Genomic DNA, 270,382 nt, shown 5'->3' with positions numbered 1-270,382 from the left:
TTCACACACAGGAACCTTCGTTTTTTTATGTGCTTCGTGTGGAAGAATCTTAAGGTCGGTTCTCATTGGAGAGAGTGCGTCAAAGCTTCAAAACGCATCATTTTTTTTCCCACTAAAATGCGTGTGTGTGAACGAGGCCTAATAGGACCGCCTAGGTTGTGTATTTTATTAAATCCACTCAATCGCTTCCCTTTCCATCGATTTATACATTATTTCGGTCAGACTCGTAAGGAGTCTCTCATCCAAGATGGATTACAATCAATCATTTTTCATTGATCAGCATCACTGAGCTACTTTGTGCATGAATGTAGATTATGAGTAGGGATGAGCTCTGCATGATCCACGTGCAGAGCCCACCAAGAATTCGGCGCAGTGCTGTGCTAATCACAGGCCGTGAGACGTTGCCCCGATGTGCAGCTGCAGAGATTGGCCAATGTCTCACTTCTTGTGATTAGCGCAGTGCTGCGCTGGCTTCCTGGCGGGCTCTGCACGTGGTCCATGCGAACATGCATGAGCTCATCCCTAATTATGACATATGATGGAAATGGAGATGCAATCCATAAATTACAATCCTATCCAATGCAAGCCATACGTGGGTCGAATTCCGAACAAATTTCCTTAGGAAATTTGAAATTCCGTGCGTTTTGTGATATGATGATGACACCATGGATTTCGAGATTTGACCAAGCCTTCAATTTCATGTCATGTTTCTACAGAAAATTAGTCAAAATCTCCAATTACTGATGGGTTAAAGAAACCGGAAGTGTTGTGTTTGGAGTTTCTGACAACACAGAATCTTTTCTTATCGTGAATTTTCTTTGTCTTGTGCTGATGCGCATTTATTTTTTGATTTATATTTCTCACGCGATTCTCCCCTCATTGATTAGAAAACTGTTCGTTTTTCAAAAAGTTTCCAATGTGCCCAAATGCTCAAATTCAATGGCCACGCACAAGTCGGCCGTTGTTGCAATCCGCTAATGGAGCGACATTCGAACGAAAATTCTTAGAAAAGATTTTCTGAAGCAAATTCTTTCTTTTAGAATTCAACACATGTATGGCCAGCATTAGTCTAGGCCAGGGTTTCTCAACTCCAGTCCTCAAGGCGCCCCAACAGGTCATGTTTTCAGGATTTCCCTCAGATGAAAAATAATGGAACGCCTGAAAACATGACCTGTTGGGGCACCTCGAGGACTGGAGTTGAGAAACACTGGTCTAGGTTCATATCTGTGCACGTTTCACATTTTTAAACAGTGTTTTTTCATGCATTTTTTTTTTCTTTCTCTTTAACCACTTGCGGACCGCTGCACACAACGATATACGTCCTAACTTTGAAGAGGAACATCGCTATCCTCTTCAAAGCTATCCTCTTCTTTGGCCAGCGGTCCGCTTTCAGATAAAAGTGGTCTCTGCAGTGGATTCACCACAAAATCACTTTTTATCAGCCGCGGGAGAGGGGTGCCCTCCACCGCTTATCTCTGCCAACGGCGGAGGCAGTCGCATGTTGTTCCTTCCTTGGCATGGCGACGAGTGAGGGGAAGATGGCCCCCACCCGTCTCCATACCATTGCAGGGCAGAAGCAACATCACCATAGCTCTTAAAGAGCCTTTTTTTTTTATTGCATTTTACTGTAAATATGAGATCTGAGGTCTTTTTGACCCCAGATCTCATATTTAGAGGTCCTGTCATGCTTTTTTTTTCTATTGCAAGGGATGTTTACATTCCTTGTAATAGGAATAAAAGTAACATTATTGTTTCTCAAGTCATTTTACAGGACGGCACACCTGAGAGATGAGAGGCTCCTCCCTACAGGGTAAACAATCGACAGGTGTTTTAAGTCCCCACCCTTCCCCTTGATCCTCAGTTTTTGATTGTGTTTCTCCCTACACAGCGAAACTGTTTGTTTTTTTCCAAATGACCCGAAGCCCGGGGCTGGTGGTCTCCCCCTGGGAGCCGGACCACAAGCTTGGGAAGCCTCTGGGTCTGGTAGGATATTCTTGTCCTTCCTAGGGGGGTTCCCCTATCTTTTCCTCAGGGGGGGCAGCAGAAATTGGAAGAGCCCCCCTGAGAGCTGAAGGACCCTGGGTACAGTGGTGTACCCAGAACTTCAGGGGCCATTATCCTGTCTCCCCTCCTTACCTGTACAGGTGGCTGTTCAGACGGGGGTGCTGGCCATCGGTTCTTTCCAGGGGGATTGGGACCCCGGTAGCTCACGTGGGCTGCTGGAGAGGACGTGGCAACAAGCACCCGCATCATTTTCAAACTTTGGGAAAATGGCGGCAGCGTTCTTACCCAGGAGGGAAGGCTGAGAGTCAGTAGGAGCAGGCACCCACATCCTCCTTTCGCTAGAGCGAGGAGGCACCAGTTTACTACGGTGGATGTCTGCCTTAACCACCTCAGATGGGAATGAGGAACGGAAGGCATTGCCCCCCCCCCCCCCCCATGTGTATAGACTGACCCAGTACAGTGCAGGACACAGCCTAACCTGGCACCTCCCTATGGGGACAGCAGTTGGGGGGGGGGGGGGGGCACTTTGGCGGCTATCCTCCTTGCGTGTGGACCATAAGGATGGAAAAGCAAGCCCGCTGGCTGTGGCAAAAAGAGGAAGACGACAACGGTGAGTGCTTTCCTTTTGCCGTGGGAATTTAGCTGCAAAATCCCCAATTCCAGCCAGAGGGTTTCTGGGCAATTGAGATAATCTCCCCTGGGGTCTGGATTCAAATAGCCCTTAAGCTTCTGCTAAAAACACCAGCCGCAGCTCCCTCTTACATCAGAGACGCTGTATGGTGGACAGGTGGTGCAGAGGAACGAGTGTGCCTAAACCACCTCAGATGGGAAAGAGGTAGGTAGGCCATTGCTCCTCCTTCCCCGTGTATATACTGACTAGTGCAGAACCTGGGGTTGGGATACAAATAGCCCAGACGCCACTGCTAAAACCACCAGCCACAGCTCCCTCTTACAGCAGAGACACTGTGGTTATTGCAACAGTAGGTTGCCAGCCTCTCCCCACATGCCCAGTTGTGGTACATTAGTAGGGATGAATATAGCGTGCAGAGGGGACCTGGTAGATACAAAGTTACTTACAGGCCAGGTATACCACTGAACAAGTTATTAATTGGGCAGTGGTTGGTGGATTCAGAAGCTCCCCTGGTCAGCAGGTGCACTAGGTTACCGGCCCTATTAGCCCAGCTGCTTGGAATCTGAAGTTGCTTCATGATGCTTAAAAGCTGACCTAACATTCTAGGATGGGCAGGGACCAAGCTTCTGTGTGGCACAGTAGGGGTTCTCTTGTGACAGATCCTCCTTTTGGGGGTTGCTTGCTATAGGTAACTTTCATAAGCTCCAACCTCCCACTCCACCTTTACACTGTGGTTATATTATAGTGTAGGAGGTAAGAAGAAACTTTTTTGTTGGTTTGGGCTACAATCCACTCAGTGGCAGATCTAAGGGCGATTCACCATAGATCGCTTCCTGCATCCTTTAAATTGAGGATTTTCTGTGCAAACCTACGCAAGAGCTACATAATTGCTTGTTTGAAGCCTGCAAGTAGCTATTTACCCCCAGGCTAAATTGGTAACCACCTCTTTTTAGAGGCTGTCTTAAATTGGTCTCTAGGGCTGGGCTCATTGAGAATTTAGTTGCTAATCAGCCCCACCTGGGTATGAGCTGGCTAGCATTTGCTCAGTCTATGGAGGTAAGGTAGGACAACAACTAATAGTAGGGTGTCCAAGCATTTTATGATTTGTTCCTTCACTGGTGGTGAAGGTTTAGTATCTACAGCACAGGCTATGCCTATGAAATAAATTGCCTGTTGGTTATTTCATAAAGGGATAGACCATGACTCCTCATTGGCTGCACACCAGTAGACCTCAGTAGTGAAGGTTTGTCCTTGCTGGGATGTTTTTGTGGCACAGCAGAAATACAGATTTGTGACATCTCTGCTCATAAGAGCTATATTGCTGTACATCAGGAGTGTGCTGCACTGAAGCTTGTTTGCTCTCCTTTATATCCTAAAGGTACTGCTTTGTTTGGCTACAGATCAGAAAGATACAACAGTGAAGGTGGTCTGTACTTTCTGGTTTTGTGCTGCACAGCAGAAATGCACATCATTGAGTCTGGTGGCATCTCTGCTCATAATGGTTATATTGCTGCACATCAGACATACACAAGATTGAGGTATGTCTGTGGGGCTTTGTGTCCTGTATTACTGCCTTGTTGGTTACTTATCAGAAAGGCAGCAGTGAAGTCTGATGGTCCTGATTTGAGTGGCGTTGTGCTGATTCAGACAGTGCTATTTCCTGTAGGTAAAAGTCTCAAATTTGACTATACAACCATTTTAAGCATAGGTAAATATATGCATCTGTCTTTTTACAAGGTAGATAGAATAGGCTTAGAATGTGGGTGGTAACAGGTTTCGACTTGAATCACATTTTAACCACCTCGATACTGGACACTCTCAACCCATTCCTGCCCAGACCATTTTTAAGTTTTCAGCGATGTCACACATGGAATGAAAGTTACTCAGTCATGGAACAATGTGCCCAAATTAAATTTTGAGCATTTTATTTTTAGGTAGATCTAGCTTTCTTTTGGTAGTATTTAATCGCCACAGGGTTTAATATATAATTTCCTGACTACCTATCACATTTTTGTAGGTCCTGGAAAATCAGGGCAGTGTTTTTTTGTTTGTTTTTTGCAACAAAGCTGCTGAAAGAGTTAGTTACATAGTAGGTAACATTGAATAAAGACAATAGTCAATCCAGTTCAACCTGTGTAGGTGCATGTATGTCAATGTCTATAATTATTTCCCATATCCCTGTATGTTGTGTTATTGAAGATGCACATCCAAGAGTCTCTTAAAAATATCCATACTCCCCACTGCCACCACCAATTGTGGAATGGAGTTCCGTATCCTTATCGCCCTGCGCAGTTTGTTAAACCTCTTCTCCTCCAACCTTATTGTGTGGCAGGTGTCCTCTTGGACCCCTTTCACACTGGAGGCCTCATCTGCAATCGCAGTGTGAAAGCCAGAGTGCTTTCACACTGGGGCACTGCGCTGGCAGAATTTAAAAGAAAAAAGTCCGGCAAGCAGCTTCTTTGAGGCGCTTTAGAAGCAGTGTATTCTAAGTTTGTGCTCTAAGTGAAGCTCCGATTCTAAGTTTGTTCTAGGAGATATAGCAAGAACATTCCTTTTAGAAAGCATTATACATTTCATATTATACAAAACATGTCTCCGTAGTTTTTGTAATATATTTACCATTCACTATATTTTAGAGAAGAAATATATTCCATAGCTAGAATTATTTAAAAAAAAAAATGGATTCAGTGATCCCAAAACCCCCATGTATCCTCCCCGCCTCCTCCAGGCAGGCCCCAGTTCCAAAGAGACTTGCAAAGATGTTTTTATGAATATTCAGTCCTGCTTGGTGACACCATACTAATCAATACCCAAATAGTGTAATTAATATAATTGTATTCATTTATACTACCTGTTTTATATATAGTGTGTGTGTGTGTGTGTGTATATATATATATATTTATATTTAGTGTGTGTGTGTGTATATATATATATATATATATATATATATATATATGTCTGTATGTATAGTGGATCAATTAAACAGTCCACTATTATAGTGAATGTATATTATTATTATGAATTTTTGAATATATGTGATTTTTTTTTTTTAAATGTGCTTTATATTGTTTCAAACAGCACAGCACTAAATTATGCAATATGTTTGGTGAGAAAACTGCATATAAAATCAAATAAACAAACAAGCCACTTGTTATAGTGGATGTATATATAAAGTGAAATGAAAAGTGAAAATTCATTGTAACATGGTAAATGGTTTGCTATATTATAAAATTTTTTTTTTTTTTTTTACAAATAAATATCTGAAAAGTGTGGCAAGCATTTGTATTCAGCCCCCCTGAGTCAATACTTTGTAGAACAATTACAGCTGCAAGTCTTTTTCGGTATGTCTCTACCAGCTTTGCACATCTAGAGAGCGACATTTTTGCCTATTCTTCTTTGCAAAAAAAGCTCAAGCTCTGTCAGATTGGATGGAGAACATCTGTGAACAGCAATTTTCAAGTCTTGCCACAGATTTTTAATTGGATTTAGGTCTGAACTTTGACTGGACCATTCGAACACATAATTATGCTTTGATTTAAACCATTTCATTGTAGCTCTGGCTGTATGTTTAGGGTCATTATCCTGCTGGAAGGTGAACCTCTGCCCCAATCTCAATTCTTTTGCAGACTCTACAGGGTTTCTTCTAAGACTGCCCTGTATTTGGCTTCATCCATCTTCCCATTAACTCTGCACAGCTTCCCTGTCCTTGCAGAAGAAAAGCATCCACACAACATGATTCTGCCACCACCATGTTTTATGGTGGGGATGGTGTGTTCAGGGTGATGTGCAGTGTTAGTTTTCCGCTACACATAGCGTTTTGATTTTAGGCCATGAAGTTACATTTTGGTCTCATCTGACCAGAACACCTTCCACATGTTTGCTGTGTCTCTCACATAGCTTCTCGCAAACTGCAATCAGGAGATCTTATGGCTTTCTTTCAATGATGGCTTTCTTCTTGCCACTCTTCCATAAAAGCCATATTTGTGGAGTGCACAACTAATAGTTGTCCTGTAGACAGATTCTCCCACCTGAGCTGTGGATCTCTGCAGCTCCTTCAGAGTTACCATGGAATGAGCCAAACATCTCCTGGTTCGGTTTGCAGCGGAACATGCGAACAGGCAAAAAAATTTGTGCGAAAAATCAAAAGTGCTCATTTTAAAAGGCTTATATGCAAGTTATTGCCATAAAAAGTGTCTGGAGTCCTCCCACAGGAGACATGTATCAATGCAAAAAAAAGTTTTAAAAACAGCGTGTAGAGTAGTGATATTAATCATTCTTAACCACCTCAATACAGTGCACTTACACCCCCTTCCTGACCAGACCAATTTTCAGCTTTCAGCGCTCTCACAGTTTGAATGACAATTACTCAGTCATGCAACACTGTACCCATATGAAACTTGCATCCTTTTTTTCCACACAAATAGAGCTTTCTTTCAGTGGTATTTGTGTTTTTTTATTTTTTGTGCTATAAATAAAATAAAATGTAAATTTTGTGAAAAAAATGCCCTTTTCTTTTTCTGTCATAAATTTTTGCTAATTACCGTATATACTCGAGTATAAGCCGAGATTTTCAGCCTCTTTTTTGAGGCTGAAAGTGCCCCCCTCGGCTTATACTCGAGTCATCGCTGTCTGCCTGCTCGATCAGCGTATCGAGCAGACAGACAGCGGCCATTCTAACATTCAAACGCCGCGCCTCCGCCTTCGCCTGTGATAGGCGGAACACTGAATTTCCCAGCAGCCTGTGTTCCGCCTATCACGGACATCGTCTCATCCTCGTACTACGGACGAGGATGAGACGATGTCCGTGATAGGCGGAACACAGGCTGCTGGGAAATTGAGTGTTCCGCCTATCACGGACATCCGATAGGCGGAACACTCAATTTCCCAGCAGTCAGTGGGAAATTGAGTGTTCCGCCTATCACCGACGGAGGCGCGGCTTTTGAATCCTAGAATGGCCGCCGACGAAGAGCTGAAGGACGGAGGCTCGGCTCGGGACGGGACGGGCCGGGCCGGGACGGGCCGGGCCGGGACGCAGGCTGGACGGGACGCAGGCTGGACGGGACGCAGGCTGGATGGACACAGGCTGGACGGACACAGGCAGGCTGGACACAGGTAGGCTGCACGGACACACACACACACACACACACACACACACACGGATGCATGGACACACACACACACACACACACACACACACACACACACACACACGGATGCATGGACACACACACACACACACACACACACACACACACACACGGATGGATGGACACACACACAGGGATGGATGGACCCACAGGGATGGACGGACACACAGGGATGGACAGGCATGTCTCACCCTCGGCTTATACACGAGTCAATAATTTTTTCCAGTTTTTTGGGGGTAAATTGGGGGCCTCGGCTTATATTCGGGTCGGCCTATACTCGAGTATATACGGTAGTAATTTTTCTTCATACATTTTGGCCAAAATTTATACTGCTACATATATTTGGTAAAAATAACCCAATTAGTGTATATTATTTGGTCTTGAAAGTTTGGTGAAAGTTATAGAGTCTACAAACAATGGTGCCAATCGCTGAAAATTGATCACATCTGATCAAATGATCATCTAATTTTTTGAGACACTAACAAGCCGGGAAAGTACAAATACCCCCCAAATGATCCCTTTTTACAAAGTAGACATTCCAAGGTATTAAGTAAGTAGCATGGTGAGTTTTTTTTAAGTTGTAATTTTTTCCCACAATTCTTTGCAAAATGAAGATTTTTTTTATTTTTATTATTATTATTTTTTTTTTTTTTGAAAATGATCATTATCAGGTTATTTCTCACACACAGCATATGCATACAACAAATTACACCCCAAAATACATTCTGCTACTCTTCCCGAGTACGGCGATACCACATGTGTGACTTTTACACAGCCTGGCCACATACAGAGCACCAACATTGATGCAGTACCTTCAGACGTTCTACGAGCAAAAATGACGCTTCTCATTTCTCAACCACCTATTACAATTTTGAAGGCCCTGGAGTACCCGGACAATGGAATTTCCCATAAAATGACCCAATTTTGGAAAGCAAACACCCCAACGTATAATCTGTGAGGCATAATGAGTCTTTTGAACAGTTCATTTTTTTCCAGAAGTTTTGGGAATATGTGGAAAAAATTAAAACAAATTATTATTTTTTTTTTACACAAAGTTGTCCATTTATAAGATATTTCTAACACATAGCATGTATATAGCAAAAATTACACCCCAAAACACATTCTGCTACTCCTCCTGAGTATGACGATACCACATGTGTAGGACTTTTACACAGCCTGGCCACATAGAGAGGCCGAACATTGAAGTAGTACATTCAGGCATTCTAGGAGCATAAATTACACATATCATTTCATTCCTACCCATCACACTTTTGAAGGTCCTGGACCACCAGGACAGTGAAATTACCCACAAAATGACCCCATTTTAGAAAGCAAACACCCCAACATATATTCTATGAGACATGGGCTGCCAATAGGTACTCGGGTACTCTGATACTCATGGCCTGGTGACAGGTACTCAGGTACTCTCATGGCCTGGTGACAGGTACTCTGATGGCTTGGGACTGGTATTTGGGTACTCATAAGGGCGGTGACAGGTACTCAGGTACTCATATGGACTGTGACAGGTACTCGGGTACTAAGATGAACTGTGACAGGTACTCGGGTACTCAGATGAACTGTGACAGGTACTCAGATGAACTGACGGGTACTCATATGGACTGGGACAGGTACTCGGGTACTCAGATGGACTGGGACAGGTACTCGGGAACTTTGATGGGCTGTGACAGCTACTCGGGTACTCAGATGAACCGTGACAGGCACTACGGTACTCTGATGGACCCTGACAGATACTTGGGTACCATGATGGACCGTGACAGGTACTTGGGTACCCTGATGGACCGTGACAGGTACTCGGGTACTCTGATGGACCGTGACAGGTACTCGGGTACTCTGATGGACCGTGACAGGTACTCGGGTACTCTGATGGACCGTGACAGGTACTCTGGTACTCTGATGGACCGTGACATGTACTCGGGTACTCTGATGGGCTGTGACAGGTACTCGGGTACTCTGATGGGCTGTGACAGGTACTCGGGTACTCTGATGGGCCGTGACAGGTACTCGGGTACTCTGATGGGCCGTGACAGGTACTTGGGTACTCTGATGGACCGTGACATGTACTCGGGTACTCTGATGGACCGTGACATGTACTCGGGTACTCTGATGGACCGTGACAGGTGCTCGGGTACTCTGATGGGCTGTGACAGGTACTCGGGTACTCTGATGGGCCGTGACAGGTACTCGGGTACTCTGATGGGCCGTGACAGGTACTCGGGTACTCTGATGGGCCGTGACAGGTACTCGGGTACTCTGATGGGCTGTGACAGGTACTCTGATGGACTGTGATTGACAGGTACTATGAGGGGTGGTGACAGGTCCTCTTTATTGGGGGATGGGCAATCAGTGTGATCGGTGTACACTGTAGGCGGTAATGAGATGTTACCGCAATCTCCTCACACACGATCGGTGTGTGAGGAGGAGAACCCGGTAACATCTCGTTACCGCGGTTTGTTTACATTTTAGTGATCGGCTGTGAAAGGATCACAGCCGATCACGTGGGTAAACAGCCGGCCAATGGCTGTTTACCAGCGTCGGTGACGAGCAGTGTTCCCAGGGAACACGCCGCCACCGACGTGCATGCGCAGCTCGATCTCGTGCATGCGCTGTGCACAGTGGGGGTGTGACCATCTGTGATCGGCCGTGACTTCATCACAGCCAATCGTGTGGTAAACAGCCATAACCAATGGCTGTTCACCCCCTTCGGTGGGGAGCGGTGTCTCCGTGACACCGCCACCGAAGAAACAGGGATACGCGCGCACGATCGCGCGCATTCCCTGTTTAAACAGGAGCCCGTCATATGACGGCCTCCCACCACAATAGGTGCGCCACCTGGCCATCATTTGACTGCCGGCGGTCAGAAAGTGGTTAAAGTGAAACAATAAAAATGAAATATTCCTTTAAATATCGTGCCTGGGAGGTCTTCGTAGTCGGCCTGTAAAGTAGCGCATCTTTCCCATGTTTATAACAGTACCACAGCAAAATTGCATTTCTAGAGGAAAAAATGCCATTTAAAACTGCTTGCAGCTGTAATGTATTGTCGGATCCCGGTAATATAGATAACAATCATTGAAAAAAATTGTGTGGGCCCCCAATCCATTACCAGGCCCTTCAGGTCTGGTATGGATACTAAGGTGAACCAAATTTTAAGAAAAATGGTGTGGGGGTCCCGCAGTATATATACTTTACGTCATGCTCTATATACTCTGCAGACAAATTGGGCCTTAGGTGTTGGTGATGCCAGAATACTGTAACCCCTCGCAGTTATTAATTACGTTGCCCTGTTAAACAGGGGCAGAAAAATTGGGCCTTTGGTTTTGGTGGCACCAGAACACTAACTGTTATTGATCCGCAGTAATGTTTGTCTGCTTACCTCTCCATGTGTTCAGCTTGAGAGACCAGCGGCCCTTTACCTGGTTACTTAAGTAATCTCTCCTCAAAGCATGGCTCCACCCCAGGACCTATCAGGGAATACTATATTAACCTGTGCACAGCAAGCCAGCCCTGCTGATCAATATTGTGTGTTTGGCTTCTGTGTGCTTTTTGCTGTGCATTCTATGGCTGATTTTAGTTACCGATCTTGGCTTGTTTTTGATTGTCCTTGTCTGCTTCATATCCCAACCTTGACGTGTTCCTTGACTATCCTTACCCGCTTGTGGGCCAGTCCTTTGGCCAGTCTCCTGACTGTCCTTTGTTGTCGCAGGCTGCTACTTCCTCTCTCTACTTTCCTGTACTCTACCGTGAGCCCTGGCAGGCACGACCTGGAGCCAGACTACAGCTAAATCCATCCCCACCGCTGGGGACCTCTGGTGAACACCCGCTGGCTCTTAAATTCCGTACCCTGGGAAATCTCATGCTCTAGCTACCAGTGTAATCTGTGTTGGTGCTCCAGAATACCTGCTCTCCTGAACCACCTAGAACTCCATCCGGAGCAGTCAGCCATAAGGTGCACTACCTTGCGGTGTAATCCTGACCCCAACGGCGTACATCTGTCACCTGGACTCAGGTGACCTGACAGTTTGATCAGCCAGATGATCTATTGCAGGGCATAATCCGCAGACTTCAGACCCAGGAATCGAATCAGACTCGGGTAATGCGATTTCTCCAGGATTTTGTGTCCCACTTCAAGCAGCTTCAGGCCTCCTTGGGAACCCCAAGTCAGCAACCTCAATTACAATCGGCAGCTGTACCTATTTCGGTCACAGTCGCAGTGACACATTCACTACAACTGCCAGCTCTGTCCCTTTTCTCTGGGGACTCCAAGGCCTGCAGGGGGTTCCTCAGCCAATGCAATATTCATTTTGAACTCCAGCCTCAAAACTTCTTGTCTGATCGGGCAAAGGTAGCCTATGTTATTTCCCTCCTTTCCTGTGCAGCGTTAGCCTGGGCTGCTCCCCTGTGGAAGAAGAATGATCCTGTGGTTTCTCGCCAGTCCAACTTTTTGAAGCTCTTTCAAAACATCTTCGAGGAACCTGCTCGGGTATCTCAGAGGCCTTATTTCCCTAGTCTCCTTGCCCGGCCTGTCAGTTTAGGTGGACGGCCATGTCTTGGTAGATTTGCAGTTGTGCCACACTCTTTCCATTTTTGGATGATGGATTGAACAGTGCTCAGCGAGATGTTCAAAGCTTGGGATATTTTTTCTATAACCTAACCTTGCTTTAAACTTCTCCACAACTTTAACCCTGACCTCACTGCTGTGTACCTTGGCCTTCATGATGCTGTTTGTTCACTAAGGTTCTCTAACAAACCTATGAGTGCTTCACAGAACAGCTGTATTTATTCTGAGATTAAATTCCACACAGGTGGACTCTATTTACTAATTAGGTGACTTCTGAAGGCAAATGGTTCCACTAGATTTTAGTTGGGGGGGGGGGGGGGGGTCATGGTAAAGGGGGCTGAATAGATGCACGCCACACTTTTCAAATACTTATTTATAAAAAAAATATTGAAAACCATTTATCATTTTCCTTACACTTCACAATTATGTATCACTTTGTGTTGGTTTATCACATAAAATTACCTTCCAGGGTGAGTGGGCATTTGACTAGAGCTATGGCAAATTTGTGGTCAGAGAGAGCAGGGGCCTCATGGGAAGACATCCATAGAGTGGCAGTCTAATCCACTAGAAAAATGGGGTTCCCTCGCGCTATCAAAGTGAAAAATATCTAAATGTGGTATGTCGGTTAGATTGCTGCTAGACCTAAAGTGTATACCATGCACTTGAACAAAAATAAATAAAAAAGGTGATGAGCGCAAACTATATACCAAATATTACTAAAAAGATGGAAAATCCTTGTTTGATATGTATTCTACTTCATAGATAAAGTGCAATAAATCAATAATTATATCAATACTAATGGTGAATCCTAATGCAAATTGCTGCTGTGCATGCAATTATTTAGCTGCTGTGCAAAACTGCTACTGTGCAAACTACATAAATAAATTATACGCTGTCTATGCGATTATTTAGCTGCTGTGCAAAATGCTACTGTGCAAATTACGCAAACAAATTAATTGCTGTGCATGCAATAATTTAGCTGCTGTGCAAACTACGCAAATAAATTATTTTCAAAAAATGCACAACACATTACCATAAATTCATAGAGTGAATAAAAGAGCTGCTGCTGTGCAGATAATTAAAACAAACAATTAATATAGTGCAAAATCGTGCAAATCATCACCAGGTGCTAAATATTAAATAATAATTGAATGAACACAAAATGGTGCAAGATTATCATAAAGTTCTGCGTATCAAATGATCCTTTGTGTACACCTTTAAGTGTGTAGGTGTACCAATACAGTCCTATTTCTATTGAATAGTGATATCCATAAAAGTCCATCCATAAACAGTAAACGTGCAAATTATTGCAAAAAGTGCTGGTGTGCAGCAATGTGACAGACACACTCTTCAGGTGACATCCACTGTGTACTCTTCGTGTGCGCCACTCAGTGCTCTCTATGCGCTTACCTCTAAATGGGTAAGAAATGCCTCTCAGATATTTCTAATGATGAGTCCTCCTGAGTGTGGTAACCAGGGATGATGTCCTTAAGAGTGCTGTATTGCAATAATGGCTCCCAGTTGGTTAATTCGCCCATTCATCCACGGCAATTGAAAGCGGGGGAATAAGCAGGAAGATCCCATAGCGTAATATGTCTCAAATAGGTTTATGTACGTTTAAAAAATGGGTACTTACAACAACGCTGAAAACGACAGGCAGATCAAACAATGCGGTGTTACAAACGTCTATGCGTCACTTCCGGTTGTTCCTTAATCCAGTAACTTCCCTATGCATTACGTCACAGGTCATGATTTTGTACAGCAGCAATTTGCATTAGGATTCCCCATTAGTATTGATATAATTATTGATTTATTGCACTTTATCTATGAGGTAGAATACATATCAAACAAGGATTTTCCATCTTTTTAGTAATATTTGGTATATAATTTGCACTGATCACCTTTTTTATTTAGTCTAGTCCACTAACCACACTTTTGTGAAACACTATCATGTGGAACTGCTTTGCAGTCGGGATCTGGCCTTTGGTAGAAAAGTTCTGCAAGCTATGGTCCCTCCCTGAGGTGAGAGTATTACTTTTTTATCTTCTCGTGCAACTGTCTTGAAAGATGTTTTGGAAATGCCACGGTTAGACTTACAAATACTGTAGCTGCTGACTTTTAATATAAGGGCATTTTCCTGTCCAGGGATCCTGTGATTGTCGGCACCCCAAGCTGATTCGTCAATGGGCTTCGGGTGCAGGTGCTGGCATCTGTAGTAAGGGAACCAGGAAGTGAAGCCTTACAGCTTCACAGCCTGTCTCCTACTGCACATGCTCGAGTCGCACTGCACTTTCTGAATGGTCCTGCTGTCTTCTGGGAGCTGTGTGTGTCCCTGAAGGCAGCAGTGATTTGATCATCTATAACAATAGCTGGGCAGTATTTAAAGGCCTAACTACTTGGCTCAGAGCATGGAAACAAGACAAGTGACAAGTAAATGGAAAAGAACTGTGGGGTGGGCCTCAAATCTTGAGTTTCTGTGGCAAGAAGGTCACAATCTAATTATTTAAATTAAACATGTCGCATGCCCATAGTAGGGATTTTAACTATGACATCATTGATGGCCTAGCACAAGTGTCAATTGCTAACCAAGATAATGACACTATTCTGAAAAGCTTGGGAAAATGGCCATGCAGCCAATCCGAACATAGAGGTGCACAAAGCACAAGACAATGAGCCCAGCATAAAGGCATACCTCTGTCTGAAACTCAGGTAGAATACATTGTTTCCCAGTGCCCTCTCTGCCAAGAAGCTAAGAAATGACAACTAATGACTCCTACAGTATGTCAAGAAGCATTTACAGAGGTCAGCTACCACGACAAGTCTGTCAAGTAGACTTCATATGACCCCTGCTGGGAGCGGCAGTGTTACATTTTGTGCCATGGCTGTGGACACACAGAGTGGACTTTTGCAAGTTTATGCTACCAAACATGCTGAACAGAAGACAACCTTGAAAGGTAGGCAATTGCTGATACAGCATTATAGGGTGCCTCAAGAAGTCCAATCAGACAATGGCACACATTTTACAGGAAATGGTGTATAGTGGGTGTTTCACATCTCCTTTCATCCACAAGCAGCAGGTTTGATTGAGAGAATCAATGGTTTGCTTAAAGGGCAAATACAAAAACTAACACCTACACACACACTCAGGGGATGGGATTCTGAATAATAGATTGGTAGGACAGAGTACTCTGAGAACCTGCCCATTTCACAATTTTTAAGAGTTTTATGCATCTGTTCAGACAAGCATGCCAAAAAGAAACAACTTGAGATTATGTATGACACGTTTTTGAAATGTGGGTACCCCGCATTGATACTCGATCAGGCCCTCGATAAAACCTAAACTGGGCACGCCAGGACCCCCAGTCCCATCAATCGTACAGTATTTGTACACACATACAATCAGGGGTCAGGTGTGATTAAATGTGCAACTGAGCGTAATCTTAACATTTTACAATCTGACAGATCCTTGGGACCTGACATCAGGACTAGACCTATGATAGCATACAAACGGGCAAGGACGCTGCGTGACCATCTGGTACAGGCAGCTCCTAGACCTAAGTATACCAAAATGCAACCTAAGATATCTCAGAAAACTGGTTGTTACAAATGCTATAATTGTAATGTATGCAATTCACTTATTTGTGGTAAGCATTTCTCACACCCACGCATGGGGAATCAATACCCGATACGTGAGTATTTCAATTGCAACACCGATTTCTGTGTATACATGCTGAAATGCCCCTGTACATTGACATATGTGGGCAAAACAATTTGGCCCATTAAAAAAAAGTTTTCAAAAACACAAGCGATATTAGGGTAGCCCTGACCAAAATTGAGAAAGGTGAACAGGCTGACCCTAACAAGCCTGTAGCAATACACTTTGTGACTACTAAGCACCAGGTTCACAATCTATGTGGAATGGTGATTGAACACGTCAAGCCACCCATTTGGGGGTGATCGAGATCGCTTACTCCTTCGCCGTGAGGCATTCTAGATACATACATTAGGCACAGTGCAGCCTGGTGGTCTCAACACTAATTTATCTCACATGTTTTATTGATGATAGGTGATGTCCTCTTCTCTATTTGCCTTTTTCTTCTGCAGCCAACTCTACCATGACTATTCCGAGCATGGTTCATGCCAGATCTGGGCAATGACTTAACGGGTATGATTCATACCATATGTGTAGAAACAGAACGAAACTCTGGATAGCCGCACTCCGGATTGTGTAAAAATTAGATGCTTTTATTTCTTCAAGTGCAAGTGCAAAACTCCATTGAACAAAACATCTCAGCAAAAAGGGAACAAAAAAGATTTTTGGACAAAGTTGCTGACGTGTTTCACGCTACAAACAGCGCTTACTCATAGCTAACTTATGTTCTGAATAACAAACAAATATATACTATTCGTGTATAAGCACAACACAATAAGATCAAAGGTAAAACCATGACAGCTGGTAAAGCTATCATCGTAGATTCTCCACACATGCATTCCACACCCAGTTGTTAATTGGTAAAAATGACTGGGAAAGGAAAAGAGGAAAAAGGTGAACATATCTGTGTGTTGAAACGTAATTTAATGAAAAGTATAAATATGTAAAAAAAAAATATATATATATAAAAGTGAAGGTAACAGAGTGTGAAAATAAAAAGAAAAAATAAATAAATATATATATGTGTGTATATAAATGTGTATATATAAATGTATTGGTATGAATGTGATGGTAATGCTTATGATTGTGCACTAGTGCAAAGTAACCTTTAAATGCATGAACAAAAAGTGTAAATAAATATTATGCAATTTGAAATAAAAAACAGTATTGAATGTTTATGTGTATGTAGATGGACTCAAATATTTAGAAAAAAAGCTGTAATTTAAGAGTGACAGGGATGAACATACACTAAACAAAATCACATTGGTTTAGTGGCCATATTTATGTGTATTTGGTGTATTTGGTGTATTTACATTCATTCACACATCGATAAAAGCATGAGATTGGTTGGTGTATGTACAACCTTAGAAATATTTGGTAATTGTGATCTGTTTTTGAGTTTTGGATTTTCCATGCATACATACTACTTGTCATCTAAATAAGTCCATCAATTGCAAGGTTTTATATTGGCTTTTTCATTATTATTTTTTTCTTTCTTCACTGACAATTCACATAAATATGGCCACTAAACCAATGTGATTTTGTTTAGTGTATGTTCATCCCTGTCACTTTTAAATTACAGTTTTTTTCTAAATATTTGAGTCCATCTACATACACATAAACATTCAATACTGTTTTTTATTTCAAATTGCATAATATTTATTTACACTTTCTTTGTTCATGCATTTAAAGGTTACTTTGCGCTAGTGCACAATCATAAGCATTACCATCACATTCATACCAATACATTTATATATACACATTATATATATATATATATATATATATATATATATATATATATATATATATATATATATATATATATATATATATATATATAAAATATAATATAAATATTTTTTTTTTATATTTTTTTTTATTTTCACACTCTGTTACCTTCACTTTTTTATATATATATATATATATATATATATATATATATATATATATATATATATATACATTTTTTACATATTTATACTTTTCATTAAATTACGTTTCAACACACAGATATGTTCACCTTTTTCCTCTTTTCCTTTCCCAGTCATTTTTACCAATTAACAACTGGGTGTGGAATGCATGTGTGGAGAATCTACGATGATGGCTTTACCAGCTGTCATGGTTTTACCTTTGATCTTATTGTGGTGTGCTTATACACGAATAGTATATATTTGTTTGTTATTCAGAACATAAGTTAGCTATGAGTAAGCGCTGTTTGTAGCGTGAAACGCGTCAGCAACTTTGTCCAAAAATCTTTTTGTTCCCTTTTTGCTGTGATGTTTTGTTCAATGGAGTTTTGCACTTGCACTTGAAGAAATAAAAGCATCTAATTTTTACACAATCCGGAGTGCGGCTATCCAGAGTTTCGTTCTGTTTCTACACATTTGGCTTATGCAATCAGCCTGCACCTGGAACCCCTATCTACTTGGAGAGTTAGCAGCCTGCCAGTGGTTTTGTCTTGGAGCGGTGAAATCTCTGTTTTGTCGACTTTCTGGATTTTTTTGTATGATTCATACCATGTAATATATTTATTATATTTTTTTCTTTCTTCCCCTTTTTTCTGTTTCCTTCTGTCCTTTCCCTACACTGTATGCTCGCCTGGGATATATACTTGGGAAGCCGGTTGCATATTTGTACCTTTTTTTTCTTTGTACATATTAATGAGCATGATTTTAGTCTAATATTTTTTCTAGTAGCTTAATGTGATAGCTTTGTCTCCATTTGCTTACATGATTATTCTGATTTGTTGCTATCCCGGACACCCAGTGGATATGAGCATCCGGTGTTCTCACACAGGAGCCATGCGTCTTGATTTCTGTCTTTCCAATACTGTATTTTTCCTTTTCTTTCTCTCTTTTGCTTTTTGGGTTTGTCATCTTTTTGCATTATCTACTTCATTTAATTTTCCACATTCTTGCTTTCTCCCCTGTCTTTCCCTTTTTTTTCCCCCTTTTTTTCCTGTTTTTCATTTTTTTCTTCCCCCCCCCCCCCCTCCTTTTTTTTTTTTTTTTCTTTTTTTAGTTTTCTCCTCTTGCCTTTCTTTCACTTGTTCTTCATATTTCCTTCCTCTTCTAACCCCCCTCCCCCCTCTTCCTCTCCTTTCTTCCCCTCTCTCCTTTCTTCCCCCCTCTCCTTTCTACCCCCCCCCCCCCCCATTATCTCTATTGTTGTTTTCATTTTTATTTATTTTTATTTGCATATTTACATTTATTTTTGTTTATATCTTCTTCTTTTTTTCTTTTTCTTTTTTCATTCACATTTTCATTTATTTATTTTTGTCATTCCCCCTTTTTTTTCCCATTTTCTGCAGTTTTCTCCTTTTTTCTTTTCTATCAAGGACGTTTGTGTATTTGATTTTTTTTCTCCCCTTGTCTTTTTTTCACTGCTAATGGGTCTCCTTGATTCTACTTCTCTGCTCTATGCTTGTCTCGCCTTTCTTGCACCCTGCTCGCTGTAACACAGCTGTGCTCCTGCACGCTTACACATTCTTTTCAAATTTTTTTCTCTTCTGGCACCTAGCACGGTGCCTGGCGCCCCCCCCCCCGTTTCCCGGTTGCCATGGCTACTGCGCATGTGCAGCCACGCGGCACACCATGATTGGCGGCCAGAGCTGCTGGCTGAGAGTAGGATTGCTGGGTCCTAGCGGTATTGTGTTCCGATCGGACACATTTCGCTAGTGTACCCGATCCAGTGGGACCACCCTGACGCAATACATGCAGTCTGCATTCCGCAATTTGAATGTGTCAGTACCCCTGCCTACAGTAAGTCACTTTGATACACAGTAGTTTTTGAAATTTTCTGCCGGGATTCTGACGTCATTTTGACGTCACAGGGAAGGGGTGTAACCTATTTTTTTTCTCATTTTACATGTTTTGATTGGTGATTGATGTATTTAAATTCTGTTTTTGACACTGTTGCACTGTATCACATTCCTGACGAAGGGGTCCTGTGTGGCTCCGAAACGTTGCACTTTCTTTTGTGATGTGATTCTTTCCATTAAACCTTTTTGGGTGAAAAATTGCCGATCCATGGTGTGCTGGAGAATATGTACGCTCGTTTGATGTTTCCAAGACCCAACTGGTAATCGCTGCAGCACCCACCATTTCATGAGCCACAGATACCAGGAACGTGTGCGATAGGTATATCAATTTGACTACTAGGAAGAAGGTCCAACGCGTAAGCCACTGTATTAATCCTGCGAAGGATAGGGAAAGGCCCAATAAACTGAGGTGCGAACTTCAGTGAGGGTACACAAAGTCGGAAGTTGTGAGATGACAGCCATACCCTGTCCCCAACCTGGTAGGAAGGCGCAGGCAGGTGTCTGCAGTCAGCATGGAGTCTGTACCTATCATTAGCATGACGCAAAGCCTCCTGGACTTGTACCCAAGTGGAACAAAGACCAGGAAGATGCTCCTCTAACGCAGGAATACTTTGTGGAACAAACAAGTCAGGCAACATGGGAGGTTGGAAACCATAATTCGCCATAAACGGAGACAATCGGGAGGCAGAATTCCAAGCACTGTTGTGAGCAAACTCTGCCCATGGTAATAGGTCTGACCAGTTGTTATGATGGTCAGAAATATAACAACGTAGGAATTGCTCCACGGACTGATTGGCTCGCTCTGCGGCTCCCTATTAGACTGTGGGTGATACGCAGAAGAGAAAGCAAGCTGAATTCCCAACTGTGCACAAAAAGCTCACTAGAACCGGGAGACAAACTGACTGCCCCTGTCCGAGATAATCCCCTTGGGTAGCCCATGTAAGCGAAAGATCTCCCGAGCAAAAAGGGAAGCCAGTTCCTTAGAAGTATGCAACTTCTTAAGTGGAAAACAATGACACATCTTTGAGAACCGGTCAACCACCATAAGGATAAAAGTGTTGTCTTGGGAGTTGGGAAACTCCACAATTAAATCCATAGACAGGTGGGTCCAGGGCCTCTCTTCATTGGGTATGGGTTGTAGAAGGCCCACTGGAAGGTGTCGTAGAGTCTTACTCTGAGCACACATGGAACAGGCAGCTATGAAGGCAGTTACATCAGCCCATAGACTAGGCCACCAGACTTGTTGGGAAATGGCCCAAATGAGTTCATTCTTCTCAGGATGGCCAGCTGCCTTGGGAGAATGGTAAGTCTAGAGCACGGCAGTATGGAGACTCTCTGGGACAAAGCAGCAGTCACAAGGTTTCTCAGGAGGAGCATAGACATGAGCAGCAAGAATTTTGTCACCCAAAGGAGAAGTAAGATTAGTGCGAATCGTAGCCAGGATGCGATCAGGAGGAATCACAGGAAACGGAACCGACTCCAACTTGGAAGTAGAAGAAAATTGTTGTGACAAGGCATCAGCCCTCACATTCTTAGTACCGGGTAAGAATGAGACAGTGCAATTAAAACTTGACAAGAAAAGAGCCCATCGCACCCTTCTGGGAGAGAGGCGCTTAGCGTCAGACAAGAATGTGAGATTCTTATGGTCAGTAAGAATGAGAACCGGCACAGTGGTACCTTCAAGGAGATGTCTCCATTCTTTCAGGGCTAAAATGATCGCCAACAGCTCTCTGTGATCAATCTCGTAATTACACTCTGCAGGTGACAATTTCTTGGAAAAGTAGCCACAGGGATGCATAGCACTGTCTGAGTTAGGGCGTTGAGACAGAAGGGAGCCAACTCCAGTCTCAGAAGCATCAAATTCTAGGATAAAAGTCAACATAGGATCAGGATGTGCCAACACAGGAGCAGAAACAAAGGCAGCCTGTAGACTCTCAGAGGCCTGAATGGACCCTGGAGACCAACTCTGTGGGTTACTGTCCTTTCTGGTCATATCAGTCAGGGGCTTGACCAGTTACGAATAAACTTCCAATAATAGTTGGCAAAGCCCAGGAAACGCTGCAGAGGACATAAACTCACGGGTCAAGGCAACTGTAGGACTGCTGAAAGTTTCTCTGGGTCCATCGAAAACCCAGCAGTGGAAAAGACAGCCCAAGAATTTAACCCGTTCACAATGGAACTCGCAGTTCTCCAGTTTACAATAGAGATTGTTCTCTCTTTCTGAAGCACATGACAGACATCTGTGTGGTGGCTCTCCAGGGACTTGGAAAATATGAGGATATCATCGCGATAAACTACCACATATAACTGCAACAAATCTTAGAGGACATCGTTAATAAATTCCTGGACCTTACAAAGGCCAAAAGGCATTACGAGGTACTCATAATGGCCTGTTCTGGTACTAAACGCAGTTTTCCACTCGTCGCCTTCCTTAATCCGCACGAGATTGTATGCCCCTCTCAAATCAAGCTTTGTGAAAACCTTTGCTCCCTTCAGGTGGTCAAATAACTCTGTAATCAACGGAATCGGGTTGTCATTCTTAATTGTGAAACGAATGAGACCCCTATAATCAATACAAGGTCTCAGTTCAACTCTCTTCTTCTTCACAAAGAAGAAACCAGCACCAGCAGGAGAAGAGGATTTGTGGATGAAACCATGAGAAAGTGCCTCTGCAACATACTTCTCCGTGGCCTTATCCTCCAAGACCGACAAATGGTAAACCCGGCCACAAGGGAGTATGGCACGAGGTTGAAGGTCAATTGCACAATCATAAGCCTGGTGAGGAGGCAAACTACCAGCTTGACCTTTGTCAAAGACATCGCTAAAATCGCGGTACTCCTCCGGCAGGGAGGAGAGTGAAGAGGTGCACAGGAGCTTGGCTACCTTCTGGAAGCATGTCTCCCTGCATTGTGGTGACCAGGAGTGAACCTCAGCACGATCTCACAAAAGAGGGGTTGTGCTTCTGTAACAAAGGATAACCAATAACTAGCGGAAACCCAGGTGAGGAAATAACTTGGAATTGGATTATCTCATGGTGAAGAGCCCCTACGGCCATGGACAACAGAACCATCTCATGAGTCTCATAGGCTACATAGGTAGAGGTCTCCCGTCAAGAGCCTCAATGGCAAATGGAGTGTCACGTAGTTGCAGCGGAATCGAGTGCTGTGATTAGGGATGAGCCGAACACCCCCCGGTTCGGTTCACACCAGAACTTTCGAACGGACCCCAAATTCGTAGGAACTTTAGAACCCCATTGAAGTCTATGGAACTCGAACGTTCGAAATTAAAAGTGCTAATTTTAATGGCTAATATGCAAGATGCTGTCCTAAAAAGGGTTTGGGGACCTGGCTCCTGCCCCAGGGGACATGGGTCAATGCCTAAAATGTTTTTAAAAATGGCTGTTTTGGCGGGAGCACTGATTTTAATGACGATTAAAGTGAAAAAAACGTGAAATATTCCTTTAAATATCGTGCCTGGGGGATGTCTGTAGTATGCCTGTGAAGTGCCACGTGTTTCCCGTGTTTAGAACAGTCCCTGCAAAAAATGATATTTAACTGAAATAACTTCATTTAAAACTGCTTGCGGTTTTAATGTTATATCTGGTTCCTGCAATATGGTTGAAAATCATTGAGAAAAATGGCATTGGTAGCCCTCCCTGCCCATTACCAGCCCCTTTGGGTCTTGTACGCATATTAAGGGGAACCCCGTACCCATATTAAAAAAGAAATACGTGTGGCCCCCAGGCCCTATATACTCAGAACAGCAGTATACAGGCGGTGCTGGTGCCACAACACTGCAACCTCTCCCATATACTCTAGTTTTAGTGCAGGAATTAGCCCTGCTGCAAAGCATTGCATCAAAAATTGTAATTAAACGCCCCTGTTAAACAGGGGCAGAAAAATTGGGCTGATGGCATCACCCAGAACCAGAAATGTTCTTCCAACATATCAGCGGAGGAGGAAGAGGATAGACAATCAACATAACAGGACAGTCACTCAACATCAGCATAGGCAGTCTTGAAGGGATGTGATATTTTAAAAGAAATTATTCGGTTACATCAGCTTCAGGTGCTTGGTAGCTGTGGGTGATCCAAGACTGATTCATCTTGATGAAGGTCAGTCGATCAACTGATTCGGTGGACAGGCGCACCCTGTGATCGGTAACAAAGCCACCAGCAGCACTGAAGGTGCGTTCTGAAAGAACGCTGGATGCAGGACAGGCCAGTAGCTCAATTGCATACTTTGCAAGCTCTGGCCAGTGATCCATCCTCAAGACCCAGTAAGCCAGAGGATTTTCGGTGGGAAAGGTGTCCAAGTCTGACCTTGCCCCTAGGTATTCCTGCACCATGTAAATCAGACGCTGGCGATGGTTGCTGGAACAGATCATACCTTGGGGCTGCGGACTAAAAATTGTCAAGCATCGGTCAGACGGCCACCTTCTCCACCGCTCCTTCTGACCGATGCCTCAGCAACACGTTGTCCAGGACCAGGAGTTTGTAACCTCCCAGTCTCTGGGAACGCATTGCACAGACCTTTCTGTAAGGCCTCCCGGAGATGTCTAATCCTCTGCTCCCTCTGCGATGGCAAGATAAGGTCGGCAAACTTACCCTTGTACCGTAGATCAAGGAGAGTGGCCAGCCAGTAATGGTCCCTCTCCTTGATCCGAAGAATACGAGGATCCTTCCGCAGGCTTTGCAGGATCAGGGAGGCCATGCAGCATAGGTTAGCTGAGGCATTCGGTCCGGAGTCCTCTGGGTCACTAAGGACAACATGATCCGCAGCTACCTCCTCCCAGCCACGTACAAGTCCACGGGTTTCTTGGGACTGTAAATCATCCCTACAAGACTGCTGCTGATGCTGAGTGCCAGCCTCCACCTCCATGCTGACACAATCATCCTCATCCTCTTCCTGTGTGATAGGTGGCACAGCAGGAACACTGTCTGGATAAAGGGGGCCTTGAGAGGCAAGGAAGTCCTCCTCTTCCTGCCTCTGAATGAATGAATGAAATACTTGTATAGCGCACAATGCGAACTGAATCGCCTCTAGGCGCTGTGACGAGCTTTGATCATCTGCTAAAAGAGGAAGGTCTTGAGTTTTTTCCTAAAAGCCAGGTGATTTTCTTCCAGGCGGATGTTGATTGGTAGAGCATTCCATAGCCGAGGCCCTTGGACAGCGAATCTCCGATCACCCTTGGATTTATACCGGGCTTTGGGCACGAGGAGGAGGTTTTTGTTGGCTGATCGAAGACTGCGGTTTGGTGTGTAATGATTTATTTTCTCCATTAGGTATTGCGGAGCTTCTCTATGCACGCATTTGTGGGTGAGGCAAAGGGTCTTGAACGTGATCCGATTTTTTACGGTTAGCCAATGTAAGCTCCTCAGTGAAGGAGAGATGGATTCCCAGGTTTTTTTTCCTGTTATCAGCCTTGCCGCCGTGTTTTGGATCAGTTGTAATCGCGCAAGTTGATATTGTGGTAATCCTATGTAAAGTGAGTTTGCGTAGTCTAGTCGTGAATTAATGATTGTTCCAACTGCCACTGCTTTGTCATTCTTTGGGATAAAAGGGATGAGTCTGCGAAGCATGCGCAGCAGATGGTGAGATCCACTGACTACAGATCCTATTTGCGCATCCATTGACATTTGTGCGTCTAAAATAACCCCAAGACTCTTCGCTTTGGTCTTAGGGGAGATAGTCTGCCCAAAGACGGTTGGCGGAGACCAGGAGGTTTTGGTTGCGGGCTTATGATTTGGGTGTAAGATAAGAAGCTCTGTCTTTGATTGGTTCAGCTGGAGGGAGTTGGTGGTCATCCAGTCCTCTATTGATTTGAGGCAGTTTTCAAGTTGTTGTTGGTGATCTTTTTTTCCATTGATCCGAAAATAAAGTTGCGTGTCGTCAGCCTCTGTTCTGCCTCAAGTGCCCTGTCCATTATTACATGCAGCGTATGCTCCAAGAGGTGGACAAGAGGTACAGTGTCACTGATGCATGCACTGTCACTGCTCACCATCCTTGTGGCCTCCTCAAACGGTGACAGGACAGTGCATGCATCCCTGATCATGCCCCACTGGTGTGGTGAGAAAAAACCGAGCTCCCTTGACCCTGTCCTGGTGCCGTAGTCGCACAGGTACTCATTGATGGCCCTCTGCTACGTGTGCAGCCGCTGCAGCATGGCCAACGTTGAGTTCCACCTGGTGGGCATGTCACATATAAGGCGCTTCTTGGGCAGGTTCAACTCCTTTTGGAGCTCAGACAGCTGAGCACAGGCATTAAATGATCGGCGGAAATGCACACAGACTTTCCTGGCCTGCTTCAGGACATCCTGTAAACCGGGGTACCTGCCCAAGAACCGCTGCACCACCAGGTTAAGGACGTGAGCCACACAGGGCACATGGGTTAGTTGTCCTTGTCGGAGGGCAGAGAGGAGGTTGGTGCCATTGTCGCAAACCACCATTCCTGGCTCAACCACCTCTCGGCCTGCCCCTGCAGAGCTGACAAAACATCCGCCCCAGTGTGGCTCCTGTCCCCCAAACAAACCAGCGCAAGCACAGCATGGCATTGTTTTGCCTGCGTACTTGCGTAGCCCCTGGAACGCCTACGGAGCACCGCTGGTTCTGAGGACAGAGCACTGGAAGAGGCCATGGAGGAAGAAGAAGAGGAGGGGGTGGAGGAGAGAGGTGTGTCACAACTAATAGTAGCATTTTGGAGGCGTGGTGGCGGAACAACCTCCAACACTACTGCACCTTGTCCTGCATCCTTCCCAGCTGCCAGAAGAGTGACCCAATGGGCCGTGAAAGACAGGTAACATCCCTGTCCATGCCTGCTGGACCATGAGTCAGCGGTAATATGCACCTTACCGCTGACCGCCCTGTCCAGCGAGGCAAGGACATTGCCTTCCACATGCCGGTAGAGAGCCGGAATCACCGTTTGGGGACCTGCCACTGAGGAACCGCACATTGTACAAACTCACGGAAGGGGGCCGAGTCTACCAACTGAAAAGGCAGCAGTTGAAGTGCTAGCAATTTAGCCAAGCTAGCATTCAACCGCTGGGCATGTGGATGGCTGGGAGTGAACTTCTTTCGCCGGTCCAGCAGCTGGGGCAGGGACATTTGCCTGCTATAATCGGACGTAGGTGTACTGCTAGCAGAGTGCCCGGAAGCACTTGGCTGTGACACACCTAATTGTACACCTTCATTCCTCTCAGAGCAAGTTTCAGAGAGGACTGAAGGTCTAGTGGGGTTGGAGATCCCAGCTGATGAGGAGCAAGGAGAGGTCTGCTTTGTTCTTTGGTGTGGGTCTTTGAGGTACGCTTGCCAACGAGCTGCATGGCAGGTCAACATATGTCTGGTCAAGCATGTGGTGCCCAAGCGGCTGATGTTTTGGCCACGCGAGATACGCTTGAGACATATGTTGCGATCTGATGCACTCGTCTCAAAAAAGGCCCACACCAAAGAACTTTTAGAATAACGCGCAGAGGCAGCGCCCTGCACAGGCGGAGCTCTGCGGTGTGATTCAGTCGGTGTGCTGCCCCTAAGCTGGCCCCCGGAGGGCATCCTGCCTTGTTGGACATGTGCCTTCTCCTCCTCCTCCTCTCTCCTACCAGGCACCCACGTGGAGTCAGTGCCCTCATCATCCCCTCCCTCTTCATTGCTGGAGCAAACCTGGCAGTATGCTGCAGCTTGTGGAGCATGACTGCCAGATTGCTGTCCTTCTTGAGCATCCCCTCTCTCTGCATTCACGCTACTGCCTTCCTCTAGCTGAGTATCATCATCAGAGCCTACAAAACACTGGGCATCCTCGGAGCATGTACCCAACACTGTGCTCAAAGAGTTCAGGAGTCTCCTCAGGAGGAGGTGGTGGGTCTAGGGAAGGAGTCACTGATGATGACATTGAGAGGAGGGAAGACGATGCGTTGGCAGCTGCTTTGCTAGTACCCTGAGCCTGGGTGAGAGAGGATGAGGAGGATGAAGAGGGCTTGGTCATCCACTCTACCAGGTCGTTGGCATGTTGCGGCTCAACATTTCCAGCTGCCGAAAAGAAGGACAAGGGTGTCCCATGGCCACGTGCTGATGATGACGATGCACCGCGTCCACGACCAGCAGAGCCTGCCTACCTCTCCTTGCTGGCCTTCCAGACATGGTAATGGCCTGAAGGGAGTTGGGAAAACCAGCAATTGGGTAGTGTATATTGTGCTGGAGGCACACACAACTTCCACTAACTCCTGCAGATGGCAGATGGCTCAAATAGAGAAGAGCTATGTAGGTGGATATAGCGGTGTATACTGGGTTCAGAGCACGCAGACAGCACGCACAATCTCCTACCGCTGACTGCAAGCTCTATTTAAAACGAGCAAGATAGTTAGCTATATAGGTGGATATAGCGGTGTATACTGGGTTCAGAGCACGCAGACAGCACGCACAATCTACTACCGCTGACTGCAAGCTCTATTTAAAATGAGCAAGATAGTTAGCTATATACAGTGGTGTGAAAAAGTGTTTGCCCCCTTCCTCATTTCCTGTTCCTTTGCATGTTTGTCACACTTAAGTGTTTCGGAACATCAAACCAATTTAAACAATAGTCAAGGACAACACAAGTAAACACAAAATGCAATTTGTAAATGAAGGTGTTTATTATTAAAGGTGAAAAAAAATCCAAACCATCATGGCCCTGTGTGAAAAAGTGATTGCCCCCCTTGTTAAAACATACTATAACTGTGGTTGTCCACACCTGAGTTCAATTTCTCTAGCCACACCCAGGCCTGATTATTGCCACACCTGTTCACAATCAAGGCATCACTTAAATAGGAGCTGCTTGACACAGTAAGGTCCACCAGAAGATCCTTAAAAGCTACACATCATGCCAAGACCCAAAGAAATTCAGGAACAATTGAGAAAGAAAGTAATTGAGATCTATCAGTCTGGAAAGGGTTATAAAGCCATTTCCAAAGCTTTGGGAATCCAGCGAACCACAGTGAGAGCCATTATCCACAAATGGCGAAGACATGGAACAGTGGTGAATCTTCCCAGGAGTGGCCGGCCGCCCAAAATTACCCCAAGAGCGCAGCAACGACTCATCCAAGAGGTCACAAAAGACCCCACAACAACGTCCAAGGAACTGCAGGCCTCACTTGCCTCAGTTAAGGTCAGCGTTCATGCCTCCACCATCAGGAAAAGACTGGGCAAAAATGGCCTGCATGGCAGAGTTCCAAGGAGAAAACCACTGCTGAGCAAAAAGAACATCAAAGCTCGTCTCAATTTCTCCACAACACATCTTGATGATCCCCAAGACTTTTGGGACAACATTCTGTGGACCGATGAGACAAAAGTGGAACTCTTTGGAAGGTGTGTGTCCAAGTATATCTGGCGTAGAAGGAACACTGCATTTCATAAAAAGAACATTATACCAAAAGTAAAATATGGTGGTGGTAGTGTGATGGTCTGGGGCTGTTTTGCTGCTTCAGGACCTGGAAGACTTGCCGTGATAAAAGGAACTATGAATTCTGCTGTCTACCAAGAGATCCTGAAGGAGAATGTCCGACCATCTGTTCGTGTACTCAAGCTGAAACGAACTCGGGTTCTGCAGCAGGACAATGATCCTAAACACACCAGCAAGTCCACCACCGAATGGCTGAAGAAAAACAAAATGAAGACTTTGGAGTAGCCTAGCCAAAGTCCTGACCTGAATCCTATTGAGATGTTGTGGTATGACCTTAAAAAGGCCGTTCATGCTCGAAAACCCTCTAATGTAACAGAATTAGGACAATTCTGCAAAGATGAGTGGGCCAAAATTCCTCCAGGACGCTGTAAAAGCCTCATTGCACGTTATCGCAAACGCTTGGTTGCAGTTGTTGCTGCTAAGGGTGGCCCAACCAGTTATTAGGTTTAGGGGGCAATCACTTTTTCACACAGGGCCATGATGGTTTGGATTTTTTTTCACCTTTAATAATAAACACCTTCATTTACAAATTGCATTTTGTGTTTACTTGTGTTGTCCTTGACTATTGTTTAAATTGGTTTGATGTTCCGAAACACTTAAGTGTGACAAACATGCAAAGGAACAGGAAATGAGGAAGGGGGCAAACACTTTTTCACACCACTGTAGGTGGATATAGCGGTGTATACTGGGTTCAGAGCACGCAGACAGCACGCACAATCTCCTACCGCTGACTGCAAGCTCTATTTAAAACTAGCAAGATAGTTAGCTATATAGGTGGATATAGCGGTGTATACTGGGTTCAGAGCACGCAGACAGCGCGCACAATCTCCTAACACTGACTTTTATAAAAGATAGATATATCACTAGCTATATAGGTGAATATAGCGGTGTATACTGTGGTCAGGGCACGCAGACAACAACCACTACAGAAGAGCAAGAGCGAAAAATCGTCCGATGACGATCAGTGTATACTGTGTTGAAGGTACACAGAACACCCACTAACTGCTACAGACGCCAACACACTACACAAGGCCGCCGCGCTGGCGGCCTTATATAGTGTGGGGCGTGTACTACACAGCCTGAGCTATGATTGGCCAAAGGCATCCTGCCTGTGGCCAATCATGGCTCTCCTCGCTGCCCACGCTGTGATTGGCCAAGCATGCGGGGTCACAGTGCATGCTTGGCCAATCATGAGCCAGCAATGCACTGCGCCATTGCAGTGCATTGTGGGCAGTGAGCGCCACGCGAATTTGGCGCGAACGGCCCATAATGTTCGGAATTCGCCGAACGGGCGAACAGCCGATGTTCGACTCGAACACAAAGCTCATCCCAGCGGAATCAAGTGCTGCGAAACAAATGCAGCATCAATGAACAGGCCTGCAGTCCCAGAGTCGATTAGAGCCTGTATCTCGATGGACGACTCAGCCCAAGAAAGGGTGACCGAAACCAGGGGCTTATCCTTCTGGATAACTGGGGATGAAACAACGCCACCTACGGTCTGTCCATGACAGGACCTCAAGGTTCGGGCGTTCCCTGGACGGGTAGGACATGACTTCAAAAAGTGACCTGCCTGGCCACAATAAAGGCACAATCTCTCCCTCCTCCTAAAGGCTCTCTCATCCGCAGAGAGACGCTTGAAGCCCAAGTGCATGGGTTCATCTTCACTGACCGACTCGGTACCAGGAGGCATGGGTGGGACTGCAAAGTTTGGAGGCAAACGTACAGGAGGCTTCCGCAAGTGCTCCTTAAGAGAAAGTCTTTCTCTGAGTCTGGAGTCAATGAGGATGGCAAACGAGATCAAGCTCTCCAGCTCAGTGGGTATATCTCGGGCTGCTGTCTCATCCTTGATGGAGTCCGAGAGACCATGAGAAAAGGCAGCCACGAGAGCCTCATTGTTCCAAACAACCTCTGCTGCCAGAGTACAGAATTCAATGGCTTAGTCGGCAACAGTTCTTGTATTGTGTTTGATGGACATGAGGCACTTGGCAGCAGAAGCGGAGTGTGCAGGAACGGCAAATACCCTTTTAAAGGAGGCCACAAAGTCAGGGTAACTCAATACAACAGGTTTTTGCGTCTCCCATAGAGGGTTTGCCCAGGCCAAGGCTCTCTCAGGAAGCAAAGATATCAGGAAACCTACTTTACTTCTTTCAGTAGGAAACACCTGGGGCAGCATCTCAAAGTAAATCTCAACCTGGTCGAAAAACCCTTTGCAGTGATCTGCATCACCCCCAAATCGTTGGGGAAGTGGAGCAGAACCAGACATATCTCTTATAGAGGTAATACTCGAGGCGGGTACCTACACAGAGACTGGCGCAGCAGCAGGGACGGCCTGCGACTCAGGTTGTACTGGAGCAGCCACAGTGGGAGTTTCCAGGTGACCGTTGCGACTCAGCAGCGTTTGTAACGCTATGGCAAACTGATCCATGCAGTGATCTTGCTCATCCAATCTGAAAAAAATATTACCAACAAGTGGATTGCCTGTATCTTCTGAATTCATGGCCTTCGCCTACTGTCAGAAACCATGAACCAGACCGAGACAGAAGTACAGTAAAATCACACTTGTTTATTAATAAAAAGGTAAATAGAGTAAGCATAGTCAAAGCATAGCCAGAGTCCAGTAACTGGATCGAGTAGTTAGTCAAGCCAGAGTTCAGTAACTAGATCGGGCAATCAGCAAGGCCAGAAGTCAGGGATCCAAGTAGAGGAACAGCAAGCAGGATAAGGAGCCAGAAGGGATGTCACTAAAGACAGTCTTTAAACAGGAACGCAGGAGCTGGTTACTTGTGATGTGACTAAGGCGAAAGCAGAGATGAAGTGAGCTGGACAGGTTTAAGTAGTCAGGTCAGATGAGCAGGATCAGGAACAGCTGGTAACTGTGGCGAGAGATGAGAGCTGGCAATTAGCCAATAGCTAACAGAGAAGGAAGGGCTGAGCCAGACCTGACATGTGTCAACAAGTTGTTATGTACTGTATATTGCATGGTTTATTTTATTAGCATTGGTATTAAGATTATTTTTGTCTGTATTAATAAATGTACATTTACTTTTTGAGGCTTTACCTATACACTATATATATATATATATATATATATATATATAAAGGGTTCAAACCCTGTTTTCTAAGTTGGCATCTAGGCATCCCCTCCTTTCTCATCATGTTTAAATGCCAAAAAAAAACTGTAATTGCACAAAGCTTGAGTCCGGGTTTGAGGGTTTACAGAATGCACTGACGTTTTATTAAAAAAATATGCGGGCATCTCAGTGTTTATTTGTAGTGATCCACAACAGCTGCACAACACTTGTAGATTGTGTACTCCTTGCTACTATTGCTATTTTACATATCCTTCCTGGGATAATCACGTGCTGCATCCACACCATCTGCCGAGTCACTGACTTGGAACAAATATGCATGCTTGTTCCAGATCTGTGATTAAAAGTAACAAAGTCAGAAATTGCCAGCAACTAGTATTCTTAGGAGGAAGAATGACACTGGCACGCTCAAACAATGGGGGTGATTTACTAAGAAGAAGACACTGCACCAGTTTATACATTAATTGGTGCGCCAGAAAAGTAATTAATCGAACGTGCGAATCGGCGCACATTGAAGCGCAAATAGCAATAATAAATACTGCATATGTAAACTGCATCTGTCGCTAGAGTAACTGCGCTTTTCTCATTGATAATAGCGCACGCCCAATACAATTGGTTAATTTTGTTTAATTGGATGTGTCTTGTTAGGCAATTAGTAGGTGTTCTCGGTTAATTAACCCTTTTGATGCTAATCTCATTCCTATCACTTCTAATATATCTTTGAAATGTGTTTTTTTTTTTCTTTTTTTACCCAAATCTTTCAATACATTACAAAGAACAGAGAAGCGTTTCTAAACCCAATAAATCAATATTTTCAGCTCTTGATCTTTAAAGGTGAGCATACACTGCAATCAGTTAGATGTTAAATAAATTAAATTTAGTGCAAGAGCCTGTTTGATTTCCTTTAATTTGAATTAATTGTTCAAGTGCGTCTTCCTATTACCTATTTTACCTAAATATCGAGTTGTACAGAGATTGGCCAATCTGATTGTATAGTGCACACACACTGAAGCAGTAAGCAATATACATTGGCCCAGAAGTGAATCTGTACACAGGAAGTAGGTGTGTGTTTTGAGGCCAAATCATTTAGACATACACACATGACCCACACAAACACCACCCCATGTTAAAATAAATAAAAAATTATCCTAATTTACAAATAAGCAGGGTATGGTGGTGGGAAGAAATTAGCAGTACAAGCAACTTCCTGGAGGGGCGTGATGTCATTCCTATGTGCTGGCCACCTCTTCCGGGAACCAGATATGCGCCACGAGTACATACCTCCGTGCACACAGCAGTTGTGCATCTCACATACAGATTAGTCGCACATCTAGATGCGTTTGGCACATCTAGCTGCGGGAACCCAATTTTTATGCAAATTAATAGTAAAGTAGATGCAGATTTCCAGAACTGGACTAACAAATGTTTATAGTGAAAGGCAACCAGTGTTTTCTATTAAAAACCTCATTACAGGGTACTTACACCCCATTTCTGCCCAGGCCAATTTTCAGCTTTCAGTGCTCTCACAATTTGAATGACAATTAGTCAGTCATGCAACACTGTACCCATATGAAATTTGCGTCCTTCTTCTTTCACACAAATAGAGCTGTCTTTTGGTGGTATTTAATCACTAGTGTTTTTTGTGCTATAATTAAAAAAACATAGCTTTGGTAAAAATAACCCAAATTAGTGTATATTATTTGGTCTTTGTGAAAGTTATAGAGTCTACAAACTATGGTGCCAATCACTGAAAATTTATCACATCTGATCAGGCCTTCAGTACATCAGGTGTATCTCATTTCTTGAGACACTAAGGGCTCTTTCACACCGGGCACTGATCCGCCCCATGGACAGCCGCTTGCTCAGCGGGGAACGGTCGGTCGATCCCCGCTGAGCAGGAAAATGACAGGTCCGTCTCTGCACACTGCGCAGGGACAGACCTGTCATAACGCCGCTCTCCCCTATGGGAGATTGGATGACAACGAACCACAGAGTCCGTCGTCACCCGGTCTGATGACAGATGGTTTTTCCTCCGTCACACTTTCTCGGATCGGAGTGGGTCGGATGTCAGCCGACATGTCACCGCTGACATCCGACGCTCCATAGACCTCTATGGAGCATTCGTTCAGGTCCGCTTAAAAAAAAACCTGACAGGTACCCGAACGATCATGTGAAAGAGGCCTTACAAGTCAGGAAAGTACAAATATCCCCCAAATTACCCCTTTTTAGAAAGTAGACATTCCAAGGTATTAAGTAAGTAGCATGATGAGTTTTTTAAGTTGTAATTTTTTCCCGCAATTCTTTGCAAAATGAAAATTGTCATATTATCCGGTTATTTCTCACACACAGCATATGCATACCACAAATTACACCCCAGAATACATTCTGCTACTCTTCCTGAGTATGGTGATTCCACATGTATGAGACTTTTACACAACCTAGCCACATACAAAGGCCCAACATTGAAGTAGCACCTTCAGGCGTTCTACGAGCATAAATGAAACATCTAATTTCTCAACCACCTATTACAATTTTGAAGGCCCTGGAGCACCAGGACAATAGAATTGCTCACAAAATGACCCCATTTTGGAAAGCAAACACCCCAACGGCATAGTGAGAGAGGCATAGTGAGTCTTTTGAACAGTTAATTTTTTTTCCAGAAGTTTTTGGAAAATGTGGAAAAAAATGAAAATGCTTTTTTTTTTTTACACAAAGTTGTCAATTTATAAGATATTTATAACACATAGCATGTATACAGCAAAAACTACACCGCAAAATACATTCTGCTACTCTTTCTGAGTATGGCGATACCACATGTGTGAGACTTTTACACAGCCTGACCACACACAGAAGCCCAACGTTGCAGATAGGTAGTCGGGTACTCTGATGAGCTGCAGAAAGGTACTCAGGTACTCTGATGGCCTGGTGACAGGTACTCGGGTACGCTGATGGGCTACAGATAGGTACTCGGGGACTCTGAAGGGCGGTGACAGGTACTCATGTACTCAGGTGAACTGTGACAGGTACTCGGGTACTCATATGGACTGTGACAGGTACTCGGGTACTCAGATGAACTGTGGCAGGTAGTCAGATGAACTGTGACAGGTACTCGGGTACTCAGATGGACTGTGGCAGGTACTCAAATGGACTGTGAAAGGTACTCCGGTACTCATATGGACTCTGACAGGTACTCATATAGACTGTGACAGGTACTCGGGTACTCAGATGAACTGTGACAGGTACTCTGGTACTCAGATGATCTGTGACAGGTACTTGGGTACTCAGATGAACTATGATAGGTACTCGGGTACTCAGATGAACTGTGACAGGTACTTGGGCACCCAGATGGACTGTGACAGGTACTCGGATGGACTGTGACAAGTACTCGGATGGAATGTGACAGGTACTTGAGTACTCAGATGGACTGTGACAGGTACTCGGGTCCTCGGATGAACTGTGACAAGTACTCAGATGGACTGTGTGTGACAGGTACTCAGATGAACTGTGACAGGTATTTTGATAGGTGATGACAGGTCCTCTTTTTTTGGGGGGCAATCAGTGTGTGTTGGTGTACACTGTAAGTGGTAACAAGATGTTACTGCAATCTCGTTACCGCTCTATGTTTACCAGCATCGGAGAAGAACAGTGTTCCCGGGAATACGCCGCCACCGACGTTTAGGCGCAGCGTGCTCGTGATCACGTGCATGCCCTGTGCAAAGTGGGGCTGTACCATCTGTGATCGGCCGTGATGAAGTCACGTGGTAAACAGCCATGTCCAATGGCTGTTCTCCCCCCTCTGTGGCAAGCGGTGTCTCAGTGACACGCCACCACCGAAGATACAGGGCTGTGTGCACACGATAGCTCGCATAACCTGTTTAAATGGACTGACATCATATGACAAGAACAAGAGCCATGCCATCATATGACGGCTGGCGGGCGGAAAGCGGTTAAACAAGGTCTAAAGGAGCCATTGACATGCATTACAGTTGAACTTAGGAATGTGTCTTTGCAAAGTTAAACCAAATGAAATCCTTTCTTATTTTTGCTTGGGGATAGAGTGCAGAGGGATTAGAAGTCTTGTTAGGTTTTGGGGATGTCTGCACCCCTGATAGTTTCTCCTTCAAATGTATTCACTTTCTGTCACATAGCCAAACAGGAAGTGAGGGTAAAACCCTACCAATGTCTTTTCTTGGGGACACACAGTTCAATCTAAATAGTCTCCCCATTAGGTAAATTGAATGCTAGCATTTTGCTCTTTACACCCTAAATTATTAGGTATCTTGGGCTTTGGGGTTTTACTAAAGGCAAATCCACTTTGCACTACAAGTGCTGTGGCAAGTGCAGTTGCTGGAGATGCGAGGGGGACATGCAAGGAAAAAAAAAAAAAAAAACAGCATCTTTGCTTCTACATGACTGGATGATAAAATCACAAGTGCTTCCCTTCAGATTCCCCTCAGATTTACAGTGAGTACACTTGCCTTGCAGAGTGTATTTGCCTTTAATAAACCCCAAAATACCTAATAATTTGGGGTGCACATAAAGTGCTAGAGTGCAATTTGCCTAATGGGGAGACTAGTTAAATTGACCTATGTGTCCCCAAGGAAAGACATTGATAGGGTTTTACCCTCACTTCCTGTTTGGCTATGTGACAGGAAGTAAAGACAATTTTCAGAAATGGGACACAAAGTCCAATGTAAAAAAAAAACACAAAAAAAAAACAAAAAAAAAAACGGGTTCTAACACTCAGTTGGTCTCCCTCAAATCCAATCAACTAGAATAGGATTGCCATGAGCTAGATTTTAGGTCATTGCTCTAAATCAGTGGTTCTCAACCTTGTCCTCAACTACCCCCAACAGGCCATGTTTGCAGGTTTTCCTTCATCTTGCACAGGTGCTTTAAATCACAGTCAATGGCTTGGTATTTTAGACAGCTATTTTAGCTAAGATAAATTCCCAAAACATGTCATGTCGGGGGTACTTGAGGACTGAGGCTGAGAACCACTGTGTTAAAATGGAAAATTACATACTTACCCCTCTTTCCTTTCCTGGTGACTATCCATGGCAGCATACGCACAAGCTTTTAGACAAATCACACCTTTTGTTTTGCCATGCCAATCAGCATAGTTAAGCTGCAGTTGGGAAATCTGTTGCATAAAAATTATTTAGGGAGGGTTGGGATTGTAAAATGCATTACTTGGATTAAGCATGCATCTGCAAAACAAATTTATAATCAAAACACATAAAACATTTAACAGTCAACTGTTAAATCCCTATCAACGGTATGTGCTGGTGGATCCACACCTCCCATCGCTGCCAGCAGGGGGGGGGGGCTATGGGGGCCCGGTGTGTTGGTTGAGCCCAGCGGGAGATCTGTGTGGAGGCGTGGGAGGTGAAGGCATCCAGCGCCATCTTGTCAGCTCCTCCCGGCGACATGTCAGTCAGCGCAAAATAGTCTCAGAGGTCCTTGGATGAGCCCAGCGGGGGTTGCTAGGATTCCCAGGCTTTGGCAGAGCGGTTCGTCCTGGATCTTCCCATATATCTGGAGCGGAAAGTCCCCAAAAGTGCATGGTAGCTACAGGCTGAGAGAAAGCAGGGGATTCAAGCACCCATACAGGACGGCTTCCGGTCATGTCCCTTGCTACAAATTTTATTGGTCAACAAAACAGGACTTGGAAAAGAGCAAAGAAAGTAAAAAAACACATGTATGTTAATTTGAGACACTAACAGAATATGGTTTTGAGGTCTGACCATTTTACACAGGCGTCAAAAGGACTGCGCCCACACACGGACAGTTTCTTAAGGATTTAAACATTTATTAGTCACAAGATCTTGAGGAAGATTTTACAAAATAATGCAGCACAGACAAATTAAAGTGAAGCTAACAACCTACAAACAATGACAACATCAAAAATATTTCAGTGAAAAATATACCCCCAAAAAAACTAATAAGCGAAAGTAAAAAATACTTGCTCTAAAACACATCTGTTTTGCAAAGACATCAACAAAATACAAAGAGAAAATACATGTGTTAGAAACTCTATAAGGACCCCCAAATGTACTCTCTTGCCACACAAACCATCAAGCAACCTGGCCTCTTTTCAGAGCAAGGTAAAGAATGCTATCGCCAAGCTTTATATACAATGCCTTGCAAAAGTATTCACCCTCTTGCTATTTTTCGTGTTTTGTTGCCTTACAACCTGGAATTAACTTTGATTGTTTGTAAATTTGAATCATTTCATTTTCAGAACATGTCAACAACTTTGAAGATTTTTTTTATTTTATTTTATTGTGAAGCAAACAAATAGGACAAAATAACAGAAAAAGTCAATGTGCATAACTATTCGTTCCCCTAAAGTCAATACATTGTAGAGCCACATTTTGCGGTTATCACAGCTCCAGGTCGCTTTGGATAAGTCTCTATGAGCTTGCCACATCTTACCATTGGTATTTTTGCCCATTTGCAAAACTGCTCCAGCTCCTTCAAGTTGAATGGTTTGTGCTTGTGAACAACAATATTTAAGTCTGACCACAGATTTTCAATTGGATTGAGGTCTTTTTCCCCTTAAACCACTCAAGTGTTGCTTGGGGTCATTGTCCTGCTGGAAGGTGAACCTCTGGCCTACCCTCAAATCACACTCAAATCACACACAGAGTGATACATGTTTTGCTCAGGAATATCCCTGTATTTAGCCGCATCCATCTTTCCCTCAACTCTAACCAGTTTCCCAGTCCTGACTGCGGAAAAACATCCCCACAGCATGATGCTGCCACCACCGTGTTCTTTAGGTGATGTGTTGGGTTTTCGCCAGACATATCGTTTTCTTTGATGGCCAAAAAGTTAAATTCTTGTCTCATCAGACCAGAGGACCTTTCTTCATACATTTTGGGAGTATACCACATGCCTTTTCGCAAACTCCAAACGTGCCATTTTGTTTTTTGCTGAAGGTAATGGCTTTCTTCTGGCTACTCTGCCATAAAGCCCAACTCTATGGAGCATACGGCTTATTGTCATCTTATATACAGATACTGCTGTTGAACTCTGCAGCTCCTCCAGGGTTACCTTAGGTCTCTGTGCTGCCTCTCTGATTAATGCCCTCCTTGCCCGGTCTGTGAGTTTTGGTGTGCAGCCGTCTGTTGGCAGGTTTGCTGTTGTGCCATATTCTTTCCATTTGGTTATGATAGATTTGATGGTGCTCCTAGGGATTAGCAAAGATTTGGATTTTTTTTTATAACCTAACCTTGACTTGTACTTAACAACATTGTCCCTTACTTGTTTGGAGAGTTCCTTGGTCTTCATGGCAGTGTTTGGCTTCTTAAAGAAAAATGGAAAAACCCCCTAGAAGTGGGACTTTATAGGTACTACCATATTCACATACGTAGGAAAATATATATAAAACATGTTTTATTATACAAAAAAATACATAATTACAATATCACAGAAACATATAAATAATCAAGAATGCATACCAATACACAAAAAAATCATGAAGTTGTACCCACTGCACAGAGTGGACTCAAGTCATGGCCCCACCAAGTATGCCAAAATCAGTGTCAATGCCAAGCTGCTGTTTGCAAAGCGAGCAAAGTTCTTTCTTGTATTAAGAGAGGTATGGACTCCAGAGAAAGAGATATAATTTTGCCCCTGTTCAAATCATTAGTAAGACCTCACCTGGAATATGCCGTTCAGTTTTGGGCACCAGTTCTCAAAAAGGATATCGGGGAACTGGAGAAAGTGCAGAGAAGGGCAACCAAACTGATAAGAGGCATGGAGGAACTCAGCTATGAGGAGAGATTAGAGGAACTAAATTTATTCACTCTTGAGAAGAGGAGATTAAGGGGGGATATGATCAACATGTTCAAATACATTAGGGGTCCATATAGTGAACTTGGTGTTGAGTTGTTCTCTGTACGGTCAACCCAGAGGACACGGGGGCACTCTTTACGTCTAGAGGAAGAGAGATTTCATCTTCAAGTACGGAAAGGTTTCTTCACAGTTAGAGCTGTGAAAATGTGGAATAGACTCCCGCCAGAGGTGGTTCTGGCCAGTTCAGTAGACTGCTTTAAGAAAGGCTTGGATACTTTCCTGATGGTACATAATATAACTAGGTACTAACATAGGTAAAGTTGATCCAGGGAAAATCCGATCGCCTGTTGGGGGATCAGGAAGGAATTTTTTTCCCCTGCTGTAGCAAATTGGCGCATGCTCTGCTGGTTTTTTTTTTCGCCTTCCTCTGGATCAATTGTGGGCATAAAATTGGGTATCTGGATTGTACGATTATTTTTTATTTTATTTATTTGTTTTTAAGGTTGAACTGGATGGACTTGTGTCTTTTTTCAACCTGACTAACTATGTAACTATGTAATAATTATATGGTAAATCACAATTAAAGTGTCCGTCTCCAAGCCCTTAGGGTACAACTTCATGTAGCCATATATCCTAATCTAGTGATTAGGATAAATGGTGTTACCCGGAAAAAAACCCTGATAAAGGAGAATACAACTCATTTCTGAAACGTCGTTGGGTTTGGGTTACTCCATTACACCTATCCATGATTTTTTGTGTATTGTTATGCATCCTTGATTATTTATATGTTTCTGTGATATTGTAATTATGTATTTAAAAAAAAAAAAACATTTTTTATATATATTTTCTACGTATGTGAATATGGTAGTAACTATAAAGTCCCACTTCTAGGGGGTTTCTCCATTTTTCTATCCTTCTGGGGATGTGGTACACCTTTTTATAGCAGATTTATTTCCGATAGCTCTGTTTCATTGGCTTCTTAAAGAGACGTGCCAGGAAAAACTTTTCTAGTGGTTCATAAAAATGGTTACAAATGTAGCAAGGCAACCTGTAAAACCCATAAATAGCTTGCTTGTATAGGCAAAAAAGTAACAGTATATATCATGGTGCTAGTTCCTACATGTATAATAACAAAATGGGCAATATGTGGATCTAATTATATAAAGCACCTAACACAAGCATCCATACTTTATTAGCAATATAGGTTTTGATATCCACAGCAAAATTGAGAAATTGAATTAGATTAAATTATTTACCGTATTTATCGGCGTATAACACGTACAGTCGTATAACGCGCACCTTCATTTTAAGATGGTCGTTTCAGGGAAAAAAAACGAAGCAAAATAAGGGTGAGTGTCCATCAATGCAGCCTTATCAGAGCCTATCTGCATCTTTGTCATTGCCCATTAACCACTACAGATCCGCGCTATTGCCAAATGACGGCATTAGCGCGGACCTACATTTCCGGGACAACGTCTATTGACGTCGTCCCGGATACGAGCGGCCTGCGCGCCCCCTGAGGGGCGCGCGCGGCGCGCTCTGTGATCGGCGAGTCCGTGAGACTCGCCTGATCACCGATCCGTGCAAGGGGTCGATCCCGACCCCTTATCACGTGATCAGCTGTCAGCCAATGACAGCTGATCATGTGATAGAACGGAGCCGGTAATCGGCTATTATTCCTCCTCGCGCTGACAGCGCGAGGAGAGAAAAAAAAAGCCGCTCACCGGCGGCCGTGATCGGGACATCAGTCCCGATCACGGCCAGCAATACAGCTGACCACCTGCCCCCTGCCAGTGCCCACCTGCCCACCGCCGTGCCATCCTGAATAAAAGTAAGTGCCCCCCATCAGTGCCCCCCATCAGTGCCCATAGTGCCCACAGTGCCACCTACAGTGCCACCCACAATGCCATCCACAGTGCCATCCAGCAGTGCCACCAACAGTGCCACCCACAGTGCCCACAATCTGCCTCAAAGGTGCTGCGACCCAGTGCCGCCCATCAGTGCCCAGCAGTGCCGCCCATCAGTGCCCAGCAGTGCCACCTATCAGTGCCCAGCAGTGCCACCTATCAGAGCCACCTATCAGTGCCACCTATCAGTGCCCATCAGTCCCATCTATAAGTGGTACCTATCAGTGCCCATCCGTGCCACTTATCCGTGCCACCCATCCATGCCATCTTATCTGTGCCCATCTTTGCCCATCAGTGCCGCCTTATCTGTGCCCATCGGTGCCGCCTTATCTGTGCCTATTAGTGCCGCCTTAACTATGCCTATCAGTGCCCATCAGTGCCCACCAATGCAGCCCATCAGTGCCCACCAATGCAGCCCATCAGTGCCCACCAATGCAGCCATCAGTGCCGCCTAATCAGCGCACTTCAATGAAGGAGAAAAATGATCCGTTTGCAAAATTTTATAACAAACTATTAAAACATGATTTTATTTTTTTTTTTTTTGCATCTTTTTTTGTTTGTTTAGCAAAAAATAAAACTCCGAGCTGTAACTAAATACCACCAAAAGAAAGCTCTATTTGTGGGAAAAAAATGATAAAAATTTCATTTGGGTACAGTGTTGTATGCCCGCACAATTGTCATTCAAAGTGCATCAGCGCTGAAAGCTGAAAATTGGTCTGGGACTGAGGGGGGTTTAAGTGCCCAGTAAGCAAGTGGTTAATGAAGCGTGATCAGTGCCCATCTGCAGCCTCGCCATTGTCCATCTGCAGCCTCGCCATTGCCCATCATTGCAGCCTGATCACTGCCCATCTGCAGCCTTGCCCATTATTGCAGCATGATCAGTGCCCATCATTGCAGCCTAATCGGTGCCCGTCTGCAGCCTTGTTATTGCCAAAAAAGACAGAGCCTGATCTCCTGTGTACTTGGCTTGGCTCGCCCCCTGGCCCAGCTCCTATGATGGACATAACACCGGTCCAATGGCCGGACGTCAGTGCTAGGAGGCGGGACCGGGCATAACTGCGATCAGAGTACACAGGAGATCGCGGCTCTGTGTAAATTCAGCGGCGCTCGTGCCCTCCTTACCCTCGGAGGCAGCCCTGCATCGGTGTATAACACGCACACACGATTTTCCCCTGATTTTAGGGGGGGGGGGGGGAGTTTTGTGTTATACGCAGATAAATACGGTAATTGAGAGGATAAAAATAAATATAAGTAATTAATGAGTAAATGAAGGACAATGTGATGATCAAAGAGAGATTATTACTAATATTCGATGGTAATCTGATGTGTATTGTAGTACATACAGGGGGACAAGAGAAGGAAAAGAACTGACAAGAGGGAACTATATTTTGCCTTCTCTGTTTTTTCCCGGCCCCCAATATGCAAATAGAAATTTAAAATAAAACATTTCCATTTTCATTACATGCCTTATTTTAGACCCAATGACATCATCATTGGGTCTCTGTGTTTATCTATGCAATGCAGGCAGATTATGCCTAGTGGGGCCAGCAGGGTGTTGTACATAGCTTCCGGATAACAGCACAGCCCCCTGCCTCAGTACTATATGTATTGTAGTAAATATAGGGGGACAAGAGAAGGAAGAGAAGAGATAAGAAAGAACTAAGTCCTATGACAAAAAGGGGGGAGGGGAAAGGCGGTCATTAGGGGAGGGGGATATTCATGTGTCGCGATCATTGTTGATATATCAGGGTTCCAAAAATACCTGTAGACTTAAGCCCCATACACACTATCAGATTTTATGCTGATTATTTTCATTCAGATTTAACAGCACCATATAATATGAACCTTAGGAGTATAATATGTTTAATATAATATGAACCTTAGGAGTTTCAATTTGTATGCAATCAGGCAGGCCCTTGTACTACATGGTTTTGGTAAATCTGAAGACAAAAATCAACAGAAAATCTGATAGTGTGTAATGTATGGGGCTTAAGTTCAGTGTTGAGGCTTTTGGGGGGGCCATATTTTTTAAAACGAAAAATATACACTCTTTTTCCTTACGGGGGGAGGACCGTATCAAAATCCCCCGTTTGCTTGGATAGAGTGAGGGCAAAAATTCCCTTGATTTTGAGACCCTCCGCAGATGAATGATGGAACCTATTGAAATGTTGGGCTACAGGAGGAATTTTGGACTTGTCATTGCTTTTGGGATTCCTAATGCTAGCAAGATACTCACTGACGCTTGGTCTTTCCCACATAAAGCTTTGTCTAACACCCTTGAGGTACTGCAGTTGATGAACTGCCTTATGGGGTACATTTTTTGCGCATCAACAGTGGTGAAGCTAGCCTACGTTTGTCAAACCGGCAGATATGGGAACATGCCATGCGGACAGGACCTGTCGGATAACCAATTTGTCGCCGGAGTCCGAACAATATCTGAGTGGACTAAATTGTCTTGAAGATTTCTCGCTCTCCTAGATACCAGTAGAGGACGAGGACCAACAATTTGTGACAAAGAATCAGATCTATGCAAGACATACCATGTTTGATTAAAATATACCTAACTTCATTCCACTGAGAGCCTGTCAGGGCTGGCCGCTCAGCTGTCGGCTAATTGCCAGCTTTCTTCTCTTTCCTCAGTTACCAGCTGCTCCCGATGATGCTCGTCTGACCTGCCTGTTTAAAGCCTTCCTGCTCACTCTTTCATTTGCCTTTGCATTGGTCACATCATTAGGAACCATCTCCTGCTGTTTGTTTCAAGACTGGCTTGCTGACATCCCTTTTGGCTTCTATCCTGCTTGCAGTTACCCTCCTTGGATCCCTGACGTCTGGACTGGCTGATTACCCGATCTTGTTTATGAACTTTGGACTGGCTGACTACCCGATCTGGCTACTGGACTCTGGCTATGCCTGACTACGCTTTTTTCTATTTACCTTTTTATTTTTATTAATATACAAGTGTGATTTGATTGTCCTTCTGTCTCTGTCTGTTTCATGGTTCCTGTCAGTATGCGAAAGCCATGGATTCAGCAGATACAGTCAATTCACTTGTTGTTAATATTTTTTCCAGCTTGGATGAGCAAGATCACCGCATGGATCGGTTTGCCTTGGCGTTACAAACGCTTATGAATCGCACGGCTCACCTGGAATCCCCCACGGTGGCTGCTCCGGTACAACCTGAGTCGCAGGCCGTCCCTGCTGCTGCACCAGTCTCTGTGCAGGCACCCGCCTCGAATATTACCTCTATAAGAGGTATGTCTGGTTCTGCTCCGCTTCCCCAGCGATTTGGGGGTGATCCAGTTCAATGCAGAGGGTTTCTCAATCAGGTTGAGATATACTTCGAAATGCTGCCCCGGGCGTTTCCCAAGGACAGAAGCAAAGTAGGTTTTGTGATATCTTTGCTTTCTGAGAGAGCCTTGGCCTGGGCTAACCCTCTATGGGAGACGCAAAAACCTGTTGTCTTGAGTTACCCGCAGTTTGTGGCCTCCTTTAAAAGGGTTTTTGACGTTCCCGCACGCTCCGCTTCTGCTGCCAAGTGCCTCATGTCCATCAAACGGAGTACGAGAACTGTTGCCGACTACGCCATTGAATTCCGTACTCTGGCAGCAGAGGTTGCTTGGAACAATGAGGCCCTCGTGGCTGCTTTTTCTCATGGTCTCTCGGATTCCATCAAGGATGAGATAGCAGCCCGAGATATACCCACTGAGCTGGAGAGCTTGATCTCGTTTGCCATCCTCATTGACTCCAGACTCAGAAAGACTTTCTCTTAAGGAGCGCTTGCGGAAGCCTCCTGTACATTTGCCTCCAAGCTTTGTAGTCCCACCCATGCCTCCCTCACCTCCCATGCCTCCTGGTACCGAGTTGGTCAGTGAAGAGGAACCCATGCACCTGGGCTTCACGCGTCTCTCTGCAGATGAGAGAGCCTTTAGGAGGAGGGAGAGATTGTGCCTTTATTGTGGCCAGGCAGGTCACTTTTTGAAGTCTTGTCCTACCCGAACCTTGAGGTCCTGTTACGGACAGACCTTAGGTGGTGGTGTTTCGCCCCAGTTATCCAGAAGGATAAGCCCCTGGTTTTGGTCACCCTTTCTTGGGCTGAGTCGTCCATCGAGATACAGGCTTTAATCGACTCTGGGGTTGCAGGCCTGTTCATTGATGCTGCATTTGTTTCGCAGCACTTGATTCCGCTGCAGCTGCGTGACACTCCACTTGCCATTGAGGCTCTTGACGGGAGACCTTTACAGCCTGCCCATGTGACTCATGAGACAGTTCCATTGTTAATGGCCGTAGGGGCTCTTCACCATGGGATAATCCAATTCCAAGTTATTTCCTCACCCAGATTTCCGCTGGTTATTGGTTATCCTTGGTTACAGAGGCACAACCCCTCTTTTGATTGGCTCCGTGCTGAGGTTCTTTCCTGGTCACCACAATGCAGTGAGACATGCTTCATGAAGGTATCCAAGGTCCTGTGCACTGCTTCACTCCCCTCCTTGCCGGAGGTGTACCGTGATTTTGGCGATGTCTTTGATAAAGGTCAAGCTGGTAGTTTGCCTCCACACCGGCCTTATGATTGCGCAATTGACATTCAACCTGGTGCCATACCTCCTCGTGGCCGGGTTTACCCTTTGTCGGTCTTGGAGGATAAGGCTATGGAGGAGTATGTTGCTGACGCACTTTCTCGAGGTTTCATCCGCAAGTCCTCGTCTCCTGCTGGTGCTGGTTTCTTCTTTGTGAAAAAGAGGAGCGGTGAACTGAGACTATAGATTATAGGGGTCTCAATCGTGTCACAAAATTGAGAGGGGCATACAATCTCGTGCGCATTAAGGAGGGCGACGAGTAGAAAACTGCGTTTAATACCAGAACAGGCCATTATGAATACCTGGTAATGCCTTTTGGCCTTTGTAATGCCCCGGCAGTTTTCCAGGAATTTATTAATGATGTCCTCCAAGATTTGTTGCAATTGTGTGTGGTGGTTTATCTCGATGATATCCTCATATTTTCCAAGTCCCTGGAGCGCCACCACACAGATGTCTGTCATGTACTTCAGAAACTAAGAGAGAACAATCTCTATTGTAAACTGGAGAAGTGCGAGTTCCATCGTGAACAGGTTACATTCCTGGGCTATGTCATTTCCACTGCTGGTTTTTCGATGGACCCAGAGAAACTGTCGGCAGTCCTACAGTGGCCTCGACCCGTGGGTTTACATCCTCTGCAGCGTTTCCTGGGCTTTGCCAACTACTATTGGAAGTTTATTCGTAACTTCTCGTCTCTGGTCAAGCCTCTGACAGATATGACCAGAAAGGACAGTAACCCACAGAGTTGGTCTCCGGAGTCCATTAAAGCCTTTGAGACTCTCAAGGCTGCCTTTGTTTCTGCTCCTGTGTTGGCACATCCTGATCCTACGTTGCCTTTTATCCTAGAAGTTGATGCTTCTGAGACTGGAGTTGGCACCCTTCTGTCTCAACATCCTAACTCTGAGAGCGCTATGCATCCGTGTGGCTACTTGTCAAAGAAATTGTCACCTGCTGAGTGCAATTATGAGATTGGTGACAGAGAGCTGTTGGCGATCATTTTAGCCCTGAAAGAATGGAGACATCTCCTTGAAGGTACCACTGTGCCCGTTCTTATTCCTAATGACCATAAGAATCTTACATTGTTGTCTGAGGCTAAGCGACTCTCTCCCAGAAGGGCGTGATGGGCTCTTTTCTTGTCAAGCTTTAATTACATTGTCTCATTCTTACCCGGTAATAAGAATGTAAGGGCTGATGCCTTGTCACGACAATTTTCCTCCACTTCCAAGTCGGAGTCGGTTCCGGTTCCTATGATTCCTCCTGATCGTATCCTGGCTACAGTTCGCACCAGTCTTACTTCTCCTTTGGGTGACAAAATTCTTGCTGCTCAGGTCCATGCTCCTCCTGATAAACCTTTTGAATGCTGCTTTGTCCCAGAGAGTATCCGTACTGCAGTGCTCCAGACTTACCATTCTCCCAAGGCAGCTGGCCATCCTGGGAAGAATCAACTCATTTGGGCCATCTCCCAACAATTCTGGTGGCCTAGTCTACGGGCTGATGTTACTGCCTTTGTAGCTGCCTGTCCCGTGTGTGCTCAGAGTAAGACTCCACGACACCTTCCAGTGGGCCTCCTACAACCCATACCCAATGGTGAGAGGCCCTGGACTCACCTGTCTATGGATTTCATTGTGGAATTGCCCAACTCCCAAGGCAACACTGTTATCCTTATGTTGGTTGACCGGTTCTCAAAGATGTGTCATTGTATTCCACTTAAGAAGTTGCCCAACTCTAAGGAACTGGCTTCCATTTTTGCTCGGGAGATCTTTCACTTACATGGGCTACCCAAGGTGATTGTCTCAGATAGGGGCAGTCAGTTTGTCTCCCGGTTCTTTTGTGCACAGCTGGGAATCCAGCTTGCGTTCTCTTCTACGTATCACCCGCAGTCTAATGAGGCCGCAGAACGAGCCAATCAGTCCTTGGAGCAATTCCTACGTTGCTATATTTCTGACCATCATAACAACTGGTCTGACCTATTACCTTGGGCAGAGTTTGCTCACAACAGTGCCTTGAATTCTGCCTCCCGATTGTCTCCATTTATGGCGAATTATGGTTTCCAACCCTCCATGTTGCCTGACTCATTTGTTCCGCAGAGTATTCCTGCATTAGAGGAGCATCTCCATGGTCTTCGTTCCACTTGGGTACAAGTCCAGGAGGCTTTGCGTCATGCTAATGATAGGTACAGACTCCATGCTGACCGCAGACGCCTGCCTTCGCCTTCCTACCAGGTTGGGGACAGGGTCTGGCTGTCATCTTGCAATCTCCGGCTTCGTGTTCCCTCACTGAAGTTTGCACCTTGGTTTATTGGGCCGTTCCGTATCCTTCACAGGATTAACCCAGTAGCTTACACGTTGGACCTTCCTCCTAGTATGCACACTCTAATGTGTTTCATGTCTCCTTATTGAAACCGTTGGTCTGTAACCGATTTACCACCTCGGTGCCACAGCCTCACCCTATTCTGGTTGAGAACCATGAGGAGTATGAGGTACAATCCATTGTTGACTCTCGTAGGTTCCGTGGGCGCATACAGTACCTGGTGCATTGGAAGGGGTATGGTCCGGAGGAACGCTCCTGGGTTTCATCCTCTGACGTACATGCCCCTGTCCTCCTCCGCGAGTTCCATAGACGGTTTCCCCTCAAGCATGGTGGCCTTCCGAGGGAGAGGGGTCATTGAGGGGGGGTACTGTCAGGGCTGGCTTAGCCCTTCCTCCTCTGGGTTGGCCGCTCAGCTGTGGGCTAATTGCCAGCTCTCTTCTCTTTCCTCAGTTACCAGATGTTCTCGATGATGCTCGTCTGACCTACCTATTTAAAGCCTTCCTGCTCACTCTTTCATTTGCCTTCGTGTTGGTCACATCACTAGGAACCATCTCCTGCTGTTTGTTTCAAGACTGGCTTGCTGACATCCCTCCTGGCTTCTATCCTGCTTGCAGTTGCTCTTCTTGGAGCCCTGACGTCTGGACTGGCTGATTACCCAATCTGGTTTATGAACTTTGGACTGGCTGACTACCCGATCTGGCTACTGGACTCTGGCTATGCCTGACTACACTTTTTTTCTATTTACCTTTTTATTTTTATTAATAAACAAGTGTGATTTGATTGTCCTTCTGTCTCTGTCTGTTTCATGGTTCCTGTCAGAGCTGTATCAAGTTATGATACAGACAGGAGAGGTATCAACTGACAGAAGTCTACCTTCTGTTGGCTGAATAAGAGCTTCCCTTTTAGCAGATGATGCTATTTTCTGTGCCCGTCTAAATATCTTATGAGAGTAGCCCCTCTTTCTAAACCTTCTGTAAAGGTCCTCTGCTTCTGACCTGTAGGTTACTTCATCAGAGCAATTTCTCCTGATACAGAGAAATTGACTTACGGGGATTCCTCTAACAAGTGATGGTGGGTGATGACTCGAGGCCAGAGGTAAGGTATTGCCAGCTGTTGGCTTTCTAAAAGTTCTGCTCTCGATTCTACTATTGATGATAGAAATGGATAGATCTAAAAAGGTTAACGTTTCAGTATGGTAAGGTAAATGTAAGTTTAATGTTTTTGGCATTTACATTAAGTTCTAAAATGAACTGAGGCAGTTCTTCTTTGGTCCCAGCCCAGAGTAACAGAACATCATCAATATATCTTATCCAGAGCTGAACATAAACGTAATACAGCAATGAAACTCACTTTGCTCCCACCTGCTAAGATGAAGGTAGGCATAGGTGGGTGCCCATGGTGCCCCATGGAGGTACCTTTAAATTGATGGTAGTACATCTCTGCAAAGTTGAAAACAGTTGTGGGTGAGAGCAAAGTCGAGTAGGTCCAAAATGAACTCATGCCCATGGTGTATCCTTGTATCCTGAATGAAGGATGGCAACTCCTTAATCATCCCAACGATCAGGGCACCAAGGAACCTGGCAATCCGTTCCAGTGGACCTCCATTGGCAGAGGTTTTTGGCCTTCCAGGTGGTTTAGATAAACTTTTATGGACCTTGGGGATCACATATGGTGGTAATATTGAAATCTTTAACCATAGGGAAATCTTATTCTTTTTTGGTAAGTAGTTGAACTTCATAAGCAAGTTGAAGTTTAAAGTTAAGTGAGCTAATTATCCCAGGAAAGGGATTCGATGGAAATTTAGAATAGTCGTCTAGTTGTCTCATTATTTTGGCTTCGTAGTCCTGCTCCAATAGGGGTACGACATTCCCCCCTTTATCACTAGATTTAATAACTAGGTTACTCTGGTAAACGATTGTCATTGGTATTTTTGTCCAAATTGATCCCATTAAGGTCCACCTGGATTAAGTTAGGAAAAATCGCAAGCCAGCTATTGTTCCTGAATTGTGGCATCTTGGTAGACTTGATGTTAAGATTTGCTTGACTCTTCCATGGGTCACAAGAAAAGTCCTCCTCGTCTGTGTCTGATCATCATCAGAGAGACAAGGTCATCCAAGGCTTGCTGTCCCCAAGGGGTTCCAGACTATTACAGTCATGTGATGTTGTGTGTACAAGTCTGTAATAGATCTTCCTGAGGAAGAGATTAAGGTCCTTAAAAACCTCAAAGTGGTTCATATGGTTAGAAGGTGAAAAAGACAGACCATGATGTAATAGTAGTATATGCCTGTTTTGTAAATCAAAATTAGAAAGGTTAATTATCTCCATTGTATCCATATTGTCACTTTGGGACCTGATCACTTCCTCGCTACATTCTATTTGTGTTTCTGGCTCCTCTTAACTGCTTTGTTTGGTTCTTTTGTGGCCAATTTTCCTCCTCCTCCGCCTTTTATGTTTCTGTTATTCTGGTCTCTGTCCATGGCTGGCGCTTTCAGGATTCCACGTGGTGGTGGTGACTCCTGTTGGAGGGCCATTTCCTCCTCTAAAAAAGTAACAGATGGGAGATCATCACTGTCACCTTCAGATGAAGTGGGGGCTCCCTTGGGATCACGAGCGATAGCGACGTCTTCTAGAACTACTACAGCTGCGATAAATGGTCAAGTCAAATATCTCACCATGGACCCAATCATCCAGGTCATGTTTAACCCTTTCATGACTAAGCCTATTTTTGGAATTTGGTGTTTACAAGTTAAAATCCATATTTTTTGCTAGAAAATTACTTGGAACCCCCAAACATTATATATATTTTTTTAGCAGAGGCTCTAGAGAATAAAACGGCGATTGTTGCAATATTTTATGTCACACGGTATTTGCGCAGTGGTGTTTTAAACACAACTTTTTGGGAAAAGGGACACTTTCATGAATAAAAAAAAAACAAAACAGTAAAATTAGCCCAATTTTTTTGCGTAATGTGAAAGATAATGTTACGCCGAGTAAATAGATACCAAACATGTCACACTTTATAATTGCGCGCACTTGTAGATTGACGACAAAGTACGGTACCTAAAAATCTCAATAGGCGACGCTTTAAAAATTTTTTACGGTTACCAGGTTAGCGTTACAGAGGAGGTCTACAGCTAGAATTATTGCTCTCGCTCTGACGATCGCGGCGATACCTCACATGTGTGATTTGAACACCGTTTACATACGCGGGCGCGACTTCCGTATGCGTTTTCTTTGCTTCGCGAGCTCGCGGGGACGGCGGGCGCTTTGAAAATTTTTTTTTTATTTTTTTATTTATTTTATTTATTTTAAAACGACTAAATTGTTAAAAAAAAAAAAAAAAAATTTGATCACTTTTATTGCTGTCACAAGGAATGTAAACATCCCTTGTGACAGTAATAGGTGGTGACAGGTACTCTTTATGGAGGGATCGGGGGTCTAAAAGACCCCCCACCCCTCCTTTACACTTCAATGTATTCAGATCGCCGAAAACGGCGATTCTGAATACCGGATATTTTTTTAAAACCGGCGCCATTGGCAGCCGAGTAAACGGGAAGTGACGTCATGACGTCGCTTCCGTGTTTACGATGAGGAGACTGGAACGAAGCCGATTACGGCTTCGTTCCAGTTCCTCCGCAGCAGCCGGAGGCGTCGGACAGGGAATCGGTGCTCCCGATCGAGCGGGAGCACCGGTAACAGCGGCGAGAGGCGGCGGGAGGGGGGGACGTCCCCTCCCGCTCCTCCGGCATAACAGCCGAGCGGCTTTTAGCCGCATCGGTTGTTATGGCTGGAAAGCCAATCGCCCGCTGTAAAAAACGGTACCGGGATGATGCCTGCAGGTGCGGGCATCATCCCGGTATACCCCCCGGAAGCCGAGTACGCAGATCTGCGTACGCTCGGCGGGAAGGGGTTAAATTTAGAATGTTTAGTCAGCCTAAGATGTCTTTGTGCTTTGTCAATTTATTTTTTAAGAATGTAATTGTTTCTGTAAAATTCAGGTTTATCTTTGCATGGTTCAAAAAGTTCAGTACTTTCCTCAATCTGCTTGTTAAGGTCTAACAATTGTCTTGATTCTTCCTCAATTATAAGCTTCATAACAGCCACTAGAAAAGTTTTCCCTGGCATGTCTCTTTAAGACTGTGCTAAGTGATGGAGCCAATTAAAATTGGAGGTATCTAGTTTACCATTTATAAACTCCAGTTCTAGACTTTCAGAGTCCTCTGATGAAATTCATGCCAGGTGAGTGGAATTCATTGGTGTTTCAACATCACCTGACCGGGCCTCACCTGCATTTTTTTTTTTTTAACCAGAGTAGAGTTTATTGAGCATACATAAAAAAAAAAGGACTACAGAGCAATACTCAAACATAAGTGGGGGGGGGGGGGGGGGGGGAAAGGCGCAACAAGCGCCAAGCACCATGGAAAAGCAGAAGAAAAAAACACACACATTCCATGTCAAGCAGGATAGCCTGGAAAATACAGTGTACATAATAGCATGACCATAGGTAATACACATATACATGTAACGGGGTCTCAAGGCGAATATATCAAGGGGAAATACTGCCACTAACCACATACGATATTTATCCAGTGCAGCAATGAGGACTATTCATCCACTCATCCCAAATCTTATGAAATTTCATAGGGCAACCTCGGTTAGCATAAATGAGTCTCTTATAGGGTAAAGTTTGGTTTACAGCTCTCAGCCACTGCTGGAGCGTTGGGGGATCCGGTCTGAGCCACAATCTGGCTATCTGCATCCTGGCAGCAAAGAGGGTCTCTTGTAGGAATATTCTAAGATATTTATTTTCATCTTGGAGGGGAAGGAGACCGAGTATACATTGTCTTGGGCAGAGCGTGAGGGGGGACCCCATATGGTCATGTAGGAACTGGACTATCTGAGCCCAATACCTCTGGACGGGAGGGCAAGTCCAAATAAGATGATAAAATGTACTGGCCTGATCACCACAGCGGGGACATGCAGGGTCAAATCCTTGTCTGTATTTAGATAACCGCCCAGGGGTGATGTAGGCCCGGTGAAGTACGTATAAATGCGTCAATCTATCCGACATTTTGGGGGACACCTCCACCGATACCGATAGTATCTCACCCCACTGCTCATCCTCCAGAGGGCCAACATCAACTTCCCATTTAGGTTTGAGACTATATGCGTGGGCCGTAACCCGAGGAGCAAGGAGGTGTGCATAAATAGTGGACGTAAGCTTATAAGAGTCGTTGCCAGTAACCAGGCCCGCCAAGGGGGTACGTTCCAGAATCGGAGGCGAATTCCCAAATTGAGCCTGTAGGGCGTGGCGGACCTGAAGGTAACGGAAAAACACCTGATTCGGGAGGCCAAACTCATCTTTAAGTGCCTGGAAGGTCTTAATACCCTGAGGTGTGTAGAAGTGAGAGACATAGATAACCCCTTTACATATCCACAGTTTATAATCCGGGATGCCCAACAGCTCCGGGATATCGAGGTTATCCCAGAGAGGCGTATGTGCATGCAGGGGGGGTGCCCCGGACCTAGACCGCGCCACACCCCACAATCGGCAGTGGTGCGCAATCATGACACGCTGGCAGTTCGTAACAGGGCTAGCTCTATGTTTACAAAAAAGTATTTGAAAGGGGTGCGCAATGATATCCGCCACCGAGGTACACACCAGGAGGGAGTATCTCAGCTTGTCATGCATGTTCAGATAATAAAAATGAGAGAGTTGGGAGGCCAGGTAGTACGTCTCTAGGTCGGGAAGCGCAGCGCCGCCAAGACGGACCGGACATTTGAGGGTCTGCCAGGCCAGCTTGTGCCTGGAAGAGCCCCAAACAAAGGAGTTAAGGATCGATTCCATATCACGGAATAATCGCGACGGTATACGGATTGGGGCATGCCAAAAGACGTACAGGAGTTTGGGGAGGAGAATCATTTTGAAAAGACCCAAGCGGCCCATGACCCCGAGAGGGAGCCTGGACCAAACCTGGGTCTTCCGTTTCAGCAGATGGAAAAGGGGCTCGAGGTTAAGATTAATGTAGTCTGTGAGGGAACGAGAGCAGTGAATGCCGAGGTACTTAATGCGGTCCGTGCGCTCGAGAGGCAAGGAGGCTTGCGTACACGTGGGGACGGCGGGGTCAATAGGGAGAATTTGTGATTTTGACCAATTAATGCGAAGACCCGAAAAAACCCCAAAACGACCAACCACCTCCAAAACCGCCGCCAAGGAGGGGCCGGCATCCTCCAGATATAGCAACATGTCATCCGCATAGAGGCTAAGTACCTCCGATAGTTGACCCTTGCGGAGACCGTGGATATCCGGGTGTGCTCTGATGGCCAGAGCCAAGGGCTCCACCGCCAGCGCGTACAGCATGGGTGAGATGGGGCATCCCTGCCGGGTGCCCCTCTTCAAAGGGAAGGGACTAGAGATCTGACCATTGACGAGAACTCGGGCAGTGGGGGCCTGATAGAGAAGCTGTATCCAGCGCACAAATTTAGGGCCAAAGCCATAGCTGTGTAGGCATTCCCACAGGTACCCCCACTCCACCGAATCAAACGCCTTTGCGGCATCCAGACTAACAACCACCCTAGTACCCACGTTGTCATGGGAAGCCTGTAAATTCATAAACAGTCTGCGTAAGTTGAAGGCCGTGTTTTTGCGGGGCATAAAGCCGGTCTGATCAGTGTGTATGAGATGGAGTATCACCTTATTAAGCCTGAGGGCGAGGATTTTGGCCAAAATCTTCACGTCTAGCTGCAGGAGCGAGATGGGGCGGTAGGAGTCAGGGTAGAGAGGGTCCTTGCCAGGCTTAGGGATGAGGACAAGCAGCGCCTCACTCATGGAACGGGGGAGCACACCGGTTTCAAAAACATGAGCGTATAGCCGACAGAGCTTAGGGAGTAGGGTCTCCTGAAATTGATTATAAAACTCCCTGGGGAGGCCGTCTGACCCCGGGGCCTTAGAAGGTGGCAAACATGCTATAGCCTCCGCTATGCAGTCCTCGGTAATGGGAGCCTCCAAAAGCTCCACCTGCGATTCGGAGAGAACAGGGAAATCCACTGTCTGCAGTAGGGCACGCAAGTCATCCAAGGAGCCAGAGGCCTCAGAAGTGTACAGGTCGGCAAAAAAGCGCCGAAACTCCTGGGCTACCTCCTGTGGATCCGACAGCGTGATTCCCGCCGCAGACACGAGCTGGACCACAACCGGGGGGCCATGGTCCAGGCGAGCCAAATAAGCCAGTAGACCCCCTGCCCTCTCCCCATATTCATAGACTTTTTGTTTGGTAAAGAAAATCTTTCTCCCCGCTCTATCCAGGTGTAGTTGGTCAGTAAGCCTAGACTGTAGTCTTAACTTAGAGGAGTTGGAGGGGGTGGGATGCGCCAAAAATGCGCCTTCCAGCTCCACCAGCAGCTCCTCAGCTTGCTGGATAGCAAGCCCCGAGGATTTCTTGAACTGGTTAATGCGTGTGGACATAAACATACGGGCATGCAATTTAAAAGCCTCCCAAACCAGCCCGAATGGTGCAGAGTCCGCATTTGTTTGAAAATAATGAACCCACTCCCTCTGGACAGCCTCCAAATCAGGGAGAGCCGTCAGCCAGAACGGGTTCAATCTCCACAAACGGGAAGCCGGCGTGGAGGGCAGGCGAAGCCGAGCCCAACACGGCGAATGATCAGACAAGACCCGAGCCCCAATCTCCGCCTCCAAAAGACACGGAAGCAAGGTAGGGGAACACAGAATCAGATCTATCCTGGACATTGCATCATGCGCTGGCGTGTAACAGGAGTACTCCCTGCGGGAGGGGTGTTTATACCTCCAAACGTCCGTCAGAGCAAATTCGGCTAAAAAGTTGCCGAACCTGGTCCGAGCTGGGGGAGAGGAGGGGGCTTGGGAGCGGGTGAGTCTATCCAAGGCAGGGGACACCACAGAGTTAAAATCCCCCAACCATAGCGACGGCAGCGTTGGGTGCCGCAACATAAAATTAACACCGTGCTGGAGGACCTCAAACTGGAAGGGTGGGGGAATGTAAAAAGCTAAGAGCAAAAATTCAAGACCCCCTGCCGTGATGTGCAGGAATAGATAGCGACCCCGCCTGTCAGAGCATAAATCATGAAGGCAAAACTGAACGGACTTGGCTACAAGCACAGCTACCCCGCTGGAATTACTAGTAAAGGGGGCATGGTACATCCACCCCACCCAAGGTTTTTTAAGGGATAGCTGTAACTGACCCGTGATATGTGTCTCGGTAAGTACCATGATATCAGCCCTCATCTGTTTAAGATGGGAGAGCACCGCAACCCTCTTTGATTTTTCCCGCAGGCCACGCACGTTCCACGTGACTACCTTAAGGGAAGCCATAACAACTGGAAGGTGCAATGCAGGAATAAGGAGACATATGTTGGCCATAAAGACCCAGCGACCCCCATCGGGGAGCCCCCACAAGGGAAAGCGGCTAAGGCTGACGCGCCACCACCACCCCGCGCAGGGGCTGCCCGTCTAGTGAATACCAGGGTCAGGGACAACCCCCGCAGCGGTGAAGGCACAGGGGCAAACAAAAGGACAATTAGCAGACATGGATTAGAGAATACAAACATAAAAAGGGCATGGTGCATAAACATTGAACAAAAACTATAACTGGTAGAGTAGAGCAGAACAGCGCCTACACTGGACCGGCAAGGCAGGCAAAACACACAGTAGTCCAGTAGCCACATGGAAACTGAGGCCGGCCAGGGAAACACACTTTGGAGTGACAGGAGGGACCGCGCCCAGCCATCCCGGACCGCAGGAGGAAAATCCAGATCCGCAGAGCGAGAATGGCCAGACACACTCCCAAATGGGGGAAGGGGCGAACAAAAGTCAACTGTGCTGTGCAGCTGGGTAGGGGGACACGGCATGGGAAAGTCTCAGTCAATACCAGTGCCCATTTTCCCGGCTGCCAAAATGTCTAAGGAACGGTGGGACCCATGTTTAGCAAAACAAAAAGGGAGAACATGCGGCTGAAGCAGGGGCATGCAAATATTGATCAGGGGCACACGAAAAAGGCAACCAGGGATCAAGGAGAGGGAGGGGGGGCCAGCAAAACGGGGGAAGGTGGCAAAAGTGCAAAGTTACTCACTGCATGGGATGAAGCCGGCCATCATAAGGAGACATTACAGACAGGGCCCAGACACACGGAGGCCATCAGTCAAGCAGGGGCATCATCAGGGCGTTGTTCCAGCCAGGAAAGGGCAGCCGAGGGATCCTCAAAAAAGTGAGCTTTGCCGTCCCGCACTACACGGAGCCGTGCAGGGAACATCATAGCGTATACCAGATGGCGGGTGCGGAGCTGGCGCTTGACTTCCGTGAATTGAGCCCTCTTCTTCTGGATCTCCGCAGAGAAGTCTGGGAACACCGCTATACGCTTATCTTCATATGGGATGTTACCTTTCTCCCTGGTGAGGCGGAGAACCGCGTCCCGGTCGCGGTAATTGAGCATCTTCGCGATGAAAGTGCGTGGTGGAGCACCAGGAGGCGGGGGTCTAGAGGCCAGGCGGTGGGCACGCTCGACCGCAAAGGTAAGTGAGAAGGCCTCCCGACCAAAATTGGCGATCAGTAGACGCTCTAGGAATGCTGGGGGATCATTGCCTTCTGCCTTCTCAGGCAGCCCCACAAAACGAAGGTTGGAGCGTCTCATCCTGTTCTCGAGCTCGTCCTGCTTAGCTAGGACAGTGGATAGCTGATGCTGCAGTCTTTCGGTGGATATTTGGAGGGGGGGGATGTCATCCTCCACCTGGCCCAGCCTGCGCTCCGTCTCCCCGACCCTCTCGCGCAGCTTGTGCATGTCCTGGCGAATGAGGGAGATGTCAACCTTCACCTCCTCGATCCTGGAGGTGAGAGAGGTGCGGCAGAGGGTCACAGCCTCGAGGATGCGTGCCGTGTCGCCCGACGGAGGATTGTCAGCAGCCGGGCCCGGAGCGACGCCATCTTCCTCCACGAGGTCCGGGGCATCAGCACGGAACCTTCCCAGCTTCGCTAGGGCTCCCTGGGACTTTTTTGGCGGCGACATTCGGGCTCGCGGTGCTCCCGGTGGAGGTAGCGCCGTTCTCCGGGTAAAGGATCCGAAAGGGTCCGCAAGGATAGAAGAACGGATAAAGGGCAGCCGGAGCTCACAGAAAGAGCGTCCTACTCCATGCCGCTGCAGGCCACGCCCCTCGGCCTCACCTGCATTTGCACAGCTTCTTTCATCTGCCTCCCTGATCAATTGATCAACTCTCAGAACATACAACCATCTCCTTTCATGGCATGCACCAAGCTGTCTGAGACTTGAAGATTGGAGAAGTGCTATCGGCATCTTACACACCTCCACGTCCACATCAGCCCTCAAACTGAACTGCTGATCCGGCAGTCCGTGGAACTTTGACAGATCTGTCAGGGAGAAAGGAACATCAGCGCAGCTTCAGGTGAGCTTGTTCCAGGGACTCAGTTCCCGTTTTTTTCATCCTCCACTGCACTGCCGCTTCCACTGCCATGTGGATGTCTCCTCACTTTCACATATCAGGCTGTAACATCAACAGTTAGGCCCCTTTCACACGGGCAGATAGAATTCAGCTTTTAGCTGCGGATAGATCAAGTTATCTACCGCAGCTAAACTCACACAATACTTTCCTATGGCCCCATTCACACACTGCATTTAGCAACGGTTTTGTTACATGGGGTTTGGCCCGGTTAGAAAAAATTTATTTGCGTCCAGGACCAATTTATTTCAGCTATCTGTAGCTATCTGCACATAACTGCAGGTAATTGCAGTGTACTATTTCTCTTACAGATAGCAGCGGCAACAAGGAAAGAAAAACAGCAGGAACCACATCAGAAATTACAAGAATGTTCCTACACAGCTAAAAGCAACCGCATGTAAACACACATAAATACAGCTAATCGCAATGTACAACTGCAAGTGAACGCTGTGTCAGGATTCTCTGAATTTCAAAATGACAAAACATGCTTTTAACAGCGGCAGCTATCCATGTGAAAGGGACCTTAGTCCCCTTTGCCTCTGTTCCCATCAGACTTTGTACATGCTAGTTGATCGGATCCTTCATCTTCCATTGAGCACCTGCAGGCATCTGTTTAATCAACAAGCAGTCTTCACAATAAGGACGGATTGGTTCTCCTCATTTTCAAGAACTATTTTTGATGTGTCTAAACCATTGGTCTAGCTAGATTCACAATTGTTTCAGCAATCCCATGGCTATTATTGGTTTCAAGTTCCTCATCCCTGCATACTGTTGACTGCTGGTATGATAGTGGGTAATGCATGTGAGCCCGGGTCTTATTCTGTGTTTAACACTGTTGACAACATTGTCCTTAATGGTTTTTACTGTGGTATGGCGGATGTTGCCTTTTTGTGGAAATCTTATTAATAAATATTTTTTATTTTGTGACTATTACACTGCTGTGTGTTTCTCTTTGGAGTTACTCTATCTTGGTATATTTTTATATCCAACCCCCCCTCCCTCTTTTCAGCCTGTTACTGAACTCCAGGATCCCCCACCCCTCAATAAGGGCGAGCCAGTCAATTTCCACTTCACTTCTAATTCAATCAAGTGTTGATTTTCCCTGTTTTAATCAATTCATATATATCCCATACCTGTAGGATCCTCATGAAAGATGGAAATTACTTTAATAGGAACCACTCCTACAGTGATTGCTGCTGGTTTCTGGATCCTATGCCTGATTGCCTACCCTGAGGCTTACTGAAAACAGGAGGTCATTTACGTGGCACGGGAGCCTTGCAGGGAACATTTAGCATTTTCTCCATGAATGCAAAGTGTTCTTTAATTGTACGAGGTGGAGATTATGATGTTATCATCCAACCTCTCCAGCCTGTCCAATCAAAGAAGGCTTTACATTCATTGAAAAAATGTAATGTGTTCCCAGAATGGTGCCCATCACGAGTAACCAGCCTCCTGTGTTCACAATGCAGCAGGGCAGTCACTTGGCACAGGACCTGGAAACAAGTAGAGAGCACTCAAGTAGCAACACCTACTACAGTGATTTACAGCTTCCACAGGGATCTCGCAGGTTTGGCACGTCCAAGCGAATCTATGCAATCGCACACCAAAATGCGTTGACATAATTACTGCCCGGTTGCCACCATCACATCCCCTGTGTGTTGGCGAGTCATTGAGGAAGCTTGCCACCATGGTTAGAGTAGGTTCAGGAGAGCAAGAGATTGGCTTTGTATCTAGTGATTCCAGTGATCTGCTTATGCCCTTGTCTATGGCAATGTGCCAGACACAGAAGATGACAGCAGCCAGCTATTAATCTATACTAAGCTCTGCAGGGACATATGGACGATCCATCCCGTGGTATAAAGATATGCCTTGAATAGATTATGGACTGAGCAAATCATAGGAGTGGTAACGTATTCACTAATGGCCAGTACACACCATCCGAATATCATATGAAAACTGTCGTCTGAGGAAGAATCGTACGATTTTCGGATTGTGTGTACACTACTTTCGAGAGCCGATCACGACTGTTCATCCGATATTATTCGATTGGACCAACACAAAATTTTTACTCGTATGATATCAGATACCGTAATACGATTTTCATTTAGTCAGTATAGTCGTCGTCCGAAAATACAATACAAATACATTACAACACATGACATCACTTCCGATTTTTTATTTTATTTTCTGACGTACGAGAATTTTCGTGACTTTAGTTACCTATTCAATTTCTACTTGCGATTATTAAGTGGAAAAAGTCGTATGATCTATCATACGATATTCGGATCCTGTGTGATATGTTGCTCCTCATATGGTATCACAGCATTAGTCATGAACACAGACTCCCAGCCAGTTCATTCATCTGTATAGGGCATAGCAGCAACATACTTATCCTGAAAGTCACTGCATTCATCTCTGAATCATTTCAAGGGTTACCGCTACAGACTGTGATGTTTCACTGGATCATTGATCCCATTGACAGTGTCATAAGTACATACACACAGGCCCATTGACCCATCCTCGGGTCTTCATTATTGCCCCTAACCCCCCCCTTCCCTCCCCTCTGCTCTCTGGCTCAAGCCTAGAGGGGGCTGGTACATGTGTGCTCCACACAGAACACTGCATTGCTAATCACTACATGGCCAGGGCCGAGTGGATGCGAAATGTGCCAATCCACCTGGCGTCTGGACGTTCTGTGTTAAATGTTATATGTTATGTGTATGCTATACCTGCATGTTTTTTGATTCATTTGGCTTGTCTCTACAGTCAAGCTGAACTAACTTGTAATTCCCTAAATAATGATAATGAACACCACGTTGTGCTTTTAATGACCTGTATTGTTATAAAGTATTTATATCCTTTCATACAGTCGTTTGCACCTCTGTCACTTGGGTATCCCTCCTTTTCTCTCCCCCTGTGGGCATATCTTTCGCCCATATGCTTCTGGGGTGGTGACAGTTCTAAATTGGACTGAGGTGTGTGAACATAATGATTTTTGACAGAAGCCTTTTTTTTCTTTTTTTGCTATGGCACATGCATATTTACAATGGTCCAAACTGAGCCAATCTAACTATGTAAAAATTGCCATACCTAAACTGCAGCTTTAAACCTGGATGCACTGATGAAGCATCTGACCAAAAATTATATTTTTTCCTGTTGTCAACTAAGTACCTGTTTAAAATAATAATAAACCCAACACCAAAAATTGAATATACTGCAGCTTACATCATTAGATGTGGTGGCTGCATTCGTTTTCTTTTTCCTTCTATTTTCACCTGGAAGGCGCACGAGGGGGCCTTTGGACAGCAACATTGTCAGGCCAGGAAGGGAGTGTTAGGCCTTGTACACATGGTTTGATTGTTGGACGACCGAGCGTCAGATTTTTTTCAAAAGTGCATGTGCAGGATTTTGTCTAGCATACTAACCGCAAATTGTCGTTTGACAAACACGAATGTAGAGACATACTATGAGAGTATAAAGAGGAAGTTCATTTCAAGCACCACCCTTTGGGTCCCTTATGCCAATTTCGTGTTTGTAGAAGTTAGTAACATTTTGGTGAGTGTCGATTCGCGATTTTCAGATCATACAAAACAAATGCCTTTTAAAATATGTTTGGCATAACCTCAGTATCACCAGAAAAGCAGCTTCATTATTATTCTATTAAAGATGAGAATGTGCGCTGCATTTTGACATTTCATCAACTGCCGCGTCACGAATGTTAATTCTAGATTAAAACTCGAGACCAGACTTTCCCAGTCGTTCTTGGATTCCGATCATGCGTGTTTGTACTTTCGACTTTTGTGTGGTGGATTTCTGTACTGACTAGGGATGAGCTTCGTGTTCGAGTCGAACGTACGTTCGACTCGAACATTGGCCGTTCGGCGAATTCCGAACGTTTTGGCTGTTCGCGTCAAAATTCGAGTGACGCGCGCGCGGACCACAATGCACTGCGTTGGCGCAGTGCATTGCTGCCCGATGATTGGCCAAGCATGCACTGTGACCCCGCATGCTTGGCCAATCGCAGCGCCGGCAGCGAGGAGAGCCATGATTGGCCACAGGCATCCTGCCTGTGGCCAATCATAGCTCAGGCTGTGTAGTGCACGCCCCACACTATATAAGGCCGCCTTTAAGGCGGCCTCCTGTAGTGTGTTACTTTGCATCTGAAGCAGTGGGTGTTCTGTGTACCTTCAACACAGTACACACCAATCGTTTTTGGCTGATTTCCTATCTTGCTGCTGTGTAGTGGTTGTTGTCTGTGCCCTGACTGCAGTATACACCACTATATTCACCTCACCTATATAGCTAGTGATCTAGCTTTAACCACTTAACAACTGCCCATTGCCGATTAATGGCTTCAGGGCGGTTGTTTAACTCAGAGAGGCCGTTAATTAACGGCCTCCCAGAATTCTGCTCTCGCGTGCCCCGAGGTGTGCGCACTCGAGAGCATCCGTGACCGCCGGGTCCATAGGACCCGGCGCATCACGGTAAACGGCCGCTCATAGCGGCCGTTTACCACGTGATTGCTCCGTCAAATGACGGAGTGATCACTTGGAAACAAACCGGCGTCATGTTATGACGCCTGTTCCTACCTCCCCTTTCTGTACCGATCGGTACAGCGGAGGGGAAAGAGATCGGTGTCAGCAGCGATGTGGGCTGCATCTGCAGTGCCCACATCGCTGCTCACCGAATTTAACCCCTCAATTCCCTGCCAATACTCTGCAATACCAGTGCATACTCTGCAGTACCCTGCCATTACTCTGCAGTACCCCGCCATTACTCTGCAGTACCCCGCCATTACTCTGCAGTACCCCGCCATTACTCTGCAGTGCAGTACCCCGCCATTACTCTGCAGTGCAGTACCCTGCCATTACTCTGCAGTGCAGTACCCTGCCATTACTCTGTAGTACCCCGCCATTACTCTGCAGTGCAGTACCCCGCCATTACTCTGCAGTGCAGTACCCCGCCATTACTCTGCAGTGCAGTACCCTGCCATTACTCTGCAGTGCAGTACCCCGCCATTACTCTGCAGTACCCCGCCATTACTCTGCAGTGCAGTACCCCGCCATTACTCTGCAGTGCAGTACCCCGCCATTACTCTGCAGTGCAGTACCCTGCCATTACTCTGCAGTGCAGTACCCTGCCATTACTCTGTAGTACCCCGCCATTACTCTGCAGTGCAGTACCCCGCCATTACTCTGCAGTGCAGTACCCTGCCATTACTCTGCAGTGCAGTACCCCGCCATTACTCTGCAGTACCCCGCCATTACTCTGCAGTGCAGTACCCCGCCATTACTCTGCAGTGCAGTACCCCGCCATTACTCTGCAGTGCAGTACCCCGCCATTACTCTGCAGTGCAGTACCCTGCCATTACTCTGCAGTGCAGTACCCTGCCATTACTCTGTAGTACCCCGCCATTACTCTGCAGTGCAGTACCCCGCCATTACTCTGCAGTGCAGTACCCTGCCATTACTCTGCAGTGCAGTACCCCGCCATTACTCTGCAGTACCCCGCCATTACTCTGCAGTGCAGTACCCCGCCATTACTCTGCAGTGCAGTACCCCGCCATTACTCTGCAGTGCAGTACCCTGCCATTACTCTGCAGTGCAGTACCCTGCCATTACTCTGTAGTACCCCGCCATTACTCTGCAGTGCAGTACCCCGCCATTACTCTGCAGTGCAGTACCCTGCCATTACTCTGCAGTGCAGTACCCCGCCATTACTCTGCAGTACCCCGCCATTACTCTGCAGTGCAGTACCCCGCCATTACTCTGCAGTGCAGTACCCCGCCATTACTCTGCAGTGCAGTACCCTGCCATTACTCTGCAGTGCAGTACCCTGCTATTACTCTGTAGTACCCCGCCAATACCCCGCCAATACTCTGTAATACCCTGCCATAAATTGCCATACCCAGCCATACTCGGTGATACCCTGAAATACCCAGCCATAGACGCCCCCCACCCCTCACCGCCCTCCGGTGCTTCTACCAACTCGCCAGTACGATCAAAGCCAGAATCTTTTTTTTATTTTTTATTTCAGGCTTCCCAGCCTAGAGGTGAGATGTGGGGTCATATTGACCCCCCAGATTTCACTGTAAAGAGGACCTGTCACCCCATATTCCTATTACAAGGGATGTTTACATTTCTTGTAATAGGAATAAAAGTGATCAAAAATATATTTTTGGGAAAAAAAATGTCAAACTAAAATAAATAAAGTAAAATGAACAATAAAAAAATAAAATAAAAATTAAAGCGCCCATGTCCCCATGTGCTCGCATGTGCCACACATGTGAGGTATCGCCGAGAATGTTAGAGCGAGAGCAATAATTCTAGTCCTAGACCTCCTCTGCAACTCAAAACATGTAACCAGTAAAAAAATATTTAAAGCGTCGCCTATGGGGATTTTTTAAGTAGCGACGTTTGGCGCCATTCCACGGGCATGTGCAATTTTGAAGAGTGACATGTTTGATATCTATTTACTCAGCATAACTTCATCTTTCACTTTATGCAAACATTGGGCTAACAAGTGGTTAATAATAGAGCTTGCAGTCAGTAGTGTTAGGAGTGCGTGCTGTCTGCGTGCTCTGTACCCAGTACATACCGCTATAATATAGGGCAGGCCCCTACTTTCAAACATCCAACTTACAAACATCTCCTACTTGCAAACGCAAGGAGACAGCAGCAAGTGAGATGAAAAAAGATGGACGACAAAACAAATTATACAGGGGTGATAACCCTTCCCTATGTTTTCCAAAAAGCTTAAAGATAGTTTTTTTGACTGGAGCTACACTTTAAAAATGTACCGGTTGAAAATGACAAACAGATTCAACTTAACACAACAAACCTACACAGTCCCTGTCTTGTTTGCACCGCCTGTATACTGCTGTTCTGAGTATATAGGGCCTGGGGGCCACACGCATTTCCTTTTTTTAATATGGGTACGGGGTTCCCCTTAATATGCGTACAAGACCCAAATAGGCTGGTAATGGGCAGGGAGGGCTACCCATGCCATGTTTCTCAATGATTTTCAACCATATTGCAGGAACCAGATATAACATTAAAACCGCAAGCAGTTTTAAATGGTGTTATTTCCGTTTAATGTCATTTTGTGCAGGGACTGTTCTAAACACGGGAAACACGTGGCACTTCACAGGCATACTACAGACACCCCCCAGGCACCATATTTAAAGGAATATTTCACTTTTTTTTCACTTTAATCGTCATTAAAATCAGTGCTCCCGCCAAAACGGTAGTTTTTAAAACTTTTTTTTGCAGTGACCCATGTCCCCTGAGGCAGGAGGCAGGTCGCCAAACCCTTTTTAGGACACTATCTTGCATATTAGCCGTTAAAATGAGCACTTTCCAATTCGAACGTTCGAGTCCCATAGACTTCAATGGGGTTCTAACGTTCGTACCGAACGCGGGGGTCGTTCGCAAGTTCTGGTGCGAACCGAACCGGGGGGTGTTCGGCTCATCCCTAGTACTGACCATCCAAAAATCAGACGTTGAGTTCACATCAGACAAAAATTATATATCCTGCACATCCAGCTTTTGTCTGATGTAAAAGTCTAATCAGCTGTTGAATGCTTCTCTTACGACTTTTCCCTTTAATTTTTGTACCGTGTGTACGAGGCCTTAGATGGACTAGAACATTTAGATACACCAACAAATACCTGAAGCTGAACTCCAGCTAACGCTGTATAAGCAGTTACAACAACAGTTATTTTTTCCTTTTTGGATAAAAGATTTACATAAATTGATAAAGGTTGATCATTGTAAGCACCCTTCTTAGTAGTAAATGGTTTGTCTCAACCCTCTAACTGCTATATCTACAGAACAGCTTACTCTGTTGAAAAACAACAGACCAGGGGCGGACTGACCATTCGGGCACTGACCAAGGGCCCCATGCCATTAGGGGGCCCCATCAGGGTTGCCAGCCTCAGTAAAACCAGGGACAGATTGTAAAAAATCTGTGTATTGTTACATCTGTCCCTGAAATGTCTGACACCATCATCATTTGATGGAGGCTATAGCTGCTCCGCCCCTCCTCAGCCAATGGGAGCACAGTGTACACGCCCCCCCCTTTGAATACAGAGAAGGAGAAGCCGCCACCTGGAGTAGAGGAGAGGGGGGCGGGGACACAGCTTGCAGTGTGCGATGGACTTCAGGCTGATACTAACTTGGCTGAGTTAAATGTAGCTTTATCAGTGCTTTCTCTGGTGAGCAGAAGGGGGAGGCTGCTTTCCTCTAGCAGAGCTCCTGTCTCTGAGGCTGTTAGATCGTTCTTCTGTGTGTGAGAAGTGCACTTCTCCTGGGGGAAGGATGTTCTGAACTTCTCCCCCAATCTCTGCTACATCTCTCTACTGATTACTTGCCCACCACTACACAGGCATATCATCCTCCTCTCCTGTATTACTACCAAATGTGTCTGTGAGCTGCTGGGGCACTACAAGTCCCAGCATGTCAGGAAATGGGGCAGCAGCAGTGTGTTAGGCTGGTTTCTAGATGAAAAGTGCTGGTGTGTGTATACTGTGTGTGTGTGTGTGTGTGTGTGTGTGTGTGCCTATGTATATGCTCAATGTGTGTGTGTGTGTGTGTGTGTGTGTGTGTGTGTGTGTGTGTAGTCTGTGTATGTACTGTCTGTCTGTATACTGTGTGTGTGTCTGTGTGTATAATGTGTGTGTATGTATATGCTTAATGTGTGTGTACTGTGTGTGTGTATACTATGTCTGTATACTGTGTGTGTATACTGTGCGTGTGTCTGTGTGTATACTGTCTGTATACTGTGCATGTGTCTGTCTGTATACTGTGCGTGTGTCTGTGTGTATACAGTGTCTGTATACTGTTTGTGTGTCTGTGTATATACTGTGTCTGTATACTGTGTGTATATTGTGTCTGTATACTGTGCGTGTGTCTGTGTGTATACAGCGTCTGTATACTATGCATGTGTCTGTGTTTATACTATGTCTGTGTACTGTGCATGTCTGTGTGTATACTGTGTGTGTGTCTGTGTGTATACTGTGTCTGTATACTGTGTGTATATTGTGTCTGTATACTGTGTGTGTGTGTCCCTGTCTGTATACTGTGCGTGTGTATACTGTGTGTGTGTATACTGTGTCTGTATACTGTATGTGTGTGTAAACTGTGTCTGTATAATGTGTGTGTCTATACTGTGTGTGTGTGTGTGTCTTTGTGTGTACTGTGTGTGTGTATACTGTGTCTGTATACTGTGCGCATGTCTGTGTGTATACTGTGTCTGTATACTGTGTCTGTATACTATGTGTGTCTGTGTGTATACTGTACATGTGTCTGTGTGTATACAGCGTCTGTATACTGTGCATGTGTCTGTGTGTATACTGTGTCTGTGTGTATACTGTGTCTGTATACTGTGTGTGTGTCTCTGTGTATACTGTGTGTGTGTGTGTGTGTCTGTGCCTGTATACTGTGTCTGTATAATGTATGTGTGTGTATACTGTGTGTCAGTGTCTGTATACTGTGTCTGTATACTGTGTGTGTGTCCATGTTTGTATATTGTGTCTGTATACTGTGTGTGTGTCTGTATATTGTGTCTGTATATTGTGTGTGTGTATACTGTGTCTGTATATTGTGTGTGTGTGTGTGTATACACTGTATGATCCATGTGTGACCACTGCCGCTCAACAGAAATCGCTCTAACAATCCCGTGCCCATGAAAAATCCACTTGTTGCCATTTGGAGCCATCTGATTGGTGAACTGCAGAGCCTCAGATCCGGCAGCAGGTCTGGGTACACATCCTTGCAGTGACATCATGGCACACATCAAGCATGGCTTTTATTCACATGCCTCAATACCCAATCTGTGGCCAACCATAGCAGTTCACTATTCAGCTGGCTCCACTACTCACTTGCAGAGTTCAGAGTCTGCAACAAGTGAATTTTTTTGTAAAGCCTTTTCCCGCCAGCTGCCTACCACACCAAGCACTAAGGTGCAAAGGTGTGTGTAAAGGGACACCGATAAAAGGTAACACTCTGGGGGCTCTGCCGTAAGGTACTACTCTCCGGGCTCTGCCATAGGATGCCACTGCGGGGGCTCTGCTGTAAGGTACTACTCTGGGGGCTCTGCCGTAAGGTACTACTCTGGGGGCTCTGCCGTAAGGTACTACTCTGGGGGCTCTGCCGTAGGGTGCCACTGCGGGGGCTCTGTCATAAGGGGAGATTCTGATGTAAGGGGGGACTGACTCTGCAGACTGCGATGTATAGGGAGAATGTTGGGACTTTGGTGTAAGGGAGGACTCTGATGTGAGCGTGGCGCTCATCCCAACTGCTGTACTCTGTATGTTGTTTTATTTGCTACTTACTCCTGACCCACGTACTCTGTACATTATACTGTACATAGACCTGACCAACGTGTTGTCTCAACAGTTGCTGGTTTTAAATAAAGGGATTGTAAAATCTTGTTTTTTTATTTATTTTTAAATAACAAGCATGTCATACCTACCTCCTCTGTGCAGTTAGTTTTGCAGCCCCGATCCTCCTCTTCTCGGGTCTTTCTTTGCTGCTCCTGGCCCCTCCCTCCTATGGAGTGCCCCTACATGCAGCTTGCTCGGGGGGCCCCAAAATCTCCTATTGCCCTTTTGGCTTTAATACCACTTTAAGTTTTATATATCTGCTTTTATTTGGCTGCCACTGTTTACAACTCTCCTGCTTGCTCTGTGAATATATTTTTGTTTACTACCGTGCTGAATCTCCAGCCATTCCTGATGTGACCTCCACTTTCCTGAGGGTTGCACATTATTGCTGTCTGCCATGCAAGATCAGTGGCTTTGAAAAAGGCCAGACACTACTAGAGCCTGCATCTTGAAGAGAGTGTTCTGCCACCTGCTGGAGATACAGAGGGTTCACTGCGATCCAGAACGGTATTCAATAATTATTCTGCTTTATTAATACTTTAGAAGGAGGGGTTTACTTCAACACATTATAAATTCAAATTATCAATGGTAAAATAAAAACTTGGTAAACGTATAGTGATGTTGAATTTTTTAATAATATATTAAATCTGCAAAGTGGCACTTAGACGTTCATTCATTTAATATGTAACATACTTTAATATCCACACTAAAAACACTGATTCTCCCTTCAAGCAAACCTTCATGTAAATATCCAGCCTTCATTTAACCTTTATATTTATATTTTAAACATGTCATACTTTTTCTTTAGTTTTGGATAGATTAGAACACCTGTCAGTTTTTATTGCTGTCTGTGCCCCCTCCCCCCCCGTTAAAGAGATTTGCCCTCTTTATTTATCCCTTCATTTATAAACTCCCTTTATTTGCAAATATTTCCTCTTACTTCCTGTTTGGCTCTGTGACAGGAAGTGAAGGGAAATCTCTGCAATGGGACACAGATGGCCAGATAAAAACCCTCCCTCAAGCCTTGTACCCATGATCGGATTTTCCATAGACAAAACCTCAGACTTTTGTCCGAAGGAGTGTGCCTGGATTTTGTCTTGCATACAAATGGCAAGGAATTGTCGGCCAACAAACACAAACGTAATGACATACTACGTGGTTTTTCAGCTCTTTAACACCACCCTTTGGGCTCCTTCTGCTAATTTTGTCTTAGTAGAATTTTGGTGAGTGTTGATTCGTGCTTTTAATTTTGCGCTTTTCACTTTGTTTCTTAACGGCCGTTCGTCAACCAGACATGTTGCCGAATCGTAGTAGATAACGTGTTATTTATTATTGGCCTTGGAGTTATTGACCAGTCCAGGAACAAGAGGAGGAATTCTTGGACCAAAAATTGGTTGCTTTATTAATCGTGACCAATTATGACATATGCCTTTGCTGCGGGAGCTCCAGGAGAATAATTCAGATGATTTTCAGAATTATCTCTGGATGATGGACCCCTGCTTTCACCAACTCTTGGCATTGTTGACCCCCTATATTAAGAAGCATGACACATGCATGATGCTTTTATTTTGTTTTTTGGTTGAATAATGATTTGATTTGGTATATTTTCTACATTTTGGATGCATAGAATGCACTTTTTGGTTAATTTCTATTGGCAGATATCATGTCTAATTTTATTTGTTTTCTTTTTTTAATGCACAATAAAAAAAATGTGTAAAATAATACTTGGCTATGTGTTCTACTTCAACTGACAGTTTGGGAGTAGGCAGTTACATTTAAAAAAATACAATGTAAAATTGACAAGGAACACCAACATAGTTGCATCTTTGATCTTAAAAACTAAGGGATAATGGTGTTGTGGTAACGTGCCAAAAAAAAAAATTAAAAAAGCATAATAATATTATTCTTGATATCACTAGAAAATAAAAGCCTTTTAAAATACGTTTGCCATAACTCCTTCTGTATTACCAACAAAGCAGCTTCATTACTATCCCATTTAACCACTTGCTTACTGGGCACTTAAACCCCCCTCCTATCCAGACCAATTTTCAGCTTTCAGCGCTGATGCACTTTGAATGACAATTGCGCGGTCATACAACACTGTACCCAAATGAAATGTTTATAATTTTCTTCCCCCAAATAGAGCTTTCTTTTGGTGGTATTTGATCACCTGTGAGATTTTTTTTAATTTTTTGTTAAAAGATTTTTTTTTTACAATTTTTTTTTTTTTTTTTTTTTTTTTACATTTTGTTATACAATTTGAAAATGGGTAATTTTTATCTGTCATTGATGTATGCTGATGAGGCGGCACTGATGGGCACTGATAGGTGGCAGTGATAGGCACTGATGGAAGTGATGGGCACTGATGGGTGGCAGTGATGGGCACTGATCGGTTACACTTCTAGGTGGCACTTCTAGGGGACGCTGATTGGCACCACTGGTGGGCATTGATAGGTGGCACTTGTGGGCATAATTGGGCATAATTGCCTCTTCCTTTTCGGGACCGATGTCCCTTTAAGATGAGCCAGTGATCGGAGTTTTTTTTCTCCTTCGCTGTCAGCGTGAGGAGAAAAAAAAAGATCACGAGCTTTTGTTTTGATCATGTGATCAGCTGTCATTGGCTGACAGCTGATCACATGGTAAGCGGCCAGGACCGGGGGACTGTAGGGCGCGCGCAGGGAGCGTGCACAGGGGAGGCCGTCATATGATGGCCTCCGGGGGAATTCAGATCCGCGTTGTGGCCGTCATTCGGCCATAGCATAGATGTCAAGTGGTTAAATAAAGAAGAAGAGAATTGTGCGCTACATTTCATGATTTCATAATTTGGCACGTCATGAATGTTAATTCTCCATCACGAACGCTAGTTTTACAAGACCAATCACTCCTGGCTCATCCTTGGTTCCAAGCATGTGTGTTTGTACTTTGGACTTTCGTCCAACAACAGATATTTGTCTGCGAAAAATTATAAAACCTGCCATCCAACATTTGTCCGTGGAAAATCCAACAACAATTGTCCAATGGGGCATAAAAAACTGTCGGATTTTCCACCCACAGCCTGTCATCACACAATTCCCGTTGGAAAAACTGATTGTGTGTACGTGGCTTTACTCCATCCGAAATGGGGAAAAAAAGTTTTGCCTAGTTATACTTTAAGCCATTTTTGATGTTCTTACACAGGAGTCGTTTTCACCATATCGTTTTTGTCAAATACTACCTTATTGGAGAAATATACAGCTACAAATCCAAAGGCTGCTGCGGAGGCAACATAAGCTGTGACTGTTTGTGTCTTTTGTACAATAAAACCCATGAGAAGGGAAGGGACCACCTGTGAGAGCAGACAGGCGCTGTCAAGTATGGCTATGTCCAGGCAGATCCCGTGGTTTGGTGCAGCTGATTCTCCAACTGTAAGAGACCCATCACAGGAAGGACCAAGACACAAGGAAGGAGGATTTGAGGAGAAAAGTGCAACGCCATTGCTGTCTGTTGCTTCTTTGATGAATGCAGACTTCCTTTCCTTCTCTATTGTCTCATCCTCGGCCACATCCTTATATTTGGGGAGAAACACCTGTTGAATAGAACAACGGGGACATTTTTTCATTTGCATATTACAAAGTAGCACAGTATAAGAATAACAAAACATTTGTCCTTGGCATTTTATACAGCAGTGTAAAATATATCTTCTATAATGATTTAAACCAAGAATTGGGGAAGTGAGAGAAAGCTATCCCTTCACTTTCACTCACTTTTTTGGGCTATTAGCAGAAAGGTACAATTCCTGTCACACACTTTGGTGATAGCCCAAGGCAGAGCTTACCAACTCTCCTTTTATTGGTCTTTGTTTTAAATACACAACATAGTATAGGGCACAGGCTGGACAGTGAGGTTTATATTTTTTTGCCAACACATTGTCCCCAGTAAAATGGAGGATGACTGGGCTGTTGAGAGAGAAATGTAAATTATATTACCACCACTACATCTATGCAATGCTTACTGACTGACATGACATGTCCCCACTTCACCACAGCACATGTGCACCACACTGACTGGCACTGCACCTATGCACTTCTCACCTGACCAACACCGAGTTTATGTAATTCTTTAATGGCAGCTACTGAATAGTAGAATTTCCCACATCCCCCGATGTACTCCTTAATTCACCTCTGCGGCACCCTGCGCTTCTCCACTCACTGTCACTGCACCCATGCACTTAAAACGACCACCATTGCACCCATACAATTCTCCACTGACCATCACCACTGTAACAGGTCACCACATGTGAGCTGCGCTCTAATATCAAATATAGTTAAAAAAACAAATATTGCATAGTGACACAAAGGTGAAAAAGTGAACATAAATCAACAAATTGCACAGTGACACAATTAGTGAGTGGCAATATATGTCAGCAAGTCCCAATGATGTTATATAGAACTAAAGAAGATATATTATTTGAGATAAATAATGTATGGAAAACAGTACACAATGTGTTTAACCGCTTGCCGACTGCCGAGCACAGATGTACGTTGGCAGAATGGCAAAGGCAGGAATGGAGTGTATGTCACTTTAAATTCGCCGCCTATGGGGTGCGCACCGCTGGTGCCAGAGCATTCCCGCGGGTCCCGGGAACTCGAGGTTTGCTAGCGGCCCGCAATTGCGGTGTGGAGAGGTAGAACGGGAGATGCCTATCTAAACAAGGCATTTTCCCATTCTGTGGTGCAAATATTGGAAAGAAGGAGATATATCGCGCTCCTAACAAAAATTAAATCCTAACCTAAAAAGCAGCAACTAATATATGAAATACACACATATATAATCAAAACAAGAAAAGTAATAGTTGCGCTAACAATGAACCCCATTCTGCCTAGTGACATGACAGGAATCTACTGCTCCTCGTCATCGGGAGCAGTGATCACTGTCATGTCAGTGAAAGCCCATCCCCCACAGTTAGAACACCTCCCTAGGACACACTTAATCCCTTGTCAGCACATCGGGAGGAACGAAGTGCTGATGTCACTGCACTGTTTAACATCCCGATAAGAGGGGCGTTTGTATTGTAGCCGGCCGGCTTACTGTCCATGTTGGATGAACCTTGCTTATATGTAAGTGATATTGTTTTATTTTTAAATAAACACCAGTCTGGTTTTACCTATGGCGAACCTTTAGTTTTTTTTTGGGCTTATATGAATATGATTGTCGAGTGAGGACCCTGGATCCCTCTGCGTCCTAATAGTGTTTTTTGGAGCCTATTGCGGTCAGATCTGCCATTAATTTGCTATCCCTAGAGGAAAAGGGTATTAGCCACAAGCGAGTCAGCTTGTGCAAGCCGGTAAGCGTGCACTCCATGTGGTGGTGTCTGTCAATGTGATTGTGATATTCACAGGAGGAGGACTTTAAAGACCTTGTGTACTGTTTTCTATATATTATGCAACTCAAAGGATACAGTGCCTTGCGAAAGTATTCGGCCCCCTTGAACTTTAAAAAACCTTTTGCCACATTTCAGGCTTTAAACATAAAGATATAAAACATTTATTTTTTGTGAAGAATCACCAACAAGTGGGACACAATTGTGAAGTGGAACAAAATCTATTGGATTTTTGAAACTTTTTTAACTAATAAAAAAAATTAAAAGTGGGGCGTGCAAAATTATTCGGCCCCCTTGCGTTAATACTTTGTAGAGCCACCTTTTGCTGCGATTACAGCTGCAAGTCGCTTGGGGTATGTCTCTATCAGTTTTGCACATCGAGAGACTGAAATTCTTGCCCATTCTTCCTTGCAAAACAGCTCGAGCTCAGTGAGGTTGGATGGAGAGCATTTGTGAACAGCAGTTTTCAGCTCTTTCCACAGATTCTCGATTGGATTCAGGTCTGGACTTTGACTTGGCCATTCTAACACATGGATACGTTTATTTGTGAACCATTCCTTTGTAGATTTTGCTGTATGTTTGGGATCATTGTCTTGTTGGATGATAAATCTCCGTCCCAGTTTCAGGTCTTTTGCAGACTCCAACAGGTTTTCATCCAGAATGGTCCTGTATTTGGCTGCATCCATCTTCCCCTCAATTTTAACCATCTTCCCTGTCCCTGCTGAAGAAAAGCAGGCCCAAACCATGATGCTGCCACCACCATGTTTGACAGTGGGGATGGTGTGTTGAGGGTGATGAGCTGTGTTGCTTTTACACCAAACATATCGTTTTGCATTGTGGGCAAAAAGTTCGATTTTGGTTTCATCTGACCAGAGCACCTTCTTCCACATGTTTGGTGTGTCTCCCAGGTGGCTTGTGGCAAACTTTAGACAAGACTTTTTATGGATATCTTTGAGAAATGGCTTTCTTCTTGCCACTCTTCCATAAAGACCAGATTTGTGCAGTGTACGACTGATTGTTGTCCTATGGACAGACTCTCCCACCTCAGCTGTAGTTCTCTGCAGTTCATCCAGAGTGATCATGGGCCTCTTGGCTGCATCTCTGATCAGTCTTCTCCTTGTCTGAGCTGAAAGTTTAGAGGGACGGCCAGGTCTTGGTAGATTTGCAGTAGTCTGATACTCCTTCCATTTCAAAATGATCGCTTGCACAGTGCTCCTTGGGATGTTTAAAGCTTGGAAAATCTTTTTGTATCCAAATCCGGCTTTAAACTTCTCCACAACAGTATTACGGACCTGCCTGGTGTGCTCCTTGGTCTTCATGATGCTCTCTGCGCTTTCAACAGAACCCTGAGACTATCACAGAGCAGGTGCATTTATACAGAGACTTGATTACACACAGGTGGATTCTATTTATCACCATCAGTCATTTAGGACAACATTGGATCATTCAGAGATCCTCGCTGAACTTCTGGAGTGAGTTTGCTGCACTGAAAGTAAAGGGGCCGAATAATTTTGCACGCACCACTTTTCAGTTTTTTATTTGCTAAAAAAGTTTGAAATATCCAATAGATTTCGTTCCACTTCACAATTGTGTCCCACTTGTTGGTGATTCTTCACAAAAAATTAAAATTTTATATCTTTATGTTTGAAGCCTGAAATGTGGCAAAAAGTTCATGGGGGCCGAATACTTTCGCAAGGCACTGTATATCTGCTTTAGTTCTATATTCCATCATTGGGACTTGCTGACATATACTGAAATTCACTAATTGTGTCACTGTGCAATTTGTTGATTTATGTTCATGTACCTTTGTTTCCCTATGCAATATTTGTATTTTTCACTATATTAGATATTAGAGCACAGCTCCTATTTTATAAATGTTATCCTTTGTGCATATCTCACATTTGAGCTGCAGCTAAGTTTAGGGTTAAGGATACAGTGGAGTTTTATTTTTCTACACCACATATAACAAACTGCTGCAGCATGTACTGTATACTGTGCTATACACTACATTGCCAAAAGTATTGGGATGCCTGCCTTTACATGTACATGAACTTTAATGGCATTCCAGTCTTATGCTGCGTACAGACGATCTGACATTCCGACAAGTTTTATCCTTTAACATCACATTCTATGTATTTAATGTTTGCTAATCTTTGTATTTATTTATCATTCCCTAATTACCATGATTGTAATATGCTGTGAATGTCCTCATGCATGCTGGAAGCTTTTAAAGTTCCTTTTTTTGTTCTTCATGCATATGTGCCTTCACTAACCTCCCCAACATGCTATCCCGGGCCCATACACACCTAGCCTAGTCACTTAACAATGTATTTTGTGAGCACCATAGTAGTGCTTACCCTAAACCCTCTAAAATGTGAACAAATGTTATTTCTGTCCTTAAATTCAGGTGGAGTTCAAAAGGCTTTTTTTGGGGGGGCCCAAACTCATTTAAACCCCCTCCCATCCGCTAAGTCAACTAACTGATACCAAAATAAAATAAAATAAAACAAACAAAAAACTGTAAACAAACCAAGAGGCAAACACATATACACCGCCTATCTTTCTCTTAATTACATCAACACTATTGTCTGTGTAAATAACTCGTCCCTTTCCCCCCATATTCTCTCCCACTGTTTTATCTACCTCATCCTATATCTATCCACAGGAAAAAATCCCCCCTGCAATAAGACCAACAGTCATATATCAATAGGTATGCCTATCTATACAATCCATTTATATCCTAAACTTATTCCTCTTACTCTTCTTTTTTCTTTTACCACCTTTCTTCCCTCTTTTCTTTTCGCATTCCCAGCCACAAATCCCATATTTTATGAAACTTATTTATTGACCCCCTATTTCAACAAATCTGCCATTGTTTTAATACAGTGTCATTAACTTGTAGGTGCCATTCCTCATATGTTGGTACTTTTGAGGAAACTCAATTTTGTGCGATTAGCTTGCATGCAATAAACATCTTGTTAATTGTTATCCTAATTTTGGTATGTATGTTTCTTTTTCTAGGCACCCCAGCAAACTTATTTTAGGATCCCTTTGTACCTGTATTTGGTATAGCGGTTGATAGTATCAATTATTTTTTGCCAGTACCTAAATAATTTGGGACATTTCCATAGCATATATATTAGGTCAGCTGAGGTTCTCCTACAAGTGAACAGTCAGATGTATCTCGTCTACCCAAGTAATACAATTTAATTGGGGTCCTATACACCCTACAAATTAAGTATAAATGTGTTAAAGTTTGCTGGGGTGAAACTGATACTGGATTTGTAAAGACAACAGTCTGATCACATATGTGAAGAGTATCACATGTACATGGAATTAAAACACAAAAAATAAGTTGATGAACTGTTTATACATCGTTTGCTATTGTGGACCAATTGCACTTTGGATTTTGTGAAGACTACACTACGTTTTAATACAGACTACTATGGGCAGTATGAGATGAATTTATAATTTGATGATTTATATATTGTGCATAAGCACAAGTAGGGAACCTAGCAAACCACTTGTGGTCTACTCAGATGGTAATTTGTTAATAATTTTAAAATCTTTATTTATGACATTCTACAATATGTAATTTTGCTAATTAATAAAAATCCTATTTTGTTTTCATTTTTTTTTCATAAATGCTAAAATAAAGCACATGCAGTTCAGTACCTGGGACAATTACAGAACAGAAGAAACATTCTGCACTCCAGCATTAAAGATTGTCCAATGATAGCATGAAAGGAGAAAATATACCATGAAGAATAATATATATGGAAAGAAATATACACTAAAACAATATAAAAAATAGACCATTTTAGAGAAACCTCGCGAACAAGCATTTTCATCCTAAACATTTTATCCTAAATATTAAAATTGTCAGAAAGTGCCACCCAGACCAACGCTATTTTGTTCTCATCTTGCATCCAGAACACAGTGCTGTATGTAGCCTCAGCTATATACAAACCATACAGCACACCCAGCAGCCCAATAGTTTGTTTGGGCCAGCTTGGCCCAAACAAATGATTTAAACTGAAACTAAAGTTGGAGATCAGCTTTAAGTTTATGGGTCTGTGCTGACCATTGGAGGGAGATCCCACTCTTCCCACTGAATGTTTTTTTTATTAAAAGGAAAGTCCTACAAGACTTACTGAAACATGCAAAGGTGATATGAACATCTAAGACCTGAAACAAAGACAGAATACACATCTTTGTAGAAGCAACTCACCAGCCTTTACCAATATCTAATAAATCTAATTTTGGTAAACTGACCTTTAAAAACAAAATTGCAGTCAAATATTTGTTTATGTCTTTTTATTTCCAGATCTGGATAGCCTTGGAAAAAGTAAATAATTTATGAAAAATTCTTATTGCTGCCCGTTTCATAAAAGAAAATAGGGGAGGAGATAACTTCAGGCAGAAAAAAATATATAATCTGATAGATGTCCCAATCCTTTCACTTTTTACAAAAAAAAGTGTTCTTTTGCATGTCCTCACTGTAGAGATTCCCCATTACTTCCTGTCCTGAGGGAAAGTGAGGGTAAATTTCCCAAATAGCTACACACACTGGAATAAAATCTTATGTCTTCCCTACTTTACCCAAAACTAAAAAGTTGGGCTTTGACTATTTCAACCTGATTTATACAGCATTTCCTACTTGATCTGTGCTGTCATGTTGCATCACTAAGCTGATGTGCATCACACTGTTAAAAAATCCCTGCAAGTCACATGCATTTCTATCTGTTCATATATAGAAATGTCTAAATAAATAAATAATGATGCTCATTTGGTAGTTTGCAATATTCTTAGACAAAATTATGTTTTGAATGTTGTGAACTACCAGTCTTTTAAATATATTAGATATAAAGGATGGATAAAATGTGCCCGTAGATGGGACATATCAAGGATGGGAGATGACAGATCTTCCACAACATTTTGAATTCATGGAATAAAACTCTATGAGCTATAACAATGATTTACATAGATTTTTCTAAGTGGTGCTGGGATTGTTTTTACTGATATTTGTCTGACCTTAATTTGAAAGGCAAACAATGAATTATTGGCCACTGAAAAGTACAGAACACAGAGACTTGGTGTGATGTGTTGTTGACTTACCTGACGGTTATGGTGATATAATGAAGTGAGAGTATACGGCAGGATCTGAAGCACAGAAAATGGAATTCCTGTTATGGCAGCTGATGCGGTTACCATGATAACATTACTAGAAAAGCATATGACCAGTGCAGCAACAGGTAGACAAGAGACACCAGCTAGGTAGACAAATCTTGTTCCAAGTGTCCTAACCAGGTAATCCATAGAGGCTGAAAAGGCTATTGATATCACAGACTGAAGAAAGAGGCCCAGACTTCCCATCCTGACTCCTGGTTTAGATTAGAAAAAAAAACAAAAATAAAGCAAATGCCATGCTGCTTGTGAGAATTAATATATACTGATTTAAGAGCAATTTCTAGAAAAAGTAATGCTACAGGATGAAGAGGAAATGAATAACAAAGATTAACTAAGATTAAGAAAATTTGGGTTTTTAAATATTTGTTTCTGATTTATCATTTTACTGACCTTCATCATAACGCAGTCTAGCTTCTGTGCCTGGTTCTGCTGCTGGCACACCATGATACAGTCCTTCTCCAACAAAGTCAGTATAAAACAATATAAATGTCATAAGGCCCATCCAAGAGCATAGTTGTGCCACAAATAGGCGCTGCAGAGCAATGGGCACCCCGCAAAAAAATCTCCTTAATCGTGGAACCAAGGCACATGTACTTCTGAATGCAAGAAACATACGAGAAAGATTGTATGGCAAAGTCCAAAGCTGACACACTTTCAGGGAACTCCCCCACCTTCCTGTGTGCTCCAAAGAGATATCCTGATGTACTGAATTTGTCCAGATCTCTTCTGAGACAAAGAATGTAGCAAATACACATCCAGAAAATATAGTAAGCAGGAGTGTAAACAGACATTGTTCTTGCCCTCCTAACTGCTGTGCCAGCCAGCTGCCACGCCAGTCCACAGATGGTATTAAATAACCGATGCATGCACCTACTCCAACTGTTAATGCATAGACTGAGAATGCCTTCCTGCAAGCCTCTCCTTCTGGGAAAAGGTCAGACAGTAAGGCTTCCAAAGGAGTAAAACAGACCTGTCCACAGGAATCCAGAAGGACGATTCCGAACACTAGGAAGGCCACCTCCATGCCAGCATGATGGCGACCGGTAAAACTGGCCAGATAGCTTGAATATGGGATAATAATGAGACTCAACATAACTCCAAAGCAAAGAAGCCAGATGAAGGGACGGCGACGGCCATATCTGCTGTTCCACCGATCACTGGCTGAACCAATAAGGTGTACAACGAAAAGACCAAAAATTGGGCCAATACCTGAAAAAGAAAATTGTATCATTCATCATATTATTTAGCGTTACTGTATAAATATGCATCACTTTGCCACAACTAAGCCAATATATAGATAAATTGCAATTAGTATTTAAATATTCACATAAATATCAAAAAAAAAAAAAAATTGGTACTATTTAACATGTAGTTAAAGCCATCTTTAGCTTTAGTGTTGCAGCATTAGAGCCGAACCCTGTCAGGTTTTTATTATTATCTGTGTTTCTGCTGGGAGAATCACCCTCTCTATTTGCATTGGTGACCATTGTCTTTGGCACAGAAAGCAATGGAAAATACAAAATTTCAGGGCTGGGAAAATTAAAGATTAATTCCTCGATTAATCGTAAATTTTTTTGATCGATCAAAATTCTTTTGATCTGTACTGACCTCTCCGCCAGCTTCCGGGTCTTCAGGGTATTCCGTTGGAGATCTGGTGACGTCACGGACATCAACGTCACCAGACTTCTCCCCCCTTCCCCAAGTTCCTCCGTCTGCTAACGAAGGGAAGGGGGGTGGAGTCCGGTGATGATGATGTCCGTGACATCACCGGACAGCCTGGACAGTGATGGTAAATATGGATGTGGTTAACTGAGATCATTCAGTGAGCTAAGTGTAGGCAAATTTGATAACCTCCATTTTTAACATTGTTGTTTAAATGTTGTTGTTTTTTTTAACACTCTGGTATGTCTGCATGACTGGCTAAAGTGATGCCTACTTCTACTTGCCTACTATAGAGTGACTGACAGTCAATATACTAGATATGTTTTATAATTAAAGTTAAACTAACTTTCTACGTTTTTCTTAAAGTTTAATAAAAAAAATTAGTTATGTCAGTGCTACGGTTTGAATTGAAAACGTATTTGTGTGAACTGTGAAGTTAAGATTGTGGAAACTAACTATTGTCGGGTGATTGTATATAGTGTATACCACATTTACCACTGACTAATGCAGAGTTGCAATGCAAGGAGATCAGCTTAAAGTAGTTGGATCTGTATGTACGTTATAATTGAAATTAGTCGATTAATCGATTTAAAAAAAAATCTATTAATCAAAATTAGTCGATTAATCGAACACGAAAACTTTAATCAGTAACAGCCCTACAACATTTTACTAATGTTACCAAAAACCAGAGTAGAGGGGAATATTTCCAATGGGGAACTTGTTTCTAAGACAACTGTAAAAGACAGAATTTCCCCTCCCTTTGATATACATTTTTCTCATTTCCTATTGTGCCTCTGAGACAGGAAGTGATGGGAAATTTTGCCAAAGGGAACGGAAAAAAAAAGACAGGGCTTTTAATCCTTCCCCCTCGAAAACAAACAAAAAAGGTCTTGGATTTAAATGAGCTTAAAGTTTAAGTGGTCAATCCAAACATAACTGACTATATAGGCTATCTTATTAAAATTTCATGTGTATCCCTAAGACGTACTCTCAGAGTGGTTGGATCTCTTTAAAGTGGTTCTAAAGTCACAAGGTTTTCACCTTAATACATTACCTGCAATAAGGTAAAAAAAAAAAAAAAAATTTCACTGTCTGCTTTCTTCCCTCCCTAAATACTTACCTGAGTCCTTTATCGAGCGTTGTACCTATCTGCAGCAGCGCTGCTCTTTCTCCCTAATATCACAGGGCAGATTGATAGCAGTGGGAGCTATTGGTTCTTGCTGCTGTCAATCAAATCCAGAGAGGAGGGAGTGGGGTGCCAGGCTGAACTGCGCTCTGTTTGTCTTTTATGAATAGTTGTGTCAATGTTCTTGGACAATAGATAGGTGTGTCTGGGTCCTACTAGTTTCTGGTAGTTCTGTGCTGATGCCACTGCTGGACATCTTCTGATGTCAAAGGGAAGCATGATGTGTCTTTCATCTACTGCATTAAGTTTCCTTGGCCGACCACTGCATCTATGGTCCCCAACGTTGCCCGATCAATGGTAACAGAAAGATTTGAAGAAGCCTACATCCACTGTGGTTATTTCTCCAAGATGTTTGGAACAACCTGTGTGCACAAGCACTGAGCGTACCTAAAAGAATTGATGCTGGTTTGAGGCCAACCCACCAGCCTTAGATTTTTCTGTTCGCTCAATTTGCAATTTGTAAATTGATAAAAATAAACAAAAAATATATATTTTTGAAAGCATTCTTGTTTTACAGGATTTCTTCACACCTGCCTAAAACATTTGCACAGTACCGTATTACTAGTAAAAAAAAAAAACATCAGGTATGAGTAAGGCCCCTTTCACTTCACAGTGAGGGTATTGAATTTATTCTTCTCCTCAGTCTTCACAAGGGAATCAGGAGGCTTTAATAACCAAAACTGCAGTGCTTATCCTCATGACACATCACAGGAAACACCCTCATGGATAACAGAGGACAGAATTAAAATTAGACTTGGGAAACGTAACATTAATAAATCACCGGGATCGGATGCCTTGCACCTGAGGGTACTTAGAGAACTCAGTCAAGTAATTGCCAGACCATTGTTCCTAATTTTTACTGACAGCCTACTGACTGAAATGGTACCAGAGGATTGGAGAAAAGCCAATGTAGCACCAGTATTTAAAAAGGGCCCAAAATACATCCCTGGGAATTACAGACCAGTTAGTCTAACATCGATAGTATGCAAGCTCTTGGAGAAGATGATAAGGGACTACATACAAGATTTTAGTAATGAAAACAGTATCATTAGCAGTAATCAGCATGGATTCATGAAGAATTGTTCTTGCCAAACCAATCTTTTAACCTTCTATGAGGGAGCGAGTTGCCATCTAGATAAAGGAAGGCCCATAGACGTGGTGTATCTGGACTTTGCAAAAGCATTTGACACAGTTCATCATAAACCTTTACTGTACAAAATAAGGTCCGTTGGCATGGATCATAAGGTGAGTACATGGATTGAAAACTAGCTACAAGTACCAGTTTAGAGGGTGGTCATAAATGGGGAACACTCTGAATGGTCAGGAGTGGGTAGTGGGGTCCCACAGGGTTCTGTGCTGGCACCAATCCTATTTAATTTATTTATAAACGACCTGGAGGATGGGGTAAACTATTCAATCTCTGTATTTGCGGACGATACAAAGATAAGCAGGGCAATAATCTCTCCGCATGATGTGGAAACCTAAAAAGTCAAGCTATACACTAGGGGGAGAGCCTCTGGGGGGATCTAGGATGGAAAAGGACCTGGGGGTCCTAGTAGATGATAGGCTTAGCAATGGCATGCAATGCCAAGCTGCTGCTAGCAAAGCAAACAGAATCGCATTGAAAACGCTGCTCTATCAAAGGTATAACCAAAAAGCCTCTGAACTGGTAAAAATATATCCTCTACACCATGGTAATAATAATGTATAAAATATATGATGAAAAATATATAAAAAGACACGTGCTTAATACCCAAATAATAAATTGACAATGTGCATTCATATAGTGATAAAAAATATTTAATAAACCCTGTAGTGGTTCCATAGTGTGTATTGACCAAGCTTAACAGCAAGGTCACACACCTTAAGGTGAGCCTTCAAAACATGGGGGGGGGGGGCACCTCAGTGAGAACACAGCGTCTGATTATCACATCACTTTCACAGCATACTGAATCGCATGGAGTGTGGAGCACCTGTAAATTGGATCAATTTGAACTTTGCACAGTGCACTTAAGCACTTTTTATAATTCCAGTATTTTTAGATTGTAAGCTCTAACAAGCAGGGCCCTCTGATTCCTCTTGTACCAAATTGTAACTGTAATGTCTGCCCTCATGTTGTAAAGCGCTGCGGAAACTGTTGGCGCTATATAAAACCTGTATAATAATAATAATAATATTTGGATCTATTTAGATTTCCACTGACTTATTTTCTTTAATATTTTTTATCACTATATGAATGCACATTGTCACTTTATTATTTGGCTATTAAGCACGTGTCTTTTTATATATTTTTCATCATATATTTTATACATTATTATTACCATGGTGTAGAGGATATATTTTTACCAGTTCAGTGGCTTTTTGCTTATACCTTTGATAGCGTAGTCTTTTCAATGTGATTTTAGTACTTTTACATTTTATTAGACATGTTTACCACTTGCAGCTGATTCAAAGAGGATTTATTGGTTTATTATTAGTGGAGGCTCACAGGACATTTGATATAATTAAAGCAAACAGAATATTGGCGTGCATTAAAAAAGGGATTAAGTCCAGGGATAAAGCGATAATTCTCCCACTCTACAAGACTCTGGTCCGGCCGCACCTAGAGTATGCTGTCCAGTTCTGTGCACTAGTCCTCAGAAAGGATGTACTGGAAATGGAGCGAGTACAAAGAAGGGCAACACAACTAATAAAGGGTCTGGAGCATATTAGTTATGAAGGCACTGAACTTGTTCTCTGGGAGAAGGGACACTTGAGAGGGGTTATGATTTAAATTTACAAATACCGTTCTGGTGACCCCACAATAGAGATAAAACTTTTTTTTGCGGAAGGGAGTTTAACAAGACACATGGTCACTCATTAAAAATAGAAGAAAAGATATTTAACCATAAACTACGTAGATGGTTAATTACTGTAAGAGCGGCCAGGATGTGAAATTCCCTTTCACAGGCGGTGGTCTCAGTGGCAGGGGCATCAATAGTTTCAAAAAATGATTAGATAAGCACCTGAATGACCAAAACATACAGGGATATACAATGTAATACTGACTTTTATAATCACACACATAGGTTGGACTTGATGGACTAGTATCTTTTTTCAACCTCACCTACTATGTAACTTGTGCGACCTGAAAGTCGCGCGAGTTTGCCACAATTGATACCATGACTTAGCCGCGACTTGAAGCAATGCCTGTGTAATCTTAAAGTCTGTGGACCTCAAGTTGCATCAAAATCAGACCAAAGTAATGCAGGGACTACTTTGAAGTCGCATATATATGAATGATACTCATTGGAAATCATGGGGTACGACTTGTCCTGCAACTTTGCAGTTGCATGACAAGTCGCGCAAGTGTGAAAGTGGCCTAAGTAATCCTCTTAAACAATATCTTAGAGTTGGTGACTGGGTACCAAGATAATGCAAATCTATTAAACACCTTCTTCAGCTCAGTGTATATGAAGGAAATTGGTAGCGCTTAAGTCCATATTGGGGATAGGATTGCCATAGCCTAAAATGAATCACAATGGCTCAAAATGTATATGTTACAGAAACAAACAAAATAAATGTTAATAAAGCACCTGGACCGCAGATGGCTTACACCGACGTGTCCTCTCAAAGGGTTGAGCTCTGTTATTTCAAAGCCATTGTTTCTCATTTTTGGAAACTCTTAAATGTTTGTCTTGGTACGACTAGATTGGTGCAAGGCCAACGTGGTGCCTATACAGTGTTTAATAAGGGATCAAAATATTCACCAAGTAACTACAGACTTGTTAGTTTAACTTCTAAAACCAGGAAGATATTTGAGAGTTTGATAAAAGACCACGTAGAAGAGTTTTCGCTAGAAAAACAATATAATAAGCCAGGGGTAGGCAACCTCTGGGAGGTGAAGATCTACCCGAACAGCATGAAAGATATCAAAAATCACCAGGGTTCTGCACCCTTTTTTTAAATAAGAAATTAAATAGCAAGGCCTAACTGAGACCCCTTTCACACTGAAGGTGCTTTTCAGATGTTTTAGCGCTAAATATAGTGCCTGAAAAGTGCCTCTCAAGCCTCCCCAGTGTGAAAGCACCCAGGCGGTGCACTTGGAGGATGGAAAAAAAAGTCCTGCAAGCAGCGTCTTTGGGGCAGTGCAGGAGCAGTGTATACAGCGCTCCTAAACCACCCCTGCCATTGAAATCAATGGGCAGCGCTGAGGAACCACCTGCAAAGAGATTCAGCAGCTGCGCTTTTCGGGGTGTTTTTAACCCCTTGTTAACCCCTTCTTTGGGGATAAAAGCACCAGCTCCTGCCCGCACAGAGCTAAAAACGAGTGTTGCTTTATCGCTACCATGGGACGGTTTCAGTGTGAAAGGGGTCTAAATAGTAAGGGAAATGTAGAAAATATAATAAACCAAACACCACTGTAAAAATATAAACTCGGCCTACTTTAAAAGTAGACAGTGTCAGTCAGTAGAGTAGTGGACAGTGTCAGTAGGGCAGTGGATGGTGTCAGGAGGGCATAGGACAATGTCAGTAGAGCAGTGAACAATGTCAGCAGATGGTGTTAATCAGGAGAGGAGTGGATGGTGTCAGGAATAGTGCTGTACAGAGCTTCCTGTTTATTTATTTTTCATTTTTGCATACACACGATCGGAATTTTCCAATAGAAAGTTTTTCCATCTGAAAAATTGAGAGCAAATTTTTGCTGGTGGAAATTCAGCCAGCTAAATTCCGATGGAGCGTACACACGGTCACATTTTCGGATGAGAGGCTCTCATCAGTCTTTTGCTGGCCGAAATTCTGATCGTGTGTATGCGGCATAAGTGTATTTGGTTAGTAGGGATGGGTTCAGACATGTTCAGATCTGAGCCCAAACCCACTTGAGCTATCCCACCAGGAATCATTGTATCTGGCCAATCATGAGTGTCTGAGGGCAGCATTCCCCATCCAGTATCCACATGCTGTTTATGAATGTGGCTCCTGGAGTGGGGAATGCCTCAGTCCCTTATGATTGGCAAGGTACAGATGACAACAAATAAAAGCAGAAAGTGCAGATTCAAGTATAGTACACTTCCATCGGCATCCTTCTCTTTTGTTTTATGTGCTCTTCTTCCAGATCTCTCAGAGGAGCTGTGGTGAAGGTGTTTAATCACTTCCCAACCAGCACATGACGATGTATGTGGGCAAAAAAATGTACTCGTATGTCCCTATGTAATAGCCACCTAGCGGGGGCATGAATGCCTCCAGCAGCGCTAACGGGTGCCCGCGGGTCCTGCAGACTCAATGTCCACCGGTGTCCTGCGATTGCGCTGAGGAGAGGCAGAACGGGGAAGTGCCTATGTAAACAAGGCATTGGGGGTTATTTACTAAAGGAAAACCCACTTTGCACTGCAAGTGCACTTGGAAATAAAGTCGCTGTAGATCCGAGGGGGACATGCAAGGAAAATAAAAAACAACATTTTAGCTTGCACATAATTGGATGATAAAATCAGCAGAGCTTCCACTCATTTCAGATCTATCCCTTAGATTTAGCGCGACTGCACTTCCAAGTGTACTTGCAGTGCAAAGTGGATTTAGATTTCGTAAATAACCCCCATTGACTTGTTCTGCCTAGCGACATGACAGAGATCCACTGCTCTCTGTCATTGGGAGCAGTGATCCATGTCATGTCCTAGGTAGCCCACCCCCCCCTACAGTTAGAACACACTGAGGGAACACAGTTAACCCCTTGATCGCCCCCTAGTGTTTAACCCCTTTCCTGCCAGTGACATTTATACAGTAATCAGTGGCTATTTTTAGCTCTGATCGCTGTATAAATGTCAATGGTCCCAAAATAGTGTCAAAAGTGTCAAAAGTATCCAATCTATCTGCTGCAATGTCGCAGTCCCAATAAAAAGATCATTGCCCTTAGTAGTAAAAAAAAAAAAATTAATAATAAAAATGCCATAAATCTATCCCCTATTTTGTAGACGCTATAATTTTTGCGCAAACCAATCAATATATGCTTTTTTGCAAAAAATATGTAGTAGAATATATATCGGCCTAAACTGAGTAAGAATTTTTATATATATATATATATATATATATTTGGGGATATTTATTAGAGCACATAGTGAAAAATATATATATTTTTTCCAAAATTGACGCTCTTTTTTTTTGTTGATAGCGCAAAAAAAACCCACAGAGGTGATCAAATACCACCAAAAGAAAGCTCTATTTGTAGGGAAAAATTACATCAATTTAGTTTAGGTACAATGACGCACAACTTCGCAATGGTCAGTTAAAGGGGGTAAATCCTTCCGGGGCTGAAGTGGTTAATGAATAATGTCAATTTAACCCTATCCATCCCAGATCAATGATTTTAGATGTCCAGCATCTTTCATTGATTTAGATGAGCTATTTTCCAGTTTTTAATCTACAAATTGTTCTTTTTTGAGTTATGCAAATTGATAGTGTGCTCGTGTTACAGTTTGCACATTCTAGTCACATCGTTAAGGTTAAGGTTGAAACAAAAAAAAAAAAACCAAGTCCATCCAGTTCAACCAAAAAATAAAATAAAAAAAAGAAGAAGAAGAAGAAAACTAGTAATCAGTCATTAGCCTAGCTCTACTGTCTGGATGGGTTGTGGAAATGCAAAATTGTTTTTACAGTAAAACATTTCCCACACGTGCATTTCATCCGTGTAACCAGTTTTTTAAGGTTCTTTTTCTAATTGCATTTTATGTAATGCATATCGGACAACTTTGTTACTTTGACCAAGGTGCAGAAGCTTACGTTTTTCAACATTCACTTTGTTTGCCTTTTTGGACATTTGTACATTTTATTATGCTTGCTTTATTTTGTGTTATCATTAAAAAGGGAACATTACTTTTTCATCTACCAAGAACTAGACTCAATAAACATCTCTACTTATTTTGTATCATACATTTTTTCCTAGTTCTTGCATTCTCGCTTCTATGTCAGGGTAGTATAAGGAACAGTATCAAATATATTTATGGATGACACTAGAATTTTTTTTATTTTAATAACATTTTACTGTTATTTTCTAAAATAATTTTTATAATGCTTTTATATTAAAGTGACATTAAAACCAAATAATTAAAAAACTGTCAATATATGCTGTATTACATTCTGTTCATACTTACTCAGGCACTAGAGGATTCTTTTTCTGTATGCTGAAAAAACCTGGTTGATCCTATCGTTTGCTGTCCCTCCCACCCATCTGTGTCCTTGCGACAGTCTGTGATTATGTACAGCAGCCGTTGCTACAGCTAATTTGCATGCACCCTTTCTTTAACATAAGTAAGGAAATGCCCTAACTCTATTTCACAATTGCCTAGCTGGGGACAGGGCCAAGCTAGAGCGGGTCACATGTCCTGTGAGGTCACCAGGCCCTCCAACCCAGATTGTGCAAAGTGTATTGGAACTGTTAGTCAAGGATTTTAACCATCGTAAGTCAATGGTGGGTGGATCTGTTCCTTGACTGACAGCTCCACTCTGCATTTGCATGGCCTGGGGCAGGGCCTGTTGATGTCAGAAGACATGTGACCCACTTTAGCTTAGCCCAACCCAAAGCTGGTCTGTGCTGCAGCAAAAAATAAAAATAAGACCCAAATTAAAAAAAAGAGAAAAAGGTACTTTTTGCTTTTATTCATAAAGCAGTTTGCATGTAATGAATGCCTGCTGGTGTGCCCTGTTGGTGTGATGCTGTAATAGTATCAGGATTTGGAATAATTTTATAGTAAATTCATAGTTTTATTAGACAATAAATTAAAACAAAGTTTTTTTTTGTAAATTTACTCCTCAGTTTATAAAACAACACATTAAGTTAAATCATTAATTATTGACAAGTAGTCAGTGAATCATTTGTTTAAAGTAGAAGACAGGCCTTCACAAACTCCCATCCATCAATATATCACTAAATTTGTAATTTGTACTGGTATTCAGCTACGCGTTATTTATATTTAGAAAACTCTTGTAAATAACTTTGAATCTATTAATTATTGTCACATGAGCACAGAAACCTTTGTTACTCTTCTTCCTGTCAGGGCAGTTGGCAGGATCTATTGATGCTGAGAGGCTAGGAGTAGCGGAAAGCAGCAAGTAATGTATCTGTTGGCCAACAACTCCTCTGCAAATTTGGACATGGTGACGTGACAATGTTACTCTATAGCAGTGATTCTCAACCAGGGTTCTGTGGAACCCTAGGGTTCCTCCAGAGGTTGCTAGGGGTTCCTTCAGCATTGGTCAATCTGTAAGGTGGTAATTCTTCCCAATGACCACAAGTGTAAGGACCATTCTTCCCACTGACCATCACCCTAATGTATCATGAGTTGTAGATTTCTCATTTTTAGCAAGGGTTCCCTGAGATTGGAGAACTATTTCAAGGGTTCCTCTGTGTTGAAAAGGTTGAGAAAGGCTGCTCTATAGGTAAATGGGGAGAAAGGAATTTGTAACATGCTACTGTGCAGACTCAGAATTTAACTAGAACTTACAAGTTTGGGATTTATAAGTATAATAAGGAAAGTTTAATCTTTAGGGAACTTTTGTATTTTACCTGGATTTCGAGTGTCAATGAATGTGGATTGCAACATCTGGATGTGTTTAATGTTTCATTTATATTACTTTGTAATTTCACTGTTTAATGTTATACCTAATGAGCAGTGAAATGAATTGGTTAAGAGTAAGAATGCAAAAATTGTTCTTCATCCACTTGTGATAACACATGTCCAAGGTGGGGTGTGACTTCACTCTACAATTACAAATTGTACATAGGTTATCTGGTTTACATACCTAGTACCATGGTCATGAATTTTTCCTCCACTCCAGCCTCAAGAAGCAATGGTGGCACAAAGGAGATCCCAGCTGCCAAACAAACTTCCAAACCACATGTTAGAGAGTTCACCAGAAGAAGTTGTGCTTGAGGACTCTTCAGGTAGTCCCTGAAACCAGCCCTCTGCATTATATCTTCTTCCGTGGGGAGTTTTTATATGTTAATTCTGATTAATGCCCCAAATACACATCTCGCAAGTCTTCTGCAGCTCTGTTCTTGCTGATATAAACCCATTTCTGATGCAGGAATCCACACATTAAAATATGGTTGTTCTTATGCAGTTTCCCATCCTGAGGTGAGACTTCTTTTCAAACCTTCACAAGCTTATATGCAATATATGTATATTATCACCTGAAAAAAAGAGTGAAAAACCTTATAAACTTAAATGTTCTGTATGTTTTTCACAAAAACAGAGATGCCAGCTTTTTAAATAATTCAATGCATATATCATGAGATAATCATTGTCCAACCATTGCCATCCCATGCCGAGTGAGTGACCCTGCAGTGTTCAATATGTAGCATGACCGATGTTTTGCACAGGTGCCATTCAGGGAACATTTTGCATTTTTTCAATGAATGCAAAGCAATCTCTGATTAGTTGGGGTGGAGATCATGATGTCACTGCCCTCACCTCCCCACTTCGTCTAATCAGAGGATGTTTTGCATTCATTGAGAAATGTACGCTCATGTAGACCAAGTGGAATCCAGTGTTCATGAAGCATCAGGGCAACTCATGACTCGGAAACTAGCACTGTTGTAGCAGTATCTACGACAATGATTTGCCGCTTCCACAGGGATCGGCCAGGTATGGACACATACAGTACATAATTACATAAGTTCAAGCTGGACCAATGTAATCATGCAAAAATATCTATACCTTAAATTCAGTTTTAAATACAAGCTGCAGGCTGCACTTTTGCCATTTATCTTCTTTAGTAAATCTTTATTGTTAAAATCAAACCAAAATCAATAGTGCAGTCCGCATCTCATACTTTGTGCTTCCCAGGAATGAGATGTGTATCTGTTGAACCTTGTACACCCACAGCTCGTCCATGAAACAGCCATCCCCACAGCCTGGGAGCAGTACCACTATTTGCTTATTTGGATTGGTTAAATGTCTATGCATGTCTATGGGTCCATGAAAACACTGCGGGCTCTGCAGCTACATTCTAGCTGATTAAGTCTAGGGAAAAACACATGTACAGAATACATTTCCAGACCAATTGCTGTTTTTTCTCCAATATAAATGCCTCTGCTAAAACCAGTGCCAAATTACCACATAGGCAGAGTAGGCATTGGCCTATGGACCCCACATTGTTTAAAGGCCCCACAACAACCAATCAAAATAGTATTGATTTGACCTTGAAATAAAATTACAATGAAGCTTTATTAAATTGTTTACAACAGATAGAAAAAATGAATCATCTCAAATAAACGAAAACGCTACATTAAAGGCTTTAGAGAAAATATTGTATTAATGTAAAGTACCCAATAACAACTTACAGTAATAAACCATACACATTGGGTTCACACTACAATTTGTCTCTTAAAAGATCATCTCCTTTCAGCTGTAAGTTTGTAAAAAAAAAAATTCATGCAACCTACATACGTGTAATGTACAGTAGTGATAGTCATCTCCAACTAGTGACTGACGTGCAAACTCCTTAGTTCAATGTTATTCCACTAGAGTGCGAGCCTGAGAAACCTCCTGAAACCTGTGAGGTGTCTCCAAGATTTTAACTGCCTAAGGCCTCCACAGAGTTTAATATGGCATTGACTCAAAGCATTGATGTCTGCTCAAACCATAAACATGCAAGTATAACCAAAAACAAAAACAAAAAATAACAAATTTACATTGATAATTTTTGGAGGCCAGAGCTGCTTCCAGCTGCTATAATAAATAACATTGTAGATTGTAAAACCAGGGAACATCTAATTGCCTTTGATGATCATAAAGAATATTTTATCCCATTAAAGAAAACTGCACCACACTTTTTAAGGGTTTTTTGCCTTTGTCTCAATAAACTATGAATTTAGAGTTCTGAGGATGCCAACAGTATTAATTACATTAGTGTATAGCATTTTGAACTGATAAATTGGTCACTGAGACCCACTTGTAAATTTTGTACCCTCCACCTAACAGCTGTGCTTTTTCTTCTTTTATAATAGCTTTTCTGGACATTTATACAATCAAAAATATATTTTCAGTTTTTCTATACATTTTTATTAAAAATCTGTGAGAACATTTATGACAAATTAAAGAGGATGTTTCCAGGATACAGTAATTGCAGAGCATCATGTAATTGTAATTAGAAATGAAGAGGGTGTGTTCCTACTCTGAATGTTCAACTATCTGTATATACTACGTACAGTAGTTGTTCAAATTACAGCTTATTCACAGTAGGGCACTCATCTGCACCACCTGCCGCCTGTATGCAGTAGATATGAAATATGTATAAGTAATATTTTGTTTAACAGAAAAACATATATATTCATATACAGTGGTGTGAAAAAGTGTTTGCCCCCTCCCTCATTTCCTGTTCCTTTGCATGTTTGTCACACTTAAGTGTTTCGGAACATCAAACCAACTTAAACAATAGTCAAGGACAACACAAGTAAACACAAAATGCAATTTGTAAATGAAGGTGTTTATTATTAAAGGTGAAAAAAAATCCAAACCATCATGGCCCTGTGTGAAAAAGTGATTGCCCCCTAAACCTAATAACTGGTTGGGCCACCCTTAGCAGCAACAACTGCAACCAAGCGTTTGCGATAACGTGCAATGAGGCTTTTACAGCGTCCTGGAGGAATTTTGGCCCACTCATCTTTGCAGAATTGTCCTAATTCAGTTACATTAGAGGGTTTTCGAGCATGAACGGCCTTTTTAAGGTCATACCACAACATCTCAATAGGATTCAGGTCAGGACTTTGGCTAGGCCACTCCAAAGTCTTCATTTTGTTTTTCTTCAGCCATTCGGTGGTGGACTTGCTGGTGTGTTTAGGATCATTGTCCTGCTGCAGAACCCAAGTTCGTTTCAGCTTGAGTACACGAACAGATGGTCGGACATTCTCCTTCAGGATCTCTTGGTAGACAGCAGAATTCATAGTTCCTTTTATCACGGCAAGTCTTCCAGGTCCTGAAGCAGCAAAACAGCCCCAGACCATCACACTACCACCACCATATTTTACTCTTGGTATAATGTTCTTTTTATGAAATGCAGTGTTCCTTCTACGCTAGATATACTTGGACACACACCTTCCAAAGAGTTCCACTTTTGTCTCATCGGTCCACAGAATGTTGTCCCAAAAGTCTTGGGGATCATCAAGATGTGTTGTAGAGAAATTGAGACGAGCTTTGATGTTCTTTTTGCTCAGCAGTGGTTTTCTCCTTGGAACTCTGCCATGCAGGCCATTTTTGCCCAGTCTTTTCCTGATGGTGGAGGCATGAACGCTGACCTTAACTGAGGCAAGTGAGGCCTGCAGTTCCTTGGACGTTGTTGTGGGGTCTTTTGTGACCTCTTGGATGAGTCGTCGCTGCGCTCTTGGGGTAATTTTGGGTGGCCGGCCACTCCTGGGAAGGTTCACCACTGTTCCATGTCTTCGCCATTTGTGGATAATGGCTCTCACTGTGGTTCGCTGGATTCCCAAAGCTTTGGAAATGGCTTTATAACCCTTTCCAGACTGATAGATCTCAATTACTTTCTTTCTCAATTGTTCCTGAATTTCTTTGGGTCTCGGCATGATGTGTAGCTTTTAAGGATCTTCTGGTGGACCTTACTGTGTCAAGCAGCTCCTATTTAAGTGATGCCTTGATTATGAACAGGTGTGGCAATAATCAGGCCTGGGTGTGGCTAGAGAAATTGAACTCAGGTGTGGACAACCACAGTTATAGTATGTTTTAACAAGGGGGGCAATCACTTTTTCACACAGGGCCATGATGGTTTGGATTTTTTTTCACCTTTAATAATAAACACCTTCATTTACAAATTGCATTTTGTGTTTACTTGTTTTGTCCTTGACTATTGTTTAAATTGGTTTGATGTTCCGAAACACTTAAGTGTGACAAACATGCAAAGGAACAGGAAATGAGGAAGGGGGCAAACACTTTTTCACACCACTGTACACGGTGCCTTTAAAAGTATTCATACCCCTTGACATTTTCCACATTTTTTGCACAATTATAATTGTGAAGTAAAAAGGTAAATGATAAATAGTTTTCAATTTTTTTTTTTACAAATAAATATCTGAAAAGTGTGGCGTGCATTTGTATTCAGCCCCCTTTACTCTGATACCCCTAACTAACATCTAGTGGAACCAATTGCCTTCAGAAGTCACTTAATTAGTAGAGTCCAACTGTGTGTAATTTGATCTAAGTATAAATACAGCTGTTCTGCAAAGCTGTTCTTTAAGCAAACCACAAAGGTTTGTTAACCTCGCTGAAAGCGGTACAATTATTTTGCATGGAAATTTGGCATTTTATATTGTAGTCCTGTAATTCTTAGAAATAACTCACTTAAATCCGTCCAAACAAGAGTCTAGTAGACATCCCGGGTATGATAAAGTTTGAAATACGAAATCATAAATATATATATATATATATATATATATATATATATATATATATATATATATATATATATATATAAAATAAATAACTGTAAATAATTATAACAAATAATAATAAAAATTATTCAATAATGTAATCAAATCAAAAACAGAAATTTGCTCAGTTGCAGAATTGCCGCTGTCATTACTTTTAGTGTTTAATGATGAATTTCCCCACAAATCACTATCGTTCAATTCTGCAAGTGATTCTAATTTACTATTTCTGTTTTCTAGCTGGTCTAAAAGCACTTTTGACGTAAACTGACATTTATTGGTTGCTATGGACAATCTCCAGTTTCCTGGCATAAAGAATGGTATTTATAATATAAAACTGCATGCAGGACACTGGGCAGACCACTAGGGACAAAGGGGATGTGTAATTATTTGGTACAGTACTGTAATCTGTAAGATTACAGTATACTGTATCTATACTGTGTTTTTTACTTTTTCGATTTGGTGCCAAACTCCGTTCCCGTGCGTCGCAGCGCTCACAGGGAATGGAGCTCGGCACTGTGACAGATCGAACAAGACACGGTGGCTCACAGATCACAGCAGGGAGACATTGCAGGATCCAGGGGACAAGGTAAGTAACCTCTACATGGATCCTGCGATGCGATCCCAAGTCTGGCTTGGGGTTACCGCTTTTGGTACTGAAATCTTACCCCAAGCCAGACTCGGGAATACTGCCATGGAGGTTAAAGAACTTTAGTGAACAAACAGCATCATGAATGCCAAGAAACACACCAGGCAGATCAGGGATAAAGTTGTGGAGAAGTTTAAAGCAGGGTTTGGTTATAAAAAAAAAAATATCCCAAGCTTTGAACAGCTTATGAAGCACTGCTCAATCCATCATCTGAAAATGGAAGGAATATGGCATGACTGCAAACCTACCAAGTCATGGCTGTCCACCTAAACTGACAGGCTGGGCAAGGAGAGCATTAATCAGAGAAGCAGCCAAGAGGCCCATGGTAACTTTGAAGAAGCTGCAGCGATCCACATTTCAGGTGGGAGAATCTGTCCACAGGACAACTATTAGTTGTGCACTCCACAAATCTGACCTGTATGGAAGAGTGGCAAGAAGAAATCCATTGTTGAAAGAAAGCCATAAGAAGTCCTGTTTGCCGTTTGCAAGAAGCCATGCAGCGGACGCAGAAAACATGTGGAAGAAGGTGCTCTGGTCAGATGAGAACAAAATTTAACTTTTTGGCATAAAAGCAAAACGCTACGCTATCATTGGCACCTTCAAGATCGATAGTCACATGCCACCAAAATGATTTGATACTTCTCATTATTGTTATACAATATCTTGTCTGTAGTGTATTGAGCTTACCAACCAAAATGTTATGTTTGCAAAGGGCGGCTTTTCCATTATCTCTGCATTTGGATCCACATACACTGTATGTGTGAACCTGAGGACAGTGTTAAGTCCATCTCAAAGCCATCTTATAGCAGGTGATTCAGAAGTATGTGTACAGCTAAAATTTACATCCTACAGGCCAGACATAGCACAACTAAGACATGAAACACAGGGACAGGGATCACACAAGATCAGTCTAGTTTACTGTTCAGTACAGTATCACCACAACTTAAAAATCTTTTTTTTACACCCAGGGAACCCAGTGCATGTATCATTCTGATATAAGTTGTCATAGCTGAGCCAGCATGGTCAACAGCTTGCTCCCTCTCCCTCCCAACTCTGCTTGACCACACTGTTATCATGAAGATGAATAGATAATTAAGTGACATCGCTCGTCTCTGGCAGAAGGCTCCAATGGAGAGGGCACTGTCATTCACTATAGCAGGGTGGAGGGAGCCTGTCCACATAGGTATCAGAAGGGGTGACATCAGAGCTGGGGGATGGATGTCCACATGAGTGTGCAGCTGGTGGGTAAGATGTAGTGGGACATTGTTGACTCCGGGAGGTTCGGTGGGCGCATACAGTACCTGGTACATTGGAAAGGGTACGGTCCGGAGGAAGGCTCTTGGGTCTCATCCTCAGACGTACATGCTCCTTTCCTCCTCCTTGATTTCCATAGATGTTTTCCCCTCCAGCCTGGTGGTCCTCCGAGGGGGAGGGGTTATTGAGGAGAGAGTACTGTCAGGGCTGGGCTCAGCCCTTCCTTCTCAAATCTGGCCGCTTTGCCAGTGAATCACCTGCTGATGATATCCTGCTCATCAGTCTTGCCTACTTAAGCCGTCCAGTCCAGATAATCTCTGCCTTCGCCTTGGTCACATCTCTAGAGACGCTCTCCTGTGTTCCTGTTAAGACTTGCTTGGCTGACATTCCTTCTGGCTCCAGATCCTGCTTGTTTTCTACTACACTCATCTCTGGCTCCCTGATGTTTTGGCTTGTCTGACTATTTGTTCCAGTTCCTGAACTCTGGCTATGTTTTGAGTATGTTTACTCTGTTTACCTTTTTTTATTATTATTAAACAACTGTACTTCTGTCTTAGTTTGATTCATGGTTTCTGACAGTTGGTTTGGTAAATAGGCCTTGTTCGTCTGGTCATAGATGCTCCCTGGCCCCTTATTCTACATACAGCCCTGTTGTCATCCCTATGTTGACTTTTTCTCAGATAGCCCTGCCTTACTAGCATCTATATTTGGTCTTGCATAAGAACAAGCTGTGCTTTGCCTAAAGTCCTTTTTCTTTCCTAAGATGATGTTCTCTTTTCACCAAAATTAAGATATTGTCCTGCCATCATGCTATCCCAAATCAGTTGCTTTTAGGAGATAGCTTTAGCTTTTATGGGCTGATCATGAAAAATCTAACCATGTATGGGTAGCTTTATAATGCTGTGACAGACTTCCTGCATGTTTGTAAGATATGGAACAGAGGGATGACCTGGGTCACTGTGTACACAAAGCCTCCAATCAATGGACAGCTTCATATAAAGAAAGTGGTTAGGAAGATGATTAGATGATGTGACAGAACAGCTTGGCACAAAGATTAGGTGCTTCCTTCTGCCAAACAGCACCTCCTGCCTCCAAACCGTTCCGAGCAGACTGAGAGCTAGTACCTGCCATTTTTTATCTCAAACGTCACACACGGACAAGATGAAAGGTAAAATTCAAAGGAATTACTGTTTATTGTAACTCAGACACTACTTTATACCAAACAGGAAGACATTCCCCCCTCTTAAGGATATTATTATGACAATGCAAACATCAAACACCAATCCAATTAACAACTAACTATGATCTTAATTAAATAGTACATTAGTTTGTTGATTAAATTAAGTTAATCAACAAACATGTAACATCCCACAATAATTTGGTAACAAGTTAAAGTGGTCACCAGATTAATCTCATCTCCAAGAGATGATCAGACAGACAGAAACAATAGAACAATGGGAATACATACCGAGGAGGCACATAATTGTGAAATGATACACTGGGACAAAGACACATCAGGTGACCTCAAGAAGCAGGTTGCTTTGAGCTGATGACATCTGATCTAAGTCTCACAGTCTGAACTTGTTGGTAATGGGGCATCTAGGCCCTAAATATGGATCCTGACCCTAGATTCCCAGAGTATGTGTGTTTTGGGGAGACGTGGACTTAAATCAGAAAAAATACCACTCCAAGGGTCCCCCAGGCACACACCTCCCAAGGAGTAGTGTTCCTTTAAAAGCCAGGGTGCAAAGTCCATAGGCAAGAGGCCACCCTGCAGTCCCCTCAAAAAGCTCCATGTCCTGGCTGGGTCTGTCACAGAGGGTAACTAGCTGGCATTTAGATTTTTTTAAACCAATCTACAGGGCCTAGGTAAACTATGACACACCAGCTGTTTACAAAGTGCAGGTTCCAGAAATCAGAACCTAATGTGACACCCTGACCCTGTGACTTGTAGGTCTACAATATGTCAGTATGTCAAAGAAAAACCCAAAAGCCGCAAAAGGATTTATTTATGGTGTTTAATTGGGGTGACATGTTCCAAAGCACATAAAAAGCACACTGGCCCTCTCCCAAGGCAAGCTTACACTTTAATGTCCCTTAAACGGAAGTTTATTTACCTATAAAAATGTTATGGAAACAAGTTAGGACATCTGCACAGCCAGAGTAATATCAAATTCCATTGTGGATAGTGTGAATAGTGGATACTGAGGGCTGGGGGCATGTCTGAGGAGCCAGAAGAAGCAAGCTGGTTGACAGAACCTTCAACTCATCCACAGCCACAACAGGCATATCACAGTATTAAGTAGAACGGTCAGTGTTAAATTATGTTTTTTACATTTTTTTTATGTCCTATGTGTTTGCATTGTAATTGGTATTTACTGTATGTATTCTTTGCAAGTGTTGTTGGGGTTGCCGCACTTTAAATAAACATTCTCAACCTACAATGGCTTGTTGGACGCACAGCAAAAAAAGGTGTCCGTAGAAAATGTTTAAAGATATTACCAACTATGGCATTTTAAATTCTACTAAGCAATTCTCAGCTAAGCAAGCAGGGGCAGTGCAGGATAAAGGCACTGCAAGAACTAACTCAAGCAGAGAATTTACAGTGAGTACTTAAAACTTAGTTACATTCAAACTATACTAGGGTGCAAAGGGTTTTAGCAAGTCTTTGTATGCTCTTTCTATTTGATTAGTGCTACAGAGGACTTTTATTAAAGCAGAACTTGAGTGTAAAAGCTGTGAAGCCTGTTTTATTTAGTTGTCTGTATCCACACCAGGGTGATTTCCACTGCTACCTCTGCCACAGAAGCAACAGAGATTCAGTGGAAGTTTCATGTGTGGCAAAATCACTGATTTGACAATTGTTACTGCAAGAGGAAATCTCCCAGTGACCACTAAAAATTATGACAATAGTCACTATGGCAAATATTGAGGGTGGATACTTCCAAAGACAGAAAATAAAAACTTGGCAGAAGTTTTAAACTTACATTCTAATCAGAACTAGGAAAAAAACATTTTTTCTGGATCTCAATTTTAAAACTGAGCTGCACATGGTATATATTCATAAACAAAAGTTCAGATTGGCTCCATTTACATTGATCCTGAGCCATTAACGTGAATAAAGTCTGTTCTTTGCCTGTTTTTTTATTATTTCCATTCCTTTTCAACGTATTTCTAACCTGCTTGCAGCAAAGTGAACTGCCTCCTAGTGGTGATCCTCCGGACGACAACCATACAAGTAATGCAATATTAAAGAAAGGAAGGGATTCTGGCACTCAAGTTTTTGTAATGTCTTTTATAATGGTGCAATACAAGCTTAAATGGCTCATTAAAATCAGTCACTATTTATTTACAGGTGAGAAGGCAGCCATCCTCAGAGGGTGTCCATAACCTCAGTATACAAGCAAAAAAAGACAGGAAGGGGGTTTTTTGAAGGCACCAACTCCAGTAGTTCTATTACATAAATATATATTGTTTTTTTAACTTACTGGTTTGCAGGTTCATAAAGTGGTGATGTCCATCAAAGGTTAAAAAATCCTGGCATGTGTTGGTGATAGGGTGCAGGCTCCGCTGGCAGTCCTTTTGCTGTAAGGAGTGGTGTGGGGAGCTCCACGCTAACCCTAGTCCCTGTTGAACATGGTGTGGAGCTTCCCACACCATGTACAACAGGGACTAGCTGCTAAAACAACCAGGACTAACATCCTTACAGCAAAAGGACTGGCAGCGGAGCACACTCCAGGATTTTTTAACCTTTGATGGACATCACCTCTTTATGAACCTGCAAACCAGTAAGTTAAAAAAAACAATATATATTTATGTAATAGAACTACTGGAGTTGGCGCCTCCAAAAACCCCCTTCCTGTCATAAAAGTAATGCAGTTTAGTGCCAGAAGATGTTTACTAATGCTTTCAAATTGTCTATACAGGTAATATCAATGATCAACAATTCAGCAGTTGACATATATTTGCTGTAAAATATTTCTGTCCATGCAAGCTCCAATAGTAGTCAGAATCTTTTGGACCAAGGAGCAGTTTGACTGTATATGTGTATCATTAAAGTGACACTAACTCTGGTTAAAAAAAATGTATTAACGTATGTATTTTTAACTAAAAAAGTACCTTCTATTGCTCTAAGCCTATTTCCAATTTCTTTTTTTTTAACAAGCATTGCTGATAGAGTAGCTACAGGCCTGACTTACCAGGAGGTTGATTTTGCTAAACGCAGATTCAAAATGTTTAAGTTTGGGCTGAGGGTTCATTTAGGCTTTAATACTAAGGATACTCATGGTTATCAGGCCATTAGTATTTTTAGAAACAGATCATCAATGGTAGCCTCTTCATTTGTCCCAGCACAGACTTACTTTGAAGTGATTTCCTTTTGAAGCAAATTAATGTTTATTCTTCTAGTATACAAAATAAATTCTCTCGCTGAAGTATCTTACACCAATTTACATATTTCTAACTAAAAATCAACTTATAGAAAAATAAGCACAAAATTACTTTCCTCCTCCCTGGTTATGATTAAATTTACAATAATCCTAAAAACAATTCCAGCTTGTCAGCTGCTGGAGCTTGAGGGTGACCTTTGCTGTCCTACTGTGGCATCAGGTAACTTATATGGACATTTCTCCTGATATCTGGCTAAACTGCATTGTTATGGCAACATAATCTTTATTTCTACATTTATATTCAATTGGACTCAAGTGAGGGTAAAGTATAATGGCTTCAATTGACATGTCTAGCTTACATGGATTTCGTTTGTTTCGAGTGGGTGAGTCCCACTTTTCCTTGCTGGCTCGATTTCCTTTTGTTCCTTGATAGTTACTAGGTGACTCCGGATGTCATTACTCTGGTGCACTAATTGTGTTCAGTTGTATGATTACCTCTTACATTGCAAATAAATGCTAGTGATCTCCTTATATGCATACCTATATTATGGAAATATGGCACTATATTATTGTGGTTTCCAATTTTTTGTAGTTACCCAAGTTTTATAGCTGATTGTTACCGCATCACAATTAGGCGCCCTTGTATTGTGCCTTTTTAAACTACATTTCAAGTAAGATTATGAGGCTAGGTTAGCCCTTGAATGGACATACTGGTGGGTTGTCCAATTAACTTTTGCTATACTGAAAGTCAACTTATGTATTGTACTTTTTATTTTAGCTTGGCCCTTTTGTTCCCCCTGTGGCCGCACAGTGCCCACCCTCCCTCGGAGGTGCGGACGAATTTGGTGACTCTCATTGGTGATTTACTGGGTAAGCTTGAAGTGGACTGGACAGAGTGAATAATTAGCTAAAATATATATCAAATAATTTGTATGTATTGTTCATTTGATTTTCTTACATTTACTTATAATTTGGTCTCCATTATTGTCCGTTGACTAGTGGTAGTCCGCTTATCCCCTAAAGAAGCCAATCTTGGCGAAACATGTTGGGATCAAACATCATCTTATGACCATCCACACCATGGAAACCAATGATGAATGATGTGCTATATGTATATCTTTTATTGAACCATTTTATTTTAAACCTTTTTGTGAATAAACTTTATATGTTTTATACTTAAGTGGTTGTTCACTATTTTTGGCCCTTCTATAATCCCACAAATTTCTCTGTTGTCCCATGTGTACTATTAATAGTTCCTTACTGTTCAGAAGTGAACATGGAAAACATTTTAGTGGAACTGTATTTGCCGTTTATTGCATGAAAGCTCTCTTAAAGGAACAGTTGTGTCGCCCTTGTTCTCTTGTCCACTACAGCCTTGATTGTATAGGTTCCATCCTTTGGAAACCACAGCTGATAAAGTGATAATGTAAATGAAAATCAACTGATTTGGTATAAAAAAAAAATACTTTTTTTGTATACCTTCCTAAGAATTATGATAGAAGATTATTTAACTGGATAATTCTGTTAATTCTCTACTGAGGATATGCAACCGCTTGGGGAATGGTTACATATTTATTCTTATCAGACATAAGATTGTTCCACTGGTAGGCATTTGAGAAAAAAAGATATTTCAGGGGAAAAAACTGAAAATGTATTATCAAATACTTACTAATCTTCCTTTCCTGATGGACTCCATGGCAGACTATGTGTGGGTTAACCCTGCCTCCTCTAAAATGCTATAGGACTCCACTCCCATAAATCTGAGCTCACTACCAGAGACTGTGTTCCGTAATTAGCCAACTCTTGACCAATGGGTTTGAACTCCGCCTGCCATGGAGTCCATCAGGAAAGGAAATTTACGGTAAATATATGATAATAATAATAATAATGATTTAATTGACCCATCAACCGACAGGATTCTTAAACCAGAGTTCACAGAAGATAGAAAGCAGGTTCTATGCAATACTGTGACAAAGGTATTAATGGAGGCCCACAAGGCCGCTTTGTAGATGACATCAGAAGCCACATGCTGGGCTGCTGCCCATTAAGCCTCCATACCCCTGGTGGAATGAGCTGTCACCACCTCTGGAGGAGCCAAGCCCTTTAGCCCTATAAAGCTGCTGGATGGATTGGACAATCCGGGCCGCTATCAATCTGGTCGAAGCTTACTTCCCTTGTATTTGTCAGAGTGCAGTATAAACAGAGAGTCAGAAAGTCTAAAGGAGGAAGTAACTTGCAGGTACTCCTACAGCATTTCCCCTACCTCCAGAGGGTGAAACTCAATGGAGCCTGGGGACCTGAATGTAGGTAAAATAATTTCTTGGAACTCATGGAACAATGATGTAACTTTTCGGGCTTAAGCCGAGCATAGGAATAAGGACTATCCGGTCCTGGAAGAAAGTCAGAAATGGTTCTTTATGGCCTAAGGACCCGATCTCAGAGACCCCCTTTGGCCAAAGTAATGCCAACTAGAAAGGTGACTTTGCAGAAAGGTCTTTAATAGAAAGCAGAGCGGATCCTGCGGTACTGAATCCAGACAGTGAGTCAAGGAAAAGAGGAAGATGCCACATGGGGAATCTTGGCCTTCATTGGGGCCTGAGTCTTGCCGCCCCATGGAAGAACTGCCGGATTAAAGGATGAACATCCCAGGACATTCTGGAGAAGGCCGACAGGGTTGAAACTTAAACCCTGAGGGGACTGATGGAAAGAGACAGACCAAGGCCGGATAGAAGGAAGCTGAGGATATCTTGGATTTCTAGACCTCTAAACGATCTACCCGTAGGATGCGAATTCAACGAGCTTGGACCAAATTCTCCCATACACCTTAATCATGCTTGCCTTTCTCAAGCTCATGAGGGTGGAAATTACTCTTGACGCATAACCAAGAGTATTTAGCCCTCCCTCTCAAGAACCAGACTATCGGTCTCAGTAATGTAGATGGAGTTCAGGGCTGCTCCCTGAGAAAAAAGGCCTGGTCTGAAAGGAAGAGGAACCGGGTCCCGGAAGCTGAGCTGGGTCAAAAGGGGAAACCATGGACTGTTCGGCCAGTAAGGTGCCACCGCCACACCCTCGACCGATTGAAGCCTCTGAAAAAAACGGAAGACGATCGGTAACGGGGAAAGGCATATGCCCTACTAGAAACTCCACGATCTGTCCGGGCATCTATTCCTAAGGCCTGGATGCAACGACCCCAGTCTTCCTAATCTCAAAGTTGTAGAGGAAATGTAAATAGGTCCCAAGGCCAAGATCCACTCGAATGTCTCCACAAGAAGGGAATACTCATTGTTGTCTAACTGTGTGTGAGACAGGAGGTCCGCTTGGATGATCTGGACTCCAGGAATGAAGAATGCCGAGATACTGGCCAGGTTTTTCAGGGCCCATGCCATAATGGGCTTTATTTTATTTTTTTAGGGGCAAGGTGGAGGTCCAAGTGCCCCCTTGTCTCTACACAAAGGAGACTGATGTGGCATTGTTCATTCTCAGAAGAACTGGTTTCCCTTTTTAGGAGATGACCGAAGGCTTGAAGGTCACACCAAGCTGCTCGTAGGTCCAGGATATTCAGAGCCCGGGTTGTGAGGTTGCTCAGATCAGCAGAGGGCTCCCCATCCAGCGCCGCTGGTATCGGCCATGACCGTGACCCATAAAATGGGGGCGAGGGAGTGGTCTGTGAGCAGATTCTTGCGCTGAAGCCACCAGAAGAGCCTGTTCTTCATCACTGCTGTTATATGAAATGGATTGGTCGTTGTCTCCACTGCTGGAGAAAATCTACCTGGAAAGGGCGTAGCCTCCACAGAGACCATTTGACCCTGGGGGGCATAGATACCATTGAGCCAATAATTTTTAGGCACTTGTGAGGCCGTCAGGCATGAGGAGCTCAGAGCCTGTGATATTCTTCCTCGTATGACTGGGAGAGAGATGGTACTTTCCATAGAGTTGAGCTAGGCCCCCCAGGTATACCAGGCGCTGAACTGGATCCAGGTGGCTTTTCTCTCAGTTTAGAAGCCAATCAAATTCGAGCAGTGTGATGATAACCTGCTTTCTGTGAAACAACAGCTGCTTTGTCTTGGGACAGTAGCAGGAGGTCGTCAGGATAGTGGTACAAGCGTATCCCTTTTGTTCTGATGAAGGCCACCATGGCCAGAAGAACTTTCAAAAAGACTCGGGGTGAGGATGTCAGCCTGAAAGGGAGGCAGGGGAAGTGTAGATGTTCTTGCCCGACAATGAACCAGAGATTTGAAAAATTTTCCTGCTATAAGCATGTGGAAATAGCCATCCTTTAAGTCGATTGAAATTAGCCTGGCTGCACTGCTTATTGGATGGCAGAGTTTTCATTTTGAATCTCTCGTGTTTTCCAAACCTGATTAGGTAGGTTATGTCTATCACAGGACACCATAAACCATTTTCCTTTAGCAACAATAAGAGAAGGGAGTACACCCCTTGGAATTCTTCCCCCTTTAGGATAGGCACCCTGGCTCCCTGTGCCATCAGTGAATCTGCATAGGACAGTGACACCTGCTTCTTTTCTTCTGATCGTGGTAGCAGAGTAGAAGCAAAATCGGGGGGGGGGGGGGGGAGAACTGGTGAAGAACCATGCGTGGCCTGAAGAGACCGTCTTGATGGTGCAGTAATCCCAGATTTAGGCCACCCAGACGTGCCGGAAGAGAAGCAGACACGCCCCCATTCGACACGCCTGATGGGACCAATCTCACAACGACTTTAGCTGACTTGCGTCCGCTGGACGCCTGGCTCCTATCGGGTTTTGGAAGGATGTCTGACTTCTGTTCCAATTATTTCTGAAACTTGGCCAGGTCTATAAAATCATTCTTCTCTTGACCGCTCGGTACTGTATCTTCTTTGCTGGAGCCTCTTCTGGCCAAGCCCACCCTGGAGCAAGAAGCCCAACCTCCAACCCGTGGCACAGACTATGGAGCTAACCAGCCCTTCACCAACAAAAAGGGCCCTAAAAGGGGAATCCTACACCAGGCTCGCTTAGGTATAAGATCAATACCCACCTAGCTGTAATCGAAGACAGCACAGTTTGGGCCAACAGGCAGATCAGGTCGACAGAAGCTTCCTCCAGGAAGACCACTGCCAGCTTCAAAAGGTCTTGATCTATTCTCTTAAGCTCATCTTCAAAGGATACAGAGTCTTCTAAAGGAAGTGTGGAATGTTTAGCTAATCGCATTAATGCTCCCTCTGCCTTGAAGGGGAATAATCTGGAGGTTTTGCTTGACAAAGAAGTTTCATTGTCTACTTTGCTCCCACAATGGTGTACTTTAACTCTGAAAGGAGAGGCAAATTGGGGCGCTCCTTCCCTGGATGTTTAGGGAATTTCTTTTGTTTAGCTGGGGAAGTGGAAGTGTCTTCCCACTTAAGGGCCTTCTTTGACCACTTTATTCCATGGTGAAACGAAGGCGAAGTGGAATTCTCCGACAAACTCATCTACCTCCATTTCGCTATGCAAGGAATAAGGGGAGGCTTCATGAGGCTGGAATTGGGCAGGATCTTCCTGGGCCTCGTTAGCCAGGAAGCCAGATAAAGTGGTGGACTGGCTCCACATGCGGAATGTACCCTACCCCTTTAGTGATTGCTGCATCACATGCTCAACTTAGAGACTCCATCTGTAGGATCTCAGTCTCTTTTTCCCCGACCGCCTGGGCATAGCATGGGTCACATAGTGATTTGCCCTCTGGGACTTATGTCCTACGTCCCAGCAAGTTCTGGGTAGGAAAAAGGGCATGTGTCCAACCAACAGCGAACCTGGCCCCCTCGCGCCAAAAGCGTGACGATTGGCCACACAGAGGCAGTGCCCTGTCTATGGCAACCTGGAGGATAAGGCGACACTCCTGCAGTCTGTAGGAACACTCCATGTCCCAGAAGAAAGGAGTAAGGTGGCAGCACAAAGGAATGTACTTTCCCTTTTAAAGGGGTTGTAAACCCTCATGGTTTTTCACCTTAATGCATTCCAAGGTGAAAAACCTCCTGTGGTGCTGCAGCCCCCCCCCCAGCCCCGTTTTACTTACCTGACCCCGATCCTTCACTGGCCAGGAACAAGCAGACCAGCTCTAGCTGGTGTCTCGTGTCCTGATTGGATAGATTGATAGCAGCACAGCCATTGGCTCCCGCTGCTGTCAATCAAATCGAATGCCACAGTGCTGGGGTTTGGGCGAGTCATGAATTTTGTGAATGGACACAGACGTAGGACTCGGGAGCATGCCCGCACGGATGTCCACCATAGGAGAGAGCTTCTCCAACTTGGACACTCGATGTGGGGAGGAGCCAGGAGCGCTGCTGAGGGACCCCAGAAGAGGTTGTTCAGGGCCACTCTGTGCAAAACGAACTGACAAGGGCAGGTAAGTATGACATGTTTTTTTTTTTTTTTAAAACAACAAAGCTTTACAATCCCTTTAAGAGACATCTCTCTCTCCTCCCCCTTCTGCACCCTGGTCCCAAGCTGGTGCTTACCTTAATCCTTGGTGCCTGGTGCCTGAAGAGACTGCCGCAGTCTGCTCACAGATAATCCCAATGTGACAAAAGGCTAGCAGGGATTTAATTTTCCCACTGTAGACATGTCACCGCTGTGGCTCATGCACGCCTGCGCCGTAGCGACTCACCACAATGTGCCTGCGTAGCTTCCGGGTCCCCGCCAAGCTGCTCATGCATGAACCAAGCCTCGGTTTCACCTAAGCTTGCCACGGTTGCAACCTGGGAGAGGGAGATGCGTCCTGGAATGCAGAAGAGTTCCAGGTGCGATAGTGATACCAAGGTAGAAAAACAGTATGAGGGGAGACAATACAACCATACAAAAACTTCTGCCATGGAGAAAAGTAATCTTAGAAGCTTCCAGACCTTGCCAGCCGATCCCTTAAAGACGTCTCAGTCCTGGGCATACACAGGCCATCTCCACCACTGGACATAAATGCCTGAAGCCAAACACTTGCTCGTGGCTGGGCCCTGGGCTTTCTTGACACAGATAACATTGTATGCCCGACACCAACCCACTTAGGGCTTTTAATCGTTCAATTTTTGGACGTCAGGAAACGTAAGTGCATTGCTTGTAGATCCAATGAGGAGGACAAAAAAGGAACGCAGTCTCTAGTAGTGAGGGCAAATTTATGGGAGTGGGGTCCTATAGCATTGGAGAGGAGGCGGGGTTAACCCACATGTAGTCTGCCATGGAGTCTGTCAGGAAAAACGTGTTTTCACATTTCTGTGTTTAGAAACACCTCACTGATTTTCCAGGATGGGAGAAAAGTAAATATCTTTGTCTACACTCCAGGATCTATTACTTTGGCACAGGGTCCTTACTGAATCGTTCACATCACACAATAGCTTATCTTTTGAATATATTTGCTATGTCACCCTGAGCCATATAATACAGAAAGGCTCAGGGCAGGTGAGCTGCCAGTTTCTCTGTGACAAAGCACCTGGAACTGAAAGGCAGGGTGCATTGTTCTATTCTTTTTGAGAGCGGCAGGTATTTCTACATTCCTCTGCCTTGCACATATATCACCCAGTCTGTTCTTCAGACTATGCTGGAGAGGAGGAAGCTTTTCTATAACACAAATCACTCCTTTATTCTTAGTTACTTTTCTAGTTATGCATGTTTGATTTATTTATTTTTTTCCCTCTGACGTTCACACCACAATACAAATGTTAGAAATTCTATATTTCTCTATAACTGCACTTCTGTTTATTTAATACTTACAGTAATTTAACTCCTAAACACACCTATGTTATACTATGACAAGTGTAGGAAATCATAGAAGGAAAGGTCAAGATGTCACCTTGCTCAAGTCATGGTACAATACATTTTGCAGTAAAAATTTTCAGAAAACAATTTGCATTTGAGGACATGCATTTTACATGCATATGCTGGCCATTTGGCCGGCTTCTTTGGAAGGGGCTTGACCAAAAAAGACCTGCCGATCAGCGCATTCAGCCAATGGCTGAGAGGGCTCACCGGAGTGTTCTGGCGGGACACAATAGCACAGCAGGGGAGATCACTGTAATAACATTGGATTGTTAGTACAGTTGCTCCGACCTGAGCTATCAGGTTTTTTTTTATTCAATGCAAAAGAACTAGTAGTACAGAATGTATGAGGCTCTAGGCTACATTCACACAGATTGTAGCAGCATTAATCTTCTGTTTACAGCTGCAGATGAAAGCAGCTAGGTGCAGCCACTGACCCTGTTCACTATAATGACAGGCAGCCAGTGGCCGCAGCCATTTGTGGCTCTTATTTTTTACTGATGTTGATGGGGGAATCTCTCCTGCAAAGGGATTGTGTCCTCCTGGTGGGGAGAGCTGTCCCTGCCCAGAGAACACATTGATTAGCGTCTTTAATAGCCGCTAGCAATAATTGCATATGAAACCCAACAGGCTAGTTGTACTCAAGTTGATCAATCCATCAACTTGGGTACATTCAACCAGCCCATACATTTGAATCTTGGCCGGTCCCTGCTGAACCAACCGAGATTCGAACTATCTATAGCCAGCTCAAGTCTCGTCCTCTGCCAGACAAAACTGTGCTGTGTGGCAGAGCTGTGTTAATCTTGATGCAGAGAAACACAAAGCTTTAAACAATGCTGTCACATGTGCTAAACATGTTATATGTTACACCTTACCTAAAGGTGTAACATGTTGAGAAGCACTGACAGCGAACTGCATCCTCCTTATCATATACATGTACTGTGCATATATGTTTTGGAATCTAGTTGAGTGGCAATGGGGTGTCAATCTCTAAAACACTCTCTTCACTCTAACACCCGCCACTGAAAAAAGATCGTACTGTTAGGCGGAGCAATCTCCCAGCCTCATTGGGTGAAGAGAGATAGAATTTAGTTACCACTGACCACCAATGCAGGTAGGGTTTCAAACGGTGTCAATGACAATAATGCAGGGGTTATTATTGTGCTCACTAACAACAATGTGGGGTTTATTATTGGGATCTCTGACACCAATGCTGGGGTTATTAATGTGGCCACTAACACCAGTGCTAGGTGTTATTTTTGCACCCACTAACACCAATGCTGGGAATTAATATTGCAGCCCCCACAGCACTAGTGCTGGAGATTATTATTATGTCCACTGACACCAAAGCTGGAGGTTATATTTGCGTCCACAGTGCTGAGGTTTATTATTGCATTTACTGACACCAAGGCTGGGGATTACTATTACTGCAACAGACACCATGTCCTGGGGCTTTTTTTACTCCAACTATTTATTTAGCATGCATTGCAGTGCACAGCTAAAAAACACAGCAGGACAAAACCACTTGGGGAAATTATTAAAATGGCCACCACTGCTCTAGATGTTTGATAGTTTCCACATTCTTGGTACTGCTCGTCACTTCGTTGAGGTGGCCTGGTGCTCCTACAGAGTCAAGAGAAGAAAAAGCAGAGGGCGGTGGGATTTTTGTTTAATACATTTTGCAAATGGTATTTCACTGTTGGAGTTTTTCCATGTTTGGATATACGCATCTACGGTATTTAAAATGATATATTTTGGATTTCCATCCTGTTTTGTTTTTTTAAGTGGATTCAGGAATACCTATTTATAGGGATCAAAATTATACAGTGAGCTCCTTTCTATGAGGTAGTGCCACAAGTGTGCGTGATTTTGCACTTTTCATGGTGGATTTGGAAACTTTAGTTTAACATACTGTATATTGGACTTTTTTTTAACATTTTACTCATTGAGTTTTGAACATCATCAGGATTTGTTTTAATATTTTATTTAGTAAAATTTTGAACTATAACTGTAGCGCTTCCATTCTAAAGTGGTTGTAAACCTCATTCATGAAATCTGACCTGGGCACATATACTCTATCTGTAGTGTTTAGTGTTTACTTATCTCTCTTCAAAGCCCTAAGTCCCATTTCTTTCTGCTGCTCCGTTCCTCGGTTATCAGCATGATAACTTCTGACAAGATCTTCGACACAAGTCATAAAAGCAGCTGGATATTTGTGTCTGGGAGGTAACTTAGAGATAGATATGCAGGGATCTTGTCTATTCACAGTACAGCTCTGTACGTTTCTTCATTCCTCTGCCTATAAGGAGGGGGGGGGGTGCCTTTTCTCCAATCAGCTCCCACACAGTGTATGTTCATACTCCCCTTCCACTGGAGTCTCTTAAAGGGATTGTGAAGCTTTGTTGTTTTTAAAAAAACAAAAAAACTATTTATAAAAATGTATGTATGGAGATTTTTTTCATCTCTGTGTATCATGTGAGGCTGTTCACTTCACTGGATATAAGTGAGGGTTTAAGTCCACTTTAAGGTTTTTGTCTATAAGTCATCCATTTAGAGTTTAGACTTCAATACAACCTTTATTGTCCTCTATTTTATTACCAGCCAAGCCCAGTCTGCTGTAGAAAGAAACTCATAAAAGGGCAGCTTTGTGGATAGCACTTCTGCTCTGTATACTGGGGTCTTTGATTTGAGTCCCAGTCGGCACACTGTTTGTATGGAATTGTGTGGGTGTCCTCTGGGTTCCTCCCACACTACAAAGACATGCCAGTAGGTTGATTGGCTCCAGTCTAAAAATTGGCCCTAGAATCCAAGATGGCTGTCTCACCATCTACCCCAACAGCAGATGAAAAAAAAACTCTGAGTACCCAGGGAGAAAGTACATTATTTAAAAGTGATTTCATAATTATCATGGGCATAAACATGTTCCTGCCCACAATACCATTAACGGTACCTGAGACAGCTATCAAGATGCCCTTGCACTGCCATGTGAGTTAACTTGTGTTTGCAAAGCCAATCTGGGATGCTCTTGGTGATGTTATGCAGGTACAATTAGTAACGCTAATGGTATGTCCTGACACATTCTACTATCAAGAAGTGTTGTGCAATACATTTTTATGTTAGTATAGGCCTAGTTTAGTGGATATTATATGGGATTTAAAGCATATCTAAACCAAACAACAAAAATATAAAATATTGCAGCTTACGAGTGGTAGTTGTATTTTTTTTCTTTTTTAAGACTAAAGCCTGGTACACACTATGAGCTTTTTACTGTTCAACCCAGCAGGTTGAATGAAAAAAATCTGTCAGCTCCGGTTGTAGCCACTGTACGAAAGATTCAATGTCAGTACAGCGATCTTCCCCACTGAGCTATTGTATTCTGACAGGGAGGCGGCCCCCCGCCAAAACACTCTGGTCAGCGCTCTCAGCCATTGGGAACCGGATCGTTTGACCAGCTTGTGTCGGACCGGATCCCATACACATGGGCCAAATGTCGGCCTGTTTTTATTGAACCGGCAGATGTCCTCCAGCATTCGGCTTGTGTGTATGGGGCTTTTTTAACTTTTATACAAGTCCTGATAAAAAATTTTTTAATTCTCATAGAAATAACATGTCGTTGTCACCTCCTGTGCACTGAGCTGAATGCTTAAATGTTAACAGCTTTCCCAGTTCTTTATGAACTACAGAACTACCCTCCCCCTACCCGAGGGAGTGGGAGGTGTTTATACTCTAAATCTGGAGTAAGCAGCCTAGTGCGACAATGCTGCTCCTCCATAGATACGTAAGTGAGCGTTGTCACCTTAGGTCAGGGAGTGTGTTATTGGCAGGATCATCAGGTGAAAATTAAAGGAAAAAAGCCTGAAAATTAATTCAACCATCACATCTACAGAATGGTAAGCTTCAATAAATTACATTTTTGTTCTATGGTTTAGATACCCTTTACCTATCAATGATGAACACACAGCATTTTTTTTTACTGCTGACTGTAAACTCTACAATGTGAATCTGCGTGATTTAAAAAAAAACATTTTTTATTTAGCTCGTCTTCCGTGCCCATCCTTGTTTTCCTTGTGCGTTATCCATTTTCTGTTTGCAGTAGCAAAGTTCACAGCTACTAGATATGCAAAAGATTTACAGGTAACAGATGTGGGTAAGTGAGGAAATAAACTCTCCTGGAGAGTCTCTGGTAGCTGCAACATAATAATCCACTGCAATCATCACAAAAGTCTATTTGCATCTCTGATTTTAATGGCGTGAGTGTTTGATTGTGTAGCCACAATGCGAACACCCATAACTAAATCTGATTATCTGACTATAGGTCCTCCTATAATGCACACTTGGTTTGCCTGTGTGTGTATTCTAACCGGGGAGAAGGAGTGTATTACATATACTTTCGTTGGAGGCGAACAATATAGACCCAGCCTGCTGAGAGCAGTTAGCAGGAAGTTGTTTGATGCTGACACACACATGAAATAATTACTAAATGTTGGATTGAGTGCCTGTCATTTTATGACTATGGCCTGCATTGGAAAGCAAAGGTAAATAGTAAAAACCACATAAGTAGCTTAGTATAGTGGTTCTCAAACCTGTCCTCAAGTACCCCCAACAGGACATATTTTGGGAATTTCTCTTAGATGAAATAGCTGTCCAAAATACCAAGCCATTGACTCGGATTTAACCTCCCTGGCGGTATGATTATGTCTGATTTTTGAATGTCAAAGCAGTAAATTTGTTGTTTTATATTGTAGGCCTGTAATCCTTAGGAATAACTCACTTAAATCTGTCCAAACAAGAGCAGACATCCCGGGTATGATAAAGTTTGAAACACAAAATCATAAATTCTAATATTATAAATAATTATAAATAATAATATATTTTATTTAATAATGTAATCAAATTAAAAACACTGAAATCTGCCCAAATGAGGGTGCAATATTACTAGTCACTGTAATACTAGACACTGCATATCGGTTTAGTAATTTCCCCACTAATCACTATCACTCAATTCTGCAAATGATTCAAATTCACTATCGCTGTTTTCTAGCTGGTCTAAAACTACTTTTGACGTAGAGGGACACTTTTTGGATGGCATGGACGTTCTCAAGTTTCCAGGCAGAAAGAATGTAAGAGAATGGTAAAAGTGCATGCAGGGCACTGGACAAAGCACTAGGGACAAAACTGAGGTCAAATGATTTGATACAGTAATGTAATCTGTATTGTGTGTGTTATTTTTATTTTTTTACTTTTTTGAATTTGCCACCGGTTCTACCCCCATGCATTGCGACGCTCAAAGGGAATTGAGCCCAGAACACTGATACATCGGGCGGAGAATCTGGCCGGAGGATTCAGAGTGAGGACATCGCAGGATCCTAGGGGCAAGGTAAGCACCTGTACCTGGATACTGCAGTGTAATCCTGAGTGTGGCTCGGGGGTTACCGCTTTTGGTACTGAAGGATCAACTACTCAGGATTAACGCTAGGGAAGTTAAAGCAGCTGTGCAAATATGGCCTGTTGGGGGTACTTGAGGACAGGGTTGAGAACCACTGCCTTAGTAGATACAGTACAACCAGCTATCATTATATGGGCTAAAATGGAGTTTAATGGCTAACAACTAGGAAAACATTAGTGTTCATGGTGTCTGTTTATGGAATATGTATGGCTGAAACATGCAAAAATCTAACTACATGCATACCCCACTTTTAAGTACACAATGGGGTTTATTTCCTAAAGCTGGAAAGTGCAAAATCAGGCTCACTTCTGCATAGAAACCAATGAGTTTCTAACACCAGCTTGTTCAATTAAGCTTTGGTAATAAAACCTGGAAACTCATTGGTTTCTATGCAGAAGTGAGCCTGATTTTGCACTTTCCAGCTTTAGGAAATAAACCCCATTGTGTACTTAAAAGTGGGGTATGCCTGTAGTATATATGACCAGCTTATAGGGTTATAGATATTTTATTCCATGAAGAATTTTAACACCTTTCTTTAAGATTTCAGTATACGTCTACACTTGGCTTGTGTGTACTAAGCTATTTAGCCTAATGCACTATTTATACAAGGAGTGCTGGATTTGGTTGTAAGGAATGCGTGCCAAGCCCTTTTTAACGTATGTGTATACAAGGTTTAACAAAGAAAACCTAAACAGAAAAAAAATTACTTTTATAAAAGTGTATCTTTAAGGAAACACATGAAAATAAATAAGGAAAGGTAAGTTTTAATTACTGCCACAGATATGCTTTGCTTTAAAGCAGAACTCCAGGCAAATAGCTAAATATACATTTCAAATAATTAAAACTGTTTTATCCTCCAAAGGTTTAGTAATTTTGTTCAGCTTGTCTTATGATTCACGCAGCCCTGACACCTTGCACAGCCAGGCAGATAACAACCCTATTTGCAGGTTTAGCTTTGTAGCATCCAGCTCTGCCTCTCTCCACCTCCAGCCAGTTCACAGGAAAAAATAAATCAGGATTTTCACCAATGTCCAATTAGCAGGAAAGTGTCCAAGGGAACTGTAATGCTGAATCAAAAAATGGTATGCCTAGCTATTTGAAATAAAAAAAACCTGTTCTGGGATGCATTTCACAAAGATATTTTCATTTTTTTTTTTATGTCTACCTAAAGTTCTTCTTTAAGTCTCTAATAATAATAGAAACAGAAGCACAGCAATTTATGCATAACACAGTAAAACATAAATCTGCTGAGAAATATTTTAAGTTAAGAGTTAAAAGAATGAAATGTAACCTAAAAGAGATTTCAAAAAGGAGGGAAAGCTCCACCTTAGGCCCTTTCCACATGAAGGACGCGAGTCCATTTACATCCACCTGTCCATAGGGCTCCATGGTCCTTCTGATCAGGTCCGTATGAAAAACTAACAAGCAGGTATGATTAGAATGCCCATGTGAAAGGGGCCTAACTCTCCGTAGGATCTCCTTACTGAAGTTCCTAGCTGCGCCTTCCATTATACACTCCTCCAGCTGTATATATTGTAAAATAAAATAATGAAGTCCAGCTTGAAATGCCTTTGACGGAGACATTTCGATTCTCTCAAATTATTCACTATATTCAATCACTTGGCCAAAGTCAGGGAGATATCACCGCTAGAACACTTTATGAAAATAAATGCCTCAAAGCGCCTGGGGCACGGGGAAGCATCTCAGAGTTGTACGCCTTGCTAACAGTCCGAAACTCTAAGCTCCCTTATCAAACAGCTTGGGAAGTGGACTTGGGGGAGACGATTGACGGGGATGTTTGGTCCAAGTGGTTGGCCGGGGTGCACAGGGGAATCTTGAACACCTCCCTTGTGGAGGCTGGTTATAAAGTACTGTCGCGTTGGTATCTGGTGCCAGCGCGGATAGCCAAAATATACCCAGAGGCTTCGCCCCTCTGCTTCAGAGGGTGCGGTCAAGAGGGAACAATGTTCCACATATGGTGGTCCTGTCCAAAAGTCAATAGATTCTGGATAAGAATTTTTAATTTGGTGTACTCGGTGACTGGAGTGAATATACCTAAAAATGTTAAAACAGCGCTATTTTCTGACCTCTCAAGTAACCTATCTAAACACCTCAGATCCCTTATTTCTTACATTTTTTTGGCAGCTAGGATTGCCATAGCGCGAGCATGGAAAACCCCTCAAGTAAACCTGGCGCTTGTCAAAAATAAAATTTCCTGGATCATGATTAATGAAAAATTGACTAGTATTCTCCGAGACCAACAAAACCGATTTGAAAAGACATGGAGTCCCTAGGTTAGATATCTTCAGTCACCGTGAGGGGGGGGGTTAGTGGGCTGGAGCGTGGGGATCGTCTATATACTCTCTCTCTTTTTTACTCCTTTTTCTTTTCCCTTCTTCTTCTGCTCTACTTTTTTTTTTATTTTCTTTTCTCCTTTGTTTCTTTTCTTCTTTTACTCTACCTTTTGTGAACAGGGCCACTTTGTTCCCATAGTTTGGATTTAGAATGGGTGAAAGTGGACTTTAGGGAGCGTCTAAAACAGCAAGCGCTCACTATTACATGACTCCTACCACTCAGATCTAGCTTACAGATCTCCAACTCACGACAATTTTTTATGGTAAACCACAAAGGCTTTTGTTAATATTGTTTGATATTTATTGAATAGTCCTGGCAGGTAAAGGTTGGTTGATATATAATTTACCTGTTTGTTGATGTGTGTTATAATATGAATACCTATGGCATTGTGCGCATGGATCTGAGATTCACGACTGTACTATGAAAGTGATCTAAATATGTATAGAAGTGAACCCTTGTTATTGATGGAAAAAAGATAACTTTAATAAAAATTATTGGAACAGAAAATAATGAAGTCCAGGATATACAGAAATACTGTATATAGCTGACTAATTTAACCTAATTTGCCTTCTCAAACCATTACCACTAATTTCAGTTACATTAAATATTTTATGATAGCTCTCAAAGTACAAGTAGATATGATATGATAGCACCTGGAAGATCTGGTCCTTTTTATAAATCAATACAGTACTACAAACTGGAATCTAACTAAAAAGTAACTATATTACCAATCATTTCAGTGAAAATCTTTGTTTTGTCAACATAATAGCAAACTTATTAACAGAGCATTCTATAATGAAAATTATATTCGAGATTTGAACTGGCCAATGGAATTTCTCCTCCCATGCAAAGGTAATACCATGAATTCCAGATACCTTCAACACAGACATGACTAAAATACTTGCATACCTGCTAAAAGTAGTCAGGTATTATGAACATCAGCATTATTTATCTACCTACAAACATTGCTGGAGGCACTAAGTCGGTCTTCGACAAAAGAAAGAAAGCCTCAGATGTAATTTCTATCTACCTGTATTTCTCACCTAACCAACATTTCAGTGGAGCCTTCCATTTAAAGCAGGCTCTAAAGCATTAAATGGTAGACTGCGTTCCGGACATGGACCAAGTGAGAGTCCTGTCTGGACTGCGGCCGCACCACTTAGCAGCCTGAGTGGACATCTCTCTGTTAAAGCTCACAGCATGGAAAAGGGTGGACTTCTCTTATGTATGTGCTTGCCTACCTGCTGCCTCCACTGCTGCTGTTAAACTCACAGCAGGAAAGAGGACAGGATTATAGACGCCGGGATTCACACACAGAGTTTTATTTAAGTCATTACAGTTTTATGTTTTAGATTTAGCAGAAAGTTATTTTGTGTTTTTTCATCCACTAATATTGATTTTAGTGTATTTTTAGCTAAAGTATTTGTTTTAATATTTTGGGGGGCCCTGTGAGGTAGGCTGTATGGGGCCCCATGATTTCTAACAGCATCCCTGCTCAATCGTAACAGTATTACTATTTATGCAGACATGATTAATATGGAATAGAATAACCACAGTTTATGATTCTTATTACTAGAAATAAAGATTTTTGATTAATCAATAAACAATAATACATTAAACTTTCAATAAGTGTGTCCCATTCTTTCCACACAGCACATAAAGAAAGCAGCAGACAGTGCATTGTATTTTCAGAAACCAAAAATAGAAGTCTTCAGTATTTCTCAACATTGAAGAGGTTCGGCTCCTGACACCTTGTTACAACCCACATGTATGAACAAGAAGAAATAACAGTCATTGGAGATGATAATAGGAAAGTCTGCATGCGGTTTCTCTCTAAAGCCCATATATTCGGTACGATTACTGGTTGGTGGGATCATAGTCAGAACTTATTAACAATTGATATTTAACCACTACAATACAGGGCACTTTCGCCCCCTTCCTTCCGAGATCATTTTTCAGCTTTCATCGCTCTCGCACTTTCAATGACAATTGCGCGGTCATGCTACGCTGTACCCAAATGAAATTTTTATCATTTTGTTCACACAAATAGAGCTTTACTTTGGTGGTATTTATTCACGACTCCATTTTTTATTTTTTGCCACATAAGTGAAAAAAGAGCAGAAATTTGGAAAAAAATATTTTCTTCTTTCTATTTTAAAATAAATCCAATAAAATTGAATTTTGTCATAAATTTAAGCCAAAATTTATTCTGCTACATGTTTTTGGTAACAAAAAATTCCGTTAAGTGTATAATAATTGGTTTGTGGGATCACGGACATATGTACGCAAATGATCATGTACAGATGTGTGCAGGTGATCACAGACATATGTGTGCAGATAATCATTGGGACATGTGATTTTAGTGGGACATATATGGGGGACAGGTGTTTTTATTATTTGGAGACATGTGTTTTGGGGACATTGTGTGGGGAAATGTGTGTTTACACTAGACTGGTGATCAGTGAGTAAAAAGCTGTAAAAAACAGCTCATACTCACTGATCCCCAGCCGGCTGCAGCAATCTGCTCTCCTCTCCTCAGCGACAACTTCCATGTGAAGAGAGAAGAGCTGATTGCCTAGCAACCTGGGCATTTGTTTACATCACATGATGGCTGTGATTGGACACGGCCCTCATGTGATCAGATTGGCCAATCACAGAGCCCTCCTGCCGATCGGAGATGTGGCGTGTCCGTGGGCGATCCCCCTCCTTCTGAAGGACGTTCCTGAATGTCCACTCAGAAGGAGAGGGCACCCACCCGGCCGTATATGTACATTGGCCAGGTGGGAAGTAGTGAATAAAATATTCCATTAGTTAAATAAATAAAGAATACAAATACTTTAATGAATGCCTGTGGTTTAAATTGGCCGTGGCCTTTTATTTATAGGTATAAATATTAAATCAATTTATATCAACTTTAAATACATTTTTTTAAAACAATGAATACACTTAGCATGTATTAAAATCTTCTTAAAACATATAACCATATATAATTATATATCTAAATAGCTTAGCCATTTAAGCTCAAGCTATAATTATAACATCAATTATAATACCCCCATACAAAGAAGGGATTAAAAAACCTCATAAATTAGGCCACGACAGGGAGGGAGGGTGGGATGAGCTCCTCTTCTGATCTGCGCCGTCTTCTGCCCCACTAATGACGCATCCTCTTTTCTTTTATAGGCTGAGGCTAATGCAAGAGGACTGTTTTGGAGCAACTGTCATTTTTTTAACCAATCTCTGGTAAGTATTTTTTTTTTATTATTAAGACAAAAACTTAAAATTTATTTAAGATTTTTTAATATGTCTGACATGATCCCACAGGTGGTGGGTACAGGGACATTTCATGCCCCGCCCTTCACCGTTATGGGAACATAGTCAGAACTTACTTACAATTGATATTTAATAAAATATTCTATTAGTTAAATAAATAAAGAATGCAAATACTTTAATGAATACCTGTGGTTTAAATTGGCCGTGGCCTTTTATTTATAGGTATAAATATTAAATCTATTTATATCAACTTTAAATACAATTTTTAAAAATAATGAATACACTTAGCATGTATTAAAATCTTCCTAAAACATATAACCATATATAATTATATATCTAAATAGCTTAGCTATTTAAGCTCAAGCTATAATTATAACATCAATTATAATATCCCCATACACCAGGCCCAAATTTTAAGGAGCCTGGCATTCCACCACGGCAACAGCCAATTCAACACAGGTTTGAAAATCCAAATGTAAGATGTCAAGGACAATATTAGATAAATGCACATTGTCTGGTCTATAAAAACCAGGCAAACCACCCTCCAAGTCCACATGTCGAAACAACAAACCATGAACGGAAGGAATGAATTTATCCAAAGCCCTATTAATTAGTTTATGATTTTTTTCCAAATACTGCCGCTCGAGAGCAGAGCAACCAGTCAAGTCGAGGGATCACTTCAGAAAAAATTAAAAGAGTATCAGGTAAAACAGTATGTTAGCATAACAGATCAAGCTTAATCTGAGAAATTAACTCCAATGTTTTGCGTTTACCAAGATTGTTTCCTAGATAAATGTAAAATAATGATCCAAGGTACTGGCCAGCAATTATGTAATTGAGTCAAAACATGACGTAAATCACTCCAACGCATACCACGTTGTCCATACCAATGTACATTAAAACTAGTATAAGGTAATCACAGATTATTGCCATAGACTCTCCACTCAGCTCTCTTCTGAGCCCAAAAAACATAAGAGTGTCTAATAATGCATATATTAAACGGAGCACCTAAAACAAAAAACAAAAATTAGGCCTAACATATGATCTATAACAGTTAGACCACCAACCCACAATTTGCTTAATCACAGTTTCAGACCAATCAAAGCTGCTTCAGTGGCTGCTCCAATAAGAAATGAGTGAGATGAAATTTGAAGATGTTCCAAACGCAATGCTTTAAGGCATCTACGTATAACAGCATTGAACTGATAAATAGTCACTGGTGCACCCGTGTAATGAATCAAAAATTGTTTGTGACACAGATCTAACTCTTAAAAATTGCTTAATTAAAGAGTAAATACAATAGCGAAAAACAAGATAAGCTCGTAAAGTAATCCACCGACCATGACCCAGAGGATCAGTCTTAATCTTACGAAGCAAAACTTGAATAGAATCCTGGTGAACAAAAACATCTTGAAAAAATAGACGGGTGTCGTCAGAAACTTTATGTGGCAACAATTCAGAAACTTGAAAGGCCCCAAAAAACATAAACAAAAGGCAAAGTAAATAATAAAGACTCATAAGGGCGAATAACAGACATTCTTAGAAACGTCACAAAGAGGACCCAAAAGGTTAATAGAGATTGGCAATCTCATATCAACAACCAAGTGTTTCCTCCTGTAACTCTTTAAGGCATGTTTAACTGAGAAAAAGGACATACAGGATCTGCCACCCTGCATACGTATAAAAACGGAAACACCCAACAGACTTTTAATGATGTGGGAATGTGAATAACCAGGAGACATTAAATAATTAAGAAATGACAAAACTAATCCCTCAGAAAAAATGGGTGGACTATGCTCAGAAGAAAGCAAGAAGGAACACCACAAACACCATGCAGCTTTATATGACGTCCATGTGGAAGGTGCCAAAGAAGCCCTAATAGCAACGAATAAAGTATTCATCGAAGGTCCCATAAGTGTTGAGTGCACAACAGGCCAGTATGATCCGCATCCGGCACTAGGCGTCTGAATTCTTTGGGAGTGGGACAATGCATCAGCAATTAGATTCTCTTTACCAGGAATGTATTTGGCTTTAGGCCATATATTAAGGTCCAAACATTTAAATAATTAATAGTCTAAGTACAGCTAGAACAGGAAGAGATTTGGACGACAAGCAATTAAGAGCAAAAACAACGCCCTTATTGTCAGAATATAGTAGAATACGACAATTCCTAAATTAACACCCCACAATTCCAAAGCTACCAAAACAGAGAAAAGCTGTAATAAAACAATATTAGACATCAAACCTGAATCTCTCCAAGATGCTGGTCACAAGTCAGCAGACCAATGTCCATCCCAATAAGCACCATAACCATAAGATCCAGCACTATCAATATGGAGATGTAGTGCAGAAGCCGAACAAAAAGGAGCCTGCCACAAACAATTACCATTAAATGTAGACAAAAAAAACGACGCCATACTTTAAGATCGTCCCTAATACCAGATGTAATCCATACAAAATGAAAAAGGAGAAGAAACGCCAGAAATGGCGCGATACAATCTCTTCGAAAAAACGAGACCCATAGGTAAGACTCTAGACGCAAACGCCAATAAACCAAGCAAAGATTGCAAGACTCTCAATTTAACCTTACATTTAGAAAGAACGGAATCCAATAAAATCTTAATTTTAATAACCTTTTAATCAGGCAGACAAAACTCCATTAAAACTGTATCTGAATACCGAGAAAATCAAGGCAAGACGGAGGGTAGACAGATTTCTCTTCAGCTAACGGAATACCAAAATCCCTACACACAATCCTAAATTTTGTAAACAAATGTAAACAATCAGATGACCCAACATGGTGTTCTGTACGGTATTCTTCGTTTGATGACACATTGTTCAAAATTAGAAATGTTGGTGCGTCTGCTTTACTTGCTAAAGCCGATATTAAGTCCACGTTTCGGTTACTTCCTATTCACCCATCTGCGTTTAACTCTTTAGATTTCTATTTTCAGGATTCATATTACTTTGATAAGTGTCTCCCAATGGGTTGTTCTCTTTCATGCTATTATTTTGAAATTTTCTCTACATTTATTGAATCGGTTGTTAGTTTTCGTACGGGTTCAAATAACCTATTGCACTATTTGGATGATTTTCTTTTTATTGGTATTACCAATAAAAAGAAAATCATCCAAATAGTGCAATAGGTTATTTGAACCCGTACGAAAACTAACAACCGATTCAATAAATGTAGAGAAAATTTCAAAATAATAGCATGAAAGAGAACAACCCATTGGGAGACACTTATCAAAGTAATATGAATCCTGAAAATAGAAATCTAAAGAGTTAAACGCAGATGGGTGAATATGAAGTAACCGAAACGTGGACTTAATATCGGCTTTAGCAAGTAAAGCAGACGCACCAACATTTCTAATTTTGAACAATGTGTCATCAAACGAAGAATACCGTACAGAACACCATGTTGGGTCAATATCATCGTTCAAATAAAACCCAATAGGAAAAGATAGATGGTTCCTTTTTAGGAATGCCAAGCGGAGAAATACAAAAGTTAACAAAAGGAGGAGAAGGAAATGGACCAGCAATCCTACCCGCACGTAGCTCCTTATCAAGCTTCTCATGAACTACGGCTAAGTGAAAAGAAACTGAAGGCAGATTCTGAAAAATGCAGCAACCAATTCCAGAAAAGGAAGGCAAAACGAAAACCAAATAAGAAACCATCACGCAAGACGAGAGCTTTCTGTAGCTCTGGATATATTTGAAGCCACCGCAACATGCTTAGTATTTTCACCGGTGTTGTGGCTTTTAAACCCCCTGGCGGTATTCCCGAGTCTAGTTCGGGGTGAAAATTCAGTACCATTAGCAGTAACCCCAAGCCAGACTCGGGATCGCATTGCTGGATCCAGGATGAGTATGCTTACCTTATCCCCTGGATCCAGCGATGTCCCCCTGCTGTGTGAGCGGCTCATCCTCCGCTTGATTCACCACGGAGCCGAGCTCCGTTCCCTGTGAGTGCTGAGGCGCACGGGGACAGAGAACGGCGCCAAATTCAAAAAGTGAAACACACACACATTACATACAGTATAATGTAATCTTACAGGTTACATTGCTGTATGTAATAATCATACCGCAACAACAGATTGAGCCAAAGGCCAATATCTTTCGATCCCCACTTCATAGATTTGTGCACGGATAATTTCTGGCGAAAGGCCTCGTCATAATAAAACCACGAGAAACCAGAATAATTTCAACTTGCTGGAATAAGCCAGAACACAAATCAGGACGTTTCTAACCTAGCACACTGGCGTAAATGCAAAAGGCTTGCAGCCAGTTGTTAAAAGAGCGTGGTGCACTTTTTCTTTTATCATCATCCTTCTTATCTAATCTATTTTTATGATGGGATGGGAGTAAAGGAAAAACATTGATATAATCCTCCTTCCAAATCCTCTCCTTCAGGGCTCCAGGTAAATGAAAATACAGAGGGGACAATTCACATGTTAAAACATCCCGCAAGCAAGATTCCGGGACTAGCGGAGGAATCATCACATTAACAGCATCATTAACCATAGTCGCTGTAGCCACCAAGGTAGAGATAGGGACACTACTAGGCTCAGATAAAGGATCCAGTCATACAGCAGCAGTGGTAGGAGTTAACTGGGGCTGATTAACAGAATCAAAAGAAGCAGCAAACAGACATAAATTTTGAAAAAGAAGATAACAATTCTTTAAACTGAGAAGAATTATGAAACTCACCAGCGGGAGTGGATACCATCGTAGATGGAGCATTCGATGACCCTGCTGGCAGCGTATTAGGTGAAATTAGAAAATTAGGAGATTTGTGAATATGACCCGTCATAACGTGATCTTCCATTAAAAATGGATCAACAGGAGATTTCAGCTGTGTAAAGGCTGGAGTGACAAAAATAGAATGATTAAATTGAAGATTTGAACATTCAGTATCAAGCAAAACAGTAGAAGGCATTGTAATACCTTTAGATTTACAAAGTTGTTTTTTTAAAAACGACATATGTTTACTACCAGTCGACCATGACAACAGGATCCACTGTCACTGATGGACCCACAGAAGTCTTCGGTGACATACCAGCTGAAGCAACAGCACTAGAAGGGGTTATATGAGAATCAGAATAATTAGTACTATTAAATCATTTCTAGAATTTTCATCACTCACAGTTTTCAATAACCTTTTTTAGCAATTCTCCCAGTGACACGATCAGCCGGGGAATCAAACCTGCGTGGACGTTTATGTAGTCTCTGTGTTGATCTTCCAGGCCTAACTGCGCATGTACCAGTGAACCTAGCCAAAGTTGAAGGCCGAGCATCATCGTGCATAGGAGGAGGACCCAAAGGAAACGAAGAAGGTGAAGATGACGAAATCGGATGCTAAGGCACAGAGGATCCGTCGTTTACCTGACCAGAAGGAAGCAGGGAGTAATGTCTTCTCCAGGGAACCGGAGGATCAGTGTTAAAAACAGCAGGAGCGGTGGCGGAGGCAGATGGAAAAGGCAAAGGCTGGCTACGGAATGAAGAAGATCCAGGCAGGGAGAAACACTGCCTCATCCAAACATCCCCGTGCTCAGCGGCAGCCCGAACCATTATCTGGCAAAGTAACTGATCCATGACAGGTAAGTGCAGATGAGCTCCTCTTCTGATCTTCGCCGTCTTCTGCCCCACTAATGACACATCCTCTTTTCTTTTATAGGCTGAGGCTCATGCAAGAGGACCATTTTGGAGCAACTGTCATTTTTTTTAACCAATCTCTGGTAAGTATTTTTTTTTAAATTAAAACCACCTTTACATTTATTTCAAATTTTTTAATATGTCTGACATGATCCTACAGGTGGTGGGGGCGGAGACATTTCATGTCCCGCCCTTCACCTTTATTAGACATTTGTGTGTACACGAGCATGTCTGACAGAGGCCAGCTGAACGAGCATGCTGGAAAAACAGCATCCAATCGACATCTGGTCAGCGAGCTTTGACTGGTGTGTTCTGAGGGGGAAGGGCAATCCCCCTGTCAGAACTCAATAGCTTAGTGGGGAAATTGCTGTACTAACATCTGATAGCTAGTACAGCGAGCTCCTCCCAAGCTCTTTTTTTGTTGAGCCCGCTGGGTTGAACGAAAGAAACTTATAGTGTGTACCAAGCATTACATAATATACACACACTACATCACACGCATACTGCTCCTTCCAGAGAAAACTTAGTGTTACTAAATCCAGGACCCTGCATTCACTATATCTGGTATCCCACAGTACAAAGGAACATGGAAATTATTTTAGTAAATATAAACTGCTAAATACCTTTTTTTCATCAGCAGTTAGAGCAGTCTTGTAACTTCTATGTGTGTCTGGTTAAAGCTTGTAGGAAGATTTTTCATTCTCCTCTGATTGTCCTATGAGGCTGCAGGACCACTGACCCTCTGTCTGGACAGTGCTGATTGGCCCTGTGCTGATCACATGCACCCTCCCAAGAAAAAAAATAAACTCTCTAGCAATACACACCAAACTGAGCATGTGCAGCTTGTTTCCAATGCTCTGTTCTATCAGGAGATGATTTGGGGACTGTGGAAGAAGTGGAGGATCAGAGAATACAAGATCAAACAGACTTTTTACACAATGCAGAGGATTAACCCCTAAAGCCCCTTACACACAAGCTGAATGCCAGGTGGCATTGGCTGGTTCAATAAAACTCATCCAACATTCGGCCTGTGTATATGCCAGCTGGTCCAACAGAAGCTGGGAGTTTGGCCGGCTTCTGTCGGATGGGCATGCTGGAAAAACAGCAGCCGACCGGCATCTCTCTGTCAGAACACAACAGCTCAGCGGGGGGGATCGCTGTACTAATGTCAGATTGTTCGTACAGCAGCTCCAACTGGAGCTGACAGATTTTTTTTGTTCAATCTACTGGGTTGAATGGAAAAAAACGAATAGTGTGTACCAGGCTTTAGGTTCCACAGTGAGTATAACAATCATGCTTTACTGCATGTACAGACTGATTTTACTCATGTGGGTTTAGTAACACTTTAAATTATGCCCCAGGAGGGGAAAAGGATGTGACCAGTATCTAACCCCCTCTACACTTTGTTAGACAGCCCTTCTCCTTTAACCTTTTTATCTATCTTCTGTCTATGTCTATCCATTTCTATCTTTCTTCTATCTTTTAAAATGCCACAGTTCAGGCCAGCCTTTTTCAATCTTTTTATCCTAGAGGATCCCCTAAAATCATTTTTAGGAACCCTTACTAAAGTCAATTCATCAGGGGTCAAATGGAAAAATACCCCTTAGATTGGTAGTCAAGAGAAAGAATGCAACCCTTACAGTGGTGGTCAAAATGCCCCTCCTAAAGACAGTTAAAAAGATCATTGGTATCATGCTGCTAACACTGCCTATTGGAGTTGGCCCTGGAACCATGCGGGCACCATCAAATAGGAGGCCAATCAGCTACAGCTCAAGGAATCCCTAGCAAATAGTAACCTCTGGAGGAACTCTAAGGTTCCACAGAACCCTGGTAGAGAATGTCTGGTCTGGGCAGTCTGGATGGCAGGTAAACCCACCCCCATGAGTTTGCCCTGAACCCAAAGGAGCTGTTTGTCACAACTTATAATAGAAGCAGTTGACCTCTGCAATCATAGGCTGAGGCTTTGATCTAGCCTCAATGTTTAATGTTTGTCTACATCTCTATACCTGTCTACAGTTTTGGATGTCTGGTGTAAAAACATGATGTAGGGGCATATAGCAGTACTGTAGTTTATCTTTTTATTTGCTCCCCAGGACACATACACAGATAAAGTTGCTCCACACATTTGGAACAGTCTTCCAACACTACATTTTTGTTTAGTAATGAAAAAAATGCGGTGGGATTGATTTACTATAACTGGAGAGTGTAAAATCTGGTGCAGTTCTGCATAGAAACCAATCAGCTTCCAGGTTTCATTGTCAAAGCTTAATTGAACAAGCTGAAGTTAGAACCATGCACAGCTGCACCAGATTTTGCACTCTCCAGTTTTAGTAAATCAACCCGAGTGTGCCTTCCCATGAGGAACTGGATCAACTTAGTGCTGACCTGAGTTGTGAGTTCTCTCTTCCATCACATTAGTGTAGTGGAGACTGATTCATTCACAAAGTTGCTCAATGTCGTTTTTTGTGAATCTGATCAATCATTCAAATCTATGCTGATCTAATGGAATACACCATGAAAAAGCATTGCATATCAAACCCTTTTTCTGCCTTGACACTTCTTATATCCTCTCTGCATGTGTGATCATGACGGTGGGTTAAATAATAAAAATATGACTTCACATAGCCCAGTGCATAAAAACCGGTATTGAACCCAAAAGCAAACATTTATTTTAAAGCAGCTTACCATTTCTTAGATGCGATGGCTACATTAATTTTATTTTTTTATTTTCACCTGCTGATCTGGCCAGTAAGTCTGTTGTTTTTCAAAAGAAGAAGCTCTCCAGCAGAATGTATCTGTTAAAGAGATGAGACAAACCATTTAATACTGGCAGGGGTGCTTTTATTTATGTAAAACCATTATCCCAAAAGGAAAAAAAACAGTTTGCTGTAACTGCATAGAAAGTATGAGCTGGAGTTCAGCTTCAATTTGTTAGTGCATTTAAATATACTAGTTCATCTAAAACTACCTTCCCTCAAACTGACAATGCAGCTAAAATTGAAAATATAGGAAGAAAGTGCACCAGCCTAGTGCATTATCGTAAAGGACTTTAATAAATAATAGTAAAACACTCACAAAGAGAAGGGAAGTGCCCGTTTCGGGGGACTTGCCCACTTCCTCAGAGCTAGCCTATTGGACTGACATGCGTCTGATGGTGCTTGCTTTTATGCCTGTGAATTTTCTCTCTTTGTGTATATAATGGAGTGTTTTACTATTATTTATTAAAGTCCTTTATGATAATGCACTAAGCTGCTGCACCTCCTTCCTATTTTTTTATTTAGGTTTTGTGCCCCTATACTGAAGAATTCAGCAAAGCCGTGGTGCATATATTTGTGGTCACAGTTGTTGATGATCCTAGATCGTCCTATTCAGTGGTTCATAGTGGAAGTTCTATCCTTTTTGGTTTCTAGGAAGACAGGGCCGCCATGAAGAGAATTTCATCTTGGCACTATTTCTTTTTTGACAATGCTGCTGTCCAAATGTGCCCCCTATGCTCCCTCATTCAGAGTGGGGGCACTGTTATACTGGAGGTGTGTTACTGGCCAGATCACCAGGGGAAAAGCGTAAAAAAAGAAAACGAATGCAGCCACCACATCTAATGATTGGAAAGCTGAAAAATACAACAGTATTAAATTTTTGGTTTTGGGTTTAATACCACTTTAACGATGTAAGGCGTATGGTGTATATGCCCTTAAAATGTCAACAAAGTACCTTGCCCAGGAAAAATACATCAAGTTTGCTCAGATTTTTCATTAGTATGGACACAAGTAAATATTGCAAAGAATAAATACAGGATGTGTTAAATTAATTTTTACTGAGTTGATCTACTGCAGTAAAAGTAAACATTCAGTCTGCCAGTATGTGCGATGGCATTCACAACAGGATGTCGGCTACACAAACCTTCTCTCATTAAACCTCAAAAACTGTGAAAACTACTATCTGGACTTTGTAGTAATCATAATAATTTGGGGTACCTGCAAGTTGCTAAATGACAGGTGCAATATCTTATTTTGGGCCCACGTGCCCAATGTTGGGTGTTGCTAGGGTAGGGGTGTAAAGAACTTTGAGGAAAAAGCTTTCCAGCTAGCTGACGCATGGTTTAGGGGGTAGGGGGAGGAAGGTGCGGGCAAGAAATAGTCACAAAATGCATAAAACTCAATGTAGCGAGCTGAGGGCAGTAGTGTTGTACAAGGAAGAAGCAATAAAGCAGAATGTTAATGAATACAGAAGAAACTAAGGAGACTGGGAGGAAATATTGGGGAAACTATAGGGTATATTCAATTTTTCATACTTTTTCACAAAACATGTACTAGTATCTCACACAGACTCAGACACATACAGTAATAAATATATAAACCTTTATTGTTACATTAAAGCGGAGGTCCACCCTAAAGTGGACCTTCCGCTCATTGGAATCCTCCCCCCCTCCGGCGCCACAATTGGCACCTTTCAGGGGGGAGGGGGGTGCAGGTACCTGTACAGTACAGGTATCTGCACCCACTTCCGGCATAGCTATCTGCGGAAAGGGGCGTAGATTCTGCAGAATCTACGCCCCTTTCCGAAAGTCCCCCGCTGCCTGCTGGGAAACACACAGATCCCAGAGACAGCGGGACCATCCTTATTGCGCAGCGCGACTCGCGCATGCACAGTAGGGAACCGGGAAATGAAGCCGACAGGCTCCACTTCCTGATTCCCATACCCAAGATGGTGGCGGCAGCAACCGAGAGACGATCGAGAGATCGGCTTCGGGTGCCGACATCGCGGGCGCGCTGGGCGGGTAAGTGTCCTTATTTTAAAAGTCAGCAGCTGCAGTATTTGTAGCTGCTGGCTTTAAAAAAAAAAAACGGCGGAACTCCCGGCGGACTCCTGCTTTAAGATTAATGTTTTATTAAAAGACAACCACAACACTAAAAGGGCCCCACAATTTTCCAATATACATTTCAATATAAAAAATCTATAATGTGTTTTTACCACGTTTTTGCAATGGGAGAAAGTAGCCTAACTCTACAGTTCGCAGGCTGTGGGTGGAAAGAACACTGGTGCCATCCACCTGGCTGTGCAGAGTTTTTATGTCCTATTTTCACTACTCTCCTGTGCCACAGAAGGCAGTTCTCCATAAATTACTGTGGAGAATACGCTATAGGGCAGAAACATATATCATGCGTCTTTGATGTAATATATCATTTTATTTTAGGTGAATTGATAGTAACTTTTGAACTAAGGTCCTCATTATGCTTAAAATTATGCAGATGTGATCAAGGAAATATAGATTTCATTTATAACGTAATTTATTTACATATATATATATATATATACACACACACACACACATATACATACATACATACATACATACACACATACATATACAAGGTAAAAACATATGCTAAAAGAAACATTAATGAATATTCATGACATTTTATTTGGCCCACATGCATGCACGTGAATGTATGCCTAAAGAAGCACACACACAACTAAATCTATTAAACCAACTCTGATGCTAAGCTGAATATGTAAAATACAGCTGTACCTTTCAAGAAGAATGTAAATACTTACCTCTTCTGCTGATCACCCCACTGAGCTGTTATTAGCATTTTTCTGCTCCTAGAAGCTAAATAGTGTTATCCTATGTGTCCATGCACACTACAATTGTTATTGTAGAGTTTCTTGGAGAATTTTTCTAGCAGAAACACTCCTAAACACTACTACTAGCGTTTTTAAGCCCCCCCCCCCTTTTTTTTTAAAGGAACTGCAAAAATGCTAATAAAATGCTAAACACTCCTAAACGCTCCTAAAACACTACTACAAAAAGTAAATACCAGTGTTTTTTTTATGCAGTGTTTTTCCAGCATTTCTTTTGCTTAAAAAATGCTAGTGTGCATGGAGCCTTAGGGGTTAATAGACAGTAGATCAGTAAATGTAATTTTCTAACAAAAAAGGCATCATTGTTTAACCATAGTCTAGATAATTTCAGCCAACGAATAAGATGTAAAGCTGATAAGGTTTATACTGAAATTTCAGGCAGCTGTTTGAAAAATGAAATCAAAAATGTTGTTGAAATTTTGTAATATGAAAATGTTTATTATGAGTAAACCTCATGTAGAAGGCAAAAAAAAAAAAAGGGAAAAAGAAGCTTTGGGATGGTACACAAAGTTTACAAATGAGATGTGAAACTATTGTCGTACACATAATTTTGGAAATAATAACAATGTATTAAATAAGGTTTTGCTGAATTCCAGTAATGCGGTTCGTATTTACTGTATGCAGCTTTGCTTTAAATATACAATTCTGAAAAAGTTACTTTTTTTTCAAATAATCAGAGTTTATTTTTGGCTTCCACAGAAACATTTAAAGTGGATCCTTAAAGTGGTATTGCCACCAAAAAATAAAAAAGTGGTTAAAATTCTTAAAAAAATAAATAAAAAATAATTGGAATTTTTTTTTTTTACTCACCTCTAAACACCTGTTGCTAGGGGGTCCTTCGTAGTCTGCCTTCTTCCTTGCCCGGGCTGGTGACATCAGATGACTGTGCGGCGTATCACAGCGCCCTGCGCCACTCGGGCATGCGCAGTGGGTGCCTGGCTGTGAAGCCACAGCCGGGTGCCCATAGTACGAATGACGGCGCCGCGAGCAGAGCGGGGAACGAGGGGGGGGGGCTTCGTTCCCCCTCATCGCTGGACCCTGGGACAGGTAAGTGTCCGATTATTAAAAGTCAGCAGCTGCAGTATTTCTAGCTGCTGACTTTTAATATTTTTTTTTTTTAGGGGCACCCCACTTTAATAAAAAAAAGTCCTGATAGATGACTTCATGATGGCCCCTTTTGCAGGCATAGCATTAAAAATAGGGTCCTATGCTATTTAAAATGCAAGGCACCGTTTCCCCCTGCTCTGACCGCCTCAAGATTTACTGCTGCAGGGTGTTGAGCAAAAAAAAAAAAAAGAACCAATCACTCCTTCTGAGCTATTATATTCTACCAGTGGTGAGCCAGCAGCTTACAATGATCAGTGTTGCTGGCTATAGCAGTTCTTATCTTATCTCCCTAATATTCTCTCATTTCCCCCTCAGTAGCACTGTGTGAACTTCAACACTGTGAGCTTCTGTTGGCCTTCCTTTCTCACCGAGCCACCACTTAACAATACAGGAAATGCACACACTTTAATCGCAGAAAGTGACATTTTATTTTTGACTAATGCTGCATACATACGATCGGAATTTTCACCAGCAAAAGACTGATGAGAGCTTTTCATCGGAAAATGCAACCGTGTGTATTCTCCATCAGAATTTAGCTGGCCAAATTCCCACCAGCAAAAATTTGATAGCATGTTCTCAATTTTCCCGATGGAAAAACTTTCTATCGGAAATTCCGATCATGTGAATGCAATTCTGATGCACATAAACTCACACATGCTCAGATTCAACTATGAGATGAAAGCTATTGGCTACTGGGTATTGAACTTCCTTTTTCTAGTCCCGTCTTACGTGTTGTACGTCACGCGTTCTTGGCGGTCGGAATTTGGTGTGATCGTGTGAAGTCAAGACAGTTTGAGCGTAATTCTGTCGGAATTCCAACGGGACACCATCAGAGCTGTTTCCGACAAGAATTCAGATCATGTGTACGCGTCATTAGGAGAGGGAGAGAGTTTCTAACAAGGAAATGACTGCTTTGGGCTTCAACACAATGGTGGCTTCCAGCAAGAAGAAACAGTAGCAATGCTGGAAGCAATTCACAGCACATATTGGTGGGGTATGCCTGTATCTATATATATATATATATATATATATATATATATATATATATATATATATATATATATATATATATATATATATATATATATATATATACACACATATATATATATATATATATATATTTATAGATCTCTATATATCTATATATAGATAGATATATATTAGCTACCATGTGTCTATACATGTGATTACAGGTTCTTTTTATCTTTGGTTTCACTTTTTAAACTGGGCAGCACTGTAATGTCCCAATATCTCACAGGATTACAGGCAGCCCACCTCCTTCTATACAGATCTCGCCCATTTTTAGAGGAAAAACTTCTCCTCTGTGCTCCAGTTGAGAAGTTCTCGGCTTCAAAAACAGGCTGCAGAGATAATTTTCCTCTGAGAACTGTCGAGAACCGAACTGAGAAAGAAACATTTCCGTTTAGGAAATGTATTATATACAGTATTTCCATATATACAGTATCTCACAAAAGTACACCCCTCACATTTTTGTAAATATTTTATTATATCTTTTCATGTGACAACACTGAAGAAATTACACTTTGCTACAATATAAAAGTAGTGAGTGTACAACTTGTATAACAGTGTAAATTTGCTGTCTCTTCAAAATAACTCAACACACAGCCATTATGTCTTAATCACTGGCAACAAAAGTGAGTACACCCCTAAGTGAAAATGTCCAAATTGGGCCCAAAGTGTCAATAGTTTGTGTGGCCACCATTATTTTCCAGCACTGCCTTAACCCTCTTGGGTATAGAGTTCACCAGAGCTTCACAGGGTTCCACTGGAGTCCTCTTCCACTTCTCTATGATGACATCATGGAGCTGGTGGATATTATAGACCTTGTGCTCCCCCACCTTCCATTTGAGGATGCCCCACAGATGCTCAATAAGGTTTAGGTCTGGAGACATGCTTGGCCATCACCTTTACCCTCAGCGTCTTTAACAAGGCAGTGGTCATCTTGGAGGTGTGTTTGGGGTCATCATCATGTTGGGATACTGCCCTGCGACCCAGTCTCTGAAGAGAGGGGATCATGCTCCGCTTCAGTATGTTACAGCACATGTTGAAATAAAAACTGACAGGGGCTCTAATTTCTGTCCACTGTATCCATCCAACTGGATATCACATGAGATATAATACCACATGGTTTCATGAGATAAATACCGCATATTTTAATGAAATACCGCATTTTACCACCAATTTTAAAAAGGAAAATAGAACCCATTGCAATTAATCGTGTATAATTAAGATTTTTTGTACAAGCAAGCTGCATTTTTAGCCCGCTGTCTGCTCAAAATGGGTCACAAGAGTGTAGAGCAAACTGCACTCCTGTGATCCATAACAGAAGTATGACCATAAAAGCTTTGGCCATACTTGTTTCAAAGAAAGAATTTATTGCCCTTGACCCAAACAGGGTTTCAATATGGAAAAGATGGAATGACAAACCCAGCCAAATAGTCTAAAGCTGGCCATACACTAGTAGATTTCCAAAGGAACATTTATATGAAATTTCCATCAGTTAATTTTTTGACTTAAAGTGATTGCAAAGGCTTGTTTTTTTTTTTTTTTTCTATAAAAATAACAAATATGTTATACTTACCTGCTCTATATAGTGGTTTTGCACAGAGCATGCCATCCTCTTCTTAGGTCTCTCTTCTGTGCTCCTGGCCTCTCCCTCTTGTTAAGTGCCCCCACAGCAAGCAGCTTGCTATAGGGGCACCTGAGCCGAGTCACAGCTCCCTGTATCCATTCAGTCATGGAGCCGTAACCCGCTACCCTCTCCTTATTGGCTAGCCGACTTTGATTGACAACAGCAGGAGCCAATGGCGCTGCTGCTGTGTCTCAGCCAGTCAAGAGAGACAGTCTCGGATGGCCGAGATACTCGTGGACATCACTGGACAGAGATGGAGCTCAGGTAAGTATTAGGTGGGCCAAGGAGGGCTGCTACACACAGAAGGGATTTTTATCCTAGTGCACAGAATGCATTAAGATGAAAAAAAAACTTCTGACTTTACAACCCCTTTAACGAATGTCGTACAAAAGTACTTTGCAAAAGTTTACTTTTAACAATCAATATTGTATGAATAGACATTCCTGAACAAAAAACACATTTACTGTTAGAAATTCATGCATTTGACACATATTTTCCACCCTGCTTCTCTGAACCTTCTCATCTACAGTCAAAAAATCACTGTAATGAATGACGCTTTGACCCCTACTAATGATTAGAAAATCAATTGAACGTTGCTATGCAACTTCTAGATCTAAACAATCACTATCACAGACAGGAGAAAATCTATTAAAAAAACAGCTTTTATATTTTTCAATAATGATGGAGCACCTTGCCATAAGGCAAAAGTGATAACTAAGTGGCTTGGAGAACAAAACATCGAAAATTTTGGGTCCATGGCCAGGAAACTCCCCAGACCCTAATCCCATTGAGAACTTGTGGTCAATCCTCCACAGGCGAGTGAACAAAAAAACCCCCACAAATTCGGACAAACTCCAAGCATTGATTATGCAAGAATGGGCTGCCATCCGTCAGGATCTGGCCCAGAAGTGGATTGACAGCATATCAGGGCGAATGGCAGAGGTCATGAAAAAGAAGGGTCAACACTGCAAATATTGACTCTTTCCAAAAACTTAATGTAATTGTCAATAAAAACCTTTAACACTTATGCAATACTTGTAAATATACTTAAGTTGAAAATCGTAAATCCCAAGAATAGAGGCAGAGTAGATATGGAGTTGTGGCCAAGACTAATTATAGTGCCCCACACTGAATGCTGGGTGTGGCCACATTGCATTTAATAGTGGGAGAGGTTTAAAGGTCCTGAGTCTTTATACTGACAGCTCACCTGGCTCCCATCTATACACTATTCCAATGGCAATGAAAGTGCACCTGGCTGCCATTTACACACTCATTTCAATAACACTGACAGTAAATCTGGATGCCACCTATACATCTGCCCAGTGAAACTGAAGTGCACCTGGCTGACACCTACCTACCCCCACCTTTTTGGTGGCACTTCTAGTTTTTCTCCTTTCATTTAATTTCTAATTTCTTGGGTCACCTGCTGGCCAGTCCAGACCTTTCACTTGCCCATGATAGCTCACTCCTTGGGCTACAGATTTGTATCCCCTGTGTGCACAGATCAGCGCACTCAAAAATCCTTCTAAGGCCAAAAATATGCAACTCAACTCATTGATAGCTAGCTCTTCAACTGTCAACACCTTAACTACTTTTTTATTAATTGGGACATTATATTCAGACTATAATTTTTACCTTGGGCTGATTAGAGCAGATCAGAATGCTGTTACTTAGTCCATTCAAGAGCTGCCTTTTTCACAGCTCCTAACTACATCCTTTGAAATTAAATGTAAATGCTGTACACTCTCACCACAGGTGCACGACAAACCCCTGCTGTATGCCCATATTCCCATAAAGTATTTTATTAGTTAAAGCTGAACTCTAGGAAAATGACTGAAAACTACCCTTGCAATAGGACTCCCCTGCACTGCAAGGGTTGAATGCTCATTTTTTTCCTAGCACTTTTATGACTCTTATCACTTCCCAGACAGCCGACACTCACCTCTTCTCTCAGATGCTCTGGCTTGTGAGCAGGCCCTTGGTATCCTCACTTGGAGTGCAGGACTATTATTCCTGCATTGTGTGAAATGATATCACATCTACGACCACCGGCTAGACCAAATCGCAGAAGGACCAGTTGCACTGAAGGAAGTATCTGAGGGAGCAAGGTATAAAGGTAAGTGAATGTTATTTCTACTGGTACACTAGGCATAAACAAGCATTTGTGTTTCAATCGTTTTTATTAAAGATTTGCAATACAAGGAACAAAGATCTCAACTTTTTATTGTGCAGGATACAATGTGTTTAGGGAGCCATACATTGAATATTCTAATATACTTGAGGATTCCTCCTCTTATATCAAAAATGGACCATTATCACCTCCTGATGTTGACTGTAACTTATTTTCTTAGACAAGTGTGGTATATATGCCTTTCTCGCCTAAGAATGTTAAACTGTACACAGTACCACATCATCTATGTCCTAATGCATATTTCTAATCCTAGGCCCTAACGTATGTTCAACCCTCTGGGAGGAACCAGCTCCCCATCTGACTATCGGGGGAGTCTGGTTCCTCCGGTCGCGCGGGTATCTCCCTCCATAGCCCAACTAGACAATGATCCGCCAAGGGTGAATGAGAGAAACAATGTAACAAGTATAGCAAAAATTTAAACCCAATAATTAAAAATTATTAAAAGGGGGGAGGGGTAAGACAAAGTAGAGAAAACGTACAGAGGAGAGGGCAGAGAAGGGAAAGTTGGGGGGGGGGGGGGGGGAACTGCGGCTCCGTGCCCAGAGACCCATTTCTTAAGACTAGATCTAGTTTGTGAGCATCCTGGGGTCATTTGTCAGGTATCTAATCCATGGATCCCATATTTTATGAAACAACTTCATCTTATCTTGTACTATTGCTGTTAAACTTTCATTCAACATAAGCAACAACACTTTGTGTTTAAGCTGATCAAATGGCAGGGCAGCAGACCTCCAATTTCTGGCTATAGTTATTTTAGCTGAAATGAATATGAATGTAAGAAGTCGTCTTTGGCATCTGGAGGCTTCCGCTTGTTTTGCTGATTTTGTCAGGTTAATCTGGTTAAGGATATATATATAATTGTAAACCCTGATCCAAAATCTCCTGACCATGGTGCATGTCCACCATATAAACAAGCATTTAAACATTGCAGTGTCAGATAGGGGTTGTGCACTGTAAAGGCATTTCTTTACAGTTCCGCCTTAAACATATACGAAAAAGTTTTACTTTGTAACATCTTGTAGTGGGAGTTTGGAAGACCCCTGTGACCAAGGTCTGATTCAAATTTCCCCCCAAGACCCACCTCTCTGACATGACACGTGCAGCAGGGTAGATTAATAGCTTGAGTGCATATTGGGCCACCTCCACCCAGTAATACATCCTAGACACCCAGTAGTCCATGAAAATGATCGCTTGAAGCATTTGGTTATAAATTTTACATTGTTGTCCCTACCTGTGTTTGCTTGACAACAGCAGAGATATCCTTATGAGGAACAAATAAAAAAAAAAATGAAATGATTAACCACTTCTTGACCATCCGCCTGCAATGTACTGTAGGCAGAGCAATGTAGTCATACAGCGCTGCCTACTTCCGGGTTTAGGGCACGCGCCAGCAGACCCCCCGTCAGGCACCAGCTGTGATTGTATACAGTGGGGGCCTGTCAGCAATTCCCGGCCAATGATTTACGGCTGGAACCTGCTAATTGCTGTGTACAATTGCAGCCCAGAAATCTGTGTTGACAATCAACACAGAGCTCTGTACAGGGATAACGATCCTTCTGTTTCTCATTCCCTGCAATGCAGGGATGAGAAACTCAGAGAACTATTAGTAAAAGTAGCACATTTTACACACATTACATATATACACCATAGTTTTTAGGCCCTTTGAGTTTACTTCCACTTTAATAATAAAAAATCACAATAAGTGGATATTGATTGTATCCCAATATCCACTTATTGTGATTTTTTATTATTTATGTAGAAGTAAACTCCCCTATCGTTTTCAGCCAAGGAAGCTGCCATCTTTGCCTCTGTTTAATCTTCAACTGCTATGGTGCTGCACATGTGATTCGTTATGATACCAGCCATTGGATGGTTTGATAGTTTGGCTGAGAGCACAGCCAATGTGCAGTTAGCATTCCCGGCATGCCTCTTTTTTTTTTTAACTGTTTAAATCGATGGGTTTACTTCCACTTTAAAGACATGTAGCAGAATACATTTTGGGCAAAATGTCTAAAGAAATTTAATTTAGTTAATTCCTTTCCATCTCCAGAGAAAAAAAACGATAATTCAACTGCTCTACAAGACTGGTCCGGCCGCACCTAGAGTATGCTGTCCAGTTCTGGGCACCAGTCCTCAGGAAGGATGTACTGGAAATGGAGCGAGTACAAAGAAGGGCAACAAAGCTAATAAAGGGTCTGGAGGATATTAGTTATGAGGAAAGGTTGCGAGTGCAGAACTACCGTACTGGTGACCCCACAATAGGGATAAAACTTTTTGGCAGAAGGGAGTTTAACAAGACACGTGGCCACTCATTAAAATTAGAAGAAAAGAGGTTTAACCTTAAACTACGTAGAGGGTTCTTTACTGTAAGAGTGGCAAGGATGTGGAATTCCCTTCCACAAGCGGTGGTCTCAGCGGGGGGCATTGATAGTTTCAAGAAACTATTAGATAAGCACCTGAACGACCGCAACATACAGGGATATACAATGAAATACTGACATATAATCACACACATAGGTTGGACTTGATGGATTTGTGTCTTTTTTCAACCTCACCAACAATGTAACTTTGTAACTATGTAAGCGCACGTAAACAAAGCTAATTGCAATGTACAACTGCAAGTGAACACTGTGCCAGGATTCGCTGAATTTCAAAATAACAAAACATGCAGAACAGCCGCCCCTGTGAAAGGGGCCTTAAATAGCAAAAATGGTCTGGTCATGAAGGGGGTAAAATCTTCTGGAGCTAAAGTAGTTAAAAAAATGAAAATATACAACTAGTCTTAAAAAACATAAATGGTATGCATAGGTGGGAAAATGTAGGAAGTGTTCGGACTCAGCACTATCAAAGGTTGGGTTTCTGCTCCTTTTATCTTGTTTTCTAAAGCTAATCTTGTTTTCTATGAGCTTCAGAAATCACCTTTTGAACTCATTAAAGATGTTCCTTTCTCTAATCTCATCTGCAAGATGGTATTCTTGGTAACTGTCACTTCTGCTAGGCAAGTGTCAGCTGACAACCTTGGAAGGAGCCTTTTTTGTTTTTGCATTGGGATAAGGTGGTGTCGAGGCCTAGGATGTCCTTCTTGCCTAAGGTATTACCCAGTTTGCATTGCCATTCCTGCCTGTGTTTGCTTGAGCAGGAAAGAGATGGTCTTAAAACGAAAAAAAATGAAAAGGGCGAATAAAAATTTTGAAATATGTTTGTAAATATGTATATAATAAAATGTGTAACAAAGTGTATATACCTTTCACAAACAGAACATACCCAACATCCAGTATATGATGTCCTCCTCTAGACTGCCTCTCTTTTCCTTGATCATCAAAGGAAGACCAGCCTATGATTGTAGGTTTCTTTACCTAACTTCACCCTGGCCATAGAAATTCCTGCCCCATTTGCTGCTGCCTGCCCTTCCACCTACATTGTAAAAGTGTGGGTAGCCTATGACTGTAGGCTTCCCCTGCAGCTATACCTTCAGTGGCCTGACTATAATGGAATAAATATATAAATAATAATATGAAGCCTGCCCCATTTCCTCCTTCTTCTCCTCCTTCTCACCACCAGCATTATAATGCTTTTCATATTCTAATGTAGTCAGCAATCATGTGGTTCCAAAGTTGCCTGTAAGTTCCCCCGGCTGCCAGGTGTGGCCAATGTGGCTGAAAAAAACTAATTTCAGGTAGCAGAGGTTTGGAAGCATATTTGATCATCAGAGAGGATCCTGTCACCAAAAGGAAATGCAACAAAGAGGTACTTATGCATCATCTCCTCCAAGTCCTGAATGTTGTGCTCTGTCTGGGATGGTGGCATAGATTGGTCGTTTTACTCTTGTAATAGGGACCTAGTCATGTGCCAACTAAAAAGTGGTTCTTCTCTTTGATTACCTGAATACTGTCTGCTTTGTGCAGGTTTCTGAGCATAAAATTCCCATGCGTCAAATATTGCCTGCATTAGAAGGCCATGAGCCCCCCACCACCACCATTGGCTGTAAGTTGCACCTGTGATTCCTGGCAGAGAAAATACATCCATATTTGTATACTCTATGGCCATTTGTGGTTATGTGTGTGAAGCCTTGAACTGTTTTGCAGCTGACCAATTTGTATGAAGTTGAAGGCTTTAACTTTCATCTAATTTTTAAATTGCTGCATTTGTAAATTCCAAAAGCCAATATAAAGTAAGTAGTGGTAAAAAAGCACTTGTGGGTTTAACCAATATTTTTGTTGTACAATTCTCCTTTAGTGGGAACCTGGCAGGGGGTGTGTCCTGTGCAAACATACTTTTGCTAATAGGTGTCCCTTATTGTTGGGAGGTATGTCTCCTACTCAACATGAGCACTATATTTCTAGGAGAGGGAGGCAGCGATGTGGGGACAGGTAAGTAATCTACTGTCCTAGAGCCTAACCTCACTAAGCACCATTCCCCCCTCCACAAAAATCAGACGGACCTAGAAATAGAACATCTCTTCAAATATGTCCAATGGACTCAATTCCTATAGGGAAAATCGTTCTTCTGTGTGCTGGTCCGACGGACCAAATATGACGCATGGGAAGCTATTGGCTACTGGCTATTGAACTTCCTTTTTTAGTCCTGTCTTACGTCATCACGTTCAAAACGAACGGACTTTCGAACGGACTTAGTCCGTTCGTGTGTGGCCAAGTCTGTTCGTTGGGAAAGTCCGTCAGAACTCCGCCAAAAGTCAGTCGGGAAGACCATCGGACCTAGTCTGCCAGAAAGTCCGGTCGTGTGTACGCGGCATAACATTAACCTCTCCCTGGGTTGAAAATGCTGTTGTCAAAGGGTGTCTCCGTTGCCCCTCTATCTAGAGTGGAGTTACCCTAATGCTCCATACATGCGGTCGGACATTCTGACCACAAAATCCGTCTGATTTTTTCCGACGGATTTTGTTGCATACACACAGTCGCACAAAGTTGTCGGAAAATCTGATTGATAGGTGACTGCAAACGCACTACGTCCGGGACTTTAAATGGGCCAGTAGCCAATAGCTTTCCTCTCTTAGTTTATTCTGAGCATGCATGGCACTTTGTCCATCGGAATTGTCTACACACGATCGGAATTTATGCGATCGAATTTTGTTGTCGGAAAATTGTAGATCCTGCTCTCAAACTTTGTGCGTCGGAAAATCAAACTGAAAAAGTCCAATGGAGCCCACACACCGTCGGATTTTCCAACAACATGATCCAATCGCACATTTTCCATCAGAAAATTTCACCGTGTGTATGGGGCATGAGACTTGTATCAAAAGCAAGGCCACCAGGCCAAATCTGGCCCACCGGGACATTTTATGTGGCCCTCGCCCTGCTTTTTTCAGCTAGATTGTGGCAGAACTCCATTCTGCTACCTCTGGCTCTCGCCATCTGCTTCCTGCTCACTACAGTCACTTGTAAGCACAGAAGCTTTCCTCTCTGTGGCTCTCATAGATCCTTGCTGGCTCTGCACTCTGCTCATAGTGCACCCCTGAATCCTGAACTCAGTACATAGTGCATCCCTGAACTCTGCACATAACGCACTACTGGTATTTATTGCCCTTTTAATATCCTCCCACTGTTGTGCAGTTTGGCCACACCCATCATTCAATGTGGTTCACGGGGGTGTGTGATTGTACATCTATTCTCTGAGAAAAAAAGCTCTGGATAAATTTGTATAGTTATACAGATACAACCAGCCCTTTGAGGGCAACCATAATGCTGATGTGGTCTGCAATAAAATCGAGTTTAAAGGGGTTGTAACGCTTCATTTTTTTTTTTTTCTAAATAAGTTCATTTAAGCTAGTGCATTGTTGGTTCACTTACCTTTTCCTTCGATTTCCCTTCTAAATTTTTTTTTTCTTTGTTTCTGAATTTCTCACTTCCTGTTTCTCTTCAGTAAACTTCACACCATCATCCGAGTGGTGTTTAGTCAGCTAAAACAGCTTACTGAACAGCTTACTGAGGAGGAACAGGAAGGGAGAAATTCAGACAAAGAAAACAAAGAAAAAAAAACATTTAAAAGGGAATCGAAGGAAAAGGTAAGTGAACTAACAATGCACTAGCTTAAAGAGGAAGTAAACCCTGATGAGCTTACTTCCTCTTTCATTCCCTGCAAAGGTAAAGCATAATGGACTACTATGCATCACATAGTAGTCCATTATGTGTCACTTACCTGACACAGGAGCCAGCGAAGTCACCGCTGTCCCCTGTAGTCCGGCGCATCCACCTTCTCGGTGGGTTTCGCTGCTCTGCCGCTGTCATTCGGCAAAGCCGTGATGACATCACTCCCGCGCATGGGAGCCGCCACGCGCGGCATATTGCCGTTGACGGCGGAGCGCTCAGTATGTGCTCAGCATGCGCCATAGACAGAGGTGCCCGTCTTTCGGCAAATATCTCCTAAACCGTGTAGGTTTAGGAGATATTTCTTGGACCTACAGGTAAGCCTTAATCTAGGCTTACCTGTAGGTCAAAGTGTGTTGTAAGGGTTTACAACCACTTTAAAAGGAACCTAGTTAGAAAATAAAAAACAAACCTTTACAACCCCTTTAACACCCATGCCCTAAGACAAAGTGTGTTACTGGCTGGATCACCAGGCAAAAATACATTTAAAAAAAATCCTAAAATAAGAAAACTAATGCAACCACCACCTTTAGGCTACATTCACATGAACGTCTAAAATACAACATCTAGCAGGGTTTGGAAGACTTTTCTAAAAACAGTTGGAGGCACACAAGGCAATGTAATGTCAGTATTCATACACAGAGATTATTAACATTTAGTTAAATAGAATGTATCCATGTTTAGGAAAAGAGGAAAGGAAAGTGTTGCATCCAAGGTCAACATTACATTCCTATCCGCATCTATTGCATCAAAATGCACAGTTGCTTTTACAAATGGATAGCTGTGGTGCATTTATCAGCAAAAAACAAGGCACTTTCTTTTTTCTTCCTGAAATGTGCTGGGTTTGTACACAGGAAGTGGGTTTGCTGCCATTTTCCTGGGTGCAAAGATGAGGAAGAGCAACTTGTGTTCACCTGTGCTTTTATCCTCAACAGATCCACTAATTATTTGCAGCAGCTGACATCACCAATGGCAGCATGAGACTTTTCTTCTAAAGCTATAATAGCTTTGATACAGGAAAGACCAGAGCTATGGAACAGGGACTGTCCAGGCTATGCTGACCGTATTAAAAATACTCAGAAGTGCTGCAAGGGCTGGGACAGCGATAATAATGGGTGATTTTAACTACCCTGAAATTGACTGGAGTAATGGCGCTGCTGAAACAGTTAAAGGGCAGAAATGTATAAACCTATTACAAGACAGTTTTATTGCACAGTTGATAAAAGGTCCAACTAGAAATGATGATATAAAAGATCATCTGGGTAGAAGTGACTTTAACATGATTTCATTTAATGTAAGCAGCAAACAACAAGCACATACTGGAAAGATAAAAACATACAAAAATATACAAAACATATATGGAAAATATATTTCCATTGTCAATAAGTTAACAAACCAAAAAATAAAACCTATGTGGCTCAAGACCGAAGTTAAAAAAGATAAGTAATGAGAAAAAGAGCATAAAAATTATAAAAATGAAAGAACACTATCATCATCTTAAAGTTATAAAGAATATAACAGTATATGTAAAAAGAAAAATCAAGGCTGGAAAAACTCAAAATGAAGGAAAAATTGCAAGAGAGAGTAGAACCAACCCCCAAAAATTCTTCAACGATAGGTGCATCTTATAAAAGTAGAATATCATCAAAAGGTCAATTTATTTCAGTAATTCACTTCACAACGTGAAACTCATATAATTTATAGATGCATTACACACAGGGTGATATATTTCAAGCATTTCTCTCTTTTAATTCTGATGATTATGGCTTACAGCTAGTGAAAACCCAATGTTCAGTATCTCAGAAAAGTAGAATATTACATAAGACCAATAAAAAAAGCAGGCTGAACAAAAAAAAAACCTGAGAGGCCGCAGTACTAACCAAGCGATGTTAGTGTCGTGATCTCCCCCGCTGAGCTATTGTGTTCTGACAGGGAAACTGCCCCCCTCCCCCACGTCAAAACACAGTGATCAGCGCTTGCAGCCATTGCTCATTGAATAGAAGCCAATTGTGAGACCGGCTTCTGTCGGGGGGGGGGGGGGTACACAGTTCCTGCGAACTGGCAATTTTCGGCCCCTGTGTACTCAGCTTAACTATGTACCTAGGTAAGAAGTGGAATGAAGTATACCAGTATCTCACCCCTTCATGGAGCACAATGACTGAAGCAGAGAGAGAAGCAATAGAGCTGAGTGATAATGTTTTGTATAGTCAAATCATGTTATAGCCTCTCAGAGATGTTCCAGTAGGAAGAATGTTGTATTATTTGTAGATTTTTTACATTTTTTTACATTACCTATGCACAATGAACATCAAGAATTTGTGGCCCCGCTCTGAGACTTGGTCTTTTCTCTTACGTTATCACTGACTGTTGTGGTGATTCATCTTCTAATGAAGTAATTTCAGTCAATTTTCAGAGGTGGCTTTATGGCAAATATGGTGATGAGAAGAGCAAGGATTTCGCCTACATTCTTAGCCCTTGTACACACAGTCGGACATTCCGACAACCAAATCCGTTGGATTTTGTCCGACGAATTTTGTCCGAAACTGTTGCATACACACAGTCGGACAAAGTTGTCAGAAAATCTGATCGTACTTAACGTGATGACGTTATTTCGTTAGGACGGGACTACGTTCAGGCTAGTAGCCAATAGCTTTGGTCTAGGAATTTGATCTGAGCATGCGTGGCACTTTGTCCGATTGGAATTCTCTACACACAATCGGACAAAGTCCGATCAGATCATGTTATCGGAAAATTTTATAGCCCAGCTGGAAAACTTGGTACGTCGGATACTCCGATGGAAACAGTCCGATGGAGCCCACACACTGTCGGATTATCCGACAACACGGTCCTATCGGACATTGTCCATTGGAATGTCCGACTATGTGTACAAGGGCTTATATATTTTACATTACTGTATCTATTAATCAATACCTGCTATATTGTACATTTGAATCTGTTGTGAGAATGGAAAGATGGAGGATAATAACTAGATGTGGGATTTTACTTTTGCACAGATATAATGTTTTTGCAATACAGTACATTTTGAATCAATGCATGAAATATTTAAATATAGTATATGGATTTATTATTTTTTTTTCCTTCCAATTGTTTTTCACTGTGCATTTTCAGGTTACAAACATTGTCAACGTGCATATTAGGAAACATATGAACAGATAACATATATATATGTGTGTATATATATATATATATATATATATATATATATATATATATATATATATATCACAGAGATGTTATTAAAGATTGTCTGGATGTACAAATCTTATTAGATAAGCTCAGATTTATAAGTATATGTGGTATATCTTAAACAGTGCTGTAACTGTTTTCTTAATTTATATAAGCAAACACTGTAATTAATGCAACAATATTATTGTAGGTGGTGGGGGGGACCTGCATGAAGAGACTACCAAGTATTTACATACCAGTGTGTATCTTATACCAGTTAAACAAGGAGTTCCACATTCATCTCAGCTTGGTGCAATACTGGTTATTTTTCGTCTGGAGAGTTTCATAATCATGACGTGTTTGGACCATCATAATGACATCTAGTACAACTGTGGATTTAATATTTTTCCAGTGTTTAGTTATGTTTCGCCTGGTTGCAAGTAGTATGTGGTAATTACTTTTCTGTGAGCTATAGGTATGGAATCTATATTTAGGTTTAGTAGGACTAGGTCAGGTGATGGTGTTGTAATGAGTCCGGTATTTTGTGAAAGAATCGAAAAGATTTCATGCCAGTAGTATGTTTGGGCATTCCCAGAGGGTATGTAATAAGGAACCCGGTGAAGCGCAATTTCTCCAGAAATTGGGAGATATGTAATTGTCGAATTTTTCTATTCTATCTGGGGTTAAGTATCTCCTTTGAACAATGTTCTGCATAAGTTCCTACAGTGCAGTGCATTTTGTGGCCTTATTTGTGGATTTGAGAGCCCTTTGCCATTGCTTTTCTGTATATGATCTTCCTAGATCACGCTTTCATTGATTGAAGGAATTGAGTCTTTTCTTGCAGTATGTTGTAAAATAGGGAGATACCTTTACCCCCAGAGGAATAGGGTGAGTAGTATGCTATTGCTTTTGTGGGAATAGAGACCAATAATTGTGGGTTGCTCTGGAGACAGTGAGCGATTTGCATATATTGGTAGTAAGATTCTGGGCTAAGTTTTAGAACTATTTTGAGTGTGTGGAAAGGTTTGATCTGACCTTTCTAGACTAGGTCTGTCAAGAATAGGGATTCATGTTTGGGCCAGTTATGGATATGGAGGTTGGGAATAAGAAATTTAAGAAGAGATATGTCAGCTGTGCAAAGTCCTATTCTACAAAATCAATATTTTTTTTGGTATTGGTTGAACTAGATGGACTTGTGTCTTCTTTCACCCTGTCTAACCATGTAACTATGTAGCATTACCAAATAGTGTACATGAAAAAGGAAATTCACAATTAGGCAATCTCATTGCCCAGCTTGTTGAAGAGCTCAAGAAACAGCTATAGGCACCTTATCCAAATAACAAGCTGATTTTTGTATCTTGACTAGTCTTGATGATGTTTTCTGTTGAGTTTACTCTCCTACCCTCAAGTAGATACACGCAGAGGCGGCTCTAGACTTTGTGAGGCCTTAGGCATAACCTAGACATGAGGTCCCACTCACATCTATAATGGGGAAAAAAAATAATTCAAGCAATAAAAATAAATTGCACATATTAAGAGTACTGGTCTCAGTGTGCTCTATCACACCAGTACTGAGAGCACACTGACACCAGCACTGAGATAGAGCACACTGACATTAGTACTCTTAATATATGCAATTCATTTTAATTATTATTTAGTACTGTGCGCTGGTGTCAGTGCTCTCAACTCCCTGTTGCATGCACACACCCCCCCCCTGTCGCATGCACACCCTCCGTCGCATGCCCACCCCCCTGTCGCATGCACACACACCCCCAGTCGCATGCACAAACCCCCCAGTCTCATGCACTATCCCCTCAGTCGCATGCACCCCCCCAGTCACATGCACACATCCCCCCAGTTGCATGCACTATCCCCCCAGTCGCATGCACCATCACCCCAGTCGCATGTACCATCCCCCAGTCACATGTACCTCACATATAACAAGGCTCTGTCCCCTCATAGCTCAGTCCATCGGCTGCACACAGACAAGCTTCAGCGTACTGGAATTGGCTCCGCCTCCATCACGGAAGCCCTGCCCTGGAAGGAGGGTGGACTCAGCGATCCTGTGCTGAAATGCTAGCTGTGCCCTGCCCTTGCACAAAAAATGGACAGGATTTACTGGCAGGTTGATTTTTTGACAGGAGTGGGTCGGGGTGTTACAGAGCAGAGAGGAGACAGACTGACTGTACTCTGAACGAGGCGGCACAAAGCTCTGCCTTGTTCTGGAACTGATGTATGAGGATAGCCAGAGGCGGTTCTTTAGGCAAAGTAGGCGGCTGTGAGGCCCCTAGGAGGACGAGGCCTTAGGCGACCGCCTACTTTGCCTAATTAGAGAGCTGCCTCTGGACACATGGTACTAAGTGTACGCAGGTGAAGGGCAACTTATATGCCTATACCAAGTATACAGTGTCTGCTTCTCAAGAGGGATGACAAAATCCCTTTCACTTACCATCTTATCCCACTTGTGGAAATCTGTAATGTACCTTTTCAGAGAAAAGAAAAGATGAATTGTATACCCTCCCCACCCCCTCAGTCTCCGCTGTACCTACCTCTGTGGATGATGATCTGTCTGTGCTCATGCAGCCAGTGTAGCAGTCTTGGGATTTGAAAACTGTGCTCTGCGTCCCTTTCTTTCTGTAGGGCTTCCGGACAGGTCAAAGTGAATATTGATTGATTCAAATTGATCACATGTAAATGGTTGCAGGGGTGACCCCCTATATCCTCGCCACCCCCTACATGGATTATGAATAGATTCATGCATTGCATGAATCTATCCATGGCCGCCACTGCCACCCCCTATTCAGGTGTCCGACCCCTTTTTGAACCGCCTCTCTGCCAATCAGGAAGCGTGGGTCTGTTACCCGTTTCCTGATTGGCTGAAAGGTTAGGCGATCCTATTGGATGCCTAGGAGGAGGAGAGGAGACACACTTCGGAAGCCACCATGATCTCGAAAGGGAAGAGGACACAGAGACAAGAGGCCTGCCGCAGCCTGTCCCCCTGCCCAATGATCCCCGATGTGCTTCAATGATCCCCGATGTGCTTGCTGATGGGGTAAGTGCCAGTGGACCAGCAAAAAGTGGGGGGGTTGAGGTGCCATGGGGGTGGGTGGTTGTTTTCCACCTCCCCAAACAAAAAAACACCTGCCGCCACTGAATGGTTGTAAAAAGGACAAAGGGTTTGCATGTATGCGTTTGTAGGACTCCAGAGTATCGATTATAAGCAGGCAAAACTGTTTTTACAACTTTCTCCAGATTTTGGTATTCCCGGATTGGGCCCCATAGTTTGAAGATTTTAAGGTGTTTTGGGGGTGGGGGTTGACAAAATCTCCAACTCAATGCCCAGCAGGGTGTTTGTCCACCCTGCTGCAGCTTAGTTTCAGGATCTTGGCAATCTTCTTATAGACTGGGCCATCTTTATGTAGAGCAACAATAATTTTTTTCAACTTCCAGTGACCAGTATGAGAGAGTGAGAGCGATAACACCAAATTTAACATACCTGCTCCCCATTCACACCAGAGACCTTGTAACACTTATGAGTCACATGACACCAGGGAGGGAAAATGGCTAATTGGAACCAATTTGGACATTTTCACTTAGGGGTGTACTTACTTTTGTTGGCAGCGGTTTAGACATTAATGGCTGTGTGTTGAGTTATTTTGAGGAGATAGAAAATGTACACAGTTATACAAGCTGTACACTCACTACTTTACATTGTAGCAAAAAGTCATTTCTTCAGTATTGTCACATGAAAAGATATAATGCATAGTTACATAGTAGGTGGGTTGAAAAAAAGACACAAGTCCATCAAGTCTAACCTATGTGTGTGATTACATGTCAGTATTACATTGTATATCCCTTTATGTTGCGGTCGTTCAGGTGCTTATCTAATAGTTTCTTGAAACGATCAATGCTCCTCGCTGAGACCACAGCCTGTGGAAGGGAATTCCACATCCTTGCCGCTCTTACAGTAAAGAACCCTCTACATAGTTAAAGGTTAAACCTCTTTTCTTTTATTTTTAATGAGTGGCCACGAGTCTTGCTAAACTCCCTTTGCAAAAAAGTTTTATCCCTATTGCAGGGTCACCAGTATGGTATTTGTATATTAAAATCATATCCCCTGTCAAGCGTCTCTTCTCCAGAGAGAATAAGTTCAGTGCTCGCAACTTTTTCTCATAACTAATATCCTCCAGAACCTTTATCAGCTTTGTTGCCCATCTTTGTACTCGCTCCATTTCCAGTATATACTTCCTGAGGACTGGTGCCCAGAATTGGACAGCATATTCCAGGTGGGGCCATACCAGAGTCTTGTAGAGTGCGAGAATTATGGTTTATCTCTGGAGTTGATCCCCTTTTTAATGCATGCCAATATTCTGTTAGCTTTGTTAGCAGCAGCTTGGCATTGCATGCCATTGCTGAGCCTATCATCTAATAGGACCCCAAGTCCTTTTCCATCCTAGATTCCCCCAGAGGTTCTCCCCCCAGTGTATAGATTGCATTCCTATTTTTGCCAACCAAATGCATTATTTTACATTTTTCTACATTGAGCATCATTTGCCATGTAGTTGCCCACCCCATTAGTTTGTTCAGATCTTTTTGAAAGGTTTCCACATCCTGCGGAGAAGTTATTGCCCTGCTTAGTTTAGTATCATCCGCAAATACAGAGATTGAACTTTTTACCCCATCCTCCAGGTCCTTTATGAACAAATTAAATAGGATTGGTCCCAGCACAGAACCCTGGGGGACCCCACTACCCACCCCTGACCATTCTGAATACTCCCCATTTATCACCACCCTCTGAACGCGCCCTTGTAGCCAGTTTTCAATCCATGTACTCACCCTATGGTCCATGCCAACTGACCTTATTTTGTACAGTAAATGTTTATGGGGAACTGTGTCAAATACTTTTGCAAAATCCAGATACACTACGTCTACGGGCCTTCCTTTATCTAGATGGCAACTCACCTCCTCATAGAAGTTTAGTAGATTGGTTTGGCAAGAACGATTCTTTATGAATCCATGCTGATTATTGCTAATGATACCATTCTCATTACTAAAATCTTGTATATAGTCCCTTATTATCCCCTCCAAGAGTTTACATACTATTGATGTTAGGCTAATGGGTCTGTCATTTCTAGGGATGTATTTTGGGCCCTTAAATAATAAAATATTTACAAAAATGTGAGGGGTCTACTCACTTATGTGAGATACTGTAAATCTACCCTAGGTAGCACATACCATTTGGCACTACAAACACCGACCGCATGTTCTATAATTATACATGCTGCACTCAGTCTATAATTGAAGATGCACTTATGGGTATAAAGTGTGTTTCTTCTGTAGGACCTTTTTAGGTGTTGAGTTAAGCTGAAGGCTACAAAAACTAGGGTAAGTCAAGACCTGATGTTCTATTTTAGCACAATGCTAAAACAAAAGATTTTCTGCTACTGATTACTAAGCAAGGTTTGCTTTCCATGAAATTACAGTGTACCGTATACAGGAAAGCAAGAACAGTTTTTAAAGACTTCACTTTATACACGTCATGAACTACTTAAGATAACAGTGGTTAAAACATCCCAATACTGTGTACTACTGTGTAATACGAGTCGTAGTTTAGGTTGTTCTCCTCTTCCTGAAAATGAATCCCCTTCTCGTTGTAATAATCTGAAAATTAAACAAAAATGTATCCCATCCGAATTCTGAAATAGGCATCTAAACAAATATTCAATTCATGTTTTAGCAGAAGTTCTCTTGTCCATAACAAAACAACTTCTGTAAAAAAAAATTGCCTTTAATATGACACTTTAAAAAAAGTATGGAAAAAAAAAGTCTATGAGTGTGCGGTATTGTCTACCGTACCATCTACAATAGAGTACACAATGTTCATTACAGAGTACAGAAGGGGACAATGTGCAGTATAGTTTACAGCACAGTGTATAGAGTGGAGTAGTAAAAAGTATGTAATGTACAGAGCAGGGTAGTGGGAAGTACAGTATATAATGTACATAATAATGTACACAAAAGTACAGTGTGAAGTATATAATGTACAGAATAATGTACAGCGTGGCACAGTGTGGAGTATATAATGTAAACTATAATGTACAGAGTGGCACAGTGTGGAGTATATAATGTAAACTATAATGTACAGAGTGGCACAGTGTGGAGTACTGTATTTAATGTACGTTATAAGGTATAGCGTGGCACAGTATGAAGTATATAATGTACAGTGATGCACAGTGTGAAGTTTATAACATACAGGATAATGTACAGAGTGCCCCAGTGTGGAGTATATAATGTACACAATAATGTATAGCATATCAGAGTATAAAAGGTGATAATGTTGCACAGTGTGAGGGATATAATGTACAAGATAATGTATATAATAAATAGTGGCACAGTGTGGAGTATATAATGTACAGTATAATGTACAGAGTGGCTTGATATGGAGTATATAATGTACACATTAAAGGTACAAAGTGGCACAGTATGTAATATATATTATACATGGTAAGGTAAAGAGTGGCCCAGTGTGGAGTATATGTATAGGATATTGCATAAATAATACATACTGGAGTATATACCAATCACCTATAACTTAATGGCCACTGACAGGTTAGTTAAATAACACTGATTACCTTGTTACAAAGGCATCCTAAAGTTGTGGGATATACAGTGCCTTGAAAAAGTATTCATATCCCTTGAAATTTTCCACATTTTGTCATGTTACAACCAAAAACGTAAATGTATTTTATTATGATTTTATGTGATAGACCCACACAAAGTGGTACCGAATTGTGAAGTGAAAGGAAAATAAAAAATGTTTTTCTATCCACAGGAAAACTATTAGTTGTGCACTTCACAAATCTGGCCCTTATGGAAGAGCGGCAAGAAGAAAGCCATTGTTGAAAGAAAGCCATAAGAAATCCAGTTTCCAAGAAGCATGTGGGGAACACAGCAATCATGTTATAGAAGGTGCTCTGCTCAGATAAGACCAAAACTGAACTTTTTGGTCTAAAAGCAAAACGCTATGTGTGGCAGAAAACTAACCCTGCACATCACCCTGAACACACCATCCCCACTGTGAAACATGGTGGTGGAAGCATCAATGTTGTGGGGATGCTTCTGTTCAGCAAGGACAAGGAAGCTGATCAGAGTTGATGGGAATATGGATGGAGCCAAAGTCAGGGCAATCTTAGAAGAAACCCTGTTGCACAAAAGTTCTCTGAACTTTCGACCATCAAGAATGCGGTGAAGTACAACACTACGACAAGCCGAGAAAATTAAGTTCAATGCTTCCGAGCATGTGTTGAATTGTTTCCGAGCATGGGTAGGAATTTTGTGCATCGAAATTTGTACAGACGATCGCAATTTCCGACCAGAACCTTTTCTGACCGAAAAATTGAAAACATGCTCTCAAACGTTTGCTGGCCGAAATTCCGCCAGCAAAAGTCTGATGAAGCATACACACGATCGCATTTTCCGACCAAAAGCTCTCATCTGACTTTTACTTGCGGAATTTCCGATCGTGTGTATGGGGCATTAGAGTCTGCAAAAGACTTGAGACTGGGGCAGAGGTTCACCTTAAAGTAGGACAAAAGCCCTAAACATACAGCCAGAGCTAAAATGGTTTAGATCAAAGTATATTCATGTGTTAGAATGGCCCAGTCAAAATCCAGACCTAAGTCCAACTGAGAATCTGTGGCAAGGCTCTCCATCCAATCTGACAGAGTTTGAGCTATTTTGCAAAGAAGAATGGGCAAAAATGTCACTCTAGATGTGTAAAGCTGGTAGAGACATACCAAAAAAGACTTGCAGTTGTAATTGCAGCAAAAGGTGGTTCTACAAAGTATTGACTCAATGGGGCTGAATACACATGCACGCCACACTTTTCACATAATTATTTGTAAAAAAAATTGAAAACCATTAATCGTTTTCTTTTCACTTCACAATTATGTGCCACTTTGTGTGGACTATCACATGAAATCCCAATAAAATACATTTACGTTTTTGGTTATAACATGAGGAAAATTTCAAGGGGTATTGAATACTTTTTCAAGGCACTGTATTGGGCAGCAAGTAAACATGTTGTCCCTAAGGCTCGGTTTACACAGGGGGCGATGCGAGGCGACACGACTTGCCTCGCCGCGACCTGCCGCGACCTCAGCGGCGACTTGCAAATGACTTCTGTATAGAAGTCAATGCAAGTCGCCCCGAGGCCGCCCAAAAGTAGTACAGGAACCTTTTTTCTAAGTCGGAGCGACTCGAGTCGCTCCTCTTAGAACGGTTCCGTAGTACAGAACGGGGGCGACTTGTCAGGTCGCGGCACGGCAAGTCGTGTCGCCTCGCGTCGCCCCCTGTGTGAACGGAGCCTAAAGGGGTGCTTTCTTTTACATGTGGGTGGCCAGTTGCGTGTTCGTCAGTTATCTAAAAAAGATGCAGGATGCAGTACAGGAAGAAGGAAAGCCGGTGGGGACAATGTGATGCTTTGGGCTAGGAAACCTTGGTCTTGCCATTCATGTGGATAGTGATCTGACATGTACTATCTATCCAAACATTGTTGGTGACCAAGTACACCCTTTCATGAAAACAGTATTCGCTGATGGCAGTGGCCACTTTTGGCTGGATAATGTACCTTGCCACACTGAAAAAATTGTTCAAGAACAGTTTGAGGAACACAACAACAAATTTGAGGTGACCAAATTCTACAAATTTCAACCCAATCAAGCATCTGTGGAATGTACTGGAAAAACAAGTCCGATCCATGGAGGCCCCACCTCACAACTTGCAGGACTTAAAGGATCTGCATATCTTTAGAGATCTAGTGGCAACCGTGCCTCAATAGCTCAGGGCTGTTTTGGAGGCAAAAGAGGCTGTCTGTTTTGAGTCAAAAGGCCAACCCACTCAATATTAGGTAGAGTTATGGCTTATGAATGTATAATGTAAAGCAATGCATACAGGGTGTAGTAGCATGGAGTATATCATGTACAACACAGTGTACATAAAGAGATACCGTGCAACACATAATCTACAGAACAGTGTCCAGAGCTGAACAGTAAGAGTCCTAACATTTTTCAGAACAATTACATTTTTCACACTATTTCTTATTCCCTTTATCATCAAAGTCCTTTAACGTCACATTTTTTTTTTAGAAAACAGAGATCAAGAGATCACTTTTGTGTATCATATTTTCCAAAATGTGCAGTAGATTTCTGCCATTAATAGGTTAACTTGAGAACATGGAAGTTAAGACTTTAAAAAGGTATAAAAAATAAAAAATAGGATCCTAAGTATTCATTTCATGTGAGTCACAATTCTCTTTTGGAAGATCAGAGAAAGAAGCTGCACCAGAACAGGAAGAATAGATGGAAATAAAAAATAGAGGGTTGATGTAGGCAGCCACAATGTCGTCCTTTCCACTCTTGTCTTCATTTGACTAACAAGTCAGTGACAATGAGAGAGTGCGTCTTGTATAATTTAAATGATTACAAACAGGTCTATTTCACATCTAATACAGTATAGCACCACTGAAAAACAGATGGGGGGGTTTCATTTTTAGCACTAGCAAAAATATATGACATAATAACTAGCTGTAAGCCATAATCATCAAAATTAAAAGAAAGAAATACTTGAAATATATCATTCTGTGTGTAACGCATCTATATAAAATATATGAGTTTCACTTTTTTTATTTAATTACTGGAAAAAAATTAAGTTTTGATGATATTCTACTTTATTGAGATGCACCTGTATAGTTAAAATCTATAAGGTCACATACCATATACTCCTTCATTGGTATTGATGGTCAGAAGCAGTGGTGGGACAAGGTCACCCAGCACCCAGGGCAAAGGTTCCAAACTGCGCCTCCATTCATGATGTGCAAGTTCAGGGATCCTACACCCAACAGTCACTTGCTTGTCAAAATCACTGCCAATCTCACTACTCCTGCCAGCTTTGCAACAGAAGGGAGGTCCCCCCAGTAAACTATTGCGCCCTATCTGCGCACCCCTTGTCCCTGACCCTGGTTAGGAGCGATAAAGGTTTAATGTATATGTTTGATGGCTGAAATGCTGTAAAAATACAAAGCAATGGCGTGATCCTTGTGTTATTTGATACACTGTTGTACTTATATGTTATTCTTTTTTGTTCTTTATGCTTTCTGTTCCTCAGTATGTGATCTATCTTGACAATTAAAACCCCATTTTCCAGGGGTGTTATGCTGTACCGGGGGGGGGGGGGGTTCAAAATTACAAACAAAACAATTACCCCCCCCCCCCCCCCTTTTATTGTTGTATTATTTCACATCTACTCATCAATAACAGCGGTTGGCCACAATATATTAATGTCTCACTGAATTGCAAACCATGTTACAGATATTCAAAATATGTCTGCATTGCTAGAACCCATCCTTCTCCCCAACTTGGACAACGAACGTCAATTGATTTTTTCCATAGAAAAGAGACTAACCATTGCCCATATAATCTATGGACATTTACTGTTTAATGGCCCCATAATCTATTTTTCATTAAATTGTTTGTTACTGTATTTTTTTGTCCCGTTGTAATGTCCTCCATGAGCTCCTAAACCTCTCCTTTCCCTCTCACTTCTGTTTGTTTGAAATGAGCAGTACAAGTTAGTCCAAAGACATGCAGGTAGGTTAATTGGCTTCTGTCCAAAATTGGCCCTATTATATGAATGGGGACCTTGGATTGTGGGCTCCTTGAGGGTAGGGACCAATGTGAGTGTGCAATGTACAGGGATAGGGACAATTGTAGACACTCACTCGGGTTGAACTGGATGGACTGGTGTCTTTATTCAACCTTACTAACTACGTAACTATGTAACTTTTCTATGCACACTACAAATCCCATAGTCCATAGCTTCCACTTCATTTCGGGAGCAAGAAAGGGTGGCTCTGTTCCGACATACAGTGGGACCATGGAGAAAGAACGTGGCCACCAGATCAGATCACAGCAAGGCAAAAATAAATAAAATTTGTAGATTTTAGAGGAGGCTGAGAGAAAGAAACGGTTCTTTTCTGAGTTAGGAATACGTGAATAGAATTACATTTTGAATCAGAGTTTAGTGTCACTTTAATCAAATGCAACAACACACACACACAATACATATCACACAGAAATAGAAGATTTCACACGTTGTATTTTCATAATTGTTCAGAATTATGCACATGTTACAAGTGTATGCATACTGTATGCACCAAAGTAAAAATAGTTTTTAGCTCTGGCTTTGTTCCCACTAGTGCGACTTTTCCTGCTGCAATGCACAACAATGGATATCGCATTATTCTCTTTGGTGCCTGTTCACATCAATGTAACATGGTAATGTGTGATTTTAAGGCAGGAAAGAAGGTACAGGTGCCTTTTTCTCATGAAACGTACAATGTTTTTTGGCTGGGTTTTTTGTTTAAAGTGGAAATAAAATTCTGCTGTTTGCATCAGCCAGGCGGGTTTTTATATTGCAAAAGAGACACGCAATGCCTTTCGTAATAACCCCCAATGTTTCTTCTGCAATAAATTACATTGAACTGCCTGTTTGCAGCCTCCCCGGCATGTAAACTGAGCTGTGCATGCGCAGCTCTGCTGACAGTTGTCACCCTGATCCCTGTGTGCCAGAGCGACAGCCTCCTACGCATGCGCAGGAGTGACATCGTCTCTCGCCGGCCAATGAAAGTGGCCAAAGACTGGCACACAGAAGAAGATGCACCAGCCAGGGGGAAAAGGTGAGTATAAACTGCCTTTAGCTCCACTTTAACAACCAGTCACCTCCTCCTACAAAGAAAAAGTTATACATCCAGGAACATCAAAAAAGGGGTTTTGAGGCTGCATTCACATCTTTGTGTACCGGGAACATAATAAACATAATAAATAAACACGTTAAAAATGCAAGTTGCGTTTATGGTGCCATTCATTTTTTGCAGGCATTAATTAAGGCACTATTTGATGCATTGTTTATTGGTGGATGTGGGAAGCACATTACAGTATGAGTTGCAACACTAATTACTTGAGTAAACAGGATTGCGCTAATAATTTAATTATTGTAAGCACTAATTGGGAATATTTTGTTTGATTATTTTTTGAAAGCAGCTAAACAAGCGACAAATACACTACAAACATGGCAAAATGTGCAGTAAAGGCAAGATGCTCTATGCCCGAAAAGGTGCAGGGGCATAGTGCATTTGTGGCGCACAGGGCGTCCCATGTGTATTGGTGGATGTGGGAAGCACATTACAGTATAAGCAGCAACCCTAATTACTTGATTAAATAGGATTGCCCTATTAATTTAACTACTGTTATCACTAATTGGATTATATTTGAAATATTTAGTTTTAGTATTTTTTTGCAAGCAGCTAAATGTGTGACAAATGCGCTACAAAACGTGCCAAAATGCGTATTAAAAAGCGTCATGCTGTATGCCCGAAAAGGTGCGCGGGCATAGTGCGTTGTGGGACATAGTGCGTCGTCACACATAGTGTGTCGCGGGGCATAGTGTGTCACGGGGCATAGTGCGGCGTGGGGCATAGTGTGTCGTGGGGCATAGTGCGTTGTGGGGCATAGTGCGGCGTGGGGCATAGTGCGGCGTGGGGCATAGTGCGGCGTGGGGCATAGTGCGGCGTGGGGCATAGTGCGGCGTGGGGCATAGTGCGTCGCGGGACATAGTGCCTTGTGGCGCACAGGGCGGCCCAAGTGTATTGGTGGATGTAGGAAGCACATTACAGTATAAGCGGCAACACTAATTACTTAAGTAAATAGGATTGCACTTTTAATTTAACTATTGTAACACTAATTTGGGAATATTTTGTTTGAGTATTTTTTGCAAGCAGCGAAACAAGCGACAAAGGCACTACAAACGCTCCAAAATGCGCAGTAAACATGAGATGCTCTATGACCAAAAAGGTGCAGGAGTGAATGGGCTGCCCTATGGGTGTTGTGTGAAAACATACGAAAAATGTGTGCGTATAAGCGAACATTGTGAAAGGGGAATATAAACACGCTTTTTCTTAAACAGAATTTAGTGCGACTTTAAGTAAAGCCGTGAACTTGTCCAGCACAGCAAAGGAAGGGTTAAAGCAAAACGCTGTGATGTCCCCTTCTTTGTATTTCAGGGGGGCAGGGGGACTTCAGAAGTGGAAGTTGGAGGACAATCAGCAGCCATACATTAGAAGGAGCCCTGCAGAGAGCAGCACAAAGCAGCCTCCAGACAGGAGGAGGGGGAGAGTCCTATAGAGGAGCACTGCGGTCCACAATCATGGGTGACTCTGCTCACCTGTCCCACTGATGGCTGCTGTCAGGTTGTCACCCTGTGCAGGCGTCCTAGGAGATGGCTTGTCCCCAGCCCTGCGCTGTGATGAGTGTCCAGGAGGCAGGAAGGGTAGAGAGAGACCTGTGTCAGGGGGAGTGTCACAACACGACTGTCACTTGCTGCTGTCACTTCCAGAACTTTAACCTGTCACCAACTGGGGCTGAGCACAGGAACGGCTTTCATTGTAGTGGGTGGGTGGAGTTTCTGGGAGAGGCTCTGCATAATCTCTATTGGAAATGATCTAGCTGAGGATAACTTTAACCCCTTGGCTGCCAGGGCACTTTGCACTCAATGCACCTCTTGCATATTTACGGCACACCAATAAAAAAGCTGCTGAATAACAGTGTTAAATGAGGAGCGCAGGAAAGAGAGAGAGGAAAAAAACAATCATACTCACCCGATGGCTGCAGCATCAACCCATCTGTCCCCCGCCAGCTATACACTGAGAACTGAGCGATCAAACACCGCTGATCGCTGAGTTATCGGCCCACTCTGAGCGGAGAGCAGTGACTGTCAGCCATCGACTGTCTGAACAGTCAGGCATCTGGGCGGATCCCAACATTAATGTCGGGATCCCTGCAGAGCCTGGACCAGCTCTGTGACATCATCGGACAGCTGACCAGTGGCAGTCCATCCATTAGGGGGGCAGGGGTGCTGCCCCCCCTAATCCATGCGCCCGGCCCCTAATCTCCATGCAGGTTGTCAGATGCATGGATTTCAATGTGGGTTTTTTTTTTTCTTTAAGCATGTGATTTGAGGCTTGAAAAAGGGTGGGCAGAGCACTTTTTCCCCTTGCTTCTCCTCTCAGCCAATCAGGAAGCGGGTGCCCGATTGTCCAGGAGTCTTAGGATGGTAGTGCGAGTGCAACAAGAGCCGCGGTGGTGGCATTAGTGCAAGTGGATTGCCGTGATTGGACAGAGAGGCGCATGGGGGGGGTGCGAGTGAGGGGGTCAGGTCTGTTTGTCTCCCCCCCCCAAACCATTGACCACCAGCCACAACTGCAGTTGACTTTAGCCTGCTGTCAGCTGAATCTGGGTCAGGAGAAGTATGGCCAAAAAAGCTTTGGCCATACTTCTTTAAAGTAGAACTGATGGCAAACTTTTTTTTTTTTTTCATGCTGGATAGAGTAAGCCATCTGTATCTCATTGGGGTGATTTCCCTTTACTTCCTGTCCCAAAGCCACAACAGAAAATGAGAGAAAATCCCTTCAAAATGAAGGAATCCCTGGTAAGCACCAGAGATACTGGAAGTAGTGTCCCCATTGGAAGATTTTCCCCATTTCTCTTCTGGTGACTACACAGTTTCTTTCACTTTTAGCTTAGGTTGGTACTGCTACATAATCATGCATTTTCAGTGTGTTTTTGTAGAGCATTTTTGCACATTTTATGCATGTTTTTGTTGCATTTTCATGCTTCAAATTTTTTTTTTCTTTGTAGGAAAGGCTATTGAAGTGAAATTTCACCATTTCAGAAAAAATGAAACAGTGAACTAACACCCCACACCCTCCCTGCCCCCTTCCAGCTCCATGGGTTTGTATGGCACATGCCCATACAGTGCTCATTCAGCCAGTCTAGAGATTTAGAAATCCCTTCTCTTTTCCCCCTTCTTTTCTGAAAGGCTTGTGGGGGGTGGGGTCTACTCGCCCTGAATGTTCATCAATGTCAATGTTCATCTCATCTAAAGCCCCATACACACGATCAGTTTTTCTGCTGAGTTATTTCTTCAGATTTATCAAAACCATATAATATGAGGTCAAACCTTAGGAGTTTCAATTTTTATGCAAGCAGGCAGGCCTTTGCACTATATGGTTTTGGTAAACCTGAAGGAAAAAAATCTGCAGAAAAACTGATAGTGTGTATGGGGCTTAAGGCTCCTTTCACACATGTGGACGATATGTCCGTATTTCATCCATCTGTTTGCGGATGAAATACGGGCATACATTCATCCCTATGGGACAGCGGGTGTCTGCGGATGAACATCCGCAGACACCCGATATCGTCCGCCTCCGCTACTGTCCGATTCTGCAGACGGAGGAAAATCCTATTTTTCTATCCGTCTGCAGAGCAGATCGGATGAACACGGGCAGGCGGTCCGTGCTCGTCCGATCCCCATAGAGCAGAGCGGAGAGCTGACAGGGCGGTCCCCGCACAGTGTGCGGAGACCGCCCTGTCCGCAGCCGGCTCAGCGGGGACAACGGAGCGATCCCCGCTGAGCGAGCGGATCATTACTGATCCGCCCCGTGTGAAAGGGGCCTTACTCTTTCCTTCCTATACCTTGTGACCAGGCCATAGATCTCTGTAAAACAGATTCAGATCTTCATAGTTTCTAAGGTTGAATAAAGACACCAGTCCATTCAGTTCAACCTGAGTGAGTCTACAATTGTCCCTATCCCTGTACATTGCACACTCACATCAGTCCCTACCCTCAAGGAGCCCACAATCCAAGGTCCCCATTCATATACTAGGGCCAATTTGGGACAGAAGCCAATTAACCTACCTGCATGTCTTTGGATCTGGTTGCTATTGGATATCAACCGCTAGAAGGGGAGCCAGAACATCCCCTCGCTACCAGAGGACCCCTCACCCTACCAGGTACCACGCTTAAAAACTGGTTGCTAGTAGCTTGTTGCTTCACTTGGTTACCCATAGCAACTACTCTCCTCTTCTTGTCTTGCAGAGTTAACCTTTTGTAGTAGTGTTACTTCATACCCCACATGTACTTTACAGACCCAGGTTCTTTGGAATACATCATAACAAACATTCACCCCTTTGAATAACTTCAGACCAGACTCAAAACGGTTAATGTAACATTACTGTAAGAACGCAGCATGGCAATACAATACAAACAGCTTCCTGTCCCTGATCCTAACTAAGATAGTGTAGTGGCTCAGGAATAACTTCGTGAGGTGAGAGTCCATTACGGCATTGTCCATGGCTCGACTCCTCTCTGTGATGCAAATGCGTATGAAAGAAGAGGAAGAAGTGTGGGGATTTCAAATCCCTGGAATACTACACTGATAGTTCATAACCCATGGAGGTAAATAGAGCAGGAACTGGGTAGGGTTGCCACCTTTTCTTCAAGTCTAACCCGAACACTTTAGCGGCGCACAGCAATCTTTTTTTTTAAAATATAAACTATACATATATTTTGCAATTAAATAACGTTTCTAATCAAATTAAGTTAAGCACAAGAGTCCCCCTTTAAATCAGAGTCCACAGAGTTCCCCTAAAACTGCATTGGGGGGGGGGGTGTCTCTGATGTAAGGGAGAACTATGGGGACTCTGATGTACGGAGTGGACTCTGATGCAAGGGGTGCTCTGAGAACCCTGATTTACCTTAGTGTACTCACTCAGAGGCAGGAGAGAGAAGGGGGGAGACTTCAGTCACAGACAGGGATGGATGGTGAGCTCACTCACCCCTTGGCAGTCATCACCTCTCATCCAGATGTATCTGAGGCTACTGGAATTCAAATTCCCAGCCCCAACTTTCATTTTCTGAGGCACAGCGCTGGGGATTGGAGTGTGGGCAGACACAAAGGGGTAGGGGCAAGAGGAAGAGGAGCAGATCGAGCCCTCTCTCCTCTCCCGTCTGTGTGTGGGGTGGGGGGGAGGGGGGGGGGGATTGTTAGTGCTGGCTTTGGGAAGTGTGAAAAAGTATAACAGGCACTCTCAGCTTAACCGACTGCAGCCAGCAAACCCTGCATGTGAAGCCATAGTCTGGTCTAAATATTGTGTCCGGGTTTCAGGTGGTCTGAAACCCAAACGCATGATTCCAAACCCGAACTGTCCGGGTGAATCCCGGACAGGTGGCAACCCTAGAACTGGGGGGGGGTGTAGAGTTATAGTTCACCATTTTTTCTGAAAGTTACTAACCCTTTACACATTAAACCCTGCCAAATGTACATGCATTTTGTTTGGGTCAGCTCTGATTTAGCAGAGGAGGTGTCCATGAATCCCCTGCTGATCGGAGCAGACAGCGCTCCATGTGAAAGAACCCTAAAGAAAACCTAACTTTTGATTTTCCAGCCAAATCATTAAAGTGTACAGTATCTAAACCCAAGAACAAACATTGAATGTATTGTAGCTTACCTTTCCTTAGATGTGGGCTGAATTTGTTTTCCCCTTTAGCCCGTTTTTCTTCTTTATTTTCACCAAGTAATTCTGCTGGGAACACAGTTCCTGTCCTAGGGTGACAACCATACTGTATCTAGGAGAAACAGTGTTGTCATCCTAGGAATGGGACCGTAGACGTCAGGCAAAATGCAACCTGCAGCCATGCATAATAAAAAAAAAAAAAAACACATAAGTGGGTTGGTTAAAAAATAAATTATCGCACCCTAGTGTTAACCCCTTCCCTGCCAGTGACATTTACACAGTAATCAGTGCCTTTTCATAGTGCTGATCACTGTATAAATGTCAATGGGCCCAAACATGTGTCAAAAATGTTCGATCTGTCCGCCGCAATGTCGCAGCCATAGTTACATAGTTAGTCAGGTTGAAAAAAGACACAAGTCCATTCAGTTCCCGCTACAAATTGCTAATCGCCGCCATTACTAGTAAAAAAAAAAAATGCCATAAATCTATCTCCTATTTTGTAGATGCTATAATTTTTGCTCAATCCAATCTATATACGCTTATTGCAATATTGCAAGAATATGTAGAAGAATATATATCGGCCCAAACTGATGAAGAAATTTATTTTTTAAAATATTTTTTGGGATAATTATAGCAAAAAGAAAAAATTATTTTTATTTTTTCAAAATTGTCGGTCTTTTTTTGTTTATAGTGGAAAAAATAAAAACCGCAGAAGTGATCAAATACCACCAAAAGAAGGCTCTATTTATGGGGAAAAAAGGCATCAATTTTATTTGGGTACAGCATTGCACGACCTTGTCAGTTAAAGTGACAGTGCCGTATCGCAAAAAATGGCCTGATTATTACGCTGGAAAATCTTCTGGGGCTGAAATGTTTTTCTTAGTTTCTGTTATACGATTTTGCAAATAAGTAATCTTTCTTAATAGCAGAGCTTGAAAAAGGAGAGCGCACCTCGTGTATTCCCTTGGTGCACATGCTCAGAAACACGTTGCTTTATGGCAGTAACGTAACTTCACCGAACTCTGCACTCCAGCCCTCTCTGTTACCGTCTAGCTGAGGTGCCTGTTGTTTTGTCTTTCTCAGGACACTGATGAGGCTGCACTGGCATGGCTGATCAGGGCACTGAGAAGGCTGCACTTGGGTGTTTGATCAGGACACTGATTAGGCTTTACTGGCGTGGCTGATAAGAACACTGAGGGGGCTGCACTGGTGTGGCTGATCAGGACACTGATGAGGCTGCATTGGCATAACTGTGCTGGCATGGCTGATCAGGACACTGATGAGGCTGCACTGGTGTGGTTGCACTGGCATGACTGATCAGGACACTGATGAAGCTGCATTGGCATGGCTGATCAGAACACTGAGGAGGCTGCACTGGCATGGCTGCACTGACATGGCTAATCAGGATACTGAGACTGCACTGGCATGGCTGATCAGGACACTGCAGAGGCTGCACTGACGTGGCTAATCAGGACACTGATGAGGCTGCACTGGCATGGCTGATCAGGACACTGAGGCTGCACTGATGTGGCTGCACTAGGGTCACTGATCAGGACATTGATGAGGCTGCACTGACGTGGGTGATCAGAACACTGAGGAGGCTCCACTATTGTGGCTGCACTGGCATGACTGATCAGAATAGTGGCATAGCTGCACTGGTTTTGTTGATCAGGACATGGAGGAGGCTGCGCTGGCATAGATCATCAGGACACTGATGAGGCTGCACTAGTGTTGCTGATCAGAAAACTGATGAGGCTGCCCTGCGGTAGCTGCACTGATGTGGCTGATCAGGCCACTGATGAGGAGGCTGCATTGGTGTGGCTGATCAGGACTCTGATAGAGTTACATTGGCGTGGCTGATTGGGACACTGATGAGGCTTCACTAGTGTGGCTGCACTGGTGTTGATGACTGGCATGGCTGATCAGGCTCTGATGTGGCTGCACTGGTGTGGATGACTGGTGGCTGATTAGGGTTGCTTGCTTGGCACTGCTTCTATTAATGAAGAGCCTTTAATTTTTAATGAATTTGTAGCACCCTCTAGTGTACAGTCTAGTGTAAGGAAAATTTATTTTTACTCACAGTAGCTGTGTGAGTCTGGTTAATTGGTTGTAGGTCAGGCTGGAGGGCTCCACGGGTCAGGCAACTGGCACCTCCCCCTGATTCTAGAAGCTGCTGGAAGTTTCTAGAAGCTAGTGGGTGGAGGTAAGGAGGCCATGATCTGCATATTTATGAAAATCTAGCCAATCCCAGGCAGGAGGCTTGGCAGGATGGATGAGTCAGCCCATAAATATTGTGGAGCCTTGCCAGTAAGGGTGTTGGGTGGAAGATGGAATGCTGAGGCTGTGTCATGTAGACTGGGAGGGGACCCTGGGGCTGAATGGGGCTCTTCCTTCAGACTGGAACCTGAGGAAGGAAGGAAGAAGGCGTCAGGACTGGGCTCAGCCCTTCCTTCTCTAAGCTGGCTGCTTAGCTGTCTGCTAATTGCCAGCTCCTATCTCTCCACAGTTACTCACCTATTGATTATATCCTGCTTGTCAGTCCTGCCTACTTAAGCCGCCCAGCCCAGAGGATCCATCAGCTAAACCCAATCCCTTGATCTGGGATACTTTCCCAAGCAGCTATGTGAGCTGGTATTTTCAAGGGAGGGGGACATAGAGCTTGTGACATTTTGGGACTTTGATAAATTCCACTAAGGGGACACAGAACTACCCACAAAGGGAATTTTCATTACTCATTCCTGAGAGACTGTTGATGTTCCAGAAGAAGTACAGTCATAGAGTTGTCAATTTTGTGGTGTACATAGTGAAGGAAGTTGTCCTCAAGTTGTTAATTGAATTAAGTTGGGCATCTCATCCCCTCTACACCATCCAAGTTGTTTTCCCCAATACAACAAAAGCAAGCCCATGGACGGATTCTTTATCTTCGTGTGAGAGTTGGGGAAATGCGTGTAGCCTTGCTGTGCTTGAATAGGGGTGCCCAAAATCCAGCAGCCCTCTAGGAGGTAGCGCTCCGAGTGGGGGCTCATGATTGGGATTTCCCTATAGAGCCTGCATGGCTGTTGCCCATAGCAACCAGCAGCCATCAAACAAGAGGACTATAAATTGTTGCCAAGCAAGCCAGGGAAGCCCTCTAGGGGGTAGCGCTACAAATACAAGGTATTCTCTGAATGGACAAGTTGGGGCAGTGATGGCATGGTCTCTACCTCATCCAATCAGAAAACACCCTGTATTTACTCTTTTTGTGATTAGCACCACGGCCAGACGAGTGACCCCACATATCTTAGGAGGCAAAAAAAACACAATCTGTTGGCAGTCCACCATCTCATGCATGTGCAATCAGGGAGTAACAGCTAAGATACCTGTGCGAAAATTAAAAAGCCCCGAGAAAAATTAGCAGTGTGGAAGACAGCACTGGAGAGAGAAGTATGTTTTTCTTAAAAGCCAGCAGCTAAAGTACTACAGTAGCTACTAGAGTAGCTGCTGACTTTTAATTTGCCCATGTCTGGGTGAATTTGCTCTTTAAAATGACACTAAACTATACCCTTATCTTCCAAATATCAATACAATATCAATATCAATACATAACCAATGTTTACTGACCCTCTATCTATTTTTCATGAAATTGTTGCTCACTGTGTTTTTTGCCTTTTGTAACATCCTCTATGAGCTCCTGTGCCTCTCATTTTCCCACTCACTTCTGTTCTTTTTCACAGCACCACCCACTAAAAGCAATATGCTGTTTAACCAGTTCTATCAGTGCTGCCAATCAATGGCACCTATCAGTGACCATCAGTGCCACCTCATCAGTGCAGCCTATCAGTGCACATCAGTGAAGGAGAAAAACTTTGCAAAATGTCATACATAACAGAAGCTAAGGTCGCTTTCACACGTGCGGAACCCGGGAGAGTCCTTATCCAGCCATCTGTTTGCTCAGCAGGGATTGCTCAGTTGATCCCCGCTGAGCCAGTGGATGACTAGTCTGTCTCTGCACACTGTGCAGTGAAGGACCAGTCAGATCTCCTCTTTCCTCTATGGGGAGAATCGAATGAAAACGGATCATCTGTCAATTTTCATCCGATCCGCAGACGGATGGAAAAATAGGGTTTTCCTCTGTCATCAGTTTCGGATCATAGCGGAGACTGATGTCATCAGATGTCAGCGGATGTTCATCTGCTGACATCCGCTATCCCATAGGGATACATGTATGCCCATTTTCATCCGAAAAAGAGATGGATGAAAAACTGACATACTGTCTGCCCATGTGAAAGGGGCCTAAGCAAAACTTTTTTTTTTTAATTGTCAGTCTTTTTTGTTTGTTTAGAAATTTTTTTAAAAACCCAGTGGTGATTAACCACTTGGGATCCGCGCTATTGCAAAATGACGGCAATAGCGCGGACCCACATTTTCGGGACTACGTCTATTGACGTAGTCCCGGTTACGAGCGGCCTGCGCGCCCCCTGAGGGGCGCGCGCGGCGCGCTCTGTGATCGGCGAGTCCGTGAGACTCGCCTGATCACCGATCCGTGTAAGGGGTCGATCCCGACCCCTTATCACGTGATCAGCTGTCAGCCAATGACAGCTGATCATGTGATAAAACGGAGCCGGTAATCGGCTAGTATTCCTCCTCGCGCTGACAGCGCGAGGAGAAAAAAAAAAAGCCGATCGCCGGCGGCCGTGTTCGGGACATCAGTCCCGATCACGGCCAGCAATTTAAAAGGACACCTGCCCCCTGCCAGTGCCCACCTGCCACCCGCAGTGCCATCCTGAAATAAAGTAAGTGCCCCCCTGTCAGTGCCACCCAGCAGTGCCCATAGTGCCCACAGTGCCACCCAGCAGTGCCCACAGTGCCACCCAGCAGTGCCCACAGTGCCACCCACAGTGCCACCCAGCAGTGCCACCCACAGTGCCACCCAAAATCTGCCTCAGGTGCTGCACCCCAGTGCCGCCCATCAGTGCCCAGCAGTGCCGCCCATCAGTGCCCAGCAGTGCCGCCCATCAGTGCCCAGCAGTGCCACTTATCAGAGCCACCTATCAGTGCCACCTATCAGTGCCCATCAGTCCCATCTATCTGTGGTACCTATCAGTGCCCATCCGTGCCACCCATCCGTGCCACTTATCCGTGCCACCCATCCGTGCCATCTTATCTGTGCCCATCTTTGCCCATCAGTGCCGCCTTATCTGTGCCCATCGGTGCCGCCTTATCTGTGCCTATTAGTGCCGCCTTAACTATGCCTATCAGTGCCCACCAGTGCAGCCTATCAGTGCCCACCAATGCAGCCCATCAGTGCCCACCAATGCAGCCCATCAGTGCCCACCAATGCAGCCTATCAGTGCCGCCTAATCAGCGCACTTCAATGAAGGAGAAAAATGACCCGTTTGCTAAATTTTATAACAAACTATTAAAACATGATTTTTTTTTTTTTTTTTTTTGCATCTTTTTTTGTTTGTTTAGCAAAAAATAAAACTCCGAGCTGTAACTAAATACCACCAAAAGAAAGCTCTATTTGTGGGAAAAAAATGATAAAAAATTCATTTGGGTACAGTGTTGTATGACCGCGTAATTGTCACTCAAAGTGCATCAGCGCTGAAAGCTGAAAATTGGTCTGGGACTGAGGGGGGTTTAAGTGCCCAGTAAGCAAGTGGTTAAATACCACCAAAAAAAAGCTTTATCTGTGTGAAAAAATGATAAAAATGTTACTTGGGTACAGTGTTACATGACTACGCAATTGTCATTCAAAGTGCGACAGCGCTAAAAGCTGAAAATTGGTCTGGGCATGACAGGGGGTGAAAGTGCCCTGTAGGCAAGTGGTTAAGCACAGCAACATAGCATAAAGATGTTATTGCCCCCATAAAGATGCTGTTGTGCCCATAAAGATGCTATTGTGCCCATATAGAATTTAAGATCCCCACTGGCTTAAGCAAATGCTGTACCAAGCAGGGGTAGATTATTTTTGTAATTGATCGATTGCCTAATTGTTTGTTTATAACTTCTCTTGCTGTGGTCGCAGCATATTTTGCATAGGTTTGTACGTGGCTCAGATCACTACAGCAAAACCAGGTACATTCTCCTCCCCCAAAAAGTGCCAAACGTGGCGGTGGAAGGGGGGAGGGTTATCATGCTTTATGTGTAATAAAGCCCCTCCCCTTTATGTAATTGTCAAAAAGGGGGCGGAGCATGGGTGACCTTAACCACTTGCTTACTGGGCACTTAAACCCCCCTCCTGCCCAGACCAATTTTCAGCGCTGACGCACTTTGAATGACAACTGCGCAGTCATACAACACCGTACCCAAATGAAATTTTTATAATTTTTTTCCCACAAATAGAGCTTTCTTTTGATGGTATTTAATTACAGTTGGGAGATTTATTTTTTGCTAAACAAACAAAAAAAGATGCAAAATAAAAAAAATCGTGTTTAATAGTTTGTTATAAAATTTGGCACAGATAAGGCGGCACTGATGGGCACAGATAAGGCGGCACTGATGGGCACAGATAAGGCGGCACTGATGGGCACAGATAAGATGGCATGGATGGGTGGCACGGATGGGTGGCACGGATGGGCACAGATAGGTACCACTGATAGATGGGAATGATGGGCACTGATAGGTGGCACTGCTGGGCACTGATGGGCGGCACTGATGGGCACGGATATGTGGCATATGAGGTGCAGCACTGTTGAGGCAGACTGTGGGCACTGATAGGTGGCACTATGGGCACTAATGGGTGGTACTGATGGGTGGCACTTTTCCTATAATTAGGTGGCACTGGCAGGGGGCAGGTGGGTACTGATGATCTGGCCGTGATCGGGACTGAAGTCCCTCTCACGGCCGCCGGTAATCGGCTTTTTTTTTTCTCCTCGCACTGTCAGCGCGAGGAAGAAAAATAGCCGATCACTGGCTCTGTTGTGATCACGTGGTAAGGGGGTCGCAAGCCGCTCGTGCACGGGACGACGTCAATAGATGTCGTCCCGGCAAAGCAGGTCCGCGCTGTAGCCGTCATTCAGCTATAGCGCAGATCTCAAGCGGTTAAAGTGATGCCTCCCCCACAAAAAGTTCTGTGGATGCCCATGACTGAAAGCAATATAAAGGGACTTTTTTTTAGGTTAAGAATACATACTTGAGTAGTATATAGATTTTTTTAAACCAGAGTTTAGTGCCACTTTAAAGCGGAACTATACTCACCCTCAGTCCAGCAATGCGATGTCCTGGAGCTCTCAGCCAGCTGCTGACATCTTCAGGTGGCCAGCTTTTAGGTCTCAATCACCAGCATTGGTTGGACTGAGATAATGTATCTGAGTTCCATCAGCTTCGGCATTGCCAAATCAGTACAATGCGCAGCTCACTTTACAGGAGTAGACATACAGGTAAGTCATTTTAGTGCATGTCTCTTCCGCATTAAAATCCTGTTCCCCAATTTTTTGTTTTTTAGCATAAAGTTTCACTTTAAATAAACGTAATAACACACATACCCACCACACACACAAATATCAAAAGATTTCACAAACGCCATATTTTCATATTCATTCAGAATTATGCACGTTACTGTGCTCCAACTTGTACAGTATGAATATACAACAATGTAAAATTTGTTTTTAGCTAGCATACCGAAAAGATATATAAACAAGTTTAATGTATTTTCAAAAAGAGGATACATGTTCACATGTTTACACAAGATTAAAGATTCTCTCCAGTTATCCAAGTATGTATAGATGAAACAACTAACTAAACAAGAATTTCACAAGCTTTTCACATGGTTGGATAATTAAAATGAAATTGGATCATTTAAATGACATAGTTACATACAGTAGTTGGTCAGCTTGAAAAACAAGTCCATCTTGTTCAACCATCCGTAAAAAACAAACAAATAGAAACCTCCATATACACAGTCCTATGCCCACAGTTGATCTAGAGCAGGGGTGTCCAAACTTTTTTCAAAGAGGGCCAGATTTGATGAAGTGAACATGCGTGAGGGCCGACCATTTTGCCCGACATTCTTTGAACCATTGAAAATTCGGTCTAAGTGTGTCCATCCAAGCTCTAATACACGGCCCAACAAGAATTCTCTTGCCTTTGTCGCGCTCGTTCCCAACACACAGACGAATGCTCTGCACTTTAGGTGGTACCGTTAATTCTTAATGGTACCCCACACATTGGAAAATGTAGGGTGCTTTTGGTGCAGTGCAATTTAAAAAAAAAAAAAAAACTCGGGAACTTCTTTCCCTGCATTTGTGAGTAGGGAAGTCCATTGAAATTAATGGGCTGCCCTACACACAGTACGCAGCCACACAGATGTTGCATTTATGGGCTTAAAACAGGTGGTGATGAGGCAACATAATGCCTCTTTACCGCCATTCAAATGCCTCTGAAAAGAGATCTGTGCATGGATTGCTTTTCAGAGGAGCAGCAGTCCTGGCTAATATCACACACAAGCCCTACAAAAGCAGTTTTGATGGTATAAGAATGGGGGGGGGGGGGGGTCCGGATTAAACGTAACATACACACAGATACATGCACACACTTGCAGACAAATGCACGCCGCACACACATACAGACACATGCATACACATACAGACACATGTGCACACACACACACACACACACACACACATACAGACACATGTGTGCACACACACAGATACAGACACATGTGCATACACACACATACAGACACATGTGCACACACACACACACACACACATGAATAAAGCCCTTTTTCACACTAATTTAGCTTGTAGCATAGTACAGTACCTTTGCAGCTTCCTCATTCAGCCGGGTACTGCACTGTAGGGGGAAGCAGAGAGCACAGCAAAATCCTCTGCACTTTACTTTCACTTTTGAAGCTCACGGAGCTTCTCACAGTGCCGGGGATCGGCTCATCTGACAGCCCTGATCCCGCAGCACAATAAATTGAGAAAGACCAGGCGGGCCGTTCAAAACCGAACCGCGGGCCGCAATTGGCCCGCGGGCCGGACTTTGGACATGCCTGATCTAGAGGAAGCCAACAAAAACCCCAAAAAAGCATGAATAATTTGCTTCAGTGGGGGAAAGAAGTTCCTTTCTGATTCCCCAATAGGAAATCAGGTATTCCTTGGATCAGCTATAGTGGGTATAGAAAAGAATTACCCCTCTTTAAAATAATCACATTGTGTTATCTCAGCAAAGCTGGCCTCCCTATAATCAGCACAAATAAAAATTCAAGTGTGTTTCTTTAGTGCTATGTATGTGCTGTTTTGCGCTGTAAAAAATGTACATTTGTGATGCTTTTATTTTTACGATATTAGCAAAGTTTTTTCCAGACTATGACATCACCCAGCCCTCCTACAACACTGTCTCACTATTAGTAGCCCCTGAGCTGAAGCTCACCAAGGCTCGGTTCACACAGGGGCGACTCAGATCCGACTTCAGGTCGCCCCTAGTTGCCTCAGATCGGACAACATGTAAAAATCAATGTAAGTGAATGAGAGCCGTCTTAATGCACGCTACTGAAGTCGCTCCAACTTCAAAAGAAGTTCCTGTACTACTTCAATCCAACTTGTAGGCGACTTGTACCCATTGATTTCAATGGAGGTCGCCTCCAAGTCGGATCTCTGTCTATACGGAGGCGACTTTGACAGAATTATTAGCTCTGAAGGGGGAACTCCTTCTGAAAAAAATTTGGCGTGGGTTCCCCCTCCGAGAGCATACCAGGCCCTTAGGTCTGGTATGGATTCCAAGGGGAACCCCCCTACGCCGAAAAAACGGCGTGGGGGTCCCCCCCAGATCCACACCAGACCCTTATCCGAGCACGCTACCCGGCCGGCCAGGAAAGGGGGTGGGGACGAGCGGGCAGCCCCCCCTCTTGAGCCGTACCAGGCCGCGTGCCCTCAACATGGGGGGTGCCTTGGGGGAGGGGGGGCGTGCCTTGTCCCCATGTTGATGAGGACAAGGGCCTCTTCCCGACAACCCTGGTCGTTGGTTGTCGGGGTCTGTGGGCGGGGGGCTTATCGGAATCCGGGAGCCCCCTTTAATAAGGGGGCCCCCGGATACCGGCCCCCCACCCTATGTGAATGAGTATGGGGTACAATGTACCCCTACCCATTCACCTGTAAAATAAAGTACAAAAAGATAAAATAGTTTATTGCACAGCTCCGGGGGTCTTCCGTCTTTGGGGGTCTTCTCGCCGGACTCCTCCGCTATCTTCTTCTAGCTCTTTTGCTAACGGAGGAGCCTGGCTTTCTTCCTCGCCGCCGCCCTCTTCTTTCCGACTTCGGTTCTTCTGCCAGGCCACCGCGCCTTCTTATAGCTCTTTTACAGGCGGTGGCCCGGTCTTCTGTCGCCGTCGCCGCCTTCCGTTCTTCTTCTTCTTCAATGCCAGGGACGCGCTGCGTGGCAAATTATATAGGGACAAGGGACGGGGGTCATCGGTTGATGTCACATGGGTTGATGTCACATGGTGACCCCGTCCCTTACGATGTCACAGTCCCGGAGGATGTTGGGACTGTCGCCATGTGATATCAACCCATGTGACATCAACCGATGACCCCGCCCCTTGTCCCTGTATAAGTCGCCGTGCAGCGCGTCCCTGGCATTGCGGCCGGATAGAACGTCGAGTCAACATCTGAAGAAGAAGAAGAACGGAAGGCGGCGGTGACAGAAGACCGGGCCACCGCCTGTAAAAGAGCTATAAGAAGGCGCGGTGGCCTGGCAGAAGAACCGAAGAGGGGGACAAGACCCCCGAAGTTGGAAGAAGAGGGCGGCGGCGGGGAAGAAAGCCGGGCTCCTCCGCTAGCAAAAGAGCTAGAAGAAGATAGCGGAGGAGTCCGGGCGAGAAGACCCCCCGAAGACGGAAGACCCCCGGAGCTGTGCAATAAACTATTTTATCTTGTGTGTTGTGTTTTTTATTTTACAGGTGAATGGGTAGGGGTACATTGTACCCCATACTCATTCACATAGGGTGGGGGGCCGGTATCCGGGGGCCCCCTTATTAAAGGGGGCTCCTGGATTCCGATAAGCCCCCCGCCTGCAGACCCCGACAACCAACGGCCAGGGTTGTCGGGAAGAGGCCCTTGTCCTCATCAACATGGGGACAAGGTGCTTTGGGGTGGGGGGCCGCACGCCCCCCCTCCCCCAAGGCACCCCCCATGTTGAGGGCACGCGGCCTGGTACGGCTCAGGAGGGGGGGGGCCGTCCGCTCGTCCCCACCCCCTTTCCTGGCCGGCCGGGTAGCGTGCTCGGATAAGGGTCTGGTGTGGATCTGGGGGTGACCCCCACGCCGTTTTTTCGGCGTAGGGGGTTCCCCTTGGAATCCATACCAGACCTAAGGGCCTGGTATGCTCTCGGAGGGGGAACCCACGCCATTCTCTGATTGGCCACGGCAAAAAGTCGCCTGGCCTGGGGCGACTTGTAAGTCGCCCCAGGTCGTGTCTAAGTCGTGTTCAAGTCGTCTCCAAGTTGCCTCACAAAGTCGTCCTGAAGTCGTGTCACCCCTGTGTGAACCAAGCCTTACCAGGTACATGACACTAGGCCTGGGTGATGTCATTGTCTGGAAAAAAAAAATTGCTATTATCTTAAAAATAAAAGCAGCACAAATTTAAATTTTTATGACACAAAAAACGTAGCACTAACATATGGTATGTTTATTTTGAAGATTTAATAACAATGGGTGCAAAGTGGGTGGGGTGTGATCAAATAAAAAAAAAGCTGTAATAACTAGGAAACCATAACAGCACAAATAAAAAAATATTAGCAAAGCAAACATCTTTTATTGTAGAGAGGCTGGGTAACTTTTGGTGACCTTTAGAGATACGCCGAATGACTCCTTTCTGTTGCAACAATGCCTATTTGTGTGGCAGATGAAGGTGTAGACTCAGCAGTGTGTGTGCAGCAGCCCTCTTGCTACACCTGTGGTACGTCCATAATGATTTTTTTATCTTTTACTTACTTGCAACTTATGACTGTGAATGTGAATATGATTGATTTCTATCATGTCAAGCCCAAAATCAACTGGAGCATTGCAAACAATGAACAATAAATAGTAAATGGTAGTGGCTTGATGGATTGAGATTTGTTTCTAGCTGAAGACATAGGATGCAAGATACAAGTGGGCATTTTCTCTAGCGGTACAAGTTACAAATTGCAATTTTGAGCCGCAACTGTAGCCCCAGACCTTGACCCGATCTTTATACTGTCTTTACAGAGATTAACTTTGTTGATGTGCGGTATTATCCACTTTAGCCCCGGAAGATTTGGCAGCTCAATGACCAGGCCATTTTTTGCGATACAGCACTACGTCATTTTAACTGACAATTGCACGGTCGTGCGACTTTTTACCCAAACAAAACGTCCTTTTTTTCCCACAAATAGATCTTTTTGGTGGCATTTGATCATCTCTGTGGTTTTAATTTTTTACGCTATAAACAATAAAAGAGCATCAATTTTGAAAAAAAAAAAACACAATATTTTGTACTTTTTGCTTTAATAAATACCGCCAATTTGTTTTTTCCTCAGTTTAGGCCAATATGTATTCTTAGAGGAGGTTATTTATAAAAGGGGTTCGGCGCCACTGTAAATTTGCTCAAATGGGGTGTGTACATAAAATAGAGGTACGCCTCCACCATTAGCCTATCACAGAGCCACAAGAGGTGTCATATAGATATCAGATCCTATCCAGAGGAGTGTATATATGAGTTACACAGGAGGAGAGAGGGAAGGGAAGTACATATATAACCCCCCTAAAGCTAACTACTACTAATATGCAGAATATAGACAATAGAGACACACTGCCAACAATATTATACAACAATTCCTGAACACAGCCAATCAGGTACCACAAAAGATGGCTATAAATTAGACCAAGCTTGACTACGTAGACACAAAACTAGACAACTACCTAAGCAGCGGGAATTAGTAATATGGTAAATAACATATGCATAGCGTGCAGCAGTGATAAATACGTGGTAAATAATAAGATATTAATATGCCACTAAATTGATAAGTGTGTTGAAAAATTAACACAGTGAAGTTAATTGCATGAATAAAAATAAATAAAGTGAAAATACGGTGACCATACAGTGTAATATACCCTCAAATAAATATGTGATAATACCAGGAATGTAAATCCATAGATATTACATAAATAAATATTAAATAAATCAATGTGATAATTATTACCTAAGAAAACGCATATAAATCTCAAAGTTAGCCCCAGATAATCTATTAAGAGCTATAAATGCAGTCCAAAAAGTGAAGAAATATATTACTAGAAAAAATTAAAAAGTTAGTAATTAATAAGTCCAAAAAATCTTCACAGCAAAAAGAGTGCAGTAGGTGGAAAAGTGACTGGTGCCCAGGAACAGATTTTCAGGTGACTTTCGTGCTCACCCCCTTTAGCTACCCACTCACCGAAACTATGAGCCCACACAGGGCAGTCAGGCCCGTAGATATCACACTGCTGACGTAGATGCGCTGATGAGAGATTATTTGCAGAGATTGTAGTCCACTCAAGTCCTGATGAGCAGGGGAGACTGATATTGGTATTCGGAGTTTCCTCAAGGAAAAAAGAAGGGGGGAGGATTCCATAGTGTAGTAATTCCAACAAAGGTGTGTAGTTTTAAAAAACCATAAGCTTTTATTCACACATCGGTATTCAGACAGAGATGTGTTTTGCAAAAATAAAAATATAATAACAAAAAATGTAATAACAGAAGGTAAATATATAAAATGAGCTAAACTACAAAAATTTTTTTTTGATATGGCATTCACAGAAAATACCACACAGAAAACCCTTTGGGGGGTATATAATGTACCACCCCAGTATGACACAAAGGGTAAGTATCGGTACCAAGGAATAAAAAATATATATGATTAAAAAAACCAAAAATCTATATAATAAATTTGAAAAATAAAGCTGAAAATAAAAGTCAAAAATGCAGAAAAAAATGCAAAATGTAAAATATAAGTCTATATATATAAAAAGACTCATACTGTGCACAGAGTGTAGGTGGCTAAACGTATATGCACCTCTCCAAAACCATAAGCCCTATAACGAGCCCTGGTGAGAAGCTTTTTAAGGCGCTGATATTAGAGGATGTTAAATATAATACTAGGCAGCAGGGTTGGATGGACAGGGGGATTCAGTGCATCCGACCAGTCCCCAAGTCGACAGTCCACTCCGTTCAAACAGGCTAACAACTGGGGGGATGGAGATAGGTCCGCCGTCGGTCCTCACACGGGGGTGTAACGCTACCACCTGTATGAAGGCTCACAATGCCCAGCTTTAGCACGGGAGAAGGCACTTCCGCATTGTCACGTGTGTTAGGTGGAACGCAGGACGGAACGCACGCTAGGTACGGTTGCCTACGTGCTTGCTCCCGTGCTAAAGCTGGGCATTGTGAGTTGTTAGCCTGTTTGAACGGAGTGGACTGTCGACTTGGGGACTGGTCGGATGCACTGAATCCCCCTGTCCATCCAACCCTGCTGCCTAGTATTATATTTAACATCCTCTAATATCAGCGCCTTAAAAAGCTTCTCACCAGGGCTCGTTATAGGGCTTATGGTTTTGGAGAGGTGCATATATGTTTAGCCACCTACACTCTGTGCACAGTATGAGTCTTTTATATACCGGTATATAGACTTATATTTTACATTTTGCATTTTTTCTGCATTTTTGACTTTTATTTTCAGCTTTATTTTTCAAATTTATTATATAGATTTTTGGGTTTTTTAATCATATATATTTTTTATTCCTTGGTACCGATACTTACCCTTTGTGTCATACTGGGGTGGTACATTATATACCCCCCAAAGGGTTTTCTGTGTGGTATTTTCTGTGAATGCCATATAAAAAAAATTTTTTTTTGTAGTTTAGCTCATTTTATATATTTACCTTCTGTTATTACATTTTTTGTTATTATATTTTTATTTTTGAAAAACACATCTCTGTCTGAATACCGATGTGTGAATAAAAGCTTATGGTTTTTTAAAACTACACACCTTTGTTGGAATTACTACACTATGGAATCCTCCCCCCTTCTTTTTTCCTTGAGGAAACTCTGAATACCAATATCAGTCTCACCTGCTCATCAGGACTTGAGTGGACTACAATAGGGATGAGCCGAACACCCCCCGGTTCGGTTCGCACCAGAACTTGCGAACGACCCCCGCGTTCGGTACGAACGTTAGAACCCCATTGAAGTCTATGGGACTCGAACGTTCGAATTGGAAAGTGCTAATTTTAACGGCTAATATGCAAGATAGTGTAATAAAAAGGGTTTGGGGACCTGCCTCAGGGGACATGGGTCACTGCAAAAAAAAGTTTTAAAAACTGCCGTTTTGGTGGGAGCACTGATTTTAATGACGATTAAAGTGAAAAAAAAAAGTGAAATATTCCTTTAAATATGGTGCCTGGGGGGTGTCTGTAGTATGCTTGTGAAGTGCCACGTGTTTCCCGTGTTTAGAACAGTCCCTGCACAAAATGACATTAAACGGAAATAACATCATTTAAAACTGCTTGCGGTTTTAATGTTATATCTGGTTCTTGCAATATGGTTGAAAATCATTGAGAAACATGGCATGGGTAGCCCTCCCTGCCCATTACCAGCCTATTTGGGTCTTGTACGCATATTATGGGGAACCCCGTACCCATATTAAAAAAAGGAAATGCGTGTGGCCCCCAGGCCCTATATACTCAGAACAGCAGTATACAGGCGGTGCAAACAAGACAGGGACTGTGTAGGTTTGTTGTGTTAAGTTGAATCTGTTTGTCATTTTCAACCGGTACATTTTTAAAGTGTAGCTCCAGTCAAAAAAACTATCTTTAAGCTTTTTGGAAAACATAGGGAAGGGTTATCACCCCTGTATAATTTGTTTTGTCGTCCATCTTTTTTCATCTCACTTGCTGCTGTCTCCTTGCGTTTGCAAGTAGGAGATGTTTGTAAGTTGGATGTTTGAAAGTAGGGGCCTGCCCTATATTATAGCGGTATGTACTGGGTACAGAGCACGCAGACAGCACGCACTCTCCTAACACTACTGACTGCAAGCTCTATTATTAACCACTTGTTAGCCCAATGTTTGCATAAAGTGAAAGATGAAGTTATGCTGAGTAAATAGATATCAAACATGTCACTCTTCAAAATTGCACATGCCCGTGGAATGGCGCCAAACGTCGCTACTTAAAAAATCCCCATAGGCGACGCTTTAATTTTTTTTTTACTGGTTACATGTTTTGAGTTGCAGAGGAGGTCTAGGACTAGAATTATTGCTCTCGCTCTAACATTCTTGGCGATACCTCACATGTGTGGCACATGCGAGCACATGGGGACATGGGCGCTTTAATTTTTATTTTATTTTTTTATTGTTCATTTTACTTTATTTATGTTAGTTTGACATTTTTTTCCCCAAAAATATATTTTTGATCACTTTTATTCCTATTACAAGAAATGTAAACATCCCTTGTAATAGGAATATGGGGTGACAGGTCCTCTTTACAGTGAAATCTGGGGGGTCAATATGACCCCACATCTCACCTCTAGGCTGGGAAGCCTGAAATAAAAAATAAAAAAAAGATTCTGGCTTTGATCGTACTGGCGAGTTGGTAGAAGCACCGGAGGGCGGTGAGGGGTGGGGGGCGTCTATGGCTGGGTATTTCAGGGTATCACCGAGTATGGCTGGGTATCTCTGAGTATGGCTGGGTATGGCAATTTATGGCAGGGTATTACAGAGTATTGGCGGGGTATTGGCGGGGTACTACAGAGTAATAGCAGGGTACTGCAGAGTATTGGGGGGTACTACAGAGTAATGGCAGGGTACTGCAGAGTATTGGGGGTACTGCAGAGTAATGGCGGGTACTGCAGAGTATTGGGGGGTACTGCAGAGTAATGGGGGTTACTGCAGAGTAATGGGGGGTACTGCAGAGTAATGGCGGGGTACTGCAGAGTATTGGGGGGTACTGCAGAGTAATGGGGGTTACTGCAGAGTAATGGGGGGTACTGCAGAGTAATGGCGGGTACTGCAGAGTATTGGGGGGTACTGCAGAGTAATGGGGGTTACTGCAGAGTAATGGGGGGTACTGCAGAGTAATGGCAGGGTACTGCACTGCAGAGTAATGGCGGGGTACTGCAGAGTAATGGCAGGGTACTGCAGAGTATGCACTGGTATTGCAGAGTATTGGCAGGGAATTGAGGGGTTAAATTCGGTGAGCAGCGATGTGGGCACTGCAGATGCAGCCCACATCGCTGCTGACACCGATCTCTTTCCCCTCCGCTGTACCGATCGGTACAGAGAGGGGAGGGAGGAACAGGCGTCATAACATGACGCCGGTTTGTTTCCAAGTGATCACTCCGTCATTTGACGGAGCAATCACGTGGTAAACGGCCGCTATGAGCGGCCGTTTACCGTGATCCGTGATGCGACCCGGCGGTCACGGATGCTCTCGAGTGCGCACACCTCGGGGCACGCGAGAGCAGAATTCTGGGAGGCCGTTAATTAACGGCCTCTCAGAGTTAAACAACCCCCCTGAAGCCGTTAATCGGCAATGGGCAGTTGTTAAGTGGTTAAAGCTAGATCACTAGCTATATAGGTGAGGTGAATATAGTGGTGTATACTGCAGTCAGGGCACAGACAACAACCACTACACAGCAGCAAGATAGGAAATCAGCCAAAAACGATTGGTGTGTACTGTGTTGAAGGTACACAGAACACCCACTGCTTCAGATGCTAAGTAACACACTACACGAGGCCGCCTCAAAGGTGGCCTTATATAGTGTGGGGCGTGCACTACACAGCCTGAGCTATGATTGGCCACAGGCAGGATGCCTGTGGCCAATCATGGCTCTCCTCGCTGCCGGCGCTGCGATTGGCCAAGCATGCGGGGTCACAGTGCATGCTTGGCCAATCATGGGGCAGCAATGCACTGCGCCACCGCAGTGCATTGTGGTCCGCGCACGCGTCACTCGAATTTTGACGCGAACGGCCCAAACGTTCGGAATTCGCCGAACAGCCAATGTTCGAGTCGAACGTACGTTCGACTCGAACACGAAGCTCATCCCTAGACTACAATCTCTGCAAATAATCTCTCATCAGCGCATCTACGTCAGCAGTGTGATATCTATGGGCCTGACTGCCCTGTGTGGGCTCATAGTTTCGGTGAGTGGGGAGCTAAAGGGGGTGAGCACGAAAGTCACCTGAAAATCTGTTCCTGGGCACCAGTCACTTTTCCACCTACTGCACTCTTTTTGCTGTGAAGATTTTTTGGACTTATTAATTACTAACTTTTTAATTTTTTCTAGTAATATATTTTTTTACTTTTTGGACTGCATTTATAGCTCTTAATAGATTATCTGGGGCTAACTTTGAGATTTATATGCATTTTCTTGGGTAATAATTATCACATTGATTTATTTAATATTTATTTATTTATGTAATATCTCCTATTTTATGGATTTACATTCCTGGTATTATCACATATTTATTTGAGGGTATATTACACTGTATGGTCACCGTATTTTCACTTTATTTATTTTTATTCATGCAATTAACTTAATTGTGTTAATTTTTCAACACACTTATCAATTTAGTGGCATATTAATATCTTATTATTTACCACGTATTTATCACTGCTGCACGCTATGCATATGTTATTTACCATATTACTAATTCCTGCTGCTTACGTAGTTGTCTAGTTTTGTGTCTACGTAGTCAAGCTTGGTCTAATTTATAGCCATCTTTTGTGGTACCTGATTGGCTGTGTTCAGGAATTGTTGTATAATATTGTTGGCAGTGTGTCTCTATTGTCTATATTCTGCATATTAGTAGTAGTTAGCTTTAGGGGGGTTATATATGTACTTCCCTTCCCTCTCTCCTCCTGTGTAACTCATATATATACACTCCTCTGGATAGGATCTGATATCTATATGGCACCTCTTGTGGCTCTGTGATAGGCCAATGGTGGAGGCGTACCTCTATTTTATGTACACACCCCATTTGAGCAAATTTACAGTGGCGCCGAACCCCTTTTATAAATAACCTCCTCTGATTCTGGTTGCATCCCCTTAGGGGGTAGTAACTTTTAGGGTTGGCGACATTGGTTGTGAGTCCTTCTATTTACGCCTACATCTCATTTGAGCCTCCGTAGCGCGGCCTGGGATCTGTAAGGTCTGAGCACACATTCTTTCAATATGTATTCTTATACATACATATTTTTGGTAATAAAAATCGCAATAAGCGTATATTGATTGGTTTGCACAAACGTTAAAGTGTCTGCAAAATAGGGGGTAGATTTGTGACATTTTATACATTTTTTTACTAGTAATGGCTGCGATCTGCGATTTTTATCAGGACTGCGGCGGACAAATTGGACACTTTTGACACATTTTTGGGACCATTGACAATTATACAGTGATCAGTACTATAAAAATGCACTGATTACTGTATAAATGCCACTGACAGTGAAGCGGTTAACACTAGGGGGCAATTAAGTGGTTAACAGTGTTCCCTAGGTGTGTTCTAACTATAGGGAGGATGTAATGTCTAGGAGGAGAGAGAGAGATCAGTGTTTATATTTAGTATGAACACCCGATCTGTCTCTACTCCCCTGAAAGAACTGGGATTTGTGTGTTTACACACACAGATACCGGTTCTCGCTCTGTCATGAGCCGGGCAGTCATCCCCCCCCCAGGGCACTTGTATCGGCTCCGGGAACATGCTGGGGGCGTGTGCTCGCCCCTACTAGCCAAAAGGCGAAGTGACGTAAGGCAATGTCATTTCGTCCAGTCGTGTAATTCTACAGCAGTAAAACTGGTCGGCAAGCAGTTAAAGAAGAAAGGAGAAAGGAAAGAGAATTTATTTTCTCCCCAAGTGCCCATAAGCAGCGTTAAATATTATTTAATTGAAATACCTTGATTACCAAATATCGTTATTAAAATGTTTTGAAATTTTTTTTTTTTGTACAATAAATGGCTTTTTTGGCTGGAGATAGATGTCTCAGCCTCAGACTCACTCAGTGACATCCAGTAAGCCAACAGTATCTGATACTGTCTCCGCCTCTGTGGCAGCTTCTGTGACAGCTTGTGTTTCTAAAGGAAATAAAAAATAGTTAAAACCCCTCATGGGGCTTCTTATTTTCTCCTATTGCCTCTTCAGATATGTAGAGGTTTTTCTTCTTAGTAAAGTATGTTGTCAGGGCATACAAGAGAGGCAGGTCTAATGGAAGATAGAATGGGGACTATCTCAAATAACTAGTTATTGTTTTTTTCTGTGGATGTGTTATGATGTATTTAACCACTTGCTTACTGGGCACTTAAACACCCTTCCTGCCCAGACCAATTTTCAGCTTTCGGTGCTCTCACACTTTGAATGACAATTACTCAGTCATGCAACACTGTGCCCAAATGAATTTTTTGTCCTTTTTTTCCCACAAATAGAGCTCTCTTTTGGTGGTATTTGATCACCTCTGGGGTTTTTATTTTTTGCGCTATAAATGAAAAAAGACCGAAAATTTTGAAAAAAAAACGCATATTTCTTTGTTTCTGTGACAGAATTATGCAAATTATTAATTTTTCTTCATAAATTTTGGCCACAATTTATACTGCTACATATCTTTGGTAAAAATAACCCAAATTAGTGGATATTATTTGGTCTTTGTGAAAGTTAGAGAGTCTACAAGCTGTGGTGCGAATCACACACAATTGATCACATCTGATGTACTGGTGGCCTATCTCGCTTCTTGTGACCCGAACAAGTCAGGAAAGTACAAATAACCCCCAAATGACCCCTTTTTGGAAAGTAGACATTCCAAGGTATTTAGTAAGAGGCATGGTGAGCTTTTTGATGTTGTCATTTTTTTCCCACAATTCTTTGCAAAATTAAGATTTTTCATTTTTTTTATTTTATTCCACAAAATTGTCTATGTATATGTGTATACCACAAATGACGTCCCCAAAATTTTGCTACTCCTCCTGAGTATTACAATACCACATGTGTGGGACTTTTTCACAGCCTGGCCACATAAAGAGGCCCAACATGCAGGTAGCGCCATCATGTGTTCTAGGAACATAAATTACACATCTAACCTGTTGACTATTTATTACACTTTTGAAGCACCAGGACAATGACACGTGACACTGATGACAGATGGCACTGATACGTGGCAATGATGACACTTATACGTGGCACTGATGATACGTGGCACTGATGACAGATGGCACTAATATGTGGCACTGATGACAGATGGCACTAATATGTGGCACTGATGACACGTGGCACTTATACGTGGCACTGAAGACACGTGGCACTAATACGTGGCACTGATGACAGATGGCACTAATACGTGGCACTAATACGTTCCACCGATGACAGATGGCACTAATACATGGCACCGATGACGCGTGGCACTGTTGACAGATGGCACTGATAAGTGTTATTGGTGACACTGACAACAGATAGCACGTGACACTGACAGGTGGCACTGATGACAAATGGCACTAATACGTGGCACTGATGACAGATGGCACTAATACGTGGCACTGATGACAGATGGCACTATGTGGCACTGATAACAGATGGCACTGATGACAGATGGCACTTATACGTGGCACTGATGACAGATGGCACTGGGGACAAATGGCACTGACAACAGGTGGCACTGGGGGCAGGTGGCACTGGGGTGGATGGCACTGGGGGCAGGTAGCACTGGGGTGGATGGCACTGGGGGCGGATGGCACTGCTGGGGGAGGATGGCACTGCTGGGGGAGGATGGCACTTTTTTTTTTTTTTACTTTTTCTTTTTTTTTATCAACTCCAGGCAGAACGGCTGCCGCTGCAGCCGTTCATCTCTCCCCTCTCACACTGTCTGTGTGAGGAGGAAGAGCGGCGCTGAGAGATGATCTCATATGTTTACATATGAGATCATCTCCCATTGGACACGCCGATCACGCTGTAAACGGCCGCTGTGATTGGCCGTTTACAGCAATCTGTGTTTGCCTGTCCCCGGGGGACACGGCGAACACAGAACTTCCGCGATGCGCGCCCGCGGCGGCGCGCTTTGCGGAAGTAAACATTAGGACGTCCAGGGACGGCCTCCCGGACGAACGCGCCTGCTCTACGGCCGTCATTCGGCTATAGGGCGGGCGCGAGGTGGTTAAGATAGGAGTAATGCTGTTAATTGGATTTTGAATGGATTCGTTGGAGCTCATATGATTGATGGATTAATGAAATAGCTTATTTCTCTGTATGTATGACAACTAAAATAAAGGAATAAAAAAAAAAATTGTTAAAACAGGGATGACTGCTATCCTACAATCATCCAATGATGTATTATTCCCCCCTGTGGAGGATTCCTCTTCAGCTTCAGCTATCCTGGCAGGGATAAGGGGAAATGGATCTGTTAGCCTTGGATGTTAATCAGATCTGTCAGTACCTAGATGGGTTCAAAGTCAGGGTCTCTGAGGTCGAAAGTAGGGTCTCCAAGTTGGAGAATTCGATTCAATTAGAATCTAAAGAGCTGCAGGCAAGATGACTGCAGAAGCGGGCTATTGACAACGAAAACCGACTCAGACGGAATAATATTTGTATCCTAGGTTTACTTAAAAGAGCTGAGGGGATCAAACCCACATAATTTGTTGAGGAATTATTAACTACTGTATTGGATCTGGATAATGTGCCACCTAGTCGCGAGCACATAGAGTCCCAGTAATACCACCTAAACATGGAGCTCCCCCCCCAGGACTTTCTTGTTTACGACTATTGATTTTCTGTGATAGAGATAAGATCCTGGCGGTTGCTAGGTCTAAACCAGAGATAACTTTTGAAAATACCAAGCTATTATTTTTTCCGTATACTCTCAAGAAGTTTAGCAGCACAGTAAGTCCTATACAAAGATCTGCAAGAGATTTCGAGAAAAAAGCATAAAGTTTAGTCTATTGTTTCCATATAGATTGCGTATTATAGATGGCAGTGAGACTTTTTTTTTTATATCCCACTTGGTTGGATGCACACTAAGGCCGCGTACACACGCGCGGACTGTTCGCCCAACTTTGTCCGTCCAAGGCCGCGTACACACGCGCGGACTGTTCGCCCAACTTTGTCCGTCCAACAGTTTCGGCAAACAGTCCGCTCAAACTTAGCATGGACGGACATGGCCACACACGATGGACGAACAGTTTGCTGAAACCGTGCGCGATGACGTGAACGGCACGTACGACGGGACGAAAAATACGACGTCCTATACACTGCATTATAGCTTTCGGCGTGAAAATCCTTTCTGAGCATGCGCGCAACTTTGTTTGACGAACAAGCCTACACACGGGCGGACTGTTCGCTCAAACAAGGTTTCAGCGGACAGTTTTTCGGAAATTCCGAAAAACCTTGTCCGTCCAACTGTCCGCTGAAACTGTCCGCTGAAAGCCCACACACGAGCGGACTGTCCGCCCAAACACTGTTCAGCGGACAAAGTTGGGCGAACAGTCCGCGCGTGTGTACGCGGCCCAACAGTTTCGGCAAACAGTCCGCTCAAACTTAGCATGGACGGACATGGCCACACACGACGGACGAACAGTTTGCTGAAACCGTGCGCGATGACGTGAACGGCACGTACGACGGGACGAAAAATACGACGTCCTATACACTGCATTATAGCTTTCGGCGTGAAAATCCTTTCTGAGCATGCGCGCAACTTTGTTTGACGAACAAGCCTACACACGGGCGGACTGTTCGCTCAAACAAGGTTTCAGCGGACAGTTTTTCGGAAATTCCGAAAAACCTTGTCCGTCCAACTGTCCGCTGAAACTGTCCGCTGAAAGCCCACACACGAGCGGACTGTCCGCCCAAACACTGTTCAGCGGACAAAGTTGGGCGAACAGTCCGCCCGTGTGTACGCGGCCTAAGGGGACTATTATCCATTATCAGGAGCCGCAACAAGTATCCCCTCAGACCTTACTGAGCTACCCCTGATACCAACTACAGCCCCTTCCTCCTCCCCCAGAACAGGTCTGGGGTGGTAGGAGGGTAGCCGTTTTGTGGGGTCATTCCCTCCCCCTTTTATATTTATATATATATATATATATATATATATATATATATAATGACAAGTAGATAAATAGTTGCCTAAATTGGTGCATTTTGGGATAAGGCCTCCTCCACACCTCCTTGTTTTTGTTTTTTTTGGGATGACATTGGAGAAAGGCATGGAGAGCGGATTAATGCCCATGGGGTGTGCTTTTTCTGTTTGTTTATTGTTTGTTGGTTACTTATACACATTGTGTCTTTCTTATTTCTACAAAATGTGCCTACCGTATATACTCGAGTATAAGCCGAGATTTTCAGTCCCTTTTTTTAGGCTGAAAGTGCCCCCCTCGGCTTATACTCGAGTCACCGCCGTCTGTCTACCCGATCAGCGTGTCGTGCAGACAGACGGCGGCCATTCCACTATTCAAAAGCCGCGCCTCCCTGTCTGTGATAGGCGGAACACTCAATTTCCCAGCAGTCAGTGGTCCGCCTATCACGGACATCTGCTCATCCTCATACTACGGACGAGGATGAGAGGATGTCTGTGATAGGCGGAACACAGACTGCTGGGAAATTGAGTGTTCCGCCTATCACAGACGGAGGCACGGCTTTTGAACAGTGGAATGGCCGCCGTCTGTCACAGACGAGAAGAGGTGCAGCGATCCTGGCATGGCCGCCGTATGTGCAGAAGGACACAGGCTCAGGACACAGGGCGGCTGGACACACAGGGATGGACGGACACACAGGGATGGAGGGACACACAGGGATGGAGGGACACACAGGGATGGACGGACACACAGGGATGGACAGGCATGTCTCACCCTCGGCTTATACACGAGTCAATACGTTTTCCCATTTTTTTTGTGGTAAATTGGGGGCCTCGGCTTATATTCGGATCGACCTATACTCGAGTATATACGGTATTTAAAAGTTTACTGCTCTTAAGAGCCACTATTCTGCAATGCTATTTATTACTTAAAGGGGTTGTAAAGGTTAGTTTTTTTTATTTTCTAAAAAGGTTCCTTTAAGCTAGTGCATTGTTAGTTCACTTACCTTTTCCTTCGGTTTCTCTTCTAAATGTTTTTTATCTCTGTTTTCTTTGTCTGAATTTCTCACTTCCTGTTCCTCCTCAGTTAGCTGTTCAGTAAGCTGTTCAATTTGACAGATTTTACCCTGAATCAACACCACATCTCCCTACTTAAAGTGGAGAGCACCCCAAAAAAACGAAATTACATTAAATTGTACCAAAAAAAAAGAAAAAAAAAAAGAAAAAAAATGTTTTAAACTTAGAGGAAGTAAACCCTGATGGGTTTACTTCCTCTTTCATTCCCTGCAAAGGCAAAGCATAATGGACTACTATGCATCGCAGGAGCCAGGGATGTCACCGCTGTCCCCTGTAGTCCGGCGCATCCATCTTTTCGGTGGGGTCTCGCAGCTCCGCCACTGTCATTCGGCGGAGCCGTGATGACGTCACTCCCGCGCATGCGCACGGGAGCCGACACGCGTGGCAGCTCCGTTGTTGGAAATGCCGCGCTCAGTGCGCCTGTGCGCCACTGTCTACGGGGCATGCGCCGTAGACAGCGGTGCCTGTCTTCGGGCAAATATCTCCTAAACCGTATAGGTTTAGGAGATATTTCTTGGACCTACAGGTAAGCCTTAATCTAGGCTTACCTGTAGGTCAAAGTGGTTTGTAAGGGTTTACAACCACTTTAATAAAAATGCCTGTTGCTAAGCAGATCTTCCTACTCCACAGTGATCTTCAGTCTTCTCCATCTCGCGTTGTCTTCTGGGGAATGGGGCGCGGTGTGTTCTGGGAACTTTGTGTGTCCCAGAACACAGTGCGCCCCATTCACAAAGTGCTGCGCGACTCGTGCATGCGCACTAGGAAACGGGCAGTGTTTCCCTCAGATAGAATGGCGGCACCAGGACCCGAGAGCCGCTGAGGAATGGGTCGACCTTGGGCGGCCGACATCGTGGGCACCCTGGACAGGTAAGTGCGCTTATTAAAAGTCAGCAGCTACAGTGTTTGTAGCTGATGACTTTAAAAAAAAAAAAATTCAGCTGGCCCTCCCCTTTAAAAAGGGACACTCATATTCTCCAAAATCGGCCATGAATGAATTTGAAGTTTATAAGGATGTCAGCCTTTTTTTTGCGCAAAGTAATCTTCAGATACTGGCATACTAGCCGCAAATAACCACAATGTGGCAAGTTCAGACAACAAAGAGAAAGCTGAAGCACTTAATGCATTGGTATCTTTACTTCAAGAAAATACTGACTCTGACTCTGATTTAGAACCATCCACTTATACATGTGAATGCCCTCAAGATCAAATATTATCATTACATCCGTCAAAATGCCCCCACCCTTTTCTAAACATAAGTGGATCTGTCTGTTCCTTGATAAGGTTCAGAAAGATCTGGTCAAGATTAAGGATGAGCCGAACACCCCCCAGTTCGGTTCGAATCCAGAACATGCGAATGGTTGCACGAACATTCGAACACCTTTAAAGTCTATGGGACTGGAATGTGAGAAATCAAGTGTGAATTTTAAAGGCTAATATGCTAGTTATTGTCCTAAAAAGGGTCTAGGGACCCGGGTCCTACCCCAGGGGACATGTATCAATGCAAAAGAAAGATTTAAAAATGGCTGTATTTTCGGGAGCAGTGATTTTAATGATGCTTAACCACTTGCCGCCCGCCCTATAGCAAATGGACGGCGGCAAAGTGGTTTCATAATCCTGACCGGACGTCATATGACGTGATCAGGATTATGAGCCGCTGCGTGCCCCCGGGGGCGCGCATCGCGGCGATCGTTGTTGCGGGGTGTCCGTCTGACACCCGGCAACTACGATCTCGGTAAAGAGTCTCCGACGGAGACTCTTTACCACGTGATCAGCCGTGTCCAATCACGGCTGATCAGTGTAAATAGGAAAAGCCGATGATCGGCTTTTCCTCACTAGCGTCTGTCAGACGCGAGTAGAGGAGAGCCGATCGGCTGCTCCTCTGACAGGGGGGGTCTGTGCTGATCGATTATCAGCACAGCCCCCCCGAGGATGCCCACACTGGACCACCAGGGACGCCACCAGACCACCAGGGATGCCAAGGACAAGGTATGCCACCCTAGACCACCAGGGATTCTAGTCAGTGCCACAATGGATGCCAATCAGTGCCCATAATGGATGCCAATCAGTGCCCACAATGGGCATCACTGATTGGCATGCATTATTGATTGGCATCCATTAGTGCAATATATTATAATACAATGCCGCCTATCAGTTCCCATCTGTGCCGCCTATCAGTGCCTACCCATGCCCACCTGTGCCGCCTACCCATGCCCACCTGTGCCACCTACCCATGCCCACCTATGCCGCCTACCCATGCCCACCTGTGCCGCCTAACCCATGCCCACCTGTGCCACTTATCCATGCCCATCCATGCCAATCCGTGCCAATTTGTGCCACCTATCAGTGCCCATCCATGTCGCCCATCAGTGCCACCCATCAGTGCCGCCTATCAGTGCCACATATCGGTGTCCATCAATGCCACCTCATCAGTGCCACTTCATTGGTGCCACCTCATCGGTGCCCATCAGTGCCGCCTTATCATTGCCCATCAGTGTAACCCCATCAGTGCCCATCAGTGAAGGAGAAAACTTACTTATTTGCAAAGTTTTGAAACTGAAACAAAAAAAAAAGTTGAATCTGTTTGTAATTTGGAGCAGGTACATTTTTTAAGTGTAGCTCCAGCCAAAAAATCTATTTTTAAGCTTTTTGGATAACATAGGGAAGGGTTATCATCACCCATGTAACATTTGTTTTGCTGTCTGTGCCCCTGTTCAGAACATTTCACCTCACTTTTTGTCCCAATGACAATTGGAATTTGAAAATTTGGGTTTTTTAGGGAAACAAGGATTGGTGATAAAGCACAAGTGGAGACACCTTTTCCCCATATTAACTCTTACAGGAGATATTTTCCCTTCCTAGGCCGCGTACACACGGGCGGATTGTCTGGCCAACTAAGTTCGTCAGACAATCCGACAGACAGTCCGTTCAAAATTTGCATGAACGGACTTGACCACACACGATGAGCAGACAGTCCGCTGAAAGCGTGCGCGATGACGTGTACAGCACGTACGACGGGACTAGAAAAACGACGTCCTATACACTGCAATGCAACCTTCGGCCGTGTAAATCCTTTCTGAGCATGCGCCATACTTAGTTCGTCCAACTTGCCTACACACGAGCGGACTGTCCGCTGAAACCAAGTTTGAACGGACAAAATTTCGGAAATTCCGTAAGACTTTGTTCGTCAGACAGTCCGCTGAAAAAGTCCGCTGAAGCCCACACACGAGCGGATTGTCCGCTGAAACGCGGTTCAGCGGACTAAGTTGGACAGACAATCCGCCCGTGTGTACGCGGCCCTAGGGGTAGATTTCCTCTCACTTCCTGTTGTCTCTCTCCGTTTGTAAGTAGGAGTCATGTTTGAAAGTAGGGGACTGCCTGTATATACTATATGGCCTGCCTTATATACTCTGCCGAAATTTGGGCCTTAGGTGTTGGTGGTACCAGAACATTGTAAGCCCTCACAGTTACTCTTGGTGGGTGCTGGAACAGGCCCTGCTGTGAAATATTATATCAAGAATTGTAATTACATGCCCCTGTTGAACAGGGGCAGAAAAATTGGGCCTTTGGTGGTGGTGCCACAACACTGTAACCCCTCACAGATTCTGCTGTTGAGCGCAGGAACAAGCCCTGCTGCGAAATATTACAGCAAAAATTGTAATTACATGCCCCTGTTAAACGGGCAGGAAAATTGGCCTTTAGGCACTGGTGGGGGTGCCCAGAACCAAAAATGTTCTTAGATGCTATCAACATGAACACTGAGGAGGAATAAGATAGTCTCTTAGCATAACAGGATAGTCACTCAGCATCAGCATAGGCAGTTTCAAGGGATCTCACATTCATAAAAAAATGAATCGTTTACATCAGCATCAGGTGCTTGGTAGCTGGTGATCCAAGACTGATCCATTTTTATGAAGATGGGCAGCACTGTGGTGTAGTGGTTAGCACTCTTGCCTAGCAGTAAAAAGGGTCGCTGGTTCAAATCTCAACCACAGCACTACCTGCCTGGAGTTTGCATGTTCTCCCTGTACTTGTGTGGGTTTCCTCTGGGTACTCCAGTTTCCTCCCACACTCCAAAGACATGCTGGTAGGTTAATTGGCTTCTGTCCAAAAATTGGCCCTAGTATATGAATGGGGACCTTGGATTTTGGGCTTTTTGAGAGTAGGGACTGATGTGAGTGTGCAATGTACAGGGATAGGGACAATTTTAGACACTCACTCTGGTTGGACTGGTGTCTTTATTCAACCTTACTAACTATGTAACCATGTAAAAATGTGAGCCAATCAACCAAGTCTGTGGGACAGGCGTACTCTGTGATCAGTTACAAAGCCTCCAGCAGCAATGAATGTGCATTCAGATAGAACACTGGATGCAGGACAGGCCAGTAGCTCTGGCCAATGATCCATCCTCAAGACCCAGTAACCCAGTGGATTTTCGGTTGGAAAGATTCCCAAGGTATTCCTGTACCATGTATATCAGATACTGGAACTGATCAGACCTTGGGGCTGCGGACTAAAAAATTGTCTGAACACACTGGTCAGACAGCCACCTTCTCCACTGCTTTTTTTGTGACTGACCGAAGCCTCAGCAACACGTTGTCCAGGAGGACCAGGAAATTGTAAAATCCCAGGCTCTGGAAACACATTGCACAAACCTTTCTGCAAGGCCTCCTGAAGATGTTTCATCCTCTGCTCCATCTGCGAAGGCTGAATAAGTTCTGCAGCCTTACCCCTTACCCAGTACCAGCCAGTACTGATCCCGCTCCTTGATACCACAAATCCGAGGATCCTTTTGTAGGCTTTGCAGGATCAGGGAGGCCATTCAGAGTAGGTTTGCTGAGGCATTTGGTCCGGAGTCCTCTGGGTCACTAAGTACGACATGATCCGCAGCCACCTCCTCCCAGCCACGTACAAGTCCATCGGTTTCTGGGGACTGAAAATGATCCCTTGAAGACTGCTGCTGATGCTGAGTGCTAGGCTCCACCTCCATGCTGACACAATCCTCCTCCTCCTCTTCCTGTGTGATATGTGGGCCTGCAGGAATACTGTCTGGATAAAGGGGGCCTTGAGATGTAAGAAAGTCCTCTTTTGCCTCAAGTGCCCTGTCCATTATTCCACGTAGTGTGTGCTCCAACAGGAAGGCAAGTGGAACAGCATCACTGAATGGTGACAGGACAGTGCATGCGTCCTTGCACTGGTGTAAAAAAGCCAAGCTCCCCTGACCCTGTCCTTGCGTGGTGAAAAAAAGCAAAGCTCCTCTGACCTTGTCCTGGTGCCATACTCGCACAGGTACTCATTGATGGCCCTCTGCTGTGCATGCAGGTGCTGCAGCATTGCCAACGTTGAGTTCCACCTGGTGGGCATGTCACAGACGAGGCGGTTCTTGGGCAGGTTGCATTCCTTTTGAAGGTCAGCCAGCCAAGCACTGGCATTATATGACCGCCAGAAATGCCCACAGACTTTCCTGGCCTGCCTCAGGAGATCCTGTAAGCCCAGGTACCTGCACAAGAACCACTGCACCACCAAATTAAGGATGTGAGCCAAACAGGGAACATGGGTCAAGTGTCCCTGTTGGAGGGCGGAGAGGGGGTTGGTGCCATTGTTGCAAACCACCATTCCTGGCTGAAGCTGGCGTGGTGTCAACCACCTCTGAACCTGCCCCTGCAGAGCTGCCAGAATCTCTTCTCCAGTCTGGCTCCTGTCAGACCAACTCAAGCACCACATGGTATCTTTTTGCCTGAGTGCTTGCGTAGCCCCTAGAATGCCTACAGAGCACCGCTGGTTCTGAAGACAAATCTGCACAGGAAGAGGCCATAGAGGAAGAAGAAGAAGAGGAAGGGGTGGAGGAGAGAGGTGTGACAGAATCGCCACTACCAGCATTTTGGAGGCATGGTGGCGAAACAAGCTCCAACATTACTGCACCCTGTCCTGTATCCTTCCCAGCTGCCAGCAGAGTTACCCAGTGTGCCGTGAAAGTAAGGTAACATCCCTGTCCATGCCTGCTGGACCATGAGTCAGTGGTAATATGCACCTTACCGCCGTGTCCAAAGAGGCCAAGACATTGCCTTCCACATGCCGGTAGAAAGCCGGAATGGCCTTCCGAGAAACAAAAATGGCGTTTGAGAACCTGCCACTGAGGTACCGCACATTCCACAAATTCTTGAAAGGGGTCTACCAGCTGAAAAGGCAGCAGTTGAAGTACTAGCAATTTAGCCAAACTAGCATTAAGCTGCTGAGCATGTGGATGGCTGGGACCGAATTTCTTTTGATGGTTTAGCAACTGGGGTAGGGAAATTTGCCTGCTACAATCAGATGTAGCTTTACCACTAGCATATTGCCCACAAGTGATTGGGACACCTAATTCTACACCTTCATTCTTTTCAGTGCAGGTTTCTGAGAGGACTGAAGGTATAGTAGGGTTGGAGATCCCAGATGATGAGGAGCAAGGAGAGGTCCACCTTGTTTTTTGGTGTGGGTCTTTTAAGTAATGGGAGCTTGACATATTTCTGGTCAAGCATGTGGTGCCCAAGCAACTGCTGTTTTGGCCACGCTTGATACTCTTCAAGCATATGTTGCAAACAGCAATGGTGCAATCTGGTGCACACGTCTCAAAAAAGGTCCACACCAAAGAACTTTTGAAAAAAGATGCAGAGTCAGCAGCGCCCTGCACACGCTGAGCACTGCGGCTTTTCTTAAGCTGGCCCCTGGAGGCCATCCTGCCTCATTGGAAATGTGCCTCCTCCTCCTCCTCTCTTCTATCAGACACCCATGTAGAGTCAGTGACCTCATCATCCCCTCCCTCCTCGCCACTGGAGCAAACCTGGCAGTATGCTGCAGCTGGGGGAACATCTCTCTGGGCTCTCCCCCTCTCCCTGAGCTCACGTTACTGCTTTCATCCTCAACTTGGGTCCATCAACGGAGCCTTCAAAATGCTGCAGCGTGTACCCGACACTGTGGTCGAACAGTTTGGGGGACTCCTCAGGACATGATGGTGGGGTTAGGGAAGGAGTGACTGATGCCATTGAGCCGATGAAATAGGCCACTTTGGCAGCTGCATTGGCAGCCAAACTTCTCTTAGTCAGGATGATACCAACTCTTCTGCATGTTGTGGCTCAACACGGCCAGCTGTCGAAAAAAAGGACAAGCGTGCCCCACGCCCACATGCTGAGGATACACCGTGTCCACAACCAGCACTGTTGGCTGTAGACAAAGAGCCTGTTTGCCCTCTTTTAGTGGCCTGTGAGCGTCTGCCTTTCCTTGGTGGCCTTCCAGACATGCTGTAAAATTGGATTAGCAAAACACTGCCTAAAGTTTACTAGAAAAATTACACCAGGAATGGCCTGCAGTCAGATATAGGCTTGGCTAGACTAGAATGCAGTTGATATATATGTAGGAGACTGTATATATATCTTTATGCACTGCAGATCACTGAATCACCTGCCTGGCCTGCCTGCCTGAAAGTGTCTTTGCATACGTACACCAGGAATGGCTTGTAGTCAGGTATAGGCTTGGCTAGACTAGAATGCAGTGGATATATATGTAGGGGACTGTATATATATTTTTATGCACTGCAGATCACTGAATCACTTGCCTCCCTGCAAGTGTATTTGAAAACGTACATGTCAGGAACCATGAATCAGACTGAGACAGAAGTACAATCAAATCACACTTGTTTATTAATAACAATAAAAAGGTAAAAAGAAAAAGCGTAGTCAAGCATAGCCAGAGTTCAGTAGCCAGTTCGGGTAGTCAGCCAGGCCTGAAGTCAGGGATCCAAGGAGAGCAACTGCAAGCAGGATGGGAAGCCAGGAGGGATGTCAGCAAGCCAGTCTTGAAACAAACAGCAGGAGATGGTTCTTTGTGATGTGACCAACGTGAAGGCAAAGGAGAAATGAGCTGGAAGGCTTTAAATAGGCAGGTCAGACGAGCATCATCAGGAACAGCTGGTCACTGTGGAAAGAGAAGAGAGCTGGCAATTAGCCAACAGCTGAGCGGCCAGCCCAGAGGAGGAAGGGCTAAGCCAGCCCTGACAGTACCCCCCCCCCCCCCTCAATGACCCCTCTCCCTCGGAGGGCCAACGGGCTTGAGGGGAAACCGTCTATGGAACTCGCGGAGGAGGACAGGGGCATGTACGTCAGAGGATGAAACCCAGGAGCGTTCCTCCGGACCGTACCCCTTCCAATGCACCAGGTACTGTATGCGCCCACAGAACCTACGGGAGTCAACAATGGATTGTACCTCATACTCCTCATGCTTCTCAACCAGAATAGGGTGAGGATGTGGCACCGAGGTGGTAAATCGGTTACAGACCAGCGCTTTCAATAAGGAGACATGAAACACATTTGAGATGCGCATACTAGGAGGAAGGTCCAACGCGTAAGCTACTGGGTTAATCCTGCGAAGGATACGGAAAGGCTCAATAAACCGAGGTGCAAACTTCAGTGAGGGAACACGAAGTCGGAGGTTGCGAGATGACAGCCAGACCCTGTCCCCAACCTGGTAGGAAGGCGCAGGCAGGCGTCTGCGGTCAGCATGGAGTCTGTACCTATCATTAACATGACGCAAAGCCTCCTGGACTTGTACCCAAGTGGAACGAAGGCCACGGAGATGCTCCTCTAACGCAGGAATACTCTGCAGAACAAACGAGTCAGGCAACATGGAAGGTTGGAAACCATAATTTGCCATAAATGGAGACAATCGGGAGGCAGAATTCACTGTTTTGAGCAAACTCTGCCCAAGGTAATAGGTCAGACCAGTTGTTATGATGGTCAGAAATATAGCAACGTAGGAATTGCTCCAAAGACTGGCTCGTTCTGCAGCCCCATTAGACTGCGGGTCATAAGCAGAAGACAACGCAAGCTGGATTCCCAACTGTGCACAAAAGGCTCACCAGAACCGGGAGACAAACTGACTGCCCCTGTTCGAGACAATCACCTTGGGTAGCCCATGTAAGCGAAAGATCTCCCGAGCAAAAATGGAAGCCAGTTCCTTAGAGGTGGGCAACTTCTTAAGTGGAATACAATGACACATCTTTAAGAACCGGTCAACCACCATAAGGATAACAGTGTTGCCTTGGGAGTTGGGCAATTCCACAATGAAATCCATAGACAGGTGAGTCCAGGGCCTCTCTCCATTGGGTATGGGTTGTAGGAGGCCCACTGGAAGGTGTCGTGGAGTCTTACTCTGAGCACACATGGGACAGGCAGCTACGAAAGCAGTAACATCAGCCCATAGACTAGGCCACCAAAATTGTTGGGAGATGGCCCAAATGAGTTGATTCCTCCCAGGATGGCCAGCTGCCTAAGCAGAATGATAAGTCTGGAGCACTGCAGTACAGAGACTCTCTGGGACAAATCAGCGGTCACAAGGTTTACCAGGAGGAGCATGGACCTGAGCAGCAAGAATTTTGTCATCCAAAGGAGAAGTAAGACTGGTGCGAACCGTAGCCAAGATACGATCAGGAGGAATCTTAGGAACAGGAACCGACTCCGACTTGGAAGTGGAGGAAAATTGTTGTGACAAGGCATCAGCCCTTACATTCTGGGTACCGGGTAAGAATGAGACAATGTAATTAAAGCTCGACAAGAAAAGAGCCCATCGCGCCCTTCTGGGAGTCGCTTAGCCTCAGACAAGAATGTAAGATTCTTATGGTCAGTAAGAATAAGAACGGGCACAGTGGTACCTTCAAGGAGATGTCTTCATTTTTTCAGGGCTAAAATGATCGCCAACAGCTCTCTGTCACTAAGCTCATAATTACACTCAGCAGGTGACAATTTCTTAGAAAAGTAGCCACACGGATGCATAGTGCTCTCGGAGTTAGGACGTTGAGACAGAAGGGTGCCAACTCCAGTCTCAGAAGCATCAACTTCTAGGATAAAAGGCAACATAGGATCAGGATGTGCCAACACAGGAGCAGAAACAAAGGCAGCCTTGAGAGTCTCAAAGGCCTTAATGGACTCCGGAGACCAACTCTGTGGGTTACCGTCCTTTCTGGTCATATCAGTCAGAGGCTTGACCAGAGACGAGAAGTTATGAATAAACTTCCGATAGTAGTTGGCAAAGCCCAGGAAACGCTGCAGAGGACATAAACCCACGGGTCGAGGCCACTGTAGGACTGTCGAAAGTTTCTCTGGGTCCATCGAAAAACCAGCAGTGGAAATGAGATTGTTCTCTCTTAGTTTCTGAAGTACACAACAGACATCTGTGTGGTGGCTCTCCAGGGACTTGGAAAATATGGAGAGTGGAGTTTCACGCAGCTGCAGCTGAATCGAGTGCTGCGAAACAAATGCAGCATCAATGAACAGGCCTGCAGCCCCAAAGTCGATTAGAGCCTGTATCTCAATGGATGACTCAGCCCAAGAAAGGGTGACCAAAACCAGGGGCTTATCCTTCTAGATAACTGGGGATGAAACAATGCCACCTAAGGTCTGTCCATGACAGGACCTCAAAGTTCGGGCGTTCCCTGAACGGGTAGGACAAGACTTCAAAAAGTGACCTGCCTGGCCACAATAAAGGCACAATCTCTCCCTCCTCCTAAAGGCTCTCTCATCCGCAGAGAGACGCGTGAAGCCCAGGTGCATGGGTTCATCTTCACTGACCAACTCGGTACCAGGAGGCATGGGAGGTGAGGGAGGCATGGGTGGGACTACAAAGCTCGGAGGCAAACGTACAGGAGGCTTCCACAAGCGCTCCTTAAGAGAAAGTCTGCGATTCAGGAGCGTTTGTAACGCCAAAGCAAACTGATCCATGCGGTGATCTTGCTCATCCAATCTGGAAAAAATATTACCAACAAGTGGATTGACTGTATGTTCTGAATTCATGGCCTTCGCATACTGTCAGGAACCATGAAACAGACAGAGACAGAAGTACAATCAAATCACACTTGTTTATTAATAAAAATAAAAAGGTAAAAACAAAAAGCGTAGTCAAGCATAGCCAGAGTCCAGTAGCCAGATCGGGTAGTCAGCCAGTCCAAAGTTCATTTACCAGATCGGGTAAACAGCCAGGCCTGAAGTTAGGGATCCAAGGAGAGCAACTGCAAGCAGGATGAGAAGCCAGGAGGGATGTCAGCAAGCCAGTCTTGAAACAAACAGCAGGAGATGGTTTCTTGTGATGTGACCAACGTGAAGGCAAAGGAGAAATTAACCTGAAGGCTTTAAATAGGCAGGTCAGACGAACATCATCGGGAACAGCTGATAACTGTGGAAAGAGAAGAGAGCTGGCAATTAGCCGACAGCTGAGCGGCCAGCCCAGAGGAGGAAGGGCTAAGCCAGCCCTGACAGTGCACCAGCAATGGCATGCAGTCAGATATAGGCTTGGCTAAATTGGAATGCAGTGGATAATATATGTTGGAGACTGTATATATATTTTATGCACTGCAGATCACTTAATCACTTGCCTGCCTGCCTGCCTGCCTGAAAGTGTATTTGAAAACGTACACCAGCAATGGCCTACAGTCAGATATAGGCTTGACTAGACTGGAATGCATGGGATATATATATATATATATATATATATATATATATATATATATATATATATATATATATAATATATTGGAGACTGTATATATATTTTTTGTACTGCAGATCACTGAACAACCTGCTTGGCCTGCCTGCCTGAAAGTGTATTTGAACACGTACACCATATATATTATATATACTAAATACACTGCAGCTAACTGAATCAACTGACTGCCCAAAGTAAATTAAATGACGCTCTCTCTCTTTCTATCTCTCTCTGTGCCAAGAACATACGTGACAAGGCCTACATGCAGGCGGCCTTATAAAGTGTGGGGTGTGGACTTAAGCCCCTGAGCCATAACTGGCCAAAGGCACTCTGCCTTTGGCCAATTATGGCTCTCTTTGCTGACGGCACTGTGATTGGCCAAAGCATGCGGGTCATAGTGTATGCTTGGGCAATAATCAGCCAGGAATGCACTGCAATGAAGCAGTGCATTATGGGGCGTGACATGCGGCTCGTATTTGGAGCCCCATAATGTTCGATCTTCGTTGAACGATTGAACAGCCGATGTATGACTCTAACTCATTTACGACTTAAACCGACAGCTCATCCCTAGTCAAGATCAACTGGAATTGGAGTGGAATTGACAATTTAACAAAGGAAGAAAGAATGGCCTTAAAATAAATTGAGGAAGCTACTAACCTCATTAGAAAGGGGAGTGACAAGGGTGGGAACATTTTTCTTCTTTATGAAAACCAGTATGAACAAAAGATGATGCGCCAACTGTCAGATGTACCTACATACTGAAGACTGACTAACAGTCCCTTTCCAGGAATACTGGGTGCACTGAACCATAAGCTCAATCTAGCACATGAAGCTGGACTGGTTACTAAAAACTAACTAAACTATCTAAAAGATAATGAGTTCAATGCTCCCACTTTCAACACTATGCCCAAACTTCATAAAACTTTGGTTAACCCCCCGGGCAGGTCTATAGTCCCTGCTATTAAGGGCCCCCGGAACAATTGGGTAAATTCTGCGATGCCCTCATCAAGGAACTTGTTAGAGATCTGCCTTCCTTTGTACAGGACACTAGAGATGTCCTGCAAAGACTGGATTCCACTGTGTTTCCAAGAGGAGCACTCATCGTTGGGATTGATGTGGAATCATTGTACAAGTTAATTCCTCACGAATGGGGACTACTAGTAGTTCAAAATTTTTTGGATAAGAAATTCCCCCTCCTAGGTTCTCAGAATGAGTTCATAGTTGAGATCCTGCAGTTTATGTTGGCGCACCACTGCTTTCAATTTCTGGGAATTAACTAAATTAAATCAGCAGATTAGGGGGACATCGATGGGAGCCCCCTGGGCCCCATCCTATGCATGCTTTCGCCTGGGTTTCTGCGAGGAGGTTGTCTATTCATTGCAATTGTATCGCAGCCACAGCAGGATGGGGCTGAGGTACATTGATGACGTGCTCATGATTGGGGGGGGGGGGGGGGGGGCACTACTGAACAACTATCAGATTTCATGGAGGAACTTAATTCCAACAATAGAAATATTAAACTTATATACCTCCCATCATGAAACTCTGCCCTTTCTGGATCTTATCATGGGGACATGTGGAGATCATATTGTCACTAAACCTTACCAGAAGGAGACAGCGGAAAACACGCTCCTTGACAAGTGACCACCCACATTAACTTATCCAAGGAATTCCAGTGGGACAGTACCTGAGGATCAAAAGGAACTGTACACTGGATAATGAATTCTTTACTGAGGCAACCAATATGTACAATCATTTCAGAGAAAGGGTTTACTCACACAAATGTATCAGGCAAACTAAGAAACGGGCCCACAACATTGATAGACACAAATGTTTAGACACAACACCAGGTCCCAAACATAATGATTTACATAGTGCCCCAATCAGGATCATTACCAGATTTGGGGCACAATGGGACCAGGTAAAGATAATTCTCAATAACCACTTACATATCCTATCAGGATGGATGGGTGATCGCCTTCTCCTAACAGCACGTAGATACCCTAATCTTGGAGACAGTCTAACCCACTCTGAGTATCAGAGATCACCGGTCACTAACTGGTTAATGGACCTCCCCCCTATAACAGGTATGCATCCCTGTGGGAGATGTATGATTTGTAAATTTGTAGACAGGACGGATGTGTTTACCAGCTCTGATGGGAAGAAGAGATTTGAGATACAGAGCTTTATTAACTGCTCAACCACATCCAAAAACATGCAGGTAAGTTAATTGTCTGCCGTCCAAATTTGGCCCTAGTATTTGAATGGGGACCTTGGATTGTGGGCTCCTTGAGGGAAGGGACTGATGTGAGTGTGCAATGTACAGGGATAGGGACAATTGTAGACACTTACTCTGGTTGAACTGGATGGACTGGTGTCTTTATTCAACCTTACTAACTATGTAACTATGTAACATGGACAATAGACAGCTAAAAATCAGAACATGGAAAGGATTCAAAAGAAGGATGATGACTGCCCCCTAGCACAACATTTTATTAGGTTTCATGGGGGTGATCCCAGGGGTCTCCTTGTAAGGGGCATCTATAGATTTAACCTCCCCCAGAGAAGGGGAATAGAATAGAATACTATTACAGAAGGAAAAAATGTGGATCTTCAATTTGGGTAGTCTCCACCCCTCGGGGGTTGATTATGGAATGTAATCTATCAGGCTTTCTGGAGCAGTAATGGATCGACTGATATCCATTGCTTAGGAAGAAGAGATTATTCTCTACTAAAAGGAGTGGGACAAACCATTTTCCAGTCTCTGAGTGATCATCTGGAACTACAATTCCCTTACCCGCCCCACGCAAATATTAAATGCTGTATACTATCTGACTTACTTGTGTTTAGTATCTGTATGTCAAAGAACCTTTTCTACTTAAAAGCGTGGGGTAAATTATTTCCCAGCACTGGGGTTATCTTTTGGAACTATAAATCCCTTCCCCGCCCTATACAAAAACAAAATGCTGCATATATCTCTCGTACCCCCCCCCCCCCCTTTTTCCACTGTTACAACACTATGTAGGCCATGGAATATATTTCCATACATAGTGTCTTCTTATATCTTGGATTTCGATAAAATACTACTGCAGAGAGAGGAAAACTTGGATTTTCAACTTGAGAACCTCTACCCCTTGGGGTTGAATACAGAATGTAATTCAACAGTCTTTCTGCAACGGCCATCATTTATAAATCTGCCCAAAACATGTACAAATCTGCCCTTCACCAATATGAACGTGCCTCAGGAGCGCTAGGCACAATCTGACGGAAAAATTTCTTCCGTCGGCTATTGTGCGCAGGCGCTGCCTTGCCGTCACAACAGCTGATCGTAAAATCAGCTGTTGTTCTGTTCTGTACAGCGCATGCGCAGTACAGCCCAGGCACTTCTCGATAGTGGGCACTATCCGACAGAACACCAGCATGACAGATTGGACGTCTGCAGAGAGGTGAGCTTTTCTTTTTTCTTGTTCCTGCAATTTACGGTAATTGGAACCTAATCTCTTTATCACCACAAATTCTACACAGACATATACCACTTTACTACACGCTAACTGCAGTAAATGCCGAGGACTCTGTTTCTCAAAGGGAGTAGGAACCTGCACTAGCTGCAATTACTACAGTGCTCAATACACATTAGGAGGATCCCATATTGCCTCAGCACAAGGACTTTGCTCTGAGGAACAACCTAATCTCAGATTGATCAAAATGTCCATTACTGGATCACACTTTATCCTACACTGAAAAAAGATGAACTGTGTCTTATAAGATACTGGGCTGTGTCCTATCTATTTGAGCGGTCGCTCCTACAACATAACAGATATCAACTTTACCATATAAGTCTATTTCTATCTAGTTGTTTAGGATGAGTGTGTGAAGTTTGAATGAATGTGGCAGCTATCTGTATCTTGACAACATTGCCAAATTTTAAATGAATGTGGTGGAGGTGCAATTTTTGTCTAATTGTTGAATTTGAATTATTTTTTTTCAATAAAGTTTTTTTTTTTTCTATCACCGGCTGTTTCTCTTTGAAGATGCAATATCCACGTTCTATATGTGTTGCTTTTTGATCTAGAGAGACACACCTCATGGCTATTCACTATTGAGGTGATGGTGTTTTGCTGCTGAATTGAGGAATTACGGTTGAATATTCCTCTTCAGCTTTTTCACACTATTGTGGTGTAGCTCCTTTGACTGTTTTTATTGTTATTTTTTGGCTAAATGTGAATAGCTTAGTATTCCAATTTCAGAAATACGTACACCCTCAGGAGATATGGTTTCTACACAGCCTAAAATTCTTGAGATTTTTTGTCAATTCTATCAGACACTATATTCATCCCAGTTGACTCTTGATTTCCAGCCAACAGAGTTGGCAGCTTGGCTGGATTCCGTAGCACTGGCTTGGTTATCGGATAAAGAGAGGGGGAGACATTAGTAAGTCATATAACACTGGAAGAAGTCCTTTGGAACCATTGGATCCTTTCCCATGGGGAAGTCACCAGGACCGGATGGCCTTCCATTTGAATTTTACAATGCTCATGGAGATCTATTTGCTCCTCTATTGGCCACACTTTTCTCGAATTGCTTAAAAGAGGGAGCCTTTTCCGGAGTCAATGAGCCAGGCCCATATAGTCTTAACCCCCCTGGTGGTATTCCAGAGTGTGGCTCGGAGATTTCAGTACCATTAGCAGTGGACGTCCTGCTGCTGGTCTTATGAACCCGGAACGCCTGACTGGTCGTCACTTTATGGACCACATTCCACCAATGGAAAATAAGGCAGCACCCACAAGGGTGAGTGTGGTTTGCTGCTCTAAGCATGACAACACTGGAAGGAAAATCAGAAAAGAAACAAGGTTTTACTGTCCTGACTGTGATGTCGGAATTTGTGCTGTACCATGTTTTAACATTTTCCCGGGACATTTACTGAAGCAATCTGACTACTAATATTGCATTCTTGTTTGGCCAAAAAAAAAGGCAGTATTTTTGATTATATTATTTACTAAAATTGAATTTATTGAATAAAAAGTATTATTATTATTTGTTATTTTTTATAGTTATTTATTATATTATAATTTATGATTTTGTGTTTCAAACTTTATCATACCTGAAATTGCTACTAGACTCTGGTTTGGACAGATTTAAGTGCGTTATTCCTAAGAATTACAGGCCTACAATATAAAACGCCAAATTTCCATGCAAAATAATGGTACCGCTTTCATCACCTAAAATCTGAAATAATCATACCGCCAGGGAGGTTAATTTATAAGCCTCCAAAAGATTCATCCTCCAGACTACTAAAACCTATGATGTCTAGCATTATTGATTCAGACCAGATGGGGTTTACGGCCGGTAGAGCCACCGATGTGAATCTGCAAAGATTATATACTAATATCCATGCATCACATTCTAATATAGGTTCTAGGGTGGTTGCCACTCTAGATATTGAGAAGGCCTTTGACACTCTTGAATGCCCATTTCTGTGGGAAGTGCTCCACAGAATGGGCTTTCCAATGTTATTTATAAAATGAATAAAATGGATGCAGGTCTTGTATAGACATCCCACAGCTGCAGTGAAAATGGGGGGAGGATTGTCAGCCTCATTCTCGTCATTTAGGGGAACTCAGCAGGGCTGTCCTCTGTCTCCAACCCTGTTGCTATGGAACCAGTCTCGGAAGTACTTCAAACTTCGCCCAACATTAAGGGGTTGTGGATTGGTTGGCTGGAGGAGAGGGTAGCACTGTATGGAGATGATCTCTTATTATATTTGAATGATACTGGGCCCTCTTCTCAAGGAGCTTTAGAGATATTGGATTGTTTTTCAACCATCACTGGGCTGAAGGTAAATTGGACTAAGTCCTTGTTGTTCCCAATAGATATTGAGGCCATAATATGGCTTTAAATTATATTTCATTGCAGTGGGTGGAGATCTTCAAGTAATTAAGAGTAATAATCTCTCGCTAAGCCTCTGAATTTACTTCCTTGAATTTGACTCCGATCCTAGGAGATATTGGATTAAAGCTGAAAGTGTGGAAGTCTCTACCATAAGCTTTATTGGGACATATTAACTTTTTAAAAATGAAAACTATACCAAAATTATATTTATATTTTTAAAAGATTAAATCAACTTCTTTCATCCTTTATATGGGGATTGAAGAACTCCAGATATAAATTAAGCACCCTGATGTGCACTTATGATGAGGGCGGTTTAGCATTTCCGGATCTACATTTTTAAGCCACAGTTGGTTATGGCCTTATGATGGTTTAGCCCGGATTTAACCAACTCTAGAAGCAGCAGTGGTGGGCTCTATAGGGGCACTTAAGGTATTCGTATTTAGGGAACGTAGGGCACCCTACCAGCTGACTGTTTCAATGCTCAACATTATTCGAGCTTGGGAGGCTGGCCTTAGATGTGAACATTATCCCAAGAAAGCGACTTCTCTTAGTGCCCCTTTATGGCTAAATCCTAACCTTCCTCAATTTTATAAATTACCAGAGCCTATTGCATGGACTAAGTATAATGTTAAACTACTTTCTCAGGTGGTTACTGTTCAGAAAATATCCCCTGAACACTTGCCTCAAACTTTAGCCTGCCTGGTTCTCACCTTTTTGGTTCCCCTTCAGCTTTTTCATATATTTCATGCCCCGTTTCCACAAGATAGTCTAATGATTACACATTCCACTTTAGAATCAATGCCTAGGTCTGAATGTATGGAAAGGTCCACTTCGAGGTTGTATTCCCATCTTAATCTAATTTCTTTATTGCCATTAGAGGATCTTAGAGCAAGGTGGGTGTGTGACATACCAGATCTGGACATGGAAGACTGGAGGAGTGTGTGGAATTTCCCTTTGCGAACTTTGTTGTTCTTGAGAGACCATATGATCCAATTTAAATTGGCACACAGAGCTTATCTTACACCAGCTAGACTTGTGTTGGTGGTGTGGAGCGGTTCAAGGGTATTTCTCACACATCTTTTGGACCTATCCACATATAGCTCTTTTATTTGGAAGAAGCGGTAGCTCTGTTAAATTCTATTACCTCAGTTCCCTTGTCAGTTTCAATATTTGTTGGGTCTGGTGGAGGATATTCTTCCTACAGTGTCAGAGCGCGTGTTTGCTAATGCTACATTATTTTATGCGAGAAAAGCTATTGCTTTGTATTGGAAGAAACCCTCTTCTCCTGCGCTCTTATACTGGAAACAACTGGTAAATAATCTTCCACTGTATAGAGATACCTATATGAATAGGGGCTGTCCCAGTAAGTTTGATAAAAGCTGGGCGAAGTGGCTGGATAAACTATATACGGCATCTAGTGCTTATGGGGGGGACTTAAAGGGGTTGTGAAGAGAATTTTTTTTTTTTAAATAACAAACATGTTATACTTGCCTCCACTGTGCAGCTCGTTTTGCACAGAGTGGCCCCGAACCTGGTCTTCTGGGGTCCCTCGGCAGCTGTCTCTGCCTCCCCCCGCAAGTACTTCTCACGTTCATGCGAGCTCCCTCCCATGGTGAGAAGCACTTGCGGGCGCGCTCCCGTCATACAGCCGGTGGCTGTAGCCGCTCACTGTATCACTCGGCCCCGCGTCATTGGATGTGATTGACAGCAGTGCGAGCTAATGGCTGCGCTGCTTTCAATTCATCCACTCCAGCCAATCAACGGCCAGGCTGAGTGGCGAAGAGGATGTCAGAGATGAGCGCGGGACTTTAGAGGGGTCTGGTAAGTAAAACAGGGGGCCTGGGGGTGCCGGCACTGTCAGATGTTTTTTCACCTTAATGCATAGCATGCATTAAGGTGAAAAAATGTTAACCTTTACAAGCCCTTTAAGTTTAGTGCTGTATAATTAATTTGATAAACGGTATTGTTTCGATTTAATCTGAGTCGAAATATTCCTCTTTTTCGATAATGAATTTTATTGCTATTTTGAATTGATGGCTACTAAATCATATTATAGAATGTGAGTGGATTTTTAAGCTGCGTCGTTATTTTTGATTCAATGTGTATGACGTTTATTTTGTTTTATTTTGTTTGTCTGTTTATTGAGAAAATAAATAAAACGTTTAAAAAAAAAACTAAAAACTTGCAGTAACACACAGAACTATACGCCATTAAACTTGCAATAACGCACAGAACTGTATGGCGTTAAATTTGCAGTAATGCACAGAACTGTACGGTTTTAAACTTGCAGTAACAGGCTTGAAATATACTACGTTAAGCGTGCACTAACGCAACAGAAATGTACTGCGTTAAATGGCACATAACGCACTGAAATATACAGCATTAAACTTGCAATAACGCAATAAAATATACTGTGTTAAATGGTCACTACAATTACACTGACTGAACTATCCTTACATTCACACTAATGTAAAGATGAATGGTGGTCACTACACTCACACTGACTGAACTATCCCTACATTCACACTAATGTAAAAATGAATGGTGGTCATACTACACTCACACTGACTGAATTATCCCTAGATTCACACTAAACTGATATTCTACACTGACAATAGAATCTGAATAGTACACTATAGCACACTAACTGTCTAATAGCACTGAACAGTGCCCTGTTCTAACTCTCTCTACACCGCTATCACACTACAAATGGCCGCTATGGAAAGAACACTTTTATAGTGTGGGGCGGGATTAAGAGCAATGAGCCATGATTGAATACAGTCATCATGACAGCATCCAATCATGACTCTAAAGGTGCTCTGTGCCCTGATATGGAAAACTTTTCATTGCTTCAGCCCAGTGGCAGTGCGTCCATTAACCGCTTCACCCCCGAAAGATTTTACTCACTTCCTGACCAGAGCACTCTTTGCGATTCGGCACTGCGTCGCTTTAACAGATAATTGCACGGACATGCGATGCTGTACCCAAACAAAATTGAAGTCCTTTTTTTCCCACAAATAGAGCTTTCTTTTGATGGTATTTGATCATCTCTGTTGTTGTTTATTTTTTGTGCTTTAAACAAAAAAAAGTGACAATTTTGAAAAAAACAACATAATTTTTTGTACTTTTTGCAATAATGAATATCCCCTTTTTTTTTTTCCTGTTTAGGCCAATATTTATACTTCTACATATTTTTGGTAATAAAAATTGCAATAAGTGTATATTGATTGGTTTCGGCAAAAGTTATAGCGTCTACAAAATCGGAGATAGATTTATAGCGTTTTTATAATTTTTTTTTTGTTACTAGTAATGGCGGCGATCTGCGATTTTTATCGGGACTGCGACATGGCGGACACATCAGACAATTTTGACACATTTTTGGGACCATTGGCATTAATACAGCGATCAATGCTATAAAAATTATCCCGGTTCTCGCCATGTTATGAGCAATTGCGGGAGAGCGGCGGTCATCGAGACCGGCGGGCACTCGCATCGGCTCCGGGGGCGAGCTGCAGGCGACTTAAGGACCGACTTAACATGACGGAGATTCAACTGCCAGTGCCATTCTGCCACAGTATAACGGCTGGTCAGCAAACGGTTAAGGGTACACGGGCACGCCACTCCCTCTCTCCAGTCATTGCCCTTGCAGTTCACCCAGGTGAGTTAGCAAAGCAAATTTAATATTTGCTTTGCTAACACTGAACCGCCTCTCAGCCAATCAGGAGGCGTGGATCTTATGCCTGTCACCCGATTGGTTGAAGGCACCGGCTCTCTGATTGGATGCCAAACAGGAGGTCAGAGAGCCATGGAGGACACAGGAGCTCGCCGCCATCTCCTGCTGCATGTCCCACAGCTCACCGGCATCACCCTCCACCAGGATGGGGTGTCGGTCAGGCGGCGAGCGGAGGGGGGTCACAGAGGCTGCATATGATGGTCACAGAGGCTGCATATGATGGGCACAGAGGCTGCATATGATGGGCACAGAGGCTGCATATGAGAAGCACAAGCTGCATATGATGGGCACAGAGGCTACATATGATGGGCACAGAGGCTGCATATGATGGCCACAGAGGCTACATATGATGGGCACAGGTTGCGTATGATGGGCACAGAGGCTGCATATGATGGGCACAGAGGCTGCATATGAGGAGCACCAGCTGCATATGATGGGCACAGAGGCTGCATATGAGGAGCACCAGCTGCATATGATGGGCACAGAGGCTGCATATGATGGGTACAGGCACTGCATTTGATGGGCACAGTAGCTGCATTTTTTGGGCACAGTGTCTGCATTTGATGGCACAGTGACTTAATTTTATGGGGCACAGTGGCTGCATTTTATTGGCACAGTGGCTGCATTTGATGGGCACAGTGGCTGCAATTGATGGCACAGTGGCTGCATTATATGGGCACAGTTTTTTTGAATTTTTCAGTTTGTTTGTGCCTCCCCAAAATTGAACGACCCAATAAATTGGTTTTTCAGCGAATGGCCAAACAGCCAAAGTTCAGCCCGAACTCATGCTCAGGCCGAACTGTTTGCCCATCCCTAGTGACTTTTAATAAATCATTAATAAACTCAAGAACGATAAAAGATAAAATGGAAATTTCAATGGCATAAAGGTAGCACCAACCAACCAGCCAGGTTTTTTGTGTCTTTTGGCTATTGTAGGAGGGCTGGGTGATGTAATCGCCTGGAAACAACAATTGCCAATATCTTAAAAATAAAAGCAGTACAAACGTTTTTACTGCACAAAACAGCACAAACGTAGCGCTAAAGAAAATCATTTGAGTTTTTATTTGTGCTAATTGTAGGGGGGCAAAGTAGGTGGGGTTTGATAAAAAAAAACAGTTTTAACTAAAAAAACATAACAGCACAAATAAAAAATGTTGCTATACTAGGGTCAACTAGGGTCAATGCAAAAACGATAAAGGATAGAATGGAAATTTAAACAGAACAACAAGACCAGATTTTTGTCTTTTGGGTGTTGTAGGAGGGCTGAGTGACCTTTGGTGACCTTTCATAAATCCTTAATTATGCAAAAATTATAGAAGATAGATCACAAATTTAAACAGCACAAATGCGGCACTAACCAACCAGCCCGGTTTCGTGTCATTTGGCTGTTGTAGGGGGGCCAGATGATTTCATAGTCTGGAAAAAACAATTGCTAATATCTTAAAAATAAAAGCAGCACAAATGTAAATTTTTACGGGACAGAAACAGTTGAGTTTTTATTTGTGCTGATTGTAGGGGGGCAAAGTGAGTGGGGTTTGATAAAAAAAAAAAAAAAAACTGTTATAACTAAAAAACCATAACAGCACAAATAAAAGTCTGCACATGCACACTGGCTGACGGCAGTATGGAACACCATTTTTCTTTTTGGAAAAGCTGTCCTCTTGTTAATAATGAGGGTCAGAGTCACAGGGCAGATCTATAGATCTCCAGGGATAACTAGAAGGGCTCAAAAGGCTCTGGAGGTTTGGTCAGGCAGAGCCTACTTTACCTGTCTCTGGATCATTCTTTCCTTTGCTTCCTGGGACAGGTGAGCTTTCCTTCAATGCCCCCTCCTGTTTGTTTCAGGTATGGCACCAAAAAAAACCACAAAAAATAAAAAAATCCCAATGTTTGTATATATGTTGCATACACACAGTCACACCAAATCCTTACCGTCAAGAATGCTGTGACATACAACACGTACGACGGGACTAGAAAAAGGAAGTTCAATACCCAGTGCGCCACCCTTTGGGCTCCTTCTGCTAATCTTGTGTTAGTAGAAGTTTGGTGAGAGACGATTCACGCTTTTCAGACTTGTGCTTATTTCCGATTGTTTTGCTGCTGTTCAGTTTGTGCTTGTGGGTTTGTATCTGGTTTTCAGTGCATGTAGTCAGTTTTTATGTGTTTTTCAATGCATTCTTGTCCGCTCATTTCTGATTTTCAGCTCACTCTTCACAGGCCTTGCTGTTCTTCAGTGCGTACGGTTAGTTCGTTCTGACCAGCTGACCGTTTTGAAGCCATGTTGCAGTTACGTACTCATCATAGAGTTCGTGCTGTGCGGCGGTTTGGTGTTGGGGTTCTTACTTTGACCCAAGCCCAGTACATGAACAGGGTGAGGAGGAGTTCATAGCCCAACAATTGGTTACTCCAGCGTGACCAATTCTCTCATATGCCTCTGCTGCGTGCGATCCAGGAGAATAACCCTGATGATTTTGGGAATTTTCTCCAGATGACAGACCCCATTTTTCACCGTTTGTTGGCTTTGCTCATCCCTTATATTAGCAGGCAGGACACCTGAATGTGGCAAGCCATCACACTGGAGCAGAGGCTAGTCGTCATATGCCTCTGCTGCGTGCGATCCAGGAGAATAACCCTGATGATTTTGGGAATTTTCTTCAGATGACAGACCCCATTTTTCACCGTTTGTTGGCTTTGCTCATCCCTTATATTAGCAGGCAGGACACCTGAATGTGGCAAGCCATCACACTGGAGCAGAGGCTAGTCGTCACCTTGCGGTACTTGATGACGGGGAGAAGTCTACAAGACCTCAAGTTCCCTACAGGCATCTCCCCCCAATCTCTGGGGATAATTAATCCAGAGACCTGTTCTGATATTATTCAGGTCCTGCAGAGGGACTATAGCAGGGTAAGTTTTATCCTTTAATGTCACATTCTATGTATTTAATGTTTGCTAATGTTTTGTATTTATTTCATCATTCCATAATTACCCTGATTGCAACATGCTGTGAATGTCCTATTTGTCCTTATGCATGCTTGAATCTTTTAATGCTCCTTTTTTGGCCTACATGCATATTTGCCTTCACTAACCTCCCCAGCATGCTATCCTGGGCCCATACACACCTAGTCTAGTCACTTAACAATGTCTTTTGTCAACTCCATTGTAGTTCTGTACCCTAAACACCCCTTATAATATGTACAAATCTTATTGCTGTCCTTAAATTCATGCAGAGTGTCAGAGGCTTTTTTTGGGCTCACAAATTCATTTAGAACCCTCCCCCATAAAAATTGGGCAATGGGCCATCAGAGAGGGTGAGGAATCTGATAAGTAGACCTTATTTTTTTGATTTAAATACGCATTAAAATCAATGTTATACTGATGTTGGCCAAGAATGTTTGTGTCTAATTTGCTTGCAATGTTTATGTGCAAAATTACTATTTTTTTTTTCTGTTTTGACTCCACAGTTTCCTTCAACGCTACAGTAATGGCAGACTGTGGCATCCCACTTTGCCCATCATTGGGACTTTCCCAACTGCGGAGGGGTAATAGATGGGAAGCATGTCTACATAGTCCCACCACCCCATTCGGGGTCATACTATTTTAACTATGAGGGGTTTCATGGTATCGTGTTGATGGTGGTGGTGTCGGCGACATATGAGTTTCTCTATGTGGACGTGGGGAAGAATGGTTTATTTTATTTGCTGATGAAGTATTTGGTCTGGGCAATCACATGATGAGGCCATTCCCCCAAAGGACCCTCACCTCGGAGAAGAGGGTTTTTAATTATTGGCTGTCCAGAGCCCGAAGACTCGTGGAGAATAACTTTGAGTTAATGACCAGCCAGTTCCGCCTATTTCTAACGGCAATCAACCTGGTGGAGTACAAACTGAACCACATTGTTGCATCCTGCACAACTTTTTAAAAAGAAATGCTCCAAATTATATAGCCTCAGTTGTGCCTGAGGTGGGACTTCGTGAACCAACACTGACGGCCCTGGAAGCTGTTCGTCCTGGCTTGCTCCCCCAAAGTGCCCATGAAGTGCGTGAAAAATATGTGGAATATGTTACGGGTGGGGGGAGGGGCATTGCTATGCCAACTAATTTTTAATAAATATTTTTTAAATGCAAAAAAAAATTTATCTGATAAAACCTTGATTTGGATTTACTGCTTGTGTTTATTTAATTTCCTAGATTCTCCTAGCGCACTTGTAGTGCCAAGTGTTTTTCACATTATTAAATAACACCCATTGTCACCAACTTAATAAAAAAAAGTTTTATTGAGCATTGAAAGAAGAAGCCACACATTGTTGAGTAGAAAGTATTTTACTCTGTATATGACGGTAAAAAAAAACACATATTTTTTTTTCAAAGTTTTACCTTGATATTTTTGAAAAATAGGGAAACATAACATACACAACTCTGGAACTTACAAAGTTCAACATTGCAAAAAAGAAGGCAATATCAGACATTTTATAGTGTGAAAAAGGTCTTGATCTTGCCTTCATCAAATGGGATGAAGTCACCCTGTGTACAGAATACCCCTTAAAAACATAATTTCCTGCTTGTGTATTTGACTCACTGATTTTCCCAGAAGTCTGCACTAAAAAGCAAGTCAGATTTCAAGAATCCCCTACAACAAAAATGTCATGTTTGGTGAGATGCTTGCAATAGGAACACGTCTGAAGGGATGCAAGCCTAGCAGGTGCACAGCTGATTGATAATTATGAAACCAATCCCAATAGACTCACTCAGCACATGGGCACAGTGGAACAAACATTGATTTTTTCAGAATAACAAAAGGTAGAAATCTGCAAAAAAGTTTGTTAAAATACTTGAAACGTACATAGATCACCCAGAGAGGAATGTTTTATTCCCAACAAAAGTAATGCCTCGTTCACACGATCGGACTTTCCACAAACAAAATCATGGATGTTGGCTCAAACTTGCATACACACGGTCACACAAATGTTGGCCAATGAATACAAATGCGGGAACGTGGTGACATACAAGACTTACGACAAGCCAAAACGAAGTTCAATAGCCAGTGTGGCTCCTCCTGCTTCATTTCGAGCATGTGTGAACTTTTGTGCGACTGACTTACATAGTTACATAGTAACTTGTGTACTTGTGTACACACGATCAGAAATTCCGATAACGTTTTGTTGGCGGAAAATTTGAGACCCTGCCACCAACATTTGTTGGCGGAAAATCCAACAACAAATGTTCAATGGAGCATACACACTGTCGGACTTTCAACCAACAAGCTCACATCCAACATTTTTGTTGGAAAATCCGATCGTGTGTACAGAGCATCATACCTTAAAGTGGTTGTAAACCCTTACAAACCACTTTGACCTACAGGTAGGTCCAAGAAATATCTCCCAAACCTATACGGTTTAGGAGATATTTGCCCGAAGACGGGCACTGCTATCTACGGCGCATGCGCCGTAGACAGCGGCGTGCAGGCGCACTGAGCGGGGCATCGTCGATGACGGCAATGCCACGAGTCTCGCGGGAGTGACGTCATCGCTGCTCTGGCGAATCACAGCGCCGGAGCAGCGAGACCCACGGAGACCCACCAAGAAGATGGACACTCGGAACTACAGGGGACAGTGGTGACTTCGCTGGCTCCTGTGTCAGGTAAGTGACACATAATGGACTACTATGCGATGCATAGTAGTCCATTATGCTTTGCCTTTACAGGGAATGAAAGAGGAAGTAAACTCATCAGGGTTTACTTCCTCTTTAAGTGATGACTAAATATCATGGAATTTCAGAATCTCATGCACAGAACCTTGCACAAAGTTTAAAGCTGAAAGACTGGTTTATTGAGACTTTAGTCCTTTAGACCTCTAGTTATCAGAAATGTAGCATTATATATATATTTTAAATTATGCTGTTAATTTAGAGGATCTGTCTTTAAAAAAGTAACAAAGTGTAGGCCAAACAACGACTCTTAATACCTTGGTTTTACAGCTAGAAATCTGACTGTTCTGACAGGCAAAGCTTCTGCATTTCCTGGTGCTCAAGTTGCCAGACCCCTTCCCACACATTCCTATTTCCAGTTAGGCAACACATCTTAATGATGGGTCAGTAGGAACGTGAGGGGGTGGGTCTTAGAAGCAAGTTTCTGCCATACCGGTAAATGTCAGAGCTTTGCTTGTAGAACGACTTGACATTTAGGCTGATACATGAGGGTTTGGAGGCTGCTACAAGTATTTCCAGGCATGTCTATGTTCCTGAATTTCATACCAACAGCGTTTTTTTTTTTTTTTCACAGGCTAGTAGTTGACAAAAATGTTTCATAAAGATCACGCGTAAATGCGCATAAGCATACACAAGCGTAAAGTTTTTCTTCATTGCCAGTATTGCAATATACACGTATATGCATGCGCAAACATGCGTATAGGTACGTAAACACACGTATGTGTGTAAATTACTACACTCAAACATAACATTTTCTATTTTTGTTTTACAGCTCTGTACCCATCTCTCTATTACTCATCTTTATGCAGCTGTATGTTTGGTTCAATAGACTACAATGCATCTGTATCCAAATTAGTAAAAAAGTGACTTTTTTTACTCCCATGTGCAAGAGACCTAAAGTTGAAGTGGTGTAAAACCTAAAATCAAAAAAATATTATATTGCAGTTTACCAATTCTTAGATGTGGTGGCTGCATTAGTTTCCTATATTGAGGCTTTTTTCTGTATTTTCACTTGGTGACCCAGCCAGTGTGTTATTTTTTATCTCCCTAGCTGTCTAGCAAGGGAGGCGCACAGCCCGGCGATCACGAGTGCGGCGTGTCAGTCTGACATGCTGCATCTCCGATCGTGATAAGAATCCATCTGACAGAAGCTTCTTACCACGTGATCAGCTGTGACCAATCACAGCTGATCATTGCGAGAACCAGGAAGTGCCTGTAAACGGCATTCCTCGGTTCACGCAGACAGGGAGAGGCGATCGGCGGCTCTCCCTGTCGGGGGGGGGGGGGGGTCTGTGCTTATAATCAGCACATTGATTATCAGCACAGCCCCATCAGATGTGGCAATCAGTGCCCAGCAGTGCCCCAATATTGAAGTCTCCCAGTGCCCACCACAGTGCCAATCAGAGTCCATCAGAGTGCCAATCAGTGCCCAGCATTAATACCTGTCAGTACCTGCCCAATTAGTGCTGTCTATCAGTGCCATCTTTTATTGTCTATCAATGCCACCTATCAGTGCCAATCAGTGCCGCTGGTCAGTGCCCATTAGTGCTGCCTGTCAGTGCCCATCAATGCCGCCTGTCAGTGCCCATCAGTGCCACCTGTCAGTGCCCATCAGTGCTGAATATCAGTGCCATCTATTGGTGCCCATCAGTGCTGCATATCAGTGCCGCCTATCAGTGTCCATCAATTTTACATATCAGTGCCTCCTTATCAGTGCCCATTAGTGCCACCTTATCAGTGCCAACTCATCGGTGCCCATCGGTGCCGCCTCATCTATGCCCATCAGTGCTGACTCATCAGTGCCCATCAGTGAAGGAGAAAACCAAATTTTATAAGAAAAACTAAGAAAATCTTTTTTTTTTTTCAAAAATGTTGGTCTTTTTTAGTTTGTTTAGCAAAAAATAAAAAACGCAAAGGTAATCAAATACCACCAAAAGAAAGCTCTATTTGTGGGAAGAAAATTATAAAAATGTTGTTTGGGTGCAGTGTTGTATGACCGTGCAATTGTCATTCAAAGTGCGACAGCACTGAAAGCTGAAAATTGTCCTGGGCAGGAAGGGGCGAAAGTACCTGGTATTGAAGTGGTTAATCACTGAGAGGTAGGGTGCCCACGTGTCCCGGATTGCCCGGGATTGTCCCTTAATTTATATCTGTGTCCCGTGTCCCGGGCACCTTCATTCCGGGACAATACAATGTCCCGGAATGAACTAAGGACACACAGCCGCGGCAATAAACATTGCCTAGCAACAGCGCTCTGAGTCCACCCACCTCCGCCTCCGGCCGCAGCAGCAGGGAGAGCGAGAGAGCAGCCAGAGAGCGTCTTCTGTATCTCCTCCTCCTGGGTCCTGAGGGCGGCTTCTTACTGTTGCTGGCCCGTCCACCACCTGTAGCACAGAGCCTTGGAGCACTTTCTTTGGCTACTGTGATAGGTGACTGATAGGTCACGCTGGTGGTGGGCGGGGACAGAAGTCCTCCAATGGCCGCTGCCGTTCCATCCTCCGAGGGGAGATCCGCACACTGCTCCATCCAGCATGAGTGCCTGGGCAAGCTTGTGACACTCACCGGGAAGCCGCTGACTGTGAGCCCCCCCCCCCCGACCATCCAAGTGAGTGAGCTGAGCACTGTCTGTAGCTAACCAGACCCTGACCCCCCTCTCTGCCCTCCTTCCTCTCTCTCTCCCTGCCCCCTCTCTGTCTCCCTGTCATCCCTCTCTCTGCCTGTCCCCCCTCTCTCTCCCTGTCCCCCTCTCTCTCCCTGTCCCCCCTCTGTCTCCCTGTCCCCCCTTTGTCTCCCTGTCCCCCCTCTGTCTCCGTGTCCCCCCTCTGTCTCCCTGTCCCCCCTCTGTCTCCCCGTCCCCCCTCTGTCTCCCTGTCCCCCTATCCCCCCTCTCTCTGCCTGCCCCCCCTCTCTCTGCCTGTCCCCCCTCTCTCTGCCTGTCCCCCTCTCTCTCCCTGTCCCCCTCTCTTTCCCTGCCCCCCTATCTCTCCCTGTCCCCCTCTGTCTCCCTGTCCCCCTATCCCCCCCTCTCTCTGCCTGTCCCCCCTCTCTCTCCCTGCCCCCCTATCTCTCCCTGTCCCCCCTCTCTCTCCCTGCCCCCCTATCTCTCCCTGTCCCCCTCTGTCTCCCTGTCCCCCTATCCCCCCTCTCTCTCCTTGCCCCCCTCTCTCTCCTTGCCCCCCTCTCTCTGCCTGTCCCCCTCTCTCTCCCTGTCCCCCCTCTCTCTCCCTGTCCCCCCTCTCTCTCCCTGTCCCCCCTCTCTCTCCCTGTCCCCCCTCTCTCTGCCTGTCCCCCTCTCTCTCCCTGTCCCCCTCTCTCTCCCTGTCCCCCCTCTGTCTCCCTTCCCCCTCTCTATCCCTGCCCCCTATCTCTCCCTGTCCCCCTCTGTCTCCCTGTCCCCCTATCCCCCCTCTCTCTCCTTGCCCCCTCTCTCTGCCTGTCCCCCCTCTCTCTGCCTGTCCCCCTCTCTCTGCCTGTCCCCCTCTCTTTCCCTGCCCCCCATCTCTCCCTGTCCCCCTCTGTCCCCCTTTCCCCCTATCCCCCCCTCTCTCTGCCTGTCCCCCCTCTCTCTGCCTGTCCCCCCTCTCTCTCCCTGTCCCCCCTCTCTCTCTCCCTGCCCCCCTCTCTCTCCCTGCCCCCTCTCTCTCCTTGCCCCCCTCTCTCTGCCTGTCCCCCCTCTCTCTGCCTGTCCCCCCTCTCTCTGCCTGTCCCCCCTCTCTCTGCCTGCCCCCCTCTCTCTGCCTGTCCCCCTCTCTCTCCCTGTCCCCCTCTGTCTCCCTGTCCCCCTATCCCCCCTCTCTCTCCTTGCCCCCCTCTCTCTCCTTGCCCCCCTCTCTCTCCTTGCCCCCCTCTCTCTGCCTGTCCCCCCTCTCTCTGCCTGTCCCCCTCTCTCTGCCTGTCCCCCTCTCTTTCCCTGCCCCCCATCTCTCCCTGTCCCCCTCTGTCCCCCTTTCCCCCTATCCCCCCCTCTCTCTGCCTGTCCCCCCTCTCTCTGCCTGTCCCCCCTCTCTCTCCCTGACCCCCTATCTCTCCCTGTCCCCTCTCTCTCTCCCTGCCCCCCTCTCTCTCCTTGCCCCCCTCTCTCTCCTTGCCCCCCTCTCTCTGCCTGTCCCCCCTCTCTCTCCCTGTCCCCCTCTCTCTCCCTGTCCCCCCTCTCTCTCCCTGTCCCCCTCTCTCTCCCTGTCCCCCCTCTCTCTCCCTGTCCCCCCTCTCTCTCCCTGTCCCCCTCTCTCCCTGTCGTCCCTCTCTCTCCCTGTCATCCCTCTCTCTCCCTGTCATCCCTCTCTCTCCCTGTCATCCCTCTCTCTCCCTTTCCCCCCTCTCTCTGCCTGTCCCCCTCTCTCTGCCTGTCCCCCCTCTCTCTCCCTGTCCCCCCTCTCTCTCCCTGCCCCCCCTCTCTCTCCCTGTCCCCCCTCTCTCTCCCTGTCCCCCCTCTCTCTCTCGTCCCTCTCTCTGCCTGTCCCCCCTCTCTCTGCCTGTCCCCCCTCTGTCTCCCTGTCCCCCCCTCTGTCTCCCTGTCCCCCCTCTCTCTCCCTGTCCCCCTCTCTCTCCCTGTCCCCCTCTCTCTCCCTGTCCCCCTCTCTCTCCCTGTCCCCCTCCCTCTCCCTGTCCCCCTCTGTCTCCCTGTCCCCCTATCCCCCCTCTCTCTCCTTGCCCCCCTCTCTCTCCTTGCCCCCTCTCTCTGTCTGTCCCCCCTCTCTCTCCCTGTCCCCCTCTCTCTCTCCCTGTCCCCCTCTCTCTCTCCCTGTCCCCCTCTCTCTCCCTGTCCCCCTCTCTCTCCCTGTCATCCCCCTCTCTCCCTGTCATCCCTCTCACTCCCTGTCATCCCTCTCTCTCCCTGTCTCCCCTCTCTCTCCCTGTCTCCCCTCTCTCTCCCTGTCTCCCCTCTCTCTGCCTGTCTCCTCTCTCTCTCTCTCTCTCTCTCTCTGCCTGTCCCCCCTCTCTCTGCCTGTCCCCCCTCTCTCTGCCTGTCCCCCCTCTGTCTCCCTGCCCCCTATCTCTCCCTGTCCCCCCTCTGTCTCCCTGTCCCCCTATCCCCCCCTCTGTATCCCTGTCCCCCTCTATCTCCCTGTCCCCCTCTGTCTCCCTGTCCCCCTCTGTCTCCCTGTCCCCCTCTCTCTGCCTGTCCCCCTCTCTATCCCTGCCCCCCTCTCTATCCCTGCCCCCCTCTGTCTCCCTGTCCCCCTCTGTCTCCCTGTCCCCCTCTGTCTCCCTGTCCCCCTCTGTCTCCCTGTCCCCCTCTCTCTGTCTGTCTCCCCTCTCTCTGCCTGTCTCCCCTCTCTCTGCCTGTCTCCCCTCTCTCTGCCTGTCTCCCCTCTCTCTGCCTGTCTCCCTCTCTCTCTCCCTGTCCCCCTCTCTCTCTCCCTGTCCCCCTCTCTCTCTCCTTGTCATCCCCCTCTGTCTCCTTGTTATCCCCCTCTGTCTCCTTGTCATCCCCCTCTCTGCCTGTCTCCCCCCTCTCTGCCTGTCTCCCCCCTCTCTGCCTGTCTCCCCCCTCTCTGCCTGTCTCCCCCCTCTCTGCCTGTCTCCCCTCTCTCTGCCTGTCTCCCCTATCTCTGCCTGTCTCCCCTATCTCTGCCTGTCTCCCCTCCCTCTCCCTGTCTCCCCTCCCTCTCCCTGTCGCTGTCACTCTCCCCTCTCTCCCTGTCCCCTCTCTCCCTGTCCCCTCTCTCCCTGTCCCCTCTCTCCCTGTCGTCCCTCTGTCTCCCTGTCGTCCCTCTGTCTCCCCGTCGTCCCTCTGTCTCCCCGTCCCCCTTCTCTCTCCCCGTCCCCCTTCTCTCTCCCCGTCCCCCTTCTCTCTCCCCGTCCCCCTTCTCTCTCCCCGTCCCCCTTCTCTCTCCCCGTCCCCCTTCTCTCTCCCCGTCCCCCTTCTCTCTCCCCGTCCCCCTTCTCTCGCCCCGTCCCCCTTCTCTCTCCCCGTCCCCCTTCTCTCTCCCCGTCCCCCTTCTCTCGCCCCGTCCCCCTTCTCTCGCCCCGTCCCCCTTCTCTCGCCCCGTCCCCCTTCTCTCGCCCCGTCCCCCTTCTCTCTCCCGTCCCCCTTCTCTCTCCCCATCTCCCTTCTCTCTCCCCGTCCCCCTTCTCTCTGCCTGTCGCCGTCACTGTCCCCCCTCTCCCTGTCCCCCCTCTGTCTCCCTGTCATCCCTCTCTCTGCCTGCCCCCCTCTCTCTACCTGTCCCTCTCTATCTCCCTGTCCCTCTTCTATCTCCCTGTCCCTCTTCTATCTCCCTGTCCCTCTTCTATCTCCCTGTCCCTCTTCTCTCTCCCTGTCCCTCTTCTCTCTCCCTGTCCCTCTTCTCTCTCCCCGTCCCTCTTCTCTCTCCCTGTCCCTCTTCTCTCTCCCCGTCCCTCTTCTCTCTCCCCGTCCCTCTTCTCTCTCCCCGTCCCTCTTCTCTCTCCCCGTCCCTCTTCTCTCTCCCCGTCCCTCTTCTCTCTCCCCGCCTGTCTCCCCCTCTCTCTGCCTGTCTCCCCCTCTCTCTGCCTGTCTCCCCCTCTCTCTGCCTGTCTCCCCCCTCTCTCTGCCTGTCTCCCCCCTCTCTCTGCCTGTCTCCCCCCTCTCTCTCCCTCAGTCTCCCTGTCCCCCCTCCGTCTCCCTGTCCCCTCTCTCTCTCTCCCCCTCCCCCCCTCTCTCTCCGTCCCTCCTGCCCCCTCTCTGGCAGCAGGTGAAAAGTGACACGCTTCATTTGGTGGCAGGTGATGGTGGCAAGTGACACGTGTTATCTGGTGGCAAGCAACGGTGACAAGCGGCCTCTGGTGGCAGGAGACAGTGGCAAGTGGCATCTGGTGGCAGGAGACAGTGGCAAGTGGCATCTGGTGGCAGGAGACAGTGGCAAGTGGCATCTGGTGGCAGGAGACAGTGGCAAGTGACAAGCAGCATCTGGTGGCAAATGGCAAGCTCAGGGTTCCCTCTGCGTTATGGTAAGTTGAAGTATTTAATTTTATATTACAATGTAGTAATAGAAATAATGTGATTTGATCATCTTGACACCATACTAAGCCTGGTGTCAGAATGATTTCAGTGGTGGCACCAGCCATTCACCCAACAAATCCCCCCCCCCCCCCACTTCTGAATGCGCCGTCAACCCTGAGACTACATTCGCTGACACCCCCCCCCGGTCCTTGGCAAAATTGTCCCTGAATGCCAGTTTGGAAATGTGGTCACCCTACTGAGAGGGTGCACTTACTTTAAAAACCTAATTATTATCTTTTCAAACATGTAGTGATGTCACTACTGTGCTGCACATACAGTACCTTGTGCAGAGAGCAGAGCTGTGGAAGGGAATCAGCAGGTCCACACACAATGGGCTGCAGAGGGGGTGGATACGAGAATAGTTACCCTGCACAAGGCCAGAACATCAGTTTGATCTTTATTACAGAAAGCTCCTAAAAAGAGGCAAAGTTTCACAGTTGGATTACAAACCTAGAAGAAGAACACAAAGCACACCAAGTTTAAGAAAAAATACTTGTACCTCTTGTCTTTAAACAATATCTGCTTATCCCAGAGTCCTGCTTTAACCACTTGCCTACTGGGCAGTTTCATCCCCTTCCTGACCAGACCAATGTTCAGCTTTCAGCACTGTTGCACTTTGAATGACAATTGTACGGTAATACAACACTGTACACATATGAAATTGTTATAATTTTTTTTGGAGACAGTTTTCTGTTGGTGATATTTAATCACCACTGAGGTTTTCATTTTTTTGCTAAACAAAGGGAAACAGACTGAGAATTTGCCTGCGGTGTGCAATGGTTTTGTACAGAGCAGCTCCGATCCTCCTGGTATCAGGCCCCCTGCCAGTGATCTGGGATCCTCTCCCCTGATGAGTGCACCCATAGCAAGCTGCTTGCTATGGGGGCACACGTATGCACATTTGCTCCTGAGCCCCGTTCTGTGTGTCCATGCGTGCTCTACCTGACCCCCCGCTCTGTCCTTACTGGCTGTGATTGACAGCAGCTGAAGCCAATGAGGAGGCAGAGAGCCAAGACATTAGCTGCTGTCGTGCACATTGCTGGATCGAGAACAGGCTTAGGTAAGTATTGGGGGGGCTGGGGGCAGGGGCTGCATACTGAAGGTTTTTTACCTTCATACACGAAGGTAAAAAACCTTCAACGTTTACAACTATTTTAAGTTTAATTAATGCGAAGGTTGACAATCAGGACAACTTTATATAAACCACTGTTATGTGAATATCAGCAATATATACTGTGTAGTAAAATACTATGTATGTGACTTTCTAGTGTAGCACCCTGATATTTAGTCAGGGTTACCTGCCAGGTATAGTTGCCTTGGCCAATTGATAGGAGATCAATTGATTTCACCCTAATTCTGGAATTACTGCACTTCTCTTTTCTGTCACTAGATAGCCGGGTATCTGGTGGGATTAGATTAGACAAGGGCATTGCAAGGACAGATTAGGAATAGATGGGGTATCTCAGCCAATGGGAACGGATCTTCTTGGGTCCCTTGGCCTGCTGGGAGAGCCTATTTATTTGGATGAGGTCAGGTGATTGGGATTCTGTGCCACCTGGACGGCTGTCTGGGTGGGCATGTGTTGCACTGGCCCGGGCTGCTAGGCCAGAGCCTGAGGCCTATCCCAGTGATATCTGGCTGCTAGGCAGTCTGGTGGCCTATCCAGAAGCAAGAGAGCAGCGCAGGGTTGGGCCTGCGGCTTACATGTATAGGTGAAGCTGTCGCCACTAAGAGACCATCCACCTTGTTACCAGGGACCACCGTGAGTAGCTGAAGCAAGTACAAGAGCAGTATTCTCACCAACCTTGGGAAAGAATTGGGAAACGTTGGCAGGTGTCAAGCCAGGAACCCAGCCAGCGGAGGTGACACTTGCAGAGCAGTCTTGTGTGCCAAGCCAGGGACCAAGCAGGCCAGTGGTGTGATGCTTGAGGAGTATCTGTGAGTGCCAAGCTGGGGACGTAGCAGGGAAGCGGGGGATGACGCTTGAGGAAGATACTCAGTGAGAGGATTGGAAGAGCTCAGGAGATCCAGTGGCAGTGGAGCAGCGGGTCTAGATGATAGACTGGGAGCTCAGTTGAGTGAAGATCGAAAAAGGAGCTTATGGAAAAAGTGAAAGAGTTCATTGCAACCTTTGTTAGAAACTTTTCAAAATTGTTGCCATAGGAGACAGTGTATCTATACATGCAGATGTGGCATCCGGCTGGGTGCCTTTCCATGCATGACTGTCTACCTATAGAAGTCTCGGAGTCTGCTAATTAACATTGCAACTACTAAAGGGTGTCCTGGCCTTAACTCTCTCTCCCACAGTTCTGTTTAAGAGAAAATAAGTCTCTTTGCATTAAAGAAGTGTCTGGCGCCCATTAATCTACTTTACATTACACCCACCATGCCTCGTAACCCACTCAACACAGAAGGATGTCAGCTATCCCTGTGGGTAATTCTGACCCTTTTAACTGCAATAATTTAAGTTGAACTAGTTATTCTTATCATTTTTATCAGTAATAGTGTCTGGCGCCCGTTTATCTACCTTACATTGCACCCACCAGTCAAAAGTGAAAGAACCTCTATGCCCTTGTACACACGGTCGGACATTCCGACAACCAAATCCGTCAGATTTTGTCCAACGGATTTTATCTGAAACTGTTGCATACACACAGTCGGACAAAGTTGTCAGAAAATCCAATCGTACTTAACGTGATGACGTTATTTCATTAGGACAGGACTACGTTCAGGCTAGTAGCCAATAGCTTTGGTCTAGGAATTCATTCTGAGAATGCGTGGCACTTTGTCCGATCGGAATTCTCTACACATGATCGGACAAAGTCCAATCGGATCATGTTGTCGGAAAATTTTATAGCCCAGCTGGAAAACTTGGTTCGTCGGATACTCCGACGGAAACAGTCCGATGGAACCCACACAATGTCGGATTATCCGACAACACGGTCCTATCGGACATTGTCCATCGGAATGTCCGACCGTGTGTACAAGGGCTATGAGTGGGATTTTTGAGGCAATGAAAATTTATATATAAAAAATATATTTATTTTACAAGATATTTATATATATATATATAATTTTAACAATTCCTAATTCATAGAAATTCACCAACATCTGATACACATATCTGAACGTTAAAATCATTGAAACGTTTGAAAGAACAATACTATCTGCTATAAATCCAAAAACCTCCAGGACAGCTGACGGTGACGGAAGGAAGCAGCTCATCCAACATGGTTCAAATAGTTATTACATAGTTACATAGTTAGTAAGGTTGAATAAAGACACCAGTCCATCCAGTTCAACCTGAGTGAGTGTCTACAATTGTCCCTATCCCTGTACATTGCACACTCACATCTGTCTTTATATATTGTTAATATATTCTTCATCAGGGATATCATATTGTTCTCTAAAGTAGATCAAACATATACATTTAGTACATGCATCATCAATTTGAAACAAATCATGTCTTATCTGCAAAACAAGACTTACTTAAACAGATTTCAAAATGGCAGATGCATTCCCCATAATGTTCAAGGAGGGTATCCAACCTTAACAGGCAGCAATGAAGGCAAAAAGCTCTCCAAATCTCTTGTACAGGAAGGCCGGATAAGAAATAATCAAAATAATTGCACTTGAAAACAAGGTTTTTTTTTCAGGGTACTGTGTGGAAAATGATTTATATATATTAAAAGGTGCTCTACGATTAAGTATACGAGGCTACTCCCATCAATCACAAAAAGTGGCAAGAGCTTACCCTGTGTGGAGAGGATTCCTTCAAAGATGATGATCGCGTCCGGTCGCGAACTAAATCCTGTTCCCCGAACCTACATCCATGAAACACAGAAAAGGATAGTAGATACATAGGGTACAAACAAAAAAAAATTAAGTGTCATGTAGAAATGTATTGCAGCATCACCTCCGGGGCGTGCAACGTACTTTCGGGAAATATTCGGAGAGGAATGAATAATTAATAACATTTATAAATTATATATATAAAAATTATAAAAATGATCTAGGCCATATAGATAGTTAAACCCCCAAAATATAATTAGAGGAAACTAAAAAAAAGGGACCGATTAAGATGGACAAAAATATATATATTTTGTATTCAAAGGTTTAGACCTTTTCTTGAAGGTTTTAGTTCTCGGAAAACAGATTAATACCTCAAGCTGACCCATTTTTGACAAATGACCTGGTCTTTCATTTCATCTCCATTCTTAACCATATTTTATGGTTATTTTGGGATAGATTATCTCCTCTCTCTGGTTATCTATGTCTGATAATACAGTACTGGGCTATTTGACCTTATTCCTCCCATACTTATACCTTCTAAGACTGTAGATTTCCCATGGTTTTGAGCAATGCGAGGGAATGTATTTTAAAGCGGAGCTCCACCCTAAAGTGGAGCTTCCGCTCATTGGAACCCTCCCCCCCTCCGGCGCCACAAGGGGGGAGGGGGGTGCAGGTACCTGTACAGAACAGGTATCTGCACCCACTTCCGGCATAGATATCCGCAGAATCTGCGGATATTTATGCCCCCTTCCGCAGGTCCCCCGCTGTCTGCTGGGAAACACATTGATCCCAGGGACCATCCTTATTGCGTAGCGCCACTCGCGCATGCGCAGTAGGGAACCGGGAAATGAAGCCGCAAGGCTCCACTTCCTGATTCCCATACCCAAGATGGTGGCGGCAGCACCCGAGAGACGATCGAGAGATCGGCTTCGGGTGCCGACATCGCGGGCGGGTAAGTGTCCTTATTTTAAAAGTCAGCAGCGGCAGTATTTGTAGCTGCTGGCTTTTTAAAAAAAAAATAACGGTGGAACTCCCGCTTTAAGGATGCATATGCTAGCATATATATAGGGTTTGTTTTATTATTATTGTTTTGTTTTTAATTTTTTTGTTCTCTTTATATATTCTACAGGTAATTACAGGTCTGATTGACCTTTAAGAAAAGGAGAGACACATGGATCCTGGCCTTACTCTCCATATCGCCAATGTGCGATGGGTTTGCAAGTCGTTCTTTTGATGTACCACGGTCATCAGTCCTTTGAATACAAAATATATATATTTTTGTCCATCTTATATCGGTCCCTTTTTTTTTAGTTTGCCCTATTTATATTTTAGGGGTTTAACTATCTATATGGCCTAGATAATTGTTATAATTATAATGTTTCTATCCCAGTTATTCATTCCTCTCCGAATATTTCTGTAAAAAGGACGTTACACGCCCCGGAGGTGATGCTGCAATGCATTTCTACACGGTACTTCATTTTTTTTTGTTTGTACCCTATGTACTATCCTTTCCTGTGTTTCCCAGATGTAGGTTCGGGGAACAGGATTTAGTTTGCCCTTACGTCACATCCGGATTGCGATTTACGTGACTGGAGGCAATATAGACTATGTTCTGGAGATATTAATGATGACGCGGCACGTTAAGATGTACTGTGTCATCATACGCTGCGTCCGGTTTGCATTTCTTGCTACTGGACGAGCGGCTCAGGTGACTGGTTTAGTGTTGAGGATGATGCGGCATGTCATTCACCACGTGGGGGGTCGATATGATGCCCGGAATATCCATTCATTGCCATGAGTTTTGACCCAGGGAAAACCCACTTGGCAATCATCATCTTTGAAGGAATCCTCTCCACACAGGGTAAGCTCTTGCCACTTTTTGTGATTGATGGGAATAGCCTCATACTTAATCGTAGGTCACCTTTTAATATATATCAATAATTTTCCAAACAGTACCCGGAAAAAAACAAACTTGTTTTCAAGTGCCATTATTTGGATTATTTCTTTCCTGTATGAGAGATTTGGAGAGCTTTTTGCCTTTATTGCTGCCTGTTAAGGTTGGGAACCCTCCCTGAACATTATGGGGAATGCGTCTGCCATTTTGAATTCTGTTTAAGTAAGTCTTGTTTTGCAGATAAGACATGATTTAATATATGAATGAATAACTATTTAAAACGTGTTGGATGAGCCGCTTCCTTCTGTCACCACCATCTGTCCTGGAGGTTTTTGGATTTATAGCGGATAGTATTGTTCTTTTCAAATGTTTCAATGATTTTAACATTTAGATATGTGTATCAGATGTTGATGAATTTCAATGAATTATGAATTGTTAAAATTATATATATAAATATCTTGTAAAATAAATATATTTTATATATATACATTTTCCTTGCCTCAAAAATCCCACTCATAAAGGTTCTTTCACTTTTGATTTACGAAAGGGATGATGGCAACCACATATCCACTGACACAAGTTATCAATTTCTACATTGCACCCACCATGCCTTGTAACCCACTCTACACAGAAGGATGTCAGTTGTCCCTAACTCTGGAGGTCACCATTAGGCTTGGAGAGGCCTGGGACTTGGCTACATTTGGCGCCCAACATGGGGCAAAGGCGTTATTCTTGCAGCAGTCGACCATAGCAACTGGCTACAGCGCTATTTGGATTTCATCTGGCTCCGTGGGAGAATGACAAATAACATCTATACTTCTCATAGACTGTTTTATCATGCATTCCAACAACGTGGGGAAGAAGGAACACGTGTTATTGCTCATGGGGGAGTATCAGCCTGGTCTTCTGACACATCCCGCCAGTGCTGTGAGGGTTAAAACAGCCTGCATTACAGATTTGGCGTGCTGCAGAAGCAAACGGGCAGGAGATAAAATTTCCAGAAAGTATCTACACCAAGTTGACATGGGGAGGAGCCCCCGCTCTGCAGAGGATGAGAAGGAAGTCCTGCTACGTGTGCCTGGTTGTGGGTTGGTGAAGATGGCGAATTAGAAGATGTACGCTCTGGGTGTTGGTTTTGGTCTGAGCGAGTCAAAACCTGTTCTGACTGACATCGGAGTGTGTGTCATGACCGTCCTGGCGATCCGATCGCACATGGGAGGTCTGCTCGCAGGGGCCCGTTGCTGAGAACCTGTCGTTACCCTTTGGTGCGTGTTAACGCGAACGGACGCACGCGGGCGCGTGTTGGTACGATCAGGCGCACGCGGGTGCGCAATGTTGCGAACGAGCGCACGCGGGTGCGCGGGGTCACGAACAGACGCACGGCTACTCGCAGGGACACGCAGACTCGCCGTCCGACTGCTTTGGCGCCCTAAAGGTTACTTAAGGACTCTGCCTGTGCTTCCCTCTTGCTGTCCAGTCTACAGCATGTCCGGAGATTCTGTTACTTGCTATCTGTTACCTTGATTCCTGTTACCCGGCCTGTTCCTGACTATGTTCGTTTGCTGCCTGCCACCGACTCCTTGCCTGTCTGACTACGTCTCTGCCTCTTCCCTTGTACCGTTGTTGTCCGCCTGTTACCGACCCGGCCTGTACCCGACTCTGCTGTTACCACCTGCTGATCCAATCGGATATCCAATACCTGCTGTCACCTGCTGACGACCTTCTGCTGTTCCAGCCTGATTGCCTGAGCTTGCTGTCACCTGCTGACGACTTCCTGCTGTTCCAGCCTTGACTGCCTGAGCCTGTTGTCACCTACTGACGATCTTCTGCTATTCCAGTCCATCTACCTGTGCCTGCTGCCACCTGCCGACTGTCACCAGCCGTTCTTATCTGCTGCCTGTGTTGCTGCTGACAATCCGGATCTGCCTTACACCTGCCAGGCACTTGTGCCCTCTGAACTTTTGAATCCCAGTCACCACCCTCAGGGGTTCTTGAGCCAGAAGCTACGAGAGGCCGCTCCCTGCATTCTGGGCTCGCCTACCAGGTACGTGACAGTACTGGACAGCCATGTCCGAGCCCACGCAGGGAGCCTCCCCTATGGACGAGCTCTGCCGCCATCTTGCCGGCCTTACCCAGGCGGTGAAGAACCTGCAGGAAGGTTACGGCAGATTGGAAGAACAAGTTCAAGCCCTATCTGCTACCTCGCCAGCCACCTCCGGGTCCTCTGCCCCACCATCTGTGGTGATGATGCCGCCCGAACCTAGGGTCCCTTCTCCGGAACGGTTTTCGGGCAACCGGAATAAGTTTAGAGCCTTTCGCAACTCCTGCAAACTCTTTTTTGCCTTGCAACCAAGTACCTTCTCCCTCGAGGCAACCAAAGTGGGATTCGTCATTTCCTTATTGACGGACGAACCGCAGGCCTGGCCTCTTGGAGCGGAAGGATCCATCTCTAGACACCCTGAATACCTTTTTCCTGGCAATGTCAAGGTTATATGAAGACCCTCAACTTGCTGCTACCGCAAAGGCAGCCTTACACGCTCTGCAACAAGGTCGCAGGCCCGTGGAGGATTACGTGTCGGAGTACAGACACTGGAGCTCCGACACGGACTGGAACAACGCAGCTCTTCGATACCAATTTCGTATGGGCCTGTCAGAGTCTCTGAAAGACGAACTGGCCCGAGTAGGTATCCCCGAGACTCTGGAAGTCCTCATAGACCTTTCGGTCCAAATCGACAGACGCTTAAGAGAGCGTCGTCAGGAGCCTTCCTCCACAACCACTCGCCCCGTCTGGATGATGCCACGTGTGCCAAGCTCCACTCATTCGGCCCCTTCTGCTCCTGCCATGGCCACACCGGACCTTCCGGAACCCATGCAGCTGGGCTTACTCCGACCGTCTCTGACACCTGAAGAACGCCAATGCCGCCGGGCCAGCAACCTTTGTCTTTATTGCGGAGAACCGGGACATTTTATTCGCACTTGCCCTGCTAAGATGCGTAAGTGCCTTTTCATCCCACCTGCTTCCTCACCCGTTTTGTCTAATAACACTTCTCACCTGGCTGTTCCTGTTCTTTTGCAGCTTCCAGGAAGGACTATCCAAACCCACGCAATTATTGATTCCGGGGCGTGTAGTGAATTTGTGGACTCGTCTTTTGCCCTAAGGAACAATATTCCTCTTCCGCCTAGGGAGAAAGGACTTTCAGTATTTCTGGCCGATGGTTCTACCCTTGAATCCGGACCAGTGACCCAGGAGACTTCCCCATTGTCCGCTACCATTGCCGGGGTCCACCAGGAGTTTTTATGCCTAGACGTCATCAAGTCTCCGTTGTTCCCTGTAATTCTAGGCATGCCTTGGTTGAGGGCACACAACCCACGCATCGATTGGGCCACAGGAAGAATTGAGTTCCCCTCGGCCTACTGCCTCCAGCATTGCTGCCCGGTTGTCGACAGGGACTCTTCTGCCCTCCTCTGCTTGGAAACAGACGCTGAGATCCGACAAGCCGTACCTAAGGATTATCATGACTTTCTGGACGTATTCAGTAAAAAGGGTGCCGAAACCTTGCCTCCCCATAGGCCATACGACTGTCCTATAGAATTGCTACCTGCCCCTTCTGACAAGAAGGGGGCTCAGCGATTTGTGGGATTCGCTAATTTCTACAGAAAATTCATTAAAGGATTTTCCTCTATCATTTCCCCCATCACCGGACTGACCAAACAGGGTCAGAAGTTCCGATGGACCCCCAAGGCGCAGGAGGCCTTCAAGATCTTGAAGGACTTATTTGTATCATCTTCAGTCCTAAAACATCCCGACTCCACTCTGCCATACATCCTAGAGGTGGATGCTTCAGAAATAGTGGTTAGGGCAGTGCTCTCCCAGAGACAGGGGCCCAAGTCTCTGCTGCACCCGGTTGCCTTCTTCTCCCGCAAGCTATCCGAGGCGGAGAAGAATTACGATGTCGGTGATCATGAGCTACTGGCAATAAAGGCGGCACTCGAGGAATGGCGCTATCTTCTTGAGGGCGCCACCCACCCGATCCTGGTTTATACAGACCATAAGAATTTGGAATATCTTAAATCGGCTAAGAGACTGAAACCACGTCAGGCCAGGTGGGCTCTCTTCTTCTCCAGGTTTTCGTTTCATATTACCTACCGTCCAGGATCCAAGAACACCAAACCTGACGCCCTATCTCGCATGTATAGTCAACCAGAAAGCCCTTCGTCTCCGGATACCATCCTTTCCGCAGGGAACTTTCTCTTGCTCCAGGGAGACTTACTGTCCCAAATTAAGCAGGCCTCCATAGGCACTGCCTCTCCACCCGACATCCCGCTATTATCCAGTGATGATCTCCTTTGGTACAAGGATAAGATCTTTGTTCCCCAGGAAGTACGAACTTTAGTTCTGAGCTCCTGTCACGACCATTTGTTGGCCGGCCATTTTGGGGTGCATAAGACTTTGGAGTTACTCCGACGTACGTCCTGGTGGCCACAAATGAAAGAAGACTGCAGGAAATATGTGGAGGCTTGTACCACCTGCATCCGGAGCAAGGGCAGTAAGTCGAGAGCCTGGGGTCTGCTGAAGCCACTGCCTGTTCCTGACAGACCATGGAGGATGATCTCCATGGATTTCATCGTCAAGTTACCCCTCTCGGAGGATTATTCTACAATTTTCGTAGTGGTAGATAGGCTCACCAAGATGGCCCACTTTTTGCCCATGAGGGGCACTCCTTCAGCCACAGAGACGGCCAAGACCTTCATTAGGGAGATTGTGAGGCTCCACGGCATCCCCGCTAATATCACATCGGATAGGGGGGTGCAGTTCACCTCTAGGTTCTGGAGAGCGCTCTGCGGGGCCCTGAAAATTTAACTCTGCTTGTTCTCGGCATATCATCCCCAGACCAACGGCCAGACCAAAAGGACGAATCAGACGTTGGAGCAGTATCTACGTTGCTTCTCTTCCTTTTCCCAAGACGACTGGGCCTCGCTTCTGCCCTTGGCTGAGTTCACCTACAACAACTCTGTTCACTCTGCCACCAAGCAATCCCCGTTTTTTGCGAACTTCGGCTTTCACCCGCTATTTCTATCTGGCAATCTCCCCGAATGTCCGGTACCGGCGGTGCAGGAGAACCTCAACTTCTTCACGACAAACAACAAGCTTCTGCAAGAGACTTTGACCAAAACACAGGAGTACAATAAAGAAGTGTTTGATAGAATGGGGGAACTGGATCTCAAGGTCGGGGATCAGGTCTGGTTGTCCACCCTGAATCTAAAGCTGTCTTGCCCATCCAAGAAATTGGGCCCAAAATTTGTGGGTCCCTTTCCAATCGTGAGGAAGTTAAATAGCGTGGCATTCGAATTGAAGCTTCCGGAATCTTTTCGGATTCACCCAGTTTTCCATGTATCTCTACTCAAGCCTGCAGTTCCGGATTCTTTTGCCAACCGAGATACCAGTCCTCCGGAACCCGTGATTATCGATGGGGAAATCAAATTCGAGGTTGAATCCATTTTAGACTGTTGGAAGAGACGGAACCAGATTCAAATCCTGGTTAAATGGAAAGGATACGGGCCTGAGGAAAATTCCTGGGAACCAGAATCCAACATCCATGCGAAGAGACTAATCCTTGCTTTTAAGAGGTCCCATCCGGGTAAGATGGCACAATTGGGCATCCGGAGGCTGCCCCTTGGGGGGGGGGGCAATGTCATGACCGTCCTGGCGATCCGATCGCACATGGGAGGTCTGCTCGCAGGGGCCAATTGCTGAGAACCTGTCGTTACCCTTTGGTGCGTGTTAACGCGAACGGACGAACGCGGGCGCGCGTTGGTACGATCGGGCGCACGCGGGTGCGCGATGTTGCGAACGAGCGCACGCGGGTGCGCAGGGTCACGAACGGACGCACGGCTACTCGCGGGGGCACGCAGACTCGCCGTCCGACCGCTTTGGCGCCCTAAAGGTTACTTAAGGACTCTGCCTCCGCTTCCCTCTTGCTGTCCAGTCTACAGCGTATCCGGAGATTCTGTTACTTGCTATCTGTTACCTTGATTCCTGTTACCCAGCCTGTTCCTGACTACGTTAGTTTGCTGCCTGCCACCGACTCCTTGCCTCTCTGACTACATCTCTGCCTCTTCCCTTGTACCGTTGTTGTCCGCCTGTTACCGACCCGGCCTGTACCCGACTCTGCTGTTACCACCTGCTGATCTGATCGGATATCCAATACCTGCTGTCACCTGCTGACGACCTTCTGCTGTTCCAGCCTTGACTGCCTGAGCCTGTTGTCACCTGCTGACGATCTTCTGCTATTCCAGTCCATCTACCTGTGCCTGCTGCCACCTGCCGACTGTCACCAGCCGTTCTTATCTGCTGCCTGTGTTGCTGCTGACAATCCGGATCTGCCTTACACCTGCCAGGCACTTGTGCCCTCTGAACTTTTGAATCCCTGTTACCACCCTCAGGGGTTCTCGAGCCAGAGGCTACGAGAGGCCGATCCCTGCATTCTGGGCTCGCCTACCAGGTACGTGACAGTGTGGTATACACTGAAGAGTAGTCTTGCCCTGTATACAGCTGGAGGCTATGAGGCCTTGGGACTGATCTGTGTTCCTGTCCGGCCATACACCTGAGGCCTTGGATCATCTGCGAGGCCGTGGTCGGATGCAGCTGCTCAATTTGATGTTGGAGTCACAGAGGAAAAGAATACCAGAGTCAGGTAAGCCTGCAAGGGACGAAAGCAGTGTGCCTATGGGGGGGGGGGGGGGGTCATTAAGGGACATTTGGACATGTGGACATTAAGGGAGGCAACATAGTTGTGCCAGTTACAGTAAATCCAGTGCCAATCGCAACTATCTTACGGCGGAAGAATGCTCCACCATTTCAGATTCTGATTTCCCCTCTGACGGGATCTCAGAATTGTTCTGGGACACTTTGTCGTGGTCTGGAAAGGGGAGTAGAAGTGAGGAGGAGCAGTTGTGCGATTTGGGAGAGGATGAAGTTCCTCAGGCACCTAACACCAGTGTTACGATTAAACTGCCTGCTAAAACTGCCCCAACCGTGTGGGTGCCTAAAGTGAATCCCACCAAACAGATAGAAGCAACAAAGTCTGATTGCAAACCCGATACTGTTGCGGGATACCCGGTTCAGCATGCCCCAGACACGCGGGTTCTATCTGGATATGGAGATCCAAAGACCCTTCCTAGGCTGTCCAAGGGCAGCAAATTATCATAAAGAAAAAGGACTACGGATATCTGTACCCCTACATACCCGCTCACTTAGCAGATAAAGAGACCCAATGGGTAGATGAAGCTGTGCACAGTTTCCTCTGGATCCTTCTGCGGGTGGATTTTCCAAAGCTATCACCAAAAGTTGCTGAGAGATATGTTTCAGTGTTGCACACCTTGGAAAACGGCCGTAAAATAAATCTTGACAGTGTGATCATCCGCAGGCCTGATAAGAAGGATATTCAACACTACATCATTAGAGTAAATGCCAAATGAGAGGATGTAACGTTGTCAGATCCCAGGTACTACTGGTAAATGCTATAGAATTGTATCACCAAACCTTGTGGAATACAAATGTGTGGTGTGTGGAGTTAAAGAGGAAGTAAACCCTGATGAGTTTACTTCCTCTTTCATTCCCTGCAAAGGCAAAGCATAATGGACTACTATGCGATGCATACATTATGTGTCACTTACCTGACACAGGAGCCAGCGATGTCACCGCTGTCCCCTGTAGTCCGGCGCATCCATCTTCTCGGTGGGGTCTCGCTGCTCCGCCACTGTCATTCGGCAAAGCCGCCACTCCTGCGCATGCGCACGGGAGCCGACACTGTCCTCGGCATCTTCGTCGTTGACGATGCCGCGCTCAGTGCGCCTGCGCGCCGCTGTCTACGGCGCATGCGCCGTAGACAGCAGTGCCTGTCTTTCAGCAAATATCTCCTAAACCGTGTATGTTTAGGAGATATTTCTTGGACCTACAGGTAAGCCCTTATCTAGGCTTACCTGTAGGTCAAAGTGTGTTGTAGGGTTTACAACCACTTTAAGGACGCTATGCTGGAAGCCAATTCACTTTTGCATTACAAATGTGTGTTCTGTGGATTTAAGGACGCTATGCTGGAAGCCATTTCACTTTTGCACAAACATTATTGCTAGTGGAGAACATTCCTGCTGGCTGTTCTTCTGAGATTGTGCTGGACTGAATGCTGCAGGTAGATACAGGGAGTGCCCACTTGAATTGCGCTGGGCAGTACTGTTGAATTACCAGTGCAGTTCCTTTGGAAAAGTGACCTGTGAGGTTCAGCAGGTTATTTCTTCAAATGATGAGGAAATCTTATCAGTCCTCAGATGTCATGCGGACAGGGGAGGGCTGGGCTGGGGGGCAGGGATGCAATTGCCCCCTGGGCTGCTCTGATATGCTGTGGCAAAGGCTGCTGTGCCATCAGCTCAAGAGCACACATGCGCAGATCTTGAGCTGGCCGAGTCCAGTACTGTGATCCAGCGATGTCTTCATTTCAGGGCTGACAGTCTGTGTTACACAGCACAGCCCCGCCCAGCCCCTCCCTCCTCCACACCATTGGCTGGCAGAGGCAGGACCTGCTTCTTTCCCCGCCCACACTCCGGGGCAGCCCGTGTGCTGTCTGTGAGGAGGATGTGTGGGCGGGAAAGTTCAATCTGAGCAGTCGGCTGGAATCCAGTAAGGCTCCTGGGAGGCTGAGACCATCCTAGTAAGTGAACTCCTCCTCCCTCCCCCACTTTGCAGCCAACAAGTTTTTTTTTTTTTTTCTAGCAGCCTGAGCAGTACCTTCTAGATGGTATGATGTGGGCTCACACTGGAATGCTGCGGTTTGGCTGCAGTGCTGGTGTCCTGGCAGTCTTCCTGCATGTTGTCCCTGGTCCCATAGAGGTTGCACATTTTTACTGCATGTTCTGAAAACGTCCTGCATGCTGCATCTTTGTTGCAATTCCAGAAAATGCAGCAAAAATGTGCAACCTAAAAGAAGTCTGGGGGACTGTGAAAGCCGCCAGTACACTCGCACTGCAGCACACTAAAGGCTTGTATTCACTTGCAGCAGCCACTCCTCTAAAAAGTGATCCATGCTCAGGTCACTTTTCAGAGGCATTTGACAGGCAGTGAGGAGTTGATATTACATTTCATCCCTGCCTGTTTTAACCCTCTAAATGCCATTCCCTGCAGGTAATTATACGGTTCACTTTGAACTCCACCTCATTTCCATTACTCTCTGTAGGTATTAGATGTGCTCTCACCTTATTGTTTGCACATCTAATATCCAAGGGTACTTTCACACTGGGGCAGTGTGGGCAGTAGTGGTAAAGCATTGCTCGTTTTAGCAGCACTAGCGGGGCACTTTTAAAACCCACTAGCAGCTCAAGAAAGAGTTAAAACCGCCTGTGTTGCTCATTTCAGTGGGCAGGGCACCTCTCCCAAACCGCCCCAATAATGCTGCTTGCAGGACTTTTCAGAATGTCCTACAAGCGCACCGCCCCATTGTGAGGGCACTCGGGGCTTTCACACTGGGGTGGCATGAGAGGCAGTTTACGGGCGCTATTTTTAGCACTAAAACGCCTGTAAAGCGCCTTCAGTGTGAAAGGACCCTAAAAAGAGTTCTGGAAATAAGGTGGAGTTCAAAGTGAATTTCTACACCTAAGTGGAGCGCTCCTTTCAGAAGATTTGAGGATATTATTAAACAGAGACTGGTGGACTTAGGCCACCATAGACAGATTGAAATTCTGCCTGTTCAGCAGAAATTTCAATCAATCTATGTGCAGACTGGCTGCACAGAATTCGATCTATCAACTGACAATACAACCAGCTTGTCTTTATTTCTTTTTTTTTTTATCACTGCTGGCTGCTAAGCTGCCGGCAGCGATCACTGTATTCTGATGGCTTGAAAACTTTCACCTCAGAGCACACACCCACACACGGCCCTTATGGATGCTTAGTAAATCAAGTGCCAGGCTTCACTAGCATTACACCTGTGTGACTGCCACCAAGTCTGGGCACAAGCTAGCACAGGCTCCTGGAAACATGGGAAGGGTGGCCAGTAAGAGGAGAGCTGGGAAATTACATTACTTGCCTCATATTCCTGCCACTCCTAAACCTGCTCCACTGCAGCACCAGGCCCACAATGCCCTTATTCTGGCTGGTGCCCCAGGGTGTGCACCTGCATGTGCTTTTCTCACTACCCGCAATTGACACAGGTGGAGCCTGCACCCTGGTGAATATGGTGGTCATGCCAGGGAGAAAGCAGGACTTGCATGTTTAGCCTGCTGAACTCGCTATGACTCTCGGCTACTCTGCTGGCTTGGCTTGCCCAGTGGTGTGGTGCTCACTCAACAGAGAAGCTCCAGACTCCACAGGTAGCACTTAGTGTGGCGGCAGTGACAGAACAGTCTTTAGTCTTCACCTTCCTGCAGTCTTATTGGTCTTTGTACTGGGTGTGGGGAAGGGGCAAGCTCTTTTTCTCAGTCTCTCTGGGGCAATCATGCAGTCTCTCTCTGGGAGACTGCTCCAAAATGATTGCCCCCACACGGAGTGACCGCTCCACACTGCCCCCACAGAGAGTGACCGCTTCACACTGCCCGCACAGAGAGTGACCGCTTCACACTGCCCGCACAGAGACTGACCGCTTCACACTGCCCGCACAGAGAGTGACCGCTTCACACTGCCCGCACAGAGAGTGACCGCTTCACACTGCCCGCACAGAGAGTGACCGCTTCACACTGCCCGCACAGAGAGTGACCGCTTCACACTGCCCGCACAGAGAGCGCGACCGCTTCACACTGCCCGCACAGACAGCGCGACCGCTTCACACTGCCCGCACAGAGAGCGCGACCGCTTCACACTGCCCGCACAGAGAGAGTGACCGCCAGTGTCAAGCAGTCTCTCTCTCTCTCTCTCTCTCTCTCTCTCTCTCTCTCTCTCTCGGGCAATGTGGAGCAGTCTCCCTCCCTCTCTGTATGGGAAATGTGGTGTAATGGATGGTCAGCTGATTCTGGGGTTCAATGGGCCACTTGACTGGACTTTCCACCCAGGCCTAAGGCTGCCAGCCCTCCCCTGCATGCGGACAGACTGATGCTACTAGTTCAAAGGGACCAATGTCTAAAAGTGCGGTCCTTTGCACCATGATCCGGCTGCTTGTTGCCTGAATGCAGCGGTGCCTTTTTGTCCCTGGAGTTACCCTTAAAGAAGAAGGGGAACTGCTGGGAAGTATCATTCTACCTCATATGAAATAACTTTGATGGACCGTGAAACATCAAGGACATTGGAGTGTTTAGCTAGTTAGGTAGAATGAACTGTGTCAAAGGGGCAAATTCTCACCTTATATTTGAATGATGGACTGATCAATGTATCAGGATTGTTCTTGTGCTGGTCACCAGTTGGCGTGGGCGTTGCTGACCTCAGTGAACCTCTATTCATGTTATAAGTATACAATATGTTATAAGTATACAATATGCTAAGGAAAGTTTATGTAGACTAGATGTGGACGGGGGTGACATCTTCGGATGAGGATGGGGCCCACTTTCATTTATATATGTGTAGTTAAGACATATTATCGGGCGTATTTACACTGCTTACAGTTCACTTATGTACATATTGCTCTATATTATCATAGGGATAGGATGCATTTTCATTGCTATTTATTTTCTCTTTCAGGTGTTCCGGGACCATTGCATCTTCCTTGGACAAGGAGAGACATTGACCCAACATGGATAATAATGCTAAATATTCATGCTCTTTTTACTGTATATATTAGATAGATAGTTAGGATATAAGGCTATTGTTTATATGTTTTCCCTTAACAAATGGGTGATACACCACACATTAAATTGTGTATATATGATGTCTGACATTTATCTACCCTACTAATGTATGTGTTGCACATGTTTATTTCATGTGGTATGACACCTACATTGTTTGTTATTATTATTCCTTGCCTGTTTCCCCACCCATCCCAGTTTTTCCCAGGACATTAAGGGCCGGTTCACACAGCGAGGCGCGGCGAGGCGTCTCCGACTTGCCTCGCCGCGACCTGCGGGGACCTCAGCGGCGACTTGCAGAGGACTTCTGTATAGAAGTCAATGCAAGTCGCCCCCGAAGTCGCCCAGAAGTAGTACAGGAACCTTTTTTCTGAGTCGGAGCGACTCGAGTCGCTCCTCTCAGAACGGTTCCATTGTACAGAACGGGGGCGACTTGCGGGAGCGAGGCGAGGCGAGCCGTGTCGCCTCGCATCGCCTCGCTGTGTGAACCGGCCCTTACTCTCAGGCTTGAGGGCTCAAACTATTTTTCTGCAAACTCAGAGACGTAATTTTGTAGGCAGGGTGAGGATGTAGCACCCTGATATTTAGGCAGGCTTGCTAGTAAATTTACCTGCCAGGTATAGTTGCCTTGGCCAATTGATAGGAGATTAATTGATTCCACCCTAATTCTGGAATTGTTGCACCTCTCTCTGTCTGTCACTATATGGCCGGGTATCTGGTGGGATTATATTAGACAAGGGCATTGCAAGGACAGATTAGGAATAGATGGGGTATCTCAGCCAATGGGTAGGGATCTTCTTGGGTCCCTTGGCCTGCCTATTTATTTGGGTGAGGTCAGGTGATCCGGGGTTCTGTGCCACCTGGGCGGCTGTCTGGGTGTTATACTGCCCCGGGCTGCTAGGCCAGAGCCTGAGGCCTATCCCGGGGACATCTGGCTGCTGGACTGTCTGAGGACATATCCAGAAGCAAGAGAACAGTGCAGGGTTGCTGTCTAACCACAAGTGATGGTTCTGCCGACCGGAGAACCTGTCATGGTCGGAGGTATAGGGGAGGCTGTCACCACTAAGGGTCCATCCACCTTATTACCAGGGACTATGGTGAGTAGCTGAAGCAAGTACAAGTGCAGTATTCTCACTAACCTTGGGGCGGTGAAGAATTGGGAAATTTTGGCAGATGTTAAGCCAGGGACCCAGCCAGCGGAGGTGATGCTTGCAGAGCAGTCTTGTGTGTCAAGGCAGGGACCAAGCAGGCCAGTGGGGTGACGCTTGGGGAGTATCTGTGAGTGCCAAGCTATAGACCCAGCAAGGACGCAGAGGGGATGTTTAAAGGAAGATACTCAGTGGGAGGATTGGAAGAGCTCAGGAGATCCAGAGGCAGTTGATCAGCAAGTCTAGGTGATATACTGTGAGCTCAGTTGAGTGAAGATCGAAAAAGGAGATTGTGGAGGAAATGAAAGAGTTCATTGCAACCTTTGTTAGAAACTGTTCAAGATTGTTGCCAAAGGAGACAGCATGTCTACACATGCAGATGTGGCGTGCAGTTGGGTACCTTTCCGTGCATGGCTTACTACCTATAGAGGTCTCGGAGTCTGCTAATTAACATTGCAACTACTAAAGGGTGTCCTGGCCCTAACCCTCTCTCCCACAGTTCTGTTTAAGAGAAAATAAATCTCTTTTCATTAAAGAAGTGTCTGGCGCCCATTAATCTACTTTACATTACACCCACCATGCCTCGTAACCCACTCAACACAGAAGGATGTCAGCTATCCCTAACTCTGGAGGTCACCATTAGGCTTGGAGAGGCCCGGGACTTGGCTACACTAGTAAGATGTGTGTGACCACTGTGGGTAATTCTGACCCTTTTAACTGCAATAATTTAAGCTGAACTAGTTATTCTTATCATTTTTATCAGTAATATCAAAATTACAATGAAAACACATTATTAACCACTTGAGCCCCGGAAGGATTTACCCCCTTCCTGACCAGAGCACTTTTTACAATTTGGCACTGTGCTGCTTTAACTGGTGATTGCGTAGACATGCAATGCTGTTCCCAAACAAAATTTGTGTCCTTTTTTTCTTACAAATAGAGCTTTCTTTTGGTGGTAATTGATCACTTCTGCGATTTTTATTTTTTGCAATATAAATGAAGACAGAACGAAAATTTGGAAAATAAAATATATTTTCTACAATAAATACAATAAAGTCAATTTTAGTCATAAAATTAAACCTCAAAAGCATTCAGCCACATGTCTCGGGTAAAAAAATTCAACAAACTAGGGTACATTTTCTGGAATTTATGTAGCTTCTAGTTTATGACTGCCTATCTCATTTGGCAGGGCAGTACAACCCCCCCCCCCCCCCCCCCCCCCAATGACCCCTGAGAGGCTTGTTAAGCACATCGAATATTTTATTTTTTTGTCACAAGTGATTGAAAAATAACTAATATATATATATATATATATATATATATATATATATATATATATATATATTTTTTTTTTACACAAGGTTGTCAGTGAAATGATAGATTGCTCAAACATGCCATGGGCATATTTGAAATTAAACCCCAAAATACATTCTTCTGCCTCTCCTGAGTACGGGGATATTATATATGTGGGACTTTCTGGCAGTCTAGCTGCATGCAGGACCCTGAAAACCAAGCATCGCCTTCAGACTTTCTAAGGGTGTAAATTCTTGATTTCACTTCTCACTACCTATCACAGTTTTGGAGGCCATGAAATGCCAAGATAGCACAAACCTTCCCCCAAATTACCCCATTTTGGAAAGTAGACACCCCAAGCTTTTTGCTGAGAGGCATGTTGAGTATTTTGCAGATCTCGCTTTTTGTCACAAAGCCTTGAAAATAGAAAAAAGAAATACATTTTCCTTTTCTTTCTTCATTTTCAAAAACAAATGAGAGCTGCAAACTACTCAATATGCCTCTCAGCAAATATCCTAGTGACAACTTTGTGGGAAAAAAAATATATTGTCATTTTCCCGAAACTTTCCACGGACTAAACATGCCTATCAGCAAATAGCTTGGGGTGTCTACTTTCCAAAAATTGGTCTTGGGGGGGGGGGGGGGGGGGGTGTTAGTTTGACCAGTCCTGGTATTTTATGCACAACATTAGAAGCTTATGGCACACATTACCCACTCTTCTAACCATTAGAAGACAAAGCCCTTTCTGACACTTTTTGTTTACATGAAAAAACTTTTTTTTGCTAGAAAATTGCTCTGAACCCCCAAACATTATATATATATATTTTTAAAGCAAAGGCCCTACAGATTAAAATGGTGAGTGTTTTAAAAAATAATAATTACACAGTATTTGCGCAGTGATTTTTCAAACACAATTTAAAAAAAAATAATACTAATGAATGCACTAAAACACACTATATTGTCCAAATGTTTGATATAATATAAAAGATGATCTTATGCTGGGTACATACCAGTATGTTTCTGGTCCTTGTTGGGCATATATTGTAATGCAGCCTGTGGGCTGAACGAAAAAAAGATTGATCGGTGGGTATGTCCACCATTAGAATACCTCCCTGCATCCATCCACTTCGCTGATTTATGTTTTGCATGAGCAAACGCTGTTGCTGTCAAAATAAATAAATCAGTGCTGCAGCTGAATGGTGTACCTGAAAGCAAACAATGATAACAATAAAACAATAACTCAATAAAAGAACAACAATCTGTGCCAAAAAAGAGGCAGTGCTGTACCCTACGCAAATACTCCACTAGTGTGTGGTAGCATTCAAAACATTCACCGATGCAAAGACCAGGTTGGCCAGGACAGGAGGGACATTAATAGTGGGTGTCACGCCTATATCCGCACTTGCTACATACACGACATCTTCTTTGGGATGATCGTTGGGTAGGGTTACTAGGTAGAACATAACGAAAAATGCCTCTCATGCAGCCGGCTCACTACATTTGGATTGGGAAGTTGAGCCACAGCACCATCTTGAAACAGAAAGGCTGCGATGATTTCTTTCTGGAATTTAAAGAGGAAGTAAACCCTGATGGGTTTACTTCCTCTTTCATTCCCTGCAAAGGCAAAGCATAATGGACTACTATGCATCGCATAGTAGCCCATTATGTGTCACTTACCTGACACAGGAGCCAGCGATGTCACCGCTGTCCCCTGTAGTCTGGCGCATCCATCTTTTCGGTGGGGTCTCGCAGCTCTGCCGCTGTCAGCGGTGCCTGTCTTCGGGCAAATATCTCCTAAACCGTATAGGTAAAGGTGTGTTTTACCTTATGAAGTTTGGATCCAGGCTGGCTGGTTTGTGCAATTTCAGGATGGCGGTTCTTTCTGGAGCCCAATTTCCCAGCTATTAGCAGGGTGGGCACGGGCGATTTTGATGCAATGCCATGAAGAGCTTACTAACCAGCCATTGGCTGGCAAGCGGCAATTTGGCCAAACGTCCTTGCTATTAGCAGGAGGCCCCCCCATTTATGATGCCCCGGGTGCACTATGAGTACTTCAAGCTCCCAGTACCAGGTCGGATCATGTGTTGTGCGGGACTGGTAATGTATACACATTTTATCTCTATGGCAGCAGTTTTTGTGTGTTTTGTACCTTTTTTGCCTAGGTGGTCTTCCTGGTCATGGCGCTGGGACGCTCCTGCGTTCCAACTCGCTGCTTCCTGCTTCGATCTGCGCAGCTGCCGAGTCTCGATTGAGATCGAGGCTTGGTTTGCACAGACGCGGTCGGGGCAAGATGGCGGTGGCCGTGCATGCGCGTGGGCGTTGTACGGCGGCGTCAGTCTCGGCGCAAGTACCCTGTGGGTGCGATGATGTCATCACTCGGCGGCAGATTCAAAGGGCTGTCAGAGACAGCTATTTGATTGGAAAGCTTTTGAGCTCAGGCTGTTGATCCCGGTGTCTGCTTCTCTGTTTTCTCAAGGTATGTCTCCTTTTTCCTATGGTCAGTTATGTCTACCCTGTATTATGTACTCTGCAAGCACTGTGTTTTTGTTTTACTCTTAGCTGTTTGAGTCTGCCGCTATGGACGTATTGCCGCCCCCTAGTGGCCAACCCTTATGCCGCAGGTAGGAATGAATATTTTCCTTTCATTCTGCCTGTATTGCTTGGGTTAGGATCAGGATGACTTTGTTTTGCATGTTCTCTTTCCAGTCCTTCTAGGTCTGATCCTCAGTTATCATCGCATAAAGATTTGGACCAGTCTAGGTCGCAACATCACCATTCTACGTCAAGTTCTAGACATATTAGGTCACCGTCCAGACACCGTAAAGAAAGGTCTAAGTCTGAGACTGGTCGCCATTCTCACCGCCATGCCAGCCGCTCAGAGAAAAGAGCCTGCTGGGGATGTAATGCTCAGGTCCCGGAGGGTAAATCCCTCTGCGAACTATGTTATGAAAGAGCCATGAAGGAAAGAGGAGCTGGGGACCAGCAAGTGGAAGCTCTGGTCAGGAGAGTAGTTCAGGAATCACTGAATAAAGCAGATTCTGATCAACCATTTATCCCTCCCTCCGGTACGGCTCTAGCCACTGATATTCGGATACAGAGGTTCCTGGTCCCTCTCGTTATAGTCCCTCATTTTCCCGGTTCTTCTGACAGTGAGACTGAAGGTTTGGAACCTGGTGCCGGTTTTGACTTTTCCTTAGTTCCACAGTTGGTCAGAGCGGTCAAGGAGACATTGAGATGGGAAGATCCTGTAGAAGCTCCCTCTAAACAGAGGAAATACTTTAAACATCTTAAGAAGGAGCGCCCAAACTTCCCCTTCTTGGGTGATCTTGGCGAAATGATCATGGACGAATGGAGTAAAGTTGAGAGGAAAAACTCCTTGATTTCAAAAATTTTAAAAATGTACCCATTTAAGAGCAATGAGGTGAAACATCTGGAGTCGGCCCCTCTCATTGATGCAGCCTTGATGAGGCTAGTGAGACATGTTACACTCCCTCTGGAAGATACTGTGTCCTTCAGGGATGGCCTAGAAAGAAAGATTGATACGGACTTGAAACGTATTTATATAACAGCAGGTATGGCTTGTAAACCAGCCTTAGCCCTGGCAGCGTTATCAAAAGCTATGGAGGCCTGGACGGATGAAGTTGGTGCAACCCTGGGCAGTATGTCTGAAGATTTGGTCAGGAGATCACCAATACATGAGCTGAGACTTGCTTTGGTTTTCCTGGGGGAGACGTCCCTTGATATTATTCGCCTAGTAGCATGTTATGCTTTCCTCCGTTACAGCCAAGCGTGCCTTGTGGCTTCGTCCCTGGGTTGCTGATCCTGCCTCCAAACAGGCGTGGTGCAGAATTCCCTTTGAGGGATCTTCCCTTTTTGGGAACAAATTGGATTCAGCCATTACACGCGCTACAGGTGGTAAGTTGGGGTTCTTACCCCAGGATCGCCGTCTCCTGGGCCAGAGAAGATCTCAACATAGGTCGGATCCAGAACGCGCTAGAGATGCCCGTCGCTACAGTCCTGGTCGCGAATTTAGAAAAAATTGGAGGAGGAATCAGCCCTCTGGCCAGAAGTCCTCGAAGTCAGCTACATCTGGGGGATGGGAGCCTTCCAAGTCTTTTTGATATAGAGCCTGTCCAGGCGGAACGGGTTGGGGCTCGGTTACACCTTTTCCAGCACGTCTGGGCAGCCTCGGTCAAAGACTATTGGACAATCAAAACAGTGTCAGCGGGCCATTCCTGGGTCTTCAGCAGCCCGCCCATACACCGGTTTGTTCCGACAGTTCTGCCACACTCAGAAGAAAAGAGACAAATTCTCCTGTCTTATACAGAATCCCTGTTGGCCCAAGGAGCCGCCATTCGGGTTCCAACCGAGGAAAGGTTCAAAGGGATTTACTCTCCCCTTTTCATGGTCCTCAAAAAGAGTGGTTCCTGGAGGCCGGTCATCGATCTGACACACCTGAACACATTTAGAAAGAAAGAAAGGTTCAAGATGGAGACATTGCTAACAATACGCCAGACGATCCAACCAGGCGACTGGCTTATTTCCATAGACCTGAAAGATGCTTACTTTCATGTTCCTATCGCAAGGGAGTTTCAGAAGTATCTCCGTTTTGCAGTGGGTCAAACACACCTTCAGTTTACATGTCTCCCATTCGGGCTTACAACATCGCCTCGAGTGTTTTCCAAGCTCTTACTGGCTACCGTGGCTCTAATCCGGGTCAAAGGGATTCGATTGCACCATTACTTGGACGATCTACTCTTACTCTCTCAAAACAGAGACCATCTCTTGTCACATCGAGTTCAGGTCATTTCTACCCTGACGGAATTCAGGTGGCTATTGAACAGGGAGAAAGGTCATCTAATCCCAACTCAGTCCTTAACGTTTCTTGGAGCCCGATTCAACACAGTAAAAAGTACAATCTCCTTACCTCTAGAGAAGATTCCAGTGATTCGTGACAGAATCTATCTCGCAATGTCATCTCCCCTTCTCAGGGCCTCACAGTGTCTGATGATAATAGGTACCATGGTGGCCACAGCTCCAATGGTGAAATGGGCGCAATGGAAAATGCGACCCTTTCAGAAGGGCTTTCTCCAACAGTGGGATCTGGACTCCCGAGACCATCTAGTTCGGATAACCCCTTCAATGAGGGAGAGTCTTCCCTGGTGGTTACAGCAGAAGAATCTTCTGAATTGCCATTCAATAGCTCCGGTCTCCTGGGTAACAGTGACAACGGACGCCAGCAGCAGAGGTTGGGGTGCTCTATGCTTGTTGGAAGTAGCCCAAGGCATGTGGGATTTCCCATCCCAGAAGGTAGTCTCAAATGTGTTGGAACTCCGGGCTGCCTTCCGTGCTTTACAGGCCTTTCTCCACCTGACATCAGGATCCTCAGTCCTTCTAAGGATGGACAATATGACGGCTGTTTCTTACATCAAAAGACAAGGGGGCACCCGCAGTCTTTCCTTGTTGAGGGAAGTAAGGCCAATCATGTCTTGGGCCCAGTCGAATCTGTTGAATCTAACGGCAGTCTATCTTCCGGGAATTCAAAATGTCCAGGCAGATTTTCTATCAAGGTTTTCCCTGGACAACAACGAATGGTCTCTCCACATCGAGGTGTTCAACTGTATTCTGTCTCTGGGAGTTCTACCAGAGGTGGACCTGTTTGCCTCCCCGTGCAATTTCAAGCTGGAGAAGTATTACACGAGGTGTCGTTGTCCCCAGGCCTTCGGAGTGGATGCACTGACGGACCAGTGGAGGTTCCACAAGGCTTATGCCTTTCCCCCGATTCCGGTTTTCTACAAACGGGTCTAGACTTGTCCCTATCTGTAAATTCCTTGCGGGTTCAGGTCTCTGCGATCTCTGCATTTTCAGGTGTCTCATGGGCCAAGCATCCTCTCACTAGGCAGTTTTTCAAAGGGGCAAGAAGACTCAGACCTCAGAGAAAGCCGAGGTTTCCAAAATGGGATCTTCCTTTTGTTTTGGATTTTTTCTCAGAAATGCATATGGGACAAGTATCTATTAAGGATCTCTCTCTTAAAACTGCCTTTCTAGTGGCCATAACATCGGCCAAAAGGGTCTCTGAGATTAGTTCTCTAGGCTGCAAGGAGCCATTTCTCACCTTTTTCCCAGATCGGGCAGTCTTGATTCCTATGTTAGGATCAAATCCGAAAGTAACAACTGTTTTTCATGAAAATCAAGAAATTGTCCTTCCAATTTTCCAGGCAGATGAAGACTCCAATATTCATCCTCTAGATGTTGGGGAAGTCTTAAGGCAATACCTAGAAGCCACAGCTCCTTTCCGGAATTCTGACCACTTATTCATCTACTTTTATGGGAAGAATAGAGGTTTACCTGCTTCTTCAAGAACTATAGCATCTTGGATTGTCCAAGCCATCCAAAGGGCGTATAAGGCTAATGCCGCGTACACACGACCAGACTTTTCAAGGGACTAAGTCTGACAGACTTTCGACGGAGTTCTGACGGAGTTCTGACAGAGTTCTGACAGACTTTCCGAATGAACGGACTTGGCCACACACAATCACACCAAAGTCCGACGGATTCAAACGTGATGACGTATGACTGGACTAGAATAAGGAAGTTCATAGCCAGTAGCCAATAGCTGCCCTAGCGTCGGTTTTAGTCCGTCGGACTAGCACACACACGAGCGGATTTCTCAGTAGGAACTGGGTCAGGCAGAGTTCTGTCGGAAAAATTTGAAACATGTTCCATTTCTAAAGTCTGTCAGACTTTTGCAAATCAAAAGTCCGCTGCAGCCCACACACGTTCGAATAGTCTGCCAGAATCATTCCGTCAGACTTTTGATGTTGAAAAGTCTGGTCGTGTGTACGCGGCATTAGGGTCTGACTCCCCCAGAAGCGGTTCCTGCTCATTTTACCAGGAGCGTTTCTACATCGTGGCCAGCTTCCAGTCATATTTCCCCGGAAGTGATCTGTAAAGCGGCCTCATGGTCGTCGATTAATACTTTTATGACACACTATTGTGTAGAACCGGCTTCCTTGTCTTCGGTTAATTTTGGTTTGAATGTCTTATCTGTTGACAGTGCCAATTAAACCTTCTTTTCTTTAACCAGCAATTGCCCACCCGGGTGTGTATGGCTAGTCATTTCCCATACGTAGGCTGCCATGGAGTCTGTCAGGAAAACTGAAAATTTATATCAAATACTTACCGTAATTTTCCTTTCCTGATGGACTCCATGGCAGCAGGAGTTCCCTCCCATTTGCTGGAGTAGGCTAAGTTACGGAACGTGGTCTCTGACTAGAAGCAAATATTTATGGGAGTGGGGTCCTATGAGGTAGGAGAGGCGGGATTAACCCATACGTAGGCTGCCATGGAGTCCATCAGGAAAGGAAAATTACGGTAAGTATTTGATATAAATTTTCAGTTTTTTTTCACAATAGCACTTTTTGCTATTTTAAAGTGGGACTAGTGTTGTTCCCTATATACCGCCGGACACTTATATCTGTGTTACAAAGCACTTGGATGCACATGAGCACTTTATTATTGTTTTAATTTACATATTTATTGTTTTATTTTTGTCATATCATATTTATGTCACATTAACACTACATGTGTTTGTTTTAATTTTCAGCACGCATTTATTGCGTAATATTCTAAAGCGCAGCTTATAATTTACTATTTTAATAAAACACAGTAAACAGTAAAGTACAAAATAATTACATACCTGAAAAGCAAACACGATAAAACGTAGTAACAATAAAGCATTGCAGTTAAGCATAGAATACAGTAAAAAAAAAAAAAAAAACAGCAGAACATTAGAGAGAGAATAGAGAGAGAGTAAAAAACAATAAAACGACAACTATTTTTTGCTTTTTTATCCATTTTTATTTTTTTACACTTTTATTTGTAACTGTTCGGTTCCAGGTTCGGGTCTCTCAAAATGCGATGGCATCTTTGGAGACCCTGTGAAAGTGTGTCCTAGTCTGTGCAGTGCTGTACCCTATGCGAATACTCCACTAGTGTGTGGTAGCGTTCAAATCATTCACCAATGCAAAGACCAGGATAGTCAGGACTAGGGATGAGCCGAACACCCCCCGATTCGGTTCGCACCAGAACTTGCGAACGACCCCCGCGTTCGGTACGAACGTTATAACCCCATTGAAGTCTATGGGACTCGAACGTTCGAATTGGAAAGTGCTCATTTTAACGGCTAATATGCAAGATAGTGTCCTAAAAAGGGTTTTGGCGACCTGCCTCCTGCCTCAGGGGACATGGGTCACTGCAAAAAAAAGTTTTAAAAACTACCGTTTTGGCGGGAGCACTGATTTTAATGACGATTAAAGTGAAATATTCCTTTAAATATGGTGCCTGCGGGGTGTCTGTAGTATGCCTGTGAAGTGCCACGTGTTTCCCGTGTTTAGAACAGTCCCTGCACAAAATGACATTAAACGGAAATAACACCATTTAAAACTGCTTGCGGTTTTAATGTTATATCTGGTTCCTGCAATATGGTTGAAAATCATTGAGAAACATGGCATGGGTAGCCCTCCCTGCCCATTACCAGCCTATTTGGGTCTTGTACGCATATTAAGGGGAACCCCGTACCCATATTAAAAAAAGGAAATGCGTGTGGCCCCCAGGCCCTATATACTCAGAACAGCAGTATACAGGCGGTGCAAACAAGACAGGGACTGTGTAGGTTTGTTGTGTTAAGTTGAATCTGTTTGTCATTTTCAACCGGTACATTTTTAAAGTGTAGCTCCAGTCAAAAAAACTATCTTTAAGCTTTTTGGAAAACATAGGGAAGGGTTATCACCCCTGTATAATTTGTTTTGTCGTCCATCTTTTTTCATCTCACTTGCTGCTGTCTCCTTGCGTTTGCAAGTAGGAGATGTTTGTAAGTTGGATGTTTGAAAGTAGGGGCCTGCCCTATATTATAGCGGTATGTACTGGGTACAGAGCACGCAGACAGCACGCACTATCTCCTAACACTACTGACTGCAAGCTCTATTATTAACCACTTGTTAGCCCAATGTTTGCATAAAGTGAAAGATGAAGTTATGCTGAGTAAATAGATATCAAACATGTCACTCTTCAAAATTGCACATGCCCGTTGAATGGCGCCAAACGTCGCTACTTAAAAAATCCCCATAGGCGACGCTTTAAATATTTTTTTACTGGTTACATGTTTTGAGTTGCAGAGGAGGTCTAGGACTAGAATTATTGCTCTCGCTCTAACATTCTCGGCGATACCTCACATGTGTGGCACATGCGAGCACATGGGGACATGGGCGCTTTAATTTTTATTTTATTTTTTTATTGTTCATTTTACTTTATTTATTTTAGTTTGACATTTTTTTTCCCAAAAATATATTTTTGATCACTTTTATTCCTATTACAAGAAATGTAAACATCCCTTGTAATAGGAATATGGGGTGACAGGTCCTCTTTACAGTGAAATCTGGGGGGTCAATATGACCCCACATCTCACCTCTAGGCTGGGAAGCCTGAAATAAAAAATAAAAAAAAGATTCTGGCTTTGATCGTACTGGCGAGTTGGTAGAAGCAGAGTAATGGCGGGGTACTGCACTGCAGAGTAATGGCGGGGTACTGCACTGCAGAGTAATGGCGGGGTACTGCAGAGTAATGGCGGGGTACTGCACTGCAGAGTAATGGCAGGGTACTGCACTGCAGAGTAATGGCGGGGTACTGCACTGCAGAGTAATGGCAGGGTACTGCACTGCAGAGTAATGGCGGGGTACTGCACTGCAGAGTAATGGCGGGGTACTACAGAGTAATGGCAGGGTACTGCACTGCAGAGTAATGGCGGGGTACTGCACTGCAGAGTAATGGCGGGGTACTGCAGAGTAATGGCGGGGTACTGCACTGCAGAGTAATGGCAGGGTACTGCACTGCAGAGTAATGGCGGGGTACTGCACTGCAGAGTAATGGCAGGGTACTGCACTGCAGAGTAATGGCGGGGTACTGCACTGCAGAGTAATGGCGGGGTACTGCACTGCAGAGTAATGGCGGGGTACTGCACTGCAGAGTAATGACGGGGTACTACAGAGTAATGGCAGGGTACTGCACTGCAGAGTAATGGCAGGGTACTGCACTGCAGAGTAATGGCGGGGTACTGCACTGCAGAGTAATGGCGGGGTACTGCAGAGTAATGGCGGGGTACTGCAGAGTAATGGCAGGGTACTGCAGAGTATGCACTGGTATTGCAGAGTATTGGCAGGGAATTGAGGGGTTAAATTCGGTGAGCAGCGATGTGGGCACTGCAGATGCAGCCCACATCGCTGCTGACACCGATCTCTTTCCCCTCCGCTGTACCGATCGGTACAGAAAGGGGAGGGAGGAACAGGCGTCATAACATGACGCCGGTTTGTTTCCAAGTGATCACTCCGTCATTTGACGGAGCAATCACGTGGTAAACGGCCGCTATGAGCGGCCGTTTACCGTGATGCGCCGGGTCCTATGGACCCGGTGGTCACGGATGCTCTCGAGTGCGCACACCTCGGGGCACGCGAGAGCAGAATTCTGGGAGGCCGTTAATTAACGGCCTCTCTGAGTTAAACAACCGCCCTGAAGCCGTTAATCGGCAATGGGCAGTTGTTAAGTGGTTAAAGCTAGATCACTAGCTATATAGGTGAGGTGAATATAGTGGTGTATACTGCAGTCAGGGCACAGACAACAACCACTACACAGCAGCAAGATAGGAAATCAGCCAAAAACGATTGGTGTGTACTGTGTTGAAGGTACACAGAACACCCACTGCTTCAGATGCAAAGTAACACACTACAGGAGGCCGCCTTAAAGGCGGCCTTATATAGTGTGGGGCGTGCACTACACAGCCTGAGCTATGATTGGCCACAGGCAGGATGCCTGTGGCCAATCATGGCTCTCCTCGCTGCCGGCGCTGCGATTGGCCAAGCATGCGGGGTCACAGTGCATGCTTGGCCAATCATCGGGCAGCAATGCACTGCGCCAACGCAGTGCATTGTGGTCCGCGCGCGCGTCACTCGAATTTTGACGCGAACGGCCAAAACGTTCGGAATTCGCCGAACGCCCAATGTTCGAGTCGAACGTACGTTCGACTCGAACACGAAGCTCATCCCTAGTCAGGACAGGAGGGACAATAATAGCGGGTGTCACGCCTATATCCGCGTTTCCTACAGACACATTTTTATTGGGGTGATCATTGGGTAGGGGTACCAGGGAGGACATATGGAAAATGCCTCTCATGCAGCCGGCTTAGTACATTTGCGTTGAGAAATTGGGGCACAGCACCGTCTGGAAACAGAAGGGCTGTGATGCTCTCTTCCTGGAATTTAAGGAAGGATCCAGTTAGTACTGAAGCTTTGTAAAGCACATACCGTATATACTCGAGTATAAGCCGAGATTTTCAGCCTCTTTTTTGAGGCTGAAAGTGCCCCCCTCGGCTTATACTCGAGTCATCGCTGTCTGCCCGCTCGATCAGCGTGTCGAGCAGACAGACAGCGGCCATTCTATTCAAAAGCCGCGCCTCCGGCTCCGCCTTCGCCTGTGATAGGCGGAACACTGAATTTCCCAGCAGCCTGTGTTCCGCCTATCACGGACATCGTATCATCCTCGTACTACGGACGAGGATGATACGACGTCTGTGATAGGCGGAACACAGGCTGCTGGGAAATTCAGTGTTCCGCCTATCACAGGCGAAGGCGGCGGCGCAGCTTTTGAACTTTACAATGGCCGCCGACGAAGAGGGCACGGGACGGAGGCAAGGCAAGGCACGGCACGGCACGGCACGGCACGGGGGCAAGGCAAGGCACGACACGGGACGGATGCAAGGAGGCAAGGCACGGCACGGGACGGAGGCAAGGAGGCAAGGCACGGGACGGAGGCTCGGGACAAAGGTAGGCTGGACACACACACACACACACACACACACACACACACACATGGATGGAGACACACACAGGGATGGATGGATGGATGGATGGAGACACACACACACAGGGATGGATGGATGGATGGATGGAGACACACACACACAGGGATGGATGGATGGATGGATGGAGACACACACACACAGGGATGGATGGATGGATGGACACACACACACACAGGGATGGATGGACGGACACACAGGGATGGACGGACACACAGGGATGGACGGACACACAGGGATGGACGGACACACAGGGATGGACGGACACACACACAGGGATGGACAGGCATGTCTCACCCTCGGCTTATACACGAGTCAATAAGTTTGCCAGTTTTTTTGGGGGTAAATTGGGGGCCTCGGCTTATATTCGGGTCGGCCTATACTCGAGTATATACGGTAAGCGTTCAGCAGAGCCAATTGGAATGAGTATACAGACACTTTTTTATACCAGCGTCTGACTATACGGGCAATTAATTACGGCACCATCAACTGGTCGTTGAGGTCCACCGCTCTCATATTTAGGTTGTTTTCATGGACACAGAGGGGTTTCTCCACAACACCAGTCACCGTTTGAATTTGGACCGTTGTGTCTGCATGAAGGGAGGACAGAACAAAAACATTCCGATTATGTCTCCACTTCACTGCAAGCAAATTATTACTTTTCAAGCAGGCTCTTTCCCCCAGCCTAAGATGGGAATTTACAAGCCACTGGGGTAAGCCCCAGCGATTAGATCACACGGTGACACATGCGCCAATTTTATGATCAAAAAAGTGACTAAAAAGTGGCACGCTCGTGTAATAATTGTCCGCGCACTAGTGGTACCCCTTTCCAAATAAGGGTGACACCAAGTTTAACATAATCTTACCAGGGCTCCCTATGTAGTCTGGGCAGTTCTCCGGCTCCCCGTGACTATCTTTTCCCTCGTAAACCATAAAACTATATGTATAGCCTGCGGCCCTGTCACAGAGCTTACACATCTTAACCCCATATCTGGCACGCTTGCTGGGAAGATACTGTTTGAAAGACTAGCGGCCAGAAAATGTAATTAAGGACTCATCAACGCAGACAACTTTATGGGGAGTAAAAAAGGCTGCAAACTGTTGGTTGAAGTGGTTTATGAGGGGCCAAATTTTGTGGAGCCGATCGTATTCAGGGTCACCCCAAGGACGACAGAGTTCATTGTCATTAAACTGCATGAACCGCAAGATCTGCTCGTATCGTGCCCTGGCCATTGGGGCAGAGAACACGGGCATATGATGAATTAGGTTAGTGGACCAATATGACTGCAACTCACTCTTTTTAGGATGAGGAGGGATAGGCCCAGAAAGGTCTTAAATTCGGAAACCGTAATAGGTTTCCATTCTCTGGCAAGGGTTGAATGGGGATTAGCGGCGATTAATTGACCAGCATACAAAATGCTTTGGTCCACAATAGATTTATAGAGATCTTCCATAAAAAACAGCGAATAGAAATCAAGTGACGTAAAAAAACCTGTTTCCTGACATACTCCATGGCAGCCTATGTATGGGTTAATCCCGCCTCTCATACCTCATAGAACCCCACTCCCATAAATCTTTGCTCCTAATCAGAGACCGTGTTCCTTTTTTGTCCTCCTCCTTACAGACCAAAGGGGTAGTTCTTACCTGAAGGAGTCGTGAATCCGGTTCTGGTTCCTGTTCGCAGTTCGCATGCATGATGGAATTATCTGGTGTCTGGAGTCCAGTATGCCAGCTACTAGCAGGGAGGACATAGGGATGTATGCCATGAAGAGCTTACTATCCAGCCACTGGCTGGCAAGCGGCAGTATGGCCATTCGTCCTAGCTACTAGCGGGAGGCCTTTCCCTTAATTGATCCCCAAGATCGTGCCTATGGATGGGAGCCAGGTCGGGTGGTCGCTGCGCTGGAATGGTATCGTATGGCAGCCTGTGTATGTGTATGTTGTCTTCTCTGTGTCCTGTGCCGATCGTTTTGGTTGGCGGTGGCAGCTGGAGCGCATATGCGTTCCAGTTCACCGCTCTGTTTTCCTGTATTGCGCAACCGCAGGCCTCGGTTGAGATTGAGGCCGTGGGGACGACGCCATCAGCGTCATGACATCATCTGGCAACAGTTTTAAAAACCTGTCAGATTCAGACAGGTTTGCTGCTGCTTTCTTAGCAAAAAAAAAAAAGAGAGAGGAAGTTTTCTCTGCTTGCTCTGTGGAATTTGATTCTAAGAGTTTATTGCTTAAACCTGGCTGAATTAACTCTTTACTGGCTAACTGATTTTGAGCACTATCAGTAGTTTGTCATTCATTGATTGATTTTTGCTATTGACTTAGTTGCAGCTTGTCTGAATCTATTCCTATGGATGTCTCCTCGCCCCCTTGTGGCCAGCCCTTGCGCCACAGGTAGGATGGAATTTTATTGTTCCTTTCTGCCTGATTGTTGGGTTGGTTTGGGAGTAGTCCCTGTATCTATTTTTAGCCCTTCCGTACCGGATCTTCGTTCGTCAGCATGTGAAGATAATACTCAGTCTGGGTCACGTCGTGGCCATTCAAGATCAAATTCGGGATGTCATAAGTCCTCTTCCAGACACCGCTCTGACAAATCAAGGTTCGGGTCTTGGCACTATTCCCACCACCATTCTGGTCGCTCGGAAGGAAAATCCTGTTGGGGTTGCAGAGCTAAAATGCTGGAAGACAAATTGCTATGCGATTTATGTTTTTCTTGAGTCACAAAAGAAAGAGATACTAAAGACCAGCAGGTAGAGGCTTTGGTCAGAAAGGTGGTTCAAGAATCTCTGAGTAGATCAGACGCCACGCATGCGGCCGTTCCTCCCTCTGTGACAACTTCAGTTGTTGAGATGGAAGACCTTGAGGTGCCAGGTCCCTCCCGTGACAGTTGTTCCTTCAGTGGCTCCTCTGACGGTGAGGCTGAAGTGGATGATGGTAATGCAGGGTTTGATTTCTCCCTGGTTCCTCATCTAGTCGGAGCAGTCAAAGACGCACTAAGATGGGAAGAGTCGGTGGAAGAACTCGCTAAACAGAGAAAATACTTTAAGCATCTTAAAAAAGAACGCTCAAATTTTCCCTTTTTGGGGGAACTAGGTGAAATCATCTCGGCTGAATGGCGCAAAGTCGAAAGGAAGAAATCTTTGATTTCCAAAGTGGCGAGAATGTATCCATTTAAGAGGGAGGAGGTGAAGCACTTAGAGTCTGCTCCTCTTATTGATGCGGCCTTGATGAGACTGGTAAGACATGTCACGCTCCCTCTGGAAGACACCGTCTCTTTTAAGGATGGTCTTGAAAGGAAAGTCGATATAGATTTGAAGCGTATCTATATTACGGCCAGGATGGCCTGTAAGCCAGCATTGGCACTGGCAGCTTTATCTAAAGCTATGGAGTGTTGGACTGAGGATATGGGTGCGATTTTGAGAAGCATTTCCGAGGATACATTTAAGAACTCTCCACTACACGAGATGAAGATGGTGTCAGCGTTTCTGGGTGAGGCATCCCTGGACATTATTCGCCTAGTAGCACGTGTCATGCTGTCTTCTGTTACAGCTAAACGGGCCTTATGGTTATGCCAAACAGGCCTGGTGCAAAATTCCCTTTGAGGGTGCCTCCCTCTTTGGGAATAAGCTGGATTCAGCTATCACACATGCTACCGGGGGGGAAGTCTGGATTCTTACCCCAGGATCGCCGGCTTTTAGGTCAAAAGAGGGCCCAAGCAAGACAAAATCCGGAACGTGCTAGGGATGCACGTCGTTACAGGCCGGGTCGTGAGTTTAGGAACAACTGGAGGAGAAACCAGCCTTCTGGTCAGAAGTCTTCGAAAACAACTTCCTCCAGGAATCGAGAAGGCGTCAAGTCTTTTTGATATAGAGCCTGTCCAGGCGGAGCAGGTAGGGGCCTGTCTACTCCGTTTCTGCCATGTCTGGGCAGCCTCGATACAGGACTTTTGGGTCATCAAAACAATTTCCCAAGGGCATGCTTGGGTGTTCAGCAGTCCACCCATACACCGCTTCATTCCCACGAGTCTTCCTCAATCAGAAGAGAAGAGAGAGGTTCTTCTGGCTTACACGGATTCCCTTATTACTCAAGGCGCGGCCATTTTGGTCCCAACAGGGGAAAAATTTCAAGGGATCTATTTCCCTTTTTTTATGGTCCTCAAAAGGAGCTGGTCTTGGAGACCAGTCATCGACTTGACTTATCTAAATTCCTTTATAAAAAAGGAAAAATTCAAGATGGAAACTTTACTGACTATACGACAGACAATACAACCAGGTGATTGGTTAGTCTCGATAGATCTGAAAGACGCATACTTTCACGTCCCAATCACGAAGGACTTCCAGAAATATCTCAGATTCTCAGTGAACCAAAGACATCTCCAGTTTGTCTGTCTCCCGTTCGGGCTTACAACATCACCGCGGGTGTTTTCAAAGCTCTTATTGGCGGTGGTCGCCTTGATCAGAGTCAAATGTATCAGGTTACATCATTATCTGGATGACCTACTTCTGCTGTCACAGGACAGGGAGCAGTTGCTGTCACACCGAGATCAAGTCATCTCTACTCTGATAGAGTTCGGTTGGCTATTAAACAGGGAAAAAAGTCACCTGGAGCCAACACAGTCTCTAGTGTTTCTCGGAGCGCAGTTCGACGCAGCGAAGAGCACGATCTCTCTCCCTCTGGAAAAGATCTCAGTAGTTCAGGACAGAATTCATCTGGCAATTTCAGCTCCCATTCTCAGGGCTTCTCAGTGCCTCAGGATAATAGGCACCATGGTGGCCACAGCCCCTATGGTGAAATGGGCACCATGGAGGATGCAACCTTTTCAGAAGGGTTTCCTGCAACAGTGGAATCCGGAACTGCAAGATCACCTGATTCGAATAACTCCTTCTATGCGGGAAAGTCTCCCCTGGTGGCTGCAGCGGAAGAATCTTCTCAACTGCCATTCGATAGCTCCAGTGTCCTTGATAACGGTAACGACAGATGCCAGCAACAGGGGCTGGGGCGCTCTCTGTCGGTCGGAGGTAGCCCAGGGCAGGTGGGATTTTCCACCTCAGGGGGTGGTTTTCGAATGTATTGGAGCTTCGAGCTGCCCTCCAGGCCCTTCGGGCTTTCCTCCATCTGACATCAGGGGCCTCAGTCCTCATGAGATTGGACAATACGACAGCAGTATCGAATATCAAAAGACAGGGGGGGCACTCACAGTCTCTCCCTTCTGAAGGAGGTGAGTCCAATCATGTCCTGGGCCCAGGCGAACTTGACGGATCTGACGGCGGTGTATCTTCCTGGAGTTCAAAATGTTCAGGCGGATTTCCTTTCAAGAACCGCCTTAGACAACAACGAATGGTCTCTCCACACAGAGGTATTCGACTGGATCCTGTCGCTAGGAATGATTCCAGAGGTGGATTTATTCGTATCCCCCTGCAATGCCAAGATGAAGAGGTATTATACGAGGGGTCGTTGTCCCCAAGTGACCAGAGTAGACGCTCTCACGGATCAGTGGAGGTTCCACAAGGCGTATGCTTTTCCTCCAGTCCCGGTCATTCTTCGGTTTCTTTCAAGGCTCAGACAGGAAGTAGCCAAAATAGTGGCAATCATCCCATATTGGCTCAACAGGCCATGGTTTCCTCTCCTGTTACAACTGAGTTACCGAGACCCAGTTCCGCTCCCTTCCAGGCTGGATCTTCTACAAGGAACATCCCTTCATCCATGCCCATCTCATCTCTATCTGATGGTCTGGTGGTTGAGAGGAAGAGGCTGCAGGAATTAGGATGCCCAAGTTCTGCATTGACTACCTTGTTAAACACCAGGAGACAGGGTACGAATAAGGTTTACCAGAGAATCTAGTCTTAATTCATGGACTTCGTCTCATCTTCCGGTGGTTCTTGTAACAACCCAGAAATTAAGGATGTCTTAGGTTTTCTCCAATCGGGTTTGGATCTGCCATTGTCTGTAAGTTCTCTATGGGTCCAATTGTCTGCAATTTCTGCTTTTACTGGTATCTCTTGGGCAAGACATCCTCTTACCAGGCAATTCTTTAGAGGAGCATCAAGACTTAGGCCTCAGAGAAAGCCAAGGTTCTCCAAATGGGATCTTCCCCTTGTTCTGGATTTCCTCTCAGAAGAGTCATTTCAACAATTGAATCAGCTATCTATGAAGGACATTTCTCTTAAAACAGCGTTTTTAGTGGCTATAACATCAGCTAAGAGAGTATCAGAAATCAGTGCCTTGGGTTCTAAGGAGCCCTTCCTTACCTTCTTCCCGGACCGAGTGGTTCTGATCCCAATGTTAGGATCAAATACTAAAGTGACATTGGTTTTCCACGAGAATCAAGAAATTGTTCTTCCAACCTTTCAGTCAGTTGAATCTTCAATTACCCATCCTCTGGATGTCGGGGGAGTTTTGAAGTGCTATCTGGAAGCTACAGCATCTTTTAGGAAACCAGATCATTTGTTTGTGTTTTTTACGAGAAAAACAGAGGATTGCGTGCTTCCTCTAGAACCATTGCGGGCTGGATCGTACAGACTATTCAAAGGGCGTATAGGGCTAAGGGGCTGGCTCCTCCGGAGGCCGTGACGGCTCATTCTACCAGAGGCGTATCGACGTCGTGGGCAGCTTCCAGACACATGTCAGCAGAAGTAATCTGCAAGGCGGCTTCCTGGTCATCAATAAATACTTTTATGAAGCACTATTGTATTGGGCCAGCGGCTCTTTCTTCTGTTAATTTTGGTTTAAATGTTCTATCTGTTTGAATGGTGCTAATTAAACCTTCCTTTTTGTTGAACCAGCAATTTGTGCCCACCCGGGTGTGTATGGCTAGTTATTTCCCATACGTAGGTTGCCATGGAGTCTGTCAGGAAAACTGAAAATTTCTATCAATACTTACCATAATTTTCCTTTCCTGATGGACTCCATGGCAGCAGGAGTTCCCTCCCATTTGCTGGAGTAGGCTAAGTTATGGAACACGGTCTCTGATTAGGAGCAAAGATTTATGGGAGTGGGGTCCTATGAGGTATGAGAGGCGGAAATAACCCATACGTAGGCTGCCACGGAGTCATAGTTACATAGTTACATAGTTAGTCAGGTTGAAAAAAGACACAAGTCCATCCAGTTCAACCTTAAAAACAAATAAATAAAATAAATAATCGTACAATCCAGATACCCAATTTTATGCCCACAATTGATCCAGAGGAAGGCGAAAAAAAAACCCAGCAGAGCATGCTCCAATTTGCTACAGCAGGGGAAAAAAATTCCTTCCTGATCCCCCAATAGGCGATCGGATTTTCCCTGGATCAACTTTACCTATGTTAGTACCTAGTTATATTATGTACCATCAGGAAAGTATCCAAGCCTTTCTTAAAGCAGTCTACTGAACTGGCCAGAACCACCTCTGGCGGGAGTCTATTCCACATTTTCACAGCTCTAACTGTGAAGAAACCTTTCCGTACTTGAAGATGAAATCTCTTTTCCTCTAGACGTAAAGAGTGCCCCCGTGTCCTCTGGGTTGACCGTACAGAGAACAACTCAACACCAAGTTCACTATATGGACCCCTAATGTATTTGAACATGTTGATCATATCCCCCCTTAATCTCCTCTTCTCAAGAGTGAATAAATTTAGTTCCTCTAATCTCTCCTCATAGCTGAGTTCCTCCATGCCTCTTATCAGTTTGGTTGCCCTTCTCTGCACTTTCTCCAGTTCCCCGATATCCTTTTTGAGAACTGGTGCCCAAAACTGAACGGCATATTCCAGGTGAGGTCTTACTAATGATTTGAACAGGGGCAAAATTATATCTCTTTCTCTGGAGTCCATACCTCTCTTAATACAAGAAAGGACTTTGCTCGCTTTGCAAACAGCAGCTTGGCATTGCATGTTGTTATTGAGCTTATGGTCTACCAAAACCCCCAGATCCTTCTCCACTATGGATTCCCCCAGTTGTACTCCCCCTAGCATGTATGATGCATGCATATTCTTAGGCCCCAAGTGCATAACTTTACATTTATCAACATTAAACCTCATCTGCCACATAGTCGCCCAATTAGACAGTGTATTGAGGTCGGCTTGTAAATTGGAGACATCCTGTAAAGACGTTATTCCACTGCATATCTTGGTGTCATCTGCAAAGACAGAAATATTACTTTTGATCCCAGACCCAATATCATTTATAAAGATGTTAAAAAGTAAGGGTCCCAGCACTGAACCTTGGGGTACACCACTGATAACCTTAGACCATTCAGAGTAAGAGTCATTAACCACTACTCTCTGAATTCTGTCTTCTAGCCAATTTTCTATCCATTTACAAACTGATATTTCCAAACCTGTAGACTTTACCTTACACATGAGCCGTGTGTGGGGAACTGTATTGAATGCTTTTGCAAAATCCAAGTATACCACGTCCACCGCCACCCCTCTGTCCAAGGTTTTACTTACCTCCTCATAAAAAGAAATCAGATTTGTCTGACAACTTCTGTCTTTCATGAATCCATGTTGTCTGTTGCTTAAAGTGTTTTTGTTCAGCAAGAACTCGTCGATGTGGTCTTTTATTAAATGCTCCAGTATCTTCCCAGCTATAGAAGTTAAGCTAACAGGTCTATAGTTACTTGGTAAAGACTTTGATCCCTTTTTAAATATAGGCACCACGTTCGCCCTGCGCCAATCCAGTGGGACTATTCCCGTCATTAATGAGTCCCTTAAAATTAGATACAATGGCTCTGAAATTACAGAGCTCAATTCTTTTAGGATCCGTGGGTGGATGCCATCAGGGCCAGGTGCTTTATCCACCTTTATTCTGTCTAAGTATTTCTGGACCATATCACTTTTGAGCCATTGTGGATCATTTGGGGCTGTGTCACTATCACCCCCATTATGGACATGTGCTCCCCCATGCTCTTTTGTGTACACAGAGCTGAAGAAAGTGTTTAATAAATTAGCCTTCTCTTTGTCCCCAGTCACCAACTCTAGATTGTTTTGTAAAGGGCCTACATGCTCAGACTTGACCTTTTTACTATTAATATATTTGAAGAATTTTTTGGGGTTTGTCCTACTATCTTTTGCAATCTGTCGTTCGTTTTGATTTTTTGCATCCTTGATTTCCTTTTTACATATTCTGTTAATTTCTTTGTAACATTTAAATGACACTAGTGATCCTTCATTTTTATATTTTTTAAAAGCTCTTCTCTTACAGTTTATAGCTTTTTTAACTTTGGCCGTGAGCCACATAGGTTTTGTTTTTAGCCTTTTAAACTTATTGCCCATGGGAATATACTTTGCAGTGAGGTCCCCAACAGTCTTTTTGAAGAATTCCCATTTCTGTTCTGTGCCCATTGAAGCGAATATTCTCTCCCAGTCTAAGTCCTGGAGAGTAGCCCTCATCCTCGGAAAATTAGCTCTCTTGAAGTTAAGTGTTTTTATCTTACCCGTATGTATTTCTTGTTTAGCGCTAACATCAAAGGAAATCATGTTATGATCACTGCTACCCAGGTGTTCCTTTATCTGGACATTAGTAATAAGCTCTGCATGGTTTGAGATTACCAGGTCCAACAGAGCTTCATTCCTAGTTGGGGCCTCAATAAACTGGACCATAAAATTGTCCTGTAATAGGTTTATCATTTTTTGCCCTTTAACTGTCCCAGCAGTGCCATTACTCCAGTCAATTTCTGGGTAGTTAAAATCCCCCATTATTATCACTGTCCCAGCCCTTGCAGCCCTTTCCATCTGTGCAAGGAGCTGAGTCTCCACCTCCTCATTCACATTGGGTGGTCTATAACAAACTCCAATGATTAACTTTGAACTACACCCATCTAAATGCAGTTCCACCCATAATGCTTCGGACTCATCACACTCTCCATCCACCAGGTCCTCTTTCACACTTGCTTTGAGATCACTTCTCACATAGAGACAGACCCCGCCACCTTTCCTTTTTACCCTGTCTCTCCGAAAGAGTGCATAGCCAGGAATATTAATAGCCCAGTCATGTGAGGATTGAAGCCAAGTTTCAGCAATACCGATTACATCATAGCTCTCCTCATGCACCACAGCTTCCAACTCACCTATTTTGCTTGGCAGACTTCTGGCATTGGTGAACAAACGCTTTAATGCATTATTACATTTTGCTCTGGTGTTTTTCATATTATTTTTAGTAGTACAAATTGCACTATAGTTTTCAATGGCTGTTTGCAACATGGGAAATTTCTTGTCACCTGCCATATCCCACCCCCCATCTATCCCCATTCCACCCTCCATTAATGTCTGACCCCTAACTGACCTGTCTGCCCAATGTACGTCTGGTTCACCCTCCCCCCTCAAACCCAGTTTAAATACTCCTCCAGCCTTCCCATAAACCTCTTCCCCAGCACAGCAGACCCCCTTCCATTCAAGTGCAAACCATCATTAGCATATAGGTTGCACCCCAATGAAAAGTCAGCCCAGTGCTCTAGAAACCCAAATCCCTCCTCCCTACACCAGGTCTTTAGCCATGCATTCAGCTCTCTAATCACCCCCTGCCTTTCCTGTGTTGCGCATGGCACAGGCAATATTTCAGAGAATATCACCTTGGAGGTCCTTCCCTTCAACTTGCAGCCTAGTTCTCTAAATTGATTCTTAAGGGGCCTCCACCTTCCATGTATACGGTCATTGGTTCCAACGTGGACCAAGACTGCTGGGTCATACCCAGCCCCTCCCAGTAATTTATCCACCCGGTCCACCACATGCCGAACCCTAGCACCAGGGAGACAGCAAACTATTCGGTTGAGGCGATCCTGGCGACAAATTATTCTATCAGTCTTTCTGATTATAGAATCCCCTATAACCACCAACTGTCTAGGCCTTTCTGCACTCTCCTCACCTCCTCTACTAGATGGGCTGCTCTCCCGGCTGATAGGGGGAGCAGTGACATCTAGGGCTGCCACCTCTGTGTTTGTCACCTCCACATTTTCACCCAACTCGGCAAATTTGTTTTGATGCACAAACACAGGACTGGCCTTCCTTTTCTGCGAGCCCCTTCCACTCCCTCTAACTACATTAACCCATCTTCCTATGTGATAATCCTGACTTGCCCCTCCACCCTCCACATCAACCCTACTGACCACCTGCTCAGCGAGCAGAGGACCCCTTTCAAGGTTGTCCTTTCCGCCCAGTGTTGCAACTTGCTCCTCCAGATCTCTAATGCGAGCTTCTAGAAGGGCAACCTGCTCACATCTGTCACAGCGGTATGCATCCTGGAGCTCTTGCACCAGTTTTGCATACATGTGGCACACTGTGCACTGAGCAAAACCTTCAACCCTGCTAGCACTCATTTCCCAGTTACAATACAATTACTTAAATGAAGTTTAAGATGTTACTTACAGGTTAAAGACTCCTGTCTTAACTCCTGTTTTCAACTCCTGGTTATTAACTCTCCACTTTAGTTCAAAATTCCACTTGTGTTCACAAAATCCACATGCAAACCACTAACAGGGAGCAAGCTCCTTGGGGAGCTTTTATACCTACCTTTATACACATGTGAACAATTAACCCCTCCCCTCAATTAGCAGGAAGAAAGAAAAAAAAATGCTGTTTAAAAAGTGTCAGAAAAAAGGTCTTTTAAAAACTGCTAGCAAATAAAGGAGGGGAAAAAATAGATAAAAACACCCCCAAAAACAACACTTGCAAGCAGAAGCAGTCAAAAGCACAACTCCTGGTTATTAACTCTCCACTTTAGTTCAAAATTCCACTTGTGTTCACAAAATCCACATGCAAACCACCAACAGGGAGCAAGCTCCTTGGGGAGCTTTTATACCTACCTTTATACACCTGTGAACAATTAACCCCTCCCCTCAATTAGCAGGAAGAAAGAAAAAAAAAATGCTGTTTAGAAAGTGTCAGAAAAAAGGTCTTTTAAAAACTGCTAGCAAATAAAGGAGGGGAAAAAATAGATAAAAACACCCCCAAAAACAACACTTGCAAGCAGAAGCAGTCAAAAGCACAACTCCTGGTTATTAACTCTCCACTTTAGTTCAAAATTCCACTTGTGTTCACAAAATCCACATGCAAACCACCAACAGGGAGCAAGCTCCTTGGGGAGCTTTTATACCTACCTTTATACACCTGTGAACAATTAACCCCTCCCCTCAATTAGCAGGAAGAAAGAAAAAAAAATGCTGTTTAGAAAGTGTCAGAAAAAAGGTCTTTTAAAAACTGCTAGCAAATAAAGGAGGGGAAAAAATAGATAAAAACACCCCCAAAAACAACACTTGCAAGCAGAAGCAGTCAAAAGCACAACTCCTGGTTATTAACTCTCCACTTTAGTTCAAAATTCCACTTGTGTTCACAAAATCCACATGCAAACCACCAACAGGGAGCAAGCTCCTTGGGGAGCTTTTATACCTACCTTTATACACCTGTGAACAATTAACCCCTCCCCTCAATTAGTCCATCAGGAAAGGAAAATTACGGTAAGTATTGATATAAATTTTCAGTTTTCCACTTGAATTCTGGGTTGGGCAGTGAATGGGGGAAGTACATGTGCTGCGCTCCTAACACCCCAAGTGGCTCAAGAAGGTATTGAACCCATGACTTTCTGTTTACTGCTCTTGTTGCGTTGCCTCTGAGCCACACCTCAGTTCATTAGTCAACCTAGTTAAGTTACAAATTACTTCTCCCAAAAAGTAATTGCGTTAGTAACTTAGTTACTACATTGGAAGTAATTAGTTACTCAGCAAAGTAATTGTGACTTTTTTTTTAATATTCTAAGGGGCGGGCCTAGTATTACTGTAAGCAAGGGGCGTGTTCCCCCTGCATATCTATTTTCCCTCTGTACCCCCCTGCATGTGTGTTCCCCCCCACACATATATCTGTACCCCACTACACGTCTGTCCCCCCACACACATATATCTGTTCCCCCTCTGTACATCTGTCCCCCGCACACACATATCTTTTCCCCCTTTGTACCCCACTACACATCTTTCTCCCCCACACACATATATCTGTTCCCCCTCTGTACAGCTGCCCCTCCCTACACACATATATCTGTTCCCCCTCTGAACATCTGTCCCCCCCCACACGCACATATATCTGTTCCCCCTCTGTACATCTGTCCCCCTCCCCTACACACACATATATCTGTTCCCCCTCTGTACATCTGTCCCCCCCCCCCCACACACACATATCTGTTCCCCCTCTGTACATCTGCCCCCCCCACACACACACACATATATATGTTCCCCCCTCTGTACATCTGTCCCCCCCTACACACACATATATCTGTTCCCCCTCTGTACATCTGCCCCCCCCTACAAACACATATATCTGTTCCCCCTCTGTAAATCTGCCCTCCCACACACACATATATCTGTTCCCACTCTGTACATCTGTCCCCCCCCCCCCTACACACACATATATCTGTTCCCCCTCTGTAAATCTGCCCCCCCCTACATACACATATATCTGTTCCGCCTCTGTACATCTGTCCTCCTACACACATATATATCTGTTCCCCCTCTGTACATCTGTCCCCCCCCCCACACACACATATATCTGTTCCCCCTCTGTACACAGTGCAATGCACTATAAACAACAGAGTACATTTTTTATTACATGTGGCTGCAGGCTGCAGCACTGAGCGTACTGCCTGTGCTTCTACTATACCTGAGCCAGTGGGGCTTTACTCCATGAGAGCGGCGCTGCTGCCTACCAGTCCTCTCACACCATATCCCTGAGCGAACAGGAAGAGGGGGAGTGGATATCGCAGCAAGCCCATATGCAGGGCTTTCATCTCATACGTTCCAGCCGGTTCCATCAATAATGCAGCACTTCCGGTCGGCTGCTCCTTGTCCTGGTGTTGTAAAATTTCATGCGACCTATGAAAACATCTCACCCCGTCACTTCCGGTGCGGCTCGGTCATTTTACCGCGCATGCGCCAATTCCCTGACATTAACAGCGCATTATTTATTTTCACGGTGGAGAAAAATTCTAGCCTCAAGTGGGCGGAGACTTGTGAGTGGGCGGACGGAGCTGAACAGATGCTTAGAACGTCAGCAGCAGCCCCGCCC

The 270,382-nt window shown here is 44.3% G+C and overlaps 1 protein-coding gene across 7 annotated transcripts; it reads right to left on the bottom strand.

Annotated features, from left to right (window-relative positions):
• Positions 1-70,423: 70,423 nt before the first annotated feature.
• SLC45A3 (solute carrier family 45 member 3) lies at positions 70,424-161,745 on the bottom strand. 7 transcript variants are annotated; one of them, XM_077481208.1, is made up of 9 exons: positions 161,554-161,745; positions 138,737-138,889; positions 130,074-130,183; positions 126,681-126,809; positions 126,444-126,599; positions 91,977-92,367; positions 80,747-81,565; positions 80,285-80,550; positions 70,424-73,372 (listed from the first exon to the last, which is right to left on the bottom strand). In XM_077481208.1, exons 6-9 carry the CDS (start codon positions 92,143-92,145, stop codon positions 72,977-72,979), a joined length of 1,650 nt encoding a protein of 549 aa, XP_077337334.1. In that variant the 5' UTR covers positions 92,146-92,367; positions 126,444-126,599; positions 126,681-126,809; positions 130,074-130,183; positions 138,737-138,889; positions 161,554-161,745; the 3' UTR covers positions 70,424-72,976. The 7 variants fall into 7 exon arrangements, with proteins under 7 accessions (XP_077337334.1, XP_077337336.1, XP_077337337.1 ...); XM_077481210.1 differs by having other exon boundaries at positions 130,122-130,183; XM_077481211.1 differs by lacking the exon at positions 130,074-130,183.
• Between the last annotated feature and the right edge of the window lie 108,637 nt (positions 161,746-270,382).

Source organism: Lithobates pipiens, unplaced genomic scaffold (genome assembly GCF_037356315.1).
Source record: "Lithobates pipiens isolate NorthernLeopardFrog02 unplaced genomic scaffold, aLitPip1_a1.2 Scaffold_16, whole genome shotgun sequence".
Lineage (NCBI taxonomy): Eukaryota > Metazoa > Chordata > Amphibia > Anura > Ranidae > Lithobates > Lithobates pipiens.
The sequence above is the reverse complement of the archived record's forward strand: the minus strand, read 5'-3'. Positions and strand labels throughout refer to the sequence as shown.

What these genes read in the sequence shown, in the direction of transcription:
- SLC45A3 (XM_077481208.1), bottom strand. Translation starts at nt 92,145, where the DNA reads ATGCAGAGGGCTGGTTTCAGGGACTACCTGAAGAGTCCTCAAGCACAA. An exon ending in ATTCATGACCATGGTACTAG is followed by an intron (nt 81,566 to 91,976) that starts GTATGTAAACCA and finishes TTTCTTTTTCAG; the next exon opens with GTATTGGCCCAATTTTTGGT. An exon ending in TATATCACCATAACCGTCAG is followed by an intron (nt 73,373 to 80,284) that starts GTAAGTCAACAA and finishes TCTATTCAACAG; the next exon opens with GTGTTTCTCCCCAAATATAA.